We start from the raw sequence: 220,504 nt of genomic DNA on the forward strand, positions 1-220,504 counted from the left end.
TCTTTCTTTCTTTCTTTCTTTCTTTCTTTCTTTCTTTCTTTCTTTCTCTCTCTCTCTCTTTCTCTCTCTCTCTCTCTCTCTCTCCCTCCCTTCCTCCCTCCCTCCCTCCCTCCCAGAAGCTAATGTGGAGTGCAGGAGCTTAGTGCAAGTATTTGAAAAGTTATGGAGTCCCTCTCTGAAGGGTTTTCAGTTTTCAGAACATAGTATGAGTGTGGCAAAAGAAGTAGTCTGGGTTTTAGTGTTTTGAGTAGTGTCTTGGGAGACAAGAGTGGAAAAGAAAAATGAGAGGCACGTAATAATAGGTTCCGTTTATTGACTACTTGTACTGGGCACCGTGTGCTGAGCTATTTATATCCATCATTGCATTTAATTTTTATGTCAATCCTGAAATAGGAGTATGATGCCGCTTTATTTTCTTTCTTCTCTCTTTTTTTCTATAGTATTATACCCTTTTAGGAGGAGAACATCAGACCATGGGATAAAGGCTCTTATTCAAGGTCACAAAGTTAGCCATTGGCAGAGTCAGGTTTTAAGCTGAGATCTGCCTGACTCCCGAGCTGGTGTTTTTAGCAGTATCATGGCGTCCTTTTTTTTTGTTTTTTTAAGATTTTATTTTATTTATTTGACAGAGAGACAGCGAGAGAGGAACACAAGTTTAGGGGGAGTGGGAGAGGGAGAAGCAGGCTTCCCACTGAGCAAGGAGCCCGATGCGGGGCTCGATCCCAGGACCCTGGGATCATGACCTGAGCTGAAGGCAGCTGCTTAACCAACTGAACCACCCAGGTGCCCCATTATCATGGTGTCTTTTGCTGAATATGCTTAGGAGGTAAAAATTGTCCCAGGAACATGTAATAATGACATTTGCTTTTTTTAATTTTTTTTTAATATTTTATTTATTTATTTGAGAGAGAGAGAAAGGGGGCAAACAGGGGGAGGGGCAGAGGGAGAGGGAGAGAGAATCCCAAGCAGACTCTGCACCGAGCTTGGAGCCTTACAAGGGCTCCATCCCAGAACCCCAGGATCAGGACCTGAGCCAGAATCAAGAGTTGGATACTTAACTGACTGAGCCACCCAGGCGTCCCGACATTTGCTTTTTGTGTAGGTTTGGTAAGGTTGAATACCCAGAATTTGGGATTGAAGTGTTAGAAAGGATGATAACTATGTGATCTAGAACACTGCTATTATGTAAAACTTTGTGAGATGATGGAAATGCTTGATATCTGTCCAATACAGTAACCACTACGTGGCTTTTGAGCACTTAAAATTTGGCTAGTGCCACTGAGAAGCTGAAGTTTTAATTTTTTTGAGTTTTAACTATTGCAGATAACCATGTGTCATTGGTTTTACTGTAATGGGTAGTCAGACTAGAACCCTCTATAAAGTATGGTCCCTGGAGCTTCACCATCATTATCAGGTAGGAATTTCTCAGCATTGCAAATTTTTGGGCCCCATCCCAGACCTTCTGAATCAGAACTGTGAGGGCGGGGCCCACCAGTCTGTTTTAACAACCCCTCCAAGTGATTTTGATGCACCCTGCTATATAATGCAATATTAAATCCTGTTTTAATGTCATTGGTTTGTGGGGAAAAAAGAGAACCAAGATATAATCTGAAAGAGACAAGATGGGTATTGGGAGAATTGACAGTGACCTTCCTGAAACAAACATTTTTGAGGACTCGCTGATAATGGAGGGTAGATCTGGAAAAACAGCAAGTTTAGGGATAGTTAGCATGGGGAAAGGTTGCTAGGCCTTCTACAGGAAAAAAAAAAGCAATGTAAAGTGAACATTTAGTGGTGCTCTTAAAATATATGTTAGTCTTCATATTTCTAAAATGTAGCTTATACAGTTAAGTCTCAACTAGTGTTAACTAGTAATTAAATTTAATGTTGATTAAAAAGAAAATCTTTTGTTTTCAATTTTATTGTTGAGAATTTATCTAATGTGTTTAATCTCTTTTATGAAACGATAAGTACAGTACAGAGGACCTGATTGAATCTTTCCTTAGTGAAGGTCTTTCATCATCTTAGAAACATCATTCTGAGTTGTGTAAGATAGACAGTATAGAAGAGTAGGTTTAAAATAGACTGACCTCAGGAAATAATCTGGAAATTTTGTTCGTTTACATAGAAGAATAGCATCTGGCTGTGAGGTGGGTTTTTTTTGAGGTATTTTTTTTGGTGTTTAAAAAATATTAAGTTCCCTTATGTGCTCATTTTATTTATTTTTTTAAATATTTATTTATTTGACAGAGAGAGAGACAGCGAGAGAAGGAACACAAGCAGGGGGAGTGGGAGAGGGAGAAGCAGGCTTCCCGCAGAACAGGGAGCCCGATGTGGGACTCAATCCCAGGACCCTGGGGTCATGACCTGAGCCGAAGGCAGACGCTTAACGACTGAGCCACCCAGGCACCCCCTTCTGTGCTCATTTTAATACATTGTGACTCTTATAGCATTATTTTCAGTTGAGGGCACACTGTATAAGAATATGCAGAGCAGTAGATTTTAGAATAGAAAAGGAGTAGGGATTTTTGTTATTGGGTTTATCTCTTTGATGTTAAATGGAAATAGAGGGGCGCCTGGGTGGCTCAGTCAGGTAAGCGACTGCTTTCGGCTCAGGTCATGATCCCGGGGTCCTGGGATCGAGCCCCGCATCGGGCTCCTTGCTCTGCAGGGAGCCTGCTTCTCCCTCTCCTCCCCACTTGTGCTGTCTCTCACTATCTCTGTCTCTCTCTCTCTCTCTCTCAAATAAATAAATAAAATCTAAAAAGAAAAAAAAATTTTTTAATGGAAATAGATACCTGATAAAGCAAGGAGATTTGTATAACCTTAGTGATTTCTGATGCATTCATTTAAAAAATATTTATTGAGTACCTGTTAAATGTTAGGCCCTGTGTTAGGCAGTGGTAATACAATGGTGAACAATACAGACTAGGTTTATAAGACCTCTTGGAGTTCATATTCTAGTCAAGGAGACATCAACAACAACAAACTCACGTTTGTCAGGTTAATAGATGTTCTAGTTAGAGTTCTTGGTTGCAAATAAAAGAAACTGATTTCTAGTTACCTCAGGCAGAAAAGGGATTTTTCTGGAGGGTATTGAGGAATTCAGAATTACCAGGAAGGCTGGAAAACAAGGTAAGACCTGGTCAAATGCTGCTGTGGGGTCATTGTGCTTTGGATGTCACCACCTACTGGCTGGATACTCAGTGTCACCATTACTGGCCCCCTGCCCCAGAAGGTAATCCATCCTGCTGCTGGACTGTATTGCTCAGGACCATTTGTTCCCACCTACTATATTCTCTACTGTGACGCTGCAACCATAAAAAAGACTCAGCCAGCCCTGTGCTTTTGTGTTATTCTTCGATTTTCAAAGTCCAGTCAGGAATATCTGGTTGATTATAAGAGAATGGAAAAGGGAATATCTGTCCCCCTTTGGCCTCCTTATCAGGAAGCAGGGCTACCTCCCACTGAATTTGAGATTTTACTAAATCTCCAATTTTAGCCAAATTACAAATGACTGCCATAAGAGACAAGATAATTTAATTATTGCAAATTGTCTAAGTGTAATGAAGGAAACAAAAAAGGGACTGAGATAAACACTAATAGAAGGGGACCTTTAAATGGGAATAAATAGGGGCGCCTGGGTGGCTCAGTCAGTTAAGTGTCTGCCTTTGGCCTAGGTCATGATCCCAGGGTCCTGGGACTGAGTAACGCATTGGGCTCCCTGCTCAGTGGGGAGCCTGCTTCTCCCTCTGCCTGCTCTACCTGCCACTCCCCCTGCTTGTGCTCGCTCTTTCTCTCTCTCTGACAAATAAATAAATAAAATCCTTAAAAATAAATAAATAAATGGGAATAAATAGGAAAGGCCTCCTTGAGCAAGAGATATTTAGTTGAGAACAGGTTGATAAACTGTCCCAGTTTGCCTGCCATTGAGGAGGCACCTATGACCTGGGCCTTTCAGTGCTAAAACTGGGAAAGTCCCAGACAAACTTGGATGAGTTGGTCATACATGACATGACTGGAGACAAGAGCATTCCATGAGGAGGGAATATTGTAGGTGCAAGGGTCCCAAGGTTGAGTAGATCTTGGTGTGTACAAGGAACTGAGAAGCCATTGTGAGGGAGGGGGAGAGTTGCCTGAGGTGGGACAGAAGAGGCAAGCAGGAGACAGATCATGTAGGGCCTTAGGGCTATGGTGAGTGTGTGGATTTTATTCTAAGTGCATTGGGAAACCGTTAGAAGATATTCGGCAGGGGAATAATAGGGCCTGGTTTGTTTTATGAAGACCACGCTTGTTGCTGGATAAAGAAAGGATTAGAGAGGATTAAGAGTTCGAAGGAGGGGGTACGTTGGAAGCAGGTTGGAGTAAGATAGGAAGCTCTTGCATCGTCTCAGGGAGGGTTGGTCGGAGTCTGGACTAAGGTGGCTACAGAGACAGAAATGGATGGATTCAGAAGGTATTTTGGATACAGAAGAGACAGGTTGTAAAGGAGGGATAGGATCAAGGATGACTTTAGACATGTTGAATTTGAAGTGTTTTTATTTCAAAGGGAAAACAGAAGCAGTCAGAAGAAAACTACCTTCTTCTCTCACCAAATAGAGCATCCTATCTGCTCTCATACCCATATAACTGCCATCCCTCTTGTTATACTGCATAAGTGTCCCTCCTCCTATCTGAAGCTCCCACCCCCTCTGCACTTCTCCTGTTCATTCATTCCTTCATTCAGTAATGCTGGAGATACAGTACTGAACACAACACCGCAGTAAAGTCCATTCTCTTGTAGAGCTTACATTCTAGTCAGGAGGAAACAGATAAACAAATACATTTATAATATGACAGTTGGTAAAATACTATGGTAAAAAGGCAGGGTAAAGAGAATAGGGAGTACCTGGATTGGGCTGGTGTAGAGTGGGAATTGATATTTTTGATAGGTTGTATAGATTAGAGAAGACCTCGCAGCTGTTTGAACAGACATCTGAAGCAGTGAGGGAGCCAAACAGTAATCAGAAGGGATGAATTTTTCTAGGCAGAAGAAAGATCAAATGCAGTACTTCTGAAGTGAAGTGTGCATGGCATGTTCATGGAACAGAAAAAAGGCCAGTGTGGCTGGAGCAAAGTGAGCAGGTGCACAGTGGTAGATGAGGCCAGAGAGTAGGTAGTAGGACAGGTCATTTAGGGCCTTGTAGGTCATTGTAAAGATTTTGCAAAACCCCTGAGTCGCATGGAAGCATCCCCTCTTGTCTGCTCCTGGAGTAATCTGCTCTCTTTTTCTCCTTCCCGTATTAGCAGTTTTCCCCTTTCTCCTAGATTAATACTTCTCCAATTCTTTGGTATCAGGACTCCTTTGCAATCTTAAAAATGATTGAGAACACTTTGCCTTGTACCTGATCTTTTGGGAAAAGCATCCAGTTTTTCTCCATTGAGTATGATGTTAGTTATGAGTTTCTTTTCTTTTTTTAAAGATTTTATTTATTTATTTGAGAGAGAGAAAGAGAGAAAGTGAAAGAGCGCAAGTAGGGGTTGGAGCAGAGAAGGGAGAGGGAAAGAGTCTCAAGGAGATGGGATGCCTGGGTGGCTCAGTCGGTTAGGTGTCTGCCTTTAGCTCAGGTCATGATCCCGGGAGTCTGGGATTGAGTCCCACATCGGGCTCCTTGCTCAGTAGGAGAGCCTCCTTCTCCCTCTGCCTGCCACTTCCCCTGCTTGTGCTCTCTTTCTCTGACAAATAAATAAATAAAAATCATTAAAAAAAAAAGAAGAAGAATCTCAAGCAGATTCCATGCTAAGCAGGGAGCCCCACACAATCCTGAGATCATGACCTGAGCCGAAACCAAGAGTCAGATGCTCAACCACCTGAGCCACCCAGGTGCCCCCTCTTTTTTTTTCCTCTCCAAAGTAGGCTCCACACCCAGCATGGAGCCCAATGCGGGGCTCAAACTCATAACCCTGAGATCAAAACCTGAGCTGAGATCGAGTCAGCTGCTTAACCAACTGAGCCACCCAGGCACCTCTGGTGATGGCTTCCTTGAGATGCTCTTTGTCAGGCTGAAGAAGTTCCCTTCTGGTCTCAGTTTGCTAAGAGATTTTAACAGGAACAGATAATAGATTTTGTCAAATGCTTTTTCTGCATCTGTTGAGATTATCATGTGAGTTTTCTTTTTTTAATCTATTAATATGTCAATTACATTGATCTTAGAATGGTAAAGCAACCTTGCATTCCTGTGATAACATTAGTTGGTTATGATGTATTTTCCTTTTTATATGTTGTTGGATTTGATTTACAGAAATTTTATTGAGGATTTTTGTATTTCTGTTCATGAGAGATATTTATCTTTAGTGTTTTGTTTTCCTTGTAATGTCTTTCATCATTTGGAAAGAATTCTCTCTTTCTAAATTTTCTGGAAGAATTTGTGTAGAATTGGTATGGTTTTTTTTTTTGTTTTTGTTCCTTTAATGTTAGGGCAAATTCACCAGTAAAGCCATCAGGACCTGGGCTTTTCTTTGTGGGAAGTTTTTAAATTACTAATTCAATCTCTACTTTTTGTAGGTCTGGTCAGATTTTCTGTTCCCTCTTAAGTCAGTTTCAGTGGTTTTTGTCTTTTCAGGAATTTGCCCATTTAATCTGAGTTTTCTTATTCATTGGTATATAGTTGTTCATAGTATCCCCTATGATCCTTTTTATTTCTGAAAAATTGCTAGTAATGTTCCCTCTTTTATTCCTAATTTTAGTAATTTGAGTCTTCTCTCTTTTTTTCTTGGTTAGTCTAGCTAAAAGTTTATCAATTTTGTTGATCTTTTCAAAGAATCAGCTTTTGGTTCTGTTGTTTTCCCTTTTGTTTTTCTGTTCTTTACTTCATTGAGTTTTTGCTGTCCTCTTTATTTCCTTGATTCTGCTTGCTTTGGATTTAGTTTCTTTTTTGATGGAACGTTAGGTCATTGTCTTGAGATTGTTCTTTTTTCTGTTATGGCCCTTTACAGCTGTAAATTTTTTTTTCTTTTTTTTTTTCAAGATTTTATTTATTTGACAGAGAAAGACACAGTGAAAGAGGGAACACAAGTAGGGGGAGTGGGAGAGGGAGAAGCTGGCTTCCCGCCAAGCAGGGAGCCCGATGTGGGGCTCCATCCCAGGACCCTGGGACCACGACCTGAGTCAAAGTCAGACGCTTAAAACGACTGAGCCACCCAGGCGCCCCTACAGCTGTAAATTTTCACTTAAACACTACTTTAGCTTTATCCTTACATGAATTTTGCTGTGCCGTGTCTTCATTTTTATTCATCCAAAAGTATTTTCCAATTTCCCTTAAGATCTTTGTTGACCCAATGGTTATTTTGGATTGTGTTGTTTAATTTCCACCTAACCAAATTTTCCAGATTTTTTTTCTGTTGACTCCATTGTGGTCAGAGAACATACTTTGTATGATTTCAGTCCTTTAAAATTTACTGAGGCTTGTTTTATGACCTAGTGTGTATGATCTATCCTGGAGAATATTTCATGTGTATTTGAGAAGAATGTACATTCTATTGTTGGGTACAGTGTTCTGTTGATGTCTGTTAGGTTTAGTTGATTTATGGTATTGCTTCAGTACCATACCAAAGTGGTACCATACCAAATGTGGTTGTTACTGGCCTTGCTATTCTCACCAGGGCCTTTGCATTTGTTGTTCCTTCAGCCTGGAACATTCTTCCCCTAGGCAAAACAGGATTTTTTCCCTCAATTTAGTCTCATTTCTCCACATATGTCATCTTATCAGAAAGGCCTTTCCTGACAAGCTTTCCACCCAAATATGTTTCCTATCTTTTCATTCTCCTTTATTTTTTACCTATAGAACATGCCACTACATAAAAGCTCATAGTACATATATTTGTTTCTCCCACTCACTCCCTTATTCACTGCTCTGTCACCTAGTAGGTACTCAGAAATTGTCAATCAAGTATGTGGATATGGAAATCTGGAAATAAAAGCAGAAGTTTTGATTGGAAATAAATATTTGAGAGTCATCTGTATAGAGGGAAAATCTGAATTCACAGGTAGAAAAAATCATGTAAGGCAAAAGTGAGGGGATAAAAAAGGGCCAGGACCTAACCCTGATGAATCCAACATCTATTAGAGGTTTGGTAGATGAGGAGGCCCAACAAAGAAGACTGAGAAGGAGCAACAGAGAGGTAGAATCATCATGGTTCTTTTAGTTAAGGGGTTGCCTGTACTAGCACTAAACTAAACTAGGAGGTGCCACTGAAGCCAAGGAAGAAGGCAGTAGCCAACTCAGTGGACGCCACTATGAAGTTCAGAAAAATAGATGTCTAAAGAAGTGACTGTCAGATATGGTGACATGAAATGAAGATCATTGAGAACCTTGACAAGAGCGGTAGAGTGGTACAAACAGAAGCAAGTCTGTGTGTGTTGAAGAGTGTGTAGGCCATGAGGCAATGGTGATGTCTCCTCAGTTTACAAAACAATGATTATTTATTTAAACCTTTTTATAAAATCTGCAGGTAGAACTGAGCTTCGCAAGTTTCCTTTTCTTCTTCCTGGCCTTTTCAATGCTTAAAACTCCCAGATATTGAAAGCGTTGATTGAGTCCTTAAAGAAGGAAAGTCTCTAATGGGTAGATGTTGAATGCAATCTAAGCCAGCTGGTCCTGGGTTCCCCCCCCCACCCCAGCTTCTGAGAACTGGGAAACTTGTGACTAGACAAAGCTACAGTATCTTCACTATCATCATCCCTTCATGACCAAACACGTATGCTCTTTGCAGTAAGTTGCCATTTGTTTTTATATAAATGTTTTGGAAAGAATCTGTCAGAACAGTAGTGGCTGTTTCTGTTTGTTAAAGTAGTTTTCTCCTATCATTTATTTCTGGATTCTTGCCTTTAGACCATATGAAACCCATAAAGATGTTTATCAGCTTCATTATCACCATGATAATAGCTACCAGAAACCTAAAGCGTTGATGCAAGAGAACAGAGATTTGAGAAATAGACTCATGCGTATATGGTCAGTTGATAATTAGACCAAGATACAAAGCAATTAAATGGAGAAAACAGTCTTTTTCAACAAATTGTGCTGGAGCAATTGAAAATCTATATGAAAAACAAAAACCTCAATCCATACCTTATACCTTATATAGAAATTAGTACAAAATGGATATAATAGACCTGAATATGAATTTTAAAACTATAAAACATCTGAAGAACAAAACATAGGAGAAAATTTCTGTGACTGTGGGTTAGATAAAGATCTGTTAGATATAATACTAAAAAATGGAAATGTTTTCCTTAGTAGCTAATTCATTCGAGACTCTTTACAATGAGCCCTTAGAGGTGCCTGGATGGCTCAGTTGGTTGAGTGTCTGACTCTTGATTTTGGCTCAGGTCGTGATCTCAGGGTCATGAGGTCCAGCCCGGGATTGAGCCCTGCAGCCAGCTCCTCACTCAGCGGGGAGTCTGCTTGTGATTCTCTCTCTCCCTTTCCCTCTGACCCTCCCCCCAGCTAAAATAATAAATAAATCTTTTAAAAAATAATAAAATAAAATACAATGAGCCCTTAGCTTAGTAATTTGGTGTGTTCTAGAGCAGCTCTTTTGGTTAAGAAAAACAAAGTTTGAACTAAGGACATCAAATTTGAAATTCTGATCTGGCTTCTTCCTGCCTTCTTCTCAGGGCAAAATTGAAGTTATATGAAGGGAAGTCTGTCAAGAAGTCCGGCTAGCCTGTTCCTCAATCTTTCACTGCATCTCTTCTGCCACTGTAACTTTGGTTCATCCATGCATTCATCATTGGCATCATGGCTTTGACTCTATCTTTTAGCTTTTCCTTTTAAGTTTTGGCTTCTGTTGCTGCCTAATTATTTTGCCATTTTCTAAGTTAGATTCCCAGGAGAGAGAACTTAATTGGCCCAGATTATTTTTACATGTTCTAGGCTACTAAATGGATATGTCGAAACAGCACTCTGGGCCAGTCAGTGGCTCTGGGTAGGGTTGTGGGGACATAGGGAGTTGACTGGCAGGGATCTAAGGGGACAGGTAGGTGTAAAATATTGGTATATAAAAGGTGAACTATACCTTCAGCTGGTACCAGGAACAATGGAGTTTCCCTTAGATGGGACCACAGATGTGACAAACACTGTAATAGATACAGTTATTATAAAGTAAAATATTGGTGTTTTTATTGTATTCTCCCAGAAACCATTGACCATCTACTTGTTTTCTAGTTGTGGCTCTGTTATTATCTAGCCCCCCTTCTAAATCAATCCATAGTAGTTAGCAAGGTGAGTGTATAAAGTAGGAACTTCTGCCTTTCGTGTAGGGCAGAGGTAGAAGGTATCTGGGAATAGAGAATAAGAATCTTGGATTAGTTGAAGGGTCTCTGACTGGCTCAGTCAATAGAGCATGGGACTCTTGATCTCAGGGTCATGAGTTCAAGCCCCACGTTGGATATAGAGATAACTAAAATTAAAATTAAAAAAAAGAATCTTAGGTTAGTTGGAAGTTGTTATCAGAGGTCATTTACTATATCTCCCTGCCTCTGTTTATAACACTCAAATCATGGCTTTCAGGGAGACAGTAGTCCCTCTTTTTGCACTTTAGTCTGAGTAACTTCCAAGGCCAGTTCTTTATGGTATTTAATCCATTTTTTCCTGATGGGCTTCATAATATCAATCCCAAAATGTTCATCCTGATACTGGATTCTGGTGTTCCCTTTTCCCTTGCATGATGCTTATTTTGTATTTTCCCATTAACAACCTGCTTTATAAGAAAGCTGAGTTACTTTTTTTCCTTTCTCCTTCAAAGAAACTACTACCCCAAAAAAGTGACACATACTCTTGCTGCTTAGTATTTTTTTACAAAGTAGGCTGACCTTTTTGGTTTGTCATCTTCAATTTTGTTGGGGTCCTTAAATCTTGATTGTTAGAGTCTTAGGATCCCATAGAGAAACTGTGGGATTAGGTTTGTTTGTTTGGTTTTCACTTGACTGGAGGAACTGAGCTTGCATTTGCTTTCTCCTACAAGAATTGGTACATATAAGATGGTTAGGTGGTGAATTTGGTTTGGCTAGATTTAATACATCTTGTGGAGATGGAATAGGATGCACTCTGAGGAGAAAGATGTTAATGAGGAGGGGAAGAGTGGTTGCTTACCTAGGGTTTTGCCTATCAAACTTGATTGTTGCTAGAAATCACTGGTGCTTGCTAAAATGCAGATGTTAAATCAGTAGGTCTGGGGTGAGGCTCAACATCTAGGATTCTTCATTTCCAACAAGTTTGCAGGAGATGTTCATGCTGCTGGCATGCAGACACACTTAGAGGAATAAGAACATATGGGGTTGATATTCCCATACAGGCATCTCTGAATAGAAGCTCCTTGTATCGCTCCCCTTCATTGCCAGAGAATTTGAACAGGCCAAGACTGAAGCGGGTGGTAAAATTCAAGGACAACCCAGTACCAGATAAAGAAAAAAAGGAGTATTGTTCTAGCCACAAAGAGCTCAGGAAGGTAAGAACTTTTTAAGATGAGAATCTATTTAATCTTCTATCTCATTGTGTTCTCTGCTTTTTTGTTATGAGGATTGCTTTAGGATATCTTGTCTTCTTTCTCATTACTTTTACTTTTATCTCCTTGTTCTTTATGTCTTTCTTGTCTTTTTTACATCTGTACCCATATATAAAATATTTAACAATAAATATCTGTTATATTACACTTTTGGAAATGGTGTTGGCATACTGTCTTCCCAACCTTCTTTTATAAGATTTGAGAGGACACAAGGACACCAGGAATGGTAAGGATATTTACAGCTGTTTTACCTGCATTCTGACAGAAACAGCATCAGGGAGCATACTGGTTTGGTGGGAGGCAACTTTTGAAAAATTTAGCTGTCATTCCCTACCCCTCCTTTAAAAAAAAAATCTGAATACTATTTTATAAAATCAGCATATGATAGTATAGAATTTATACATAAACAAAAGAAGCTATTGTGAAATGCCCATAATCCCATAGGCCAGAGATAATTATCGTCAACACTTGGTGTATGTTTTTCTAAACTCTTTGATGCAGACTTTTTTCTTTTATTAAAGTGATATTACAAAGTATGAGTTTTCTCACTTTCTTAAGGATATCATGAACTTATTTTCATGTCAATGAAATTAATCTACAACATAACTTTTTATTGCATAATAGTAATCTATAATGTGAAATATGATCTGTTTAACCAAGACTGTTATTTATTAGTAATCTTTCTCTATTATAAACTTGCTGGGATATTCATTTTTACAGCCAAATCTTTGTGCATTTTTTTTTTCCAAAGGGTGTGTGTATTTTTAATAAGTCTCCACTCCTTCCTCTCCTGGGTTTTAAACCTTTAACATGAGAATTGGCGGTGGGGGGCATCTTGTCATCCTCAGGGCTTAGGTCTAAAGAAGACAGTCTCTCTCTGTGACATTAATATCACTCAGATGCTGGAGGAAGATTCTAACCAGGGCTCTCTGATTGGTGATTTCTCCAAGGTGAGTTTGGTTATATTCATCTTATATTCCACTGAGTCATTTTGGATCTGAGTCTTTTTTTCTTTGCTTGAAGAAGACACTAGGTATAATTATGCATCCTCACCAAGGACTATTTGATAAACTGAAGATGCTATGGTGGTAGATTTAGACCCTAAGCCTTTCCAGTGAGAAAGTATTTCTTATTCATTCTGGGAAAATGCAGAGCACTGGGGAAGGTATGAGGCTTTTTACTTTTTTCTTTTTTTTAAATTAAAATTATGTAAATAATACTTGGTCATTACAGAAAAAGTAGAAAATGAAATATACCTCAAGTCTTTTAAAAATATTATTGCTTTTAACATCTTGGTACATATTCCTCCAGACTTTTTTCTATGTATTTTCACAAACACACATGCACATAACCAAATACATTTTTTTGTTCTTTCACAAAAAAATGATTTATACTGTTTTGTGATCCACTGTTTTTTTTCCCCCATCATTTAATGTATCAGGAACATCTTTCATGTCAATAAACAGTTCTGCTTCACCATTTCATAATTTTTAATAGTACAGTATTTCATTTTTTTGGCTGCCCATAATTTTTTTAAAAAATTTTTTACATTTTTTATTTTTAAATAATCTCCACACCCATTCTGGGGCTTTAACTCACAACCCCACAATCAGGAGTTGAGCATGCTATACCAGCTGAGCCAGCCAGGCACCCCTGCTCATAATTTCTTGTAGGATATTTACGTTTACAATTTTTCCTTATGAACAATACCAAGATGGGCATATTTGCAGCTAAATCTAAAACTTTGTGTGAGTCCTTAATTCATTACTTAGAATCACTTCTTAGAAATGGAATTGCTGCATTTGCTCATTATAGAGACCATTGATTCTTTTGAAGGCATCTGGGGTTTTATTTTTTATTTTTAATTTTTTATTTTTTTGAGCGAGAGAGAGAGAGCAGGGGCCAGGGTGGTGGAAGAGGGAGAGAAAGAATCTTAAGCAGGCTTCATGCCCAGTGCAGAGCCCATCACGGGGCTCAATATCACAACCCTGAGATCGTGACCTGAGCTGAAATGAAGAGTCAAAAACTCAACCCAGGCCCACCCCACATGGAGTTTTAAAAGGTCATTTGGAAAGAAGGGCAATATATAGGTCTTTGATCTCAAACTGGGGTGTAGAAAACTTGCTGTTATTTCAGTTCTTGGGTATTTCTAGGTATGTGTGCTGCCAACCGTGTCAGGGAGACACCAGGATCTGAAGTACGTCAACCCAGAAACAGTAAGCAGATTTCTGGAGATGGTACCTGGTTACATAAGGTACCATCTGTTCTGTTCCGTCCCTAAAATCCCCGCTTCCATTGTACTTCACTGTGTCCACTCACATAGGCTCCTCATTCAGCTGAAGCTGTGTTAAAGAACTCCCATTTATCCCATTCTTTTGCCTTTGTTTTTAATTAAACAAATGATAGATAATTGTTATGGAAGAAAGCAAGCAAGGAAAGAAGGGAGGGAAGGAAAATAGTCAAAATCACTCAGTTTGGGCGATCTCACATCCTGATTTAGTATTACAATCCCATTGACACCTTTCAGCGCATGGTAATTATTAATAGTATTCTCTTTCACTCTCAAAAGTGTCCTAGTTTGTGCAATAATTATTTGGTCCCCTACCCATAATCTCACCACCAGAGATAACCACTGGTAATATTTTCCTTATGGCCTTCCAGATTTTATTCTGGAATATATTTGATAAAAATAGGATTATAATGACCATGTAGTGTTGAAGTTAGCAAGACATTGTAAACATCTTTCTACCTCAGTGAAACAAATCTATATTATCCTTCTAATGACTATATAATATTCTATTATATTGGCGTGTATAATTTAACCAAACCCCTATTTTTGATTTTTTTTTTTTAAGATTTTATTTATTTGACAGAGAGAGAGATAGCGAGAGCAGGAACACAAGCAGGGGGAGTGGGAGAGGGAGAAACAGGCTTCCTGCCGAGCAGGGAGCCCGATGTGGGACTCGATCCCAGGACCCTGGGATCATGACCTGAGCTGAAGGCAGACGCTTAATGACTGAGCCACCCAGGTGCCCCTTTATTTTTGAATATTTAAGTTATTTGTAACTTTAAATTATTGGATAACTTAAGCTAACTAATATTTAAGTTATTTGATAACCTAAAATAATGGCTAAGGTGAATATTATTGTGCCACATCTTTGTGTACTTTTCTGTTCACTAAAGATGTTGGGAAAGAAATTGCTGAGTCAAAGTGTAATTACATTTACATTACAAAGTTCGCCCCAGAAAGGTTAAATCAATGTATACTCCTACAAGTAGCTTAAGGATATCAACCCTTTCCTTCCATATCCTTTTCTGAAAGACTTGTTTTCTTCCTTTATGATGGAACCATTTCCCATTTCTTCTTGCAAAGTTGGAATCGCTTGCTGCTACCTGTACTACTACAGAAGTCCTTGGGTGTCTTTTGAGAGGCTGATTGTAGCCATGCCTGCCTCCAGATGAGTGCCTTGAATATGCTTTTACCTGGTGTCTTCGCAATACCAGCTATTTTGGTGCTCCAAAAAGACCATTTCATATTTTATCCTCTTGAATGAGCAGTAGGGATGAATCATTGCCCCATTTCAAATATAGGGGACCTTTGGAGACTGGGCATACAGTGGAATCCTGGGTGACCAAAGGGAGTACAAATCAGGAATTGTGTGATTGACTCTTATCTCCCAGAGTGATAGGGAATGTTTCTGTGTAGGTGGCTGCCTTACTGTCAGGGAAGTTCCAGAGTCTGATTGAGAAGTTTTATATCATCGATTGCCGCTATCCATATGAATACCTGGGAGGACACATCCAGGTGAGGTTACATTGGGGACATTAGAGGGGAGGGGCTGGAGGTAGCTCTTTAATGAGAAGAGTCTGTGGACAAAAGTCCTATGAACTCCAGAACCAAGGCAGAGGTTCTACTTTTGGAGCACATCAAGGCTGCCAGTCCTCATTCCTGTTCTAATTCTGTATACCTTGGGCAATTTATTTTCCCTTTCCCTCCTAGACCAATCTCCCTTTATTCCGTTGGAGCCAAGGGCTCCTACTTGGAAATAAAATATTAATCCAAAGACTGAGAAGCACTTTGCAGACACTCATAGACATTCTTACAATGATTCCTACAGATTTAAGGGGGGGTCAGATCTACAAACATTTATTGAGTACCTACTACATGCCAAGCTCATGGTAGACCTTGGGGATAGACACAGAGATATAATTAGATCTTATGCCCTGAAAGTGCTTACAGTCTAGACTTCCTGGCCCAAATATCCCAAGATGGTATCCCAGTTATTTCTAAGTGTTGGAACTATCCACAGCCCCTTAAGAAAATACTGAAATTTTTCTACAGGGAGCCTTAAACTTGTACAGTCAGGAAGAACTGTATGACTTCTTTCTGAAGAAGCCCATTGTCCCTTTGGACACCCGGAAAAGAATAATCATCATATTCCACTGTGAATTCTCCTCAGAGAGGGGTCCCCGAATGTGAGTGTCTACATGGGTTTGGGTGGGTGTTAGAAATGGCCCTTGAATTGGGACTTAAAACCAGAGAACCTTCCCAGACCAGTTCAGACAGAGGCTGGAATGAATGAATGCATTCTTTCCATTGTAGTTTAAAGGTTAGGGAGGTAGAAAGAAAGGTTTCCACAATTTAAAAGTTTAGAGCAGTGAAGGAAAAAGGATTGGGAATGAGGAGGAGAAAGAGTGACTGCTTGAGTCTTGTTTTGCAAAGACAGATCTGGAGGTCCTTTTGGGTTACCCATAGTCTTTTTTTCTTCTTTCCCCTCTCCAGTGAATGGCACATGGAATCCTGACCTTGCTTCTTTCCACCCACCCACCTCTGGGTTTTTTTTAAAGGTGCCGCTCTCTGAGAGAAGAGGACAGGGCTCTGAACCAGTATCCTGCATTGTACTACCCAGAACTATATATCCTCAAAGGGGGCTACAAAGACTTCTTTCCAGAATATACGGTAAAGGATGGGGCACATGGGGCAACAGGAGAGCTCAGGTTTGGGGGGAGCCATCATGAGCATGCAACTTCCACGGCCTGCAAAGCCCTCTGAGAGGAAACTCCTCCTTCTTAGCTACCACCAGCAGCATCTCTATTATACCTCGTAGGAAGTTCTGGAGACTAGAGTATCCCTTACTTTGTCCCCTACCTTTCAGGAGCTGTGTGAACCACAGAGCTACTGCCCTATGCATCATCAAGACCATAAGGCTGAGCTGCTGAGGTGTCAAAGCCAGAGCAAAGCATGGGAAGGAGAGCGGCAGCTGCAGGAGCAGATTGCCTTACTGGTGAAGGATGTGAGCCCATGATAGTGGGTCAGTGGTTGGCTGTCTAGGAGTCACCAAAAGACACTGTAGAAATGCTGACCAGAAAGAGGCCATGTTGTATGTGGCTAAACCCAAGATTGTTAAAAGATGTCTGCAAACCAACAAGCTGCCAAGCTAATGAAATTCCAGGCCTGGGTGTTGGTTTTAGCAGAGCTGCTGGCTGGTGACTGAGTCCTGGAGCCAGCTCTAGAAGGCTGTAGCCTTGAGTTATATGGCGATTTGTTGCTTCAGGAAGTGTTTGCATTCTCTTCCCATTTAGACTTGTCTTCCCACAAGCCAGCCAGCGCTTTCCCTGGTCTTCTGCCTGTGCCCATCTTCTTTCTCTGTACTTGCCTTCTTTGTTTCCTTCTCTCTTTTCCTTAAATGGGAAAATAAACACTGCAGAATGAGAGATTTGATTGTGAGCCCAGTCTACTCCTAGAAGATCTTTGTAAGAAAGAGATCACCGGGCGCCTGGGTGGCTCAGATGGTTAAGCGTCTGCCTTCGGCTCAGGTCATGATGCCGGAGTCCTGGGATGGAGCCCCACATCGGGCTCCTGGCTCAGCGTGGAGCCTGCCTCTGCCTCTCCCCCTGCTCATGCTCTCTCTCTCTCTCTCTGTATCTCTGTGTCTGAAATGAATAAATAAAATCTTAAAAAAAAAAAAAAAAGAAAGAGATCACCAAATTAGTCTCCTTCAGACAAAGGTGTAACAATCTTGATTTATAGCTGAGGCCGAGGTGCTTCTCTCTAGACCAGTGGTTCTCGGATTTGGGCCCTGGACCATAGGGATCATCTGAACTTTGAAATGTAAATTTTCAGGCCTCACAGCAGACCCACTAAATCAAAACCTCTGAGGGCTCCGGATTTGGGGTTTTAAGTTTTTTCCCTTTCAGGTGATTCTGATGCATGCTGAGGCTTGAAAACCACTGCTCTGGAATTAAGGAAAAGCTTTTTTTCTTCTTTTTTCTTTTTTTTTTTTTTTTAGCGAGGGGTGGGGTAGGGGGGAGAGGGAGAGAGAGAAAGAATCTCCCTGCCCAGCTCAGAGCCCGAGGCAGGGCTCACTTAACCAACTGAGCCACCCAGGCGCCCCTTAAGGAAAACCTTTCAAGTTGTATTCTTTAGCAATATCTCAGCTTTCCTTTCCTGGACCATTCCAAGTATGCGTTACCTTAAAAGTGTGCCCCACACTCAGCACTCTGTGATAACTAGGCACAGAAAACCAAGGTGATTGGCATCTCTAAATCAGGTTATAGGTGAGTTGGGCTTTAAAAGATTGCTTATCTACAACCTCAATGGAATTTTGACTTTTCCCATTTCCCAGCTCTTTCCTTGACTTCATTTTACATCTCACAGAGATGACTTGGGATAGTTGGAAGCAGAGATATGTTCTGTCTGAAGATAGGAATAAAAGGATAGAAAAGTAGCAAACAGGGCGCCTGGGTGGCTCAGTTGGTTAAGCGACTGCCTTCGGCTCAGGTCATGATCCTGGAGTCCCAGGATCGAGTCCCACATCGGGCTTCCTGCTCAGCGGGAAGTCTGCTTCTCCCTCTGACCCTCCCCCCTCTCATGTACTCTCTCTCTCTCATTCTCTCTCTCTCAAAATAAATAAATAAATCTTTAAAAAAAAAAAAAGAAAAGAAAAGTAGCAAACAAGAGCTGTTAGACTTAAGGAAGACCTTTAATTTACTTGTTTTTTTTTTAGGAAGACCTTTTAAAGTACATTCTTCAGCACTATCCCATGCTTTCCGTTCTTAGAGCTCTTAAGGCAAGTAGGTTTTCGTCTTCGTAGTGAGATACAGCCGTATGGCCTGCGGTGGCAGTGGAATTGACTAAACGTCACTCTCCCACACTAACCTAGTGGGAGTGCTAGCCCAGGACTAGAAAAGGACAAAGATCTCTGAAGCCTGGATGAGACAGAATAGAGACAAAAGTGACCTCTTCCCGAGTTCTGGAGCAGGGAGACCTTTTTTCAGTGAGTGGGAGGGAAGAAGGGCTGTTAGTGGACTGATGTTTGGAAGGTTGGCCAGGGCTCTTCTCCGGGAGTGCCATGCGTGTGCCTCCCAGCAGAGGGCACTCCTGCATTCTTTAACACAGCTTCTGGGGCCCGCAGCCTCCACCGCCTGCTCTTGCCTCTGTCCAGAGGGAAGCTACCTGGCCTTCTCCCTGAGCCCTTGAACTCAGAGCGAAAGGAGCAAAAAGCTGTTTCCACAGTAGGTGCAGATGGCTGAGGGGGAGATGCTACTCCTCTGTCCCACCCCCACATACTTAACCTGCCAAGCATGTACTCCTGGTGGCCTGAGGAGGAAAATGTTTGAAGCACCTCCACCTCCAGGTATGAGGAGGGGGTCCCTGGATTCACTGCCTAACCTAGTGGGTCATTTCCTGATCATTCTCTCCAGAAAAGTAGAACCAACCCCCACCCCCAAAGAAGAGACTGGTACACATGTTCACATTTCAGTAATCTTAAGTGGAAATTCTGAGTTGCAAAACAAAAACTAGGGCTTAATTAGTTTATCTATTTTGTGAAAAAAATTGTATTTGCCTAAAAGGCACCATTTGCCTATATAATTTCTTATACTATCCTCCCATTGCATAGGTGCCATGCAATTTGATTCATGTTATTTTTAGGAATAATAATAGTAGCTAATGGGCGCCTGCGTGGCTCAGTTGGTTAAGCAACTGCCTTTGGCTCAGGTCATGATCCCGGAGTCCTGGGATCGAGTCCCACATCAGGTTCCCGGCTCGGCGGGGACCCTGCTTCTCTCTCTGACCCTCTCCCCTCTCATGCTGTCTCTCTCTCTCTCTCTCTCTCTCAAATAAATAAATAAATAAAATCTTTAAAAAAAAATAATAGTAGCTAACATTTTTCAGGGCTTACTATATGCAAGACTTTTTATGAACTCATTTTATATATACAAACTAATTTTCACAACAATTCTATGAGGCAGGTACTTATTATTTTGCACATTTTACAGATACAGGTATTGAGACACAGAGGGATTAAGTAGCTTGTGTAAGATCACACAGCTAATGAACGGTGGAGTTGGGGTTCGAACCTAGACAGTATGGCTCCAGTGTCCATACCCTGAATGGATTTGCTGTTACCAAATCCTCATCAAAGAACAGTGTGCCTTTCTAGAGTTGACACCGTATTAGACTTTAAATATGTAAGATCCTCAATTATAGATTCTTAAGAAGTCAGGGCTGTAAGGGTTGCTTGGGCTTGGCAGATGAGGCTAAGGGTTAAGACCCCAGACCGGAGGGGCGCCTGGGTTGCTCAGTCGTTAAGCGTCTGCCTTCGGCTCAGGTCATGATCCCGGGGTCCTGGGATCGAGCTCCACATCGGGCTCCCTGCTCAGCGGGGAGCCTGCTCCTCCCTCTCCCACTCCCCCTGCTGTGTTCCCTCTCTCAAAGTGTCTCTCTCTGTCAAAGCAATAAAATCTTAAAAAAAAAAAAAAGACCCCAGGCCAGAGACCTTGGCATGAGGCATAAAGCGGGTTAGCTCTACACTAACACTGACTGTATTTGTTCATCATAAAGTCAAGAAATGAAGATTGGAAACCGTTCTTTCTAAAAACATGGTTTTCAGTCTTAGTCCAGGACTTGGCTGACCTCTGCCATAGAGAAGGGAGGAGCATTTTCCTTTCCTCATTAGGAGTATAAAGTGGGAAGAGGTATGGAGGATTCCCTTTCCCCATTCAGTTCAGGCAAATGTTGAGGAAACATCAATTCCTTTAAACATATATCTGGGGTTCTCAATTCTAAGTACCACAGGTATTCAATTATGAAACTGTCCCTTCCCTCAAAAGACTGGCAAGGTAGAGAATGATTCCCTTTTTTCCCATCCCTATATGCAGTCTGGCCCACTAAGCAAAAGAAAGAAGTACTGTAGCCTCCAGCTCCAAAGCAGCAAGTCTGGTGGTGGTGGCAGGCCAAGTTCACAGAAAAATTAACTCCTGCACGCTACCTGGAATGATAGCATTTATTCAATGCGTGCTCTGTGCCAGGCACTATGCTAAACTCTTTACTCAATATACTTAATATAATCCTCACAACTGTCATATGAAGTAGATACTGTTATTAATTTTACTCATGAAGAAACTGAAGCACAGAAAAATTAAGTGCTGTGCCCAAGGTCATCTAGCCTTTGTTGGAAATGGCAGTTGAATCCAGACAGTCTATAAAGCTTGTGTTCTTTTTTTTTTTTAAGATTTTATTTATTTATTTGACAGAGAGACGGTGAGAGAGGAAACACAAGCAGGTGGAGTAGGAGAGGGAGAAGCAAGCCTCCTGCGGAGCAGGGAGCCCAGCGTGGGGCTCGATCCCACGACCCTGGGATCATGACCTGAGCCGAAGGCAGACGCTTAATGGCTGAGCCACCCAGGCGCCCCAAAGCTTGTGTTCTTAACTATTCAGCACACTGCTAACATCCTAGGTGAGGGTATCAGCAGGAATTAAAGCTTCCAGTGAGAGAGGGCTTGATAGAAGGCAGAAAACCATGATTACAAATGAAGTGGAGTAGGATACAAGGTTTTTAGACTGTCGAGCCCAATCAGTGGATTGCAAAGTCTCCCAGGGCAGGGTTTGTCTCTTAATCATTTTTGCACCTGGTTCAAAGTTGAACCCATAATCAGTCTCAAAAGACCTTATTGAATTGAATGACGGCCGAATAGCATCATCTTTGTAGAAGGGACAGGCTCATTTGTCATTATCCACAAGGTTCCCAAAGACAAGGCTGCTTATCTAGCAGGTGTTGGCAGTCACAGGGGACATGGTTGGTGGGGAGAGGGTGTGCTGGAAGAGCTGTCAATATAAGTGTTGGAGTCATAGTTATTTACAGAGGCTTCCTCATCCTTCCCCTACCTTTGGTTTCCAGTCATCATCCAAGGTTCAGTGATGTCAGGCTTTCTACTCCAGTGCCCAGATAGAAAGACGCTCCAGCATCTCATTCTCACAAAAAGGCTGGCCTGTTACAGGTGGAATTGAGCATTCCTCTCAGCCTAGCAGTTTGACTTCGTTCCTGCCTTCCTGGTCCATTCCATGGGGATGTCACTGAACAGACACTTAGAGCATACATCCTGAACACATGCCTTTTCCCAGCCTATCCTCCCACCCAAACTTGATTGGGCTTGGCTGCTGAAAGAGGGGGAGAGCAAAGGTGATACCTCTTAACTACCCCCACCTCAACCTCTGTTGATTCGTAGGTCTCTCAGCTGTTTCCTAGCATCCCAACCATCTGAAATGGTTACCATTTTGGGCGCCTGGATGGCACAGGTGGTTAGGCGTCTGACTCTTAGTTTTGGCTCGGGGCTGATCTCAGTGCTGTGAGATCAAGTCCCGAGTCGGGCTCCATGCTCACTGAGTCTGCTTGAGTTTCTCCCCCTGCCACCCTGCCATGCGTTCTCTCTCTCTCTCTCTCAAATAAATAAATAAAATTTTGAAATTGTTTCCCTTTGCTTTTTTTTTTTTTTTAAAGATTTTATTCATTTATGTGTGTGAGAGAGAGCAGAAGCAGGGGGAGCAGCAGAGGGAGAGGAAGAAGCAGACTCCACGCTGAGCAGAGAACCCAACATGGGCTCAATTCCAGGACTTCGGGATTGTGACCTGAGCTGAAGGCAGATGCTTAACCGACTGAGCCACCCAGGCTCCCCAAGTTACCCTTTGCTTTTAAATCCCATTTTGAAATCGTTGCCAGAGTGGAGTGGACAGTGGGGGCTTTCTGTGCCCAGCTACAGCTTTCTGACCTTACTAGAGAGAAGGCATAGGGAAGTAGTGGGGGAAACAGGCCCTGTACAAAAGCTGAGGAGCCAGATGTTCACTTTCACAGCTCTCCTGGAAGACTGGCAGGGCAGATAGAGATTAAAACGAAGAACAAACTCCATTTAAAGTGCATTACAGCTCAGGAACTAGCTCCCCCTGGGCAGGAGAAGGGAGGAAAGGGCACAAGAGGCCACATCTCTCCTTCCTTATCTAGGGCCACATGTCTCTCTCCCAGCTTTGTGAAGGGTGATTTACACCCCTGGCTGGAATGACTCTCTTTCTGGGCTGATTACATCGGCAAATGCCCCCCAGAGGCCACAGCAGGATGGCCATATTCAGAAGCAGCAGCCAATAAATCTCAGAGGTTTATACTGCACTTCTCAATGCCCTCCTCCTGGCCCTCTGCCAGGCCTCTGTACAAGTGAGGAGAGGGCTTGGGCTGCAGGGATAGGGGGTGAAACCCTCCACTTTCATCATCCTCTCTCTTTCTCAGCACTTAGTTGTTCTTCCAAGTCATTGTGTCTGTTTTTACCCTGGGCGCATGTGGGAATCAACCCTCTGCCCAACAAATACCCTTACCTTGTGGGTAGAAATCCTGGGCCCTGGGCACAGCTGTGTTTCTATCTCACTGTTTAATCTTAGTAGAGTAGGTGGTTTTCTAAAACATCACCTTAAAAAGATGAGGAGACTCCTAAGTGGCCTTTCTAGCCATCTTCCTCATTAATCCTGTGTTCCCCCAGGTAATTCCTTAATCCGAGGAGAGTTTAATCCTTCCACGCTCCCTCGTGACACTGAATTTTGGAGGAAACTAGTCTGGCATAAGTCCTGGGATCTGGCCCCAGGACTGCTCAGCACAGACACTTCACCTGTCCGCGACCTATCTTTGCAGAATCATGGAGTTAATGATAACAGCCCTAGCTTACCCTTGAAGTTCCTTCAAGGGGAAATGAAGGCATGGATGTGCAAATTCTAAGAGGAAAAATAAATACCAAAAGTGAAACTGCCCTCGTGCTGGTCTATTCAACTTTTGCTACAAGATTTCACTTGTGGTTCCTGGAGGGGGTGGGGGTCCAGCAAGTGAGAAATGGTGTTTTTGATAATTCCTTGGACCCCCGAGATGGCGACTCTCCAGTGGCAGCTGCCACAATTATCTTGGGCAGAATTCTCCCTAAGGGAAGTGGGCAGCGGACCGCAGGTGGGCAGGCGCGGGTAGAGCACCCTCTTGCACGCAGAAGCCGTGGCGTATGACCTCGCTCGCCCCCACCCCCGCCTCCTTCTCCAGAGAGTAGAAGCAGCGGTGTGGTGCGTCCGTGCGCTTCAGAGTTGGAGGGCGGTGCCCAGGACCCTAGTGGGAGAGTGTCGGCGCCGCGCGAGGAAGGGCGGGGGGCGGCGGCGCGCCACAGCCCGGCGCGCGGAGCCTCGGCGCGAGGAGCTAGGGGGAGCGCGGCGCCCGGCACTGGCACAGCGTCTCGGAGGGGGCCGGCCGGCGTGCGGACCGAGCCATGGCGCGTCCTCCGAACCCGAACCCGAGAACACTGCCGCCCGTGCTCCTGCTCCTGCTACTGGTACCGCTGCCGCTCGGAGCCGGTGAGTGTCGTCTGTGCGTAAGCGGGCCGGTTTGGCCAGGGCGTTCGGGGGAGGGGAGAGGAGCGTAGGCGGGGCGCCGGTCACAGGTGTCCATCTGTCCGAGGAAGGAAGCCCAGGGTGCCGGGAAGGGGATGCCTTCCATGCCTAATACAGTTTTTGAACTATTATAGATGGAATGCTAGCCATGGCCAGGACACCCAAGCATCTCCTCTCCCCCCCCCCCCCCCCCCCCCGGTCCAGACGCACCTCTTGAGGGGCATCTGCACCGACAGAACAGTTGCAGCCAGGCCACTTCCACGAGAGCATCTCTAGAAGGCGGGAAGAATCAGAAGCACGACTGCCGTTTGCTCCACCGGGGCTTTCAAGTCTCGCACTCGCTGTTTAAGGGCCGGGGAAGTGGACTCTAGGTACAGATGAAGAAAGCAAAGTGTTTGTTGAAACTGACTTGTCACGAATTAGGGTTGTAAACTGCTGCTAGAACTTGCTAACATCATTGTTTGAGAATATTTCTCGTCACCAACCTACTCCCACTCCCTACCCTTTCAGGACTTATTTTTATTGTTTTAATTGGAGCAGAAGACTCACTATAGGGGAAGATGGCTCAGCACAGTGCCTTGCCCTATTATGGATACACAATAGGTATTTTGTGGAATATATAGTTCGAGGTCTGTCATTGCCATTCCCCGGGAATGGGTAGCCTGGGATCCAGGATCCCAGGGAATATGGTCATGACCTTTGGGCGTGGGATGGGTATATGGAATCTTATTGAGGGACTCCTGCACAGAGCCCGAGTGGAGGAAATCCTGAGGCAGAGATAACACATGGACCCATCACCTCCGTCCACGAAGTAGTACTGCAGAAATACAATCCTGACTGCAAAACAGATACGGAAGGGAAAGCGCTGGTCTGTCCAGATTGACTCCATCAGTAAATCAGGGCAGCAAGGTATCACCAGTCTGATTTGACTGCCCAGAAAATTCCATTAACCCTAACAGTATAGCTGCACATGAAGATCAGGGGTAAACATTAAACACCTTCCTCATTAACCAGTTAAGTGTAGCAAGTTCCCCCCTGTTATGATGAAATTTAACATTGCCCCTACTTTCTTTTGTCGAGCTGCAATTGCTCCTAAATCCACCACTGTTCAGATTCAGTGAACTATCAGCTATGAAATAAGAGAGGTTTACTTTTGAAAATTGTTGGGACTCAATATTTAGTCCAGTTTAAGCAATGAGACTTAGACTTGTTACATTTCTTTCATTAGGCACTTACTGGGTACCTACCAGAAGTAACCTCTTAAACATTTAGTATTTCTCAAACTGCTGAAATCCCTGTTTCCCTTTTGGTAAAGATAAATATCTCTATGCCTTCCCTGAATCTGTTTTTGAAATTTAAAAGCTTTTTTCATCTTCCACATATATAATGATCAAATGTGTTTTTTTGAACCACCCATTACCTTTGGAAATTCTGATATACCCCTTAAAGGAGCCTAACCTGTCTCTTCCCCAGCCCTCCTTTGAGAAACACTGGTTTAATCCAATCCCTCACCTTACATTTGGGCAACTAAGGTCCAGAAAGTGAAGGCAGGACTGGGACTAAGGTGAATGAGTGAAGGGGATGCAAAGAAACAGTAGTCAAGATAATATTTTTTTTTTGATGTAGTGTTCCATGATTTATTGTTTGTGTATAACACCCAGTGCTCCACGCATAATGTGCCCTCTTTAATACCCATCACCAGGCTAACCCATCCTCCCACCCCCCTCCCCTCTAGAACCCTCAGTTTGTTTTTCAGAGTCCATCGTCTCTCATGGTTCGTGTCCCCCTCCGATTCCCCCCCTTCATTCTTCCCCTCCTGCTATGTTCTTTCTTTTAAGATAAAGAATATTTTAATGCAGTATTTTTTTTAAAGATTTTTTAGTGTTTTTTTTTTTAAGTAATCTCTGCGTCCAACATGGGGCTCCACCAACTGAGCCAGCCAGGTGGCCCTCAATGCAGTATTTTTAAAAAATCAAAATCAGTGCTCGCTTCAGCAGCACATATACTAAAAATCAAAATCAATGCTCCCCCCAAAATCCATGGTGAGCAAAATATCAAAATTTAAATAAAAAGAGTGCCAATGCCATGCTGAAGCTTATTGGAGCCTGAAGCAAAAGGTGTAATCAATACTACTGATCCTGCCTTTGTTTGTGCATTGGATGTGACCGGTTCTCAGGGTGCATCATATTTTCCAGGGAACTTGCTAAAACTCAGATTCCCAGGCATTATCACCAGAGACTCTGATTCAGTAGTTCTGGGATGGGGTCAGAAATCTGCATTTTAATAAGCAATCTACTTGATTATCATTTGATTGAAAGAGAAGGTTGGACTGACTAAACTCAGGCTCCTCCTAATTTTGGCACTTTGATTTTTTTTTTTTTTAGGATTTTATTTATTCATTTGAGAGAAAGGGAGAGCACAGGCAGTGGGGAGGGGTACAGGGAAAAGGGAGAAGCAGGCTCCGTCCCCCCCCCAGCAGGGAGCCCAGTGTGGGGCTCAATCCCAGGACCCTGGGATCCTGATCTGAGCCAAAAGCAGACACTTAACTGACTGAGCCACCTGCGCAGCCTGGCACTTTGATTTTAAGTAGAGGAAAGGGGCTCAGGGAAGTTACAGAGGTGGCAGAATTTCTCTGTTAATTGGTTATTTCTTAAATTGTAGGAGCTCATAAAAAACAAGCACTGTTCTAGGCACTGGCAATAAAGTAGTGCTAAGATAGATGTGGAAGTCTAGACGGAGAGAGAATCAATAAAAAATCAAGGTAAAAAATCAAGTAATGAAAAGTGCTATGCAGAGTTTTGGAGTAATGATGTGGTAGAGTAGCTAGGGGGTTATTTTCAATTGGTTTGTTGGCGATGGTCTTTCTGCAGTGACATTTTGGCTGAAAAGTGAATTACTAGAAGGGGCCAGCCATGTGAAGATCAGGGGGAAGAGCATTCCAAGCAGAAAGAAAGGCTAGGGCAATAACGCTAAGGTTGACATAGGCTTGTCTGGTTCAGTGGCAACAGAAAAAAGGCTGGTGTGGGTGGAAGGAAGTGGGAGAGGAAGAGAGGGCTAGGAGGTAAGGTTAGATAAGTGAGCAGGGAACAGGGTGCATAAACTAGATCCGAATCTAAGTGCATTGGAAGCTGTTGGAAGAATTTAAGCAGAGAAATGAGATGATCTCATTTACAATATTTAAGAGATGATCCCATATAATGCCAATTGCCATTAGAATTATATTATTTTCACATAATGGAATGATACACGGCAAGAAAAATAGAAATAAGGTAGTTACAACCATAGTTAATAGTGTGGGTGGGGACGCCTGGGTAGCTCTGTTGGTTAAGCGTCTGCCTTCCACTCAGGTCATGATCCCAGGGTCTGGGACTGAGTCCCACATCGGGCTCCCTGCTCAGTGGGGAGCCTGCTTCTCCCTCTGCCTGCCACTCCCCCTGCTTGTGCACACACGTGCTCTCTCTCTCTCTCCCTCAAATAAATAAATAAATAAATAAATAAATAAATAAATAAATAAATAAAATCTTTAAAAAAAATAGCGTGGGTGAACTTCATAAACATAATATTCAGCAAAAGAAACCAAGACACCAAAAGCACGTATTGTATGACTGAAAAACAAACAAAACTAATCTCTAATGTTAGAAAATCAAGACATTGGTTTCCTTAGGCGTGGTTGGTGACTGGCAGAGGGCATCTGGGGAGCTGGTAATGTTCTGGTCCTTTATCTTTCTTTCTTTTTTTTTTTTAAGATTTTTATTTATTTATTTATTTGAGAGAGAGAATGAGAGAGCATGAGAGGGGGGAAGGTCAGAGGGAGAAGCAGACTCCCTGCTGAGCAGGGAGCCCGATGCGGGACTCGATCCCGGGACTCCGGGATCATGACCTGAGCCGAAGGCAGTCGCTTAACCGACTGAGCCACCCAGGCACCCTGTTCTGGTCCTTTATCTGAGGTCTAGTTACACAGTCTACTCAATTTGAAATTCATTGTACTGCACATTTTGATTAATGCATGTTTATGTATGTTGTACTTCAATGAAAAATTATTACCAAACATGATATACAAATGATAAACAAGCACATGAAAACATGCTCAACATCATAAGTTATAAGGGAAATGCTAATGGAAACCACAATGATATGCCACCTCACACCTGTAAGGATGGCTGGTTAAAAAAACACACACACACACAAAACAGAAAATAACAAGAGTTGGCAAGTTTGTGGAGAAATTGGAACCTTTGTACAATGCTAATGGGAATGACAAATGGTGTAGCCACTGTGGAAAATGATTTGGTGGTTCCTCAAAAAGTTAAACATAGAATTACCATATGACCCAGCAATTCCACACGTAAATATATATCTAAAAGAATTTTATACAGAATTCAAGCAAATACTTGTACATGAATGCTCACAGAAGCCCTATTCACAATAACCAAAACATGGAAACATCCCAAATGTTCAACTGGTGTATAGATAAACAAAACATGGTATATCCGTACAATGAAATATTACTCATCCATAAAAAAGTGAAGTACTGATATATGCTACCATGTGGATGAACCACAAAAAGCAGTATGTTAGGTGAAAGAAGGCAGATACAAAAGATGATGTATTTTATGATTCCATTTGTATAAAATATCTAGAATGGATAAATCTGTAGAGAGAGAAGGTAGGTTAGTGGTTGCCTGAGACTAGTGGGGAGGGAAATGGAGAGTGACTGTTTAATGGGTATGGGTCTTCCGTACGCCACAATGGGTATGGGCTTTCCTTTTGGAGTAATGAGAATATATTGGAGTTAGGTAGATGTGGTGGTTGAACAAGATTGTGAATATACCGAATGCCACTTAGTTATGCCCTTTAAGCTGGTTAATTTTATGTTGCATGAATTTCACCTCAGTGAAAATGGTTTCCAGCCTAAAAATTTTCCATTAAAAAAGGTGGCTGCAAACAACAAAACGGTAGTTACATGAGGTGAAGGACGTATTAACTAATCTTATTGGGTTAATCACTTCACAATACATACATGAATCAAATCATCACATTGCACACCTAAAACTTACACAATGCTGTATGTCAGTTTTATCTCAATAAAGCTGGAAAACAAAACAAAACAGAAAGATGGCTGAATGGTATGGAAGAATGAATTTGGAAGATGGAATCAGGGAGACCAATAAAAAGTCTTGGAAGTAGTTCTAACAGGAGTTGATGATGGTAGTTTGAGCTAAGGAGGCGGTGATAAATGTGGAGAGAAGTGGACAATTTCCTGATATATTGTGGAGTTGATAGGACTTGCTGGATTCAACAGGAAAGAGAAGAATCAAAAATGACCCCTAGAAGTTTTGCCTTGCAAAACTGATGACATGATGGCGTTCTGGTACCCTTTGATAGGGACGCTAAGTTCTAGGTTGTAGGGTCTTCCACAAGGACTGAATTATAACCAGCCGTAGGAGTGACAGAATCAGCAAAAGCTCCCCAACTCCACCACTGACCCTTTCCCCCCAGAAGATATTTTTAAGTAACTTTTAATGGAAGCTTCAGAGTTGTTAAGTGTCATTTAGCCCACTCCCATGCACACTGTCAACTCTCTGGTTATGATTCTAGCCCTGCCCATGCATTGCTCTGCCAAGGGCCCTCTTCTCTGTGCCTGGCAGGGTCATGAGGCTCAGCTTCAAACAACAGTCCCCTTTCTTCTCCCAGGAGGCTGAGAAGCCTCTCTTCAAACCTACCTCTTCTTGGACCTGATCTATTCTGTCCAAATTGTGACAGCTACAGATTCTTTACTCCTGCGGGGCTTTTCTCCCCACTTATTCCTAAAGGCCTTTGTGCTACCCCAAGACTTTCCTGCCCAAGGTTTGGTCTTGAATCCCCCCTACTCTACCTTACAACTTGTTACTCCCAGGCACTACTCTGACCTCATGTGAGCCTCACCTGGTCTCTCTTCCTCCACAACAGACCCCCTCCCCACCGAGGGCCGGCTGGTGAACAGCTGTATCCAGGCCAGGAGGAAGTGCCAGGTCGATCCTATTTGCAATGCTGCCTACCACCACCTGAACTCCTGCACCTCTAGTGTAAGCACCCCATCACCGGCACAGGAGCTTTTGGTCCCTGAGGAGTGCAGGGAGGCAGCACAGCACCTCAGGAATAGCTCTTTGATGAGCTGTACATGCCACCGCCGCATGAAGAACCAAGTTGCCTGCCTGGACATCTATTGGACCGTTCACCTTGCCCGCAGCCTTGGTGAGGCCCCCATCATAGAGTGGACTCAGCTAAGGGAGATGGCTCTTGTGGGTTGTTGTTTAATCCTGCAGAATATAGGCTGGATGGGTAGATTCTGACTAGGATGGTAATGAAGCTCTGCATTTGACATCAGTAGGAAGTAGAGGGAGGACTTGGCAATATCCTTCTGGGCATCCACAACATTGCCCTCTCTGTGCCCTACTTCCCCCTTTCTTACCTGGTCACATGTAGCTGCCTCTTGGCAGAACTCTGAGCCAGGCTGAGGCCCAACCTGGACAGCTCCTGGAACAGAAGGGTATGGACAGGACATGGAGGGAAATGATCTTAACCCATTCACAGATTCCAAATACAATGTAATCCATAAAGCCAGAGAGACTGGGAGGCAGTGTCCAGGTCCTGCCTTTAACAGAAAGGATACTCATTAACCAGACAGAAGGTAGTAAGAGAGAAGACACTGGAATAGCCAAAGAGAGAAGAGCTTCCTCATACTCTTTCCGGAAAGGTGACTACCTTTCTGTATTAACCAGCTTTTACTGGACTATGCTGCAATAACAAAACAGTGACTTGTAAAACAAAGGTTTAGTTCTTGCTCATATTCTGTGTTAGCTGTGTCATGTGTCCTCTTCATTTTTGAATCCAGACTGAAGGTACAGCCTCCATCTGGGAAGTTCTTTTCTCATGGCAGAGGGGAATAAGCAATGACAGAAGCATGTGATGCCTTTAAAAGCTTCTACTCAGATGTTACATGAAATACTTATGCTCACATTCCATGAAGAAAGCAGATCCCATGACCAAGCCTGACATCCCTGGTGAGGGGGAAGTATACTCCTCCCACAAGAGACCCTGAAAATCACATGGCAATAAGTGAGGATATATTATCTTACAGGGAGGGCAAAAATAGTCGGAGATAATATACAAGCTACCATAGTCCACTATTTGGTTAAAATACTCATTTCTCTCTCTTTCACGAGCAAAATATATCAACCCCCTTCCTTCTTTTCTTTTCTTTCTTTCAGATTTTTTATTTTTAAGTAATCTCTACACCCAACGTGGGGCTCAAACTCACAACCCCAAGATCAAGAGAGTTGCAATGCTCTTCCAAATGAGCCAGTCAGGTGCCTGTCAACCCACTTTCCAAGGAAGATACCCTAAGGGTTCTATCCAAACAGTACATCAGTTTCCCAGTCTAGGATCTTATAATTTCTGTCAGGTCTGGATATGACTCCTCTTGATCTATCTACCTATGGACAAAAAGATCAGGTCATCTGCCTCCAATATATATTCTGTATACAACAGTGGAACAGGGACAGGAGAACATAACTCTCAGGAAGGGCAGGAATGGGAGGCACACAGCAGATGTTGCTTCATAGTTGTTCTGATGTCCTACTACATAAACATTGTAAGGGCCATCTTCCCTTGGTAGTGGGCACGGCTCTTTAAGGTTTTGTTTATTTATTTGTCAGAGAGAGAGAGACAGCAAGCGCACAAGCTGGGGAAGCTGCAGGCAGAGGGAGAAGCAGGCTCCCCACCGAGCAAGGAGCCCGATGCGGGGACTCGATCCCAGGACCCTGGGATCATGACCTGCGCCGAAGGCAGACGCTTAACGACTGAGCCACCCAGGCGTCCCGGCGCTGCTCTTTAATAAGGTTCTGCTTTTGCTCCTTAGGAGAGTTGCTTTATCTGTTGTTCTCCAGGGCTCTTGGCCCAGCCCCCCTACCCCTGGCAGGTCCTTCCTTTCCCATTATTTTCTTTGGCCATGTCTGAGAAGGTTATTGGAGACTCCCACCTCCTTGAGGAGTGAACAGCATTCTCAGCTTGTTTGCTACCTGAGGAATGTTGGGAACATTTTCAGACTCCAATAGAGTCTATTTGAATCCAGGCTGGTGGCTCTTAGCAGTACAACTCTCTCAAAACTTAATTGCTTTGGTTCCTGTCACCTCATGTGCCAGTAGCCTTCCCAATAATTCTTTTTTTCTTTTAAGATTTTATTTATTTATTTGAGAGAGAGAATGAGAGATAGAGAGCACGAGAGGGAAGAGGGTCGGAGGGAGAAGCAGACTCCCTGCTGAGCAGGGAGCCCGATGCGGGACTCGATCCCAGGACTCCAGGATCATGACCTGAGCTGAAGGCAGTCGCTTAACCAACTGAGCCACCCAGGCGCCCCCGATAATTCTTTTCAAGATATGTGTCTCTTTCTAGACCTAATTAGAAGTATCTTGCTCTGGGGCGCCTGGGTGGCTCAGTCGTTAAGCGTCTGCCTTGGGCTCAGGTCATGATCCCGGGGTCCTGGGATCGGGCCCCGCATCGGGCTCTCTGCTCCGTGGGAGGCCTGCTTCTCCCTCTCCTACTCTCCCAGCTTGTGTTCCCTCTCTCGCTGTGTCTCTCTCTGTCCAATAAAGAAATAAAATCTTTAAAAAAAAAAAAAGTATCTTGCTCTTACCAGGCTTCTGTGGGAGAGTCACTACCCTAGTCTTTTTTCTCTGAGCATATTTGTCTAACTGGCAGGATTTATTGATACCATCTTAATCAATGAGAGATCTCCACAAAGGGCACGATAGCCATATCATTGAATTGGTCTTTGCCCTAAGGCTGAGTTGTAATCGACCTTATTACACAAAGCATCTTTCAGTTTTTTTTTTTTAAGATTTTATTTATTTATTTGACAGAGAGAGACACAGCGAGAGAGGGAACACAAGCAGGGGGAGTGGGAGAGGGAGAAGCAGGCTTCCCGCAGAGCAGGGAGCCCGACGCAGGGCTCGATCCCAGGACCCTGGGATCATGACCTGAGCCGAAGGCAGACACTTAACGACTGAGCCACCCAGGCGCCCCGCATCTTTCAGTTTTATCTTTTACTATTTGAATATGAAAAACAGTTGCATATCTTAATCCTACAAATCCTCAAATTTCTGGATTGTTTCTTTTCTTTTTCCTCCCTATTTGCAAACTGGCCATTTCTCTGAGCTTTTGTCTTTCTTGTAGTACCTTGCAAAATGCAGCCATTAGCGATCAAGACATACTAGAACCTTCTTCTCAGCTTCTTTCCCTTAAAAGCACAATCTCATTCAGTACATCTTTCTTCCAAGTTATTGGAGGCAACAATTTTACCAAATGCGTTGCCACTGCATATTGAGGACTGCTATTTTTCATATCCCAGGAACAGCTTATTCACCATCCACTCACTGCCCAGTCCCAAAGCCAAAACCACACATTTTAGATTCTTTGCTGTTACTGCCGCAATCATTTCTAGATACCAGTTATATTTTTAATAAGAATTTGCTGGGTTATGCTGCAGTAAAACCCAACCAACCCCCAAATATCTGGCCTTCCACAACAAAATTTTCCGTTTTGCTCGTTACACATCTGCTGTGGGGTTCCTTGAGTTAGCTTTGTCTTTGCTCTCTGTCTTCTTTCTCGGACCCGGGCTGGGAGAGGGAAAAGAACAGCAGCAGGATAATATGATGGTTCATAAAGCTTCTGCTCAGATGTGATTTATGTCACTTCAGCTCACAGTCCACAGGCCAGAGCAAGTCACATGGGTGATCCTTACAGTAGGGTGTGGAAGTATACTCCTTTCATAGGGGGCCTGAAAGTCACATGGCGAGGGGGGAGGGCGGGCGGTGGTGTATAGTTCTCCCACAGGGTGGGTAGCGAGCACATAACTGGAAACAGTAATACAATTTACCACACTTTTTGTTCCTTGTTTTCCACTCCTCATCCTAATCAGTTCTCTTTGAGAGCTTCCCCAGAGACTTCTCCCTGGACTTTTCCTTTGAGAAAAGTCTTTCAGGTCTTCCCAAATATCCAGACCATCCTTTCTTATCTGCTTGACATCATCCATATTTCTTCCCTCCTGAGGATGCATTCTCAAAGGCATATTGGGTGACACCTTGCACTCTCTCACCTCTCTCTTCCAACAAGATTTATTACGCAACATTTATTGAGTACCTACCATGTGTATGAGCTATGCAGTGACTTTATAAGACCTATTGTCTCCTTAAGGAACCCACAGCACCCTGTGGGTGACTGGGAAAAGTATGTTACCTTTGAGATCATTGTCTCTTCCAGAGTTCTCTGCTTTTCTCAGTCTGGTTCAGTTTGGGTCCTGGCCTCACTGCCACCTCCTCAGCATGTGATGCATCTCCATAGCTAGGTGGTCAGGTCTAGAACAGAGTCTACTACTGCCCCTTCCTCAACAGTAAGAGAAAACAAGACAGAGTCCCCTCACCTGCTTATGTACCCACAGGCCATATGTCTAGTGGTTAGGAGTGGAAACTCTGGAATCAGGTAGTCCAGGTTTCAAGTCCCAGCTCCACTTTTTAGCCTCTGTGAGCCTGAGCAAGTGACTTAACCTCTCTCAGCCTGTTTCTTCTTACCTACCCAAAGGCTTCTAGGAGGATTGAAATTGAATTTTTTTCTTCTTTTTTACTGATGCCGTGGTGCCCAGCGCACAGTGTACTCAACAAATAGTAGCTTTATTATTCTTTTTTTTTTAAAGATTTTATTTATTTATTTGAGAGAGAGAATGAGAGATAGCACGAGAGGGAAGAGGGTCAGAGGGAGAAGCAGACTCCCTGCTGAGCAGGGAGCCCGATGTGGGACTCGATCCTGGGACTCCAGGATCATGACCTGAGCCGAAGGCAGTCGCTCAACCAACTGAGCCACCCAGGCGCCCAGTAGCTTTATTATTCTTATCATTAAATTCAGTGTATTCACTGAGCCCAGCCTATACCTTTATGGCCTTGCTTTTTTTCTCACCTCTAACTGCTTGCAGCTAGTTAGGTAGAGACTGTGCCTTTTCCTTTTTTCCACAGGGCTTTGAGGGCTGACCCAGCAGCCTCAGCCCCTCCTGCTCCCACTCCCCAGCCTGGTCCTCAGGATTCTTGTCACCTTGTCTCTAGGTGACTTTGAACTGGATGTCTCCCCCTATGAAGACACAGTGACCAGAAAACCCTGGAAAATGAATCTCAGCAAACTGAACATGCTCAAACCAGGTGTGGAGGGCAAGCTGAGGCTGGGGCATGAGGGGTGGGCCTGGACCCTGAAGGAAGGGTGGCTGGTGGGGAACACAAACCAGAGGGCATGTTGGGGGAGAGTTCTAGTCTGCCAAGTAACTAAAGCATTGTGTCAGGGTGGGAGTCTGAGCTGTGGGCATGGTGTGGTCTTATGAGTCAACAAAGAGCAATAGGTATTAGGGAGGCATTTGAAGAGAGCCCATTAGGGTTCCAAAAGATGGGTCTCTACAAAGGGTCTGATGGAGTGGCAGCAGTCCCAGAAAAAAATATGCTGAAATGAAGTATTTACCCTTATTCGAGGCAGCCAGGAAAGTAGCTTTTTGTCCCTGAAGACTAAGAAATTGCTTGTTTTCAAACCATTCTAATGGGATGGGCGAGGTATTGGGCCGGGGAAATGGTGAGAGAGAATGTGACTCCTCAGGGGTGACTCAGGGTGGGAGCCATCTGTCTGGCAAGAATTAAAATGCATGTTTTGGCAGCTCTTTCTGTCCATGGGTCCTGTCCCCATGCTTTAATAAAATCACCATTTTGCGCACACACACACACATGCGCACACACACACATACACACACAAATAAGATGCATGTTTTTCAGGACAGTGGAGCTGTTGTGTTAATTGGGAAGGAGCACACACACACATGCACTTGCTTTTTGAGAAAGATGTGAGCTTTGTTGTAGAATCAGTCCTATATATTGGAAATAGAATTTTCAGAGAAAAGCATAGAGATTTATACATAAACTCTTAGTTACAAGGAATCTGGGAATAACCTGTTCCAGTCACTCCATTGTTCTGACTGCTAGAATTAATAGTAATAGCACCATAATTTCCCAAGACTCAGAGTATGGGGAGCTTTTATGCATACATCAGTCATTGAAGACAGGTGTTATTAAAACTGGGCAGAATAGATGCAAAACAAAACAAATATTCTAAGTAGCATTCGGTTGCATCTGTTTCTGATGGTTCAGAAAGTGCTTTAGAATGTTAGGGGGCCTCTAGCTAATGATTTCCCCCATGAAATTTCACTCACTGCATACAACTGAGGAAGAAGGCGTTTCAGTTGAGCTTTCTGGCCGCTTCAGTTCTAGGTAAATGAGCGCAATAGATAGATGATAGATAGATAGCTTCTATTTCTTTTATTTATTATTATTTTGTTGTTGTTTTGTTTTAAACTTAGGCAAGCTGAGGAATAGGATGAGGGAAGCTCACAAATAACAGATACAATTTATGGGTAGTGGGAAAGCCACGGATTAGCAGTGGCGGTATTCAGGGTAGTCGTCACTTTCCTCCTAGCCCCACCACCGACCTTGTTAAATCGGAGGGTTGCAGGGGTTCCTAGCAAAACTGGGCTGCACGTTTGCAGAGACGACTGGTGACTTGGTGCCCTTCTCCCTCCACCCCCCCCCCCAGACTCAGACCTCTGCTTCAAGTTCGCCATGCTGTGCACTCTTAATGACAAGTGTGACCGGCTGCGCAAGGCCTATGGGGAGGCGTGCTCGGGGTCCCGCTGCCAACGCCCCACCTGCCTCGGGCAGCTCCGTGCCTTCTTTGAGAAGGCGTCGGAGCCCCACGCTCAGGGCCTGCTGTTGTGCCCGTGCGCACCCGCCGACCAGGGCTGCGGGCAACGCAGGCGCAACACCATCGCCCCCAGCTGCGCGCTGCCGTCTGAGGCCCCCAACTGCCTGGAGCTGCGGCGCGTCTGCCTCTCTGAGCCGCTGTGCAGGTGCAGGTGCTGGGTGTGGGCGGGCAGGGTGGGCGAGGGCGCCGTGCACACCGCTCCTTCTCCGATGGCCGCCTTCCTGTGCGGGGGGGCCGGGTTTGCCGCCCAGGGACCGTGGAATGACTTCACCCCGTAGCTCCCTTCGGTATTTTCTGAAACCCTTTTTTCAAAAAAACTGTGTAAAAACTTCAGAAAATATAAAAACGTATAAAATAGCACTCAGAAGCGCTCACCTGAAGATAATCCACCTCCTTTGGGGAGGGTTTCCTTCCAGTCTTTTTTTTTTTAAAAGATTTATTTATTTGACAGAGAGAGACACAGCGAGAGAGGGAACACAAGCAGGGGGAGAGGGAGAGGCAGAAGCAAACCTCCCGCTGAGCGGGGAGCCCGATGCGGGGCCCGATGCGGGGCCCGATGCGGGGCCCGATGCGGGGCCCGATGCGGGGCCCGATGCGGGGCTCGATCCCAGGACCCTGGGATCATGACCTGAGCCGAAGGCAGACGCTTAACCGCTGAGCCACCCAGGCGCCCCTCCAGTCTTTTTTGTATACAGATAAACTAAAGGATATTCTAGAAATATATTCTACCTTGTTTTCCCACTTATGTGCATATCTCATGGGCGTTTCTCTGTGGAGGCAGTATGGGATAGTGGTGACCACCGGCTCCGAAGTCAGACAGATGTGAATTTAAAGCCTGGGGCTGTGTGACTTTGAGCCCATAACTTTAACCTAAAACTCCATCACTTAACCTAACGTTCCTCCTAGTCCTCCGTAAAAAGTGGGATAATAATACAGATCTCATGGGATTCTGGTGAGAGTTAAATTGCATAATTTATGTAGAGTGCTTAGCTTACTGGTGCAGAGTAAGTGCTCAATAAATGGTGGTGCTTATTTTGTCTTTTACTGTCCTTCTACAACTTGATTTTTAAATGCCTGCATTGTATTTCATTTTATGGATGCCCCATACTTTATTTAATTCTTCCTCTATTATTGGATATTTAGGTTGCTTTCTTTATTGCTATAAATAATGCTACAATAAATATCACTCTTGTTCTTTTTTTTTTAAGATTTTATTTATTTATTTGTCAGAGAGACAGAGAGCACAAGCAGGGGTAGCGGCAGGCAGAGGGAGAAGCAGGCTCCCCACCAAGCAAGGTGCCTGATGCGGGACTCAATCCCAGGACTCTGGGATCATGGCCCCAGCCGAAGGCAGACGCTTAACTGGACAGAGCCACCCAGGCATCCCTCGCTCTTGTTCATTTTTGCGCACAAATCTAATTATTACTTAGGACGTGTTGCTAGAAATGCCAATACCAAATCAAAGTACATGATGATTTGTAAGATGTTTGATACATAGTCTCCAGAAATTCTGATCTGGCTTTCCTCTGCCTCCTTAGAACAAAACACTCACCAAATTGAAGTTATCATCATTCAAGTATCATTTGCTGACAATGAGAGTCACCCCAACCTTGTTTTGCAGCCTGGTTCTAGCCGTTATTTCTATATAACCTTGAGCAAGTTACCTAACCTCTCAGCCCCATTTCCTTCTTCTCTAAAGTATTACACAAAAGCTTTCAATCATCGTTACACCAACACTTACTGAGTACTTACTATGGACTAGGTACTATTTTAGGTACTTACTATGTATTAACTCATGTAAACCTTACAAGAACCCTGTAAGATAGATCGTATTGTCATTTTTTATCATCTTCACTTTACAAAGAAGAAACCACAGCAGAGAAAGTTTAAATAGCTTGTTGCGGTTCATCCAGGTAATAAATCAGGTTACTTAATGAGGTTTGGAATGAACTCTGGCCTAACCGCTTGGCTACACTGCCTCTTGTGCTCGTAGCTGCTCCTGTTACATAGCAAGTGCTGGGCTAGTTGACTAAGACACTGTCCTTCCCTTCATTTGGGGGAATTTGCATTTGGGGGGGTGACAGAGAAGTAAACCACCCATCTAACAAAAGGCAAAATGTAAGGAAGACTGCGGAAGTATGTACAGAAAAACATAATTGTAATTCTATCACCTGAAGATAACCAGCTTTACCTATTATAGGATCAGTATGAATAATAACGATATCTGACATATAATGAACACTTTGTATGTACCAACCACTATGCTAAATGCTGTATATGCAATCTCTTATTTCATCCTCACAAAAACCCACTTGGAACTACTGTCTTCATTTCTTTCTTTCTTTCTTTTTTTTTTTTTAAGGATTTTACTTAGTTATTTGAGACACACAGAGAGAGAAAAAACAGGGGGAGGAGGAGAGGGAGAGGGCAGAGCAGACTCTGCGCTGAGCCTGACGCAGGGCTCGATCCCATGACCCTGAGATCATGACCTGAGTTGAAATCAAGAGTCAGACGCTCAACCGACTGAGCCACCCAGGCTCCCCAGTACTGTTTTCATTTCTGTTCACAGTTGAGAAAACTAAGGTTAAAGAAGCTGCCTGAAATCTCATAGCTAGGTATTATAGAGCCCAAATTCAAAGTGGTCTGCTTTGAGGGATGAGGCGACAGTGCATTTAATCGTGACAGGAACAGGCTTCACTGAGGGGGAAGCCCTGGGCCAGGCCCTGAAACCAGAGGAGGATTTGGCACGAAGATGGGTATGCCCGCTAAAGGGGTATCAAGGGGGAATGCTGCAGGCCAGACCCCCAATGAGGACTCTTAAAATTTTCCTTCTTCCAGATCTCGCCTGGTTGATTTTCAGACCCACTGCCATCCTCTGGACATCCTAGGGACCTGTGCAACAGAACATTCCAGATGTCTGCGAGCATACATGGGGCTGATTGGTGAGGCTGGGGGCCATGTGAAGGGAGTCCACAGGGTGGGCAGCCCTGGGGGTGAGAATGCTCTGGAGATGGAGCACTCCTGATACCCGTATCAGAGAGTGGGGACTGAAGTTTGGGTTGGCCGAGGCCCTGACAGTCCTCTCTTCACCCCACAGGGACTGCCATGACTCCCAATTTTGTCAGCAATATCAACACCAGTATTGCCTTAAGCTGCACCTGCCGAGGCAGCGGCAACCTGCAGGAAGAGTGTGAGCAGCTGGAAGAGTCCTTCTCCCACAACCCCTGCCTCAGTGAGTGTGTTCCACCTGCTCCCAGTCCCCACGGTTCTGTCAGCTGGATCCCAGGAGAGGAAAAGCATCAGCTCTGTGGTCCACCCTGGTTCCATCCATCTCCTGCCCCCTCCTCAGCATAGGTTACATCCCCCCAAGTCTGGGCCTTTCTTCCTTCTCCCACTCCCTGAATGACCCCCCTGCCCAGGCTGCCTGTTCTACCTGTCTTGGCCCCAGGGACACTCCCCACCTCAAGGAACAAGCAAGCAGAATGAGACAAAAGCCCTCTCCCACCTGCCCTGCTATATGTCAGGGTCCCTGAGACATTCCCTTACCTTCCGTGGGAGCCTGAGAAATCTCTGCCATCTGCCTGCCTCCATTCTATCTTCTCTCCTCTCCTCAGTGGAGGCCATTGCAGCTAAGATGCGTTTTCACAGCCAACTCTTCTCCCAGGACTGGGCGGACTCTACCTTTTCCGTGATGGAACACCAGGTAGGGCCTCCTCTATTACACACCTCTTAACCTTTACTGGACTAGCTGGGAGAAACCCAGAGAAGGGGACAGAGGGGGTGACCTCAAGAATACTATAGACCTCTAATGGATACCTCAGGGGAGGGAGACAAGGCCTTGACTGAGGCCAAGGTGGTGAAGGGGGTGGAGCTGACTCTATTCCATTTCTTCTACAGAACAAAAACCCTGCTCTGAGGCCACAGCCGTGGGTGCCGTCTCTTTTCTCCTGTACACTTTCCTTGATTCTGCTCCTGAGCCTGTGGTAGCTGGACTTCCCTTGAGCCCGTTTCCCCGCGACCTCACCCAGTTGACCTGCGGCCTACAAGGGCTAAGGAAAGAGCAGCATCCGGAAGGAGGTGCAGTAAACAACATGGCAACCCTGACTGCACCCCACATATCCAGCTGACTCCAGATGGGGGCATAGTAGAAACTGACTAGCTAAGTTCTCATTCCCTCTGCTTCTGACTCAGGCTGCCCTTTCTTAGGACTTGTTGCCTGTGGTTTAGCCATATCTTCTGGTGGAGACCACCTCTACTAAGCTCTCTTCTAATCCCTTCCTCCTGCCCACCAGAATCACCCAGGCTCTAACAAATCAGTCATTCTCTATTGCGTTCTCCAGGTAGGCAGGGCTGGAGGTTCTGAGGCAGCCTAGAAAGACATTCCCCATTGTGAGAAAGGCTGGGGAAAGACTCCTACCCCCTTGTCTCCTCCTCTAAATGGGGGAGATAGGAACCTGCTGCCTACCCTACCCAGGGATCCTACAGAGCATCTGAGCATCAGGAGCCGGAGTATTTGGGTCTTGCTTTCTTCCTGCTACTGTCCTGAAGTATCCCCATCCCCTTGCATCATGATTAAACATTTGACTTAAAAACTTTGCTCCTTTCCCATTTTCTCACATTGTGAATTTATACAGAATTAGGAGTGTTACAGACACAAGAGTAGAGGCCAGGTGAGACAGCAACCCTGTCACCAATTGCTGTGTGACTTCCAGCAAGTTTCTCAACCTCTCTGTGTACTTGACATGGAGCTGAAAGAACAAATAGCTTATGGGAGGCTGTGGACCTTGTATCTGTCCCAGATCCAGCCATTTCTAGGATACTGTCTGGGATCTGCCACAGCAGCTGAGGGGGGGTGTCCTTAGTCAACCAAAGCATTTATTGAGCACCTGCTGGTATTATTGGTTTGCTCCAGACCATAATGGGGGCCAGAGGAAAGGAGAGATTAGTCCTTGATCTCATTTGCAATCCTGTTGGGATAAGGAAACAAAGTAGTTGGGAAAATATATTTATAGAGTTGTGGACATTTATCTATTAATTCACTCACTCACTCTTTCCAAAGCATTTCATGAGTGCTGGCTCTACAAGGCACTGTGCTGGATGTAGAAGATTCTGAAGTAATAATTCAGATCCTGTTTTCAAGTCTTTCACACACCAGAGCAGGGGAGTAGACAAGAAGAATGAGGTAGTGTGATGAGTGCTGTACAATAATTATAATAATAACCCTCATTTATCTAGCCCCTACTACATGCATTAATTCATTTGATCCTCCAACATTTGACTTTGTCAGTTACTAGCTATATGACCTCGGGCTCAACCTTTCTAGACCTCATTATCTACATCTGTAACGTGAAAAAGCATAGAACCCACTTCAGAAGGAATGAGATAATCCATGTAAAAGCATTGGGACTCACACATAGTAAGAACTGAAAAAAGGTAGTAATTATAGTAAGTGGTTTTTGTAGAAGATTTGGGCGATACAGACAGTTATTAAGAAGAAAGTAAAATCTTTAAATTCCCACTCACAAACTGCCAAATGCTCTCTGCATCTCTGTGCACATGAGAAGCAGTGGGTATGTATAATTTTATGTAAATGAGGTATCCTTGTGTAAGTCACAGATATCTTTCAGCATGCATGAGTAGAGCTTGACCTACATCATCCTTTTTATCAGCTGCAGAACATGACTTGAACGGATGCTTATTCCTTCATATATAGTTTATTTAACCAGTTCTATGTAGATGGGTATTTGATTGTCTTCCCATTTTTCTCCCAACCAAGTTTTAAGGTAGTGAGTAGGTGACTGGGGGTAGGATGTGCAGAGTTGCTGCCAGAGTGTGGGTGGGATAGGGAAGCCTCTCCTTATACATTCTTGTATCCCCCATAGCCCACCCTGCCCCCAGGAACTGCTCAGCCAGAGTGTCTCCCTGCAAACTTCAGTGGGGCACTGGGTGGGACCTTCCCCTTCCTCCCTTCCCAGGAAGATCTCTGAGCTGGCAAAGCCTCTCCATTTGCTTTGGCTCCATTAGCCTGGGGCTGGGGGTGTGAATGGTGCAGTCATTCCTTGCTAAGTGCTTGAATTAGACTAATAGGTCATCTGTGCTTTTCTCTGAAGAAGGTCCAAATTTCTGGTAAACAACCAGACCACTCCCCAAGCCCAGGGCCCAGAGCCAAGACCTTGGGTGGGGGCACAGTGGCTGGACTGCAGCTTTTAATGGTATCCTGACTGAGTGGAATGGTGAATGCCATTAGACTAGCTCCTGGGTAACAAGGAAGGAAGGACCACTGGCTGCAGTGGTAAATAGTGAGTGCTGAATTGCAGGCTTCTCCGTGGTCAGGGGTAGAGCAGACTGTCTTTTAAATGACTATCTTCATACTCACCTATTCATTCATTCATTCATTCATTCAACAAACCTTTAGCAAGCACTTGCTCTGAGTATTTTTTCAAGACCTTTCCCTGACCATTCATGAGCTAACATTTTGGTGAAGGGCAGCCCAGGACTCTAATAGCTGGACCCCAATTGTTTATATCAATTTTAATGGTTTTGGTTGGCAAGTTTTTGGCTTCCTATTTCTAGAAAAGCTTGTAATCATGAGGAAGTTATGCTTGTTTTGCTCTCCATGTATATTTAATTTAGATAATAGTAAAAGCACTTAAAACCAATTAAAAAAACCAATCAGTGTTATTTCAGGACTGTAAATAACACTTGGTACAGCATCTGATACAGGATGAATACTCAATAGATAGTAGCTATTACTGTTATCTCCTCCAGGAGGGGATTTGTGGGTACCAGGTGTTCTGGAGCAGGTGAGTGATGGTGCTGGCTCTCCTTCCAATTGTGGGCTGAATTCTGGATGGTGCTGCCCCTGGGAGACTCACTATTCAAGCTCTGAACTCCAAGATGGAATCCAGAGCTCTGGGTCTGTATCTCTGGTCTGAGGGACCTAGGATAAGAAGACATGGAGTCAAAGAAATTCAGTGTCTTAGTCAAGGATCTTTTGGCTAACAGAAACATTGGAATTACTTAGTAAAAGGGAAATGTCATATATTCCAATCCCAGGAAATTCAGCCAGGCCTTGCGGTACTGAGATTGGCGAGTCAGGAACCAGTCTTGACTGCTCTCAGTTGAAGGCCTAGACATCTTGAACCATCTACTTTATTCTCTCTGCAGGCCACCTTCTTGTGCATGACCTTACAGGTCTAGCGACTTCACCTTAAATGATCTCCCATCCTAGTTCCAAATTCACAGGAAATCTGATTGTCCATGCACAGGTTCTAGATTGGCTTTTCTGGGTCGAGGCACAATCCCAGGCCTACCAGCTGTGTAAAGGAAAAAGAGCCACATACTACTAAAGTAATTACAGGGTCCCGGGTCTATTAGTGGAGGGCATTTCTCAGAGAACACAGTGTGGCTCAGCAGGACCCCAAAAGGCATAGACTCTTGTCAGGGAATTGGAGTTTAATCACTCAAGGCCCAGCTTTCCTTCTTTTGTGGCTTCCTTCCTGGCCTTGGAGTGTCTTCTCTGAGCTTCCTTTTTGGATGCCCTGAAGGGATGGGCATGTAGGAACACAGGCCAGGTGCTGTGGCTCTCTGGGTGTGAGAAGCACCCTTGGAGCTAGATCTGAGTGGAGGTTCTTTATGGCTGCAGAAGGAGGCTTTGCTAGATTTTTGTTTCTGGCAGTTGAAGAGTAAGGCAAAGTGAAGGGGATCAGAGTATGCCATTCCAAAATATGCCACTTTGGCATGAGCATGATTTTGAGCTGAAGGCAATAGAAAAGCAACAGATACAGGAAGAGTTCTGTGCCCTCTCCTTAACATCCTGAAAGCAGGGCATAATTGAAGATGAGGCGTCAACACCAAGATGAGTTTGCATAAACAGACCTTCCTAAAATAGCCCTTCTCTTCCTAAAATAGTTCCCCCATATATTTCCTAGTCACTTCCCCACAATGTATTGCCCTTTGGCCCCAAGCCCTCTTTACTTTGTTAGAAGGGCACATAAGACCCCTAATTTAATCCTGGGTCTTATTTGAGTTTCACTTCTTTTCTGTAAACTCCAATGCAGGCAAATATTAATAAAAATTTTTGCCTTTTCTCCTGTTAATCTGCCTTTTGTTAGTTTAATTCACAGCCTTCCAGATACTGAACATAAGAGGGTAAAGAAAAGATTTTTCCCCCTGACAAAAGCACTGCCCATTTCATTGTCTGATAACCCTCCATCTTCACCTCTACATCCCATCTGACCAACAGTCATGGTCTCTCACCCTTTTCCTTTCTTGGGATCTCTGGTTGTCAGAAATTCCAGTCTCTTTTCAGCATCTCTGCTTCTCTCAGGAGGAAGCCTCTTCACATCTGGAACTTGCAAGACTTGGTCCAGTAAAATTCCCCTTTCACATATCGAGCTGGTCAAGGCCTTGACTGGCATACTGCGGGGTGGGCCTAAAGGTAGAGGAGAGCCAGAGACAGTAATAACAACTAACATTTATTAAGAGCTGCATGTGTGCAAAGCATGATGCTGATGGCTTAATGAGCATTATCTCATTTACTTTTCAGAACTGTCCTATTCACCGCCCCCCCCCATTTTACAAAGAGGCTTAAGAAAGCCAAGCAACTTGTCCAAGGTTATAGGACTGACAGTTGACTGATGCAGGAATCAAATCTCAATCTCCCTGACTCTCAGGCATGATCTTTGATCCACGTCACCTTTGTGCAGTGTTGGGGTGAGACCCTGTGTCCTAAATTACAAGAGAGGCTATGATGAGGGAGTGTGGGGTAAGGGGGAGGAGCTCTTTTAGGATGTGGGTTTCCTGGAAGAGATGTAGGTATTTGGGCTGGACCTTGAAGAGTGAGTAGGGTTTAATTAGGCAGAAATGGGGGAAGGGCACCCCCAAAACCAGAATGAGCAAACACAGAGACTGGAAAGGGCAGGAAGTGTTGAGGGAATGACAAGTAGTCTGCTGTGACTGGAGTTCTGTGAGGGGAGGTGCTCCCAGGTCTTACTCTCACTCATCTCCCCACCCAGCTGTCCTGGGGGAGGGGTCTCCTCTGCAAACGCACCCAACTGCAGAGCTGCTCTTGTGAAAGGCAAGAATCCTGGGGAACTGGTGTGAAGAGTTCTGGCCTGGCATGCTTGGCATCCCTGACCACTGGGAGCTCCATGGCCCCTTGACCCCTCGGTGACATCCCAGGGCACAGAGGTCAGTGTGTGGGGGTGAGAGGATGAAGCGAGCCTGTGTCTGGACTGGGAACAGTGACAGGCAGAAAGAAAGAGCCCATCCCCCACAGCGGGATACAGCAAAGAGCCCCTCCCTGTGCTGACCCACTACAGTTCCTGTGATCAGCTTAAGTATCAGGCATTGGTTCTGGGAGTACGGTCTTCCCAGACTTTGGTTGGCTTTGGGGTTTGCATGGAGGCTTCTTCCTGCTGAGCACCTACTGTGGGCCATGTAGGGCAGGCCGTAGGTTGGCACAGAGTTGAAGACAAGTTTTGTGGTAGAGACAGACAGACAAATTACAAAGACACCATTGTTTGAGTACTTGGTATGTATCAAACACTGCACTAAGAGCTTTACAGGTACATCTTTTTTTTTTTTTTTAAAGATTATTTATTTGAGAGAGCGAGAATGAGAGAGAGAGTACATGAGAGGGGGGAGGGCCAGAGGGAGAAGCAGGCTCCTCGCCGAGCAGGGAGCCCGATGCGGAACTCGATCCCGGGACTCCGGGACCATGACCCGAGCCGAAGGCAGCTGCTTAACCAACTGAGCCACCCAGGCGCCCCAGGTACATCTTTTTTAAAGCTGAGCTGCCTCATGGGCTTGTCTCCACATGGTATCAATCTGGCATCCACAATATCTGAAACAAATTTAAATAATTGTTGCACAGTCTTTTGGAAAAAATACACAACAAATCTTAAAATCTTCTTTCCCCGTCTGTCTCTGCATTGTTTATACAAAGCAGCCATCTCTACACAATCTCTTCTCTTTCTCCATGCTCCTCGGTAGAGGTTTATGCCATGAATATATATAGTTAATATTTTATCTCATGTGTATAATCCAACTGAAACATCCTCACAGCCCTCCAAAGACAGGCACTATTATCCCCATTTTACAGGTGGGGAAACAGGGGCCTAGAAGTTAATACTTGCCCAGGGTCACACAGCTAATCACTGGCAAGTGCATTTGATCCAGGGCCTGTGAAACTCCTTAGGAAGGGACAGTCCATTCATGGGGGGCTTCATTCAGAGGAGGCAGCATTTGAGTAGAACCTCAAAGGATAAGAGAAACTCAACGGACAGAGATGGACAATAGAAGTGTTTTAGGAAGGGAGGGACACTCAAGAGATGAGAACATCACACACTGGGATGTCCAGAGAGAGGCGATCTTGTTCCTCTCCCTCTCAAGCCTCCCTCTCAACAGTGGTGGGCCTAGCATTTAGGACACTTGCCTCATTTCCCAACTTTTGCCCCAGGCAGATTCTGCCTTTGCCCTTTAACAGCCTCCATCACAAAGCCGCCTTGTGGCTTCTGAAAAAGACCATCTGATTCAGGCTGGCTCCCTACCACCCTCCCCCACCCGCTATGGGGAAGAGAATTCCCTCCTAGGCCAAATCAGATCACTTAATTCTTTAGGAATTACATGTCAAGATTGTGTTAGGCAACGCGGCTCTCTAGTTGTTCAAGGGAAACATGTTATAGTGAAAAGAGTACCATGAAAGGGGATCCAGCCTGATCTGGTTTTGAATCTCAGCAAAACTATTTATCAGCGGGGGGGGGGGGGGGGGGGGGGCTCAAGCGAATTGCTTAATCTTGTGAAGTTTCAGTCTTTTGATCTAGAAAATGACAATTGCTAAAAAGTGGTGCCCAATAGGTCTGTCAGAGAGGAAGAGGAAATGGCTGGCCGGAAATATATGGATCTAATATTTACTTCGCTTTTGGGTGTCAGGGACTTGTCAAATCCAGGTTTCTCCTGCAGGAAGTGGACAGTAGATGTCAGGCACATGGGAGGAAAGTGACTCTCAGTAAGTGGAAGAAAAGAGAGGAGATGGTGGCTGAAGCATGGACAGAGAGTTCCCAGTCCTGCAGTCTTGTCCTGCTGGAACAATTCCACGAGCCTCTCCCAGCCTCAGCTTCCTTACTTGGAAATGCCAATTCCATTTACTGAATATTGGCCAAATGCTTGAACTGCGATTTCTTCCATTTTATTTTTTTTTTAAGATTTTTTTTATTTATATTTATTTGACAGAGAGAGCACAAGCAGAGGGAGAGAGAGGGAGAAGCAGGCTCCTTGCTCAGCAAGGAGCCCGATGTGGGACTCGATCCCAGGACCCTGGGATCATGACCCGGGCCAAAGGCAGCCGCTTAACCGACTGAGCCACCCGGGCATCCCTCTTCCATTTTATTTTTAAATGTATTTTTTCATATTTTGCCTTGTCCCAGGAGAGGTTTGAGGTGACTTTTAAAAAAATACACAATACAGGGGCGCCTGGGTGGTTCAGGTAGTTAAGCTTCTTGCTTAAGACTCTTGTTAAGATTCTTGCTTTCAACTCAGTCCTTATCTCCTGGGTTGTGGGATTGAGCCTCCAGCCCCCCATCGGGCTCCAGGCGTAGCAGGGAGTCTGCTTGAAAGTCTTTCCCTCTGCCCCCCTCCAAATAAATAAATAAATATATATATTTTTAAAAATACACAACAAAATGAAAATAAAGGCCCAGAAACCAGGTTGCAGAGAGAATCAGAGTAAAACAGTGACAGCCAGATCATTTCAGTAATCTGTGAAACTTGTGAAAAGGTCCTGCCCAGATTAATCCCATTATCACAAACCCCCTAGTATATCATGCTTGCATGTAGTAGACGGTAGAAGATGTATCTTAAACAGAACTAAAGGTAATATTTCTGTTTGGTTCCAGCATATAACGTGCATGTGCGTGTGTGAAGGGGAGGGAGGAAAAATCCTTTGTAAGTTATACTGAAGTATGCAGTTTGGCACCCCTGTGTTTGGTAAGAGATCACAGGCAGCTGCCTCTGCTTTCTCTGTGGCCCAAAGGATTATAAACCTGACCATTTGGTTGAAAGGGGCATTCAGAGAGGGGAAGCAAAGGAGAACAAACCCCAATCAGTATTTCAATAAGTTACACTAAAATAAATATTGAGTGCTTATTATCTGCCAGCTAGTCTGCTAAGCACTTAACATTTTGTATATTTCACATTTAAATTTAGTTTAGGGCGCCTGGGTGGCTCAGTTGGTTAAGCGACTGCCTTCGGCTCAGGTCATGATCCTGGAGTCCCTGAATCGAGTCCCGCATCGGGCTCCCCCGCTCAGCGGGGAGTCTGCTTTTCCCTCTGACCCTCCCCCCTCTCATGTGCTCTCTCTCTCTCATTCTCTCTGTCTCAAATAAATAAATAAAATCTTTAAAAAAATAAAATAAAAAATAAATTTAGTTTAAATTAAATTTCACATTTAAATCCAGTTTAAATTATATGTTGGAGGGTAGGAAGCTTAGGAGTTAAAGGCACAAGCTCGTGTAGGGAGGGGTGGGAGTCCCACCTAACTCAGTAGCTTGCTGAACGTCCTTGATTATTGCTATGTTCCTCCACTTTGTGAGCCCCAATTTCCTCCATCCCCCCTTGGGTCGTTGTAATGAATCAGCAAGCTAAAGCATGTTAAGTGTTCTGCCCAGTGTTGGCACAAAGTAGACAACAACAACATAAACAACGGCAAACGAGTATTGACTGATCAGGATGGCAGGGGCATCCAAACTCTGACACACTATCCCCCACCTCGGATCCCCCTGGCAGGGCTCTGGGTTTAGTTAGGGCGGTACCGGCAGCGCCCCACTCCCACCCTGGCGAGGGCTCTCGGCGCGAGCGGAACCGCGATGGGTAAGCCGCGGGCAGCTTGCAGGGAGGCGCGCCGCCTAATGCAGTTGTCAGTTAATTAGGGGAGAAGGTTATGTCATTAACGGCGAGATCGATGCAAAGGGAATTAAGAGGCTCTGGCAGCGCCGCCGCCGCGCTCTCTGCGCGGGCCCCGGGCCGAATTCAACAAAAATTCGATACGCATTAGCAGAGGATCAGCGGCCGCCCGGGTCGCGGGGCCGCCGAGCGCGGGAGCTGCGCCTTGGTCGGGCGGCCAGGGCCGGGCGCGGTGCGTTGCTGGGAAGGGCTCGTGCCGGGGTGGGCACCCCCGCCCGTGCCACCCCGCCGGGAGTCTCTGCGAGACGCGGGGTGCGAGGCGTGGGAGGCCGGAGGTCAGTGCAAAGCAGCGCCGCGGCCTGACCCCGGGGAGGCAGCGAGCACGATGCCGGGTCAACGTTTAAGCATTGCGGGGAGCTCCTCCTGCAGTTTCCCAACTCACTCTACCCCTGCTCCTCACGGCGGCCCACTGCCACTCATCCTTGAGGCCCAGTGACCTTAGTCACAGGGAAGCCGCCCCGACCTCCCCAGACTAGGCCAGGCCATCCTGTAGCCCACCCTCCCAGCACTTATTTCTCCTTCATAGCCTTTACCACAGTGTCATTATATGTTTGCGATTTGTACAACTTTCTGGTCAAGGTCTTTCTCCTGACCAGATGGCAACCTCCGGGAGAGCGAGGCAGTGTGGGTCTGCTTTGTTTACCTGCACCCACAGAGCCTGGAACACGACAGGTGCTCAGTAAATATTTGCAGGAAGAAGGAATCCCCTCAGCAACAGTGAGTTAATTGGTAGGATGAGGAAATGAAGGCTCAAGGAAATGAGTGACTGCCCAAGATCACAGCCATCTCCCAGCTCCCATGCACTGTCCTTGAACAAATCACCTAATCTGTCTGAATCCTAGTTTTTCCATCAAGGGAAAAATTGGTTACAGTTGCCTCCATACTAGGTGCCAGGAACCCTGCTAACATTTATTTGGATTTGCTCCTTTCATTCTTACAACAACCCTGTGAGATTGAAATCATTTATTGTAGGGACAGCTGGGTGGCTCAGTTGGTGAAGCGGTTAAGCATCTGCCTTTGGCTCAGGTCAAGATCCCAGGGTCCTGGGATCAGTCCTGCATAGGCTTCCCTGCTCAGTGGGGAGCCTGCTTCTCCCTCTCCCTCTGACCCTCCCCACTGCTCATTCTCTCTCTCAAACAAACAAACAAAAAATCTTAAAAAAAAGAAATTCTACTTTCCAAGCTAAAATATTGTGTATGCCTATAAATGAGGATATTAACAGCATCTACCTACTAGAGTTGTGAACATTAAATGAGCTAATGGAGGGCGCCTGGGTGGCTCAGTTGGTTAGGCGACTGCCTTCGGCTCAGCTCATGATCCCGGAGTTCTGGGATCGAGTCCCACATCGGGCTCCCGGCTCGGCGGGGAGCCTGCTTCTCCCTCTGACCTTCTCCCCTCTCATACTGTTTCTCTCTCTCTCTCTCTCTCAAATAAATAAAAAAAAAATCTTTAAAAAAAATAAAAATAAATAATAAATAAATAAATAAAATAAATGAGCTAATGGATGACAAACACCTGGCATGTAGTATATGTTATGTGTGACAGTTCCTTCCCCCACTCCTTTAAAACCTGAAAGAATTTTTAGCACCTACAGTTTGTTCATCTCGGTAACCCTAGAGAGGGGGAAGGACAGCAACTCTGTTCATTCCCTAGCATTGTCCTTCTCATACTGTAGATTCACCTTGCCCATTGGACCAGTGAGTGAGAAGTAGTAATCCGAGGGCTGGCCCAGCAGCAGATGTGTGCTGTGATTGTTGTTAGTACTGAGTGAATGCTCCTAAATCAATTGGACCGCCCCAGAGACTTGGTTGGCAATGAATTAGAGTGTGAGGTGCTTTCCACACACACATTCAGGTTCTGATTTGAGCGAAGACGTCTGCTCAGCAGTCCCGAGGGCAATTTTCTCCTGATTGATTTGCAACTTTGAATCTTAATGGAAAAGAAGCCAAGTTTAAAGGGGTAGTTTTTTCCCTGAACCAGAAATCTTTGTTGTGCTTCTCTTTCTGAACTTGGGGAGGGGGGTGAGGCATCTCCTATTACCTGCAAAAGGGCTACAGAGGCCAAAGTTTGCCGGGGAAGGGTATTTAAGTTGGGTTGGTAGTTGGGGAGAGGCACTTCTTAACCTGCACAATCTCAGTGACGTGGGAGAACCAGGAGACCAGAAACTGCCCCTGATGACAGAGCAACTGCAGTTAGCCATCAGGTCTTCAGCAACCACAGCCTGGAGCCTGTGCGGCTGCGGAGTCCCACCTCTACCCTTGAACTTCACGGGAGACTGCCCTCACTATTGCACAAGTGGCTGGGGACTCATTTGGAGTCACTGATGTAAATGCCATTTGAGGAAGTTTGTAGACCTTGCGAATATATTTGAGGTGGCGATTTTAAGCTACTCAGCAGCTAAAATTTGCTTTTTACGGGGCGCCTGGGTGACTCAGTCACGAAAGCGACCGAGTCTTGATTTCAGCTCAGGTCATGATCCCAGGGTCCTGGGATCCAGCCCCACATTAGGCTCCCTCCCCCCTCCCTTTGCTTCTCCCCCTGCTCATGCTCTCTCTCTCTCTCTCTCTCTGTATCTCTGTGTCTCAAATGAATAATAAATAAATAAATAAATAAAAATGAAACAGGAATGATAATGCCTACCCGGGCAGGTTGCTGTGAAGATTAAATTAGATGTTAGGGTGAGAGCTTAAGAAATGATAGCCATGATTAAATTGTTCACAAATTTATCCACCAAGGAGCGCCTGGGTGGCTCAGTCAGTTAAGCTTTTGCCTTTGGCTCAGGTCGTGATCCTAGGGTCCTGGGATGGAGCCCCACGTTGGGCTCCCTGCTCAGCAGAGAGCCTGCCTCTCCCTCTCCTCCCTGCTCATGCTCTCTCTTGCTATCTCTGTCTCTCTCTGTCAAATAAATAAATAAAATCTTTTTTTTAAAAGCAATTCTTTTTTTTAAGATTTATTTATTTGACAGAGAGAGACACGGCGAGAGAGGGAACACAAGCAGGGTAGTGGGAGAGAGCAGACGCTTAACCGACTGAGCCACCCAGGCGCCCCTAAATAAATAAAATCTTAAAAAAAAATTATCCACCAGGTAGTATTTTGGAATAAAATAGGTAGTCTGGTCAACTAGGTCATTATAGTCTTCAGAACTCTCCACAAATCAAATGCTTTGATTTGTCAGCCCATGGTTCACTTCAGGAATTGTTCTCACTCATAGTCCCTGCCAAAAAACTAGACCTAGAGTGCCTTTATCTCAGGGTTGTATGTTGAGTGCCATGTTGGGAGCAGAGCGTTCTTTTTTTTTTTTTTTAATTTTTTATTGTTATTTTAATCACCATACATTACATCATTAGTTCTTGATGTAGTGTTCCATGATTCATTGTTTGTACATAACACCCAGTGCTCCGCGCAGAATGTGCCCTCTTTAATACCCATCACCAGGCTAACCCATCCCCCCACCCTCCTCCCCTCTAGAACCCTCAGTTTTTCAGAGTCCACAGTCTCTCATGGTTCGTCTCCCCCTCCGACTTACTCCCCTTCCTTCTTCCCCTCCTGCTTCTTCTTTTTCTTTTTCTTTTTTTTAAAGATTTTATTTATTTATTTGAGAGAGAGAGCACATGAGGGGGGAAGGGTCAGAGGGCGAAGCAGACTCCCTGCTGAGCAGGGAGCCCGACGTGGGACTCGATCCCGGGACTCCAGGATCATGACCTGAGCCGAAGGCAGTCGCTTAACCAACTGAGCCACCCAGGCACCCTCTTTTTCTTTTTTCTTAACATATGTTGCATTATTTGTTTCAGAAGTACAGATCTATGATTCAACAGTCTTGCACAATTCACAGCGCTCACCATAGCACATACCCTACCCAATGTCTATCACCCAGCCACCCCATCCCTCCCCCCCCCCCCCCCCCCCCCGGGAGCAGAGCGTTCTTAAAAAGAAGAGAAAGCTAGACCTGGGCAGCCATGTTTGTATCCTCTCCCCTTGGCTACTGTTGATTGGACCAAGGGTGAACACTTAACTTAAGGACAAATTAGATTCCTCTCCTGGGAGTTGAAAAAGTCAATTGTGGGAGTCATGTAGATTCCAGAGCAGATACCACCATTTTTTGTTGTTGTTGTTGTTGTTGTTGTTGTTTTAAGTATGGAAATGGCGAGTACCACCGTTTTGAAGTGTGTACAGTTGATGGGTAAGCTGAGGAAATTGATAAGGAGAGGTGTGAAGAGAAATACAAAGAAGAGAAGACGAAAGCTGAGTGGTCAGCTTTAGTCCATGTGAAAAAGAGAAATGGCCCTGGTCCTGGTGATGTTTCAGTTTCACGAGGCTCACCTTTGCTAATTTTCTATCTTTGGAATCTATGCAATCTGTACCTGACCACTAGTGCCCGACTTTTCCTGGGCTAGCATGAGTACATCTCTTTTCCTTGCAGCTATAGAGACCACATGAGGGTGAGGGCAATGTTGTTCCTTTATGAGGTAAAAATGCTTCTTTAAAAACTCAAGTGGTCTTCTTAGGAATGAGTTTATATAAAACATACCCTTATGTCACAAAAGTATTAAGCACAAACTGGTCAAACCAGTTATTAACCAGGGTGTCAACAAGAGACTAGCTGAGAAACGTTTTTTCCCATTTTGTCGTTGTACCGGGTCCCAAATTGTTTGATTTGCAACAGTGCCTGGAAGTTCCCCCCAAATTGCGTTACATGATCTTGTAGTTTCTAAAAGGATGTTGAGGACCTAAGCATGAGTGAGGTTCAAGGACTTACATGCTCTAAAATTAAATTAGAATTAAAGTAAATGCTCTCTGGATGCCTGGCTGGCTCAGACGGAAGAGCATATGACTCTTGATCTCAAGGTCGTAAGCTCGAGCCCCACATTGGGTGTAGAGATTACTTAAATAAAATTTTAAAAAATAAATAAAATTATATATTAAAATAAGTAAATGCTCTGGTATCCACTCAGTAGTTTTATGAAGGTAGGGACTGGATCTTGGTTGTTATGTTTTCTCAGAAATTAGAGCCTATTCAATAAGTAATTTTTTGAATAAACGTTGAGACCTTGGTATGGTCATCGAAGGACTGAAAAGGAGTTCAAAAGCTTTAGAAAATAAAATGGTGATTCTTAAGAGGATTCTAATTCTAGGGTAGAAGTATTGAAAAGTAGGTAGATGAGAAGGGTGGAGAGGAGGGGTCCATAGACTTACAACTTCAAAATAGCCACAGGAAGAAACACCAGCAAATTCTGAAAGTTTCAAAAGTTTGAGGTTATGAGCTTCCTTGAGAAGTGCTAACATGTTATGGGTTGAATTGCACTTCTCCAAAATTCATATATTGAAACCCTAACCCTCAGTCTCTCAGAAGTACCTTATTAGGAGATAGGGCCATTGCAGGGGCACCTGGGTGGCTCAGTATGTTAAGCATCCAGTTCTTGATTTCCACTCAAGTCATTATCTCAGGGTCCTGGGATGGAGCCCCGTACTGAGCCCTGAACTGGGCTCCACACACAGTGGGGAATCTGCTTGAAATTCTCTCTTTCCCTTTCTCTCTGCCCCTCCCCCTGCTCATTCTCTCTCTCTCTCTCTCTCTCTCTCTCTCTCTCAAATAAATAAATAAATAAATCTTTAAAAAAGAGAAAGTTTATTTATTAAAAAAAGGAGATCTGGCCATTTCAGATGCAGTTAGTTGAGGTTCTACTGGAGTAGAGTGGGCTTCTAATCCGATACACCTGGTATCCTTATAAAAAGGGGAAAATTAGACAATCACAGAGGGAGGATGTCATGTGAAAATGAAGGCAGAGATCAAAGTGGTGCTTCTACAAGCCAAGGAATACCACAGATTGCCAGCAAACCACCAGCTGGGGGAGAGGCCTCAAACAGATTCTCTTTCACAGCCTCCAGTAGGAACCGAAGCTTCTGACACCTTGATTTTGGACTTCTAGCCTCCAGAACTGTGAGACAATACATTTCCATTGTTTAAGCCCCCCAGTGTGTGGTACTTTGTTATGGCAACACTAGCAAACTAATATACGAAGCATACAAATCCAAAAATGCCTCCCTTCTGTCTCTCCAGCAGTAATTCCTACCCAAGCCCAGATATTTAGATCTATATGTGCTCTCCTCGAACCATTTCTGTTATTTTTTTTTAAGATTTTATTTATCTATTTGACAGAGAGAGACACAGCGAGAGAGGGAACACAAACAGGGGGAGTGGGAGAGGGAGAAGCAGGCTTCCAGCCGAGCTGGAGGGGGGAGCCCGATGCGAGGCTCGATCCCAGGACGCTGGGATCATGACCTGAGCCGAAGGCAGACGCCTAACAACTGAGCGACCCAGGTGCCCCAAACCATTTCTGTTATAACAGCTCCTGTCAGGCCTGCTTCCAAGCAGCGGGCAGAATGATTGCAAAAGCCCCTGATCTGTTAGTCCTAAGAACTGTCATTTTAAGTCCAATCACCTACAACGATGCAATTAAACAAGAACACAAAGAAATTCCTGCTTAGGTCTGAAGAGCTTGGGGGTACCTGGGTGGTGCAGTTGGTTAAACATCTGACTCTTGTACTCTTGGTTTCAGCTCAGGTCACCATCTCAGGGTAGTGAGATCAAGCCCTGCGTTGGGCTCAACGCACAGGGAGGAGTCAGCTTGGGATTCTCTCTCTCCATCTCCCACTCTCCCTCCCCCTTCCCCTCCTAAAATAAATAAATAAATCTTTTTTTTTTTCAAAAAGTTTGGGAATTATTTAGCTATTTTACCCTACTGTTATTTGAATAAGTAATGATAATTGCTTTATGCTCATTTGATTATGTGTTGGGGAATTTGCTAAGCACCTTATACATATCATTTCTTTAATCCTCTCAACAATCTTAGGAGATAAGAATTATTATTTACATGTTATAGATGGAGAAACTGAGACTCAGAGAATGAGCTTGTCTGTAAACACACAGCTAGGCAGTAATGGAACTGACCCCTGACCCAAATTGGCCTGAGCCCGGAGTCCAAGTTCTTTGTTACCATGCTCCTCTGCCTCCCAGCCTAGGACATAGCAAGATCTCGTGGAATATTAGTTCTCTTCCCTTGTCTGACTTCGTCTTGTTGTAATTGCAATCAAAGCTACTGCTTGTTTGTCCTGCTTCAAGCTCAGAATGAAAGTAAAGTGACTGGCACATAGTAAGTGCTCAGTAAGTATTAGCTATTATTACTATTAATATTGCATTGTACATGTTCCTGTCTAGCGAGGATGGTGAATACCTAGTCTATTGTTAATAGTGGGTACTTAGAAGTGTTCTTGAATGAACAAGTCCAGTGGGATAGGGACCTGGAAAGTAAAGTTGATCTAGGAGAAAATGAGAGGTGAGGGTGGGGAGGTTGGGGCTGGGGAAGGGAGCGAAGGGCACAGAAAGCAGTTGGCAGAAGGCCAGACTCCACTTTGCCTTTGCTGAGCCTGCCCCTGGGGGTTGGGAGGTGGGGAGTGTGTAGCCCCTCTGCTCCTGATTGGTCAGTTTACCTTGCTTTATCCTTTACTTCCTCCCTTCTGGGGTGATGGGGAGGCAGCAGCTTGTGGTTACATAAAGCTTCCTGGCATTTTCCAGGAAGAGGACAAGCTCATGAGGTGCTAGCAGATTCTGGGGGCATAGGAGTGTGTGAACAAGAGTGATTGTGTCTGGGCGCCTGGGTGGCTCTGATGGTTGGGCGTCTGCCTTCGGCTCAGGTCGAGATCCCAGGGTCCTGGGATCGAGTCCCGCATCGGGCTCCCTGCTCGGCGGGGAGCCTGCTTCTCCCTCGGCCTCTCTCTCTCTCTCTCTCTCTGGCTCTCATGAATAAATAAATAAAATCTTTAAAAAGAAGAGAGTGATTGTGTCTGGGCAGTCAGTCAGTGCCAGGGTGAGACAGGAGGGCAGGGAATCAGGCGGATTTCGGTATAATCCCAGCTCTCCCATTGCAGCAACTGTGTGATCTGGGGCAGGTAATTTACCTGCCTGAGACTGATTTCCTCTTCTGAAATAAGGGTGAAATAGTATCTACTGTACCAGCATTCAAATGCTTAGTACAATGCCTAAGGAAGAATTGCTGTTATTATTATTATTTCAAGTGTTAGGATTTGATGCCCTCTCTGCCTGAATATATGGATTCAGCACCAGTACCCTCCTCTCCCTCCTGTTCCCTCAGTCCTGAAAATGTGAGCCAAGTATTTCCAAGTGCCCCTTGATACCCCTACTTTCCCCTGGGCCTTCCAGTGGGGCCAGGCCTTTGGATACCCTTGGGCAGCCCCAGGATAGTAGAAGGCATGCCTTCATTCCTCTCGGATGGTCCTTTTCCCCACACAGCCCAGGAATGATTGATACAAGCCTTATCTGAGTCACATTCCATTATGGGATTAAATCAGACTTGCTCTGGGGCCTTCTGGCTGCTACCCCAGGCTGGATGCCGGCAGCTCCTGGTTATTGCCTTTGGCCTAATCTGAGGTCATCACACTGCTCTGGACCCAAGGGACCCTCAGAGGCAGGAGGTGAAGAGAGGCTCTGGCAGCCAATTGGGATGAGTTTCAATTAGCAAGCACTGACTGAACATGGAGGCCACAACCAGGCACCCACTAGGCACCACGGGGGAGCAATTCAGAGACTGGACACTTATCCAGCTAGCTCCAATCTGAGGCAACAGATGACAGGCTCCTTGAGAGCAGTCTACAGAGGTGTGGGAGAGCAGCAACGTGAGTAATGAGGCAAAGCAATAATTCTGTGGTTGCAGGCAAGTTGCTTAATTTCTCTGAGTCTTCAACTTGGCACACTAGCATTTACTACGAAGGTTAACCTAAGTGGAAGTGTACTAGTTAAAAGGACAAGATTTTAGAGATAAGTCTGAGTTTGGATCCTGGCTTGGTCACCCAGTGGCCTTGTGCCATTGCTGTTAACTTCTTAGAGTCCCAGTTTCCCCTCTAGACAGAAAGGAGGAAATAACATGCTTCCATCCCAAAGTTGTGAGGGTTAGGGAAAACTAGGCATAGCAGTTAGCTTTGACTTGGACAAGTGGGCCTGCACACTTGTCCCTCCCCACCCCACTGCCAGTGCTGCTCAGTCAATAGGCCCTCATGATTTTTCTTCTTAGGGCAGTGTGGAAGGGAGTGGGTTTAGCCTTCTTGTCTACATTCCCAAATTAGAAAGACAGGAGCGAAGTTGCATTTCTCTTGCTAAGGCCTTTTGTGCATGTCTCTGTGTGTGCCCTTGCAAAAGCCTGGACTGAACCAGATGCCACATCTACATGAAGTCACCTGTGTGGAGATGTATTTACTGAACTTGGATCATCTTAGGACCAGCCTCAGCTTCAGGGGCAGAGCAAGGAGAAAAGGAGAAAGAAGGATTTCATTAGCCTTCAGCAATCAGGTGGGTCTTGGAGTAGGCAGGTGCAAGCTGTGAGCTATCTGGAAGGCCATCCAAAGACAAGCAAAGCCTAAATGCTCAGAGCCAGGCTGCCTTAGCAAAGGCTCAATCCAGAACCTGGGGTGCCAACTCAGGACTCCCAGCTTGTACTTCATTCTCTCTGCCCGGGTCTTTTGCCTTCCTGATTCCCTTTTTCTCCCTTACCTCTTGTTTTTATTTGCCACCACTTCTAAATTTATTGTGGTTGGGGCACCTGGGTGGCTTGGTTGGTTAAGCAACTGCCTTTGGCTCCGGTCATGATCCTGGAGTCCCAGGATCGAGTCCCACATCGGGCTCCCTGCTCAGCAGGGAGTCTGCTTCTCCCTCTGACCCTCTTCCCTCTCGTGCTCTCTATCTCTCATTCTCTCTCTCTCAAATAAATAAATAAAATCTTTAAAAAAATAAATTTATTGTGGTTGATTGTTTCCCGTCCTGGACCCACTTGGTAATCTGGCATGTGTGAACGGACACCAGACCCTGTGCCCATTGGAAACGCAACAGTCTTTGTGTACTTACCATACGCCTGGCATAATCTCATCTCATCTCATTCTCAAAACAAACCTACAAGCAAGCTTCTCTTAATATCCTCCTATTCGAGATGAGGAAACTCTCATTCTAAGAGATAAAACAAATTGCTCATGGTCACTTGGCTAGGAAGTGGCTGAAGCAGGACTTGTCCAAAGACCACATGACTCCAAAGCCTGTGACATTTCCACTCTAACTCCAGATAAAGACATTCCCAGTTCTGAGCTGCACCTTCTACCCTCATGGACCTGGGAAGTGTGAGAGCTAGGCTGTTTTCTCAGGGAGGGCTAAAAGCCCACCTGAGTGGCCCCTGTGGCCTTCAGAAACAATGGGATGGTAGAGGGTCCTTTGATGTCTACTTCAGGGGACAGAAAGTGGGCCCTGAGCTTGCAGGAGGAGAGATGCTAAGAGTGGAGATTGTTCCATCCAACTTTTAAAGGGAACGCAGAGGTTCCTGGAGAATATAAGCAAAATAAAACAAAAATGGGGGAGGCAGAGGTTAGTTTGAAGTGGTGCCAGTAGGTGTGTCCTGCTATGACAGTGGTTAGGCCCATGGGCCTTGGAGTCTGCCAGACCTGGGTTCAAGTGCCACACTGGCACCTGCTTCTGTGGGTGACCTTAGGCAAAGTATTTAAATTCTCAAAGCCTCAGTTTCTTCGTCTGTAAAATGGAGATGATGACAGTCCTTTGTTGTGAGGATCAAGTGATTATCATACACATAAAGCACTTAGCCTAATACCTGGACCTCAGTCAATGTTGAAAAAATGGTATTATTAGTAATAAAATTGGGTTAAGAGTAGACACCTTTCAGAAAGATTCTATATCTTGATTTGGGTGGTGGTTATATGAGTGTGTACATATGTAAAAAAAAAAATCGAACTGGAATGTCAACCTAAAATCAAGAAACCAGTTCAAAAGGCAAAGCCTAGGGATCAAAGAGTTGCAATTCAGAGCACACAGATTTGCATAGAAACCCAAAGGGTGTCCCCATTATAGGAGGTAGACTCGGGTTTTTAAGGGGGAGAAAAGAAAGATGAGGTTAAGTTGTTTTTAAGAAGAGTTCATTGGTGCTGACAAGGAGGACTGGGTTTGCACTCCATTGACTGGTCAGGCGAAGTAGTCACTAGGCAAAGTCCACTTTTATCAGTCTTTTCAAACAGGATTTTCTCGTTCTTGCTGACTTCTGGGAATGTTGGTGGTTTGGTCCAGTTCAAAGCTTTAGAAAACAGGACGTGCAAGACAGCTCCTCAAAATGGCTGCTCTGGCTGTATTTTAAAAATGGCTCTACCTGCATCATTGTTCACAGTGCTGCACTTCTCACATGTGAAAATATGTACTTTTGTATGTATCATATACCTCAACAACAAAACAAGAACAAGAAAAACAAAAGGAAACTCTTGTGAGCCAGGGTTAATGAAGTAAAAGGATTCAAAAAAATTTTTAAGTGACACCTAGGTGGCTCAGTCGGTTAAACGTCTACCTTCTACTCAGGTCATGATCCCAGGGTCCTGGGATCGAGCCCCACATCGGGCTCCTCGCTCAGCAGGGAGTCTGCTTCTCCCTCTGCCTACCGCTTCCCCTGCTTATGCGCTCTCTGGCAAATAAATGGATAAAATCTTGAAAAAAAAATTTTTTTAGGGGGGCCTGGGTGGCTCAGTCATTAAGTGTCTGTCTTCGGCTCAGGTCATGGTCCCAGGGTCCTGGGATTGAGCCCTGCATCGGGCTCCCTGCTCCACAGGAAGCCTGCTTCTCCTTCTCCCACTGCCCCTGCTTGTTTGTGTTCCCTCTCTCACTGTGTCTCTCTCTGTCAAATAAATATATAAAATTAAAAAAAAAATTTTTTTAAACTCTGCAGCCTAAAATGTAGGGGAAAATGTATTATGGAGGTATGTCAGGCAGTTAATTAATAAACGCATATGATTTTTCCTCCCTGGATTTTGTCATGCTTTTGGGATTTGTCAGTTTTCTTAAGTGTATAATTTTCTTATGACTTCTTGTGTTATACTGAGTGAATATTCACGCTTATAGTTCAAATAATGTAAACCCCACCCTCTTTGGTAGGGCCTAGCAGTGGGACCCTCTTCTCAAAAGGAGAAAAGGCAGGAGTTCCCAGGTTGGATAAAGATGGAGCCACACCCAACATGCCCTCCTCTGTCAGCCAGCTGGAACCAGTGGGTGGCCTGGATGTGGGGTCTTATAGTTGTCCTTGGGAAAGCCTGCCTAATGGGAAGTCTGCTGCCATCAGGCTCAGCCTAGTGCCCCTGCTGAGGGAGCTCTTGCTGGATCATCTTCCCCAGGAGAATGAGCAACACAGTGATGTCAGTCCCATCAATTCTCCTGCTTCCCTACTGTTCTCAGCAGTGACCTTGGAGGTGAGGCATCCTTAGGGGGACTTTCCTGAGTCAGGGATAAAGGACACTGAGAAGGGGGTTACCCAGGGAGCCCCTGATGAACAGGGCTGGTAGCGAGGCATCCCATTACACTCTGGGGCTATTACCTTGGGGAAATGGAATTAGACAAGCCTGCCTTTCCATTATGCAAAGAAAGGGCTTTTCAAGTAAATTTCCACTTAAGAATGAGCTTAGATCCGTGACGGTGCGGCCATAAGAGCTTAGATGGTCATCACAGCTATTAAAAACACATTTTTTTTACCCTGTGTCCAGGCTGCCTTGTCATCTTCATATTGTTCATCCCCAGAAGACTGTGACTCAACCTTTCCCCAGCTTCTGGGAGCCAGGTTAATGTCCATCTATATTTTCAACTTTTTAATTCTTCAACCTACAGGGTATATGAAACAGCCCGTGGGTATATCCAGAATTTTATAAAAATTATATCTGGGGTTGGAGATGGGCAATGTGTAGTCAGTAAAGCGCTCCACTCGTTGGTCATTGCTTACAGTGTTGGGCTCACCTCTCCACACCATCTTATGCTGCGCATTCCTTGCTTAGGTCCCCACACATCCACAGTTCACTTTTAGCTCAAGGCCTTCAAACTGGTGTCTATGTTGCTTGGATACTCTTCTCCCACTCTCTCCCAGGCTGACACCCACTTATTCTCCAGGTCTTAGCTTGAATATGATGTTTTCAAGGAAGCCACCCCCAACCGACTCCCCACCCGTGGACCAGGGTAGGGCTTTGAATTGCTTTTTTCTGTCTTGGGTAACAAACCACCCTCAACCATGTGTATGCTCATGCTTCTGTGATTTTTACTGGGCTCTGTCTTCCCTGGGGTGACCTCTGCAGGTGCCATCAGTTGTTGGGTTTACTGGGTGCTAGCTCTTCCTGGATAGCCTCACTCATACGTTAGGGGCCTCAGCCAGAATGATGGGAACGTCTGTGACAGCGAGGAGGCTAACCTGGGGCTTCCCTACATGGTGGTTTTCAGGCAATAAGAGGGTGGCAGTAGAAGCTACAAAGACCCTTGAGGCCAAGGCTCAGAAGTCACATAACAGTGTCACTTCCACTGCATTCTGTTGGTTAAGGAATGTCACAAGACCCGCACAATTAAAGGCAAGGAAATAGTGTAACCTCCTGATGCAAAGTCATATTGAGGGACGCCTGGGTGGCTCAGTTGGTTAAGTGTCTGCCTTCGGCTCAGGTCATGATCCCAGGGTCCTGGGATCGAGCCCCACCTCGGGCTCCTTGCTCAGTGGAGAGCCTGCTGCTCCCCGTGCTTGTGTGCTCTCTCTCTGACAAATAAATAAATAAAATCTCAAAAAACAAAACAAAAGTCATATTGCAAAAGGGCACATATCCAGGGATAGCTAGCACAGACATAGCTCTATAGGCTTTTCTTTTTTCTTTTTTTTTTTTATAAAAGACTCTTTTTTTTTTAAGATTTTATTTATTTATTTGAGAGAGAGAGAGAGCATGAGAGGGGGGAGGGTCCGAGGGAGGAGCAGACTCCCTGCTCAGCAGGGAGCCCGATGTGGGACTCGATCCCGGGACTCCAGGATCATGACCTGAGCCGAAGGCAGTCGCTTAACCCACTGAGCCACCCAGGCGCCCTGTAGGCTTTTCTTTCACTGCTTTTATCATAACTGTTATATAATTCTTTGTATGATTGTTTATTTATCATTTTTATCCCCCCGCTAGACAACTTCCATGAATGTGGGGATTGACTGTCTCATTCATCACTCTATTCCCAGAGCTTGGCACACAGTAGGAGCTAATTAAATTGTTGTAAATGAACACATGGATGGATGAATGAATGGAAAAAAATGAACAAATGAAAGATAAGATTCTTGGAGTTCCAAAGTTGCAGCATTAAGGATTAGGAGATAGGCCTGTGTTTGAATCCCAGTTCTATCCCTTCCTAGCTGTTTGACCTTGGGCAAGTTGCTTAATCTCTCTGAGCCTCAGATTTTTTTCTTTTTAAATCTTTTTTCTTTTTAAATCTTTAAAGTGGGGATAAAAATATACCCCACAGTCACAGTCCAATCCTAACTAAGAGGGTTTCAACTCCACATTCATTCTCCCCTCCCCCGTTTTCTTTGAGACCCTTTTAGCTTTTCTTACTCATCAGGTGAGGGCTGCTAGTTACCTTATTTTAAAGGCCTTCCGCCAACTCCAGAGCATTGGAAACTGGGTTTTCAGGGCAGAGTACATTCCCCAAAGGTCACCAGGACTCCATTCTATATAGACCACTGTCCCACCACCACCACTGGGTGTGAATCAGTGGTTCTCAACTAGGGGTGATTTGGGCTCCCTTCCCCCAGGCCATTTGGCAGTGTTTGAGACAGTTTTGGTTGTCACAGCTGGGGGTAGGGGCATGCTATTAGCATCTAGTGGATGGAAGACAGAGACACTAAACATCTTACAACGCACAGGACAGCCTTCCGAATCTAGCCCCAGCAAAGAATTATCTGGCCCATAATGTTGATACGGCCAAAGCTCTGCTGGAACTGTTCTTTCAGTCTTCACCAGGTTTAGATGTAATAAATTCTTCTTGGCAGTAGTCATCCCTCGCCCTTCTTTAGTCTCTGGTGTCCGGTGATGGCCACAGTCCTCCTATCCCTGGACCACACAGCTTTGAGCAACAGCTTTTCCGCAAAAGCAGTTTGAAGAGAGGGTAGGGAAGAAGTGGCTCCATCTGTTGGCCAGAGCCCGCATCACAACAGGGAAGCCCGTGGATTTTGCCAGGAGAGGCCTCAGGTGTGTCATCATCCCTCACTGTACTGCACACCCCAAGGGCAGCCGGAAAGCGGTAAGTGGGACAGCACGTGACTGGATGAAGTTGTTACTGAAGCTGTCTTATGTGACAAGCGTGGGATTAGGGCCTAGAGTATTGTATTTAGGGTTTCATTGTATTTAGCAACTTCTTACGCTTCTTGGAATACTTACCCTCTTAATTGTGAAACATATATTTATATCACATGTAGTACCTAAGTGTGCTTATACATAGCATACAGTATGTAAGTACAGTTTAAAGAATAATATATTTTTTAAGATTTTATTTATTCATTTGAGAGGGAGAGAGAACACAAGCAGGGGGAGAGGCAGAGGGAGAAGCAGGCTCCCCGCTGAGCAGGGAGCCTGAAGCAGAGCTCGAGTCCAGGACCTAGAGATCATGACCTCAGCCGAAGGCAGACGCCTAACCAACTGAGCCACTCAGGCCCCCCCAGTTTAAAGAATGATATGAAAAGAAACATCCATGACCCACTACTCAGATTAAGACAAAACATTACCTACCAGTTCTGTAGAAGCCCCCCAGGGACATAGTTACACTGTCAATCAGCTCTCTTTCCTTCCCCCCTTCCATCATTTCCCTTTGCTTTTTCTCCTTTACTTTCCTTCTTTTGCACATTCTTTTCTTCCATTCTGTTCCTTTTAAAGAATTTTTTTTTGGGGACACCTGGGTGGCTCAGTCAATTGAGCGTCTGACTTTGGCTCAGGTCATGATCCCAGGGTCCTGGGACCGAGTCCCACATCAGGCTCCCTGCTCAGCGGGGAGCCTGCTTCTCCCTCTGCCTGCTGCTCCCCCGGCTGTGTGCGTTCTCTCTCTCTCTGACAAATAAATAAGTAAAATCTTTAAAAGAAAAAAAAAGAATTTTTTTCTTTTTGCCCTCTGACATTTTATCACTATGAAACCTAGAGTAAGATACTTAATTCTGTGGACTTCAGCATGTCTATCTATAAAATGGAAATAATAAGAACAATACGTACTTTACTGGCTTGCTGTGAGATTTAATGAGGTAATGTTTGTGTAGGCATCAAACGAGATAATCTATGTAAAACCTTAACAGACTTCGGCATAGTTGGAAGTCCATAAACAGAAGCTATTTATATTTTTATTATTATTTTTTAAATAATTTCTTCTCTGAGAGAAGAACTCTGTGGAATAATGGAAATGCACATGTACTTGAGAATCAGAGAGACGTGGGTTCAAATAGTCGTTCCATTATATACCAGCAGTGGTCAGTAAACCTCTCCAGTTATCAGATGGAGGGCAATGATACTGATGGTCAGTAATCCATCACACAGAGCTGCTGTGAGAATCAGAAGAAAACACATGTAAACTATCCAATAATCAGTTAAGAGACATGTTAAAATCTTTCTCTCCCTCTCTCCTTTTCTTCCTCACTGACAGGGTAATTTTCTTCCCAGCAGGGTTATTAAAAGCAGCTGTGAACCTGTACAGTTTCTCCTAAACTCTAAATCCAGTTCATCAAGTGTTTATCAAGTACCCACTAGGTGGCTACAAGCACCTTCTTGGCTATGTGTTGATAAACCCAGGATACTAATCTCCTTGGAGGAAATGAAGTTCTAGGGTCATCTCCCTTCCTAGGTCTGAGCTCCTGGGTGAGGCCCCTGTGCATCAGGGTGTGAGTGCAGCTCTGCTCTTGAGACCCATCCTGTGAGCTTGGAGGCTGCCTGCTGGGCTGGCTTGGTGCTGTGTCCTGGTGCACACTTAGGAGGAGGCATCCTGACCAGTAAGTAGACACACTGGGGCTCATAAAATGAAAATACTATCTCTGACTGTAGTGCAGGGATCAAACTCTGGATTCCTCTCACTTCTTCTCCCCTTCAAGGTATCTGTTGAATATTATGCAGAGGGGAGAGTCCTTGTTCTAAAGTAGGTGAGATGATGAGAGACTGAGGTCTCTGACTTTGGATGGAGCCTGATTCCTGGAAGGGGCTCATAGGCTTCCAATGGGAGAGGGGCTGTGCATCCCAACCATAATCGTGACTTCTTAATTCCTCATTACATCGCTACCTTTTCATTCATATACTGTTTAAAAACAAGGAGGTTGTTTTCTTTCCTCTGACTTGCATGGAGGCAGTCTGAGTTCAATTTCCAATTAGAAATTATCAGAGACAGGGATGCCTGGGTGGCTCAATCAGTTAAGTGTCTGCCTTTGGTTCAGGGCTGATCCCAGGATCCTGGGATCAAGTCCCCCACATCGGGTTCCCTGCTCAGCGGGGAGCCTGCTTCTCCCTCAGCTTGCCCGCTCCCCCTGCTTGTGCTCTCTCTGAGAAATATAAACAAAATCTTAAAAAAAAAAAAGAAATTATCAGCAGCAGAAGGAATCTTGGAAGTCATCTTGTCTAGTGCTGTCATTTTACAAGGGGGAAAACTGAAGCCCATCGGGGAGAAGGAGTGGAAAATGGGGGATTTTCTCAGATATGTTTAGATCATGGTGGATTTCAGCTCTTCTGGATCCCAAATCTAGGCTGCTTCTGGATGGCAACCATATAAGGGGGAAGAGGTTTGAACTAGCAACATGGAGTCCTGGTTTCCTTACCCCTGAATGGCTGGGACCCTTAACCCATACTGTTTGTCCCCTCATAGAAATGGCAGTGGCTACTAAGTGTACATACCTCTAACTGTCATAACAAGTCTATAAAATAGGTCTTCTTATCTAAAAAAAAAAGAGGTCTACTTCACAGGTTTCAATAAAATAACATTTGAAAATGATTTGTAAATGGTAAACCATACAAATAAGATGACTTAATTTTGGGGGCGCCAGGGTTACTCAGTTGGTTAAGTATCTGACTCTTGATGTTGGCTCAGCTCATGATCTCAGGGTTGTGAGATGACACTATCTCTTTCATTTCTCACTCCAAGTGAATAGCAAAAATTATTGTTACATTCCTCATTTTATCAATGATTGAGCTAAAGGACATAGAATAAATGATATAATAATAAATGATATTCCCAAGATTTTCCCCAAAAAGAACTCTTACTACCACCATTCTACCTCTGGAGAGGGGAGAAGAAATGTAAAAGGATGCTTAATGTCAGTTTGGAAATGAAATACCTTTGAATTAGGCTGAGATTGGTGGTGCTAGAGGGGCAAGGAAGGTTCAGGGGGTCACAAAGGTGTGCCAGGGTCCATATCATTAAAGGTAATGACCATAGCTTTCATTTTTTAAACATTTCACAAATAAAATAATTATTTAAATATTTTCCTTTGGAGGCACCTGGGTGGCTCAGTTGGTTAAGTGTCTGCCTTTGGCTCAGGTCATGATCCCAGGGTCCTGGGATCAAGCCCCACATTGCACTCCCTGCTCCCCGGAGAGCCTGCTTCTCTCTCTCCCTCTGCCTGCCTCTCTGCCTACTTGTGCTCTTGCTCTATCTCTCTGTCAAATAAATAAATAAAATCTTTAAAAAAATAAATAAAAAGTAAATATTTTTCTTTTGAAAAAGGAACAGTTTTGGGGCACCTGAGTGGCTCAGTTGGTTAAGCATCCAACTCTTGGTTTCTGCTAGGGCATGATCTCAGGGTCGTGAGATCGAGCTCCATGTCAGGCTCTCAGTGAGGAGTCGCTTCAGATTCTCTTCACCTCTGCCTTCCCTTCCACTCTAAAATAAATAAATAAATAAGTAAAATCCTTAAAAAAAAAAAGGCGGGGGGGAGGGGGACTTGACTCAGTTCATTGAGCATTCGACTCTTGGTTTTGGCTCAGGTCATGACCTCAGGGTCATGAGATCAATCCCAAGACCGGCTCTGTGCTCGGTGCGGAGTCTGTTTGTCCCTTTCCCTGTGCCCTTGCCCCTGCTCACACTCTCTCTCTTTCTCTGATGCTCTCTCACTCTCTCTCTCAAATAAGTAAGTAAGTAAGTAAGTAAGTAAATAAAATCTTTAAAAGAAAAAAGGAATAGTTTTGAGTCTTGGCTAAATGAAAGGAGTGTGAGGTGGTTCTTGGTGTTCAGATGAACATGAAGCAGTTTCTTAGTTGAATACTGGAAGCCTCTGAGGTGGTTTTGACTATTGTAGTGTTTTATTCTGAGTCATATGTACATTAAAAATATACCCACAATGAATAATAGTTAAAGACCGCAAAGCTTGATGTTGAAATACTAGTTGATGAGCTTACAAATGATAGCTCTGCAAATTTGCCCTTAAGGTACTCTTCAACATATCTGTGAATTGCATTCATCTAATAAAAAATCTTATCAAGCCCATCAAGCAATCTCTGGGTCTTCAGAAAGCAACATTACAAAGAGAAAATACAGTGAGAGTCTGGGGGGTAGGGATAATGGGAGGTGGCTCCTAAGGCGTATGGGGTTTCCTGTTGGGGTGATGAAAATGTTCTGGAATTAGAAAGTGGTGATAGTTGCACAACTATGAAAATATACTAAAAATCATGAACTGTACACATTAAATAGGTAAACCATGTGGTATATGGATTTTATCTCAATAAAGCTATTATTTGTAAGTCATTTGAATTTTGCATTCTAACCAAGAATATGTTTACCTTCATATCTAAGTACTTTTTCCTAAATCACTGAATAAAATTGACACTTAAAAATGAAAAAAAAAAAACCCAAAAAACCAATCACCATTATTTCAAGGAATCTACCCTGTGGAAATAACCCTAAATATTAAAGAAAAAAACTCTTTGTGCACAATGATGTTCGGTGTATCATAGTTTAAAACAATAAGAAATCAATAATTATATAAATATGTGACGATGAGAAAAATTAAAAATTAAAAGATGCAATTTCTATTCAATTGAGTATTACATAGCTTTACAAATTATGGGTATGGGCGCCTGGGTGGCTCAGTTGGTTAAGCGACTGCCTTCGGCTCAAGTCATGATCCTGGAGTCCCAGGATCGAGTCCCACATCGGGCTCCCTGCTCGGCAGCGAGTCTGCTTCTCCCTCTGACCCTCTTCCCTCTCGTGCTCTCTATCTCTCATTCTCTCTCTCTCAAATAAATAAATAAAATCTTTAAAAAAATTATGGGTATAAAAATTATGATTGTAAGATACAGGTCCAACACAGGAACTGGTTATGTATGTTTATGGATTACCATGCAACTTAAGGATATGATGGGGAAGAATTTTTTTAAAGGTTTTATTTATTTATTTATTTATTTATTTATTATTTTTATTTTTATTTTTTTTAAAGATTTTATTTATTTATTCATGAGAGACAGAGGGGGAGAGAGAGAGAAGCAGAGGGAGAAGCAGGCTCCCAAGGAGCAGGGAGCCCTATGCGGGACTCGATCCCAGGACGCTGGGATCATGACCTGAGCCGAAGGCAGACGCTTAACCATCTGAGCCACCCAGGCGCCCTAAAGGTTTTATTTTTATTTAAAAATTTTTTTTTAAGATTTTATTGATTTATTTGAGACAGAGAGAGAGAGAGAGAGAGAGCGCGCGTGTGCACAAGCAGGGAAAGAGCAGAGGGAGAGGGAGAAGCCGACTCCCCACTGAGCAGGGAGCCTGACTCAAGGCCTGATCCCAGGACTCTGAAACCATGACTTGAGCCGAAGGCAGACGCTCAACCAACTGAGCACCCAGATGCCCAAAGGTTTTATTTTTAAATAATCTCTACACCCAACGTGGGGCTTGATATCACAACCCTGAGATCAAGAGTTGCATGCTCTACTGACTAAGCCAGCCAGGCGCCCTGGGAAGAATATTTATTAATGTGGGAAAATGTTAACAGTGAATTAGGTGACAAATGTGGGCAATAATTATGAAGCGATGTACACAGATGGATGACAAAATGCAGAAACCAGTGATCTCTTTTGTGTGGGAGTTATATGGTAATGTTCTATTTATTCATTTATTTAATAGACTTTGTTTTTTAGCACGGTTTTAGCTTTACAGCAAAACTGAGTAGAAGTTACAGAGATTTCCTATGTACTCCCTGCCTCACACATGCACAGCTTCCCTATTATCAATATTCCCCACCAGAGTGGTGCACAATTGGTGAACCCACAATGATACATCATTATCACCCGAAGTGTATAGTTTACATTAAGATTCACTCTTGGTGTTGTACATGGGTTTAGACAAGTATATAATGACAGGTATTCAGCATTACAGTATCATACAGTGTTTTCACTGTCCTAAAATTCCTCTGTGTTTTGCCTATTCATCCCACTCTACCCCTATCCCTTAGAAAGGACTAACCTTTTTACTGTCTCCATAGCTTTGCCTTTTTCAGAATGTCATATAGTTGGAATCGTGCAATATGTAGCCTTTTCAGAGTGGCTTCTCTCTCTTAGTAAGTAAAATGCACTGAAGGAGAAGTGGGACTCGATCCTGATCCCGGGACTCCAGGATCATGACCTGAGCGGAAGGCAGCCACTTAACCAACTGAGCCACCCAGGCGCCCCTGCATTGAAGTTTCTTCTGTGTCTTTTCATGGCTTGATTTTTAGTGCTGAAAAATATTCCATTATCTCGATGTACCAGTTTATTCATCTGTTTACCTACCAAAGGACATCTTGATTGTTTTCAAGTTTGGGTAATTATGAATAAAGCTGCTATAAACAAGTTTTTGTGTGGAGATGTTTTCCACTCCCTTGGTTGCATGATTGCTGGACTGTATAGTAAGTGTATGTTAAGTTTTATAAGATACTGACAAATTATCTTCCAAAGTGGTTTTACATTTTGCATTTTGGCAGCAATGAATGAGAGTTCTTATTGCTCTGCATCCTTGCCAGCATTTGGTGTTGTCAGTGTTCTGGATTTTGGCCATTCTAATATAGGTGTGTAACGGTATATTTATTATTCTTTATGGTTACTGTATTCAAGTTTTCCACATTGACCATACATTATTTTTGTAACAGAAAAAATGTGTTATAAAATAGAAAGCTACGGGGGTGCCTGGGTGGCTCAGTCAGTTAAGCATCTTCCTTTGGCTCAGATCATGATCCCAGGGTCCGAGGATGGAGCCCCACGGGGAGTTTGCTTCTCCCTCTCCCTCTGTGCCTCACCCCCCCCACTTGTCCTCTCTCTCACATGCTCTCTCCCTCTCAAATAAATAAATAAAATCTTTAAAAAATAGAAAGGTACAAAATCCATGTAATAGGAGGGACTGGGGGAGGAGCGATGGTATAGGAATAAATATTATATAACATTACATTAAAAAACATAATACAAAATAATGATAGTACTAGAACGACTATAGTTTTTTTTTTTTAGAACGACTATAGTTTTAAATGTTGTTTAAAAAATGTATGACAATTCTATCCAATTTAGGTTTTCATTCATTGGGACAAAAGACTGGCTGCACCCAAAATGTGTTGTTTGTAGATAAGTACTTGCCAAAAGCATTTTGAAATCTTCTCTATTTTATTATTTAAAAAGAAGACATAAAAAGTTATAAAATCATATACAATTGTAAAACATGTGATATTTTATTTTTTTTAAGATTTTATTTATTTGACAGCGAGAGAGCACAAGTAGGGGGCACAGCAGAGAGAGAGGGGGAAGCAGGCTCCCCTCCGAGCAGGGAGCCCGATACGGGGCCCAATCCCAGGACCCTGAGATCATGACCTGAGCCGAAGGCGGTCGACCAACCGACTGAGCCACCCAGGCGCCCCAAAAAATGTGATATTTTAAAGGGAGACGTAATAATTCTAAACAAGTCATGAAGCATTAGACTACCTATAAAGCCATAAACAATTACATTTCATCCTACATGTCAGTATATATCCAGTTATATTCAGTATATATATACATGGGTGGGACTCCTGGGTGGCTCAGTTGGTTAAGGTCCGCCTTTGGCTCAGGTCATGATTCCAGGTGGGACAGTGATTCCAGTGTCCTGTGATCAAGTCCCATAGCCGGCTCTTTGCTCAGCAGGAAGTCTGCTCCTCCCTGGGCCTGCTGCTCTCCCTGCTTCTGCATGCGAGCGCTCTCTCTCTGATAAAAAAAAAAAAAAAGACAAGAAAAAAGATATACACATGGGTATGATAAAATGCAAATTTTTGTACTTGCTAACAAATCATGCTTTTTTCTTAAATTATAAATTTAAAACAAGTGTAAAGTGTACATTATTTGTGTAACAAGAAAAAAGTAGAATTCTGCCTTCACATACTATATATTATGGCGCAATAAAGTTGACTTTATTATACAGTCTTTAATATTACATATAGGTGTATTTTAATAATATATACTAATCTAAATCTAAATGTAATCTAAATTAAAATGTAATCTAAAACAACAGGCTTTAACCTAAAAGCACTTCTATATAATACCCAAGGAATGACAAATGATTTGAAAAATTCTCAAGAGAGCTGGTAAAGTCATATATTACTATGAAAGGTTTAAAAACAACAACAACAACAAAAAGGTTGAAAATGTTCACGTGGGCGCCTGCGTGGCTCAGTCGTTAAGCGTCTGCCTTCGGCTCAGGTCACGATCCCAGGCTCTGGGGATCGAGTCCCACATCGGGCTCCCCGCTCAGCGGGAAGCCTGCTTCTCCCTCTCCCACTCCCCCTGCTTGTGCTCTCTCTCTCGCTGCGTCTCTCTGTCAAATAAATAAATAAAATCTTAAAAAAAAAAAGAACACCAGGGGTAGATCTGGCTTATAATCTAGACTCTCTCCTTGGAAAAGTGATAAACTCCCTGAGGTTCCATTTTATCTGTAAAATTGGGATGATACGAATATCATAGAGCTGTTTCAGACCACAGTTGTAAAAAGTACAGAACCTGTGCTGTTATAGGGTAAACCCTCAATAAATGTTAACTATCCTTATCCCCCTGGGGTGGATAAAGAGGAAGGATTCTCCATCTGTGGCCATACAGCCTCCTACTCAAGGAAAAATCCAGAGGATAGCGGGCAACCTTGCTAGACACGTACATCATTTCGCCGTCCAGTAGCACAGAATCTGCCCACAGACCACACTCTCTCGTCCAACCACATCACCACTAAGGTGCAGGACATTTTCTCGTCTGCACCCTTTCTTGCCCCTACTCCGAGCCCGTTTCCCAATCCACCCATTCTAGTCGCTCGTTCTTCTTTGCCCCGCCCAGAGACAATGCCTTTTTTTTTTTCTCCCCACACCCTCTCTAGTTCTAACTTTCCCGCCCCAGTAGCTCTTGACCAATCGGAGATGGGATTGTCTCTTCTTTCCCGGCCTCTTGGTGACGTTACGAGAAGTAGCACCTCTGATTGGATATTCTGGAGCAGAAGCCTACCAATAACTGGCTGACTTTTTTGGTGCGGACGGACCGCTAGCATTATCACTGGTGATTGGTTGGAGTGGCGAGAGAGGAAAATGGCTGCGAGTCCCTCTATAGTCCCTGTGGCTGTGACTGCTGCGGTGGTGCCGGTCCTGTCAGCGAGCAGCGATTTCTCAAATTTGCGAGAAATTAAGAAGCAGCTGCTACTCATCGCAGGCCTTACTCGGGAGCGGGGCCTACTGCACAGTAGCAAATGGTGAGATGTCGGGGTCGGAAGGGACTAGACTTGGATCCTTGGCCTTTGGGGCTTTGGAGCTAATTCAGTTTGGGTGTTCCAGGTCCGCGGAGTTGGCCTTCTCCCTCCCGGCCTTGCCTCTGGCCGAGCTGCAGCCGCCGCCGCCTATTACAGAGGTAAGGACTTCCATCACTGCCAGTGCTCTTCATCAGCCCCAAGAGTTACCGAGTACCCTGTGGCTGGATGGGAGCATAGTGCTTATCGGGAATGTTTGTGGAGGGAATTCAAGCATTTAAAGAGCTGAATGTTCTAAGCGATTTTATCGGTGTGGTTTTGTTGATCTTTGTAAAGATTTGGTGGTGCTTTACTTAAACTGGAGAGAATTAGTAAACAGTCCTTGCTTAAGATTGCAGCCTTTTAAGGTTTTGTAGCCCAGACAATGTTCTTAACGATGAGAAGAATCAAAGTTGTTTTTTTTTTTTTAAGATTTTATTTATTTGACAGAGAGAGAGAGACAGCGAGGGAGGGAACAGAAGCAGGGGGAGTGGGAGAGGGAGAAGCAGGCTTCCCGCTGAGCAGGGAGCCCAATGTGGGGCTCGATCCCAGGACCCTGGGATCATGACCTGAGCCGAAGGCAGACGCTTAACGACTGAGCCACCCAGGCGCCCCCCCTCCTTTTTTTTTTTTAATAGATTTTATTCATTTATTTGTCAGAGAGAGAGAGCACAGGCAGGGGGAGAGGCAGAGAGAGGGAGAAGCAGACTCCCCACTGAGCAAGTAGCCCGATGCGATGCGGGACTCCATCCCAGGACCCTGGGATCATGACCTGAGCTGAAGGCAGAGGCTCAACTGCCTGAGCCACCCAGGAGTCCCGAGAAGAATCAAAGGTTTTAACAACAGTGCGAAACTGGCTTTGGATTCAGATAGTTCTGCGTTCAAATCTCAGCTACACTAGTGACTTTTGGCAACTTACATAATATCCTGAGCCATAGTGTTTTCATTTTTGAAATGCATATATTAATAGTATCTACTTTAAGGGGATATTGAGAAAATTAAATGAGATATGAATATATTTTATGTATGATGTTTATAGCAGGTATTTTTACATAGTCTGTGTAGTCTGAATGGTTTTCATCATAATCCATTTTGTTTTTCCTGAAGATGCCATTTCTTGACCCTTCTCCGTCCGCTCCCCCCTCCCATGCACGCACACACACTTAAAAACAGTGAATATTTCCTACTCCAAAAGGTATAATGGAGATGAGAAGGGATGGGGAAGGAAATAAGAAAATGGTGAGTGGATGTGAAAAAGGCCAGTAGACTCCTAAGCTGAATGGACACATTTAGGACTTGTTCCAATGAAGAAAACACTGAATATGTTTTGGTTCCAATTTTGTTCTGGTAATACTTGCAGCGAGAAGGATAAGGAGAATGAAGTTATTGAAGTTTTAATCATGGGGCGCCTGGGTGGCTCAGTCATTGGACGTCTACCTTTGGCTTGGGTCATGGTCCCTGGGTCCTGGGATGAGCCCCGCCTCAGACTCCCTGCTCGTTGGGGAGCCTGCTTCTCCCTCTCCCACTCCCCCTGCTTGTGTTCCCTCTCTCACTGTGTCTGTCTCTGTCAAATAAATAAATAAAATCTTTAAAAGAAAGAAATTCTTAAAAAAAAATTTTTTTTTTAAATAAAGTTTTAATCAACTTACCCCTAGAATTTGGGGGGATTATATGCTTTTTTAACTTAAATATGCATCATCTCTTTTATTTCCATACAGAATTATGTCTGTGTTCTATGCCTTTTGCAATACTAACACGTCAGAACTTTTTGAAGTATAAAAAATAAAAGTAATTGCACAGTATATTGCATTTTTTTAAAGATTTCATTCATTTGTTTGTCAGAGAGAGCATGAGCAGGGAGGAAACGCAGAGTGAGAAGCAGACTCCCCGCTGAGCAAGGAGCCTGATGGCGGGACTCTATCCCAGGACCCTGAGATCATGACCTGAGCTGAAGGCAGATGCTTAAACCGACTGAGCCACCCAAGCATCCCAGTATATTGCATTTTTGTACATATTTGAAAGCCTAGAAGCAGCAAATGGCAGATATTAATGCTAGACATTTTCCATTACTTTTCCACTTATTCCTCCTCAAATCTGTACCACTTGCTTCATTTTACTGATGAAGAAGGGAATTCTCAGAGAAACTAAGTAACTTCCCTGTTAATGTCATGAAACCAGGAAATCAAGGAATCGGAATTTGAATCCAGGTCCCTAACACTAAAGCCTATGCAACTTCCCACAGCATTTAAAGAAACAATACACGTTTCTGAGTGTCTTGGTTTAGTTTTTTAAATTTTTATTTTTTTCCCAACTTTTTATTTTGGAAAAAAGTTCCATAATCCTGGGGGGTGCCTGGGTGGCTCAGTCGGTTAAGCATCTGCCTTCGGCTGAGGCCATGATCCCAGGGTCCTGGGACTGAGCCCCACATCAGGCTCTCTGCTCAGCGGGGAGCCTGCTTCTTGCTCTCCCTCTGCCCCTCCCCTTGCTCTCTCTCTCTTTCTCTCTCTCTCTCCTTCTCTCTCTTTATCAAATAAATAAAATCTTAAAAAAAATTTTCATAACCTTAGTTTGTAATAAAATAATATGCAAAAGTAATTACATATATATGTATATGTAAATAAATATATATGCTAGGTTTTCGGGAGGAAGAAAATACTTTTTCTTACATCCTCAAGTTAATGAATATACTTCTTTTTTTTTTTTAATGAATATCCTTCTTGAATTTGAATTTTTATTGTCTTACTCTCTAACACTCATCCTTACCTCTCTTCTAGGAGGATGCCCGGGATATGGATGCTTACACCCTGGCCAAAGCCTACTTTGATGTTAAAGAGTATGATCGGGCAGCACATTTCCTGCATGGCTGCAATAGCAAGAAAGCCTATTTCCTATACATGTATTCCAGATATCTGGTGAGGGCCGTTTTAAGATGTCATTCTACCTTCAGTGAAGCATCCATATTTAATACCAAGGGGGAAATTTTTAATCTTTTATTTATTTATTTTTTAAAAAGATTTTATTTATTTGACAGAGAGACACAGCGAGAGAGGGAACATAAGCAGGGGGAGTGGGAGAGGGAGAAGCAGGCTTCCCACCGAGCAGGGAGCCCAATGCATTACTCAATCCCAAGACCCTGGGATCGTGACCTGAGCCAAAGGCAGACACTTAACAACTGAGCCACCCAGGCGCCCCAAATTTTAATCTTTTAAATAGTTTAGCAGTAGTCTACTTGTTAAATGTACTTTATAAATACTTAACAGTAATAAAGAAGCTATCATAAATAAAGTTAAAAAGTGACAGTATAAAAGAAAATATTAAAACTATTGATAAGGGCGCCTGGCTGGCTCAGTCGGTGGAGCATGTGACTTTTTGATCTCTTGGGGTCATGAGTTTGAGCCCCACACTGGGTGTAGAGATGACTTAAAAAGATAAAATCTTTAAAAAAAATTGACAATATATTTTTTTAAGTTTTATTTATAACACACGAGTCCAAGATCACAAGTCGCATGCTCTTCTGACTGAGCCAGCTACGTGCCCTGATAATATTCATTATTGACAAAGGTGTGAGGCAGTAGACTCCCTGTTTTAGTAGTAAAAGTTGGTAAAGAAGTTTTAGAAGTCAATTTTGGCAGATTATGTCCATTTGAAATACTGTGACCAGATAATTCTACTTTAAGAAACTTATCCAGTAGAAATACTTCAATATATGCACAAGGATATATGAATAGGGATATTTATTAAAGTATTTTTTGTGATAGCTATAAAATGTCAATAACCTAAATAATCATTGTTCATTCTTGCCTGAAGTATTCTTTACTATCATGTTGCAAAATGATGATTTTCCACGCCAGTGTTCTCTCCATATTTACTACTTGCCACTTGGCATTCTATATGTGAACTTTCCCTCCCCTTCTCCATTTACTTGTTTAATATCAAAGATTCTTATTTTTTTAATTGTTTATAATTTAGTACTGTACTTAATTAGTTTGGTGCTCAGATTATTCCAGATTTGACCATTGGGGGCCCTTGAATTGTTGTTTAAAAGTAGTGACTGTGGGGTGCCGGGGTCACGCAGTTGGTTGAGCCTTTGACTCTTGGTTTCCGCTCTGGTTTGATCTCACGGTTGTAGGATCCAGCCCCATGTTGGCCTCTGCACTTAGCTCAGAGTCTGCTTAGGACTCTCCCTCTGCTCCTCTCCCCTACTCTCTCTCTGTCTCTGTCTCTCTCTAAAATAAATAAATAAACCTTTAATAAATAAAAAATAAGAGTAGTGACTAGTAGTATTTGCCATTTGGTTGGACTTGGGCCCTTTAGCTGGAATCAGGTTGCTAGTTTTAGAATGAGTTTCAAAATAAACTGAGATAAGACCTTTTTGTTGATTTTCTCTTACAGTCTGGAGAAAAGAAGAAGGACGATGAAACAGTTGATAGCCTAGGTATGAATTGCTTTCCTTTATCTTTTGGACTAAAGCAGGGGTTGCACACTCAAATGCCTACATGAGCCAGGCAGGTAATATAAATGTGTGAAGTGGACCTAGGAGGACTGTTAAAAATGAGAGAACACAATTTCCTGCTTGTTACATACCTCTGGCTGAGGGCTGCCTTGAGGAAATGTGAGCCTAGGGTTGTCAAGGCTTTCTTCCCTTGGCCCTACCCCATTCTTTGGAACCTGAAGCTGGAAATTCAGGTTTTTAGTTGAGGCTTGTGATTTTTAAACATGGTAACTATTTCAAATTTTTAAAAACCTCTGCGGGCCTGGGGCGCCCGGGTGGCTCAGTTGGTTGGGTGTTTGACTCCTGATTTCAGCTCCGATCATGATCTCAGGGTCCTGAGGTTGAGCCCCATGCTCAGCTGGGAGTCTGCTTGAGATTCTCTTTTCTCTCTCTCCCTCCACCCCCCCCCCACTTACACTGTCTCTTTCTGTCTAAAATAAATAAATCAATCTTCAAACAAACAAACAGGGGCACCTGGGTAGCTCAGTCATTAAGTGTCTGCCTTCAGCTCAGGTCATGGTTCCAGGGTCTTGGGATCGAGCCCCGCATCGGGCTCCCTGCTCTGAGGGAAGCCTGCTTCTCCCTCTCCCGCTCCCCCTGCTTGTGTTCCCTCTCTCACTGTGTCTCTCTCTGTCAAATAAATAAATAAAATCTTTAAAAAACAAATAAACAAAAAACCTCTGTGAGCCTAACAAAATATGACTGCAGACCAGTTATCAGTTGTAATTTCTGGTAAAAGTAAATGGATTGTGTAAGATGTTGTCCACTTCTAGCGTTTGCTCTAAGTTCCAGTTGTAACTCTGGTTGATGCTCCAGGGGAATGTCTAGGTCTACGAAATGACCATTGGCAGTCTTTCCTTAGAGCTGAGATTTTGTTTCCTAGGTCCCCTGGAGAAAGGACAAGTAAAAAATGAGGCACTTAGAGAATTGAGAGTGGAGCTCAGCAAAAAACACCAGGCTCGGGAACTTGATGGATTTGGCCTTTATCTGTAAGTGTTAGAGTAATTTGGATTTTTCTGTAACATTTTCTTCTGAGTAGAAGGGAGGTGTTATGAAACATTGATTTCTCCTGTAATTGTTTCTTGCCTTCCTAGATACGGTGTGGTGCTTCGAAAACTGGACCTGGTGAAAGAGGCCATTGATGTGTTTGTGGAGGCTACTCATGTTTTGCCTTTGCACTGGGGAGCCTGGCTAGAACTCTGTAACTTGATTACAGACAAAGAGATGGTAAATTGAGAAATTTATGTGAAAGACCCTCTGCTCCAAGTCTTATGTAATTCTGTAATGGGATCGGAGGAGAGAGGTTTGCTAAACCTTTGCTTGTAGCTGGGTCTTTGCTCCTTCTCTAATCTCTTTCACTGTTGGAATTTCAGTCTTCATTTGAAAGTCTAATGTCTGGCTCTAGGCTGGTAGTTGCTGTTGGATTTGTGTGTAGTTATAATATGAGTATCTTCTCTGTATTTCATGTTTTCACATTCAAGTTTTACTGTAACTTGTTGTATAGGCTAAATGTTAGTATACTTTGTTTCCTTATTCCAAAGATGCCATAGGAAAGGTTTCTCTGATATCAAGGATTGTATTAAAAACATTTTTAAGGTCTCTTCTGAGCTTTCCTAGGACTCTGTAAAGATTTATAGTTTTCTTAATTAATGAAATAATGTAAACTGCAATCATTTTATTAGTCCTTGTTAGAGGACATTGTCTATAGAGTTTATTTTGCCATTCTTCAGTAGTTAATGGAATTAATAATATACTTCATTTTGTTGGCTTTAAAGAGCCAAAGGCTGGTTGATGTCCCCCAGTAATGATATGTGCTGCTAAATCTATGTCTGAAATCTTATCTTGGTTTATTCCTATTCATTATCTCTAACTGCCTACTAGACTTTCATTGAAAGTTTGTTTTATCTCTGAACTCAAAGTATGCAAAACCAAGTTTCTGATCTTGCCTGACAAATTCTCTTTCTTCCTCCCAGCTTGAGAGACTCTCTTGATAGCATCACTATTTCTCAAGACACCCAGTCTTGATGCTGCACAGTCATATTTGTTCTTTCTCTTAATCTCCTTTCTTCTAGTCAGTTGCCAGACCTTCCCATGGTTTCCTTCTCGTATGCGTCTCTTTCTCTTGGTTTTCTTTGCCATGTTGGTTTTCAACTTACATTTGGATTACTTATAATTAATAGCTGCTTTTCTGTCTAGCTTTTCCATTTATACACTCCCATTCCCAAGCCATTTTGTATACTGTTTTCAAACTTACTCTTAAAACACCCATGTCATCGTGTCATTCTCTTGCCGAAAATTGTAGTGGTTTCCTATTGCATCCCACTTCCTGTTGCACCATAGGACCTGCCCTACCAGTTCAGTCTTATTTTTTCACTTACTTTTGAGCACATAGCCTCCCCTTAAACTAAGCTAGCTTCCTCATCTAATTCACGCACACTCATCAGGATTGTTTTGCCTGTCTTTATGTTGTTGCCCTGCCTAGAATGTTCTTTTTTTCTCTTCCTCTCTCTTTTTTCTTTCTAAGTTCTACCCATCCTTTAAGACTCACCTGAAATCCTATCTTTTCTTTGAAGTCTTCCTCAACTAGGTCATTCCTCCCTACTATGTTTGTGAGTCCTATTCACTTAATTGAATTGCCCTGTGTTCATTGTTAGGCGCTCTCATAAAGTTTTGGTGATAAATTTCTTTAGACAATAAAGATAGTTCCTTGATGTTCATTTGGAAGAGAGGTCAAAGTATATTAAGTGTGTCCCTCTCTCTCCTGCTGCCAGCTGAAGTTCCTGTCTTTGCCAGACACCTGGATGAAAGAGTTTTTTCTGGCTCATATATACACAGAGTTGCAGTTGATAGAGGAGGCCCTGCAAAAGTATCAGAATCTCATTGATGTGGGCTTCTCTAAGAGCTCATATATTGTTTCCCAAATTGCAGTTGCCTATCACAATATCAGAGGTGAGTGAATAAGGATAATAAATACCATCAAGTCCTGAAGGTAGCACTGTGTTGTTTTTTTAAACTTTCTTATCTTCTTTCTACAGACATTGACAAAGCCCTTTCTATTTTTAATGAGCTAAGGAAACAAGACCCTTACAGGATTGAAAATATGGACACATTCTCCAACCTTCTTTATGTCAGGGTGAGCTGCTTCTTTTGTTTAGACTTGGTCAGGCTCTTTTGTGCTTTAATCTTCTGGGTTGGGTTGTCATTGAGTTGCGGTAGCTATAAGAAAAATAAGGTCGGGGGATTCCTCATTCATGCTTAGATTGTCTTTCTCTTTTCTTCCAGAGCATGAAGTCTGAGTTGAGTTATCTGGCTCACAACCTCTGTGAGATAGATAAATACCGTGTAGAAACATGCTGTGTAATTGGTAAGAGTCACTACTTTTTTTTTTCTTTTAAGATTTATTTTTATTGTAAGTAATGCAAATGTAAAAATAATAGTATAAAAGCATCAAGGATAACAAAATCATATACTATAGAATGTAAAAACTGGGTATAATCCCACTCCCAAGATTGTTCAGTGAGCATGACTCCAGAATATTTTTCTTTGTGAATACTAAAAATGTGTGTGTATAATTTGCTTGCTAAAAACAAGTCATTATAAACACTGGTTTGTAATTTCTTCTTTTTTTTTAACTTAGCAGTATATCTTTTCTTTTTATTTAGTACATCCAGATTTGTATTATTTTGATGGCTATTTAGTATTTTATTACATAGATGTGCCAGCATTTTTATGTAATCATTTTCTATTATGTTAAGTTACGGCCACTGTTGGTTAGTATAAAAACAGTTTCAGGAACCATCTTTGTGTGTGTGTGTGTGTGTGTCCCCGCGCACGCAAAATTGTGGTTTTATTAAAGAACCGGTACAGGACCCGAGGGCAGAAAGAGCTGCTGCACTGGGGTCTTGAGGACTGGTGATTATACACTCAGAGTTGGGGGAAGGAAAAGGGAGGTTTCAAAAGGGCTTTCATGTGCTAAGGAAGACGGACCTGCGAGATACTGGAGGCCTTGTCATTGTCAAGTTAATGTTGTTTTCCCCTCTGGCAAGGTATTAAAGTTAAGATAGTTGGGAGATTCCTGGAAGAAAGTCACACAAAGTCCCACCTGGGAGTGAGGGGGTAGGGGGAGGTTGCAGGCTGTCAGCTTATGCTTTGTCTTCAGCTTGCCTTCTGCTCCCTCATCATTTCGCCCCTGAACAATTTTGACCCTTAAATCTTTAAGGTTGTTGAAGGTGGAAGGGCTCGTCTTCTGTAACTTCTTCCTGCCGAGTAGGGGTGTAGAGATGCCCCTACCTAGGTCAAAATTGGTCAATTGGGGAACATATAGGGGAGTTATGAAAGGGGAGGCAGCCTAATCCAACATGGTCAACATGTATGAATCTCTTTGAGTAGGAGGGATCATCTGTCCATGTGAAGTCATTGTAGGAATGGAGTCTCGGCACCAAGCAGAGAGATACTGAAAAAGATAATGCATTAAGATTAGTATGGCTATAAGAATGACAAGTCCAACAAAGAGATCCTTAATAGTTGACCATAGTTTTCCTCCAGTCCAGGAGTTTAAAGCAATCACTAAAGGAAAGAGATCATTTAAAATGCCAATTTGAGTATTCGTGTCAGTTAAAAACCCAGAAATATTTTTGTGATTATCTGGAATGTATACAGAGCATTCTGTTTTTATGATAGAGCAAAGTTCTGCCTTGTGCAACACTTAAAACACCTAATGTCATTCTTTTTATAAAGCTGCTTTACACATTTGTATTACTTTAGTATTTAATAGAGAAATGTTACTTTGTCATATAAGGATTTAACCATGTACTTATTAAGAGCTTCTTTGTGTCAGACAACATCGTCCAGTCTTAAAGAAGGAACAAAGATGGATGCCAGGTGGTCATACCAATGAGACACAAAACATGTCCGCCATTGTTTTAAATTTGGAAGGTTAGCTGGGTTTAATAATGGTAATGGTTTTAACAATGTGTCTGTGCATCCAGGCAAAACCCAGAGTACAGCGGCCTATCCAGCTTGGGGGAGCCATGGCCACAAGTTAGAGTCACATAGCCATTGGGTCCCAGCCAGGACCCAGCCATTGATTACTGGGCCTCCTTGCACTGCAGTCAGGATATTAAGGGCTATTCAGTTTTGGAGGGTCATCCTTTGAATTTGTGTGAATTTCAGGCCCATTTCATTGGGGAGCTATGGCTTGATAATAATCCCCTTTTCTTTAAATTGCTCCATGGGCATATGGGATGACGAAGGCATTTTTGGAGTCAGTATAAATATTTTTAAGACTTTTTGCCAATTGCAAAGCACAAGTGGGTGCTATTAATTCTGCTTTGGGGGCAGACGTGTTTGCTGACAGGGCTTTGGCCTCAACAGTCTGAGTTAGACTGACTATAGCATACCCAGCTTTTCTTACCCCTTTTTCATGAAACAACTGCCATAAACTAATTGTCTTCTGTGTTTTTGATAGGGGAGTCTTTTAAATCTGGTTGACTCGAATAAGCAAGATCAATGACCTCTGAACAGTTTACTCTATAGAAGTTACGACGGTCAGGTCCAGGCATAAGGGTAGCTGGGTTTAAAGTTTGACACATTTTAAGTATTATTTCAGGCATGTCTGTAAGCATTGCCTGGTGTTTAATAAGTCAGTTTCCCTTGGGACGCGTGGGTGGCTCAGTCGGTTAAGCATCTGCCTTTGGCCCAGGTCATGATCCCAGGGTCCTGGGATCAAGTCCCGCTTCGGGCTCCTTGCTCAGCAGGGAGCCTGCTTCTCCCTCTGCCTGCTCTGCCTGCAGCTCTCCCTGCTTGTGCATTCTCTTTCTCTGATAAATGAATAAAATCTTTTAAAAACAAGTCAGTTTCCCATCATCCATTGGTGACTTTTGGTCTCTAAGACACTCTGGACCTGATGTGAAGTCATTACAGTCAGGGAATGTCCCACAATGAGCTTTGAGGTTCCTTTTACCAGGAGGGCTGTTAAAGGCTTGGCTAAAGCCTTTGTTTGCAATTGTACCTCAGTAGAGGTGGCTTCTAGGATAAATACGACTATGAGGATGAAACCATCAAGAAGGCCCCCCCTTTTTAAAATTAAAAAAAAATTATTTTATTTTATTTTTAAGATTTTTAATTTATTTGACAGAGACAGCGAGAGTGGGAACACAAGCAGGGGGAGTGGGAGAAGCAGGCTCCCCACCGAGCAGGGAGCCCAATGTGGGGCTCAATCCCAGGACCCTGGGACCATGACCTGAGCTGAAGGCAGACGCTTAATGTACTGAGCCACCCAGGTGCCTCTTTTTTTAAGATTTTTATTTATTTGAGAGAGAGAGCACGAGCAGGGGGAGGGGCAGAAGGAGGGAGAAGCAGGCTCCCGCTGAGCAGGGAGCCCGATATGGGGCTTGATCCCAGGACCTTGGGAGCATGACCTGAGCCGAAGGCAGATGCTTAACTGACTGAGCCACCCAAGCACCCCAAGAAGCCCCTTTTTTTGGTTTGAGATCTAGACTTAACAATATTCTAATTACAAGGAATCACTGGGAAGTGGGAGAAGACTTGTCAAGAGATAAAGGCATCCCCAGGTGCATCATCCAATCAGGAGCCATCTTTGTATGTGGACATTTATTTTTGCACATTTATGCAACTGTTTCTGTATAATATCTTCTTTTTTTTTTTTTAAAGAAAAAATCATATATACTATAGTATGGCATAGTTAAGTTTGGACTCTGGAACCAGACTACTCAAGTTTAAATCTTGGTTGTACTACCAGGTAGCTGTGTGACCTTGGACTTAGCCTGTCTATGCTAGTTTTCTTATTAATAAAGTAGATCCTTCTCTCAGGTAATTGTCATGAGGATTAGATAAATTGATGCCTAGAAAGCACTTATACCAGTGTAGCTTGCCCAGCATGTTGTAACCATTCATTATATTTTAGCTCTTCCAAATGTGATTAAAAAAAAAAAACAACTCATCTACTTGATCTTTGCTCAAAACTTGGCTTGTTCTAACTTCTTTAATATCTCCATCATCCTCACTCCTTTAGCACCTAGGGCTTATATAGGGCTATATCCCTTTTTCTGGGTGGGGAATCAATATTTTGGCCTAGAAATGTACCATGTTCAAACATACAGCTTTCATTCCTTCCCTTTCCCTACTCCCCAGCTAATGACTATTTAGGTTATTTTTTTCATTTTTACTATTAGAAACATTCTGCTTCATAGCTACATTAGAAACAGGATTTGTGGGGTTTTTAAATTACTAAGTTTATTTATTTATTTATTTATTTAATTTATTTTTTAAAAGATTTTATTTATTTATTTGCCAGAGAGAGAGAGAGCGAGAGTGCACACAGCAAGGGGGAGCAGCAGAGGCAGAGGGAGGAGCAGGCTCGTTGCTGAGCAGGGAGCCTGACGTGGGGCTTGATCCCAGGACCCTGGGACTATGACTTGGGCTGAAGGCAGACGCTTAACCGACTGAGCCACCCAGGCATCCCAGTTATTATTAAGGTTAATGTTATATTAGTTTCAGGTGTACAACACAGAGATTTGACAGTTATCTATATTCCTGAACACTCATCATGATAAGCGTAGTCACCATACAGTTATTACAGTATTACTGACTGTATTCCCTATGCTGTACTTTGCTTTCTGTGACTTATTTACTTTATAACTGGAAATTTGTGACTTTTAATCCCCTTTATTCATTTGTTCTTTTTTTATTTATTTTATTTTATTTTATTTTTTAAAGATTTTATTTATTTAATAGAGAGAGACAGCGAGAGAGGGAACACAAGCAGGGGGAGGGCAGAGGGAGAAGCAGGCTTCCCGCGGAGCAGGGAGCCCGATGCGGGGCTCGATCCCAGGACCCTGAGATCATGACCTGAGCTGAAGGCAGTCGCTTAACCAACTGAGCCACCCAGGCGCCCCTCAGTTGTTCTTTTTTTAAAAAAATAGTTTTTTTCTAAAAATAACTTTATTGAAAAAAACAGCTTCATTGAGGTATAATTTACATACCATAAAATTTACCAACTTTAAGTTTACAGTTCAATGAGTTTTTGTAAATTTATAGAGTTGTGTAACCATAGCCATAAATCCAGTTTAGAATATTCTGGCACCCTTGGAAGTTCCTCTGAATGTGTTTGCAGTCAGTCCCCCTTGCATCCCCCAGCAGCCACAGATTTGCCTTCTCACTCTATATTTTGCCTTTTCTTGAAATTTTCATGTTAAGGCGCTCTTGGAATATTTAGTCTTATTGTCTGGCTTCTTTCACTTAGCTGTTTCTGAAATTACCCATGTCGTAGCATGTATCAGTAGTTCTTTCCTTTTTAATGTTGACTAGTATTCCATTGTTTAGATATATACATTTTATTTATCCATTTACCAGTTGACATAAGTCAAATGGCTTCTATACCCTTTCTGCAAATAAAATCTTTCACAGAATCCCAAAAGCTTTCACTTGTTCTTTTCAAGACCAATGCTAGTAGAACTGCTTTAATTCTTGTGGGAGAGAGGAGCTCAGAGCTCTACCTTTTTATCCCTTGAGGTACATACCTCTTTAGAAACCTAGGAATAGGGGCGCCTGGATGGCTGTCATTAAGCCTCTGCCTTCAGCTCAGGTCATGATCCCAGAGTCCTGGAATTGAGCCCCGCATTGGGCTCCCTGCTTGGTGGGAAGCCTGCTTCTCCCTCTCCCACTCCCCCTGCTTGTGTTCCTGCTCTTGCTGTCTCTCTGTCAAATAAATAAATAAAATCTTTAAAAAAAAGCAAAACCTAGGAATATAGTTGGAAAACTACCAATCTAAAGCATACTATAGAAATTTCCTACCTTTTTTTTTTTAAAGATTTTATTTATTTATTTATTCATGAGAGACAGAGGGAAAGAGAGAGAGGGAGAAAGAGAGAGAGAGAGAGAAGCAGAGGGAGAAGCAGGCTCCCAAGGAGCAAGGAGCCCGATGCGGGACTTGATCCCAGGACCCTGGGATCGTGACTTGAGCCGAAGGCAGACGCTTAACCATCTGAGCCACCCAGGCGCCCTACCTTTTTTTTTTTAAAGATTTTGTCAGAGAGAGAGAGAGCACACAAGTGGTGCGGGGGAGCAGCAGGCAGAGGGAGAAGCAGGCTCCCCACTGAGCAAGGAGCCCGATGCGGGACTTGATCCCAGGACCCCAGGATCATGACCTGAGCCAAAGGCAGACATTTAACCGACTGAGCCACCCAGGCGTCCCTTCCTACCCTTTGTTAAGAAAATGTGGATAAAAGAAAAAAAAGAAAATGTGGATAATTAAGGAGGGCACGTGATGTGATGAGCACTGGGTGTTTTACACAACTAAAGAATCAATGAACATTACATCAAAACTAATGATGTATTATATGTTGGCTAATTGAATTTAAATTTTAAAAATGGAGAAAAAAAAATGTGGGTAAATGCTAAATCCAGATGAAATAAACTGAAGAAAAACTTTTAAGTGTTAGGGAACACCTTTTTTTTTTGAACCAGAATGTGTGATAGATGCACTATATTTCCCAAGGGAATGATGATGTTCCCTTTATGTACAATTTGGCTTTTCTGCAAACACTTTGGGGGAATGGGTTATAGTTTCATGCCTGCTCTGTGGAATGCTATTTTAGTGGGCTTCCATTTTTACCTGTCTAGTTATTCATATATATATATTTTTTTATTTTTCAATCAGGCAATTATTATAGTTTACGTTCTCAGCATGAGAAAGCAGCCTTATATTTCCAGAGAGCCCTGAAATTGAATCCTCGGTATCTTGGGGCCTGGACACTGATGGGACATGAGTACATGGAAATGAAGAACACATCTGCTGCTATTCAGGCTTATAGGTGAGTTTCTAGTTGAGGGGTGAGGTAGAGGGGATTACTGTGATGTTAGGAGCCTCTCTTGAGCCTACAAATCGCTAACCTTGATTCTGCCCTCTTACCAGTCTCTCTTCCATTTCTTAGACATGCCATCGAGGTCAATAAACGGGACTACAGAGCCTGGTATGGGCTTGGACAGACCTATGAAATCCTTAAGATGCCATTTTATTGCCTTTATTATTATAGACGGGCCCATCAGCTTCGGTAAGTCTGACCGGTTAATGATGTGTTATGAGACAAGCTCATACTTTTCTTTACCTTTTTTTATTTTTTTATTTTTAAAGATTTTATTTATTTATTTGACAGAGAGAGACACAGCTAGAGAGGGAACACAAGCAGGGGGAGTGGGAGAGGGAGAAGCAGGCTTCCTGCGGAGCAGGGAGCCCGATGTGGGGCTTGATCCCAGGACCCTGGGACCATGACCTGAGCCGAAGGCAGACGCTTAACGACTGAGCCACCCAGGCGCCCCTTTTCTTTACCTTTTGATAGCTACTGAAGAATCACAGTGATTGAATGGTTTTGATTCTTAGAGACCTGGGTTTAAACGTGCCATATACTTTTTGGTCATTTTTATGTAGTGTATTCTATTGGGTTAATAGTATAATTGTGAACAGAAAATAATATAATTATATGAAGTATTGGATTAAAGATCAATCACTGTATAGATTTGAAATAGTGGTTGGTGATGGTGTTTCCTCAAGGGAGGACTTTAGTTTTTTTTTAAAGTCTTTGCTCAGATGCCTGTTCTCTTTTTTCTCAGGCCCAATGATTCTCGTATGCTGGTTGCTTTAGGAGAATGTTATGAGAAACTGAATCAATTAGTGGAAGCCAAAAAGGTATCTGCATTTGGGTCCTGGAGAATTTGAGTGGAAATCAGCAGTTTGGATGAAGGGTTGGGCTCTCTGTGCTCTAATTGTCCTTCATTCTGATTTATCTACGTACAGAAGTCCTAAGTATTTATAGGCTCATAGGCTAAAAAGCAAAGCGGGGCTGACATCATCAGTGGGAATATTAGTCTAGTAAAAATGCTTTGCATTCTCCAAGTCTACACTTCTGGGCGGCTTGTAGGACTTTAGCCTTTATGTGGTAGGTCATGGCACATGGGACGATGGTCAAAGTGACCAGTTTATTTTTTTGACAGTGTTACTGGAGAGCTTACGCTGTGGGAGATGTGGAGAAAATGGCTCTGGTGAAACTGGCAAAGTGAGTGAAAGGAGTAAAATGCTGTTATTTCTGTTGGCTTCTCTGGTACTGTGCATCTTGTGCTTTCATTTATTTATTTATTTATTTATTTAAAAGATTTATTTATTTATTTATTTGAGAGAGCGAGAATGAGAGAGAGAGAGAGCACATGAGAGGGGGGAGAGTCGGAGGGAGAGGCAGACTCCCAGCTGAGTGGGGAGCCCGATGCGGGACTCGATCCCGGGACTCCAGGACCACGACCTGAGCCGAAGGCAGTCGCTTAACCGACAGCCACCCAGGCGCCCCGTGCTTTTATTTTTTATCATTAGCTTGCTTTGAGATCTGATTTGTACTTACAGACCAATTTATTTTGTAGGCTTCATGAACAATTGACTGAGTCAGAACAAGCTGCCCAGTGTTACATCAAATATATCCAAGATATCTATTCCTGTGGGGTACGTGTCATGAGCATGAGAATTGGGTTGCTGATCTCATCCTGACCACCTCAGTCACTCCTGCTTTCCTTGTCTAGGAAATAGTGGAGCACCTAGAAGAGAGCACTGCTTTCCGCTATTTGGCCCAGTACTATTTTAAGTGCAAGCTGTGGGATGAAGCTTCAACTTGTGCCCAAAAGTGTTGTGCATTCAATGATGTGAGTAGCAGTTCTTTATTAAAGGGTTTGGATTTTAGGCTCAAACTTATGATCTTTACTGTGATCCAAGGGTGGAAGCTGGGTGAGAAGCTAAGTGGAAAGGCTACCTGGAGCCGTGAAACTTGCATATCAGCATTTTAGAACTTTTTTTTTGAGAATAGCCTTGAACATATTTTGAAACAGTTGCCTGACTTTGTTTCAGACCCGGGAAGAAGGGAAGGCCTTGCTCCGGCAAATCCTACAACTTCGGAACCAAGGCGAGACTCCCTCTACTGAGATGCCTGCTCCCTTTTTCCTCCCTGCCTCATTGTCTGCTAACAATACTCCCACACGCAGAGTTTCTCCACTCAACCTGTCTTCAGTCACACCCTAGTTGACTACTTTCAAGCCAGCACACTACTAGACCCACGTTAAGCCTTACCTCTGTGTAAGGAACGGCCACTTCTGTTCTTCCAAGGACCTCGGTTTTTTGTTTGTACAGATGGAACAGCTCCTTGGGGACAGTTTATAGAATCATCTTTGGTGTAGACTGATGGAAGAATCCTGGCAGCAACAGAAATTGTCTTTTGCCAGTTAGAAGCATTTCTATTCCCTTCTGTTCAGAGAGTGGCTACGGATCTTGGCCTTCTTCCCAGACCTTTTCCCCGCCTCTAAAAATCCCTTTAACAGCACTTTAGCACAGGCAAGGCTTACAGGAACAAAGTTTTAATGCTGCTGGGAGTGAGATTTCTTAGAGAAGCATGGAAGGGAGAAAAGTGTGCCATTCTGCCCTCTGCAGGTAGTAGGGGCACTGTGTATCCTAGGAAGGTCAGGGCACTGGATAGACAAGACCTCATCATTCTTGGATTTACTGAGCATGACTGTGCTGTCAGAGGTAAGATTTGAAGAGTGAAGCTGTTCTTGCTTTGTGGGGATGGTCTTCTAAAACATCATTGTAAGGACTCTTCCTAGAAACTTTCAAATAGAAAGGAACTTACTAGAGTTGAATCAAAGGGACAAAAAGAATCTTACTTTGCAGTGAACTGTTGATGGCAAAGGAGCCTATGGAGTTAGCTATACCCTTACTAACGCAAAGCAAGGAGGCAGGAGTAACATAATTCCATGGACACTCAGGAGTGTTATTTTGTGACTATATGGACAAGAATAAACTCACCTCAAGTTGGTCTGTTGTAATAAATATTTTTGACGTAGTTATTTTTCTCTCCCCTCTATTATCTCCAACAAATGGTTCTTTTCAGCCTTCACTTGTTTAGACAAAGTAAAGAAAATCATTCTTGTTGTGTTCTTGGAGGGTTTCAGGGCTGTGCATGTGTATTCAGTAAGAGGTAATATGCTAAGACTATAATGCTGCTGTAATAAATTTGAACTGTAGATGCCATGGATTATTCTGAGCTCAGGGCCCAGCCTTCCTTTACTGTTTCCAGAACAGGTTTGTTACCCAGTCACCTCTTAAGGAATGACACTTCATTTTATATTAAGGAAGGTTTAGAGTATCTAATGTCCCTTGAATTCATTTCTTACAAAGCTTTTCTTAGCTTAGCTGTACACTAGTTACCCATCTCCATTGGCATTCCTGTGCAAGGTTCCAAGGAGCCCAAATGATGTTTAATTTTCAATTTTTTCCGTTTTTTACGTCCTTTTTTGATGAATTTGCTAAATTTGGAATTCAAACAAAAAATGTGAAAAAAACACAAATGTGAATAATATGTTTATTTAATATAACTTTTTGTGTGCATAGAGAAACCATATAAGTAAAAAAGCATGAGATTATATAGGTGATTATATTACAAAAGGGAGGAAAATAACTAGTGTCTGTGTATTGCATTCTGGATACAGTTCCAGGTATTGGTAAAGCTTTTTAAAAGAGACCTATTTCTCAGGGCAACGACTGCTCTCTCCTTCCCCACAGCCTTAGTATTTTTTGCCAAAAGGCCCAGATTTGAGTAAAGGGGAGCGCCGTGAGCGCAGGATCCGGGCATAAGGGCTGCAGTCTGTTGAGCTTTGGCAGGTGGGTGTTCTGGGAAGTAAATTTCGAAGAAACGGTTTCTTCCCTGGGGGCTGTTGGTTTGGTTGCTGGTTTTCCTGGTTGGCACCAAGGCGCTTTTTGGTAGAAGCCTGGCCTTGGAGTTTTAGTACAGTATGATACTGCTCTGCGATGCATGCTGCCTTCTTCCGAAGGTCCAGTTTTACTAGCATCATGTTATTCTGCAGCTCGGCCAGGGTCTGATCCTAAGGAGGATGGATAAAGTTAAAGAAAGCCTTATGGTCTTATGTATTTTTTTTTTTTTAAGATTTTATTTATTTGACAGCAAGAGACACAGCGAGAGAGGAAACACAAGCAGGCGGAGTGGGAGAGGGAGAAGCAGGCTTCCTGCCGAGCAGGGAGCCCGAAGTGGGGCTCGATCCCAGGACCCTAGGATCATGACCTGAGCTGAAGGCAGACGCTTAACGACTGAGCCACCCAGGCGCCCCTTGGTCTGGTGTATTAGAGAAACTAAAGGGCAAGGTAATACGTGCCATCCACTACCTAGTTACTAACAACTGTTTTTACAAAGATTAATTCTTTAAAGTCAGAGCTTATCATTGAATAGGGGGTATTTTCTTTAAGACCCAAACAAATAGCACTGAACAGAAGGACGTTTTCTAATACATGACATGAGCTTGCCTAAGTTTACTTAACCTCCAAGAATCCTAATGCCTATGTATTAAGAGCTGTGTTTAGGGGCACCTGGCTGGCTCAGTCAGTAGAGCATGCGACTCTTGGTCTCAGGTCATGAGTTTGAGCTCCATGCTGGGTGCAGAGATTACCAAAAATAAATAAACTTAAAAAAAAGAAAGCTGCATTTAGTCTAAGTTTTTTTTTCACTCTGTAATCAGGGTGCCTTTTACTGATGACAGTTGTCATAACTTAATTGTTAGTGTTTTGTCTTAGTGGTATAAAATAACAGTTTCGGGCGCCTGGGTGGCTCAGTTGGTTAAGCGACTGCCTTCAGCTCAGGTCATGATCCTGGAGTCCTGGGATCGAGTCCCACATCGGGCTCCCTGCTCAGCGGGGGGTCTGCTTCTCCCTCTGACCCTCTTCCCTCTCATGCTCTCTGTCTCTCATTCTCTCTCTCACAAATAAATAAATAAAATCTTTAAAAAAAAAAATTAAATAACAGTTTCTTAAAATCTATGCATCTTGACTTTGTTTTTTAAATATTTATTTATAAAGATTTTACTTATTTGACAGAGAGAGACAGGGATCACAAGCACAGTGAGCTAGAGAGGGAGAAGCAGGCTCCCCACTGAGCAGGGAGCCCGATGCAGGGCTTAATCCCAGGACCCTGAGATCATGGTCTGAGCCAAAGGCAGAGGCCTAACTGACTGAGTCACCCAGGCGCCCCTATTTATTTATTTACTTTTAAGATTTTTTAAATTGATTTTTGTGAGAGAGAGCACACGAGGTCGGGGGAGGGGCCGAGGGAAAAGCAGACTCCCTGCTGAGTACGGAGCCGCCTGCTGCAGGGCTTCATCCCAGGACCGCGGGATCATGACCTGAGCTCAAGGCAGACACTTAACCAACTGAGCCACCCAGGTGCCCGACTTTTATTTTTTTAAGTAGGCTCCACACCCAATGTGGGGCTTAAACTCATGACCCCGAGATAAGAGTCACATACTTTACTGACTGGGCCAGCCAGGTGCCCCTTAAAATCTACGCATTTTGGATGAAATATGAGAATATCTACTTCCATAGGGTTGTTATAACAGAAAATGCCTATAAATTACTTAGCATAGTACCTTGTACTTAAATAATTTTATTTTGCAAAGAAGAAAAACTCCCCTCCCTTAAGACTAGCCCAAAAATCTCTGCCTTTCTCTTCTGCTTCTCATTTATTTTTCCTCACATATACTCTGGAGTGGGCTGATGGGAGAGAAGGATATATATAGGGTACCCTAACCTGTTTGATTAAGATGTCATCACAAGTGGTCAAGGCTTGGCGTAGTTTTCCTGCCCCAGTGCTGTGGCAACAGGCTCTTTCTGCTGACTGAAGAGACTCACCAAGTTTCTGAAGCTCTGTCCGCAGCAGCCTTATATTCTGAAAAGAATAAGAGTAGGAACCACATTGTGGTCAAGATCAACCAGGATAATGAGCTGAAGGAATTGGATAGCCATTTAAAGAGAAGTAAAATTAGAAAGGCTAGTCAGCTAAATGAAGTAGCCACTCTGCAGGACTGGGCACAAAAAACAAAAACAAAACCTGGTCCTCACATAAACCACAGGTACAGGGCTGGAAGGTGCCTTAGGTAAGAGCCTTGGTAACAGAGAAAGGTATAAATTACCTTTTGGGGGGCGCCTGGGTGGCTCAGTTGGTTAAGCGACTGCCTTCAGCTCAGGTCATGATTCTGGAGTCCCCGGATCGAGTCCCGCATCAGGCTCCGTGCTCTGCCAGGGAGTCTGCTTCTCCCTCTGACCCTCCCCCCTCTCATGTGCTCTCTCTCTTTCATTCTCTCTCTCTCAAATAAATAAATAAAATCTTTAAAAAGAAAAATAAATTACCTTTTGGCCCTCCTCTAATTTCTTGTCCACATCAGTGGTAAAGGGCTTGGCTGAGGGTGGTGGTTCTAACATTTTCTGATACTTCTGTAGTTCTGAGGGAAGGAAACAAGAAACTTGTATGCTTTCTAGCCTTGGACTTACCTCTTAACTGAATGAACAGTAGCTTGCAGCAAATATAAAAGGTGAGGCCATGTGCATCCTAGAGTGAAAGGTCAGGAGATGTAGCTCAGAGTTGAGGAAATGATCTTGGAGTTGGGAGTCTAAAGGCCCAAGTTTGAACAGTTCTCTGAACTACTCCTATGCTTTGTGCCCTCGCTCCTTCCTTACCTTCAGTGGTGGAGTTGAGCTCTGCTCTGCACTGTTCTAGTTTAGCTTTAATCTCATGGAGCTGCTGATTGGAGGCAGAAGCTGCCAGCCTTTGTGACCGCCGAAGGGACAGTTCAGACCCTGATTGTTGAGGGGCTATCGGCTGCTGTCTGGCTTCCTGCAAAAGAGCTTCTAGCTCTTCAATTTTCTCATCCCGTTCCTAAGAGGGAAGCAGCACAGTTCCATCCAGAGTCAGACAAATCTTGCAAGAATGGATGACTGAACAGTGAACAAAACCTTCCCTGACAATTATGCCTCAAAAGCCTGTTAGAAGTGTGCCTGGGTAGCTTAGTCAGTTAAGCGTCTGACTTCGGCTCAGGTCACGATCTCCGGGTCCTGGCTATTCACTCAGCGGTGAGTCTGCGTCTCCCTCTCCCTCTGCCCCTCCCCCCTGCTCATGTTTGTGCACTCTGTCTCTCAAACAAAATCTTAAAAAAAAAAAAAAGAGCCTGTTAACCCTTAAGCCATTTCCAGGTCAACCAACCCTTAATTCATAGACCGACACCTAGATAGTACTTTTTAAAAGACTAGAAAAAACTGAGTTACATATTCCTGCCCTACCAGAGTTTATAAAATCTATTTACATCAGACAAGCTAGTGATGGGAATCAGTGGCTAGTTGGGGCTGCTTCAGGGCAACTCACCTGAAGCTCTTCTTGGTAAAAACTTGTAAGTGATTCTTTGAGGATCTTTAGTTTCTCTTCATACATTTCCTCTAATAGTTCCTTTTGTGTGTCCAAATGTTCACTGTCAAAGGGGAAAAATGGATAAAGAATGTATATACACACACACATGCGCACACACAACAGAATATTACTCAGCCATAGAGAATGAAATCTTACCCTTTGCAATGACATGGACAGACTGAGAAAGTATTATGTTAAGTGAAATAGATCAGACAGAGAAAGACAAAATACCATATGATTTCACTTTTATGTGGAATCTAAAAACAAACAAAAAACCAGACTTCTTTTTTAAACAGACTCTTAAAATACAGAGAACTAGTGGTTGCCAGAGGGCAGGGGGGTGGGAGGAATGGGTGAAATAGATAAGTCACAAAGATGAAAAATACAGCATTAGGAATATAATAACACTGTAATAATGTATGGTTGAAAAATGATGACTACACTTACTACGGTGAACACTGAATAATGTATAGAATTGTCAAAAACCTAGGTTGTACATGTGAAACTAATATTGTGTGTCGATTATACTTCAATAATAAATTTTTTTTTTTAAGATTTTATGTATTTATTTGACACAGATACAGCGAGAGAGGGAACACAAGCAGGGGGCGTGGGAGAGGGAGAAGCAGGCTTCCCACGGAATAGGGAGCCCGATGTGGGGCTTGATCCCAGGACCCTGGGATCATGACCTGAGCCGCCCAGGCGCCCCAATAATAAATTTTTTTAAGAGCAAGAGTGAGTCAAGAGGGAGGGTCAGAGAGAAAATCTAAAGCAGGGTGAATGCCCAGTACAGAGCCCAATGCGGGGGCTCCATCTCCTGACCCTAGATCGTGACCTGAGCCAAGATCCAGAGATGCTTAACCGAGTGAGTCACCCATGCACCCCAATAATAAATTTTTTTCAAAAAAAGAAGGTAAGGGGGTGAAGATTCTGAGGAGTAAATCTGGAGGACAGAGCTTGGGGCACAACTCTATCCTAGTCCCTATTCCGCACCCTCTGTCTGGTCTAGCTGACAGACCAAGAGCGGTTACTAGCTGATACCTGCACCACTGTTCCCGTTGTTGCATCTGTTCCACCATCTCATTGCAAATTTCATCACGGAGCTGCATCTCCAGCTGCAACTTTTCCTGCCGTTCTTTACAAAGCAGTGCTTTCATGGCTTCCACCACCTGCAGGAGCTCCTGAAGGGACACAGTTCAGAAGTGATCAGATGTCCATGCCCCACAAAGGTGAAGGCCCACCTGGAAGGCAGCATGGGAAATATGTAGCCATCAAGCTGCTACACCAGAGCTTTCTTGCATTCTCACCTCTTTGCCATACATGGAGATGTCAACTTCATTTTCAATGTCATCATCAAGGCCTGGTTCTGTCTTAGCTCCCATCTCTAAGCTGGGAGATGCCCGCAGACTGTGTTCCTTGATGAATGAATGTAGCAATGGGAATCCCAGTTGCACAGGTGGAGCATGCACAAGCTAGGTGGGGAGGGGGTGGGAAATCAAGTGAATTCAGAACTAGTCCCTAGTAGATTCCTTAAATAAAGGTACCCGCCCAAAGTGAGCACAACCATTACACCTACAGCTTACCTGGCTGGCAATGGCTGAGAACTTGGCCACATGAAGGGTTTCGTCATAGGTAGATGAACAGGGATTCACATTGACAATCATGCAGGAGCGGCCTCTACCTGTGAAGAAGCCTTGGAATACTCGAGTCAACTTGCTGTCACGAAAGGGAACCAGGTTCTGTTTTGACCTAGCAGGAGATCAGAGAACAGAGCTATGAGCAGAATTCCAGCCCTTAGAGTATCCCAGCACCATCCCCAGTGATGACTGGGAAGTCTCTTAGCAAACTGCAGTGCTCCAGACCATCCTAGCCCATGGAGTATAGCCAGAAGCTCACCGATTCTGCTGGTTTTGGCGCAGGGCAGCAATACAACGGCCCAAGGTGTGCAGGGAAGTATTAATGTTTCCTGCTTCCTTCAGCCGCTCACCACTTTTCTGATCTTTACAGCGCTCTGAGCCAGCCAGATCACAGAGTGACAACCTTGAATGGTGGACAGGATCTGACATAAGGACCCCCACATAGTATGTGCTTTCCAGCCCTTCATATAGTTCTGGGGAGGGGAGGACCCACCAAGGATTGCTGTACCCAAGGAAGCAGAGCAAGACTCTAATAGAAGTAATTCCTCTGAGGACCTCCCTTAACCCCTGCCTCCAGTACCATTTATGACCAAGAAGCCCACATTTCTAAATGGAAAAACTCACTCGCTGATCTTGGGGATGATATCCCCTTCCCCCTGAAGGTGCAGGATCCGTATCGAGAAGATGCTATGACTGGAAATCAATAAAAGTCACTGTATCTTCCATGACTAGGTGGAGGACTATTGTTTCCTAGAACACAGTGAAAAGTTGACTCCCACCGCCCACTCACCTGCGACTAGAATTCTGGTTCAAATGGGTGCTGGCAAAGCTCTGGTTTTTACGACCCACTTTGAGCAGTTTCCAGGCCTCCTCAGCATCCTGAACATGAACCCAGTTGAGATCTGAGGCAAAGAGAAGAAAGGCATATAGAAGATGGGAGCACCTAACTTGTCCAGGTTTCTCCCAAGTCCCGTTTCAGGGAAGTTGGCAGCCTCCCTACCTTCCCATACCTTTCACATAGGGATTGCCATTTTGATCTTCACAGAGCCGCAGAGTCTGCCTCTTGCGCTGCTGGCTAGGTGGTTCTAACAGGTCATAAAGCAGTTCATTGTAGATCTCAAAGAAGGAGATCCAGACGGAGAAGCGAATGTCTGCAGGGACACTCACAGGGGCAGTGTCTGGCTGTGCCCATCGGTGACTCGTTTCTGGGGAAGAAGCCCATGTACAGGGCATCAACTCTAGAGTAGTCCATCTCCCCTTTGGCCTGTGGGGGCCTTAGAAGGAGCAGCTTAGGTTGAAACCTCTGGTTTATAGCCCTGGAAGCTGTTGGGAGTAAGGGAGTGGGTTTCTACTGTTACCTGGTACAGAGCCTAGTCATGGTACATACCATCCAGCTGGCTACTGCTGGTCATGTGACTGGAGGAGAGCCCAGCGATGCCACTATCAAAGCTGGTGCTGGTACCCATCCGACCTTCAATGTAGACACTCCTCTTCAAGGAGGTGGACAGCTCCTCCTGGAGAGGCCCAGAGAGAAAATAAGCACAAAACTTTCCACAGATTTGTCCTCTTACCCCACCTCTGTGATCACCAGCACTTCACCTCTTGGAGGCCTCCATTTAGCAGGGCCAGTTTCTTCATTTCCTCCTGTCGGATCTGCTTGCTGTCTAGCCAGATTACCTCATTGAAGAGTACGGGCTTCAGATCAGGTGTTGGTTGAAGTTGGCCTTGGAGGCTATTGAAGATCAGAGCCAAGGACCGGGGTAGAATCCCTCCATCCTTGATGGTACCTGTAAGCATGGAAAGATGGACAGCTGAGTGCTCCTTCCAAATTCAAAGCATCAAAAGGCTTTTCCAAAGAAAACATCAGTACAGGGGCACCTGGGTGGCTCAGTCGGTTAAGCTTCCTCCTTCGGCTCAGGTCATGATCCCAGGGTCCTAGGACTGAGCCCCACATCGGGCTCCCTGCTCAGCGGGGAGCCAGCTTCTCCCTCTCCCCGTCACCCCTGCTCGTGTTCTCACTCTCTCTCCCTAATCTTTCTCTCTCGTTCTCTCTCAAATGAATAAACAAAAAATCTTAAAAACAAACAAACAAAAACCAAAAAGCATCATTACAGGCCAATCAGCAATTCTGTAAGGCCCACTACTTACTCACCTTGAATTGTGTGGGTTTTCCCTGAGTTGGTGACTCCATATGTATAAATGAGCCAGTTCTGCCCTTTGAGTACATCCTTTACCATTTCCTTCACGGTCAGGTTGAAGAAGGATGCCTGTCCCACTTCTGGCCCAAAGATCTAGAGACAGACCCAATTTCTCAGAGGCCCATCCCTCATCTCCCATTGCCTCCTGTACAGAGCCAGCAGATGCGTCCCTTCCTGGGTGACTGGCTCTGGAGACGACTCAAGCAACCTCTTCCCACAGTGCTTCCAGCTGCTCTCCAAACACTGAAGACGAAACCACCCTCTGCCAGTGCATCTTTCATCCAAATCAACAGATACTTCCAGGTACCATCAAGGATGGAGAGATCCTACCCCAGCCCTTGGCTCCAATCTTCAAATAGCTTCCAAGGCCACTGTGTGTGTAGCATCACACTACTCTTGGGCTACGTCTGATGCTACACACACAATGGCACACAGTAATCACAAGGGTGGGCTTTAGAGATGGATAGTTCTAGATGCAAGGCCTAACTCTACCACTGACTAGCTACATGGATTCAGCAACATAATCTTCACTGAGTCATAGTATCCTTATCAGGAAAATAGGGACAAGAATAATAATAATAGAGATGTTGGGAATTAATGCACATAAAGTACTCGATGCACTGACTCACACATGAGTCCCCAAAATTATAGACATGCATATATAAGGAACTCACAGTCAAGTAAAAGCCTTCCCCTCTAAAGAGAGAATAAAGTTGCCCCTAATATGTTGGTCCTTGTTCATAAACCAGTACCTCCATACCTGGGAAAAGGTGAATCTATGGGCAGCTTGGCCAATTCCCCTCTCATTGCTCTTCTGGGCAAAGGAGTCCTTGGGTGCCTGTAGAACAAGGGTCTCCACATTCTCGATACGGACACAATCCTGAGACGGGGTAAAAAAAAAAAAAAATCACAGAAGGGAACAATCCTAGGAACTTTTCCTGTATTGTATCATTCCATCTTAAATCTTCCCTCCTCAGACACTCACCTGATCTTCCTGTCGTTCCAACTCTGAAGGTAACAAAGGCCTAACTCTCAGGTATACTTTCACCTTCTCTGTACTATCCTCAGATGGAACCTGTGGCAGAATTCCAGGCAGGAATCAGCAGTTACTTCCAAGCAGATGGGCAAACACAGCATATTTCCAGAGAATCATGCTAACAGTACCCCCATTTCACCTCAAATATCTGTACAGCTAGCTACTCTAGTTCCATAATCATTCCAACCCACATGGGTTTTTTCACTGCTTTATCACCTGCACTGTCTTCAGTATCCTGGAAACGTTGGCCTGCCACACTGACTTTCTGAATTAGAACTGGTTAACTGGTATGCAAATCAGCATGTGGTATTACAGCAAAACATAGTAGTTAAGCACCTTGGAGGCAGACAAACCTAAATTAGTGTTCCAATTCCATCATTTAGAAGTATGACATCTTGAACAAGTTCTTTAGATTCTCTGCCTCTGTTTCCATATCTGTAGAATTGGGTTAATAATAGAACCCACTTCATTCATGCAACAGATATTTAGAGATCTGCCTACTATGGCCTGGGAACTCTAAGGCTCTGGTGGTCCAGAGGCAGGGACATTATCAAGGCTCCTGCTCTCATGAAATTTTCTCTATAAAACAGGAGACTTCCTAGTAGAATTGTTCTCAACCAGCGCCATTTCCCAGCCAAGGGACATTTAGCTAGGTCAGGGGAAGCTTCTTGGTTGTCACAGTGGGAAGGAGCTAGTGACATCTAGTGGGTAGAGGCCAGGTATGTTGCTAAACATCTTAAGGTACAAGACAGCCCCCTAAAACGAATTATCTGGCCCCAAATGTTAATAATGCTGCAGCTGAGAAACCCCAGCTTAGCATAAAGGCTCCAAAAATGGAAGCTACAGTTAATACTAAAAACATACCTAATGGCAGTATGATCTTGTGCAAATTACTTAACACATCTACGCCTCGTGGTGAGAGAACTCTTAGCCTTCCCTCTTAGGACGGAGAGTATGCACGTGAGAGTGTTTCCTTAATGGAATGCAAATAATAGTTCTTAAGGACACACAAATTTACATTTTTCACCTGTCGTGCTCTTAATTTTTAATTGATCCCTCAGACCCTTGGGATTGCTGCTTTGACCTCATACGAATTCTGTATGGACAACTGGTAGGCTGAGGACATCACTTTCTGCTGCCAAGCCACTGTCCAACTCCTTTACCTGCTGCTTATCCTCCAGGGAGGTGGAGATGACAGAGCAGTCTGCTATCAGGTCCTTACGTACGACAGACCCTAAATCTGCAGCTGTGGACTCAAACATGGGGGAGACTACAACCTCCTCATCTGACAGCAAGCCGGCTGGCGGAGAAAGGATCCCTTGAGACATGACAGCAGGGGCAGCTTAGGTCTACAAAGAGACAAGGGTGGGTAGGGAGGAGAACTTAAGGGACAGAAGAGGCTGCAAATTCTAGGTAAGAAACAATTTCCTTGCCCCAGGACACCTTCCTCTCGCTGCTTGAATTCCTACTCCCTTATCCCTTCAAATGCCAGTAGAGGGGTACGGGATAAGAGGAGTTAATCACGTAATCCTGTCTTAGGCATTTCCGACCGCCAAAAGGAATGAACAGATACCTCGCTCCAAAAGCAGAAGGCCACACTCTAATTAGGGTGCCTCGCCCACCGGTGTCGAGGAGGTGGTATATTTGCCTTAGGCTCCTTCTCCAACCTCACTCCAGGCCCAAAGGGAGGACAGAGGTATTAAAAAAAAAAAAAAAAATAGGGGATTGCCGCAGCTTCGCTTTCTAAAAGCCTATCCCGCGAGGGCAAGAACTGGTACGGCAGCTGGGCTCCGGCACAGCCGCAAACTCACCGAAGACGCGACACTCGCTCCTCCTCTGGTACCGGCTCACACACCCTGCTGCCGAACCTGGACTTTCGCCGTCTGAGAGCACAACTCCACCCACGAGGAGCACCTTTGTTACTGATACAATGTTTTAAATTACGCGCTGCATTCGTTCGGCCAATCAGACAGCGAAGCCTGCAGCTGCCAATCAGCGCAAGGAAAAGGGGCGGAAGCGACTGGTAGACGGTTTGCTCCGGCTTGACCCCTGCCTTCTATTGTGGCTCCGGGTTACCAACTGACGGAATTTTGAGTTGGGCCGCCTACAATTCTTCGCGCTTAACACTTTTCCTTGGACCCTAGGAACTTCTTTTCTAAGAAACCTAAAGGAAATTCTGAGGCTTCACCGCCATCCTCGTTTAGCACATTCCTTCCCAGGAGCACCCAAGAAGCCTGGTTTAGGGCTTGCTCATCCTGGGGGTTGGGACTACGCTTCCCAGGAGGCATCGCGAACAAACTCCCGGACTCTATTTCCCAGAGTTCCCGGGCTTGGGCCGCACTAGACCGTCTTCCCTGAGGGGGGTGGAGACTTCAGGGCCAAGATGGCGACCGGAACGGGTAGTAAGTATGTCCACTGTCTTTGCGTGGAAGGCCTTTTAGACCAGAGGCTAGGTACCAGATTTCTGTCACACGCTTGGGGATTAGGAACAATTATTGCCCAAGAGCCCAGGGTCTTGAGGGACCTGCACTCGACCGTATCGTGAAGATTAACGATTAGAGGCCCAGAAGAAGTGTAGGGTGTTGGGTCTGAGGGAGGCTGCGGGGATTTGAGAGAAGCAGCTCAGCGAATCCTTATGTGTTTGGTAACTCTGTGGGGTGCGAGATAAAGGGGCTCAGGAGACTTGGGTGTGCAGACGAAGAGATGCTGTGAGCCACAGGGAGCAATCTGCTCTCAGAGAGCCGTTCGGTTTCTGGCCAGCGTTTGTGAGTCCCGTGGTCCAGCTCCCAGAGAAAAGGGGTACTTTAACTCTAGCTTTTTCGGCCGCTAGGGAAATTGCGTTTTGTGCATCTCAGCCATTTTCCTGTTTCGTACGTTGAAAAGGTCTTTTATTATGTCCGACAGCTACATGGGGGTAAAAGTACCGAGGAAAGTAAACAAGTTTATGCTAGGAAGGAGGCAGGGCAGTAGGTGGGGGAGGGGAGCGGCTGCTCGGAATCCTGGGAAATAAGCCCTCGCGTTCAAATTGGAATCAAGTAGTCTTTTTTGTTTTTTTTTTTTTTGGTCTTAAAACTGGGCCTGTCGTGAGAACTGCCTTATCTTACTCTGACATTCTCCCCTGCCTTTTTAAAATAAACAAAGTAGCCGTGTCATTTGAAGAAGTAAAATGTTTTGCCAGATACTCAGTGCAATTTTGCGGGGAATGAATCGTTATGATATTTTAGTAGAGAGGTGAAAATGAAGATTCCGTGATAGTAACTCACTTTGTTCCACAAGGTGGGATGTTTTGCATTAGGCTTTTAGTCCTTCCTTTGGGCCTTAGAACTAGTGCCTCAGTGGTTGTTCTCTAAGACTTTTCTCCTTTTAGAACACAAGCTGCTGAGTACTGGCCCTACAGAGCCATGGTCCATCCGAGAGAAGCTCTGTTTAGCCTCTTCGGTCATGAGGAGTGGAGATCAAAATTGGTAAGGTATCTAAGATAGCTGCATTCTTGGGTCTTAGAAACTGTTGGGCATTTTTTTTTTTACACTGGTGGATTCCTATAATCATACTAGCGTTTAAGGAGTATTTTTTAACAGCATTATTGAGATTTAATTCAAAAAACATAAAATTAACCTAGTATATACACATAATTTAGTATATTCACAGAGTTGTGTAATCATTATCACAGTCTAATTTTATTTTTTAATTTTACTTATTTATTTGACAGAGAGCACAAGTAGTCAGAGAGGCAGGCAGAGGGAGAGGGAGAAGCACGTTCCCTGCTGAGCAGGGAGCCTGCCTCAGGCTGGATCCCAAGACCCTGGGATCATGACCTGAGCTGAAGGCACAGGCTTAAACAACTGAGCCACCCACAAGCCCCCACAGTCTAATTCTGTTCTAGTTCTAATTTTAGAACATTTTCATTACTCCTAAAAGAAGTTTCTTATCCCTTCTTTAGCTGTCACTTTACAATCTCTCCACCTCCCTGTCATCCACCTCCACCCTCAGGCAGAGACAGTCTACTTTCTTTATCTATAGATTGCCTATTTGGATATTTCATATAAATGGAACCCTATAATTTGAGGAACAGCTGAACTTTTTAAAAAAATTTTTAAAGATTTATTTATTTATTTTAGAGAGAGCGTTAGCACGCAAGCAGGGGGATGGAGAGAATCCTTAAGCAGACTTCCCCCTGAGCATGGAACTTGACTCGGCTTGATTCCAGGACTCTGAGATCAGAACCTGAGCCAAAATCCAGAGTCAGAGGCTCCATCAACTGAACCATCCAGGTGCCTCCCACTGAACTATTTTTTAAAATGGCCTCATATTTTTTACATTCCCACAGGCAATGAATGAAGGCCCCACTTTCTTTGTGTGCCTTTGTGTCTTGCTAGTGGTATGAGATGGTATTTCATCGTGGTTTTGATTTGCATATCCCTGATGACTAATGTTGAGCATCTTTTCATGTGCTTATTGGTCATTTGTGTCTCTTTAGAAAAATGTCTGCTCCGATCCTTTGGATTCTTTTTTAAGTTTTTATTTATTTATTTGAGAGACAAACAGAGGGAGAGAGCATGAGTAGGGAGGAAAGGGAAGAGGCAGAGGGAGAAGCAAAGGGAGAAGCCGACTCCCCGTGGAGCAGCGATCCCAGGACCCCGGGATCATGACCTAAGTGAAAGGTAAACGCTTAACCAGCTGAGCCACCCAGGTGCCCCGATCCTCTGGATTCTTTATATTATTACTATTATTGAGTTTTAACATTCTTTGTATATTCCGGACACAAATTGTCAGATAATTTGCAAATATTTCTCCTATTTTATGTATTGTCTTTTTACTTTCTTGATTAATACCATTTACAACACAAAAGTTTTCAATTTTGATATGTCCAGTTTATTTTTTTCTTGTGTCACTTATGTTTTTGGTGTCATGGCTCAGAAACCATTTACTTTTGTGTTTTCTTTTCAAAGCTTTAGAGTTTTAGCTCTACGTATATAGGTCTATGATCCATTTTGAGTTAGGTTTTTTTTTTTTTAAAGGAGGTTTGACTCCCAACTTGGGGCTAGAACTCAAGACCCTGAGAGATCTAGGGTTGCATACTCTACCGACGGAGCCAGCCAGGCATTCCATTTTGAGTTAATTTTTGTGTATGTTGTAAGGCAGGGGTCTTTTTTGCCCATAGATATGTCCCAGTTTCCAGTATTTGTTAACAACACTGTTCTTTCCCTATTGATATTGTCTTAGCACTCAGTATTTCTTTTTAAGGGCCGTAAAGTAGAACTGTGGTTTCTAGTCTTTTTTTTACTTCTAGTGCATACCCATTTATTTATTTAGATTTATTTTTTCTCCTTTTGTTTTTTAAAAATTTTATTTAAATTCAGTTAATTAACATATAATGTGTTATTGATTTCAGATCTAGAGGTCACTGATTCATCAGTCTTATATAATCTTATATAATCCCAGTGCTCATTACATCAGGAACCCTCCTTAATGTCCATCACCCAGTTATCCCATCCCCCCCACCCCCCCCCCTCCAGTAACCTCAGTTTGTTTCCTGTGATAAGAGTCTCTTATGGTTTGTCTCCCTCTCTGATTTTGTCTTGTTTTATTTTTTCCTCTCTTCCCCTATGATCCTCTGTTTTGTTTCTTAAATTCCACATATGAGTGAGATCAAATGATAATTGTCTTTCTCTGATTGACAAGATTTATTTTAGAGAGAAAGAAAGAAAGCGCCCACTGGAAAAGGGAGGGGCAGGGGGGACAGAGAGAGCCTTAAGCCTACTACTGTGTGTTGAGTGGAGCCCCACATGGGGGCTCCATCTCACCAGGCCCTAGATCACAACCTGAGCTGAAAACAAAGAGTCAGACACCTAGCTGACTGCACCACCCAGGTACCCCTTTTTATTTTTAACATTTGTCTATTTTTCCTCAGGATCTAAGGACACCTTTTTTTTTTTTAATTTTTTTAATTTTTATTTTTAAGTAATATCTACACCCAGGGTGGGGCTTGAACTCCCAACTCTGAGATCAAGAGTTGCATGCTGTATTGATTGAGCCAGTCAGGCACCCCTAAGGACATCTTTTAATTGTCCTAAGCCTTATAATTAATATTCAAATTTGTGTCTGTGGCACATCTCTACTACCTTAATTGTTCATAAGAGTTTTCCGAGGCACCATTATTGGTCACACTTAGCAATTCTGCAGCCTTATATATTTTTTAAATGACTTTTTTCGAAGATTTTATTTACTGGGGCTCCTGGGTGGCTCATTTGTTAAGTGTCTGCCCTCGGCTCATGTCATGATCCCAGGGTCCTGGGATCGAGCCCTACATCGGGCTCCCTGCTTGGCAGGAAGCCTGCTTCTCCCTCTCCCACTCCCCCTGCTTGTGTTCCTGCTCTCGCTATCTCTTTCTCTGTCAAATAAATAAATCTTAAAAAAAAAAAAGATTTTATTTATTCATTTGAGAGAAAGAGAGAGAACAAGCAGGATTGGGGGAAAGGGAGAGGCAGGCTCCCTGCTGAGAAGGGAGCCTGATGTGGGCCTCCATCCCAGGACTGCGGGATCATGACCCCAGCTGAAGGCAGCTCCTTAACTAACTGAGCCACCCAGGCACCCCTCAAATAACTTTTTAAAGGTGAAATCTGGATATCCTAGATAATAGCTGTTCTTGAACCAAATTAAATGATAAACCCCAAGACAAAATGAATCACACTAATGTGATAAATATCATATTAAAAATAGTATAAGAACACTTTTAAGTAAAAATGGCATTTTATTTTTAAAAAATATTTGGGGGGAGGGGCAGAGGAAGAGGGAGAGGGACATGCAGACTCCAGGCTGAGCGTGGAGCCCCACACAGGGCTCAGTCTCATGACCCTGAGATCATGACTAGAGCTGAAATCAAGAGTTGGACGCTTAACTGACTGAGCCACCCAGGTGTCCCCAAACTTTGAAATTTTATTTTTTATTTTTTTTAAAGATTTTATTTATTTATTTATTCATGAAAGAGAGAGAGAGAGGCAGAGGGAGAAGCAGGCTCCCAAGGAGCAGGGAGCCCGATGCGGGACTCGATCCCAGGACCCTGGGATCATGACCTGAGCTGAAGGCAGACGCTTAACCATCTGAGCCACCCAGGTGCCCCTCAAAACTTTGAAATTTAATTTTTAATTTTTTTTTAAAGATTTTATTTATTTGAGAGAGAGAGCACATGAGAGGGGAGAGGGTCAGAGGGAGAAGCAGACTCCCCGCCGAGCAGGGAGCCCGATGCAGGACTCGATCCCGGGACTCCAGGATCATGACCTGAGCCGAAGGCAGTCGCTTAACCAACTGAGCCACCCAGGCGCCCAAAACTTTGAAATTTTAAATTGTATTTTCTGAGGAGGTACTAAATCATAAGATTCAAAATTCAAAATGGTACACAGTGTCTTCCATCACTATACCTCATCTCCCAGTGTTAGCATTTTCTTAGAGTTTCATTTCTTGTGTTTCTCTAGCATTAATTTTATTTTGTTTTTATTTTTATTTATTTATTTTTTATTTTTTTATTTTTTTTTAAATATTTTATTTATTTATTTATTTGAGAGACAGAATGAGATAGAGAGAGTACATGAGAGGGGGGAGGGTCAGAGGGAGAAGCAGACTCCCTGCTGAGCAGGGAGCCCGATGCGGGACTCGATCCCGGGACTCCAGGATCATGACCTGAGCCGAAGGCAGTCGCTGAACCAACTGAGCCACCCAGGCACCCTTGTTTTTATTTTTAAAGATTTATTTATTTATTAGAGAGGGGGACAGAGCACAAGCAGGGGGCAGGGGCAGGCAGAGGGAGAAGCAGGCTCTCTGCTGGAGCAGGGAGCCCGATGTGGGACTCGATTCCGGGACCCTGGGATCATGACCTGAGCCGAAGGCAGATATTTAACCGACTGAGCCACCCAGGTGTCCCTCTAGCATTAATTTTATATACATGAACAAATACATGTCTTCTTTATCCCCCTACTTTTTAAACACAAAATGGTTTTATACTGTATGTATCAGTATTTTGCCACTGCTTCTCTTTTTTACTTTAACTTAGTATATATGAAGCTCTCACTCTGTTTAAGCAGCTGCATGGTATTGGTACAGATACACCATAATTTATTTAACTGGTACTTTTTTTTTTTTTTTTTTTTTTAGATTTTATTTGTCAGAGCGAGAGAGCACATGTGCATAAGGAAGGGGGAGCTTCAGACAGAGGGAGAGGCAGGCTCCCTGCTGAGCGAGGAGCCCGATTTGGGACTTGATCCCAGGATGGTGAGATCACGACCTGAGCCAAAGGCAGACACTTAATGGACTGAGTCACCCAGGCGTCCCTGGTACTCTGTTTTTTTTTTTTTTAAACTGGTATCTAGCAGTGCCTGGGTGGCTCAGTTGGTTAAGCATCTCCCTTTGGCTCGGGTCATGATCCCAGGATCCCCAGATTGAGCCCTACATCGGGCTCCCTGCTGGAGGGGGTGGGGGAGCCTGCTTCTCCCTCTACCGCTCCCCCTGCTTGTGCTCTCCCTCTGTCAAATAAATAAAATCTTTAAAAAAGAAAATAAACTGGTACTCTATTTTGGAAATTTGCTAATACAGATATAACCTTGCATAGTTATATATTAACTGAAAGCAGAATTACTGGGTCAAAGAGTATATGTGTTCCTAGAGTTTAATAAATATTTCAAATTGCCCTATTCAGCTTGTTTCACTTTATACTCCCATCGGTAATATATCAGAATGCCTCTTTTTTTATGTCCTGGTTGTTAGATATTTTTGATGTTTGACAGTATTATAAAAGGTGAGAAATAGTTTCCATGTTTTTCATTTACATTTATCTTATGATGAGTGAGGTTGAATATCTTCGTGTGTTAAGGAGCCACTTGTATTTCTTTTTTTGTAAACTGCTTTTTCTCATTTTTCTGTTTATTAGTCTTTCTGTTTAATTGGGGAAGGGCTCCTTATATAATAAGACTTTATTTATTTATTTTTAAGATTTTATTTATTTGAGGGCGCCTGGGTGCCTCAATTGGTTAAGCGACTGCCTTCGGCCCAGGTCATGATCCTGGAGTCCTGGGATCGAGTCCCGCATCGGGCTCCCTGCTCAGCGGGGAGTCTGCTTCTCCCTCTGACCCTCTTCCCTCTTGTGCTATCTCTCATTCTCTCTCTTTCAAATAAATAAATAAATAAAATCTTTTAAAAAAAAGATTTTATTTATTTGACTCAAGCAGGGGGAGCAACAGGGAGAGGGAGAAGCAGGCTCCCCACTGAGCAGGGAGCCCGATGCAGGGCTTGATCCCAGGACCCTGGGATCATGACTTGAGCCAAAGACAGATGCTTAACTGACTGAGCCACCCTGGCGCCTTAAAGGGGCGCCATTAAGACTTTTAAAATGTAGTTTATTTATTAATTTTTTTAACAGTTCCTAGATTTTGTGACCTATTTAGAAAGTTTTACCCTCGTCTGAGATTATAAAATAATTCTAGGGGCGCCTGAGTGGCTCAGTTGGTTAAGCGTGTGCCTTCGACTTGGGTCATAGTTTTGGAGTCCTGGGATCAAGCCCCGCATCAGGCTCCCTGCTCAGCAAGGAGCCTGCTTCTCCCTCTCCCTCTGCTCCTTCCCCCAACTCATGCTCTTTCTTTCTCTCAAATAAGTAAATAGAGTCTTTAAAAAATAAAGTTACATAGTTTTTCAACCACATAAAGAAGTGTGGAGAATAATATAGAGTATCCATGTACCCCGCCTGGATTTAACAGATCTTAATATTTTGTCATGTTTTCTTTGGATCTTTTTCAAGACTTAAAAATTTTATTTATTTGAGAGAGAGCGAGTAAGCGTGTATGAGCAGGGAGAGGAGCAGAGGGTGAAAGACTCTCAAGCAGGCTCTGAGCTCAGCAGAGGGCTCAATCTCAGATTCCTCAGACCATGACCTGAGACGAAATCAAGAGTTGGACACTCGGGCGCCTGGGTGGCTCAGTTGGTTAAGCAACTGCCTTCGGCTCGGGTCACGATCCTGGAGTCCCGGGATCGAGTCCCACATCGGGTTCCCTGCTCAGTGGGGAGTCTGCTTCTCCCTCTCCCGCTCCCCCCTCTTGTGCTCTCTCTCTCTCTCTCTCTCTTTCTTTCTTTCTCTCTCTCAAATGAATAAATAAAATCTTAAAAAAAAAAAAAGAGTTGGATGCTCAACTGACTGAGCCACCCAGGCGCCCCACTTTGGATCTTTTTCAAGAAATAAACATAGACACAATTAAAGTCCCACACTCTTCCTTGATCCCATTCTAGTCCTGTTTTTATTTTTACCTTTACAACTTTTAATAGGTTGCATGATTGCATCATAGTTGTGTCATTTTTTTTTCAGTTAATATTATGTGGTGTATATTTTCCATTTCACCACATATATTTTATAATTATTTTTATGGTCTACTTAATATTTTGTAGAGGTGAAGTACTGTAAGTTAAACATCCCTTGCAGGCATTTAGGAAAAACCTACTGCTCCTCAGTCTGATCACGTCTGCGTGGTGCTTTCTTCTTGATACTTGCTTCTTTGTTAGATTATTTTTTATTAATAGATTCTTAGGAGTTGTATTAGTGGATCAAAAGATAACTTTAGTCTAGAATACATTACAAATTGCTTTTCAAAAGATATATTTCTTCTAAAAGAATCAAAATCAACATAAAAATGCTTGCCCAAATGAGCAGGAATGATAATGTACTAAGTTCTAATACCTTCACTTCACCCAGGAAATATATCACCTAGGAAAACTTTTTCGCAATGATTCTTTCCCTCTAAATGAAATTTTTTTATTTGTCAGAGCACAAGTGGGGGAGCGGTAGGGGGAGAAGCAGGCTCCCCACAAAGCAAGGAGCCCGATGCAGGACTCGATCCCAGGACCCTGAGATCACGACCCAAGCCAAAGGCAGATGCTTAGCTGAATGAGCCACCCAGGTGTCCCCCCTTAAGTGGTTGTGTCATTTTCCATGGTCACATGTTTCCGAGTACTTCCTGGTGGCAGTTTATCATTCTAAATTTTGTACTCCAGACCTTGAACTCTTAGCATACTTCCCCCCACCACCCTTTTCCCCTCCTATTTAGTGTGTAATAGCCTTTTCTCATTTTGTGTAGGGTATCAGTTAGCAGAGCTATCAAGCCGTTTGCAGAACCTGGCCGCCCTCCAGACTGGTTCTCTCAAAAAGTAAGTTCCCAAGCAAGTGCTGTTTTATCTTTTTTTTTTTTTAAGATTTTTATTTATTTGAGAGAGAGAGCAAGTGAGAGGGCACAAGAAGGGGGAGCTACAGAGGGAGAGGGAGAAGGAGAAACAGACTCGCCATGGAGCAGGGAGCCCAATGCGGGGCTTGATCCCTGGACTTTGGAATTGTGACCTGAGCTGAAGGCAGACACTCAATGACTGAGCCACCCAGGACCCCGGCAAGTGCTGTTTTAGAGCAATCTTAGAGATGTGAAGTGGGTTTCCCTTCCAGGCCCTGCCCTTTAATCACAAGGCTTTTATACTGTGAAGAGGAAGCATAGTTGAGAATACCTTTTCATTTTTCCTACTCTTTGCCAGTTCATCAATGTATGTTCATATCATAAACTTTTCTTATCTGTGTAACATAATATATAAGAGTCTAAACTTGGGAGTTAGAAGATCTGGGTTTAATATCACTTCATTTAGAATCTTTGAACCATGATTCTCAGTTTTCTCATTTGTAAAGTAGAGATAAAAGTTGCTTCAGGATTGGGGCGCCTGGATGGCTCAGTTGGTTAAACCACTGCCTTCAGCTCAGGTCATGATCCCAGGGTCCTGGGATCGAGCCCCACATCGGCCTCCCTGCTCATGCAGGAAGCCGCCTCCTCCCTCTGCCTGCCGCTCCCCCTGCTTGTTCTCTCTCTCTCTCTCTCTCTCTCTCGCTATCTCTCTTTGTGTGTCAAATAAATAAATAAAATCTTTAAAAAAAAAAGTTGCTTCAGGATTGTTCTAAAGTTTTGGTCGAGGTAATACCTATAAAGCATTTAACACATTGCCTTGCATATGGTGATTACTCAGTAGATATTAACTCTAAATATTGGCTATTGGGTTGTTTTTCCCCAAATATACGAATTCTAGGTCAGAAAACTCCTTTTCTGTGTCCTGGTATTGAGTTGTATTTTGTTTTTTTTTTTATAAAGATTTTATTTATTTGAGAGAGAGAGAGATCACAAGCAGGGGTTGCTGGAGGGAGAAGCAGACTCTCTGCTTGGCAGGGAGCCTGATGGGGGACTCAATCCCAGGACCCTGGGGTCATAACCTCAGCTGAAGGCAGATGCTTAACCAACAGAGCCACCCAGGAGCCCCCTGGTATTGAGTATTTTTAACTGATATGACTGCAGAGTAACTTGCCCTCCTAGAAACCACTCATACCTTACATAAAGTTCTCTCTAAGCCTAGTCTGATATGGTAAAACTTTGAAAGGTTGCTCCAGGCTTGCTCATCATATTTTTATATATTTATTTTTTTTTCCATAGCATTGTGCTTCCCAGTACTCAGAGCTTCTAGAGACCACTGAGACCCCAAAGTGAGTACAAAGCCAGGCATTCAAGCCACATCTCTTTAGTGGAAAGTGTTCACTGAGGATGTTTGGTTTATATCTATTAATATTACTGGGTGATTAAAAATAAAGCAGAAGTTATCTATGGTTAAATGGTGGAGAGGCTCAAAGAAAGCAGTTGAGAGTGGGAACAGATGTTCTTTTATTCAAATGTATGTTTTTGTTTTTAAATTTTCTACAGACGGAAACGGGGTGAAAAGGGAGAAGTGGTTGAAACAGTTGAAGATGTCATTGTTAGGAAATTGACTGCTGAACGAGTTGAGGAACTAAAGAAAGTGATAAAGGAAACCCAAGAAAAATATAGGTACTTATCAGAGAGAATACCAGGTGGTTGGGAGAGACCAAAGGGGCTGACTTCTTATACTGGTCAGAATTTTTTAAATAGTAGACTGAAAAACCCAGGTAACTGATTTCTCTTTCTAGACGGCTGAAAAGAGATGCAGAACTAATTCAAGCTGGGCACATGGACAGCCGACTGGATGAGCTTTGCAATGACATTGTGATGTGGGTTATATTATTCTTCCTTTTGTACACCTCTCTCTCGTTTTACTCCCTTTTCACCTCAAGTAATCTGGTTTATCTCCTCCATCCGCCATCCCTTTAGACTTGAGTGATTCTGGAAGGGAAAAGCTGCAGAGTGGCCTAGTAGCAGGGAGGGGGGAGTGACTTGTAGAAGGTAATGTGATAGGGCGCCTGGGTGGCTCAGTTGGTTAAGCGACTGCCTTCGGCTCAGGTCATGATCCTGGAGTCCTAGGATCGAGTCCCACATCGGGCTTCCTGCTCAGCGGGGAGTCTGCTTCTCCCTCTGACCCTCTTCCCTCTCGTGCTTTCTATCTCTCATTCTCTCTCTGTCTCTCAAATAAATAAATAAAATCTTAAAAAAAAAAAAAGAAGGTAATGTGATAGAATATTTCAATGTGAGGACATAACTTAGTTTTAACTTGAAAGGTGCTTCAGTTTGCCTATGAAGAACTGGCAGTTAGGCAGTACACTAAAAATTTTCCCGTTTTGGGGGTGCCCGGCTAGTCAGTCAGTAGAGCATGCGACTCTTGATCTTGGGGTTGTGGGTTTGAGTCCCACATTGGGTGTAGAGATTACCTAAAAGTAAAATCTTAAGGGGCGCCTGGGTGGCTCAGTTGGTTAAGCGACTGCCTTCGGCTCAGGTCATGATCCCAGGGTCCTGGGATTGAGCCCCGCATCGGGCTTCCTGCTCGGCGGGAGGCCTGCTTCTCCCTCTCCCCACTTCCCCTGCTTGTGTTCCTGCTCTTGCTGTCTCTCTCTGTGTCATACAAATAAAATCTTTAAAAAAAATTTTTTTTTTTTTTATTTTAAAAACATTTCCTCTTTTGCTGGTAAAGATTCTTTTTTAGGCCTTGTGCTAGCCTGGCAAAAAATTTCCTTGTGAGGGCACTGTGACCTACAGAGGAACTAGAGCTGGCTAGGATCATACTCTTACTTCCCTCTTTAGGAAAAAGAAATTGGAGGAAGAGGAGGCTGAAGTAAAGAGGAAGGCTACGGATGCTGCATATCAGGGTAAACCAAACCTTTTGACTGTTTAACAATTAACTATACAGTACTGCATGCTAGTAACAGTTGAACACTACCTTGTAAGATAGAATCTACTGATGCCGATTTTCTTGTGCGCTTTTCTATGTCCTCTTCTCTTTTACCAGAATAAAAACATCACTTTATATCCAAGAAAGAAGCTCTTGGAAAATGAGTTCTGCTCAGTTCTCCCTAGACTTTGGGTCCTTTTAGGACACAAGAGCTTTATCATATAGATGTTGAACATCATTAAGTTTTTAGAATTCAAAGCCCTGTAAGAAGATTAATAATAGCCAACTCATTGGATAAGAACTTAACCATTTGTAAGTCTAGGAATACATGCTCTGAGCCAGTGAGGTCTTTCTCTCTTGTTAAAAGCAGAAACTTAATAACTTGTTGAAGAGGATATTGAGGAATGTTTAAACCACTTTCCTACTTCAGGGACCTTTGAGATAGTTCAGTGAGTTTGCTTAGTGAGTAACCTGTCTCCCAGAAGTGTTAAAAGGTTTCTAATCCAAACTTGTAATGCTGCTTTAATTCTGCAACATCCCCATTTGTCCTTTATTATAATAGAGTAGTGTTTACTTCCATTTATTTACTCTTGAAGACTTAGTAATTGTTGTCTTTTATGTTCTAGCTCGTCAAGCAGTAAAAACACCCCCTCGGAGATTACCCACCGTGATGGTCCGCTCTCCTATAGATTCTGCCTCCCCAGGAGGTGATTATCCACTTGGAGACTTGACTGCAACCACTATGGAAGAGGCCACCTCTGGAGTGAGTATGTTTTTACCTGCAGGAATTGATCAGCAAAGGGGCAATAAGCCAGCAGAGAGCTGAGTAATGAGGAAACCACTTTTGGCTTAGAGGCATTTTCCTCTCTTGGTCTGAATGCTAAAGATTTAATTTGCCATGTTCTGTGCTCTAAGATAAGGATGGACCTAAAAACATTGAGCCTTTTGACCTTTTGAGAGATAGGTAAAATATTACATTACAGAATTGTTTGTAAGTAAACTAGTTTTATAAAAGTCCTCCGGGAGTAAGCGATAGTTTTCTTGTAAATAGAATATTGGTAGTGGATAAGCAGATTGTAAAAGGCAGGTTGGGTGGAATGTTTGGATCATTGTGGGTTTGAGTGGGTGGAAGAGAAAAAACTGGGGAAGAAATGAGTGGCTGAGAGCAGGAGGGGTAGAGGGTTTCTGGGCATTTTCACTCAGGACTAATAAAGTAATAGACACACTAACCCATCCGGATTAGTAGGGAACCTTCCAGAGTTTGAGAAGTCAGATAAAGGTTCTCTGTTGTCTCTTAGGTAACCCCTGGGACTTTGCCGAGTACCCCAGTCACCTCGTTTCCTGGGATTCCTGACACCCTTCCTCCAGGCTCTGCACCCTTAGAAGCCCCCATGACCCCAGTAACAGATGATTCACCCCAGAAAAAGATGCTTGGACAGAAAGCAACTCCACCCCCCTCCCCTCTGCTGTCAGAGCTCTTGAAGAAGGGCAGCCTCCTGCCTACTAGCCCCAGACTGGTATGGAGACTTCTGTGGGTGTTTGAGAGCTGTGGTGATTTAGTACTTTGGAAGGGAGTGCCTGGGACCGAAAATATGACATGGAAAAAAAAAAGTTCAAAAGAGAAAGAGAGCTCCTAATTAAATGTTAATTTAAAAAACAAAAACCAAAACAAAAAACCAGTAAGTTGATAGTATCCTTGGGTCCTGAGTTATCTGAAACCACAATTATTTCAGTTCTCTTCTCCGGAGAACTCTTGTCAAATAAGTTTTAAAAATTAGAGCTTCCCTTGGGTCTGAAATTATTCTCTTTGGATATTAACTTCATGAAGTTTGGTCAACTGCTGGAGTTTTTTTTGGGAAGTGGTAGTAAAGGAAAGCTTGAGTGTAGCCTTCACCTCTATTCTTCCCTGGTAGGTCAATGAGAGTGAAATGGCTGTGGCTTCTGGCCACTTGAACAGTACAGGTGTCCTCCTGGAGGTAGGCGGGGTTCTTCCCATGATACATGGTGGGGAAATGCAGCAAACACCCAACACTGTTGCGGCCTCCCCTGCTGCCTCAGGTAAGTCAACACTTTGCCGTTACCTACTTGACTTCACAGACTTCACAGTTGATCTTAGTTTTGACTGTCTTTGGTTTCTAGCCTCCAGTAGTAAGCACCTGTCAATCGTAAATGTGAAGCCCAACTTTTTTTGGTGCTACTTTATCTGTTGAACCACATAGTGCCCCAGATTGTAAATCCATTCTTATCTTCAAAGTACTGATAGCTCTGGATGACTACAGCATAGATATCGATGAGAAGAGTGAGGTTAGTAGTGAAGCTGCTTCCCTGGCGCTTGCAAAATTATGGAAAGTGCATTTTTCCTGGGATACCTGAGGTTATAGTACAGGGGATTCAGATTTGAAGCCAGAGAGCTGGATTTAGGTGTCAAGCCTGCCACATACTGATTTTGTGGCCTTGGATAAATGATTTAACTCGTGAACCTTAGTTTCCTCTTTTATTAATTGCAGTGTGTGTACTTCACAAGGATGTTATGAGAATTAAGTGAGATAGAAAAAGTAAAGCAAGAAAAAAAGTTTTACAAAATATTAAACCTTAGATATGGATATTTGAATGGTGTTGAGTTTGGGTGGTTTATAGCATGCTTAACTTCAGAAGTGACAGATTTATTCATACCAGTTTTTCGTGATTTTGTTGTTACTGTTAAATTTTCTTCTGGGGTTAAAACTACCACCAATTTTTCACACACATTGTGTGTTCTAGTGCTTTGGGTCATTCGTAACTTGGAAGAAGATCTTTATTAGTAAGGTTGGAAAAAGTAAGGATATAGATAATGAGCTTATTCGACAGAGGAGTTTCTTTCATTCTTTGAGACTAAAACTTTTCTTGGTTGAGTCTTAAAGTGGCTATTGCTTCTTGTTCACGTGCTTTCCTCTTACCTCATTTTGTGTACCTCTTTGTTAGGTGCTCCCACTCTTTCCCGGCTTTTAGAAGCTGGTCCTACACAGTTCACCACTCCTCTTGCTTCCTTCACTACTGTTGCCAGTGAACCTCCAGTTAAACTTGTGCCACCCCCTGTAGAGTCTGTGTCCCAGGCTACCATTGTCATGATGCCTGCGCTGCCAGCACCATCCTCTGCTCCAGCTGTCTCCACTCCTGAGAGTGTAGCTCCAGGTGCGTCCCTGACCCACGCCCTGAGCAGCCACTAGGTCCAAAATTTCATTTTGAGCTTCAGTCAGAGAAAGCTGACCCAAGAGCATCAACTCCAGTTCAGATGCTTCTGTTCTGTTCTCTATGGACACGTACTGTCTTTATCCTTAGAAAAACAAGAATTTGAGAAGATGTGGGTGGGCATTTACGTTTTGGGGGAAAAGGGTTAAATATACAAATATGAGTGGGCGTGAGAATGTGTTCTCACCCTACTTTCTAGATAAAATTGGGGAGAAGAAAACATACAAAGATGTAGATCTAAGGTAACTTTTTCTGAGCTTAAGTGTGTGGGTACTTGACACCTGTCTATAGCTTTGGTTGATGTCCAGGTGGTCACTTGGTATCAAATGAGGTTCTGAAATGCTTTTCTCTTACTGTTATTCAGTGAGTCAGCCGGACACTTGTGTTCCCATGGAAGCTGTGGGGGACCCACATACTGTGACTGTTTCCATGGATAGCAGCGAAATCTCTATGATCATCAATTCTATCAAAGAAGAGTGTTTCCGATCAGGGGTAGCAGAGGCCCCTGGGGGATCAAAGCCTCCCAGTATAGATGGGAAGGAAGATTTAGATCTGGCTGAGAAGATGGATATTGCTGTGTCCTACACAGGTGAAGAGCTGGACTTTGAGACTGTTGGAGACATCATTGCCATCATTGAGGACAAGGTAACTTTCAGCAAAGCCCAAAAGAATCTCATGAGTCCTACATAGGCTTCTCTCCTCAGCTTCTCCTTGCTTCTTCTAGTAAGAATTTCGTAAACAGCAGTTCTGCTTCTGTCCATCTCCATCTCTTTAGTCCCAAAGCCCTTTGGTGCTCACACTGGTCATCTCCCCAGCCATCCCTGTGTTTCTGGTTTGCTCAGGACAGGAGCCTGTCCATTGGTTGCTTCTATATGGAGAAGATGGAGAGAGAAGCTACAGATTGAGGCCATCTCATTTGGTGCTAACAGAATTGAGGGACTTGGGCTTATTTCTGTGACTTCAACAGTGTGTGTATTATGGGACAGGTAGATGATCATCCTGAAGTGCTGGATGTGGCAGCAGTAGAAGCGGCACTGTCATTCTGTGAAGAAAATGATGATCCCCAGTCCCTGCCTGGCCCCTGGGAGCACCCTATCCAGCAGGAGCGGGACAAGCCAGTATCTCTCCCTGCACCAGAGATGACAGTCAAGCAGGAAAGGCTGGACTTTGAGGAAACAGAAAACAAAGGAATCCATGAACTGGTAGACATCAGGGAGCCCAGTGTTGAGATTAAAATGGAACCTGCAGAACCAGAACAAGGCATCTCAGGTCCTGAAATAGTAGCTGGAGTTGTTCCAGCCCCAAGTGTGGAGCCACCAGAACTCAGGAGTCAGGACTTAGACGAGGAACCTAGAAGTATTGCCACTGGAGAGATTGCTGAAGCAGATGTTTCCAGTGGGAAAGGCGATGAGACTCCACTTACAACTGTGAAGACAGAGGTATTTAAAATCAAGGGTTGGGAGGATGAAGGGTTATACCTTAGGTAAGAAGTGCCTGTTTAGGCCTTTGGTTTTCCTCTTGCATTCCTGAATTCTCACATGGTTGATGTGTCCAAAGCCCACAGGTATGATTATGGCTATATAAGCTTATCCTGTTCCTTGAAAGGTGACCGTTAGATTCCTGTTACATGGGCAGGACTAATTTCTTCTGTAGTCTCGTCATTGAAAAATAAACTGTCAGCTGAAGTGATGTATCGGTACTTAGGGTATTTATTCTTTTTGGTCTTCAGGCATCTCCTGAAAGCATGTTGTCTCCATCCCATGGCTCCAATCCCATCGAAGATCCTTTAGAGGCAGAGACTCAGCACAAGTTTGAAATGTCAGGTAAATAATAAGGCCAGGATATCTGTACTCTGTAACTAACTTGAAATCCTTTGCTTTGGCTTCTGAGGGATTGTGGGTTGTGGGCAAGTAGAGGAGGTAGAATAGGTCAGCATGGAAAGGAGAGCTGCAGGGGATTATTGTCCATAGGAAGGGGAAGGCTAAGGTGGAAAAATCTTCAGGTAGTCTTTCTCTCCTCTGCAGACTCATTGAAAGAAGAATCAGGGACTATTTTTGGAAGCCAGATAAAGGTATTTCAGACTTTTCTTTATTCCTCTTGCTGTGTGACTAGATTTCCCGATAGCACTACCTTTTTAATGAGTTATAGTAAACGTGCATCTTATTCTTTGAGATGAGACTGGTAAGGAGTTGCATGGGGAAAAGTTGCAGTGGACAGTTAGGCATACTGGCAGTACTGTGGCCACATGTGCTTCCCATCTGAAAGAGTTTGTGAACATCACACAGAGCTTTCTTATGCACATAATGCACAGCGAAGCTTTGAGATCTCCAGAGTGATTTGGAGTAAATTAGGGATGCCAGAGTCAGGGAGAACATATGAGAAATCAGATTATTAGTTAGACTATCCAAGGAAAATTATCCAGAATTTTCTTTTTAGAGTTACTAAAGTAGTAGTAACAAACAGATTTAAAGTAATGCGATGTGAGCTTGCTCCATCAGAGGAGACACAAAATAAAAACTATTTTTGATAACTTTGTATCCAGGGTCAGAGTTCCTCTCAAGAGCAAGGGGAAAGAAGGAACGCCACTTAGCTTAGTCTTAAGTAAGTAGCTTTTTTTTTCTTCCTTTTAAAAAGATCCTGGGTCTTATTCTTTGTCCAGGTTCTATATTACTTAAACGGTGAGTGTACATTAGATGGTAGTATAAGTGATAGAGGGCTCAGTCAGGACGCAGTGTGAGGCCATTTTCTAGAACTGATCTAACCCAAAAGATCGTGTTTAATGATGCTTTGCTGGATAGCTTTGCTTGCATTTGTTGACCGGAGCACACTGTGTCTAAGGATGCCCCAGGTGAGGATGAGGAGGAAGATGGAGTCAGTGAAGCGGCCAGCCTAGAGGAGGCTAAGGAAGAAGATCAAGGAGAAGGCTATTTGTCAGAAATGGATAATGAACCCCCCGTGAGCGAGAGTGATGATGGCTTTAGCATTCACAATGCTACCCTGCAGTCCCATACACTGGCAGACTCCATCCCCAGCAGCCCTGCATCTTCGCAGTTGTGAGTATCTGAGATTCTTCTTTGAGGTCAAGACAGTGAAGATGAGAAGTAGAAGATCTTTTCCTTCAGTCTTACTTTTTCTTCTTCCCTTTCTTGGCCTGGAACTAATAGTTGACAAAAAAATGATTAGGATTTTTTTTTTTTTTTGACTTATGCCTAGTGGGACCCCTTTGTTTCTTTTATTTCAGCTCTGTCTGTAGTGAAGATCAGGAAGCTATTCAGGCACAGAAAATCTGGAAGAAAGCTATCATGCTTGTATGGAGAGCTGCAGCTAATCATAGGTGAGTTTTACCAATCAGTAGGAACATTTTCTCCTGCTCCTCCTCAGTGTTAGTGATTAGGAAAAAGTCTGGGTGTGTTTATATGGGATTGGGGGCTTTGACTTTTACAACCTTCAGCTACTTAAATCAGATGCCCTCCACCTCTGCTTCTGAAGGATAAGTCAGTAATTGCACCTTACTCTCTTTGGACAGATATGCCAATGTCTTCCTGCAGCCTGTTACAGATGATATAGCACCTGGCTACCATAGCATTGTACAGAGGTAAGCCATTATCCTCTCAGCATGCTGACTTGCCTGAATTGTAAGTTGTTCAGTCTTAGTGGATTTTTACTTTAGACGGTATATTTAAAGCAAGTGTTTTTGATGTGAGTAAAGGTGACCAAGTGGTAAGTTGATCATTTCAGTGGCTGGATCACAAAAGATAGTCTAAAAGAATTAACCCTCTTTATTACCTTTCTTAGCTGATACTTATTATAAAGGTTGACTTTGGTTTTTGGATTAAGTGCATGTTGTGGGGTGAGGGCTTGGCATTTCAGTCCTGGCAGCTAAGACTAAGGGTATGTATGAGAAGATAAGTGTGGTAATAAAAGATTTGGATCCAGTTGACTCCTCTTCCCCTCCATTTACCTGTTGCTGTTGTTTTGTTTTTAGGCCTATGGATTTGTCAACTATTAAGAAAAACATTGAAAATGGATTGATCCGCAGCACAGCTGAATTTCAGCGTGATATTATGCTGATGTTCCAGAATGCTGTAATGTATAACAGCTCAGACCACGATGTCTATCATATGGCAGTAGAAATGCAGCGAGATGTCTTAGAGCAGATTCAGGTACTTTGAGGATCTTTAATGTTTTAGCAAGGATGAAATGAAAATACTTGTGGTGGGGGGGGCCCTTGGGTGGCTCATCCGTTAATTAAGCATCTGCCTTCGGCTCAGGTCACTGAACCCCGCATCAGGCTCCCTACTCGGCGGGAAACCTGCTTCTCCCTCTCCCACTCCCCCTCTTTGTGTTCCTGCTCTCGCTAACTCTCTCTCTGTCAAATAAATAAAATCTTAAGAAAAGAAAGAAAGAAAGAAAATACTCAGAGGAAGGATTCATACTGATGTCAGGAAAGGGTGCTGGTGGCTTTTAATTAGAATAGTCTTCAGGGACACAGGAACATAAAATTTTGTTCTTGATGGATTTGTGTTGGTTTTCTCATGTTGGTTTGGTAAAAGAATTATGAGAATATTCTGCCTTTCTTGGGCAAATACTTCAGTTTCTGGAAGTTTTTAAATATTTGGGGGAAGTAAATTTTTTAAAAGCTGGTGAATGCATATTTTAAGTCATCTTTACACCCAACACGGGGCTCAAACCCACAACCCCGAGATCAAGAGTCGCACACTCCACTGACCGAGCCAGCCAGGCATCCCCTGAATGCATATTTTAAAGTTACATTAAGTATATACATAATTGACTGTCAACAAATGGTTTCTTCTTCCTTTTTATCACAGATAATCTACTTATGTCCTATAGTTACATTAGCAGGCACCCTTATGGGATATTGAACTTCAAGGGATGTTGTCTATATCTGCATAGTCTTCTAAGTTAAATTACCTAATGGCCTTTGGTTCATGTAGATTTTTTTCTCTTTCTCATTCTTAAGAGAGATTTATTCTGTATTACAGCCAAAAATTTAGAGATATTTGGCATTTAAATCCTTTAGCATGCACAACTAGAATAAAACCTAATATGCTAAACTTTGAATCAGTCAAGAAGTATTTGAATGCTGTTTGCAGACGGATATTAAATGAAGTTCTATTTATGAAGCTACAGTTGTCTTAATTCTTTCCTACTGGATCAGGTCTCAAGGGCCAACTGTCTTTTTTTTCCCTATAGCAATTCCTTGCCACACAGTTGATTATGCAGACATCTGAATCTGGAATCAGCGCTAAAAGTCTTCGAGGGAGAGATTCTACCCGCAAACAGGATTCTTCAGAGAAGGTGAGGAGACCAAGAAAAAGCCTCTATACCAGTGTTCCAGAGCTAGAAGTCTGAGGCATCCAAGGAGCCTTAGGTTACTACTTGGTACTTGGTAACTGCTGGGCTTCTGTATTCCAGTGGTATACAGACATATAATTCTTTGGATGTACTCATCCAAGCGTTGAAGACACTTGGTGTGACTGAAATGCCTAGTCAGTCACATGAAAAATTGTGAGCTGAATGAGTGCATTATTAATTTCTCTGAGTGAGTGCTTGCAAGGTGGGGGAAATGACTTTTGCAGCAGTTGGGGACCATCAGTTCCTGTTCCAGAAAGCATAATGGCCAGACTGCTTTTGGATCTCTTTCCTCTTGTTCTTGAGTTTTTAAATTTTGTCTTTGTGTGTGTGGTGCTTGTGTCTCTGTCCTGAGGTTTGGGGTGCTTGCGGCTGAGAGTTTCTGTGGAACCTGATCAGTGTTTGTTTGTCCTCTAACAGGACAGTGTCCCCATGGGCTCTCCTGCCTTCCTTCTCTCTCTCTTTGTAAGTATTGAATGGCTGCAAGGGGTGGTGTTGCCACAAAGATTCTCAGCTCCTGCTGGGGGTGGGTGGCAGAGGGAAATTCAACATGCAGACTGTGGCAATGTCTTAAACTTCTCTTTATTCAGGTCGTTGAATAAGAATCTCTCATTTTCTGCATTCCTGTCTTTCTGCATGTGTGTGTGTGTGGGCTGGGTAGGGACTATTTATGAGTTCACTGGACTGAAATGAGGTATTCTTGGTAAGGATCTGGGATGTACCTGCTCCTCAGTTTTGACTCCACCTTTTGCCAATTCTTTTCTACAAATAAGATTGCTCAGAGCAGCAGCTGCTAGCTGGCTTTTTATAAGTGTTCCTCATACCAGCAAATACCCAGCACGTAATTTTTTTCTCTTCCCCTAATGTTAAGTTGCCTGATACACAAATACTCAGTAAAATTTAAGATAAGGATCTTAGTAACAATGAGTACCGCATACAGTAGTGGCTAGTAGAATTTGAGATAAACTTAGTAAAGCTAGCCCTAAAGACTTACTGTTGTTCTCTGTGAATTGAACGACCCTCTGACTCTGTGTTCATTATGGGGTACTGAGGCATGATGTAATGGAAGAGCATCAGCTCGAAAACCACATGATCTTAAACTCACCGGATTATCTCTTGGAACCTTGTTTTTCTCATCTGTATGATGGAGCTAATTTAAGAGGTACCTGTCCAGCCTACCTCACAGGGATGTTGTGAGGATAAAATGAGATCAAGGTATGGAACTGGCTTAAAAAAAAAAATTAAAGTGTTAAACAAATGCAAGGTGGTATTTTTATTTTTAATGTCGCCTCAAAGGCAACTTACGTTCATGAGCTCTGAAAATTTTAGAGTCCTTGCATGTTAGAAATGTAAAAATGGCCTAGCCCAGCGAAAGTGTTCACTAATTCATCTTGCCTACAGGCATCAGCCTGTACCACGGACGGAACACTGTAATCTCCCTTCTTTCTTACTGGCCTGCAACAGTGACTCTGGATCCCCAAGCAATTGGCTGGCTGTTGCAAAGCTGGTTAATAGGAACTTTTATCTATTGAAGACAGCAAAATATTGCACAAGAGGAAGGAGCTGGGCTGCAGGGAGAGAGCAGCAGATGGAAAGAAGCCTTCTGATTGTCCTGATCTCATGGAAAACACCTGTCAGGAGGTGCTAGGGAACTAGTGCCAGGGTCAGTCTGCAGGAAAGGCCTTTCTTATAGGGACCAACAGCTGGACAGGTATGTTAGCCAAGAATCTCACTACCCACTACCCTTTCTGACCCTCCCACCTTTCTTTTACTCTGCCTGTTCCTTTGAACACGGTTTGGGGCCTGGGTGGGATGACTAATAGTCATTCTTTGGGACCCCAGGTGAACCCCAGTTACCTCTGTGGTGGGCAGGAGCAAAATACTCTGTCCTGCTTTTCCTCTCACAAACTACTGCCAGGAGTTTTTTTAGCCCACTCTGTGGGAAGATAGATCTGTACCTCTCATTTCCTGGATTTTTCTGCTGATTCTCTTCCTTCTTCCCCAAGAAACCACATCCCCAGCATTGTTGCAACTTTTCTCTTAACCTCCTAATCAACTCACTCATGCGCCCTTTCTTTGTCTGCCTGTCATCTAGGATGGGGGCACCAGGGGGCGCCGCTGTGCCATTGAAGCAGATATGAAGATGAAAAAGTGAAGCTTCAGAGTATCCTCATTGAGCTGAACCTGAAGTAGAAGTAAACAAGATAGAGCTTGGGCTTGTCGGCCCAGTTCCAGAAGTGGAAGTTACAGAAGAGGAGGCACCTGGGCCATGTGACATGAGCTGGGGAAACTCTCTCAGAGAGTTGGAGTAGCACAGTTGCCTGTTGTAGGGCAAAAATCATGGGCTGTGTTAATGTCCTAATGTGTAGCTAGCATATTGTAGCTAGTTTGTACTGTCTGGTGAAGTGTACAGACTTTTTTTTAAAAAAAAAAAAACACCTGTGAAGTGTGTGTGTACACAATAAACTGAAAGAAAAGAAAACTCGAGCCTTTGGTGTGTTCTGTGTGTATATGTGTGTGTGAGAAACTTGAGATTTTTTTTCTGCATGATAATTTTTTATCATCTGGGGAAATGAGATGATCGGGGGGAGAAGTGGTATTATAATATGAACTGTTCAACAGCCTGGAGAAGGTAAGTAACCAAGATTGAATTTATAATTAATGTTTTAAAGTGTTGCATTGTGTATTGAGGATGATCTTACTCAGTTTTTCTTGAATGGGAAAACTTTTCAGAGTTCTGTACATGGCGTTGCTTTTAATGAAGATTAGAGCACGGACAGAGGCAGCACTGACTTTTATCTCAGACATTTGTCCCACTTAGTGTACTCTCTTTGCAGATGGTGTTTCTGGAACAGTGTGGCACTATTTCCTTCCTGATTCTATACGTAGGGTTCTTGTGTCGTTTAGAATTCATTGCTATTTGAAGGCTAGAATCAGTTTAAGAGGAAATTTATCATCTGAGTTTATTCCAACTTTTGTTACTAAATAAAAATAACTCTGAAATGAACCAGTTATGAGCCTTTAATTATACAGAAATGGACATTAATAGGGAATTGTCTAGTGCATTGAGTTTTCTTGAAAAAGATGTGTTTAAGAAACATATTAGAAGTCAGATCTTTCTGGCTTAAACCGTGAAGTCTGTTAGGATTCTAAGGAAGTAGAAGATACAGTCTTGTGGGGTGATAGAAAGGAATTCAGTCAATCCAGGAATTAGAAGATTAGTAACTATAGTATAGGGGCACCTAGGTAGCTCAGTTGGTTAAGCATCCAACTCCTGATCTCAACTTAGGCCTAGATCTCAGGCTCAAGCCCTTAGTTGGGCACCACACTGGGCGTGGAGCCTACTTAAAAAAAAAAAAAAGGAAAAGTATAGTGTATTCCCAAAGCAATCTATAAACTGGCATGTGATACAAGCAGTGAAGCCCTAAAAATGGGAGAAGATTGTAGAGGAGATCCATTAAAGGATACAGACTTTGGGTTGGTAGAGAAGGTAACAGATGTGCTTAACAGCCGATTGGGGATTAAAGGTCAAGAAACTGACCAGGAGGCTATAGCATTTATTCAGGAACAGAGGATGGGCATTGGGAAAAATGACTGTGGTTGGAAATTGAGAAGTGGGCTTGCTTACTGAATATAAGAGAAGTAAAGAGGGTTAGGAAAATAGTGTTGATAAGGGGGAAAAGGGAATTTGGGAAAGCAAATGATTTTGGAGATCGGAAGAGAAGTGATTGTAGTTAGAAATGTTGAGTTGAAGCAGAGGGTAGGGCACCTAAAGGGAATTGACCTTTGGATACATGGAAAAAATTAGCCCAGCATATGAGAAGTAAAGGTGGAGATATGGGAGCTATTTGAGTAGAGATCAAAGTTGAAACCTCAAAACGTAGACATTAAGTTTTAATGAGGAAGCAGAGGCCAAGCAAGAACATAGAAGGATTAACTGCAACTTGTAAAAGAGAGGAGTGGGGTGCCTGGGTGGCTCAGTCAGTTAAGAGTTCAATTCAGCTCAGGTCTTGATCTCAGGGTCATGAGTTCGAGTCCCACGCTGGGCTCCATGCTGGGCATGGAGCCTACTTAAAAAAAAAAGGGGGGGGGGGAGAGGAGAAAGGGGTAAGAAAACCAGGATAGTGTAGTGTAATGAGAGGAAGGGAAGATACTTTTAAAACTTGATACTGTAGTCCTTTTTTGAAGTGAGTTGGATATGACCAGAAGAATGCCACAGATAATTTTAAAGTATGTTTTGAGGATTCAGTGGTTGGTAGATTAAAAATGTCTACACTGAGCAAAATATCTCTTATCCCTCAAATGTATTGTCTTCCAGTTGAGTTTAAGGATGATTTTGGGATAGAGGAATTCTGTTCAACTAGCTATGCTCCTGTTCCTTTCTTTTGGAGTATGAGGAAACCCAAGAAAAAAATTACTGGGTAATACGTTACACTGTTTGACATGGGGCTTTTTCGTTTTATTCCTAATGACAAACATTTCATCTCCTGATGTCTCCCTTCACCTAGCTTTTATTCTTTGTCATGGTGAGTAGAAAGAAGTTTTTGATCCCTTATCATTCCACTGAAGTTTGGAGATGAAAATGCCTTAGAAGTAGTGGTATGAGTGAATTTAATGCATTTTTCTGTGTATTTACAGATGGGGCATGAGTGGGTTTGGTTCAATTCGGAGCAAGACTATCCCAATGACTCTGAGCTGAGCAACAACTGCAGGTCCCTCTTCAGCTCATGGGATTCCAGTCTGGATCTTGATGTGGGCAGCTGGAGAGAAACTGAGGCGCCAGGGGCTGAGGAACTAGAGGAAAGCAGCCCAGGGAGAGAACCTAGTGAGCTGCTTGTGGGGGACGGAGGCAGTGAGGAATCTCAGGAAGAGGCAGAACAAGTCAGCCATCAGAATCTCCTCCACTTTCTCTCTGAGGTAATGGGGAACCATTGTTTCCAAAGTTGAAAGAGTCTCAACTTTCTAAGAGAATACTTGCCCATACATATTTCTACCACTTTTTTTTTTAAAGATTTTATTTATTTATTTGACAGCGAGAGAGGGAACACAAGCAGGGGGAGTGGGAGAGGGAGAAGCAGGCTTCCTGCCGAGCAGGGAGCCTGATGCAGGGCTCGATCCCAGGACCCTGGGACCATGACCTGAGCCGAAGGCAGACGCTTAACGACAGCCACCCAGGCACCCCTCTACCACTCTTAATATTGTTTACTACAATGCAAGCTCCACAGTGGCAGGAACTAAGTTAATTGTTACGACTCTAGCGCTTGGTGCTAATACACAATATGTGCTGAATATGTGCTTTCTGACCGAATGTTCTAAGATCCCAGTCATTAGGAGCCCAAGGTCATAGGAAGTGGAATTTCCGTATGCAGGACTGCCTTATGAATATCTCTTGCAATTCATTTTTCGGAGTCATGGGAGGTGACACCTGAACTTTTTGAGGGTTATAACATTATGACTTCAAGGCAATATTTTACAGTGTCCTTACTACCCTGGTTTAGGGTTGAAGGCCAGAAATAAACTGAATTGGACACTATATTTACGTGGCACCTTCACACATTCAGAAGAACCTAGGTTAAGATCAGCAAGAATCCATTTTATGGTGTTGCCAATTCTTTCTGCATCGTCTGTGGCGGACAAAATTTTCAGCAGTTTTCTAGACTGCCATTCCCAATTTGATCAGAGTTGACACTTGACATGAAAAATTAGAGCACAAGCTCTTTGAAGAGGCAAGAACCATGTCTATCTTGTTTACTATTAGGTTCCTAGCAACTAGTTCAGTATCTGGGTATCTGAGTTATTTTATACATTTTATTTATTTTTTAAAAAGATTTTATTTATTAGAGAGCACAAGCAGGGGGCGTGGCAGGCAGAGGGAGAGGGAGAAGCAGGTTCCTCATTGAGCAGGGAGCCCGACGTGGGGCTCAATCCCAGGACCCTGGGATCATGACCTGAGCCGAAGGCAGACGCCCAACCGACTGAGCCTCCCAGGCACCCCTATTTTATACATTTTATTTTTTTTTAAGATTTTATTTATTTGACAGAGACACAGCAAGGGAGGGAACACAAGCAGGGGGAGTGGGAGAGGAAGATGCAGGCTTCCCTCTGAGCAGGGAGCCCGATGCGGGGCTGGATCCCAGCACCCTGGGATCATGACCTGAGCCGAAGGCAGACACTTAATGACTGAGCCACCCAGGCACCCCTATTTTACACATTTTAAATGATAGAATGATGAGTTAATCTGTTTGCATCTCAAACAGTCATAGTGGCAGTGTAATCAGGTAACATTATTGATATGTAGATAATGGTTTCTACTGGTGTTCCTATTCATACTATGATTGCAGGTAGCTTATTTAATGGAGCCATTGTGCATTAGCAGCAAAGAATCAAGTGAAGGTTGCTGTCTTTCATCTGGTACCAGACAACAAAAGGGAAGGGAAATGGAAGCTACTGAAGGAGAAGAGTCATGCAGAGAGCCTGAACAGCCTTCAGCAAGGGTAGAACCCTTGGTAGCTGAGAAGTCACTGGGAGAAAATGGAAGGCCAGAGGTGGCTCCAGCTCCCTCAGATATTTGTGCAATTCAGCGACTATCCAGGGAGAGTGAAGAGGTGAGTAACTTAAACCAGCTGGCTGATTGGTCCTCTGCCCAGGGAGGCAGAACACAGTAGTTACTGCACATAGGCTAACCCCAGAGAGTTTGTCTCCCTGGGTGCAAATCCAGGTTTCAACACCACTTAACTGTGTGACCTTAGGTGTGTCAGTAAACATCTTAGAACCTCAGTTTTTTCTGCTGTAAAGGGAATAGTAGTGCTCTCTCTACGTTAGGTTTTCTGTGAAATTTAAGTGAGACATTTCATGTAAAGCACTTTGCTTAGTGCCTGGCTCACAGTGAGCAATCAATAAAATTTAGAATATCATTATGATGAATATTAGACCAGCAACTCCAGGGCCACAAATCATACAGTTTTAAAAGAATACAGCGTCCATCTAGAAATTAGTATATTGCTCTTTTTATTTTTTTCTAGGGGTACAGAACCACAGTTCTCCAGCCAAATTGTTACCAAGAATTCATTGACTAAGGTCTAGTTAAGTCACCTTGAGCCTTTCTACCTTAAAGTCAGCCTTGACTTACCCCATGCAAGTAAAATTACCTTGCAGATAGTAAATCTCTTCCTAACGTTCTCTTTGTTTCCTGGCATTCCCAGGGGGAGGTTCAGCAAGAATCCGAAGAGGAGGACCAGGGTGAAGGGTATGTGTCAGAGATGGGAGACCAGCCCTCTTCAGGTGAGTGTGATGATGGCTTCAGCATTCCGGAGACTCCTCTGTTGGATACCCTTTTCAGCTGTGCTACCTCTTCAAAGTTGTAAGTATGGATTTTTATCCAAGGTTGTTAAGATTCAAACTTTTATTTCTGTTTATCCCTATTTGAATTCATTACCATGAACATGGATTACTTTTATAAATTAATAAAAGGAAATTAAAATTGGAAAACCCTAGAAGTAGAATTAAATAGAGTTTTATTGTATAAATAGAAGTCTTATGTTTTCCTCTTATAAAACAAATCTGTTTCAGGCATCTGCCTGGCTCAATCAGTAAAGTGTATGACTCTTGATCTTGGGGTTGTAAGTTTGAGCCCCATGTTAGGCATAGAGCCTACTTTTAAAAAAATCTGTTTCAGGGCGCCTGGGTGGCTCAGTTGGTTAAGCGACTGCCTTCGGCTCAGGTCATGATCCTGGAGTCCTGGGATCGAGTCCCGCATCGGGCTTCCTGCTCAGCGGGGAGTCTGCTTCTCCCTCTGACCCTCTTCCCTCTAGTGCTTTCTATGTCTCATTCTCTCTCTCTCTTAAATAAATAAATAAAATCTTTTAAAAAAAAATCTGTTTCATCAACATTGAGAATCTCTTTCATAAATAACCTTTCTCTATTTTTTTTTAAGATTTATTTATTTAAGAGAGAGAGCGAGAGAGCGTGTGTGAAGCAGGGAGGGTCAAAGGGAGAGGGAGAGAGAAACGTTAGCAAACTGCACTCAGCACAGAGCCTGATGTAGGGCTTGGTCTCACAACCCTGAGATCACAAATGGAGCCAAAACCAAGAGTCGGACACTTAACCGACTGCGCCACCTAGGTGCCTCAATAACCTTTCTCTTTAATTACTATATTTATTCAGGAAACATTGCTCATTCAGATTGTCCCTCAAGTCTAATACTGAAACTGTAATTCTTTCAAAAATACTAAAATAGCTCCTTATAACTTGAAATTAAAAAATATTTTGAACTTTTGATCTCCTTTGTTTCTTTTTCACAGATCCTGGGAAATTGTTTATATAATTATCTTCTTATAAATAATTATGAAGCTAAAGGGCACACCTTGGAATCTTAATTTTTTTTAGTAAAGGGAATTTCTTTTTAAATCAGAAAAAAAAAAGTTGTTTTTGTTATGGTAATAAACAGTTCCTTTTCTGGGCCTGGTCTTGTATCTATCTACTGAGAGAAGATAGCATGAAGTGTTGTTTTTTAAGTAGCAGATTTCAAAATTTTGTTATGCAGGTAGAACACAGCTTAATACCTAGGTTGTTGAAGAATTGCTTCCTTTGCTTTTCTGTAACTCTCTGTGTAAGTATGAGCAGAGGGCAGGCATATGATGACTATCCAAAAAATAGGAAATCTCTAATCTGGGACATTTTATCTCATGACATTTTAGTACCTTGAATGGCAAAATCCACACTCTTGTTTTAGGATTTAGGATAAACATGGAATATTTATTAGAAAGCAATAGATAATAGTAATTGAGTTTCCTTGGCCAGATGGCTTAAGGGGAGGATAGAAAGCTGAGTTCGTATGTTATAATCAGGCAAGCTTAAAACTCCTTTGAAAGATAGACATTCTCCAGGCTCCTCTTTTCTTGGTTCTCCCTTAGTTGGTACTAACCTTAGGAAAAATAGGAGTAGAGCATGTGGAGCGCCACTCTGAGCCTGCAGGTCCTTTCCATTCCCACATTTTTACTTGTAGTTGCTTGGCATGCATTTCCAAATAGGTAGAAATAAAGGTAAGCTAGGGATTATTTCTTAAAATATTTCAAAAGTGATCGATTATGAGGTTACAAAATCTAAGGCAGTACCTTTCATATAATGGAAACTTAATACCTGTTGTGTGGTTGTATGAACAAAAATACCCTGGTACCAAGGAACTATATTATTCATTCTTGTCAACTGACCAGAAACAAAGGAAGAGGTTTGTTTTGGTCTTTAAATGCCTTGTTCTGATAGGGTTCTGGATTTAAGGACAAGTTGATTTTTGTGTATATAATATAGATGCAGATGAGATACTATATCCTGAAACTGGATAGTTGTTTGGAATTGCTCAACTTGTAGAAAGATAAAATGGGATGTGAGTTGTGCTCAAATGGACACACACAGTATGGTACATAAAGCACACAGAGAGTGTAAAACATTAGGTGTGGGAAGTACAACATAATGTTAAACTTTGGAGTAAAGAGAAAACTTGTCACCTGGGAAGATTATAAGATGAAATAAAACATTGGACAGTAGCACCTGGAAGAAAAAAAAACTAGACAATTTAGCCCAGAGAAGAAAGGGCCATGAGGAAAAATGAATTTTTCTTAGGTATTTTCTTACTGAAAAGGAGAAATATGTAAATTATGTAGCATTCACATGAAACATAAGAGAATTCCCTAAGATGTGAAACCAAGTATTTCCTTCTCAGGAAATGTAGGAGAAATACTTATTAATGTGGCATGTTTCTGCATAAATGTAGGACCAGATTCATTTTTGAAATACTTAATACTGTGAAATATTTGAGCCCTTACTATGTGCCAGGCACTTGGGAAGCATCAGTGAACAAAGACTACTTTCATACACCAGTTTTTTAGAGTCACAAGTGCTGAAGAGCAAATCAGCAAGAGCCCAAAAGACAGAAGCAATTGTAGATTGGTAGTAGAAAGTAACTACTTCATAAGGTAACAGTGACCAGTAAGAGAATATTTGTAGAGTTTGGGGTCTCTTATGGAAGCATTCAATATGTTTTAATTTCTGGTGTTAGTTCCTTCCCATATTAAGAAGGAGCACTATAGGGCGCCTGGGTGGCTCAGTCGTTAAGCGTCTGCCTTCGGCTCAGGTCATGATCCCAGGGTCCTGGGATCGAGTCCCACATCGGGCTCCCTGCTCAGCAGGAGGCCTGCTTCTCCCTCTCCCACTCCCCCTGCTTGTGTTCCTGCTCTCGCTATCTCTCTCTGTCCAATAAATAAATAAAATCTTTAAAAAAAAAAAAAAAAAAAAAAGGAGCACTATATATTGAGAAAATCTCTTTACCTACCTGGGAGAGACAGAATACCATGTGTGAAGTTACTGTTTCCTTTCTGTCCGTTTCATCCCATAGGTCTGATCTAGGCCAGAGTCACCCTGTTCAGGATCACTTGTTATTTAAGAAGACTCTCCTGCCAGTCTGGAAGATGGTGGCCAGTCACAGGTAGGTATCCAAGCCACTCTTGGCCTTCACAGCCACTCTTTTCATTTATAATGACTTTCCAGAGTTTCTTTATCCTCTCAGAGATTGTCCCTTAACAGGTTCAGCAATCCTTTTCTGAAGCCTGTGTCAGAAAGGCAGGCCCCAGGATACAAGGATGTGGTGAAAAGGTCAGTGGAAAAGGGGTCAGAAAAGGTTGGTTGCTTTTGTATCTGTCTTCTCATACTTTATTTCTGGTCTATTAGATCATTTCTTTCTTTAAAAAAATAAAGATTTTGTTTTTAAGTCATCTCTACACCCAACATGGGGCTTGAACTCACAACCCCGAGATCAAGCGTCATATGCGCCACCGAGTCAGCCAGGCACCCTGATCATTTCTTTATTTTATTGCATTACTTACAAACGCAGGATGTATTTTACATCTGAGCAAGTTTGTGAAGTTATGATAAGCTTGGTCTTCATTTGAGAAGGAATACAGGGAACAAAAGGGTGTAATAGGCTTTTTTCTTTTTTAGTATTGATTTTTAAGTAATATCCATTCGTCATAATCTTATGTAGCCTTTGATAGTTTTGATACTGTTCTTTTGGAGCAAAACTTTAAAACGAACACTATATTCATCAGACCATTATAGGTCATGGAGCACTGGGTGTTATGCACAAACAGTGACTCAGTGATCACTACATCAAGAACTAACGGTGTAACGTGATTAACATAACATAATAAAAAAATTAAAAAAAAAACCATTATAGGTATGCTAAGGCAAAGATGGTAATCCAGATGGTTGTTACAAACACTGGTTGATAGCACTATTTTGGATTTTTATAGCATAATTCATCTAAAATGCTGTCATAAGCCAGTGTGTTAATAGAGTGTAAAAGATCAGGAAAGGACCTTTGCAGACAGACTCCTTCATTCTATACGTGAGGAAAGTAAGGCTCAGAGGTGCTTATGACTTCGGGTGATCAACAGTGAATAGCAGAGCTAGAACTAAACCCCAGATTCTTAACCTACTAGTTCAGTCCTCTTTCTACACTGCTGTGTCTTCCCCTTATATACCCACTCTCTGTGTCTCATCAAATAGTTATTTATCTAAACATTCACTTGATTCACACTCTTCATCTCCACAAAAGGAGAAAAAAATTCTTAGCTTTTGATTATATAGTAAGAGAAGCAGATTAAACAACTAGTATATGACTACACATGGTGAACAGTCAGTAACTCCTCTGTGACAGACTAATCATTGGAGCTCTTTGCAACTTTGGTATGTGGGGCCAGCACCCCTCCTATAGTGGCTGGGTTTGTGGGCTCCAGAGTCAGGCTACCTCTAAATTGGAATCCAAGCTGTGTGACTTTGAACAAGTACTTAACCTCTTTAGCGTTGGTTACCCACTGCTGGTTGGTGATAATAAGGTACCTAGCTTATAGGTTTACTGAGAGGATGAAGTGAATTAATATAGGAAGTACCTTGTACTTGGCAAGGTAAGCGCTTGGCCTATTGTAAAAAATCAAATGTTAGCTGCTGTTGCTATTTTATTATCTGATGGGAATTAAGAGCTGGTTCTCCAAGAGAGCATGTTGGGTCCCACATAAAGGTTTGATTTCCTGTGGTTTCTCTTGGCCACCTGCAGACCCATGGACTTAACTAGCTTGAAAAGGAATCTGTCTAAGGGACGGATTCGCACCATGGCTCAGTTCCAGCGGGACCTGATGCTGATGTTCCAGAATGCTGTGATGTACAATGACTCTGATCATCACGTGTACCATATGGCTGTGGAGATGGAGCGAGAAGTCTTGGAGCAGATTCAGGTACTGTATGTAGAGAGCTGTAAGGAAAAAGGAGTACAGCCTCTAGAATCTGATTTTAGAAAATCTGTGAGAGTAAGAGTCATGTTAAAGCGACCTTGTGTTCTCAGAGTTTATGTTTAGAGGTGGCTAAGGGCCCTGAGGTATTGACGTTGTACCTACTGCTTTGGAAAACTCTAAGTCTCTGTAGGACCAGCTTTCATAGATAGCGAAGTAAAGTAGTGTAGGAAGACAGGCAGCAGAGAAGTCTCAAGAGAGCTGGGGATAGATAAATAACTGGAGCTCCTGCTTCCAGTGCCTCAAGTCACAGGGCTAAACATGCAGACCAAAGGCTGGAATCATTATCCATTTTTTGGTTGCTACACCTGTTGATATTAATGTATGTTCACACTGTCCCATCTACAGGGGTAAGACGTGGAGCCAGAAGGTGACATTTGTGGGTTTCTTTTCTGGGCAGGACCATACTTAAAAGGAAAAAAAGCATAATCAAACCTCATTGCAGAAGAAGAAAATTGCATTCAAATCTCTATAGTTTTTAAGATTCATACCTTGCTATCTGCCTTGACTATAGGTGCTGAATATTTGGTTAGACAAAAGAAGAGACTTAAATAGTTTGGAATGAGAACCAGCCAACCCTGTGGATGATGGAAAACCTCTTCTGTTAACCAGGAGCTGCTGTCCTGACCTTTTCTGGATTTGGGACCTCTTATTGAGACTCAGAGAAGATCCCAGTACTTGTTTACCAGTTTTCTGTTGTCTTTTCTACTAAGAAAAATGTTAACTCACAACCAAGGAGTCAAAGGTGTCTGTGGACATAATATAAAACGGGGAAAGCTGAGATTTGGAGTTATGCTGTAAATGTTGCTCACTTCTTTGTTTCTTAGGCTTGATTGAGATGTAACTAAATTAAGCCTTTTGTAACTGCTCTATAAATAAATGTTATTTCACAAGTTGAAGATTGTTTTTTTCTTTTTTTTAATTATGTTAATCACCATACATCATTAGTTTTTGATGTAGTGTTCCATGATTCATTGCATATAACACCCAGTGCTCCATGCAGAACATGCCCTTTTTAATACCCATCACTGGGCTAACCCATCCCCCAGCCCCCGAAGATTGCTTTTTTAATGATTACAGAATCTGGGAATAAAAACACTATCTGGTGGAATGACTGAAGGTATTTGACGTGGGTTTCTTATATAAACTGTCTGAAACGGGATGGTGTGGGATGAGGGGGAGTGCCTCTGATTTGTCTCATTATAAAGTTGATATAATTGAAGCATCCTTTAGGGGCACCTGGGTGGCTCAGTCGTTAAGCGTCTGCCTTCGGCTCGGGTCATGGTCCCGGGGTCCTGGGATCGAGCCCCGCATCAGGCTGCCTGCTCCACAGGAAGCCTGCTTCTCCCTCTCCCACTCCCCCACTTGTGTGTTCCCTCTCTCGCTGTGTCTCTCTCTGTCAAATAAATAAAATCTTTAAAAAAAAATTGAAGCGTCCTTTAAATGACAAGGAGGGTGAAATAAGATGAGAATGTTGGAAAACGTCTGGTGCTCTAAGATTGGCAGGGGGGAATAAAGACGGCTGTAGGCTGGCTCCTTCTCTTGATTGAAAGGAACCACCCAGAGTCTGTGACGCACTGTGCTGGGATTGGCCCTCTGCAGCCACGGTCCCTGAACTGTGCTTTGGGTCTCCTAGCAACAAGCGGCGGTGGCCGGGCGGAGCGGGCGCCGGGTGAGTACGCAGTTGAGGGCTGTACTCCGGTATATCTGCAAGTGTGCCTTGGAAAGGCACTGGGACCTGGGATTCTGCTTTCTAACCAGGCCAGACCCTCTGTGTGGTCTTCCAGGAGGGGCGGGGACGGGGGCACGGCTTCCCTGCCGCTGGGTAGAAAGTTGCTGCGGAGTGGCTGACCCGGTCTTCACCTGCAGTCCCGAGAGTCCATGCCAGGGCCAGGCCATCAGACTGCCCTTTGGCCTCTGTACCTCAACGAAAGCGCTTAGGAAAACCAAGGGCATGAATTAGACGTAGAGTAGAAATGGCATTTTTTTTTTAAGTTTATTTGTGTAATCTCTACACCTAACCTGGGGCTCGAACCCACGAGACCCAGAGATCAAGAGTCACATGCTCCTCGGACAGAGCCAGCCAGGCTCCCCAACATCGTATTACTGAGACACTGCTTATAGAAAAAGATTCAGCGGTTTTTAACTGTAAATTAATAACATCAAGCGCGTAATAATGCTGTTCTTCATCACAATTACATTAAAATTTGGGGTGGGGATGATGCATGTCATTGCAGTTGATACCTGTGGAGAATCCCCTAAATTGTACCCTGAAAAGGCAGAATGGAGATGTCAATGCCCCCACCTCAGATATATGTAGAAAAAACTCTGGCTATTATCAAACCAGATATTGCTGACAAAGAGGAGGAGATACAAGATATTATTCTCAGATCTGGATTCACCATTGTTCAGGTAACTTTTGGGCATGATGATCATGGTTTTTTTTCTCTCTTTCCTCTTTAAAAAAAAAAAGTACTTAAATATGTTAACCTATTTAGTGCCTTAGTACTTAGTACTAAACTTAGGTTTAACTTTTAAGTATAAATGTTATATATGTTAGTTTTAATTTTTTTTATACTTCAAAAGAATATAAAATGAGAACTAAAATTCCTTTTTTCTTCTCTGCTCTCCCACCCAAGTCTCAGTCTCCAAGGAAAGGCATCTACTTAATGCTTTCTGTCCTTGCAGGGTTTTCTAAGCATTTCAAACAGTGCCCCCACCCCCGCCATAAAATAGGACAGTCTTCTTCCCTTGACTTCCTTTACAAAGTTGCTCGGATGGCGTTCCACGTTATTACATCTGAATCTGCCTCATTCTTCCTCACTTCTGTGTGATATTCCCTTCCGTGAATGAACAATTTATTTACTTGTTCAATTGATGGACTTTAGACTGTTGGTATTTTTTTTCAATTATTAAAAACAACGTTTTAAAACCTTATTCTGCAGTTGGTAGAGGTTTGAAAATGTATGTAAAACGAGTCTTGTTAAAGATTATCAAATAGAATGAAATATTTTGAATATTTTTGTACCATCCCTATTTGAATTCCAGGTTTTTTCATTCTCTTATATTTGTATAGTGTCATATTGTCTATTTTGTCAGTGTTTTTAAAAAGAAAACAGGGGTTGGGGCGCCTGGGTGGCTCAGTTGGTTAAGCGACTGCCTTCGGCTCAGGTCATGGTCCCCGGGGTCCTGGGATCGAGTCCCACATCTGGCTCCTTGCTTGGCAAGGAGCCTGCTTTTCCCTCTGCCTGCCACTCCCCCTGCTTGTGCGCGCGCTCTCTCTTTCTCTCTGATAAATAAATCTTTTTTAAAAAGCTTAAAAAAAAGGATTTGTTAAGTAGACTGACGAAGCCATCAAATTGAATACTATGCAACTAGTTGTAAAATGAAAAAAGAGGAACCTCTCCATGTCCTGTTATGGAAAAAAGCAAGATGGCAGAACTGTATATAGCAATCTTTTGTGATAGAGAAAAAGTAACATATATTCATGTTTGCCAGTATTTGCAAAATCAAACACTAGGAGATTAAAAAATAGTTGCCTATTTGAGAGCAAGGAAGACCAGGGTGGATTAGGACAGGGATGGGAATGCAATTTTTCAGTATATACTCTTTTATAGTGTTTTGAATTTCCTATCCCTATAAGTATATTACCCATTAAATTTTGGGAAAAAACAATTAGATGAAGTATACAAATAAGATAAAGGTATCCTATTTAAGTTTTTTTAGAAGTTCATATTTTAAAAATAGTGAAAAACTTAAGTAGCTCATGTTAAATATGCCTAACAATCACAAATACACATCTTTTTTTTTTATAAGGTTGTGATCATCTTTTTTTTTTTTAAGGTTATTTATTTATTTATTTATTTGACAGAGAAAGAGAGAGTGCACAAGTAGGCAGAGAGGCAGGCAGAGAGGCGGGCAGGGAGGCAGGCAGAGGGAGAGGCAGGCAGAGGGAGAGGGAGAAGCAGGCTCTCCACTGAGCAGGGAGCCCGACATGGGGCTCGATCCCAGGACCCCGGGATCATGACCTGAGCCGAAGGCAGCCGCTTAACCGACTGAGCCACCCAGGTGCCCCACAAATACACATCTTAATTTTAAATAATGAATAATAGGATTATACTAAATCAGGTGGTTTTGTAACTTCTCAAATTTCTTTTTCTTGACTATATGAATTTCAGTATGTGAACAGATACAAGCACCTATTTTGCAGCAGCTGGTCCTTGACTGGTGAGAATGTTTAAATACTAATATTTAACACTTTCCCTAGGCAGCAGTAAATTTCATACCAAAGAAAGCTTTGGTATATTGTATGCTTCTCTTTTGTTTTAATTGTGATAAAATATACACAACATAAAATTTACCATTTTTAAGTGTACAGTTTAGCGGTGTTAAGTACATTTCCTTTATTGTGCAGCCATCACCACCATCCAACTCTAGAACTTTTTTGTCATCTGACCATGGTCTGAGCCACCCTGGGGCCATGGCCTGAGCCGAAGGCAGACGCTTAACGACTGAGCCACCTAGGTGCCCCTGAACTTAAGGCTTTCTTGTTGCCATCTAGGGAAAACCTTCTGAAAAATGATGCATTCTTTCAGTAGGTGGCAGTCTTTCCTTTGTTACAAACTAATGGTTCCTTTTCTGATACTATTTAATACTATTTCTCTTTGTGAAAATATTCACCCAAATTCCAAAAAATTTTACCTGATCTAATTTTTTTAAAGATTTTATTTTTAGGGACGCCTGGGTGGCCCAGTCAGTTAAGCGTCTGCCTTCAGTTCAGGTCATGATCCCAGGATCCTGGGATCGAGTCCCACATCGGGCTCCTTGTTCAGCGGGGAGCCTACTTCTGCCGCTGCCTGCCGCTCCCCCTGCTTGTGTGCAATCTCTCTCTCTTTCTCTCTCTCTCTCTGGCAAATAAATAAAAATTTTTTATTTTTAATCAATTTTCACACCCCTCATGGGGCTCAAACTCACAACCCCGAGACCAAGATTTGCATCTCCCACTGGCCTAACCAGCCATGTGCCCCGACCTAATTTTAAAGTAACCAATGGAATTACTGATTTATTATCAATTTTTTTAAAGATTTTATTTATTTATTTGAGAGAGAGAGAATGAGAGATAGAAAGCACGAGAGGGAAGAGGGTCAGAGGGAGAAGCAGACTCCCTGCTCAGCAGGGAGCCCGATGTGGGACTCGATCCCCGGACTCCAGGATCATGACCTGAGCCAAAGGCAGTCGCTTAACCAACTGAGCCACCCAGGCGCCCATTATCAATTTTTTAAAGATTTTATTTATTTGAGGGGGGGGAGACAGAGGGAATGAGCAGGGGAGGGGCAGACTCCCTGCTGAGAGCAAACCCCTGGAGCCAGATGGGGGGGCTCTGAGATCATGACCAGAGCCTAAGTCAAACACTTAACCGACTGACCCACCCAGGTGCTCCTCATCAATTTTAGCTTAAGAGGAGCTCTTAATGTTTATAATTATGCTGCATTAGGCAGCACACCTACAGAAGGTGGCTTCCCTTGCTTGTTAAGGGGCATGTGATAAGGGCTTACATTATAACAGATGAAATTTTATTTTTTAATGCAGCAACCAAAAAACCCATACCAGTATGCCCAAGAATCACAAATACTGACACATCTTATTTTTAAGTAATAGAATCAAGGATTATACTAAATCAGGTGGTTTTGTAACTTCTCAAATTTGTTTTTCTTGACTATATGAATTTCATTATGTGAACAGATACAAGCACCTATTTTGTAGTAGCTGGTCCTTGACTGGTGAGAATGTTATATTTGTCAGCATAGCCTGTTTACAACAGTGCTGACCCACCTAGGTAAACATCTTCCCATTTCTTGCTTTGGGCAGTTTTGATTTCTCACTACAAACCAAGCAATTTTGCCAGGTTTCCGAAACCTGAGGACACATGATTGTTTTGGAAGGAGCCTTAAGACGTCACTTGGTAAATTTCATGCTGTACTGTCAGGAAAATCTAACCCACTTTAGAAAGATAGCTTTCTGCCTTAATCATGGAGATTTTTAGCCTTGACCTTCTAACTTATCTCCATTCTCATCATCCTTATTCTAGCCAGAAGTTTTTCTTGGTGACTAATTTGAATCCCTCTGTTATTTCTTGAGTCTTTTCCTTCATGATCCACCTTTAGTGGAACTGACAAACAGTAGTAATGGATGATATTTTAATAGTGTTCAAATAGGGGCGTCTGGGTGGCTCAGTCGTTAAGCGTCTGCCTTCGGCTAGAGTCATGATCCCAGGGTCCTGGGATTGAGCCCCACATCGGTCTCCCTGCTCCGCCGGAAGCCTGCTTCTCCCTCTCCCACTCCCTCTGCTTGTGTTCCCTCTCCCGCTGTGTCTCTGTCAAAATAAATAAATAAAATCTAAAAAAAAAGAAGTGTTCACATAGCTGCTTTTAGAGAAGGATGATCTCTAATCAGAAGAATGGCTGGTTTCACTTCTGTGATTTTTTACTGATTCGTTCGTATAATCTCATTTGTGAAGAAAATAATGTTTACTTGCCCTCAATATTTTATGTTCTTTCAAACTGAGAAACTTAGTACCAAGTATTTTAAGATCATAGTGAACCTACATATTTATGGCAGAACTAGAATAAAGATTACACAACTTTTTTTTTTTAATTTTTTTAAATTTTATTTATTTTTGAGAGAGAGAGCATGAGAGGGGGGAGGGTCAGAGGGAGAAGCAGACTCCCCGCCGAGCAGGGAGCCCGATGTGGGACTCGATCCCGGGACTCCAGGATCATGACCTGAGCTGAAGGCAGTCGCTCAACCGACTGAGCCACCCAGGCGCCCAAGATTACACAACTTTTACATTCAACAGAAAAACTTGTTTACTGCATCATTATACTGTATATTATTTCTAAGTACCACGATAAGACCAGCTCCCTAAAATAATATAGGAAAATTTCACAATTAATAGGAAAATATCACAAATAGATAAAGATGAATTTGGAATATTCTGAAGTCCAATTTTGTTACTTTAATGTATACAAAGTATAAAAATGTTGATGATAGTAGTCTTTTACTTAAAGAAGGAGATAAGCTCAGTTTGTCATTAACAAACCATATATTGAAGTAGGCTGCCGGATAGGGATAGTTTTTCTTAAGTAGGTTAAATAGCTGTTTTTAACTTAAGTATAATTAACATGCAATGTATATTAGTTTCAGGTGTACAACATACTGATTTTTACAATTCTATATTTTAGTCAGTGCTTACCACAGTAAGTGTGGTCACCATCTGTCACCATACGACATTATTACAGTATTATTAACTCTTCTCTATGCTGTGCTTTTCATCTCTGTGACTTACTTATTTTGTAACTATAAGTTCCTACCTTTAATTCCCTTCATCTGTTTCACCCATGCCCCCCACTACCATCCCTTCTGGCAACTACAGGTTTGTTCTCTGTATTTAAGAGTCTGTTTTTTGTTTGTCCATTCTCTTGTTAGATTCCACATATAAATGAAATGGTAATTGTCTTTATCTGTCTGACTTATTTCATTTAGCATAATACCCTCTGGGTCCGTCCATAGTGTCACAAATGGCAAGATCTCATTCCTTTCTATGCAATGGCTGGGTAATATTCCATTGTATTTATATACCACATCTTTATCCACTTATCTGTAGATTGATCTTTGTGTTGCTTCCATGTCTCAGCTATTGTTAATAATGGTGCAGTAAATGTAGGGGTGCATATATCTTTTTGAATTAGTGGTTTTGTTTTCTTTGGGTAAATAACCAGTAGTGGAATTACTGGATCATATAGTATTTCTATTTTTAATTTTTTGATGAACCTCCATACTGGTTTCCACAGTGGCTGCATGGGTTTACCTTCACATCAACAGCGCACGAGAGTTGGTTAAATAACTTTGAGAAGTTTATTTATAGCCTACATTTAACTTTATATCTCCCTTTCTTCGTAATATAAAAATCTTACATTTATAATCAGATTTGTATGAATTTCAAGTTATTAATGACTTAATGAGTTATTATTGAACTGTCATTTTAAATACTTTTGTTGACTTTGTTTCTCTTATAGAGAAGAAAACTCCATCTCAGCCCTGAGCACTGTAGTAACTTTTATGTGGAACAGTATGGGAAAATGTTTTTCCCCAATTTAACAGCTTACATGAGTTCTGGACCACTTGTTGCCATGATATTAGCTAGACATAAAGCCATCTCTTACTGGAAAGAACTTTTGGGACCAAGTAATACCTTAGTAGCTAAAGAGACTCACCCAGACAGGTAACTTTCCTAGGGGGAAAAATGGAATCCAAGTATAAAAATGAAAACAAAACAAAACAAAACAAAATAAAACCCAAAACTGATTTCTTTTCATTTGAAAGTTTTTCTAAGTCAACTTTTTGTTTTTTGGTTGGGATGGGGATGGGGTCAGTTTTACATTTTAGCTATTTAAATGTCCATCTTAATACCATATACCCCAAAAGGCCTCAGGGAATGTCTGATTTAGCCTAATTCTTCTGATTAGCCTAATTCTTCTCTCATCCTTGAATTAAACTGCCCCTGAAGTAGGATTTTTCATAGGAAAATTGGCATGGCTTTTAAAAATAATATTGGTAATAGAAGGCCAGAAAAACAGATTTTTAGCACTATCATTAAAATTTGGAAACGCGAGGACATTGAATTCTTGCATTTTTTAACATACATTGCCTTTTCACTTCTCACAAAACAACACCTCCTCTTCACCCAAAGAACTCCTGTTTCCCAGTGTATCCCTCCTGCAGATTTAAATATATTTGACCCTCATCTAGGTAGATTTAAGCTTAAATTCAAAATAGATTAAAACTTCCGTATGTGAGAAGTGGCAATGCTTCTCTAAAATTCCTAAGTAGAACGCATATGTAAAGAGTAAGGAAAGGATATCACATTGGATGGTCATCATCTCTAACTCACTTTTAGTCTAAGGGCAATTTATGGCACAGATGACCTAAGGAATGCACTTCATGGGAGCAATGATTTTGCTGCAGCGGAAAGAGAAATTCGATTCATGTTTCCTAAAGGTGAGTTACCAATGAGTAATTTAGTCAAGTGCATCTCCCTGTTGTTTGCTTTCTCTTTTATTTGGGTGATGTACCTGGGAAGGAAGATAACAGGGTTTTTCTCCAATATATTTTGTCATATTTTGAAGTTATAGTTACTTACAAACTTGAGGCCAAGAATGGAAAATTCAGTATTTCCCTCAGAAACTAAATTGTGTCCTGTAGGGAATCTTTTGAGAAGAGTTTACTTTTTCCTCTTCTCTTAGACTAGCCATGTTTAGGGTTTCTCTTCTCCTTTGTTGCAATTCCTTAAGTTCCTCCTAATGCATCAGTAAAGTTTGTTACACATGAAAAAAACAATCTCCCTTGGAAATTATGATAGATTTCCCATTTTTTCTCTTTACTGTTTGTCTAATGAATATTTATGCAGTTGTGAAATTAGTAAGTCTCAGGCCTGTTTTTGTTTCCATCCTGTTATGGAAGTTGTAAACCTTCTAGAAGTGGGCATAGTAAGGAATAACATTGAGGTTTTTAGTTTGTTTTCTTTTCTTTTTTTTTTTTTTAAGATTTTATTTATTTGACAGAGACACAGAGAGAGAGGGAACACAAGCAGGGGGAGTGGGAGAGGGAGAAGCAGGCTTCCCGCTGAGCAGGGAGCCCGATGCGGGGCTCGATCCCAGGACCCTGGGACCATGACCTGAGCCGAAGGCAGACGCTTAACGACTGAGCCACCCAGGCGCCCCTTTAGTTTGTTCTCAATAGTATTTTTAGATTCAGAAGAAAATTTGGTGATTTCTGTTATAAAGAAAAAGATGTAAAGCATTGGGAAGCTTTAAATATTTTTTTGGCCTGTTACTTTTCTCTTAAGTCATTTAGGCCTATTCCTCAGTATTTTCTACTGATGATTTATTCAAAGAAAACTGAAATCTGTCTTGAGATTTAAAAGTCCTGATTCTTTTTTTTAAGATTTTATTTATTATTTATTTATTTATTTTAAAGATTTTATTTATTTATTCATGAGAGAGAGAGGGAGAGGGAGAGGCAGAGAGAGAGAGAAGCAGAGGGAGAAGCAGGCTCCCGCGGAGCAGGGAGCCCGATGCGGGCCGGAACCCAAGACCCTGGGATCATGACCCGAGCCGAAGACAGATGCTTAACAACTGAGCCACCCAGGCACCCCAGTGAATTAGATTTTCCTCTGATTCCAGACATCTAACCTCTCTCTGTTTTTTTCTCTTCTTTTCAGTAAAATGCAAATATTATTAGTATTGCCTACCTAGTTAGGGATATTGTTAGGGTTGAATATATAAATGCATGTAAAATTCTTAGTGTTTGATGCATATGTGCTCAAATATTAACTGCTATTATTGTTTTGTTTTCTCTAGTCCTTTTTTTAAAAGCTATTCTTACTCACAGGGTTATATACCTAAACTGTTATTTTATTTTATTTTATTTTATTTTTTTAAAGATTTTATTTATTTATTCATGGAAGACAGAGGGAGAGAAAAAGAGAGAGAGAGAGAGAAGCAGAGGGAGAAGCAGGCTCCCAAGGAGCAGGGAGCCCGATGCGGGACTCGATCCTAGGACCCTGGGATCATGACCTGAGCCGAAGGCAGACGCTTATCCATCTGAGCCACCCAGGCGCCCTAAACTGTTATTTTAGATTGCTTTTGATTTTACCCACTAATTTGTCCTCTAGACATGAGTTTAAGAGATATAATTAGACATTTGAGAAGCAGCAGTTGTAGGATAAATATAACTGATTAATTACCTACCACATTACAGATCTTTTGCTGTGAGAATGTGAAGTTCTTTGGAGTAAATTCTCAGAGTTTGGGATATGAGCTCTCTCTTGCTTAGCAGTCAGTCAAGAGCTATTTGCAAAACCCTATATGATGATTCACTCAAGCAAGTCATAAAGATATTCAGACATGTTCCTAACCCTTGAAAAAATGTAGTGTCCTTGGGCGCCTGGGTGGCTCAGATGGTTGGGCATCTGCCTTCGGCTCAGGTCATGATCCCAGAGTCCTGGGATCGAGTCCCACATCGGGCTCCCTGCTCCTTGGGAGCCTGCTTCTCCCTCTGCCTCTCTCTCTCTCTCTGTCTCTCATGAATAAATAAATAAAAATATTTAAAAAAAAAAGAAAAAATGTAGTGTCCTTACCCTTCCCTTTCAACAGAGATGGCTAATTCAAAGCTTTGCTATATTCCATTCCTTCAACAAATTTATTGAATTACCTACTATGTGCCAGAAATACAAAGATGAATAACAATATGTCCCTGCTCTCAAGATGATCATATTTTAAAAATGTATAAAAATAAGTATACAATGTAATGTATAAACTACAAATGTCATTAAAGTGCCATGAAAGTTCATCTGTGTAAGAAACATGAAAACCTTATTTTCACATTAATTCATCCAGCCCTGGTTGCTAGAGACAAATAATGAATGATCGGCAAAAATAGATGAGGTAGATGGGCAGCTGGATGGCTCATCTGGTTAAGCGTTCAACTCTTGATTTTGGCTCAGGTCATGATCTCAGGGTTGTGGCATCGGGCCCTATGTTGGGCTCTTAGCAGGGAATCTGCTTCAGGATTCTCTCTCTCCCTCTGACCCTCCCTCTGCTTGCTCAGGGACACACTCTTTCTCTCTCTCAAATATCAAATAATTTTTTTTCTTTTTTTAAGATTTTATTTATCTGAGAGAGAGAGAGAGACAGAGATAGCCATAGAGAGCCTGAGCAGAGAGGAGAAGGAGAAGCGGGCTCCCTGCTGAGCAGGGAGCCTGACACGGGGCTGGATCCCAAGACCCTGGGATCATGACCTGAGACGAAGCCAGATGCTTAACCAACTGAGCCACTCAGGCGCCCCTCAAATAATCTTTTTTTTTTTTTTAGAGAAGAAGATGAGGTAGAAACAATCCAAAAATGAAGTTAAGGAAATAATTTCATTCACAATAGCATCAAAAATAACTACTATTTCACTCATAGGTGGGATTTACAAAACAAAATAAAAAAAGAGACATAAACCAGATTCTTAAAAATAGGGAACAAACTGATGGTTACCAGAGGGTGGCTGGGTGGGGATGAGTGAAATAGGTGAAGGGGATTAAGGGTACACTTATTTTGAACACTGAGCAATGTATAGAATTGTTGAATCACGGGGCGCCTGGGTGACTCAGTCGTTAAGCGTCTGCCTTCGGCTCAGGTCATGATCCCAGGGTCCTGGGATCGAGGCTCACATTGGGCTCTCCGCTCTGCAGGGAGCCTGTGTCTCCCTCTGCCTACCACTCCCCCTGCTTGTGTGAGCTTGCTCTCTCTCTCTCTCTGGTCAAATAAATAAATAAAATCTTAAAAAAAAATTATTGAATCACCTTGTTGTATACCTGAAACTAATATAATACACTGTATGTTACTTATACTAGAATTACATAAGTAAATAATAAAATACTTAGGAATAAATTTAACAAAAGAAGTACAATTCTTACGTACTGAAAGGCATAAAACATTATTGAGAGAAGTGAAAGACTAAAATAGATAGACGTCCCATGTTGATGGATTAGAGTAGTCAATATTGTCATGATGGCAGTTCTTTCCAAATTGATCAATTAATTTGATGCATTTCCTATCAAAATCCATACATTCTTTTATGTAGAAGTTGGCAAGCTGATTCTAAAATTTATCTGGAATTGCAAAAGATCTAGGCAAGCTAAAACAATTTTTAAAAAGAAAAAATAAGATGGAGAACTTCCACTAATCTTATTTTAAAACTATGAGACCACAATAATTAAGACAGTATTATACTAGACATATAGATCAATGAAAGAGAATTGAGAATCTAGGAATAAATCCTTACATTTATGGTCAGTTGACTTTCAACAAAAGTGCCTAGACAGTTTGATGGGGAAAGGGTGATCTTTTCTTTTTATTTTTTTTTATTTTTTTTTTAAGGATTTTATTTATTTATTTGAGAGAGAGAGAATGAGAGACAGCATGAGAGGGAGGAGAGTCAGAGGGAGAAGCAGACTCCCTGCTGAGCAGGGAGCCCGATGTGGGACTCGATCCCGGGACTCCAGGATCATGACCTGAGCCGAAGGCAGTCGCTTAACCAACTGAGCCACCCAGGCGCCCGAAAGGGTGATCTTTTCAACAAATGGTGCTAGGACAACTGAATATCCACATGCAAAAAAAGAGAAAGAACTCAGATCTTGTTTCATACCCCATACAAAATGTAACAACAAACATAAGAGCTAAAAGTATCTAGACGAAAACATGGGAAATCTTCATGACCTTGAGTTGGACAAAGGGTTTTTGCAAATGATATCAAAAGCATGATCCATAAAAGAAAATATTGATAAATCAAAATTAAAAGTTTGTATGTTTTATGTTTCAAAAGCCATCATTAAAAATATTGAGAAGATTAACCACAGACTGGTAGGAAACATTTGAAAATCATATGAAATAAAGGACTTTTATCTAGGATTTATGAAGAACTCTTATGATTTTTTTTTTTTTTAAGATTTTAGTTATTTATTTGAGAGAGAGAGAATGAGAGATAGAGAGCACGAGAGGGAAGAGGGTCGGAGGGAGATAGCAGACTCCCTGCTGAGCAGGGAGCCTGATGCGGAACTCGATCCTGGGACTCCAGGATCATGACCTGAGCCGAAGGCAGTCGCTTAACCAACTGAGCCACCCAGGCGCCCAAGAACTCTTATAATTAATTCAGTAAAAAGAAGGCAAACAAAAACCAGGCAAAAGTTTTGAATAAGCATTTCACAAGATACATGAATGGCTAATAAAAATATGAAAAAGTATTAAAACATAATCACTGGGGAAATGCAAATTAAAATCACAATGAGTTAAAATAAAACAAAACAAAAAAACCACAATGAGATACCACCTCATACCCACTACAATGGATAATAATGGCAAGGATAAAGAGATACTGGGATCCTCATACATTATTGGAAAATGATAAAGCCACTTTAGAAAACAGTTTGGTGGTTTCTTAAAATGTTGAATGTATGCTTACCATGTAACTCTGTTGCAGTTCCACTCCTCTTAGAATATACCCATCTAAGAGAAAAGAAAACATAAATCTACATAAAGACACATGTGAATGTTTATAGCAGCACTATTTAGTACAGCCAAAAACTAGAAAAAAATCCGACTATGTATTAATGGTTAAACAAAATGTTGTATAGCCGTATAATAGAATACTATTCAGCAATTCAAAGGAACAAACTACTGATACATGCTACACATTGGATGAAACTCAAAACATTGGGGCGCCTGGGTGGCTCAGTTGGTTGGGCGACTGCCTTTAGCTCAGGTCATGATCCCGGAGTCCCGGGATCGAGTCCTGCATTGGGCTCCCTGCTCAGCAGGGAGTCTGCTTCTCCCTCTGACCCTCCCCCCTCTCATGTGCTCTCTCTCTCATTCTCTCTCTCAAATAAATAAATAAAATCTTAAAAAAAAAAAAACTCAAAACATAATGCTGAAAGAATCCAGGCACAAAAGACAACATACATGATCTGTTTATATGAAATATCCAGGAAAGGCAAATTTTTTTTATTATGTTATGTTAGTCACCGTACATTACATCATTAGTTTTTGATGTAGTGTTCCATGATTCATTGTTTGCATATAACACCCAGTGCTCCACGCAGAACGTGCCCTCTTTAATACCCATCACCAGGCTAACCCATCCCCCCACCCCCCTCCCCTCTAGAACCCTCAGTTTGTTTCTCAGAGTCCATAGTCTCTCATGGTTTGAGGAAAGGCAAATCTTTAAATAGAAGCTCAGTGCTTGCCAAAGGCTAGGGGTGGGAGTGGGAGTGGGAAATCACAAATAAGCACAAGGAATATTTTTGGGGTAGTGAAGTGTTCTAAAACTGGATTGTGGTACTGATTGCAAAACTACAAGTTTACTAAAAATTTAGTGTATACTTCAGTGAGTGAATTTTATTATATGTGAATATACCTCAATTTTTTTAGTAAAATTACAAAAAATAGATGAGGTCCCCGCTCCCTTGGAGTTTACATCTAATGTTCAGAAGATAGCCATTAAACAATAATTAGCCAAATAATGGTACAGTTATGACTGTGTAGTTACTGTGTGGTAAGTGCTATACAAAGCAATTATAGGGTATTATGAGACTCTATGATAAGAAAGGCCCAACTGAGGAAGTGACGTGAGATCCAGGGAAGAACATTCTAGCAAATGGAACAGCATGTCTCTCTCAAGTCATGAGAAAGAAAGAACATGACACATTGTATAAACAAAGATCAGAGGAAGATAAATATGAGGTTGGGGAGGTAAGTGGAGATTACATGTATAGAGTTCTGTGGGCTGTGGTATGGAGTTCTATCTTGACTGTAAATGCAGTGAGGAACCAATGAAGCTTTTTAAGGATGGGAATGGCAATAATCAATTTTCATCTTCATTTTTATTTTTTAAGGATTGTATTTATTTGAGAGAGGGAGAGAGCACAAGCGAGTGGAGGGGCAGAAGGAGAGAGAGAAGCAGACTCCCCACTGAGTGGGAAGCCCGACATGGGGCTCAATCCCAGGACCCTGAGATCATGACCTGGGCTAAAGGCAGACACTTAACTGACTGAGCCACCCAGGGGCCCCTCAATTTTCATTTTTAAATATTACAAAGGGCCTGGCTACAGGGTAGAGTGAACATAATAAATGTGGTCCTAACTTTCATGGAACTGAAAGAGTAGAAGAGACAGATGACAAATATTTGTGTAACCAAAATAAAAATTATTACAGTGATCAGTACAAAAAAGAGTGCTATAATGAGACTAATAGGAAAGGAACCTTTTACTCAAGTCCTTTGAGACATTTCCTAGCTTTTCTTGGCATCCTGGCAAAGGACTCTCATTGTTAGTTGTCTCATTAAGACTGAGCCCAGGGGGTACCTGGGTGGCTCAGTCGTTGAGCGTCTGCCTTCGGCTCAGGTCATGGTCCCAGGGTCCTGGGATCGAGCCCCACATCGGGCTCTCTGCTCCGCGGGAAGCCTGCTTCTCCCTCTCCCACTCCCCCTGCTTGTGTTCCCTCTCTCGCTGTGTCTCTGTCAAATAAATAAATAAAATCTTAAAAAAAAAAAAAAAAAAAAGACTGAGCCCATACACTGGGCATACAGAAATCTGTCTTCCCACCTTCTTTTTCCTTGGGCCAGTGACGATTTAAATCTGAACACGTGAGTCCAGGAGCTTCACATTCTCATCTTTATCAAAAGTTGCCCATTGATTGAGGTCAACCTCAAAAGACTTACTAAGACTTATAAAATATATTCTTTCTCATATAAATAGATTCTTTGTTGTACTGCAAGTCTGGTTGACCTACATAGTGTTCAAACAAGACTAAAAAGACTAAAATTTTCCTAGATCTTACATAATTTATTTAAAAACCTGAAAAATAATAATTTAAAAAAACCTGAAAAATAACAGGAATGTAATATATACTATACACACAGAAATAGGTTTTATGTGTATATTCAGTAGTTTATAAGAGAGCAAGAACTACATGTTATTCACTGTTCTATCCATACCACTTTGTAAAATGCCTGCTATTTTGTCAGCAGGAATTAATTGTTGAAATCAATTAATCTCCTAAATTTTACATGTTGTTCATATTTTTCTTTTTCATGACATTGTCCATTGTAATATGTACTGTAAAAAATATGGAAATGGAAATGCAGACAAGGATGTAGTAGAAAACATAATCAGAATCTTATACATGATCAATCTTAGTGTTTTGATACATTTTTTTGCCAGTCTTACGTGGTCTTATTATTTCTCTGTGTGTGCTTGTGTGTTTTTGAACAAACTATGCTACGTATCTAGTTGTTTCCTTTTTGTAAAAAACAAAACAAAACAAAAAAAGCCTTTATAAGTATTATCCACTAAAATTTCTTTCTTTGTAATGATTATATAATATTTCATCATTTGTGGTGGTTTTAATTGGAATACATTTGTCTTTGCAGTGATTATTGAACCCATTCCAGTTGGACAAGCTGCTAAGGATTATTTAAATTTATATGTAACACCAACTCTGCTTGAAGGACTCACAGTACTTTGTAAGGAGAAACCAGCAGATCCTTTTGTAAGAAATCTTTTTATTCACACTAAAGAAATTGTCTATAGTTTTCATATTTAAAACATTATATTTTTTGAAACAGTGAAATATTAAGAGCATTTTAAAAACTATTTCATATACATTTTAGATACTTAAGTATAACTTTTGATTACTTATTCTCTTACTATATTTTAACTATTTTTTTTTAAGATTTTTTTTTTATTTGAGAGAGAACGCATGAGCTGGGAAAGGGGCAGAGGGAGAGAGAGAATCCTCAAGCAGATTCCCTGCTGAGTGTGGAGTCAGACACAGGGCTCTACCCCAGGACCCGGAGATCATGATCTGAGTTGAAAGCAGACACTTAACCAGCTGAGCCACCCAGGCACCCTGCTGTATTTTAACTCTTAAAGAATACTGTTCCTACAAAACAAAAACAAAAACAAAAAACCATTGTTTCTAAATACATTTTCGGGGCGCCGGGGTGGCTCAGTTGGTTAAGCGACTGCCTGGAGTCCCAGGATGGAGTCCTGCCTTAGGCTCCCTGCTCAGCAGGGAGTCTGCTTCTCCCTCTGACCCTCCCCCCCCATGCTCTCTCTCTCTCATTCTCTCTCTCGCAAATAAATAAATAAAATCTTTAAAAAAATTAAAAAATAAATACATTTTCAGTTACTGCGGCCTTCAAATACAGATCATTGTATTGGGGTATAATTTATATAATCAAATGATAAAATTAGATACATACTTGAATTTTGTTTGATATTTTTATTTTTAATGACATCTAATTTTTTTTCATAGCAAACATATTTATTCACATCCCTAGATACTTCAACATTGCTCAGTCAGGTGGAAGAATAGTTGGGTGGGAGAAACTAGGATGGTGTCCAGGGCCAAATGTCTTCCTTGCTCCTTCCTTACAGGTACTCCCACTCGTTTGAAGATTCAGAGATAATCAAGGAAGTTATTTCATTTATTTATTTATTTTTTAAGTAAGCTTTATGCCCAACATGGGGCTTGAACTCATAACCCCCAAGATCAAGAGTGGCATGTTCTTCCCACTGAGCCAGCCAGTCACCTCAGGGAAGGTTAATACCAGCCCTGACAAAATAGTATCTCCAGCTTCTGTTACCATTCTGAAAGGGAATCGCCTTTGGAAGACAAAAGATTTAATCTCTCCTACTAACTTTGTCACTTTTACCAAAAACAAAAGATAAGCAGGTTATTTCTCTCTTTTTTTTTCTTTTTATTTATTTTAAATAATTTCTACACCCAATGTGGGGCTCGAACTCATGACCCCCGAGATTAAGAGTCACACACTCTACTGACTGAGCCAGCTAGGTGCCCCTAGGCAGGTTATTTCTTTAATAACTCCTTTTCATTGTGACAATACCATATGTTTACTTCGTAAGAAACCTGATACTACTGAAAAGTTAAAGAAAAGAAAAAGATACCCCTGGTTCCATTTCCTAGATATGGTCTTTGAAATCATCTTGCCTAGATTCAGCTCTGACTCCAGACCTCTAAGCTCTGAGTTTTTCTCTTCTCATCAGTAAAATGCAAATAGATTAGTACCTGCTTACATAATAGGGATATTGTTAGGATTAAATGTAAAAATGTATGAGAGGGCACCTGGGTGGCTTAGTTTGTTAGGCATCTGACTCTTTTTTTTTTTTTATAGTTTAATGTATTTTAATAGCAAACTTACAGGAACAGCACAGAAGACAGATAACATTAAAAACATGTACTTGCATGTAGGACAACTCAGTTAGAAAAGTACAGCGAATGGATGGATCTACTGTATGATAAAAATGCTACAAACACCATTTAGTTGCTGTCAATAAGAAATTTACTTGTTTTAAAAAAATCCAAATGCTGGCATTGTCCAGAAAAATTTTAACAGGTTTATTTATAATTGTTATAAAGTTGAACTGCTGAAACGTGTTCACTGAAACATTTTGACTTGCATTAATGCTTTATTCACACACAAATGACAATGGAAAACCTGCCAATACCTGATTTCTGTCCCCTATTTTTCCACTTGCAATCATATACTTAGGTACCTTTTGACCCCATGGAAAAAAAATATCTAAGGTTCAGAACTACCAATAACAGGAAGAAGAGAAAAAAAAAATTTTTTTTTAAAGAATGAAATGTTTTCCATCATAGTGGATTCTTAAGCACGTTCTCCACGTATGCGGCGCGCTAGCTGGATGTCTTTTGGCATAATTGTGACACGTTTGGCATGGATAGCACACAGGTTGGTGTCTTCAAAGAGGCCCACCAGATAGGCCTCACTTGCCTCCTGCAAAGCACCAATAGCCGCGCTCTGGAAGCGCAGATCTGTTTTGAAGTCCTGAGCAATTTCTCCCATCAGACGCTGGAAAGGAAGTTTGCAGATCAGAAGCTCGGTGTACTTCTGATAACGTGTAATTTCACGGAGTGCCACAGTACCAGGCCTGTAAGGATGAGGTTTCTTCACCCCTCCAGTAGAGGGCGCACTCTTGCGAGCGGCTTCTGTAGCCAGTTGCTTCCTCGGTGCTTTACCACCGGTCGATTTGCGGGCAGTCGGCTTTGTACGAGCCATGGTACAGAAACTCCCTTACTTACCCCCCTTCTCCTTGGGCTGGAGCTCGGCGAGCTAGAGGCGGCGCTGGCGTTGGCGAGCGACGGCAGCGTGGCGGCGGCTGCGAACACCTAGGCATCTGACTCTTGATATCGGTTCAGCTCTTCATCTCAGGGTTCTGAGTTCAAGCCCCTCATTGGGCTCCACGCTGGGCGTGGAGTCTACTTAAAAACAAACAAACAAACACCGAGAAGTATGAATGCATGTAAAATTCTTAGAGTGTCTGGTGCATACGTGCTCCAATATTAACTGCTATTATTGTTTTGTCTTTTCCAGTCCTGTTTTTTCTTTGCTCAGGTTTTATTTTTTTAATTTCTATTACTATATTTAAACATATATCCCATAAATATCACTATATTTAGTTTTTTTTTAAGATTTTATTTATTTGTCAGAGAGAAAGAGCACACACAAGCAGGGGGAGCAGGAGGCAAAGAGAGAAGCAGGCTCCTGCTGAGCAAGGAGGCCGGTGCAAGACTCAGTCCCAGGACCTTGGGATCATGACCTGAGCCGAAGGCAGATGCTTAACCGGCTGAGCCACCCAGGCATCCCAAATATCACTATATTTAAATATATATTTTATAGAGATTATTTTATTTTATTTTATTTTTATTTATTTATTTATTTTTTTTAAAGATTTTATTTATTTATTCATGAGAGACAGAGAGAGAAAGAGAAGCAGAGGGAGAAGCAGGCTCCCAAGGAGCAGGGAGCCCAATGCGGGACTCGATCCCAGGACCCTGGGATCATGACCTGAGCCGAAGGCAGACGCTTAACCATCTGAGCCACCCAGGTGCCCTATAGAGATTATTTTAATAGTTAAGTGATTTCTGTTATTACCCTTACCATACTTCTTTTGCTGTTTGAGTTGTTTGCTATTATGAATAGTGTAACAGTAAACATCTTTGATTTTCTTTTTTTAAAGATTTTATTTATCCATTCATGAGAGACAGAGGGAGAGAGAGAGAGAGGCAGAGGGAGAAGCAGGCTCCCAAGGAGCAGGGAGCCCGATGCGGGACTCGATCCCAGGATCCTGGGATCATGACCTAAGCCCAAGGCAGACGCTTAACCATCTGAGCCACCCAGGCGCCCCAGTAAACATCTTTGAGTATAAGGCTTTTCACACATTGAGATTACATCATTTGGAAAGAGATCAAAAAGTAGAGGGCTGCCTGACTGGCTTACTACTAGAGCATGTGACTCTTGATCTCAGGGTTGTGAGTTGAAGCCCCATGTTGGGTATGGAGCCTACTTAAAATAAAAAATAAGGGGCGCCTGGGTGGCTCAGTTGTTAAGCGTCTGCCTTCAGCTCAGGTCATGATCCCAGGGTCCTGGGATCGAGCCCTGCATGGGGCTCCCTGCTCTGCGGGAAACCTGCTTCTCTTTCTCCCACTCCTCCTGCTTGTGTTCCCTCTCTCTCTGTCAAATAAATAAAATCTTTTTTATTGTTATGTTAATCACCATACATTACATCATTAGTTCTTGATGTAGTGTTCCATGATTCATTGTGCATAACACCCAGTGCTCCACGCAGAACGTGAAATAAACAAAATCTTTAAAATAAAATAAAAAATAAAATAAAAAATAAAAAAATTTAAAAGGTAGAATTATAATTCAAAACATATGAACAGCTAAAAAAATTTTGCCCTTAACTTTCTTTTCTAATTAATTTTTTGAGTAATATTTAGAACAGTTTTTTTAATAAGCAATATTTAAATATGGTATAAAATTCAAAAATTACAAAAGGATATATCATGAAAAGTAACTCTCATTCTCATTTCTGTTCCTTGGTCATTCAGTTATACTTCCTGGAGTCATTCACTCTTAGCAGGCTCTATATATCCTTTCAGCAGAGAAAATCTATACATATATAAGCATATATATATATATTTTTTTAAAGATTTTATTTATTTATTTGAGAGAGAGAGAAGAGAGAGAGCACGAGAGGGAAGAGGGTCAGAGGGAGAAGCAGACTCCCTGCCGAACAGGGAGCCTGACGCGGGACTCGATCCCGGGACTCCAGGATCATGACCTGAGCCGAAGGCAGTAGTCGCTCAACCAACTGAGCCACCCAGGCGCCCTAAGCATACTTAAAAACATGTACATTTACAAATGCTACCTACTAAATATGCCATTTGATACTCTTTACCTTATTTACTCAACATATAAATTATTAAATAACACCACAGACAAAATTGCCCTGTTTTAAAAGAACAGCTCGTGGCATTCTCTTGAATTGATGTTCTACAGTTTATTAATTAGTCACATATAGATGGTAGTTTAGGTTGTTTCTACTCTTTTGTTACTATGAACTTGCCAACAGTCAATATCTTCATTCATATGTCTGTGTACCATATACCTATAGAATAAATTCCTACAAATAGAAATACTGAGTCAGAAATAATGTTATTTTTTTAAAAGAATGTTGTTTTGATGTGTTTGATATGTGCCTTTTTAATCTGGATAAATATTGCCAAATTTTGTAGTGGTTATACCATTTTATACTCTGATTAAAAGTGGATGAGAGGGGGCTCCTGGATGGCTCAGTCAGTGGAACATGTGACTCTTGAGCTCCAGGTCATAACTTTAAGCCCCACATTGGGTGGAGTTTACTTAAAAAAAAAAAAAAAAATGAAAAAAAAAAGGAAGAACAAAGTTAGAAAATTCTCCAAATTTATTTTTCATTTTCATGATTGTTTTATATATTCAGAGCCTCTTGAAATTACATATGAATTTGAGGATTGACTTTAACATTTCTGCAAAAATGTTTTTGGGAATTTTATAAGGATTGGATTGAATCTATAGCTCACTTTAGGTAGTAATGACATGTTAACAGTATTAAGTCTTTCAGGGAACCTGGCTGGCTTGGTCGGTGGAGCATTAGGATGTTTGACCTCAGGGTTGTGGGTTTGAGCCCCACTTTGGGTGTAGAGATTACTTAAAAAATGAAATCTTTAAAAAAAAAGAAAAAAATAGTATTAAGTCTTTGTATCCATGAACACAGGTTATCTTTGCATTTACTCAGGTCTTTAAATTTCTTTCAGCAACACTTCAGAGTTTTCAGTATACAAGTTGGTTAAATGTACTCCTAGATTTTTTGTTTTAATGCTACTGAAATGGAAGTGATTTCTTATTTTCCTTTTTGGGTTGTTTATTGCTGATATATAGAAACACAAATGATTTTTTTTTTTTAAAGATTTTATTTATTTATTTGACAGAGAGAGACACAGCGAGAGAGGGAACACAAGCAGGGGGAGTGGGAGAGGGAGAAGCAGGCTTCCCACCGAGCAGGGAGCCCGATGCGGGGCTCGATCCCAGGGCCCTGGGATCATGACCCGAGCCGAAGGCAGACGCTCAACGACTGAGCCACCCAGGCGCCCCAGAAACACAAATGATTTTTGTGTTGATCTTTTAACCTACAACTTTACCGAATTCATTTATTAGTTATAATAGCTTGTGGATTCTTTGGGATTTTCTATATATATAGGATCATGTCATCTGTAAAAGGAGATAGTTTTACTTCTTTTCCAGTTTGGATCTATACTTGAAAATCTTGCATAATGTAAAACTTAGTGTTTCAGTTTTTTAATGGTCATTTTCTCATTCTCAGTGATTTTGAAAACTAAGTTTTAAATTGATATTTATACTAAAAGTATAAGGTTGTATATATAGTATATATTTATATCATTCATAGTATATATTTATAATTTATAGTATATATATTTAAATGTTTATTGTGAGTTTTTTTCTTTTTTCCATAGATTTGGTTAGCTGATTGGCTCCTGAAAAATAATCCCAACAAGCCAAAGCTGTGTCACAATCCAGCTACAGAAGAACCTTAAAATAAAATTCCTCAAAGAACAAATCACTATCTTACTGTGAAAGACATGCTTCTACTTTAAAACAAACAAACCGTCCTAAGGTTTTAAGTAACTACGTGTGAAATAAATTGTTTTTAAAAATATAAGTTTTAAAAGAATGTGTTTTGTGTATAAGACAGCATTATCTAAGGTAAAATATAGCTTTAGTAAAGGTATGATTTTTGTTTTCTAATAAGAAAATTGATTTTATCCAGAAGTATTTAGAATGTTAATGAAGCAAATGTAAGTTTTTTGTGATTGTAAAGTGGCATCCAGTTAGGAGACCAACAACTAATTTATATAAGACATGTTAGAAACAACTGAAGATGAAAAGACTGTGTGGGGGCGCCTGGGTGGCTCAGTCGTTAAGCGTCTGCCTTCAGCTCAGGTCATGATCCCGGGGTCCTGGGATCGAGCCCCGCATCCGGCTCCCTGCTCAGCGGGAAGCATGCTTCTCCCTCTCCCACTCCCCCTGCTTGTGTTCCCTCTCTCACTGTGTCTCTGTCAAATAAATAAATAAAATCTTTTAAAAAAAAAGAAAAAAGAAAAGACTGTGTGCCCACGAGAACCTGCTTTCGATTCCTGTCCCTCTTGTCACACAGGCAAGGGTAGTTGTAAAGGTAGTGAAAATGCCACCAGGACCGGGGTAGCTGAAGACACATTTGATAGTTGTTAACTATACAGAAAAAGAACACCGTACAGTTTAAAAACGAGTCTCACGCAGCGTTACCTTTCAGTTTTTTATCTTCAAAAGGAGTGAGCTGTGTACAGGGAGGTTAAATATGTTAGAGATGAGAAAAAAAGTAGAATCCATATTTATCATCATCATCATCATCTTCATCTTCCTCTACTTCTCCATCTTCTCATCCTTCTTTTTCTTGTTTTCTGCTTTGAGGACTTTTTTTTTTTTGCCCATAGACTTATTTTCATATTTTGCTATTTCAGCAATTTCTCTATTTTTCCTCAGCTTAGCAGCCCTCTTTTCCTAAGGCTGCTTGTCATCTGCAGCAGTGTTACTCCACGTCTCTCTCTGTTTCTTTGCAGCATCACCAATGCACAGACAGCCTCTTTGGTGCATCAGGATCCTTGAACTTTGTTTTTGTTTCCCCTTTAGGAGGAATGTAGGTTTCCATTTCTTTTAGAACTGCCTTGTCTGCATTTGCCATGTCTTCAAAGTTACTTTCTCTTCAGCAGACATGGTCTTCTACCTCTTGAGCTCTCTTTGTAAAACTCTGAGAAGGTAACTGAGGCATCTAGTTGCTTCTTGTGCTCCTCCTGGAAAGCTTGCACAAAGAGGGCCTATGATGACATTTCACTTCTTGGTCTCTTAGGATCTTCTTTGCCTGTGTATAGTTATTTTTGTCAGTGTGACACAGTCACCCAGTGCCCATCTGGCTCTCACCTGCCCTGGTCCTGTCTCTTTGGAGCTCAGTATACTGCAATGGCTGTCAGCTTAGGGTATGATTTTAACAATGATATAACATCAAGTAATAGAAGGCTGATATAAGGGGCGCCTGGGTGGCTCCGTCATTGGGCATCTGCGTTCGGCTCAGGTCATGATCCCAGGGTCCTGGGATCGGGCCCCGCGTCGGGCTCCCCGCTCGGCGGGAAGCCTGCTTCTACCTCTCCCACTCCCCCTGCTTGTGTTCCCTCTCTCGCTGTGTCTCTCTCTGTCAAATAAATAATAAAATCTTTAAAAAAAAAAAAAAAAGAAGGCTGATATAAGATGTTGCTCTATTATTATTTTTTTTAAGTTAGAGAAATAAGACATGGAACTTTTTTTTTTTTTTAGTAAGTTCTACACGGGGCTTGAACTCATGACCCCGAGTCACATGTTCTACCAAATGAGCTAGCCAGGCACTCCAAGACACAGAATTTTAGTTACAATATTTTCCTAAGCATATATCCTATATCTAGATGCATAAATAACACACAGTTCAGATAGTTTAATTTAAAAAGTTTAAGCATATATAAAAACTAATGATGTACTGTACGGTGACTAACATAACATAATAAAATTAAATTAAAAAAATAAAGTTTAAGTATATAAATAATTATTTTGTATAATTAAAATGGTCAGAACCAGGTTATGATTTTAACTAATCATTTATATATAACTATTTCCTCAACAAGTGCCCTCCAAGTGTGACCAGAGAGTAAGGTAACAATTCCTCCTGGTTTGCTTATGACTTTCATGGTTGTATAACTGAAAGTCATGCATAACCTGGAGTTTCTTTAGTCCTGAGCAAAATAGAATGCTTGATCACTCTACCAAACAGTCCTTAGGTTAGCATTTCCCAATTATGTTTTGGGGATAAGGTACTAGTTTTATTTATTTATTTATTTTAAAGATTTTATTTATTTATTTATTTGACAGAGAGACACAGCGAGGGAGGGAACACAAGTGGGGGAGTGGGAGAGGGAGAAGCAGGCTTCCCACTGAGCAGGGAGCCCGATGCGGGACTTGATCCCAGGACCCTGGGATCATGACCCAAGCCGAAGGCAGACCTTAACGACTGAGCCACCCAGGTGCCCCAAGGTACTAGTTTTAAAAGAAAATGTGAAATTCTCAGTTCTTAAATTTTTAAGTTATTTATTTAAGTAATCTCTACACCCAATATGGGGCTCAAACTCACAAGCCCAAGATCAAGAGCCTTACCCTCTACCGACTGAGCCAGCCAGGGACCCCTCAGTTCTTAAATTTTAATTTACTCAAAAACAAAAACAAGGGCGCCTGGGTGGCTCAGATGGTTGTGTCTGCCTTCGGCTCAGGTCATGATCCCAGGGTCCTGGGATCGAGTCCTGCATCAGGCTCCCTGCTCCTTGGGAGCCTGCTTCTCCCTCTGCCTCTCTCTCTCTCTCTCTCTCTCTCTCTGCCTCTTATGAAAAAAAAAAATCCTAAAAAAACAAAAACAAAAAACCAGGTTGTAGAGTACCTTATTAACAGTAGATATTTAGAGCCTGGGTGGCTCAGACGTTGGGCGTCTGCCTTTGGCTCAGGTCGCGATCCCGGGGTCCTGGGATCAAGCCCCGCATCGGGCTCCCTGCTCGGCGGGAAGCCTGCTTCTCCCTCTCCCACTCCCCCGGCTTGTGTTCCCTCTCTCATTGTCTCTCTCTCTCTCTCTCTGTCAAATAAATAAATAAAATCTTTAAAAAAAAATATTTAAACTGCCCTAATCTCTTCAAAAAGTCAATGTCATTATAAAACAAAAAGTAGAAATGCAGAGGAACTGTTCTAGATTAAAAGAAACTAAAGAAGTGTAGCTGGATGGCTTAGTTGGTTAAGGCTCTGCCTTTGGCTCAGGTCATGATCCTAGGACCCCGGGGATCAAGCCCTGCATCGCATCGGGCTCCCTGCGCTGCGGGAAGCCTGCTTCTCCCTCTCCCACTCCCCCTGCTTGTGTTCCCTCTCTCACTGTCTCTCTCCATCAAATAAATAAATAAAAATCTTAAAAATAAATAAATAAAAATAAAAAACAGACTAAAGAGACATCTAAAACTAAAGCATCTTCGGGCGCCTGGGTGGCCCAGTTAGTTGGTTAAGCATCTGCCTTCAGCTCAGTTCATGATCCCAGGGTCCTGGGATTGAGCCCCGTGTTGGGCTTCTTGCTCAGCAGGGAGTCTACTTATCTCTCTCACTCTCCCTTTGTGCTCGCTCACTCTATCTCAAATAAATAAAATCTTTAAAAAAAAATAGAGCCTGGTTTAATTTAAAAAGTTTATATATAAAAACTAATGATGTACTGTATGGTGACTGACATAACATAATAAAATTAAATTAAAAAATAAAGTTTAAGTATATAAATAATTATTTTGTATAATTAAAATGGTCAGAGCCAGGTTATGATTTTAACTAATCGTTTATATATAACTATTTCCTCAATAAGTGCCCTCCAAGTGTGACCAGACAGTAAGGTAAAAATTCCTTCTGGTTTGCTTATGACTTTCATGGTTGTGTAACTGAAAGTCATGCATAACCTGGAGTTTCTTTAGTCCTGAGCAAAATGGAATGCTTGATCACTCTACCAAACAGTCCTTAGGTTAGCATTTCCCAATTATGTTTTGGGGATAAGGTACTAGTTTTATTTTTATTTATTATTTTTTAAAAAGATTTTATTTATGTACTTGACAGATACAGCGAGGGAGGGAACACAAGCAGGGGGAGTGGGAGAGGGAGAAGCAGGCTCCCCGCCGAGCAGGGAGCCCGATGCGGGGGCTCAATCCCAGGACCCTGGGACCATGACCTGAGCCGAAGGCAGACGCATAACGACTGAGCCACCCAGGCGCCCCTAAAGAAAAACTTAAAAAAAAAACCAAAAACAATCTTTACCTTCCAAGATAATACATTTTCGTCTCATCTAATACTCAACCTGGATTCAAATCTTCCCAGGTGTCTCAAAAAGGTCCTTGCAGCTTCTCTGTCTACACCAGGCTCAGTGGGTTAATAAGTGCCTGCCTTCGGCTCAGGTCATGATCCCAGGATCCTGGGATCAAGCCCCACATTGTCAGGCTCACTGCTCAGTGGGCAGTCGGCCTCTCCCTCTCCCTCTGCTGCTCCCCCTGCTTGTGCTCTCTTGCTAGAGCTCTCTCGCTCTCAAATAAATAAATAAAATCTTTAAAAAAATTAAAAAATAAAAATAAAGATTTTATTTATTTATTTGAGAGCGAGAGAGAGAAAGACAACGAGAGAGGGAACACAAGCAGGGGGAGAGGGAGAAGCAGGCTTCCCACTGAGCAGGGAGCCCGATGCGGGACTCGATCCTAGGACCCCGGATCATGACCTGAGCTGAAGGCAGATGCATAATGACTGAGCCACCTAGGAGCCCCAAATAAAATCTTTTTTTAAATTTTTTTTAAGATTTTATTTATTTGAGAGAGAGAATGAGATAGAGAGAGAGCATGAGAGGGGGGAGGGACCGAGGGAGAAGCGGACTCCCTACTGAGCAGGGAGTCCGATGCGGGACTCGATCCCAGGACTCCAGGATCATGACCTGAGCCGAAGGCAGTCACTTAACCAACTGAGCCACTCAGGCGCCCCCCAAATAAAATCTTTAAAAAAATAATTTTTACTTAGCTGTCTGTTAAATTTTTCTACAGCGTTCATGTTACTGTGTTGTAATTCTTTCTAAGGTTTGAAAAGATCCACCCAAGCATCCAACTGTTGATTTCGGCTCAGGTCATGATCTAAGGTTCTTGGAATCAAGCCCCATGTTGGGCTCCCCACTCACTGGGAAGTCTGCTTGAGGATTTCTCTCCCTCTCCCTCTGTCCCTACCCCTGTTCACTCTCTTTCTCTGAAATAAATAAATAAATCTAAAATTAAAAAAAAAGAGTCAGGTGCTTAACCAACTGAGCCACCTAGGCACCCCTAAAAAGATAAACATCTTAATGGATGTCAGCTTAAAAGGGTTGGCAACATTTCTTCATTAATAGGCTATCTACCAAAAAAAAAAAAAAAATAGGCTATCTATCGCCAAGATGTTTTACAAGTTCTTAGCGCTGGCATATATATGAATTTTTGGACGTATTCCTTCTGAGACTGATATGCCTGCTGAATTTCAAAACACCTTTGGCATCGGTGTTGAGAAGACAAACCAAAAGCTTAATAAGTGATAGATTGTTGTATTTTGAGCAATAGCCAAGAGCTCATAGGAAAAAGCAAATCGTTTTTACAATGAGATTTCAGTGTGACAGCTTCAGGAGGTCATTTTCACCACAAGAGGCTACTCTTGCCTAAAAAAGAGGCAGCATTGTACAGGGCAGAAAAATTTCACACTGGATGTCAGCTCCAGGCTCCAAACCTGCCATTTGTTTTTTTAAAAATGGACTGGGGAGGGGGTGGCGCCTGGGTGGCTCTGTTGGTTAGCGGTTAGAATCCGACTCTTGATTTTGGTTCAGGTCATGATCTCATGGGTGGTGAGACAGAGCCCCACATCGGGCTCCATACTCAGAGTGGAATTTGTTTCTCTCCTCCCTCTCCCTCTGCCCCTCCCTCCACTCATGCTCGTGCACGCACACGCACGCACATGCACGCGCGCGCTCTCTCAAATCTTTTAAAAAAAGGGGGGGGGAACAGAGTAATTTGAGATTATTTTGGAGATGGAATAGACAAAAATACATGCAAAGAAAAGATTTATAGTTAGCTATAGGAGTCTTTAATTTCAGACACATTTGAGGTAATTATTTCATGAGCCACTACTGCAAAGTGTCACAACGGGAAATGTAGCAACGGGAAGACTGCCTTCTTGTTTACTTCCTAGGTAATGGGAGAGGGGAGAAGACCACCTTCTGATGTAACCTCTTAGGTAGTACCAAAGTACTATTATGCACACATTTGTCTTCGTTAAGTGCTGGTGATTTCATGCATTTCTCTCACACTGAATAATAGTGCGGTATCCTTATTAACCAAGATATAACACTTCATTTATTTCCTTTCTCCAGGACTCAAAGAGACCGAAGAAGAAAGCAAGCAAGCACCCAGCTCTGTTAAGACTTGGAACTAAAGAGTTCAGACGTTTCTTTACTTCGGTACAAGTTTAGATCTGGGATGGCATCTAGAGGCTCCCCGTGCCTGTTACCCAGGAAACGTGGTAGGTAATGTCTCACCTGGGCACACCTACCTCAGCCTCTGTTTGGGGGATTCTGAAGAGTAGACTATTGCTTGGAGAAGAGAGTCCAGGGCAGAAGGGTGCCACAGATTAGCTTGATTTGAAAGTGTCACAGATACTTTGGACAAGTACTTAAGTAGCTCAGAAATACTGCTACTTCTTTTATGCGGTTAACTGTTTATAAGAACTATTTACATTAAGCTTTCACTTCTGATTCAGAGATGGCTCAATTCTTTGTTCTTTCTCTGACTGCAGATGCTTTTCCTGGATTATTTTTGTTAGTCCCCTCACTAACAACAGTCCCTATCCTAACTTAATGCCTTTCATTTTAGACCCCTGATTGCTTTCCAAAAGGTCATTAAATCTCAGAAACTGGGGCACCTGGCTGGTTTGGTCAGTTAAGTGGTTGTCTTGCGCTCAGGTCATGATATCGGGGTCCTGGGATGGAGCCCCGCATCGGGCTCCCTGCTCAGTGGGGAGCCTGCTTCTCCCTCTCCCTCTGCCCCTCCCCCCTCCCACTCCTGCTCTGTCTCAAATAAATAAATAAAATTAAAAAAAAAAAACTCTTGGGCTTGAAAGCCTTTAACAGAGTTTACTTCTAAAGGTAGAATCCAGTGATTTCTGGCCATTTCAGATAGACAGTGCAAGTGAGATAGCTGTCTCCCACCTCACCAAAGGACATGACCAAAGGAAAAGATCTCTTTGGAGCATTCGTGCACAGCCTTCCTATTAAATTAGACCCTTGAGTCCATTGGACTAAGATGACTAAATAAAATGATATCGTCTGTTCCTTTCCTGCTTCCAAGGTGACCCAAAAAGTTCTCTCCCATCCAAATCAAGGGTTGATGACACTGTTTTGACTGATGCCTTTTGTTCCCAAACCAAATTGTTTTTTATAGCCCACCCCCTACCAGCACTTTCCAAATTGCCACTGCCATCCCCTCCAGAGGGAGCCCCTTCCTCGGGCTTCCTGACCAACAGCTGCACGGTGGTGGCCAGGAGCAGGGAATGGGAGGAGAAAGCAGTTTGCAGACAAATGGGCAGCTAATCTGACCAACAGCCCCATCACTAGAACCATAAAAAACTTCCTCCCCCCCTCCACTTGCCTCATCTACATTTCTTAGCTGAGGTGGGTGGAAGGCTCCTTGGAAGAATTATGGCTTCAATATGGTCTATCAGATCAGCCTCAAATTTTTTTTTTTTTTTTTACCTTTTTTGTTTCTTAAACGAGTTCTGCTTGTTCAGCCCAATATTGTCGGATCACTACAGACCTTATAGATATTAAAAGGGCAGGGGCCCCTAGGTGGCTCCGTCGGTTAAGTGTCTGATTTAGGCTCAGGTCATGATCCCAGGGTCCTGGGATCAAGTCCCATGCCAGGCTCCCTGCTCAACAGGGAGTCTGCTTCTCTCTGTGCTTCTCACCATGCTTGTGCTCTCTCTCTCTCAAATAAATAAAATCTTTAAAAAAAAATAAAAGGGCACTGAGGGAATATTATGAATAATTTTATGCCAATAAAGTCGACAAACTAGATGAAATAGACAAGGCCCTTGAAAGACACAGATTACCAAAAGTGTGTCAACCTGAACTACAATTTCTAGATCCTTCTTTAAACTTTCTATTATTACTCTCTCCGTGTTCAGGTTTTTATTATGAAGCAGCTATGTGGAGCTTACTTAATTAGCATTCTCAACTGTTCTATGAGGATCTGGTTACTTTTCAGCACAAGTTTTATAATTGTGGGATAGAGAGGGTTAAGCTATTTTACAAGAATAAATATCTCAGGGGTAAATACCTTATGTTAGGATTATAAAATCCTGATCATTCTAGGTGGCCTTTATGTTGAGGCCTGAATGACAGCTTCTCTGGACTTTCTTTATCTAGTGTTTCTGGTCCTTGCCAATGTGAGAACATTTCAAGGAGTGTTTAACGTATATATGTGGTTAGAGCCTCTTGCACCATAAAATGCTTAGACAAGGACCAATATAAAACAGTCAGTCTACAATGAAGCTGAAGCTTTGGAAACAAGCACATCCTTTTCAGTGGTGCTTGCTTTTATAATGGGTCATTTAGCAAATGGACTGTGAAGAATTAGTCATGCCCAACTTCCAACCATCCGATGACTGGCTGTAGATACCAGTTGAAAATTTTTAGGCCTTAAAGTTTCAGTCTTTCCATTCAAAGTTCAATTAAAATAAAATCCTATATCTAACAGGACCCCAAGTTCTAGTTTTAACTTGTTCACACCTTTCAGAGATGCAAGTTCAACACACAAATGGCAAACCATTATGAATGTCCTTCATGCCTCTCAGGGATGCAAGAAAATGTAATATTTGAAACCACTGTTAGCTTTGTGCTGAGAATACAATATACTCTAATTAAGTAAAAATAACATATTGTCATTGGTAAAATCACATTGTTACATCCCCCTATCTATTGCTAAAATGGTAAGTCCCAACCTGAATCCACTGGTGTATGTAGAAAGCCAGACTTTTTTTTTTTTTTTTTAAAGATTTTATTTATTTATTTGAGAGAGAGAGAGAGAAACAGCATGAGAGGGGAGAGGGTCAGAGGGAGAAGCAGGCTCCCCACCGAGCCGGGAGCCCAATGTGGGACTCGATCCCAGGACTCCGGGATCATGACCTGAGCCGAAGGCAGTCGCTCAACCAACTGAGCCACCCAGGCGCCCCAAGCCAGACGTTTTGTGTAGCTTCCCGTAGGTCTGCGCTGCCTATCTGCCCTCTCCTCTCCACTCTCCAGGAGTTACCTGACTCTGAGGGCTTGGTCCTGGGCTCTCTGAAGCCACCTGGCTGGCCTTTTCACTGGGCTCTGGGCCCTTGCATCTTAGACTTCTCTTCCTCTCACAGCTCCATTATTTTCAAGGTCTGTTTATCTTTTTTCTTGCCATCATCTTCATCATTTCCCTCTATTTTTATCAGTGAGCTTGGTATTCCTGACCTCGACAAAAGCTGCTATAAAGATTGGGGTATGTCAATTATATCTCAATAAAACTCAGAGTTTGAAATTTTGAAGCACATCACAGACTGAAGGAGTTAAAAACAGTTTGCCCGCATGCTTTCTTACTCTTCTGGCTGGCCAGGGGACTCAGGTTGAATAGACACTGCCCATACTGAAAATGGGTTTCCTTTTTTTTTTGAAGATTTTATTTATTTATTTGACAGAGAGAGACACAGCGAGAGAGGGAACGCAAGCAGGGGGAGTGGGAGAGGGAGAAGCGGGCCTCCCGCTGAGCCGGGAGCAAGATGCGGGGCTCGATCATCATGACCAGAGCTGAAGGAAGATGCCCAACAACTAAGCCACCCAGGTGCCCTGAAAATGGGTTTCCTACTTCCATTGGGGAACTAGGTTTGAAATTTATTCTCTAAATTTGGGGCAATCAACAAATATTTATTGAGTGTCTCGTGTATACCTAATATGGTAAAAAAAATATTTATTTTTTAATCTGGTATTCAGGGCTCCCACAGTCTGACCAGTGCTTATCTTCCCCATCTTATTCCAGAAACTGCCTTTATGGATGTTGCTCTATTTAGAGTGGTCTATTGGCTCACCTAGTTCATTCCTAATTCTTTACATTTGCTGAAGCCAATCTCTTCCTTTACTCCTGCTCCCCCACCTCACAAATACTGGATGACTCTCCTATTCTTTTATGGTTACACAATTCCTAGCCTAGGAGGCAGTTTCCTATAATTTTGCTCTACAACGTGCTTATTTCTTGTGCCTGTGAAATACTCATGCTTAGTTTCTGACTTTCCTGGCACTTAATAATATACTCCTTTGACATCATATAGTAGATAATATGGTGAAATAGTTTAGCATTTGGCTTTTGGAAACAGCGAAGCAATTTTGTATCATAACTCCTTGACTTCCTAGTTCTGTGACCATGGGAGAAGTTGCTTAACCTCTGAGTCTGTTTCCTCATCTGTAAACTGGGAAAATGATAGTACTGACCTGACAGGGTTGTTGTAGGATTAAATGTGATATGGAAAAGCACCCAACAGTACCTTGGAGGCACAGAGTAAGCACTCAGTCAGTGCTGGCGATCATCACTTACCTCAGGTATTTTTTTTTTTTTAATTAAAAAATTTCTTTTAAAGTAATCTCTACCCCCAAGGTCAAGCTCGAGCTCACGACCCGAGATCAAGGGTCACATGCTCTTCCGACTGAGTCAGCCAGGAGCCCTTATGTTCCCATGATTAGTGAAAGAACTATCTATTGTGACAAATTATGTGCCAAGCACTAGGCTAAGCACTTTCATCTGTTATCTTATTTAATTCTCACGACAATCTTGAGGTTAAATGATTTGATCTGGAGGCCATATCTTGGAATTTTTAGAGCTAGGGTTTTGAACTCAATTATGTTTGGCCCTAAAGCCTTTCCATTACTTCCTGGTGCTTTTTCACAGACATGGAAAACCTTGTTTTTTCTCATAGGGCCAGCTAAGTGTTGTGTGCAGACCAAATTCACCCATTTGATGGATTTATTGTGAATAAATCAGTGAGTGGAACTTGGAGCTGTACTACCGTTTATGCTGTTGCTTTGGGGGGCCTACAATCACAGAGGTTTTTTTCCTTTATTACTTAAAAAGTGTCTCCAAATCCCTTTTTATTTTCCGTATTACCAAAGGTATTAATGCCTTTATTTACATTTAACCACTGCTCAGTTTTGCTAATGAATATTAAACTACCTAATACAACCCCTTCATTTATCATTGAAGCAGATGAGGCTCGGAGACATGCCCAAGGTCACAAATCTAGCTAAGGGCTGATGATCCAGGTTCCTGGCTCACACCCAGGGTGCTATTTATTATGCAAGGAGCCCCTTGAGAAGAAGCCCTTGAAAAGATTGTTATCAGAAGCTGTTAACAACTTCCACCTGCAGCCTTTTTTGTGGTGTTAATTTAATAGCCCCTTTTAAAATATAATATCCAAATAAGCTTTCTTCAGCACAAAATTCAAATTACTGAAATCTAATCATAAGACTGTATGTATCTGAAGAACATCTCACCACTGCTGTTTGACAGGCTGTAAGTTTCTAGAAACCAAAACTAGCTCTAATTTATTCTGTATGGCAGTTGGCATGGGACATCATCTGAAGGCAGAACTGTCAGGATAGAGAAACTTAGGGGCTCAGAATAGAATTTTAGAATTTCAAAAAAGTTTTGTGCATATCTAATGCACTTGAATCCAGTCCCCTTCTTTTTATAGTAACGATTTTGAAGCTCAGAAAGTGATTCGCATGGCATTAGGATAAAATCTGTGGCAAAATCAGCAGTGCTCTTCCCATAGTATCAAATTGCCTCCCTTGATTACTTGAAAATTAAAATTAAGTTGTGTTGATAGTCAAAGAGACAGCAGGAATAAGTCCTTTTGGAAAAATAAAAGATAACCAGGGAAGTAAAACCAAACATTACCTTAATCTCCCTTGGAACATGAACCTCCATATTATTCAGGCAACTTCACTGCATGTACCGGTTTTCCTGGCTTTTTGATAGTCCTTATGTGTTACTGGCAGAACCGTTTGTTCACCAGAAACATCAGAATTCAGAACGAGAGAAATATGGAATTATCGCAGCTAAATGGGAACTTTGTAAAGCTCCAGATTGTGATCTATTCTAAAGTGGCCTCCGTTTTTAACAACTTCTGGGCATGGAGAGGAATCGGGATGGGCTTGGGTTATCCTCTAGGAAAACCAACAATTCTTTTCTAACGTTTTAGCCATAGAGGCAACAAAAATATCTCGCTGTTCAGTATAGCGTGAACAATATTTTTATCTTCACTGTTTTCTTTAGGTTGTGGGTTGCGTTGGTACACCTATTAGAGCCCAGGATTTGGGAGAAATTTTGTACTGTCCATTTTCAAGAAAATTTCATTCTTCCCAGTTTGCACTCCTATAGATTCAGGTCAGGCTTTTTCTGTTGTAACGCACTATACCCTGACTGCGTCTAAAGAAATCAGACCTGAGAAGGAGGATTCTAGGACACAGTGGGAAACTGCATCCATACGCTCAGCCATCCCCTGTCCTTCAAACTCTGAAGATTATTCAGAGTCAACCCCAGGACGCTGGTGAGTGTGGGAAGCTCTTGGAGGGGTGAGGAGTGGGAGGGTGCCAGGGACCTGAAAGATCTTATGAAGTTTCCTGCCAAGCTGGCCTAGGATTAACCCATCATTTCCCAGCCGGAGCTGTCCCAGCTGTCTTGCTTTCCTGGGGCCTCTCATGGTAATCTATGGAACTGACCAACTGAGTTTGACCGTGACTGGCTTTGTTTTGCAAAACAAAATTGGTAAGGCAGGCCTCATGCTGACTGACTGAATGGTGTCCCATCAACTCAATTCAAGAGGTGCCACAAAAGCAAGGAAATGAAACTTCAATTTCCTCCTCATGTTAAATGATAGCTTATCATACCGATTATGACCCTTATGCAGCTCAGGGCAAATTATTTTATTGCTTTTTTTTGTGAACAGCCATAAACCACTCTCATCTTCCACTTTTTCCTCCAACTCCCACCCCCACCCCACACCTGATTAAGGCTCCTCAGAAAGGACTGTTCTCTATTGTCAATGGTCAGAGGACCAAAGCCTTGTTTTTTTACCCCCACTAACCTGCCAGGATTTTACCTTTATTCTAGGAAGTACAAGATTTGCTTTAAAACAGAAACAAACAACCAAGCAGAGGTGGGGAAAAAGCCATTCTGGCTTCAGAGCTCCCTTGTGATGTTCAGCTCCTCTCACTCTTTGGATGAGCTTTGCTCCTGCTCTGGACCAGGCAGACATGATTTGCTGTCTTCCCTGTATTCACACTGCCCCCGGACACACCTCCTCTAGGATGCTTACCATAACACAAGTTATGGGCACAAGTGTACTTTCCTTCTCAATTGGGAAGGACCATGTCCCTTCATTTTTATGTCCTTGACCCACAGAAAGCATTCATTGAATGAAGAGATGGAAAGAGGCCACCCACAAAGTTCAGCTCATCTATTTCCCTACCTGCCAGCAAGTCTGTACCTATCTTTTCCCAGATTCCAAGAGGTTCAGTTGCTCAGCTTCCTTGTGGACATCAGTGGGAGAGACGTGGTGTTTATTTTTTTTTTAAGATTTTATTTATTTATTTGACAGGGAGAGAGATAGCGAGAGCAGGAACACAAGCAGGGGGAGTGGGAGAGGGAGAAGCAGGCTTCCCGCTGAGCAGGGAGCCCGATGCGGGGCTCGATCCCAGGACCCTGGGATCATGACCTGAGCCAAAGGCAGATGCTTAACGACTGAGCCACCTAGGCGCCCCCGTGGTGTTTCTTTAGACTTAAACCTGTGCCCTCTTCCTTTCACCTCCTCTTCTTAGGAAGTCTCTTTTACTCCCATGGCTTCAAAAGCTATCTCTATATTTGTGTCTCCAAATTTGCATCTCCATCTTAAATTTCTTTTCTTTTAATTTTTTAAACAGATTTTATTTATTTATTTGACAGAGAGAGAGACAGCCAGAGAGGGAACACAAGCAGGGCGAGTGGGAGAGGGAGAAGCAGGCTTCCCGCTGAGCAGGGAGCCCGATGCGGGGCTCAATCCCAGGACCCTGGGATCATGACCTGAGCCGAAGGCAGACGCTTAAGGACTGAGCCACCCAGGCGCCCCTCCGTCTTAAATTTCTTCTCTAACTTATTTAGTCAGCTTTCCCAGATTTAATAGTCAGTTGCCTGCTTCATGTCTCCACTTGAATGTCTCAGAAAAATTTCAAATTGACATGCTTAAAATGGAACTCTGCAATTTATTTTTATTTTTATTTCTTTACATAAGCTCTATGCCCATAGTGGGGCTTAAATTCACAACTCCGAGATCAAGAGTCCCATGCTGTATTGACTGAATTAAAATGGAACTCTTGGGCGCCTGGGTGGCTCAGATGGTTAAGCATCTGCCTTCGGCTCAGGTCATGATCCCAGGGTCCTGGGATCGAGTCCTGCATCGGGCTCCCTGCTCCTTGGGAGCCTGCTTCTCCCTCTGCCTCTCTCTCTCTCTGTCTCTCATGAATAAATAAATAAAATCTTTAAAAATAAATAAATAAAAAAAATAAATAAAATAAAATGGAACTCTTGGGGTGCCTGGCTGGCTCAGTTGGTACAGCATGCGACTCTTGATCTTGAGGTTGTGAGTTCAAGCCCCACATTGGGTGTGGAGCCTACTTTATTATTTTTTTAAAGATTTATTTATTTATTTGACAAAGAGAGAAAGAATACAGGCAGGGGGAGCAACAGAGGGTGAGGGAGAAGCAGACTCCCCGCTAAGCAGGGAGCCCAATGCTGGGCTCTTTCCCAGAACCCTGGGATCATGACCTGAGCCAAAAGCAGACAGTTAACTGACTGAGCCACCCAGGTGCCCCGTGGAGCCAACTTTATTTATTTATTTTTAAAAAGATTTTATTTATTTATTTAACAGAGAGAGACACAGCAAGAGAGGGAACACAGCAGGGGGAGTGGGAGAGGGAGAAGCAGGCTTCCCGCGGAGCAGGGAGTCCGACGTGGGGCTCGACCCCAGGACCCTGGGATCATGACCTGAGCGGAAGGCAGACGCTTAATGACTGAGCCACCCAGGCACCCCCCGTGGAGCCAACTTTAAATAAATGAAATGAAATGAAATTAAAAGAACTCTTGATTCCCATCTTCCCATCAGCCCTAACCTGGCTCTTTCTCGTTTTGCCTATGTCTGTAAGTGGCATCATCTGCCACTCACTAACTAAAGCTAGAAAACCAGAGTTATCCTAGATCCTGGCTCTTCTCCTACACACCACATTCAGTCCATCAACAAATTTTATTGGTCCTACTTCATTTATACATACTTCTCATCTTCCCTGTTCTCTCTCTATTCATTCTGTCACTACCTTTGTCCAAGCCACCATCAGCTCTTGCCTGGCCTAATATAATTGCCCTTTTGTCTCCAGGCTTCCATGCTTGCCTCTCTCCAGTCCATTTTCCATTTGGCAGCCTGTATGAGTTTTCTTACGCAGTAATTAGGATCCTATCACCACTTCACTTAAAATCTTTTAGTGGCTTCCCATTCCTCTGGAGCAAAATTCAGACTTTTTACTGGGACCCCCTAGATCTTAGATGATCTGACCTCTTCCTACTTCTCTAATTTAACCTCAGGCCACCACATGCAAACCATGCTCCTGTATCATTAAACTTTGATCAGCTCCTGGAATTTGTCAAACTCTTTTCTGCTTTGGGCTTGATTGCTTATGATGCTTCTTTCTGGATTATGCTTTCCTGAAGCTCTTATAATTAGATTCTGTACATCCTTTGGGTATCAGCTTATATTTCAACTTCACAGAAAGCCTTCTCTGACCACTTTTTCTTTTTAAGATTTTATTTATTTGTTTGAGAGACAGAGAGACAGGGAGAGAGAATCTGAAGCAGACTTGGGGCTGAGCACAAAGCCCAACATGGGGTTCAATCCCACAAGATCATGACCTGAGTGAGATCACTTGCTTAACCGACTGAGCCACCCAGGTGCCTTTTTCTAAAGATGTTGCTGCCTTATTATGACAACTGTACACATTTCTATCATGACAGTTATCTCAATGTGTAATAATATTTTTTTTATTTGCTCATTGTTTGTGTCCTCCACTAGTATGCCAGTTCCATGAGAGCAGAGAACTGTCAATGTCATGAACTTCTGTATCCCCTGCATTTGTGCTATGCTTATAACAGAGTCGGTGTTCAGTGAATATTTATTAAGTGAATGAATAAATGAAATAGGTTATAAATAGGAGCAACATATAACTATCATCAAGCCAGGGTACTTTTTAATGTGAAAGGAGACACACTTACAATTATACTTGGGACAACAGACATAAACCATGAAATGATAGAAAGAGCACTGGGTTTCCAGAGATATCAGAAATCCCAGGTGACTGTCACTTTGTGCCCTACAACAATTTTTTAAAGTTTATTTATTTATTTATTTTTAAATAATCTCTACACCCAACGTGGAGCTCAAACTCATGACCCTGAGATCAAGGGTCATGTCCTTGGGTGCCTGGGTGGCTCAGTCGTTGGGCATCTGTCTTCGGCTCAGGTCATGATCCCGGGGTCCTGGGATCAATCCCCGCATTGGGCTCCCTGCTCAGTGGGAAGTCTGCGTCTCCCTCTCCCACTCCCCCTGCTTGTGTTCCCTCTCTCTCTCCTGCTGTATCTCTCTCTGTGAAATAGATAAATAAAATCTTAAAAAAAAAAAAGTCATGTGCTCTTCTGACTGAGTCAGCCAGGCGCCCCTGTGCCCTACAGCATGTTTATTCAGGTGAAGCTAAGTTAAGGGGACTACTAGAGAAAGGGACATGCAATGAAAAGTAGTGTAGAAGGGGAACAGGATGACCTTTCCCTTACACTTGGGTGTAAGTGGCAATGGTATGTTTGGGAAACTTCATATGTTCTTCTCCATCCTTCTTTTTTTTTTAGATTTTTTTTTTTTTAATTTGACAGAGAGATAGCATAATAGGCAGAGCAGCAGGCAGAGAGAGAGGGAGAAGCAGGCTCTCCGCTGAGCAGGGAGCCCGATGTGGGGCTTGATCCCAGGACCCTGGGATCATGACCTGAGCCGAAGGCAACCACCTAACTGACTGAGTCACCCAGGCGCCCCTCCTTTTTTTTTTTTTTTAGAGGTTTTATTTATTTACTTGAGAGAGTGAGAGAGAGCATGAGTCGGGGGTCAGGGAGAGGGAGAAGCAGACTCCCCACGAAGCAGGGAAGGGAGCCCAATGCGGGGCTCGATCCCTGGGATCTCATGATCCTCAGGTCATCCTGAGCCAAAGGCAGACCCTTAACCAGCTGAGCCACCCAAGTGCCCCTCCTTTCTTTTTATCTGAAGAATTTGGGTGAGGGGGCAGCACCTGGGTGGCTCAGTTGGTTAAGCAACTAACTCTAGGGAGTTAGTTGCTTAAGAGAGCTCTTCTCCCTCTCCCTCTGTCTGCCACTCCCCCCTGCTAGTGTTCTCTATCTTTCTATGTGTCAAATAAATAAATAAAATCTTAAAAAAACAGCAACTAACTCTGATCTCAGCTCAGGTCTTGATCTTAGGGTTGTGAGTTCAAGGCCCACACTGGGCTCCATGCTGGGCATGGAGCCTACTTTAAAACAAAAACAAATTATATATATATATATATATAATTTCTTTAAAGATTTTATTTATTTATTCATGAGAGACAGAGGGAGAGAGAGAAAGAGAGAGAGAAGTAGAGGGAGAAGCAGGCTCCCAAGGAGCAGGGAGCCCGATGCGGGACTCGATCCCAGGATCCTGGGATCATGACCTGAACCGAAGGCAGACGCTTAACCATCTGAGCCACCCAGGCGCCCTATATAAATAATTTTTTAAAATTTCACACAGCATATCCAAGCCCTCCCCAATCAGTTACCTATCTGAGTTATTACCCAGCTGGTTGCTCCTGAGAATTGTATGGATCTTTTCCAGAGCAAAGGACCAAGCGGTTGCTTGAACTTGGAATTAGGAGACCTGAGATCTATCTTCAGCTTGACCTTTACCTATAGCCAAATAACCTTGGGCAAATAGCTTTCCTCATCTGTAAGCTGAGAGGACTGTAGGAGATGGTGAAGGTCTTCTCCATCTCTGAGATTCCATGAGCTATTTAATGTTAGAAGAGCAGTAATCACCCACCACTTGCAGAGTTACGGAGGCATGGAGAGGTAACATGGTCCTACGTCCAAAGGGGAGGCTTGTCAGCTCTATTGTTGAAACAGAGAAAAATACATAATGACTAGATATTGTAGGCAGTGATATTTAGATTCTATCAAATAAAAGGCAATTTCAAGGAGCAGGCAATAAACCTTAAGGACAGAGTGTTTGAGTTAGATAGTCAGTAGTTAGGGCAAAAGTATTTCAGGGAAGAAGATGGTCTCCACTGGGACACAGAAGTTAAATGGGAATATTATATGTGAGGAACTATCATAATTTGGTCTAGCTAGGGCTGAGGAAACAAAGGATGGAATTGGAAAAGTGAGTTAGGAGCAGTTACCTGTGGGAAGGGCGGTGGGCTGGAGGAAGAAGGGAGTAAAGCTGATTATTCACTTTTTGGTCTATTGACTTCTAAATTGTTTGAATTTTTATGAGAATATATTTATAGAAAAAATACTTTAATGTTTACTGCGGGATATTGTGCAGTTTAGGAGACCTGAAATGTCAAGACCAAAGAATTGAGATTTTATTCTCTAGGACATTGCAAGTTTTGTTTTTGTTTTTTTTTTAAGGATTTTAAAAATTTTAAGTACAATCTGCCCCTCAACGTGGGACTCAAACTTCTGACCCAGATATCAAGAGTCACATGTTCTACCAATTGAGCCAGCCAGGTGCCCTTGTTTGTTTTTAAATCAAATGATGATGAATTGAATGTGATATATTAGTAAGATAAAAATGGTAACAATGTGTTAAGTGGAGAGTTGAGAGGCAAAATATCATTTATTGAGTGCAAAATTTAGTGCAAAATTCAGGTACAAGGTACAACAGTATTAGTCAAGACTGGAGGCAAAGGTAACGAAGAGGAGGGTACAGATTTGGAGTCCAAACCTAAAGGAAGATGACTAAATATAAAAAATAGAGCAGAGGGGGGCGCCTGGGTGGCTCAGGTCATGATCCCAGGGCCCTGGGATCGAGTCCCGCATCGTGCTCCCTGCTCAGCAGGAAGCCTGCTTCTCCCTCTCCCACTCCCCCTTCTTGTGTTCCTTCTCTCACTGTGTCTCTCTCTGTCAAATAAATAAAATCTTAAAAAAAAAAAAAAGAAAATAGAGCAGAGGGAGGAGTCAGGGAAGATTCAGGAGTAAGCCTCAGTCACTCAAAGTTTCATTAGACCACAGAAGTCATAAGAGAAAATTAATGTTGTCATCCCAGTAGAAATGGCTGGTGAAGCATTAGAGCTGTGGTGCCTAGAATTTGCACAGAGTTGGGGATTTAGCCATCATCAGCAGGGAAATTGAACTGGAATTTTGGAGTAGATAAGATCTCCAAGGGTGAGAGCGGAGAAGCAAGTGTGTCCCGGTTGTCAGTTTCATGTTCTTGCCCTTGCACCACTGCCGCTTTGACGGTTGTGGTCCCAGCTGACGGAGTAGGAATCAAGGCTACCTCGCTGAAATGATGGGGGTTAGAAATGTACGCAGGCCGTGGGGAAATGCATGTAGGGCTTGATGAGGGCATCAAAGCTCTGTGACAGCAGAGAGCAGTAAAAAAGAGTGTGAGGGAGAAATAGTGAGACACTGGAGTAATTAGGGTTCTGTCGCTTGGAGAAAAGGAGAGTTTGAAGGCCTGAATCCGTAATGAGAGGTCCTGGAGGATTTGGTAAGCTTAAAATATAGCAGTGCTGGTTCAGGTTAGACATGCAGCAAATGTCCTGATGAACACTTTATCACAAGGAAAGAAGGGCTGGTTGCCCCCTCTCCCTTGATGGCCTTTTTCTCTTCTCTTCTCTTCTTTTCTTTTTAAGATTTTCTTTCTCTCTTTATTTGTTAGAGAGAGAGAGAGGAGAGAGAGCTCGAGCAAGGGGAAGTGCAGAGGGACAGGGAGAAGCAGACTCTGCACTGAGCCAGGAGCCCGATGCGGGGACTCTATCCCAGAACTCTGGGATCATAACCTGAGCGGAAGGCAGACGCTTAACTGAATGAACCACCCAGGCGCCCCTCCCTTGACGGTCTTTCTTTCCTTGTTTTTTTTTTTTTTTAGGACTTCATTTATTTGTGAGAGAGAGAGCGTGCAGGATCGGTGGTGGAGGGGCAGAGGGAGGAGGAGAAGCAGGCTCCCCGCCGAGCAGGGAGCCCGATGACGCGGGGCTCCATCCCAGGATCATGAACGCAAGGCAGACGCTTAACTGACTGAGCAACCCAAGCTCCTCTCTCTTTTTTTTTTTTTTTTTAAAATTTTATTTTATTTATCCATGAGAGACAGAGGAGGAGAGAGAGAGAGAGAGAGAGAGAAGCAGAGGGAGAAGCAGGCTCCCAAGGAGCAGGGAGCCCGATGTGGGACTCGATCCCAGGACCCTGGGATCATGACCTGAGCCGAAGGCAGACGCTTAACCATCTGAGCCACCCAGGCGCCCCCAAGCTCCTCTCTTGATGGTCTTTCAAAACAAGAGTATACAGTGTTCTCCTCTTCCTTAGGCTTTTGATTAGGAGCTCTTATGTTAAGAAGCACGTGGCTGAATCAAGTGATCTCTTATGGACTGCAAGAAGGTCCTGGTGAAGAAATGATAAGGGACCTCAGTACCTCAACATAGGTCTGCGCAGGTACCTAGAATCTGGGAGGAATGTGGGAATGAATCTGGGCTCCTGGTGCCCTAGCAGGCTTTTTCCCTTACCCACATGCCTAGTTCCCTTACCCCTAGTCTCCCTACTCCCTCGCTGACCAAGTACAATCTGAGGCTTCCTGAAGCCTTGGCCTAATTTCCTCAATACTTGAATTGGTCAGGGCGCCTGGGTGGCTCAGTTGGTTAAGCGACTGCCTTCGGCTCAGGTCATGATCCTGGAGTCCCGGGATCGAGTCCCACATCGGGCTCCCTGCTCAGCGGGGAGTCTGCTTCTCCCTCTGACCCTCTTCCCTCTCGTGCTCTCTGTCTCTCATTCTTTCAAATAAATAAATAAAATCTTAAAAAAAAAATACTTGCATTGGTCATCCAACATCGCTTTCCTGATGAAAAGGGCAGTCTGGCAGGGTGGGCAGGGCACCAGCCATGGCGATGTTCAGGGCCTTGGAGTCTAGTGTTACCTCTTCAGTCATCTCCTTTAGTGACACCGGGCAGGACACTTTGCTCCTCTAAAACCAGCTTTTCCCCCTCTTGTTAGGGAATGCGGCGGGATTAGCTGGTTTAGAGCTGTAGTCATACTCAAAGGTCTTTAACTTCTCCTGAAGCCTTGCTCTGGTTCTTGCTTTCATTTCATTTCCCCCAACCCGAACATCTGTATCTGGGCCCTGAGTCTCTCTCTGGCTTTTGTGATCAATTATTATAAGTAGTTTGTGGTCTGGGGCTAGAAATTTCTTTCTCTGGATCCTGTTTTTCCTTCCTCTGCCCTCTAAAATAAACACTCCTCCTTTGACATTCTTTGAAACTTTGACCTGTACTATAGACCATAATTGTTAGCCTTTTTCTTTGAGTACCCCCTAACGAAGCAGGATTCTGCCCTCCCAAGTCAGCAGGAGTCAGGCTATCTTGCTTTATCATTCTAAGGAAGGCCTTTGCAAGTCAAAAGTTAGGTTTCTCCATTCTGGAGAAGGGCTGAGAAATTTAACTCTTCGGCTTGCCCAGGAGAGAGGAAGAGGGCACCTTTCGCTGCATATGAATGGTAGTCATTCTGCAAAGCTGTCAGGACAGTTAAGAATGTCACCAGAGATTCCCTGGGCTCCCAGAGCCTCAGTGGTGTCGAGAAAGAGTACAGATGTGGGTGATAGCAGCCTGAATTCAAATCCACCTTCTTGTGTTTAATTTCGGGTTGGGTGCTTAACTTACCTAAGCCACGGTTTCCTCAGTAATAAGAGGGGAATAATTGCGTAATTTTAATTGGATCGTTCCCAGGATTGAAGCGTATAAATATATATTAAGCACTTGGCACTTAGGAGGTGCTCCATTACTTCCTTTTCCCCCTTGCTGTTAAAACTGCCCATTGGCAAGCCCTGAGGAGAACGGCAGGGGCCCACAGGAGCTCTAGGAACAGACCTAGGGAGTCCCTAATTCTACTCATGGCAAAGGTCAGCTTGGGAGTTTTCTTGGGAGTCCCTAATTCTACTCAAGGCAAAGGTCAGCTGGAAGGAGGAGGAGGGGGAGGAGAAAAAGCTTTGGAGGGGCCTGGCAAGCAGAAGCATATTTTTCTCTTAACCTAGACTGAGAAAGTACAGGCTTCTATTCTCCAGGCCATGTGAAGTAGTGCCTGCATCTGAAATATGTGGATTGCTTCACGGACAGGTTTACCTCATTGAGTTGATTCTTTTTTCAACAGGTTTTCAGGATCCACCAGAGATTGTGGCCAGTCTGCCTGTCTTGGGCCCTGAACCTATTGAATATAGGAGTTTTACTGTTCTGTCACCTTAATGATAGCCAGTTTGTTAAGGATGAGCCAAAAGGGAAGGAGGGTGGGGTTGTAACTAATGAATCTGAATAACACTGCAATGCCTTGGAATGAATCCTTGACAGGACGGTGATGGATGTAGAGAGATCTAAATTCCTTTAGTTTCTGGCTCAGGGTCTATGTAGGAAGGTTTGTTGATGTGATTGATCCCCATGAAGGTAAGATCAATGAGGATGAGAGAGACTTGGGAGGAGTGGGACTAGGGGCTTTTTGGGGTAGTAGGAATTCTTTTCATGGAATTCCCAATTGCTCTGGGTTTCATTAGTTGAAAACCTCAGATATAAACCCACAGAAGACATAAGGCATGCTCTTCTTGAATGATCATGTTTGTACAGGGCAGCAGGGATAGTTTTGTTTCTGAAAATCCCCCCTAGGATTACTTGGGAATGTGGGCAAGGTCTGGGGGTTGGGGGGGGTGTCAAAGCGTCAAGTACCTGGGTCCTTTGGTTGGGGATTCAGTTAGGAATGAAGGGAGAAAAATCTAGTTTGTTCATTTCCTTAGCACAGTGTCACAACTCAGGTTTCATGATGGGTACTTTGGCATCTTTGTCTACTGGAGGATTGACTTCAAGGGCACATCATTTTATGATTTTTGTTTCTCTCTGAGCCCCAGGTTAATAGTCTTTTCTTTTGGTTGCCTATTTCTTCTTCTTCTTCAAGATTTTATTTATTTATTTGAGAGAAAGAGAGAGCATGAGTGGGGTGAGGGGCAGAGGGAGAAGCAGGCTCCCTGCTAAGCAGGGAGCCCCAGACTCGATCCTGGGACTCCAGGATCATGACCTGAGCCGAAGGCAGAGGCTTAACCCACTAAGCCATCCAGGTGCTCCATTGGTTGCCTATTTCTTCACCATAATTCTTTTGCTAAGGTAGTGTCTCGTTCCTATTTCCACTACCACCACACACAGACACTTTCTCTGTCACTAACTGTGGTGTCTTTCTGTAAACTTTCTTAGGAGAGAGGTAGAGGAAATCTTCCATTTCTTTGACATAGGCTGCACTTTAATGGATTTCTCCTTGTCTCTGGCATCTTGTGAGAGTTATAAATGCACCAGAAGGAATAGAGACCACTGAGCTTTCAAGGTACCTGCTTATGGTTTCTCTTGAGATGTCATCTTCCTTAATGAATATTTCACCTTCCTTTTCACTAAAAAAAAAAAAGAGGGGTTATTTCCTGTTGGCATTTAAAAAAAAAAACTCATTCTTTTTTCTAAAAGTATTTTATGACAAGTATTTTTTTTAATTTTTATTCATTTATTTTTTAAAAAGATTTTATTTATCCTTTTGAGAGAGAGAGAGTGGGGGGGGCAGGCAGAGGGAGAGAGAGAAGCAGGCTCCCCGCTGAGCAGGGATCACAATGCAGGGCTCCATCCCAGGACCCCGGGATCATGACCTGAGCCGAAGGCATACGCCACCCAGGCGCCCCTATCTATCTATCTATTTATTTATTTTTAAGGGGGCTCGAACTCACAACCCTGAGATCAAGAGTCACATGCTCTACTGACTGAGCCAGCCAGGTACCCCCAGTAACTCATTCTTTTTGGTAAGAAAAAATTTGTTTATTGTAGAGAAATGTAAAAATACAGAAAAACACAAAAAGGAAAACAAATTACTGTATTTTATTACATGACAGCAAATGTTTTCATATTTTTTTTAAAGATTTTATTTATTCATTTGACAGAGATAGACAGCGAGAGAGGGAACAGGAGCCGGGGGAGTGGGAGAGGGAGAAGCAGGCTTCCCTCCGAGCAGGGAGCCCGACGCGGAGCTCGATCCCAGGACCCCGGGATCATGACCTGAGCCAAAGGCAGACACCTAACAACTGAGCCACCCAGGCGCCCCTCATATTTTCTTAAGTAAGTTATATGCCCAATGTGGGGCTTGAACTCATGACCCTGAGATCAAGCGTGGCATGACTTAACTGAGCCAGTAGATGCCCCAGTATTTTCCTGTTTTAAAAAACAAAATTGGGTTTTCCTGAACACGCTGTTTTTGTAATTAACTTTATTCACTTAATATATCATGTATGTTTTTCACGTTGCTAAGTGTTTCTCCAGAATATTATTTTAATGGTTGATATTCCATTGTGGGGCCATGATTCAACTAGTTTGCCCTACTGTTGAATATTTAAATTGTTTTATAATTTAAAACGTTAGGCTGAAAGTGTTTCCCCACTCTTGGTGATCATTTTACTTGTTTATTCAACATATCTGAAATACCTCCTCCCTGCAGGGTGCTTGGCCTTTGCACAGATGGGAGACTCCCAAAGCTGGGATGCTCAGATTTAGGAGACCAGTTGTTGAGCTCCCAGGGGCTCCCCACCCCAAGATTGCCAGTGGAAGATGTAGAAGTGCAAATGAGGAAGGTAGAATCCACAACTTTCCTAGTCTCTTGCCCAGGTTCTCCCCGAGGCATACAGACACCCCGGGAAGCCCAAGTTAAGAGAGCAAACACACTTTGAATATGGTTCAAGTTCAAAGGGCTTCCTTGTCCCTCAAGTTTCTTTGGTTGCATTAAAATAACACCTTCTAAATCTGGGAGTCTGGATTGTTTTCCTATTGGCCAGTTCCTGATTCTCAATTATATTATCTCTCAAACACTTATATCAAGGGGGTTGGATATTTCCAGTTTTTCCCTTAGCCTTGTGCATAATTGGAATATACAGAGTTTCCCATTCCCTTTCTTAAACTAAGGTTTCCCTTTAAAGAGAGAAATAAAAGGTCTCAGGTGGATATATAGTCTAGCATTTATTGCAAAACACAGTTGAGTTCCCAATCTGGGAAAATAACAAGACAGAGTCATTTTACAGCTCTTTGGGGAAAAAAAAATTTCTCTATGGGCGGGGTGGTGGAGGGGAGCCTTTCTTGATAAGTTGGGGTCACCTGCCCACTTACTATGACCATTCTTTTTCCATGGTTACAGAGGTGGTTTCTGAGCTGGGAAAGTCCTCAGCTTATGTTGGGTCCTAGTTTCCCCAGGGTTTTGTGGGGGAGAACTTTTTTTTTTCTTTTAAGTAAGCTCTGCACCCAGTTAGGGGCTTAAACTCACAACCTCAAGATCAAGAATCACATGCTCTACCAGCTGAGCCAGTCAGGTGCCCCAAGAACTTTTTATTTTTTTTTAAGATTTTATTTATTTATTCATGAGAGACAGAGAGAGAGAGAGAGAGAGAGAGAGGGAGGGAGAGAGGCAGAGGGAGAAGCAGGCTCCCCACAGAGCAGGGAGCCCGATGCGGGACTCGATCCCCGGACCCTGGGATCATGACCTGAGCCGAAGGCAGACGCTTTAAAAGTGCATACTCAGACGAAAAGCCCAACACCCTAAAAAACCTCCCACTAGGTAGGTCTGTGGTCTCTGCCCCACTTATATGCATGAACATATAGTTGGTCTTGCTTGAGCTAGCCAGCATCGGGGAAGGTTGCTCCTTCAGAAGTCCGGACTGAACTCTTAGTTTTTTGCTTCCATTCCCTCTGAAACTTACAGTGACAAGTACTTTGAGGGTCCCTCTGGATAAGACCCCCAAACCAAACTCCCCTCTAGCAAGCTGCAAAAGGCCAGGCGCAAAGACCAGGAAATAACGTGCAGGAGAGAGGAGACGGGGTCTGCCCACGTTGGAAGGCCGGGCTCCAATTTCAACTCTGTCGAGAATACGCTGTATAAGCTTGGGCCTCCGTTTCCCCCGCGAATTGATATGAAGAGGGCTACAGCCCAACCCAGTGATTTTCCAGTTGTTTTCGAATTCACTGTCTCTGAGAGAGAAACCGTGCCCGCCTCCTTTGTCATGCAGCCGAGCAAGTGATTCTGCGCGGGGTGCTGTCAGGCCCTGGCTCCGCCCCCGGACCACGCGCTGCCTGGGGGGCGTGAGCAGTAGTACTTGTTCACCACGTGCCTGCACTGCTCACACCGGACCGTACAGCACCACTGGAATTTGCAGTTGCAGCTGCTGAGAGCCTCGGCTCTTCTCTCCTCCACCTGCAGGCCACACTCGGTGCACAAGCGCCCGCAGCTGCGTTGCGCCCACCGAGATGCGTTGTGGTTGTTCTGCAGACACTCCCGACCTTCTGTGCCAGAGACGCCCAGGCTGGAGTTGCGGGTACAGTAGTCTGGCGATTCCTCTAAAAAGATCAGCTCAGCCTCTGCGCTGGGAAGGAAGGCCTCCGTGGGTGCCCAGCGGCCCTCAGCGCTGTTGCCCGCCCTCAGCTGCCGCTTATCCATCTCAATTTTCAGGGCCCGGTCATACTTGGCCTTCAAGTAGTCCCCCATCTCCCGGAAGTCAGCCAGCTGCAGCCAGCATGTCTGGATGCTGCAACTCCCGGAGATGCCATGGCATTTGCAGGTCCTTCTCATGATGGCTCTCACTGCCTTCAGAGAGAGAAAGAGAGGATTCTGGGTAGAGAAGACCGAAGGCTAGCAACCAAATGGGATGTATTTTTTTTAAGATTTTATTTATTTGACAGCGAGAGAGGGAACACAAGCAGGGGGAGTGGGAGAGGGAGAAGCAGGCCTCCCGCTAAGCAGGGAGCCCGATGTGGGACTCGATCCCAGGACTCTGGGATCATGACCCGAGCCGAAGGCAGATGCCCAACGACTGAGCCACCCAGGTGCCCCAAATGGGATATTTTAAAGTTGTGCTGCTTAACTTTGGAGGAACATCAGAATTATGGGGGAGGCCTGTGAAAAACGCTATTCCTAGACCCCACCTCAGATCTTCTCAGTTGGAGTGTTCAGGGGTGGAAAGGCCTTGGTAAGGGTACTTTTAAAGCACCCTTGGGTATTCTTTGGGGAAATCAGGCAAGTGTTGAGGAATCAGGAAACCTAGGCTCTAGGCCCAACTCCATCACTTGTTGAGCTTGTTTCCCTCTCTCATTAGAATAAGAATGGTTAAGAGGGTACTGTGTCAATTAAAGAAGAAGATATGATCATTGGCACTATTATTGTTTTCAAGGTAGGGGCTAGAGTATTGGTGAGGGTTTGGATTTGTTCTCTCCCAGAGGGAAGGGAGCTCATGCAGTCTGAACCCCTACCGCCGAAGCAATTACTCATGTGTGTAATTGCCTTGAAAACCTCTTCCCATTGCTCTGGGCAACCAGGTCGTCTGGGTATAGGTTCAAAGGGAAATTTTTATGCTCTTAGCTTTAAATCCAACTTGCTTCCAGATTTGAGTTCAGAACACTCCAGAAGTCTTGGGGGGAAAATAGACCCTCCAGAGAAGCCTAGATCAGTCCCAATCCCTCGAAGTCCAGACAGATCTTAGGATACAGGTTAGCTGATAAGCCCCCCATTAATTTCCTAGAACACAGTTGAAGTGGTTAAAATTTTAAATCATGAGAGCAAGGCTTTGGTACTGTATTGTTCTGTGTTCTCAGAAACCTGCCTGTGGAAGGGGCTAGACCATAATGATTAGTAATAAGACTAAAGTAGAAGATCTGAGTTTATTGCCTGATTCTGATGCTCATAAGTTGTATTGCCTTGGCCAAGACACTTGGCTCAGCCTGAACTGGCTTTGTCATCCAGAGAATGGGGGTAGCCATCCCAGTCTTGATAGGTGGTGAAAGGATGACACATGGGTATGAGATAGCTCTTGTTAAGTTGCAAGGGCTGTATAGATGTGAGGCTCTTGCCAGTACTGATCCTGATGGTTCACTCGTGGACTCCTATACCTACCAGCCTGCCTGCCCTGTTGTTGTGAAGATTCATCAGGGCTCTAGCATCCTTTCCCTTTTCCAGGCTGTCCACAAAGAGTTTGGAGATCCTTTCCCCAAATTCCACATTGTCGCTGCAGCCTCCCCAGATCCAGCCATGACCTCCTGCACATAAGGAAAGAGGAAGTTCTGCACACCATTTCCCTGCTAAGTTTCAGGAGAAAAGTCAAGGTCACTTTGGCTAACTTAGCCAAACCATCCCCCAAGAGCTCTAGAAGCGTATAAAGCTGCAGGTGAGACCAGGAAGTAGAGGTGCTCAGGGTGGGTGGGTGAGGTCCTTTTCACAAAACCAACTGCCCACCATTCAGGTACATTCCATCTCTAGGCAATTAGTCTCTATACCCTCAGTCAATGTAGCCATACTAAGCCTGGCCTAGATGATCTTAGAGGTTCATTGCAGCTCAAACATTCTGGAATTCTGCACCATTACCCTACAGTAGTCTTGTTAGAGCCATCTCCTCCCTCTTTAATGACAAATCTGAGTCTCTTAGATGGTCTACAAATAACTGAGTAGCTCTGGATTGTGGCCAAGCCGTTCTCGGCCTGAAATATGAGGGTTAGCTTTAAGCTCTCTTTGGCCTTCTCATTCCTAGATGTCTTGTTGCTTTTAGAGCTCGGTGCAACTTGGTGATCCTAAAATCATGGACCCAGGCTCAACTCTTGGAAGGGTATAGGGTATAGGTCCAGGAGCTCCCTCAGCACCAAAAAGTTGCTGGTAGCATCTAGGGGTTTGAGGGACCTGTGTCCTTTAGCCTTTTCCTGGAAGACCTTAGCCTGCATGTAGCTCTGCATCCCTCACTTCTTCCCACCCACATCAGAGAGCACAACTTACCTGTTTTTCCATTTTTTGACTCATCACAGCCACAGTTTTCAAAGTCGCCCATGCTACAGTTCTTGGTGATGGTGTACATGACTCCCGCAGAGCTGATGGCATGAATGAAGGAAGTCTCCCTGGTGGCTTTGGAGAGAAAGAGGGGACTGGAAACTTGGACCCTGACGACCCAAAGCAGAGGCTTTGGAAAAGCAATGGTGCCCCTTTTGGGTTTAAGAGGAGGCTCTTCTCCTTGAGAGAACAGGGCATGTCTTTCCAGCACCCTTACGTCTTTCAGGCAGACATGAGTATCCCCATGGGGGTGGGGATAGTAAAACCCAGACAGAGAGTGATGGGACCAAGGCCACTCTCCTCACCATTTGTATTGGGACCAAGACCCTGCTCTCCTGAAATCCAGTCTGGCCTTCTGTTCATTAGCCACTGCTTCTGGTCCTTGGGCTATGAAGACTCAGGGCCATGTAGCTGGCTTAGGAAAGAGAGAAGGGTCTTTTCTTCCTTCTGATATGAAGCAGGAATTATGTGTTACTTATAATGACCGTGGCTACCATTTACTGAGCTCGTATCTTACTAAACTCTTTAAAAAACATTGTCCCGTTTCATTTCCACACACTCCCCATTCTGCCTGTATACCCCACGGGGAGATACTTCTCTTCATCCACATCTTCTTTACTCCCTTCCCCCACCTCTTCTCAGGCAACTCTATTGTTTGTATATAAATGACCTTTATGTAAACTACTACATACAGTTATAAAGAGCTGAACAGGTGTGCGCACGATGACACACACACACGACACAGCTCAATGTGATCTTTCAGCTTCTCTGTTGTTGGGATTTTACGACAGCTGGGCAGATGGGAAACTCCTCAGGGGCTGCAAACACAGAGCCCCTTCCCTGTTTTTATTTCATGCAACTCAGGGCAAGATAAGTGTATACAAACACACAAATATAGGCATGCATTTTAAAAAACAGAGAAATTATTACATTTGTATGGAAATACCTTTGTACTCACCTCCTTCAACCCTTACAGTACTCCTGGTGAGCTAAGTAGAGCTGGCCTTATTGACCCAATGACAAAACTGGGGTTGGAGAGAGGATGTAACTCACTCAGAGTTTCACAGCAAGGAAGTGGCAGATCGGCAGATCACTGATACCCTTTCCATTTCACTGTGCATAGAGATGTCATACATGCCACACATACACATACTGAAAGCCCACCTCCATGCACAGGTACCCCTTTGTGTAGGTGCACAAACTTACCACTTCTTAGCCTGTTGTGAGTGGAGAGCTGGAGAGCATTTTCCGGGCAGTTCCAGCGTTCCCAAGCAAATTGGAACTTACACTCCTCAATGCCACTCTGGGCTCCCAGGGCCACGCTGGTTGTGTAGGTCAGATAGGCCTGGCAAAGGGAAAAGGGCCATGAAGGTCAGCCCTGGCTCCGCTCAGGTTGTCTGGGGTTGGGGGAGGAGCAGGCAGGACTCAAATGGGTTAGCTCTCCAGGGAGAAACAATTGTGGGTTCCTCTGGGTGGGGGGCTTCTGGCGCTGTCTCCCCTCCCCTCCTTTCTTTCGCCAAAAGAGTTCCCTTAGGAACCCGGATGGGTAAAAACAGGAGCCAGAGACCATCCTACCTTGGGACCTGTTACCAGGAAATTGTTCACTGACCTATCAAAAAGAGAAAAAGTGAGGCAGTGGTGAATGGGGCTGAGATAATGGGGGTCGCCTCGGTGGGGAGTGGGGAAGGTGCGGGCAGGGGAAGGACTTACCAGGCGGAGGCAGTGAAGGTGGCATAGCATATGCCCACAGCTACCCTGAGCATAAACAGGTCCCCCATGGCCTTGCTCACCCCCAGGGGACCAGTCCAGCCCAGGGCCAACTCCAGAGAAGTGAGGAGAGGGCAGGGTCTTTCTCAGTATTTATGTGGGGGAAATTCTGAATAGCCAAGGGGGAAAAATCAACAGCTCTTCTCATTTGTCCCTCACTGGCAGGGCTGCAGGAGCCCCTGACCCAATGGGGGACCAGGAAGGAAGGACTCAGCCCAAAGCCTCCAAGGAAAGCCCCGCCCCACCCCGCCCCACCCCACCAGCCCTTCTTCCCTCCCAGGCTGACAGAGGGGCTGAAGCCTTTCCCTACCCTTGAGGTTTCTTTCCTCTATAAATCAGACTTGTCTCTTCCTGTTTGGTGGCTCATTTCTCAGAATCTTTTTTTTTTTTTTAAGATTTTATTTATTTGACAGAGAGGGACACAGCGAGAGAGGGAACACAAGCAGGGGGAGTGGGAGAGGGAGAAGCAGGCTTCCCACCGAGCAGGGAGCCTGATGCGGGGCTCGATCCCAGGACCCCGGGATCATGACCTGAGCCGAAGGCAGACGCTTAACGACTGAGCCCCGCAGGCGCCCCATCATTTCTCAGAATCTTGTAGCCTGGAGCAGATGAAGTTCCCAACCCTGAAGGTAGGTCACCAATTCCTCGGAGCTACGGTGTCCTCATCTGTCACTGAGACCTCACTCTTTGTCTTGCCTTCTTCCCCAAGGCGTTAGTAATTACAGAGGAAGCCTATTTGGGGCACCCCTCCTACTCATTTTACCAAAGCAAGTGAATACACCTTTCCTACCTCCTTCCTTGGTGACTGTAAAGTCATGGAATCATGGCACCATGGGACAGAAACACTTCAGAGGCCATCTCTGTAACAGACCCCTCTACCACATTCTACTAAAGTTAGTTCTGGTAAGTTTCCTTCATGCCTTGTAGGTCTATCATTTTATATGTGAGAATCAACCTTTGGGCCACCCGGGGCTGTATATGAAAAAATTAATGCCTTTCTGACACTGCTTTGTTGCCAGGACATCAGCTCCTTAGGCAGGAATCTTTCCTTTCCTTTATTTTTTTGTTATTATTTTTAAGTAATCTCTACACCCAACTTGGGGCTCGAACTCATGACCCCGAGATCAAGAGTCTGGTGTTCTACCAACTGAGCCAGACAGGAACCCCAGGAATCTCTCCTTTAGGTTCACTTGAGTGCTTGAGAAGATGCCTGCATAAACGAACAAATGAATAAAAGAAATTGTGACCCCTATTAGGGACCCAAGATACCATTTAGGTAGGTTTCGGGACTGCAGTGAAGGGGTGGAGATCTTCCTTGGTTGGTGGAGCTCTTTCCTTGGGCGGGGGCCGGGGAGGGGGAGGCAGCCCAGAGAGACTCAGAGGAAAGTACAAACAGTAGATCACCATCCTGACTCATTACCCTGTGGCCGTGGATATCCAGATCATATCCCAGCCCCCCAGGGCCTGACTTGGGTGAGAAAGGGAGCTGAGACATCCCCCCCACTGAAGGAGTTCCAGGGGCCAAGGAGTCCTCAGGCTTTTTTACTTTTTAGAGCAGTGCACTCAAAGTATTGACTAGGATTTGTGTCGGTCTGTAAACTGTTACCTGTTACCTAAGTACAGAAATGAGTGTTTAGAAATTTTTATACTAATTTGATATAGTAATTTTATTTTATTTATTTATTTTATTAATTTTTAAAGTGCAGTTTTGTTCTGATTGATTGATTGATTGATTGATTGATTGAAGTCAGCTCCACACCCAGCATGGATGGGCTTGAACTGCGCTGGGCTTGAACTCACAACCCTGAGATCAAGACCTGAGCCGAAATCAAGAGTTGGACGTTTAACCAACTGAGCCACTCAGGCGCCCTGATGTAGTAATTTTATTCTTTTATTTTTTAAAGATTCTATTTATTTATTTGACAGAGATAGACACAGCAAGAGAGAGAACACAAGCAGGGGGAGTGGGAGAGGGAGAAGCAGTCTCCCCACTGAGCAGGGAGCCCGATGCAAGACTCGATCCCAGCAGCCTGAGATCATGACCTGAGCCCATCCCACATTCACTTCCTGTGCTTAACTGACTGAGGAGCCCCAGGGGGCTCCTATTTTGTATATATTTTTTTCTGTTTCATTTTTCTAAGAGGATTGGTGCAAATGTCACAAATGTGAAATGTCTTTAATGGACTAAAGGTCTGCCTCTCAGCCCCCCTGAGAAGCTGTCTTCCTCTGCTTGCTTGTGGCCTTCTCTCCTTGGGGAAAAGAAGTATCTGAGAAATGGGGCGCCTGGGTGGCTCAGTCGTTAAGCGTCTGCCTTCTGCTCAGGTCATGATCCCAGGGTCCTGGGATCGAGTCCCACATCAGGCTCCCTGCTCAACAGGAAGCCTGCTTCTCCCTCTCCCACTCCCCCTGCTTGTGTTCCCTCTCTCTCTGTGTCTCTCTCTGTCCAAAAAAAAAAGTGTCTGAGACTTGAGTCAGTTAGGAAAAGCCCACTGAGTTTGCTTCCTATTTCCCCTAGTCAAGAATCTAATGTTTAACTTTTCCTTCTTAAGACAGCAGGGTTGATTTCCATGCCGCTTGCTATCTGGTCAGAACAGGGTTGGCATTAGCTCTAAGGTAGTCCCCCTGTGCCCCTTGAAAGTTTTAGGAATGATCCCACATTCGCTTCCTGTGTATGAGCAACTGGTTCTTACTAGTCTGTGTCCCCCATAGCACCCGGCATTTAAGTTGGTACTCTATAAAAATATTCTTTTTTTTTCCTAGGAAGCAGAGGGAAAGGTAGTAGGATTTTTGGGTACAAATTTTGTGTATGCTTCTGCTCAGATTCTATAAAGTTCTCATAATTTCTCTAAAAAGAATTTAGGATGGGGCGCCTGGGTGGCTCAGTCAGTTAAGCGTCTGCCTTCGGCTCAGGTCATGATCCCAGGGTCCTGGGATCGAGCCCCGCATTGGGCTCCAAGCCTGCGTCTCCCTCTCCCACTCCCCATGCTTGTGTTCCCCCTCTCTCTCTCTGTCAGGTAAGAATTTAGGATATTGAGGAAAGGACTTGACTCCCAGGTATTAGGAGGCCTGGGCTTTGGCCACTAATTTGTTGTGTGACCTTGGGTAAGCTATTTACTACCACATGGACTCGGGTTTTTCATCTGTAAAATGAAGGAATGGGGGAAACGTTGAACATTGAATGACCTCTAAAGACTTTCCCAGTTTTCTACATCCTGTAATCCTATTTTTAAGGTTTACAGAATTTACTAATCCCTGAGGTAATTATAGACCAGAAATGGGGAAGCCTTGTTTTCCCAGCTGTTCAAATGGAATCATCTTTTTTATCTTTGAATCCTGTCTGGGTAGATCTGCAAGACAGATACCTGGAGGACCACAGGTGTTTTCTTCAGAGTGCTTTGGGGCTATGTCTACATAAGACCCCTGTACTGGACTGACCAAAGTCCTTCATGTGGACAGAGGGTCCCCTGGAAGGAGAGGCAAATCAGAGACAGGTACTCCATGTTGGAGTCTGCAAATTATTTGCAGTCATTGTGTATCCATTTCCTTAACCCCAGCTCCATTATCTCATTAATTTTTTTTTAGAGAAAGAGGGAGGGGCAAACATAGAGGAAGAATCTTAAGCAGGCTCCACACCCAGTGAAGAGCCTGATGTGGGGCTTGATCTCAACCCTGAGGTCATGGCTTGAGCAGAAGTCAAGAGTCGAACCCTTACAACTGAGCCGCTCATATGCTCCCTTCCTTTTTTTAAAAATAGGCTCCACAGGGGCTCAGTCGTTAAGCATCTGCCTTCGGCTCAGGTCATGATCCCAGGGTCCTGGGATCGAGCCCTGCGTCGGGCTCCCTGCTCCATAGGAAGCCTGCTTCTCCCTCTCCCACTCCCCCTGCTTGTGTTCCCTCTCTCTGTCAAACAAATCAATAAAATCTTAAAAAAAAAAAAAAAAGGCTCGACACCCAACATGGAGCTTGAACTCACAACCCTGAGATTAAGAGCTGTGTGCTCTGTGGACTAAGCCAGCCACGTGCCCCTGTCTCTTTGGTTATTAAGTGTGTGATCCAACTCTTGGTTTTTCTTTTCCAAGAAGGGAAATCTGGATCTGAAAACCAGAGCAGACGATGACAGGGAGGTCGAGTGGGCCCATCACAAATCAATAGTGTCTCTGAACCAGGGGTGTGCTGGTAGACAGGTGTTTAACAGCCAGCCCTGGTGTGACAGGAGCCATGATTGGTAGTGTTGGCTGATTTCCATGGTGTAAATATTCCCACCGTGGCCTTTTTCTAAACTACCAACTTGGACTTGGGAAGAAATGAACAGTACCACATCATTATATAATATTCTATCGTATAGATATAATAGATGTAAATAACATTAAGAATATAGATAATAGTAAAATGTCAGAAAATAATTGGGACAAGATGAATTTTGAGTACTTGTTACCTTTGTTTTTAATATAATTTAATTGGTTATGTAATTTAATTTTTTAAGATTTTATTATTTATTTTTAATTTTTAAAAAAGATTTTATTTATTTATTGGACAGAGAGAGCACAAGCAGGGGGAGCAGCAGAGGGAGAGGGAGAAGCAGACTCCCCGCTGAGCAGGGAGCCCAATGTGAGGCTGGATCCCAGGACCCTAGGATCATGACCTGGGCTGAAAGCAGATGCTTAACTGACTGAGCCACCCAGGTGCCCCTAAGATTTTATTTTTAAGTTATCTCTACCCCTGACATGGGGCTCAAACTCATGACCCTGAGATCAAGAGACAGGCTACCAACTGAGCTAGCCAGGTGCCCCTATGTAATTTAATTTTTAATAATGGCTGTGTTTAACCACCAGTTTACAAAATTCCTGAAAATTTACCAATCAGCTTTCTGAGCTGGGACAGACAGCCACCCCCCCTCCCCTCCAGCATACCATTGGAGCCCTGTGTCCTCCCTGTAGGCCCCTGGGAGATATAGTACAAAAGATTTCTATGTGGAATTGAACACCGTTTGTCAATTCCAGTTATGTGCAAGGCTTTAACTCTTGTTGAGCCATAGTCTTGCTACCTGCCCTCAGGCTTAGTATCTAGTAAATAGAGGCTAAGGTGTGTATTTAACTATAATGTAGGGCAGAAAGAGGAATACAATGAATAAATGCATGTACCTCTGGAAAGGTATTCATAGAGCTAATAAGGAGGTAGGATCAGAAGGCCCCTTCTACCTTTACTGTTCAGGGATGTTGAGGTTTCAAGAGTCCTAGGGGAAGCTCTGGGGATTATAATCAATGAGGAATAAGCCAGAGTCAACCCTTGTTGTGCCCAGCTTCAGAAACTCTAGAGGCCATTCACGGAACCAAAAGTGTCTGAGCTAGAGGGTCCCATTTTATGAGATACACGAGGCCCAGAGACAGGGGACTTACTCAGGGTCATACATAGAGTTGAAGCCAAGAAAACTTGCTTGGATCCTACCATCTTGGTTTGCTCTGGATTGGAGGATTCCCCTTGGAGTGGGACTCTCAGTGCTTAAACTGGGGCAGTGTTGGGCAAACCAGGTGGTTGATCAGCCTACAGTGATGATGGTGTGCATCCTAGGCCAATGTTTCTTTCCAAATGTGCACTCTCGCTAAACTCCCAAATCCCTGGTTCCCCCACATTTCTTTTCCCAGGCCTCTTCCAGGGTTCTGACACTGCTAGCACTTCTTAGACTGTGGCGCAAGTTGGGGTGGGGGCAGTGGAGTGAGGGTCGAGAGAGGGTGGAGGTAGCTGAAAATGCCAGAAGAGAAAGAGATAGGATTTCTGACTTTTTACACTCTTCTGCTAATTAGATAAGGGGGGGAGGCGAGGGGAGGAGAGAATGAGCCTCCATGCATATTCTTCTAAACTGTGACACTGAGCAGAGCTCAGGGATTTTCAATCTCTGGTCTCCACCCCTTCTCCTTGGAAACTGGTCTCTTCCCGCCCCCTGGGGGATCCTTGCCTCCCAGTCCAAATGCCACAGCCGCTTGAGCTCCTGGCCCTCCCTTTGGCCCCCTAATTTAGCTTCAGTGACTTGCACAACTCCTCAACAGTGTGTCCAAGGAAGGAAGAGGAGAATACTTTTAAGTTCTCCCTTTCAGACCCAGAGTTCCAGGTGAGGGAAAGAAAAAAAAGAGGCCCTCCTGTGTGGAAAATGGGAGCAGTTGGTTGTCTGCTGAACACATGGGCCTGTGAGGGCTTGGGGTACATTAGAGGGGATAAATCTGCAAGCCATGACTAGAGCTGTTTCATGTTTGAAGATGCTTCTTCATCATTCTGGAAACTCCTTAGGGCTAGGCCTTCTCAATCCCAACCACAGGGGGATCTCTCATAGGAGAGCAGCATCTTTCTCCTATTGGATTGAGGTGGTCAGATGGCAGAAGCTACATCTTCACTATTGGCCTAGGAAGGTTTAAAGTTGGAGGGGCTTCTCCAAGGAGACATTTCAAGTGGTTAAAACCCTTTTATTCTGTTTTTTTATTCTCTCACCGTTATGAACTCCCATCTCTAGGCCCTGGATAGGACACAGGAATTCCCAATTAATGTTTCTCAATTGATTGTTGGGGAAGAAAGTATGGAGATGATTGTGGGATTTATTAATTTCAGGGAAATATTCATCCATCTATCCATTTATTCATTCTAAGAAATATTTATCTACTGAGGGCGCCTGGGTGGCTCAGTTGGTTAAGCGACTGCCTTCGGCTCGGGTCATGATCCTGGAGTCGCAGGATCGAGTCCCGCATAGGGCTCCCTGTTCAGCAGGGAGTCTGCTTCTCCCTCTGACCTTCTTCCCTCTCGTGCTCTCTCTCTACCATTCTCTCTCTCTCTCTCAATAAATAAATAAAAATCTTAAAAACAAGAAATATTTATCTACTGAGTTCAGGCCAGTACTCAACACTACGAGTTTAATATGAATTACCCTTAGTTGATATTTTTATCCTGGACAAGCTCTCAGTCTGGTCTGAGAGAGAAGTGTAAACAATTTATAATAATACAGTGAGATAAAGTACTCTGTTGGAGCCGGAAATGAGATTAACGGGGTGTGGGGGGGAAACATCCATAGAAATAGGACTTCTGATAGAGAGCTGCCATCTAGTGGCAGAAAATGGTACAACAGGCTCCTTGTTCTGATGGAAGCCTCACTACTGCAATTTCAGCCTGTACGAGCACCTGCCTAAAGGGTAGCCAGCCCAGTGGTTGGCACTGTGGTGCATATAAAGCCACTTCTTCTTCTCCTTCTCCTCCTCCTCCTCCTCCTCTTCCTCCTCCAGTCAGTAGACTTCATTTCTCTTATTATATATATATTTTAAAGATTTTATTTATTTATTTGAGAGAGAGAAGGAGCGAGCAGGGTGCGGGACAGAAGGAGAAGCAGACTCCCTGCTAAGCAGGAAGCTCAATGTCGGGCTCAATCTCAGGACCCCGGGTTCATGACTGGAGCCAAAGGCAGAAGCTTAATGGACTGAGCCACCCAGGTACCCATTGTGCATATAAAGCTTCTAAAATGATCTCTATGCTTGAAAAACTTGTAGTGTGCTTGTGAACATAAAGCATAATTAAAGAAGTTATCAACCAAATATTTGATGTGCATGCATGAACAAATGAGCTTTAAAAAATTTTGTATATGTGATTCATGCCCATTACCAAAAAACATAAATAAAATGGAAATACATAATGTAAAATTTGAATCTCCCCTATTCACTCCCTTTAGGTAACCAGTTTGAACAATTTAGTATGGATTTTTTTCTTTGTATACACAAATGTTCATATATACATGTTACTTTTTTATTTTTTAAAGATTTATTTATTTATTTTTTAACAGAGAGAGACAGTGAGAGAGGGAACACAAGCAGGGAACGTGGGAGAGGGAGAAGCAGGCTTCCTGCTGAGCGGGGAGCCTGACGTGGGACTCGATCCGAGGACCCTGGGATCATGACCTGAGCCCAAGGCAGACGCTTAACTGACTGAGCCACCCAGGTGCCCCTATACATGTCGTTTTAATGTAATGTAATGTAACGTAATGTAATTTTTTTAAGTGGGTTCCACACCCAATGTGGGGCTTGAACTCACAACCCTGAGACCAAGAGTCACATGCTCTACCAACTGAGCCAGCCAGGTGCCCTTATACATATGTAATTTAAAAAATAGAACTGTGTTATTATTCCTCAACTTGGTTTTATTTTGTTTGTTTTTTTGTTTTTTCCTCAAGTTGTTTTTAAATTTTTACCTCAGAGACCCCTTTCTGTGACACTACAAAACAATCTACCTTGTTTTTTTCTTAATTTTTATATTAATCAAAAACATGCCCCTTGAGGCGCCTGGGTGACTAAGATGGTTAAGCATCTGCCTTCAGCTCAGGTCATGATCCCAGGGTCCTGGGATTGAGTCCCGCATCGGGCTCCCTGCTAGGCGGGGAGCCTGCTTCTCCCTCTGCCTCTGCCTCTCCCTCTCTCTCTCTCTGACTCTCATGAATAAATAAATAAAACATTAAAAAAAATGCTCCTAAAAGTTAAAAGTTGTATAGGATTTGTTAAGAAAAGCCGCAGCCTTTTGCAACTATACCCCCTTTTTCCTCTCAAGAAACAACTTTCACTTTTTTTATTTGATGCTATTAGTATTACTTCCTTATTTCTTTTTTTAAAGATTTTATTTTGTTTTATTTATTTTTTAAGATTTTGTTTTTAAGTAATCGCTATACCCATGGTGGGGCTTGAACTCATAACCTCAATATCAAGAGTTATATGCTCCACCGACTGAGCCAGCCAGGTGCCCCTACTTCTGTATTTCTAAAACAATAGCAACAAAAACCAACCTATTTGAATCCTATGTATTTTTCAATTTTAGTTATTATCTGGTTACTTCCCATCATGGGGGATGAGAATTTGCCTCTCTTTCTCTCCCCACCTACCAAATACAAATCCATCTTTCTCAGGGCGCCTGGGTAGCTCAGTTGGTTAAGCAACTGCCTTCGGCTCAGGTCATGATCCCAGAATCCTGGGATCAAGTCCCACATCAGGCTCCCGGCTCAGCGGGGAGCCTGCTTCTCCCTCTGGCCCTCTCCCCTTTCATGCTGTTTCTCTCTCTCTCAAATAAATAAATAAAATCTTTAAAAAAACAAATCCTTCTTTCTCATCCTCCCATCTCCCAAGATAGTTAAATTATAATTTTACATAAGACAGTATTCAGCATTTACAGTATGATTATATAAATACTATTTAGAGGAGAGTCATGTGGTAAGCCACCTTACTTTTTCTTCCCTATAAGCCTTTCTGTTTTCTCTGGGATGAATAATTTTCTTTCTTTTTTTTTTTTTTTGTTATTTGCTTCTTTTCTATGTAGTTATCACCACATCAAGCCCTAACTGTGCCACTCATCTAAAACATCTCTCAAGACATTTAGCTCTCAGTCTTACTCTCATCTGGTTGAGCTACTTCTTTGCATACTGCACAGTTATCATTTTAGTATCTCTTTCACCATCAGGATAGGGTTTCACTTTGCTTCTCCACTTTGTTGTACATCGTATTTCTTAAATATTATGTCTTTTTATCTCTGTTTACTCCCCTCATTTTGATGGGTAACATATTTCAGTAGCTTCCTGAGAATGGGTGCATAGGAAGCACACTTTTTAAGACCTCATGTGTCTGAAAATCTTTATTCTATTCTCACTTGGTTGATATTTAAATTTTTTCTTAGAGTAATGTTTTGGTAGGGTATAGAATTGTAGTTCCTGCAGAATGTTGAGGTCATTGTTCCAATATCTTCTGGTTTCCAGTATTGCTGTTGAGAAACTTAAGCATTTTGAATGCTAGTCTTTTGTAGGTTACTTGTGCTTCTTTCTGCTACTCCCGTTGGAAGCTTGTAGAAGCTTTTCTTTATCCTCAGCATACTGAAATTCCACAATGATGTGGCTTTGGTTTACAGTTTTTTCATTTCTTGTGTTTAGTACTCATGGATTCTTTCAGTCTGTAAACATATGTCTTTTTGTTTTGGTTAACTTTCTTGTATTATTTTGTTGATAGTTTCTTTCCCTTCATTTTCTGTGTTCTCTTTTCTTACAATTATTTACAATTATTTTTGTGTGTTTGTGTGAGGATATCAGACCTCCTTGACTGATCCTCTCATTTTCTCATTTTACCTCTTCTTTTCTGCTTTCCATCTTTTTTTGTTTTGTTTTATTGTTTTATTATCTAGGGGAACTCCTCAACTCTATCTTCCAACCTTTATTTATTTTTATTTTTGTTTTTATTATTTATTTATTTATTTTTTTTTGAGAGAGAGTGTGTGTGCTGGGGGTGAAGGTGGGGGGAGGAGCAGAGGGAGAGGGAGAGAGAATCTTAAGTAGGCTCCATGCCCAGTGTAGAGCCTGACATGGGGCTCGATCTCATTACCCTGAGATCATGACCTGAGCCAAAATCAAGAGTCAGAGATTGGGGACCTGGGTGGCTCAGTTGGTTAAGCGACTGCTTTCGGCTCAGGTCATGATCCTGGAGTCCTGGGATCGAGTCCTGCATCGGGCTCCCTGCTCAGCAGGGTCCCTCTGACCCTCCGTCTCTCGTGCTCTCTCTCTCTCTCTCTCAAGTAAATAAATAAAATCTTAAAAAAAAAGTGTTGGCTGTTAACTGACTGAGCCACCTGGCACCCCTATCTTCCAACCTTTAGATTAAATTCTTTTTATTTATGCATCAAATCTATAATACCTAAGAGTTTTCTCTTATTCTCTGAATAATCCTTTAAAAAAAATAGTATTCTGGAGTGCCTGGATGGCTCAGTTGGTAAGTGAGATCACTATTGGAGCGGAAATCAAGAGTTGGATGCTTAAGTGACTGAGCCACACAGGTGCCCCACCCTGACTCACATTTTTAAAAGATCACTCTGGCTGCTGTGTGGACAATGAATTGGTGTGGGGGGAGAGCCCCGAAGACATTGACAGATCTCTCTCAAGAAGAACTGACCAGGTTTTGGTACTTAATTTATCTTTCTCTCTCATCCCTGATCCCTCCTCAGTCCTAGCATTTTTCCAGCCTGTGTGACTGGGAGGAAGGGTGAGAAATCAGAGCTTCATTGGGTGAGAAAGATGATGGCAGCAAAGTCCAATGGAAATGTTTTTTTTTTTAAGATTTTATTTATTTGAGAGAGAGAATGAGAGAGAGAGAGCACAAGAGGGAAGAGGGTCAGAGGGAGAAGCAGACTCCCTGCTGAGCAGGGAGCCCGATGTGGGACTCGATCCCGGGACTCCAGGATCATGACCTGAGCCAAAGGCAGTCGCCCAACCAACTGAGCCACCCAGGCGCCCTCCAATGGAAATGTTTGGTTGGTAGTTGGAAATTTGGCTCAGGAGCTGGGGAGAAAGGACAGAATTTTGAATGCCTAGATTTCCGATCTACTATGGAGAAGAAATAGTTGAAGCTGTGTGATTGTATGAGGCATCTGAGAGAGGGAATTCAGAGGAAAGAGCAGAGGGCCAAAGACAGATCCTCAGCGAAGCAACCCCAGCAAAGGAAGCAGGGGGATTAAGAGTGTAAGCTTGCATCCCCAGGGCAGCGCAGAAATCCAGGACAGTTTAAGTTGTAAAAGGAGCAGTTATGGCAGGTTGGAGTACCCAGGAAGGCTTGTGGCAGAACCAGGACTTGAATGGACCTTGAGGAACAGGTAGACTAGGTTGATGGGGATGAAAGCAGGGATTTCCAGACCAAAAAGCCCAAGAACCAAGGTATACCAGAAAGTTCTGACCATTGAGTGTGTGTGCAAGGTCAGGGAATTGTTGGGAGTTTGTGAGACGAGGCTTTGGTCAGGAAATCTTGGGTGATGAATGTGTGCCGGAAGAGCTGAATCAGTTAGTTGATCAACATGTACATTTTTTGAGCACCCCTGCATCCTGTGCACCATGTCAGGTTCTGGGAACTTATCTGTGAACCAAGAGACCGAGGCCCTGTACTTCAGAGCATACCTGTTAGCAAATCAGACAGGTCTTCACAAGCAAGCAGAGGAGTTTAGACTTTATTCTATGAGACGCTGCTTTCTTGTGACCCTATAATGGGAGGTGGGTGGAGGACTGTCCCCAGCCTGTGGGGGACATGGAAGGGAGTGTAGGCAGAGGAAATGCAGACTGGTGAGGGGTCTGCATGAGCGTGTGAGCCTGACCTGTGCACACATAGACTAGGACGGGTGCACTGGAAAGACAGGGAAGTGGCTGGAATTTCTGAGAAAGTCTTTTCTTTGGAGAGATTGACAGCTGATTCATTAACCTTTGTAAGGGAAGTTTGCATTTAATAAGAGTAAAACCTTTGTTTGGCAGCAATTAAACTCTGATGATGGAATTACTGGCTTGAGTCAGTAGGAAGAAGAGGTATTTGTTGGAGAGAGGGCAGTCAGAACCATCCCGGGCTCTGAAACAACACCTTTTCCGGCGCTGTCTACCTACTCAGAGGTCAGCTCTTACCTTGCATGTGATATGACAGGTGCTGCTTCACTCTCTGGACATCATGTTCCCCCACTGGACATCATTTTGACCAGTGAGAAGCAGAGGTAGGACTTCTTGGTTTTCTAGAGATGAAATCATTCCCTCCTAATTCCTAAATGACTGTCACCTGGCTTGCCCTGCAGACTCAACTTTCCTGGAGAAAACAAAAGAAAGGAAATGAAGAGAAATAGGCAATAGGCACAAGCGTACAGTCTCAAAAATTATGCGTAAAACTTGAAAAGGAAGTCAAAGGAAACAGACAAAATTTCTTCTTGAGCTTGGGGTCAGCAGGGAATGATGCCACTTCCTGAAGATATTTATAAAAAGCACTGGACAGTGCCTGGGTGGCTCAGTTGTTAAGCGTCTGCCTTTGGCTCAGGTCATGATCCCAGGGTCCTGGGATCGAGCCCCGCATCGGGCTCCCTGCTCCGCGGGAAGCCTGCTTCTCCCTCTCCCACTCCCCCTGCTTGTGTTCCTCTGCTGTCGCTATCTCTCTCTCTGTCAAATAAATAAGTGAAATCTTTTTTTTTAAGATTTATTGATTTGAGAGAGTGAGAATGAGAGAGAGAGAGCACATGAGAGTGGGGAGGGTCAGAGGGAGAAGCAGGCTCCTCGCCGAGCAGGGAGCCCGATGCGGGACTCTATCCCGGGACTCCAGGATCATGACCTGAGCCGAAGGCAGTCGCTCAACCAACTGAGCCATCCAGGCGTCCAATAAGTGAAATCTTTTTTTTTTTTTTAAGATTTTATTTATTTATTTGAGAGAGAGAGAATGAGAGATAGCACGAGAGGGAAGAGGGTCAGAGGGAGAAGCAGACTCCCCGCCGAGGAGGGAGCCTGATGCGGAACTCGATCCTGGGACTCCAGGATCATGACCTGAGCCGAAGGCAGTCGCTCAACCAACTGAGCCACCCAGGTGCCCCAATAAGTGAAATCTTAAAAAAAAAAAAAATTACTGGACAAGCAGAACCAGGAGGCAGAGTGACCAGCTCATCCTGTTTTTCCCTGAACTTGCCCAAGTTCGACACCTAAAGTTCCACATTCTGGGAAAACTGAGACAGTTGATCATCCTAGTATGAGGCCTGAGCTCTATCTCTGCACCTGCCATTACCTCCCTTCCCTTGAGCCTGAGTTTCTCCCTCATTTGGTAAAGTATGGTACCTGGACAAGGTGATATCAAAGAGCCCTTCCAGCACTAATGGAACAATCTGGAAATTTGCCCAGGCTGCCCTGATACCCACTTTCTCTTGGAGCTTGCCCGGAGCTTGGGCAGAACCAATGTCACCACCAGAGGGTGCACCCAAGGGCTAGAGGACCAGCAAGTTCTTAAAAAGACCCTCCTTTCCTACAGATAGAGCCTTCAGCAAGTGACATGAGTCAATACCAGCCAACAGTGTATTATAATCATTAGTTGTCACCTACAAAATGAAGTGAAGATAATTATTCCCAGTTGTCAGATTGTTTCAAGGAATATATAAACCAGAAAGAAGAAATACAGCAAGAAAAATAAATTTCTCAGAGCTCCCGGCTGGCACTAAATTCATTTAAATTTAAATTACTCATTTAAATTATACAGTTGTATTGGAATGATGTGTGGTTATCATTTCTATTTAGAATTTTACTTGGATAGTAAAAGAATGATTTCTGTCTCTCAGTTTCTATTAACATCAAGTAGAAAATTTTTCTTTCTCTTAAAAATCTTTTAAGTACTTACTGTTCCCAAAGTGGCCTTTTATGTCAGCTTTACCAGGTCATTATTTTGTGGCAAGAATTTGAAAACCAATGAATTTTTTAAAAATTTTATTTATTTGATAGAGAGAGACACAGCGAGAGAGGGAACACAAGCAGGGGGAGTGGGAGAGGGAGAAGCAGGCTTCCCGCGGAGCAGGGAGTCCGACGTGGGGCTCGATCCCAGGACCCTGGGATCATGACCTGAGCCAAAGGCAGATGCTTAACGACTGAGCCACCCAGGCGCCCTGAAAACCAATGAATTTTTAAAGTTGTTTAAAAATTAAATTTAGACCCTGAAGCCCTCCTGCCTGGGTTCACATCTTAGCTCTGTAACCGAATAGTATCGCTTGGTGTTTCTGTACTTCTGTTTTTATCTGTAAAACGGGGATGATGTTAATAGTACCTACCTCAGAGACATCATGAGGATTATTATTATTTTTTTTAAGTAGGCTCCACACCCAGCATGGGGCTTGAACTCATGACCCTGAGATTAAGAGTCATATCCTCCACCAACTGAGCCAGCCAGGCTCCCAAAGTTGTCATGTCTGAAGTGTTCAGACCTCTGCTTGCCCTTCAGTACGGGGATTTTCATTTATTTTGTTCACTTACATATCCCCAGTGCCTAGAACTTTGCCAGCTCATAGCAGGCATTCAGTAAATATTTGTTGAATGAACGTCTAAGATTTGGGAATAGATGTTCAATGTAACGTGGTTATTCTTGAAGTTTTTAAAGCCCATGGGATTTATCTATTTTCACCTTTTAATTTTTTTTTAATTTTAAATTTTTTAAAAAGATTCTATATATTTGAGAGAGAGCAGGGGGAGGAGGGGGGAGTGGCAGGCAGAGGGAGAAGCAGGCTCCTGGCTGAGCAGGGAGCCCGACGCAGGACTCAATCCTAGGACCCTGGGATCATGACCTGAGCTGAAGGCAGACGCCTAACCGACTGAGCCACCCCGGCGCCCCTTTATCTTTTTAATTTTTACAATAGGAAAATTGAGGTCTGGAAAGCATCTTTCCAATGCTGCATGAACCTGACTGGCAATAAAATTAAATATCAAACCTTTGTCCCAGGAGAAAAGCACTAGATGGGGACCCTCTGTTTCCCTACTTTATGCTTCTTTTTCACCAGTGCAATGTGTTTTTTTTTTTTTTTTTAAAGATTTTATTTATTTATTTGACAGAGAGAGACAGTGAGAGAGGGAACACAAGCAGGGGGAGCGGGAGAGGGAGAAGCAGGCCTCCCGCTGAGCAGGGAGCCCGATGCGGGGCTCGATCCCAGGACCCTGGGGTCATGACCTGAGCCGAAGGCAGACGCTTAACGACTGAGCCACCCAGGCGCCCTCACCAGTGCAATGTTTATCAGAACTTCTCACGTAGAAACACTCAGCTTTCATCTGAGTGGATGCCATCCTCCCTGAAGGCCAGCACCCACTGTAGCGGGCAGAGTCAGTGTTCGCCCACGGGAACAAAATGCCTTGCCCTGAAAGAAGACGGATAACTGTGTTCATGCTGTGTCCTTGACTCCAGTGTTTCCCCTCACTCTGAGGCCTACTCTTCTTTCATTCCTCAGAAAGCCTGGGACCCTGTCTGTGTGTGCTGCCAAAACTCCCACGGCCACTCCAGAAATGACCACTGTACTGATTCTGCACTGAAGCAGACCTGGTTTCATTTTTTTTTTTTTTAAAGATTTTATTTATTTATTTATTTGACAGGGAGACAGAGAGAGAAAGCACAAGTAGGCAGAGTGGCAGGCAGAGGGAGAGGGAGAAGCAGGCTCCTGGCTGAGCAGGGAGCCTGATGCGGGGCTCCATCCCAGGACCCTGGGATCATGACCTGAGCCGAAGGCAGCTGCTTAACCAACTGAGCCACCCAGGCGCCCCCAGACCTGGTTTCAAATCCCACTTATGCTACTTACTACCTGTGTGACCTTGTACGAGTTTTTGTGCTTCCATGGCTTGAGTTTGTGCATCTATAAGGTGGGTACAATGCCATCATAGTCCCAGTAAAGGTAAACATTAGCTAGTAATATGGGGCCAACTGATTGTTCAACATGATGAATGCAAAAAGACCCAAAGCAAGGCATGTTGTAGTGTCAAGTTGGGTTGTCCAGGAAGCAAACTCTGAGATGGAGAGTAGCAGGCAGGGCGTTTATGAGAGAGTGTTCTTGGGGTCAGCACTTGTAGAAAGAAAGAGAAGGAAACAAGACTGGGCAGAGGAAGAAGTGGGTTGTGGTGTAGGCCCAGAGAAGACCTCAGCTGGTCTCCCACAGGGAGCTGTAGAGCTGGGATGAGCCTTCAGAACTGTTGCCAACTGAGGTGAGGGAGCTGGGTCTTTCACACTCCCATGTCGTCACTTACGCAGTACAGGCTGTCCCGGAGGTTTTCTTTAGCCAAAGCATTCTCCAAAGAGGACTGGCAGCCGAGGGTCATGGCAGCATTCCCAGAAGCTGGGGGAGATAAGTCCTGCATTCTTGAAGGGGGATCTGGGTGGTGCAGCACAGCGTCCAACCCTCCCCAACTCCAGATCCTGCATAAAGATCCCAGGGGTCGGGGTGCCCAGCACCCAGTACATGTCCAGAGTTAGTTGAATATCATCATCATCATCATCATCATCATCATCATCATCATCATCATCCTGACTCTGCCATCCATTCCTGACCAAGTGCTTTCAGCTTTTGGCTTCTATAGAAGAAGGGTGTGGGGTGTCTTCCAGAGGAGCGTGCAAAAACAGGGAAGGATTAATACTCAGCCAGGAAATAGTGTTAAGTTTGCACAGACAAAATATTGAATCCAGGGATGTCTGGGTGGCTCAGATGGTTAAGCGTCTGCCTTCGGCTCAGGTCATGATCCCGGGGTCCTGGGATCGAGCCCCACATTGGGCTCCTTGATCAGCAGGAATCTACTTCTCTCCCTCTGCCTGCCACTCCCCCTGCTGTGCTCTCTCTCTCTCCCTGACAAATAAATAAAATCTTAAAAAAAAATTATTGAATCCAGATCATGTCACTGCAGAGAGAAAATTAAGGGATTTTCTATTTTTCCTGTTTCTCTTCTATAGCTGTCACGCGGACAGTGGGATGGGAAGATCTGCTATCCTATGTCCCCTTTTTTACCTGCAGTTGATATTTATGAATAGCTCAGTGGGAGCCTGGAATCCCGGAAGATGTCTTCTGGGAGTTATTGTTCTCGTGAAAAAATTTAACTCTAAAATTCCTTCGGAAATTTCAGATATACCTTTGCATGACCTAACCTGTTTGCCGTTTGCTTGTTTTAGTCATTCTAAAACTGTGGATACATTTCTTGCACAAATGGTTCTTTGTTGCAACAGAATTGCAAAGACCACCAAGGAGAAGAAGAACCATCAATCTCCTAGGCATTTCCGAGGCCCTGCTTTGAACTATTGGACCAAGATCAAGAGCAGAGGGGACTCAGGAGGTAGGGCTTTCCCTGGTAGTGACCAGATAGATGCCCGAGAAGAGCAATGAGAACAGTGGTTAGCTTGAGGGTTAGTTCCAAATGGAAGATACTAGAGGGAGGGAAGCAGAGTTACCGTCTGTGCCCCAACAGGAGCCTCTGATCTTTGGAGGGCAGCTCTTCTTTGCCTCTGAGGACCACATGAGCCCCCATATGGGTTCTTAATGGGGCAGATTCTTCTTGGGGACACTTTTCCCCTCCTCTTAAACTCACCTAAGGGGAAGTAGGCTGTTGGAATGGCGAGAACTCTAGACTAGAATTCTGGAAGCCTGGGCTCCAGCTTGTGCGTCTTGTTCAGATCATTTCAGTTTTCAGGCATCAGTTTTCTGAGTGCTGGGACTACATCATCCCTGACATCCCTTCCAGATCTGAGAGTCTGTGATTCTAATATCCTGCAAAGCTGGTGAGAGAGGTAGCACGGTTAACAGGAAGAGCATGTGGGTGCTGAGTCCAGCAGACCAAGGTTTAGATCCCAGTACCACCACTTACAAGCTATGTGAACTTTGTAAATTATTAACTGTCCTCAGCCTCGGTTCCCAGATCTATAAATTTATAGGTTATACCTACAAGGCAGGTCTGTTTTGAAGTTGGAAGTGAAACTGTGTATATCCATGGTTCTCAAACTGCACTTTGAAGCACCCTAAGTCTCTGCAGTGAACTCACACGGGACCACCATGGGATTCTCAAATTTCTGAGGGAAACACAATGATGCAGAGGTAGTTCGTAGTTTCAACATTAGATTGGGCTACATTCCATGATGCCTTGTGTTGTTGTATCTTCACAAAACGGGGTTTTCAGTGTGATAAAAGGCAAGCACCACATGAAAATCAACGTGGAACACAAAAGGAGGGTGGCAGTCTCTAATCTAATTAAGAAGTTGAGCAGTGTGCAATAGTGACACACATCCCATTAGCAAGTACTTGTGGTTATTTAAGAAGAGAATAAAAATATTTGTCTTTCAATTTTTATGCATCATTTTTTTTCACAAACTACTAAGGTGTTAGTATATTAATGCATCTTAATGTGTTTGGATCTAATAATTTAATAAATGGCCCAAGGGAATGGTGGCAAACTTACTGATTTTTCCTGTGGGCCCTGTGAACAGAGAAAGTTTGGGAACCTCTGATATATGGAAAGTACTTGGCACACAGTAGGTGCTCCAAGAATGGCAAAAATTATTTTTTTATTTTTATTTTTATTTTTTATTTTTATTTTTTTTAAATATTAGTTGCTTTAAATATTAGTCGCTTAACCAACTGAGCCACTCAGGCATCCCAAAATTAATTTTTTTAAAGATTTTATTTATTTATTTGAGAGAGCGCACACACAAGTGTGGGGGGAGGGGCAGAGGGAGAGGGAGAAGCAGGCTCCCGGCTGAGCAGGAAGCCCCCTTGATCCCAGGACCCTCAGATGATGACCTGAGCTGAAGGCAGACATTTGGACGACTGAGCCACCCATGTGCTCCAAATATAAAAATTATTAAGGAAGCTTGCAAAAGGGAGCAGAGAGCTATCTCTTACAGCTTATTTCTTGTAGTGGTGGGAGCTGAGCATGAATCACGAGGAGTTTGGCACATCTTTATAATAATAGTACCGGGCACATAGAGGTGCTGCATGAAGGCCACCTGAGTGAGTGAAGGTGTCACAGATAAAAGGTTTTATTTTTTATTTATTTTATTTTATTTTAAAGATTTTATTTATTTGAGAGAGAGAGTGACCGAGAGACAGCATGAGAGGAGGGAGGGTCAGAGGGAGAAGCAGGCTCCCCACTGAGCAGGGAGCCCAACTTGGGGCTCCATCCTGGGACTCTGGAAACTTCTACCTGAGCTGAAGGCAGGCGCCCAACCAACTGAGCCACTCAGGCGCCCCAGATAAGAGGTTTTATAAGGCACCTCGGACATGACCAGCAAGGCGAATAATAATTTTTTTTGAGTCCCTTCATCTCTTCCTCACGTCTTATAATTTGCACAGTGTATTTCCTAAGAACATCCCCAAATACGAATCCATTCTCTCCAGAGGATTTTGGTCTTTAGTCCTGTTTCAATGTGGTAAAATTGGTCTTTTGTAGAATTCCAGTTTGACGAGATGTTTGGAACTTGTTAGGTGCATTCTGGGCTGGGTTCAAAATAGGGCTGGCCACAGAGCGGAAGGAGTCTTGTGTGGGAGTTACACTGTGCCAAAGTGAGCCGGTCCTTGGTTTAGCTTCCTCCCCTAGAAAACAGCTTTTTTTTTTTTTTTTAAAGATTTTATTTATTTATTTGAGAGAGAGAATGAGATAGAGAGAGAGCATGAGAGGGGGGAGGGTCAGAGGGAAAAGCAGACTCCCTGCCGAGAAGGGAGCCCGATGCGGGACTCAATCCCGGAACTCCAGGATCATGACCTGAGCCGAAGGCAGTCGCTTAACCAACTGAGCCACCCAGGCGCCCAGAAAACAGCTGTTTTTAAGCCCTTAGGGAAACAACAACGTGCAACAGTCCAGCCCTCTACAGTCTGTCAGTTTTAAGTTTAAATCCATTTAGAATAAAATGTATAATTATGTTCCCAAATAGCCTCTGCCTGGAATGTGGAAACAGGGCTCCCTTCTCAAATACTCAGCTCTCAATATTTGAAATTAGAGTGGTTTTCATGCCTTGTTTGCAAATCAGCTCTTAGGTGAGAATGAACTTCTACCTGATGGAAACATGTCTGTCTTAGGAATTGTGCCTTTCTTTCCCTTGACTTTAATCACTAAATGCAAACAGTTTTTGAAGCATACGTAAAACAATCTTTTGTTCTTGGTTCTGTCAATAGGGTGTTGATAGCAGAAAGACAGGTTTACTGAGAGCTTTATTCCTTGTAGGATTTAAGTCTAATAGAATGCTGATATTTGCTTTTTTAAAAAACAGGACATATTTTGACAGTTTTCAAAAAATGGAGGCTGTAGCTATGGAGATAACTTTATTATTTTTTAAAAGATTTTATTTATTTGAGAGAGAGAGAGCACGAGGGGGAGGAGGGGCAGAGGGAGAGGGAGAAGCAGACGCCCAGCTGAGCAGGGGACCCCCCCCCATGCCAATGTGGGCTGGATCCCAGGACTCTGGGATCATGACCAGAGCGGAAGGCAGGCACTTGAGCTTAACCGACTGAGCCATCCAGGCTTCCCCTATGGAGATAACTTTATTTTTATTTTTTTAAAGATTTTATTTATTTATTCAACTGAGAGAGACACGGCGAGAGAGGGAACACAGCAGGGGCAGAGAGAGAGGGAGACCCAGAATCCGCTGAGCAGAGTCCGATGTGGGGCTTTATCCCAGTGTCCTGGGATTGTGACCTAAGCCGAAGGCAGACGCATAACGACTGAGCCACCCAGGCGCCCTGGAGATAACTTTATTTTTTTTATTTTTATTTATTTATTTATTTATTTATTTATTTATTTATTTATTTATTTATATTTTATTTTATTTTTTTTTCTGGAGGTAACTTTAAAAAGTAACTTAAAGTAACTTGCAGGGCATCTGGCTGGCTCAGTTGGAAAAGCATGAAAGTCCTGATGTTAGGGTTGTGAGTTCCAGCCCCACATTGGTAGATTTTACTAAAAAAAAAAAAATTGCGAAAACAAGGTCAGTTTCTTATTAATTTGCCCCAAGGCATTTTGAATTTTATTATTCTTTTTGGTCTTTGCACCTCTGACCATTCCACTGCAGGTTTAGATCAAGACTGATGATTCAGTTTCTCTGCCCCTCCTCTCCAACTTTCCATTATCAGTCTGTGGCCGGTGACTCCTTTTCTTTCCTAAAGTTACTGAAAAATAAATTTTGGGGAGAGGAGATCTAAACCTCCTCATAACCACTGTATAACTCTGTATGCTTAAGAAAAGTGTTAGGGAGGGCGCCTGGGTGGCTCAGTCGTTAAGCGTCTGCCTTCGCCTCGGGTCATGATCCCAGGGTCCTGGGATCGAGCCCTACATCGGGCTCCCTGCTCAGCGGGAAGCCTGCTTTTCCCTCTCCCACTCCCCCTGCTTGTGTTCCTGCTCTTGCTGTGTCTCTCTCTGTCAAATAAATAAAGAAAAGAAAAGAAAAGAAAAATGTTAGGGAAAGGTCTCTTGATCTCCATCCACCTCTTTTCTTAATTTGAAAATAAGGAGCAAGAGAGGAGCAGAGGGGTCCCCCCTGGGATCTGTGTTCCTAACAAAGGTTAATTTATTCCGAAAAACCTTGCCCAGAGTAATTTCTGCCAATGGGGGCTCACCCTGATGAGATAATGCTTTCAGCCCATGCTTCATTGGTTGCCCTTCCTTACCTGGTGTCCTCCCAGAGGCTGGGAAGTGAAGTGGGCTTGTTTTAGGGATAATAGCTTCCCCCCACCCCCCCTGGCCACTCTAAAGGGACTATTCAGTCTTTAATCTTCGGTAGCATGGCAGGTGCAGGGAGTTGCTGAAAACAGGTGCTGCTTACAGCCCCTGGAGGAGCACTTAGATGTCCTCAACTTGAGCCAGCTCTTCTATGTGGGCCTCTAGGGGTGTCTTCTAGTCTGGACCTTTATCTCCGTCTTTGTGTCAGTGACTAGGATTCTCAGCAATGAGAACACAAGTGAGATGAGGCTGATGCTAAACTCTGAGGAGGCGAGAAAGGAACCAGCCAGTCCTGGGATGAATATTGCCTGTAATGCTTGTCATCCAGTGGACCTAGGGGCCCAGCAGTGTTTCACTTCTTAACCCTCTGTGACCTGGGAGCGGTAGCGATGGCTGTGAGTCAGGCTGGTTGTCCTGATAGTCCCCCAACAAAACAAGGGGGGGTGCCTGGGTGGCTCAGTTGGTTTGGGCGACTGCCTTCGGCTCAGGTCATGATCCTGGGGTCCCGGGATCGAGTCCCGCATCGGGCTCCCTGCTCGGCGGGGAGTCTGCTTCTCCCTCTGCCCCTCTTCCCTCTCGTGCTCTCTATCTCTCATTCTCTCTCTCTCTCTCTCTCAAATAAATAAATGAAATCTTAAAAAAAAAAAACAACTGGAGGGGATGATTAGGGGAACTGGGGCTTCTTATCACTCATCTCACTCTGTCCATTGTCTTTTACTTTGTCTACCTCTGTTCTGGGAAATCTACACCACAGTGGCTGGTGTAGATCTTCTGACAAGGAAACAATCGTTTAGCTGTGTCTCTGAAAGAACTTGGAGAGCTCTTGGCCCCGCTTTTCCTGGGAAGGAGGGAGGAAGCATCTGATTCTAGGTTGCAAATAGGGAAACTGAAGCAAGAAGAATGAAGTAATTGTGGATGAGGTGGGAATAATAGGTGAGTGCTTATCTCTGACAATCTGGCTAGTCTATGTGCATAAACTCATGCTCCTTTTCACACACGTAAGAATTAGACAACAGGGGTGCCTGGGTGGCTCAGTTGGTTAGGCGTCTGATTCTTGATTTTTGGCTCAGGTCATGATCTCGGGATCATGGGATTGAGCCTCGTGTTGGGCTCCATGCGCAGCGAGGAGTCTGCTGGAGGTTCTCTCCCTCTCCCTTCCCCTGCTCTCTCTCACTCTCTTCTCTCTCTCAAATTAAGGAGAAAAAAAATCCTGCTGGCTCAGTTGGTGGAGTGTGTGACTCTTGATCTCAGAGTTATGAGTTCGAGCCCCATGTTGGGAGTAGAGATTACTTAAAAATCTTAAAAAAAAAAAAAGAATTAAACAACAAAGAAGCAAGATGGTACACCCAATCTGGCTGGTCTCTGAAGAAGTTCTTCATGGCTAACTGGTTAAGAAGTGGACATTTGTAGACAGTAAAGGATCCTCTAACTTCATGAGAGAAAATTGGTAGGTAGAAACTTCTTTTATTTTAAAAATTTTTTTAACAAATATTTTATTTTTTAAAAAGATTTTGTATTTTACTTATTTGTTTTAGAGAGAAAGAGGTGGGGCGAGAGACAGAGGGAGAGGGAGAGGGGTATCTCAAGCAGGCCCTGCACTGAGCACAGAGCCTGACCTGGGGCTCCATCTCACAACCCTGCGATCATGACCTGAGCCGAAATCAAGAGTCAGACACTTAACCAACTGAGTCACCCAGGTGCCTCTAAAAGATTTCATTTTTAAGATTTTATTTTTAAGTAATCTCTACACCCAACATGGGGCTCGAACTTAAAACCACGAGATCAAAGAGTCTCATGCTTTACCGACTGAGCCAGCCAGGTGCCCTAGTAGGTAGAAATTATAGCAGAACATATTCTTGTGGACTCTGAGACCTGAGAGTGACAGCATTCCAAAGGTTAATGGGTTAATCTGGCAGTTCTGTGGAGCAGGTGATCTGATTTGAAACATAATTTAGTTGTAAGCATCAGTCCTCTGCCCTGCATGGTTGGGCTTCACAGAATGAGATGCTGGGAGTTGAAGGTAATGAAATTTTACTCCATTTTGCTATCTAATCCTGGGAAAGTGGCTCTTTTTTTTGTGACCCAGTTTAACTGTCTTGAAACAGGAGAATTACCTTGAATTCAAAGAAGATTTTGTGAGTGAAAGGCTCACTCTAAGTATTTAAAAGGGTGGAGATGTCTTAAAAAAAAGGGGGGGTGGCAATGCCATTTAAGATTCTGATAATACCGTCTGAAGCATCCTGAAACTCACTTCTACCAGGGTCCCGCTTGTAGAGGAAAGGAAGATCTCCCCATCCCGGTCTAACCCACCCCTCCAACCTGAAACCATGATCCAGGTTGTTAGAGATCTGGATTTATCACAGAAAACAAAGAAAGACTGGGAAAAATAAAAAGTAGGTGGCTTCTCAGTTAAATTTGCAGTCATGATGTGTGTTCAAGATACATTTGAGGGCGCCTGGGTGGCTCAGTTGGTTAAGCGACTGCCTTCAGCTCAGGTCATGATCCTGGAGTCCCAGGATCGAGTCCCACATCGGGCTTCCTGCTCGGCAGGGAGTCTGCTTCTCCCTCTGACCCTCTTCCCTCTCGTGCTTTCTATCTCTCATTCTCTCTCTCTGAAATAAATAAATAAAATCTTTAAAAAAAAAAAAAAAAGAAACTCCATGCTCAATAAAACAGCTTTAAAAAAAAAAAAAAAGATACATTTGAAAGTGCTTTGTAACATGTAACATGTTAACGTGATAACAAGAGTGATTTTTGCTCCTCAAAAGATCAGGAACTCTGTTCTATTTGTCACTGGACCTCCAGTGTCCAATCAAGGGTCTGGCACATAGGACATTTCTTTTTTAACTTTTTTTTTTAAAGTTATTGAAATGATTTTTTTAAGATTTTTTTAAAAATTTATTTGCGATAGAGAGAATGAGAGACAGAGAGCATGAGAGGGAGGAGGGTCAGAGGGAGAAGCAGACTCCCTGCCGAGCAGGGAGCCCGATGTGGGACTCGATCCTGGGACTCCAGGACCATGACCTGAGCCAAAGGCAGTTGCTTAACCAACTGAGCCACCCAGGCACCCTCTTTTTTAACTTTTTATCATTGGAAAATTTTATCATTGGAAAATTTTAATTATATGAAGGTAGAAAAAATACTTTAATGCACCTCCATGAACCCAGCTTCGAACTGTTATCAACTCATTCTATAGGCATTTAATTAATGCTTTTAAAAGGGAGTGTAGCAGTTTCTTAGAAATAATTTACCCCATCCTCCTTCTTTAGAAGATTATGATCAATATGAACAACAATATCAGAAAATCACATTTCATAGATATATATATGAAGGACCCTAAGATAAAGACCTGAGCCAAGATCAAAAGCAGATGCTTAACTGAGCCACCCAGGCGCCCCTCCTATATTTCTCATTGGGTTAATCACATTTTTTTAAATAAAGATTTTACTTATTCGACAGAGACACAGTGAGAGAGGGAACACAAGCAGGGGGGGTGGGAGAGGGAGAAGCAGACTCCGGCTGAGCAGGGAGCCTGCTGAAGTGGGGCTTATCCCAGGACCCTAGGTTCATGACCTGAGCTGAAGGCAGACGCTTAACGACTGAGCCACCCAGGCGCCCCGGGTTAATCACATTTGAGAAAAAAAAAAAAAGAGGTGGAATTCTTGGAATTCTGGGTTATTAAATAAGGAACCATAAAATAAACATCTTGATTTTATAAAGAGCAGAACCTCAAACTGTTTGCTACTCATGTCTGTGATTAATAATTCATTCAGTTTCGGAGGTTTTTTTTTTTTTAAAGATTTATTTATTTTAGAGAGAGGGAGAGAGAGAGAGAATGTGAGCATGCGGGGGGGAGGGGCAGAGGGAGAGAGAAACTTTAGCAGACTCCGCACTGAGCCTGGAGCCCAATGCAGGGCTCTATCTCACAACCCTGAGATCAGGACCCTGAGATCAGAACCTGAGCCAAACTGAGTTAAGAGTTGGACACTTAAACCACTGCACCACCCAGGCGCCCCCAAGTTTTTTTTTAAACTCTGAAGCTAAGGGACGCCCGAGTGGCTCAGGCAGTTAAGGTCATGGCTTAGGGTCCTGGGATTGAGTCCCGTGTTGGGCTCCTTGCTCAGCGGGGAGCCTGCTTCTCCCTCTGCCTGCTGCTCCCCCTGCTTATGCTCTCTCTCTGACAAATAAATAAAATCTTAAAAACAAACAAACAAACAAACAAACAAAACTCTGAAGCTGAAGGGGTGCCTGGGTGGCACAGTTGGTTGAGCACTGGACTCTTGGTTTTGGCTCAGGTCATGATCTCAGGGTTGAGGGATCAAGCCCCGCACCAGGCTCCATGCTCAGCATGGTGTCTACTTGGGATTCTCTCTCTCTCCCTTTGGCCCTCCCGCCTCTCTCTCTTTTAAATAAATAAATAAATAAAATCTTAAAAAAAAAATCGAATAAAAAAAATTTGTAGTTTGGCAGGTGGGTGTTGGGAAGTAACTAGAAACCATTTTACTCCCTAAAGCTGACTTGAAGGGCCATCAGTCCTCTTCTTTGACTTTACTATGGATGGAATGGGGCCAAAGTCTCCGTGTTTCTTTGTGTTTCTCTTTATCTTTGACCCTTGTACTTCGTGTTGGTTCTTTATTTCTAAGAACACAGCTAATGAGCAGGCAAGTCTGAAATGTTTGCCTAAAGCACCTTTGGCATTTTTCAACATTGTTTTCTGGGAAGACCAGGGTGGTGAAAAGCCCTCTGGTGGTCTACATTGAGATGGGCATCTAGCTACAAGGCTGTGTTTGGGTGAGTCACTTCCCTTTGGGTTTCCACATTTGGGTAAAATGAGGCTTTTTTTTTTTTTTAAGTAGGCTCCCCACCCAATGTGGGGCTTGAACTCTTGTGAGAACCCCGAGATCAAGAGTTGCATGCTGGGCGCCTGGGTGGCTCAGTTGGTTAAGCGACTGCCTTCGGCTCAGGTCATGATCCTGGAGTCCCGGGATCGAGTCCCGCATCAGGCTCCCTGCTCAGTGGGGAGTCTGCTTCTCCCTCTGACCCTCTTCCCTCTCGTGCTCTCTATCTCTCATTCTCTCTCTCTCAAATAAATAAATGAAGTCTTTAAAAAAAAAATGAGGCTTTTTGATAAAGCCACATAGTAGAGAAAGGGCAGCCTCAAGAGTAAAAAAGACCAGGCTATGAATTGCATCTCTGTATGTTTCTCATATTTCCCATCTGCAATGGGGGTTGTTTTAAGACAAACTTTATTTTCAAGCAACTAGTGCAGTGTCTGGCACACAGCCAAGTACTTGAAATATATTAGCTATGCTTATGATCAAAATGAGGAAGTTGTAAACAGAAAAATAGGCCATGGAGTTGGATAGATAATTCACTAAATAAGAAATATGACAGGCAATGAAGCATATATATAACTCTACTTGTAATTAGGGAAATGCAAGTTAAATAATGTGTACCATTGTTTTTGCTCATCAAATTGGCAAAAAATAGAAATACACATAATATCCATTGTTGGAGAAAGTTTAAGCAAATAGGCATCTCCTAGAAATTTTCTTCTGAGGGAGGTTTGGTAGTATCTACCAAATTTAAATGTGTTACTCTTCTAATCAGCAGTTTTGTTTCTAGGAATCTGTTACGCACAAATATATACATGAGTATACAAACATTTATTGCATTGCTTTTTTTTCCCTTTGTAAAAGAATTTTACTGTGTGGTTTATGAAGGTCTTTGCAGTCTACTTTTTTTTTTGTAAAAGAATTTTTTCACTACTGTTAATGGAGAAAACTGGAAACAACCTAAATTTTACTAAAATGGGTAAATTTCTACGGAATATTGTGTGTAAAAAGCATACTATAGAATATTATAGTATGATCCCATTTATGTCAAGAAAAGCAATTGTGTGAGTGTGTGCATTATGTAAATGTATGGAAAGAGGTCTGGGAGGATATGCTTCATAAAATTTACTTGTGGGGAGGGGAGTAAGATTAGAGGGTAAAGAGAGAATTTTGCATTTTATTCTTTATTCTTCTAAATTTTTGGAATTTTCCCAGTGATTATGTATTATTTTTATATTTGAAAAAACAATTTTACTTATTTTTATTTTTTATTTTAAAAGATTTTATTTATTTGAGAGAGAGAGAGCACGAGTGAGAGAGAGAGCATGAGTGGGGGTGGGCAGAGGGAGAGGGAGAAGCAGACTCCCAGCTGAGCAGGGACCCCAATGTGGGGCTTGATCCCAGAACCCTGGGATCATGACTTGAACCAAAGGCAGATGCTTAACTGACTGAGCCACCCAGGCACCCCGAGAAAACAATTTTAAAAAAAGGATGGCAGTGTGAAGTAGACTATCTTTCATCTGAGTAGGTGAGTAGTTGTCTACATCCAACATCACAGTTGAGTAAAGCCATATATTTCTTCGGTCTGGAAGGATGGGAAAAGCTTGTATTTAAGTAGCAAAACTTCCTCTCCCTGGTTTGAGGTTTGGACTAATGGACCAGTGAACACAAATGACCCCTTCTGAAAATAGCAGGACTGCATGGGAATGAAGGAGAGGTGTTTCAGGGGCCCCCTGTCTTTTCCAAGGTGCTCTGTTAAAAAGGGAAAGGAAAAAGGAAAAGAAATGAAGAGAAAAAAGAAAAGAAAAAAAAGAAGAGAAAAGAAAAGGTCTTGGGCTTCTTTGGAAGAGTCAAGGCAATCCTCGAGTTGCAGTATCTCAGAATCCAAGACTCCTAGGCTGGGATAGAACCTTCTAAGTTCATCTGTCTGTTTGCTTCCTCTCAGATCAGCAGGTCAGATTTTATCAGACATACTAGATCTCTAATAATGAAATTTCTCTTTAGGTCTCAGGGAGCGTTCTTGGATTGTAGGTGCCCACTAACTTCTCTGTGGTTTGTACATTCAGCTCCTACCACTGTGTAAAATATCCAGGTGAGAACACAGACAAAACCTCTTACTTAAGACAGGGATAAGGGCTGAAGGAAGGGGAATCCTGTTTTCCTGCTTGTGGATAATTTGCCCCAACTCTGGAAAGAGCTTACATGGAGTTAAGAAAAGTATCATTCTAGGGGCGCCTGGCTGGCTCAGTCAGCAGAGCATACAACTCGATCTCTGAGTGGTGAGTTCAAACCCCATGTTGGGTGTAGAGATTACTTAAAAAATAATAATAACAATAAAATATACCTGAAAATTAAAAAAATATTTATTAAAAAAAAAGCATCACTCTGATATCCTTCAAATCGCCCTGATTTTTAGATTGTACACAGAGCAAGAATGGTGCCCATGTACTGGCAAAGCTCTGCACGGGATGGAATGGTACACATTTCATCACGTCACTGAATATTTTAACATTTTATTTTATTTTATTATTATTTTTATTATTTTATTTATTTGACAGAGAGAGACAGCGAGAGCAGGAACACAAGCAGGGGGAGTGGGAGAGGGAGAAGCAGGCTTCCCGCTGAGCGGGGAGCCCGATGCGGGACTCTATCCCAGGACCCTGGGATCATGACCCGAGCCGAAGGCAGATGCTTAA

At 43.1% G+C, this 220,504-nt stretch overlaps 9 protein-coding genes across 30 annotated transcripts in view; 6 read left to right on the forward strand and 3 right to left on the reverse strand.

Annotated features, from left to right (window-relative positions):
- CDC25C (cell division cycle 25C) overlaps positions 1-18,273 on the forward strand; it is a 35,917-nt gene extending 17,644 nt beyond the window's left edge. For 6 of the 8 annotated variants that reach the window (XM_025852223.2, XM_073887794.1, XM_073887791.1 and 3 more), the window contains 7 exons: positions 11,335-11,487; positions 12,393-12,494; positions 13,698-13,760; positions 15,251-15,349; positions 15,887-16,020; positions 16,393-16,504; positions 16,701-18,273. In XM_025852223.2, the coding sequence (XP_025708008.1) occupies positions 11,335-11,487; positions 12,393-12,494; positions 13,698-13,760; positions 15,251-15,349; positions 15,887-16,020; positions 16,393-16,504; positions 16,701-16,850 (813 nt within the window). In that variant the 3' untranslated portion in view covers positions 16,851-18,273. Of the gene's footprint in view, positions 1-11,334; positions 11,488-12,392; positions 12,495-13,697; positions 13,761-15,250; positions 15,350-15,886; positions 16,021-16,392 lie in introns of all 8 variants that reach the window. The other 2 variants (XM_073887796.1, XM_073887795.1) reach the window with 2 other exon arrangements.
- Positions 18,274-23,656: 5,383 nt separating this feature from the next.
- Positions 23,657-41,650, forward strand: GFRA3 (GDNF family receptor alpha 3). Its single transcript, XM_025852275.2, has 8 exons — positions 23,657-24,196; positions 30,182-30,466; positions 35,365-35,457; positions 36,887-37,199; positions 39,893-39,996; positions 40,152-40,286; positions 40,669-40,757; positions 40,952-41,650. Exons 1-8 carry the CDS (start codon positions 24,112-24,114, stop codon positions 41,039-41,041), a joined length of 1,194 nt encoding a protein of 397 aa, XP_025708060.1. The 5' UTR covers positions 23,657-24,111; the 3' UTR covers positions 41,042-41,650.
- A 32,748-nt stretch (positions 41,651-74,398) lies between these two features.
- On the forward strand, positions 74,399-91,958 carry CDC23 (cell division cycle 23). The gene is made up of 16 exons (XM_025852268.2): positions 74,399-74,567; positions 74,650-74,722; positions 77,375-77,512; positions 78,993-79,035; positions 79,976-80,081; positions 80,187-80,319; positions 81,864-82,041; positions 82,128-82,225; positions 82,375-82,456; positions 88,772-88,925; positions 89,046-89,165; positions 89,722-89,797; positions 90,103-90,164; positions 90,520-90,598; positions 90,676-90,795; positions 90,998-91,958. The coding sequence occupies exons 1-16, from the start codon at positions 74,407-74,409 to the stop codon at positions 91,166-91,168; spliced, it is 1,794 nt and encodes a 597-aa protein (XP_025708053.1). The 5' UTR covers positions 74,399-74,406; the 3' UTR covers positions 91,169-91,958.
- A 551-nt stretch (positions 91,959-92,509) lies between these two features.
- Positions 92,510-103,373, reverse strand: KIF20A (kinesin family member 20A). 3 transcript variants are annotated; one of them, XM_025852266.2, is made up of 19 exons: positions 103,069-103,372; positions 102,421-102,606; positions 101,207-101,296; positions 100,982-101,101; positions 100,176-100,314; positions 99,623-99,810; positions 99,411-99,537; positions 99,034-99,228; positions 98,814-98,925; positions 98,648-98,716; positions 98,283-98,426; positions 97,970-98,135; positions 97,694-97,858; positions 97,428-97,567; positions 96,345-96,447; positions 95,663-95,861; positions 95,336-95,427; positions 94,737-94,874; positions 92,511-93,024 (listed from the first exon to the last, which is right to left on the reverse strand). In XM_025852266.2, exons 2-19 carry the CDS (start codon positions 102,583-102,585, stop codon positions 92,707-92,709), a joined length of 2,670 nt encoding a protein of 889 aa, XP_025708051.1. In that variant the 5' UTR covers positions 102,586-102,606; positions 103,069-103,372; the 3' UTR covers positions 92,511-92,706. The 3 variants fall into 3 exon arrangements, with proteins under 3 accessions (XP_073743945.1, XP_025708051.1, XP_073743944.1); XM_073887843.1 differs by lacking the exon at positions 103,069-103,372 and adding an exon at positions 102,831-102,928; XM_073887844.1 differs by lacking the exon at positions 101,207-101,296 and having other exon boundaries at positions 92,510-93,024; positions 103,069-103,373.
- A 130-nt stretch (positions 103,374-103,503) lies between these two features.
- Positions 103,504-126,475, forward strand: BRD8 (bromodomain containing 8). 13 transcript variants are annotated; one of them, XM_025852191.2, is made up of 22 exons: positions 103,504-103,659; positions 104,625-104,721; positions 112,369-112,438; positions 113,749-113,798; positions 114,013-114,135; positions 114,255-114,335; positions 115,300-115,364; positions 116,014-116,150; positions 116,686-116,904; positions 117,301-117,445; positions 118,349-118,558; positions 118,980-119,260; positions 119,602-120,054; positions 120,345-120,438; positions 120,640-120,686; positions 121,454-121,668; positions 121,857-121,949; positions 122,142-122,210; positions 122,601-122,778; positions 123,830-123,934; positions 124,409-124,453; positions 126,084-126,475. In XM_025852191.2, the coding sequence occupies exons 1-22, from the start codon at positions 103,641-103,643 to the stop codon at positions 126,141-126,143; spliced, it is 2,856 nt and encodes a 951-aa protein (XP_025707976.1). In that variant the 5' UTR covers positions 103,504-103,640; the 3' UTR covers positions 126,144-126,475. The 13 variants fall into 13 exon arrangements, with proteins under 13 accessions (XP_025707976.1, XP_025707980.1, XP_025707977.1 ...); XM_025852195.2 differs by having other exon boundaries at positions 118,466-118,558; XM_025852194.2 differs by having other exon boundaries at positions 103,645-103,663.
- Positions 126,476-128,123: 1,648 nt separating this feature from the next.
- On the forward strand, positions 128,124-137,225 carry LOC112808926 (bromodomain-containing protein 8-like). The gene is made up of 7 exons (XM_025852203.2): positions 128,124-128,905; positions 130,330-130,593; positions 131,191-131,348; positions 134,379-134,468; positions 134,567-134,635; positions 136,095-136,272; positions 136,841-137,225. Exons 1-7 carry the CDS (start codon positions 128,603-128,605, stop codon positions 136,889-136,891), a joined length of 1,113 nt encoding a protein of 370 aa, XP_025707988.1. The 5' UTR covers positions 128,124-128,602; the 3' UTR covers positions 136,892-137,225.
- Positions 137,226-137,950: 725 nt separating this feature from the next.
- NME5 (NME/NM23 family member 5) lies at positions 137,951-160,346 on the forward strand. Its single transcript, XM_025852276.2, has 6 exons — positions 137,951-137,998; positions 138,564-138,738; positions 144,402-144,607; positions 145,283-145,383; positions 153,355-153,473; positions 159,825-160,346. Exons 2-6 carry the CDS (start codon positions 138,610-138,612, stop codon positions 159,903-159,905), a joined length of 636 nt encoding a protein of 211 aa, XP_025708061.1. The 5' UTR covers positions 137,951-137,998; positions 138,564-138,609; the 3' UTR covers positions 159,906-160,346.
- On the reverse strand, positions 155,303-156,131 carry LOC112808983 (histone H3.3A-like). Its single transcript, XM_025852277.2, has one exon. The coding sequence runs from the start codon at positions 156,025-156,027 to the stop codon at positions 155,617-155,619; it is 411 nt and encodes a 136-aa protein (XP_025708062.1). The 5' UTR covers positions 156,028-156,131; the 3' UTR covers positions 155,303-155,616.
- Positions 160,347-186,455: 26,109 nt separating the features above from the next.
- WNT8A (Wnt family member 8A) lies at positions 186,456-191,002 on the reverse strand. The gene is made up of 6 exons (XM_025852208.2): positions 190,935-191,002; positions 190,800-190,833; positions 190,431-190,569; positions 189,174-189,299; positions 188,304-188,446; positions 186,456-187,001 (listed from the first exon to the last, which is right to left on the reverse strand). The coding sequence occupies exons 1-6, from the start codon at positions 191,000-191,002 to the stop codon at positions 186,456-186,458; spliced, it is 1,056 nt and encodes a 351-aa protein (XP_025707993.2).
- Between the last annotated feature and the right edge of the window lie 29,502 nt (positions 191,003-220,504).

This window comes from Callorhinus ursinus, unplaced genomic scaffold, assembly GCF_003265705.2.
Source record: "Callorhinus ursinus isolate GAN/ISIS: 27379988/994484 unplaced genomic scaffold, GSC_fseal_2.0 scaffold83, whole genome shotgun sequence".
Lineage (NCBI taxonomy): Eukaryota > Metazoa > Chordata > Mammalia > Carnivora > Otariidae > Callorhinus > Callorhinus ursinus.

Excerpts from the sequence above, each read along its gene's own strand:
- GFRA3 (XM_025852275.2), top strand. The coding sequence starts at position 24,112 with ATGGCGCGTCCTCCGAACCCGAACCCGAGAACACTGCCGCCCGTGCTC. Across the intron at positions 24,197-30,181 it reads ACCGCTGCCGCTCGGAGCCG|ACCCCCTCCCCACCGAGGGC; the intron begins GTGAGTGTCGTC and ends CCTCCACAACAG. Across the intron at positions 39,997-40,151 it reads AGCATACATGGGGCTGATTG|GGACTGCCATGACTCCCAAT; the intron begins GTGAGGCTGGGG and ends TTCACCCCACAG.
- CDC23 (XM_025852268.2), top strand. The coding sequence starts at position 74,407 with ATGGCTGCGAGTCCCTCTATAGTCCCTGTGGCTGTGACTGCTGCGGTG. Across the intron at positions 74,723-77,374 it reads CGCCGCCGCCTATTACAGAG|GAGGATGCCCGGGATATGGA; the intron begins GTAAGGACTTCC and ends CCTCTCTTCTAG. Across the intron at positions 90,796-90,997 it reads AGTGTTGTGCATTCAATGAT|ACCCGGGAAGAAGGGAAGGC; the intron begins GTGAGTAGCAGT and ends ACTTTGTTTCAG.
- KIF20A (XM_025852266.2), bottom strand. The coding sequence starts at position 102,585 with ATGTCTCAAGGGATCCTTTCTCCGCCAGCCGGCTTGCTGTCAGATGAG. Across the intron at positions 98,717-98,813 it reads AACCAGAATTCTAGTCGCAG|TCATAGCATCTTCTCGATAC; the intron begins GTGAGTGGGCGG and ends ATTGATTTCCAG. Across the intron at positions 95,428-95,662 it reads GCTCAACTCCACCACTGAAG|AACTACAGAAGTATCAGAAA; the intron begins GTAAGGAAGGAG and ends TCCTTCCCTCAG.
- BRD8 (XM_025852191.2), top strand. Across the intron at positions 116,905-117,300 it reads TGCCTACTAGCCCCAGACTG|GTCAATGAGAGTGAAATGGC; the intron begins GTATGGAGACTT and ends CTTCCCTGGTAG. Across the intron at positions 123,935-124,408 it reads AACAGGATTCTTCAGAGAAG|GACAGTGTCCCCATGGGCTC; the intron begins GTGAGGAGACCA and ends GTCCTCTAACAG.
- LOC112808926 (XM_025852203.2), top strand. The coding sequence starts at position 128,603 with ATGCATTTTTCTGTGTATTTACAGATGGGGCATGAGTGGGTTTGGTTC. Across the intron at positions 128,906-130,329 it reads TCCTCCACTTTCTCTCTGAG|GTAGCTTATTTAATGGAGCC; the intron begins GTAATGGGGAAC and ends CTATGATTGCAG. Across the intron at positions 134,636-136,094 it reads TACAAGGATGTGGTGAAAAG|ACCCATGGACTTAACTAGCT; the intron begins GTCAGTGGAAAA and ends GGCCACCTGCAG.
- NME5 (XM_025852276.2), top strand. The coding sequence starts at position 138,610 with ATGGAGATGTCAATGCCCCCACCTCAGATATATGTAGAAAAAACTCTG. Across the intron at positions 145,384-153,354 it reads TCGATTCATGTTTCCTAAAG|TGATTATTGAACCCATTCCA; the intron begins GTGAGTTACCAA and ends TTGTCTTTGCAG. Across the intron at positions 153,474-159,824 it reads AGAAACCAGCAGATCCTTTT|ATTTGGTTAGCTGATTGGCT; the intron begins GTAAGAAATCTT and ends TTTTTTCCATAG.
- LOC112808983 (XM_025852277.2), bottom strand. The coding sequence starts at position 156,027 with ATGGCTCGTACAAAGCCGACTGCCCGCAAATCGACCGGTGGTAAAGCA.
- WNT8A (XM_025852208.2), bottom strand. The coding sequence starts at position 191,002 with ATGGGGGACCTGTTTATGCTCAGGGTAGCTGTGGGCATATGCTATGCC. Across the intron at positions 189,300-190,430 it reads TCACAACAGGCTAAGAAGTG|CCACCAGGGAGACTTCCTTC; the intron begins GTAAGTTTGTGC and ends TTCTCTCCAAAG. Across the intron at positions 188,447-189,173 it reads GTCAAAAAATGGAAAAACAG|GAGGTCATGGCTGGATCTGG; the intron begins GTAAGTTGTGCT and ends CCTTATGTGCAG.